At 40.0% G+C, this 245,842-nt stretch overlaps 3 protein-coding genes and 1 pseudogene across 7 annotated transcripts; 2 read left to right on the forward strand and 2 right to left on the reverse strand.

Moving 5' to 3' along the window:
* Positions 1-9,387: 9,387 nt before the first annotated feature.
* TDRD5 (tudor domain containing 5) lies at positions 9,388-125,105 on the reverse strand. Of its 4 annotated transcripts, none has more exons than XM_045811319.2 (18): positions 124,831-125,104; positions 112,565-112,802; positions 111,406-111,813; positions 109,040-109,236; positions 79,787-79,870; positions 77,811-77,867; positions 65,497-65,650; positions 56,002-56,210; positions 54,524-54,744; positions 48,718-48,930; positions 48,116-48,182; positions 43,386-43,586; positions 42,731-42,889; positions 40,802-40,963; positions 24,952-25,131; positions 24,089-24,232; positions 17,613-17,823; positions 9,388-12,670 (listed from the first exon to the last, which is right to left on the reverse strand). In XM_045811319.2, exons 2-18 carry the CDS (start codon positions 112,794-112,796, stop codon positions 12,426-12,428), a joined length of 3,144 nt encoding a protein of 1,047 aa, XP_045667275.2. In that variant the 5' UTR covers positions 112,797-112,802; positions 124,831-125,104; the 3' UTR covers positions 9,388-12,425. The 4 variants fall into 4 exon arrangements, with proteins under 4 accessions (XP_045667275.2, XP_045667277.2, XP_045667276.2 ...); XM_045811321.2 differs by lacking the exon at positions 124,831-125,104 and adding an exon at positions 117,978-118,092; XM_045811320.2 differs by lacking the exon at positions 124,831-125,104 and adding an exon at positions 113,281-113,788.
* An 83-nt stretch (positions 125,106-125,188) lies between these two features.
* On the forward strand, positions 125,189-149,223 carry NPHS2 (NPHS2 stomatin family member, podocin). 2 transcript variants are annotated; one of them, XM_045811324.2, is made up of 8 exons: positions 125,189-125,502; positions 129,013-129,116; positions 133,276-133,348; positions 134,878-134,960; positions 142,820-143,023; positions 145,959-146,018; positions 147,325-147,403; positions 148,304-149,223. In XM_045811324.2, the coding sequence occupies exons 1-8, from the start codon at positions 125,244-125,246 to the stop codon at positions 148,555-148,557; spliced, it is 1,116 nt and encodes a 371-aa protein (XP_045667280.2). In that variant the 5' UTR covers positions 125,189-125,243; the 3' UTR covers positions 148,558-149,223. The 2 variants fall into 2 exon arrangements, with proteins under 2 accessions (XP_045667280.2, XP_045667279.2); XM_045811323.2 differs by having other exon boundaries at positions 125,190-125,502; positions 145,959-146,014.
* Positions 149,224-153,809: 4,586 nt separating this feature from the next.
* On the reverse strand, positions 153,810-242,132 carry AXDND1 (axonemal dynein light chain domain containing 1). The gene is made up of 26 exons (XM_045811430.2): positions 241,864-242,132; positions 241,323-241,527; positions 238,462-238,634; positions 237,316-237,419; positions 231,343-231,463; positions 230,375-230,460; positions 227,329-227,385; positions 226,030-226,132; positions 224,633-224,754; positions 208,718-208,858; positions 207,694-207,798; positions 201,108-201,228; positions 199,475-199,576; positions 198,419-198,582; positions 197,067-197,139; positions 194,778-195,012; positions 190,543-190,744; positions 189,628-189,721; positions 184,491-184,690; positions 183,353-183,449; positions 174,719-174,829; positions 166,919-167,029; positions 164,925-165,029; positions 159,834-159,916; positions 158,734-158,981; positions 153,810-155,541 (listed from the first exon to the last, which is right to left on the reverse strand). The coding sequence occupies exons 2-26, from the start codon at positions 241,414-241,416 to the stop codon at positions 155,468-155,470; spliced, it is 3,126 nt and encodes a 1,041-aa protein (XP_045667386.2). The 5' UTR covers positions 241,417-241,527; positions 241,864-242,132; the 3' UTR covers positions 153,810-155,467.
* Positions 214,169-218,182, forward strand: LOC123801350 (inosine triphosphate pyrophosphatase pseudogene; annotated as a pseudogene).
* Positions 242,133-245,842: the final 3,710 nt, after the last annotated feature.

Below are 245,842 nucleotides of genomic sequence, written 5' to 3' on the forward strand. Positions count from 1 at the left end.
GTTGATCCCAACGCCTGCTTTTTGTTGTTTTTTCCTTCCCCCGTATGCCTGGTCAGTTGCACTAGGAAGCTATCTTCTTTTAGTAAAGGATGAGCTCTTTTAATAAATTTAATACCATGGAGACAGGAAGTTACACAGCCTGTGTCCAACAGGCCCGTCATAAATTTTCAACGGATTAGAAAATGACAGCCCTCTCATCCAAGGACAGAGACGTGCTGCTGGCCCACCTAGAAGGCAGGGGGGAGAGAGAAGAGAACACCATCCTCTTCCTGAAGCTACTTCTTCCTCCATCTTTCTATCGTATGCATTTCAGCCATGTTACCACCACACTTCTGCGAACTGCCCTAGATTTTTCTGGTTAGCAACGGCCTAGTAAGACGGTCACGTCTCTATTCGGTCATTCAGAGGAGTGCAGAAATCAGGTGGGTTTAAAACGTACACAAAGCCGTGGAGTAAACATCATCCCCGTCGTCCCGAGGGCTGCTCCCGGGGGTGTGGTGGGGGCAGCGGTCGTCGGCGGCACGGCGGCTTCTGCGCGCGCATCCTGGCTCTCGCGCCGCACCTTCCGGCCGGCGTCACCGCACGCTGACGCCAGCAGGCTCCTTGCGCTCGCTCGCGGCGCTCCTGGGTGCGGGCGGCCTCCTGGGTCACCAGGAGGGGAGAGCAGACGTTCTGCTCGCGGCTCCGCCTCCGTAGCCGCTGGGTTTTTCTCTTGGGGTTACCAGAGGAGGAAAAAGCCCCCCGGGGGGGGGGGTGAGAGGATATGAGGGGCACCCGGAAAGCTGTGGCGCTTCCTTTGGAAAGGGGGCAAGGGTGGCCAGGCAAGGCCCTGCGCCCTTTCATTGGACCAGAAAGGCAGGCACCTCACAGTAAGGGGCTTCTAGGGAGCAGTGAGTTACCTTTTTATCCTCGGATCCTTGGAGTTTTGCCTAAGTCCTGGCATGTACGAAAGAAACAAGTTAAAACAAAGAAAAAGAAACCAGTGTTTTGTTAAATAGAGGACAAGGAGGAGGGTCCAGGGACACGGCAGTCGCCCCCGCAGAGAGGTGTGGGCACCCTCACCCCGGGATGTCCCAGGACCAAGGGCCTGCCCCAGCCCGGATGTAAGGGCACTCGCCATTCGGCCAGTAATCTCTCCGGGCTCTACCCTCGCAGGTTCTTCACATACTTGGCCTAAGGCAGGATGAAACGGAGGGGATATAATGCAAGGGAGCCGGCAAATACTTATCATGGACCTACGTGCTGTCGTTTTAGCCTCTCGGGCTCCAGCTCTGAACAAAGCAGGCAAGATACCTGCCTCATGGGGAGCTTGCATGCTGGCTGTCGGACACAGACAACATGAAATAAAAAGGCATATCCTATGTTAGAAGTTAGGTGCTACGGGAAAAAAAGTAGAGCAGGGTAAGTGGGGGGGGGGGGAGGGGGCAATCAGGAAAGTGGGGATTAAGTAGTAATTTTCAAAACGACCTCTCTGAGAAGATGCAGAAACTGGAGGGAGAACAGCCAGGCAGAATCAAAGGTGGGAGCTGCCTGGTTGTGCTCAAGGAAAGCAGAGTTAGTGAGGTGGAACGGAGTGGCAAGGGGGAGGTTGTGGGAGAGGAGGCCAGAGACGCAATGGCGGGGGTGGGGGGGCTGGGGGGGTGCATCCTGTAGGACCTTGTGGGTACTGTTGGCAGATTTAGCAAATAAAACACATGGATTCCCAGTTAACTTGAGTTTCAGATTCATAATGAATATTTTAAAAGTATAATTACCTCCTAAATATTGCATGAGACATACTTATACTAAAAAATTATCCATTGTTTATCTGAAATCCAAATTGAGCTGGCCAACACCACCCCTTGAGTGCCCTTGCAGGGACTCTGAGGAAAACTGAGAGCCCTTGAAGGGTCTTGAGCAGAAGAGGGATTCCAGTAGACTTAGAGTTTGAACCGTTCTCCCTGGCTGTTTTGTGGCGAACCAAGGAAAGAGCGCTGTAGGAAGCAGGGGAGCTAGATGAAGTGGGTGAAGGAACCCAGGCTAAACACCACGGTTCAGACCAGGTGGTAGGAGTGTGGGCTGTGGGAAGAGATGCAAGCCCAGACACATTTTGAAGGTACAGCCAATCTCCTGGCTCACTGGGTGCAGGGTATGAGAGAAAGGGAAGAGTCGGTGAGAACTCCAGGGATTTTGGTCTGCATCGTTCGATGGAGGGAGTTGCAACAACTAGTTTACAGAAGGCTCTAGAGGTGGCATGGTTTGGGGCACAGGTGGGGCCAAGTTCATGAGTGCCATTTTGGACCCGCTAAGTCTGAAATGGCTTTTGGGTATCTGAGCAGAAACGTTTCGTAGGAATTTGAGTGTGGAGCTCAGGAGAGAGCTCTGAGCTGGAGATATAAATGTAAATCTAAATCTTCGGGATGTAGACGGTAATTAAAGCCATGAGCCTGGAGGAACTCAACGAGAAAGCAAGGCCTGCTGCCTTTCAGCATTAAGAGGTCAGGGCGAAGAGAAGGGGCCAGAAAAGGAGGTGTGGACTGACCAATAAGTAGGAGGGAACCTAGAGAATGTGATGTGCCTCAAGGAGAGAAAGTGTCAAATGCTACTGATAGGTTAGGCACAGTGAGGACTGAGGGCAGACTACTGAATTCGGCAGAGACCACTGGATACCTGATCAGGATCACTTGGGCAGAATGGCGAGGGCAGAACTGGAATGAATTTAAGAGGGAATGGGAGAAGCATAATGGAAGACAATATAGATAACTCTTTGGAGAAATCAGACATATTTAGTTCCTGCAACTTATTAGATGTGACTTTGAGTAAATTACTTCATTTTCTGAGCTTCAAGTTTCTCTTGTGAAAAAGAGTAATAAGGATGCTGTGAAAATTAAATATGTAAAAGGTACAGCATATCCTAAGTGTTTAGTAAATTGATATTAACATTATGATACAGTATTAATTTCTGCCTGTGTAGTAAGATACCTAACCTTTCTATGTCTCAATTCCCCTATCTGTAAAATGGGGGTAATAACAGTACCTACCCCATAGTGTTGTTACAACGATTAAATGAGATAATCTACATAAAGCACTTGGAACCAACAGCTTGTGCCATGTTGTGTGAATGTGATAAAGCTCTTACTTTGCAAGCAATTCTCTTATGAATGCTAGTCTACCCATTTTGTAAATGCAGTGCTGCCCAGAAGTCAACAGGGTGCAGAACTTACAAAATAACTTCCTGTCTTGAATAATACTATCCTTGTGCTAATGTGATCTAAACTCATTAACTTTTTTTTTTTTAAGATTTTATTTATTTATTCGACAGAGATAGAGACAGCCAGCAAGAGAGGGAACACAAGCAGGGGGAGTGGGAGAGGAAGAAGCAGGCTCATAGCGGAGGAGCCTGATGTGGGGCTCAATCCCGCAACGCCGGGATCACGCCCTGAGCCGAAGGCAGACGCTTAACCACTGTGCCACCCAGGCGCCCCTAAACTCATTAACTTTTGATGGCAGCTGTCTCTGTGGCTTTGTGACGTGTAAAGCCCTCTCCAAGTGACAGTTATTATAACAGACTCGAGATCTCATCGTGAGTTAAACCCACTCTCTTACACCAGGGACTTTGCTTTCTTTTCCCTACAACAGAAACCTTTAAAGGAGGTTAAGAACCTGTTTACCCTGGAAAGTCCAAAATAAAGATGGAAAGGTGATTTTTTTTTCCTTAGAATTTTTTCAACGGAGCAAGATAGAGTTAGTAGTTGTTGCTTCTGAATATGAGTAGAGGCTTGTCGGTGTCTCCCCACCGCCTTCAAGGAATAAAAATAGCCATAAAGTAGTAAAGTCTGAGTTGTGTGTAAAACAGCAGCTTACATGAATACGGTCAAATAGGAGAAATTTTAAACTGTGGGAAAGAAGATCACCCAATGAGAATTACTCTAAGACCCTTATTTCCCCCCAAATTCACTTTATGTCACTCAGCTTGTTTTTTTTCAAGTAAAAAGGGAGGTTGGAAGAAGGGAGCTCCAAGCCCCAGTTGCAACTCAACAATTCTGTGCAGTGAAACAAGTATTTCACGGAAAGGCTCTGGCGCCGGGCTTGGCAGCAGAACGCCTGTCCCAGAGCGCCCCCTGGCCGTGAGGAGAGGGCAAAACTGGCTCTGCGAACAAGGCTTCGTTTCACTTTGAGAACAAAAAAGTGGTTATTGGTTTTTCGTTTTTAAATCCAGCGTTGGTGAAGTGGTTCCCTCATCAACTCTACTCTTACGAACAATTCAAGCAGAGAAATCCTAGGTTTATAATTCCTACATTAAAACTCTCACGAGGTCTTCACACACGACTTCCACTCCGTTTTAGCAGCTGCTCCTGAAAGCTCAGCTGCGTGTCATCTAGAAGGAGAGCCCGGGCAGGATCACCCCACAAGCCCTCAGCTAGAGCCCTGGGTTGACAGCAGACCACCCTCACATTCCCGCAGACTCCTTCCAAAGGCAGCAGGAAATTCCGCTTTGTTCAGGTTTCATGTCACGGTTCCCAGATAAAATGAGTACTGTCTGGGTAGCAAACAATAGGAGAGCGAGCGTCACACGGGCTCCACCGCTGAGCGTGCGGCTCCGACAGTTTCCAGGCCGCCAGCGCTTCTGGTCCTTACTGAGAGAGGGGGAAAAGCCACCACAGTTCAAGCACGTACTAAAGCCTTACAGTACATAGTGGGAAAGTGGCACCGTGAGATGTAAAAGAACATGATAACCAAATTACGATCAGTGTGTGGGAAATGGGGAGTTGCTAGTAAGTGGGGTTAGAGCTTCAATAATGTGAGATGGGTAAGTTCTAGAGATCTGCTGTACGACACTGGGCCTATAGTTAATATTGTACTGTGCCCTTGAAAATCTGCTGCATTCTTACAATTAAACTTAAAAAATCAGTTGCCGTAGGCTGTCACGACCCTGTTTCTAACCAGAGTTTTCAATGTCTGTCCCAGCTGCTCCCAGCACCTGGGATGCCAGGGAGGAAGGGAGGGGAGGGTGACCGGTGGGCTCACTAGCGCCAGGCAGAAAGACAAAGGAGGGGACAGATGGCAGGCGGGAGCCGGGAAGCCTTGCTCGTCTGAAAAAGTGCTCTCCGCACCGGCAGTCTGTTCCTCTAGGCCCTCCCTTGAGAACCACCCCTCTAAAGTTTAGAGGAAGGGCAGGCCGCGTGTCTGCGTGTGGTGTCTCCTGGTCGGGCGCTGGGAGTGTCCTCCTGCACAGTGGTTCTCGGCCCTTGCTGCTCACTGCATCACGGGAGCCCTTGCAAGCCGTGCAGGGTTTCTGAACGCTCCTCCAGGTGCCGAAAACGCAAGGCCAGGCCTGCACACGGCTGCCCTACCTGCTGCCTCCGCGAGGCTTGGTCATGGTGTGTCACCAGCGTTTTATTTTCAGTGGCAATCCATAACTTTACTTTTACCAGTGAACACATTTCAAGCTAGTGGTGGTTTCCCTGCTCATTTCTTTAGTTGCGTTAATGTTTTTAGATCACATGTTCTCACACAACACTGAATTCAAAACAGAAAACCTCACCATATTAATCTCCAAAGTCAATATATTCTTAAAAAGCATTAATGGCAGAAAAGTCACCAAAAAACCAAAAGGGGTTTCTTGATAAGGAGAGATTCTTCGGTTTCTTTTTTTTTTAAAAAGATCTTATTTATCAGAGAGAGAGAGAGGGAGAGAGAGCGAGACTGTGTACAAGCAGGAGGAGGGGCAGAGAGAGAGGGAGAAGCAGGCTTCCCACTGAGCAGGGAGCCCAATGCAGGACTCGATCCCAGAACCCTGGGATCATGACCTGAGCCGAAGGCAGACGCTCACCCGACTGCGCCACCCAGGTGTCCCTCATTCCACTTTGCCCCTGGAGTGATTATTTGGCAGGGTACGGCACTGCCACAGGTCTGCCCCGCCCTCTTCATTACAACTCAATTTAGCCCCAAACTCAAGAGAGGCCACCAGAAAGTCTATGAAAAGCAGTTTACGTCCAAACTAATACGTTAAAGAGCAGTTTTAAATGCATTTGTTTCATCACTGAACCTGGGTCTGTGGTGCTGAAAGATCTTCTGGAAAATGAACTGGGATGTCAGAGATACGTATGCCTCCAAAAATAACGATAAATTAAAAAGAGTCAATTTGATAAATCAAACTTTTCTGGAAGGAGGCCATACAGACTGCTGAGAACTCAGCTGCAAATTTCAAACTGTTTTGTTTTTTGTTTTTTTTTGCCATTTTCTTTCACAAACCAAACCAGAAAAATAACCAAGTATGATTTGTGCAGAAGAATAACCTAGACAAAATAGGTGGTCTTTCTACTCAGTTCTCATATCTGGAGAACATGCTCTTTATTCAACCTTCTGCAGCTGAAGTAGGATGTTTGTTCGTGCTTGATTACACTGTTCCCAATAAAGACTTCTGTTTTATAGACATTCAGAAAATAGCATTGTACAAAAAAGATCAAGATTTCAATGAACCTTACTTATATCCTATTTGATCTTGTTTGTTCATTCATTCACCCAATAAAACTTACTGAACATCGACCCCATGCCAGAAAAGACATACAGGTGGCTTGGCCTAAGGTGATGGCAGATTTACAGAAAGATAGGTGGGTTAGGAGGTAGAATTGGACAGGATTTGATAATGGATCAACTGAGGGGATGAAGGGCAGGGAGCAGTCAAGGATGATTCTGCTCCTAGGTTTGTATCTGAGGCAACCAGTGGATGGCACAGGGGACAGTGGAGGTGGGGGACGGCGATCTTTCTGAACTCAAGAAAGTGTAGGGTAGGTTTCAGGGGGCATGGACTCCTAGAAATTAGGAAACAATTTTATATGAATGTGAATGTCTACTTCCTTGGGAGATCGCCCTCAGTATTCGACATTAAAAATAAACTTATGACCCCATAAAAGGTTAGGGATCACTGGTCCATTGCATATAGAACTTCGAAATTCTTAGACATTATATTCATGTCAAACAGACGATTCTACTGAGTTGCTCAACAAATGGTCTTTAATAGGCTAAGTCTCAAGAGTATGCCACGCTTACGACCCGTTACAAGGACAAAGTAGTACCAGAGAGCTCTGATTTCTTTCAATTAGCCAAAAAACAAAAATTCCCATAGAACTCTAGATTTGATACAACAAAGTGATTTCCACAATGTTGAATGACTGTAAGTTTGAAAAGATCCTAAGCAAAGCCAACACAGAAGGCAGGTTTACTTGATACTTAACTACACTGAGGTTTGCTACACCTGATTTGCATTTTATTGAAAAACTCACCATTTTTCTTTTAAGGTTTTAGACAATTTTGCTGAGCCTCATGAATCTGAAGTCAATTACGAGTAAAAACTACATAAAGACCAAAAAGTTTTGGTGGAGTTATGTTTCCGAATCTAGAAAGTTTAGCAAAAATAAATCAACATCAACTGTAGAAAAGTTGATGGAAATCACATTCTAGCTGATAATAAACAGACGCTCCCTGCCCGAAATGTAAGGTGTAAAAAGTACACTATCACTTAATTATAGCCAAATGTTCCACCCCCTACTCCCAATTTATTTAGCTATCCTATTCCAGATCAGTACAGGAATGTTACTACTTTTAAAATTCAGAAAAGAAAGGGTAACTTATGACTCGGGCCCATATCATGTATGTTTAAGTTTCATCCTTCCAAGCAAAAGGGAAGATAGGCATCCATCAGGAAGGAGGAAGACAGGTATCATGGGGAAGAGAAAGGGAACATCCTTCAGGGATACCCTCTGCTTCATAGTCGATATCCTGGTACACACACAGTCTCACTTAGCTGACAGGTATTTTCCTATATATGGTATCAGAAGAGATCTGTCATCAGAACGTATGAGTGACAGCGGCAGTAACAGGACACTTTCGTCAAGGAGCCATCTGTTGCAGCAAGAAATGAACTGAGCTGACTTTGGTTCCTACTTACGGTTCCGTGGCATGACAGACTGAGGATCAGTTTGACCAAACCACCTGAATGGAGTTTGAGAATCACCTAGAAATAATCTGCTCCAGGCAAACAAAGGCTCAGGATGTGGACTCGGACAATCAAGTGAGCATTGGCAGAACGCTGAATTACAGCTGCCCGTGGAGAGCAGGCTTGCAATCCGTGTGTGGAAAGTCTCAGAAGAGAATTTAAGGACCTGGAACGTGGCTGAGAAGGGTCTGACATGTTGCTATAATAAGAGAAATAAAATAAGTCTAGAACGTGGCGCTCAGCTACTCAAGACATGGCTCCAGTATGAATGAATTCCAGCTTCGTGGAATAAAAGTATTTACCTACAACATAGCAAAGGTTTACAAAGGTGAGGAATAAAAAGGTCATGGCAAAAATGAAGACATATTTCAGCCAAGAAGAGTGTCAAATCTCTGTTTACACAACTGTATAAGCAAATTTTGTATTTTAGTCAACTAAGTTCTTTGGGTCACATATTCAGTGAAATGTTCATTCCTCAGAATCATCAAAACAAAAACTAGTTACAAAAAAAACACCTAGACATTTTTTTGACAAAACAAATTCCAACATCATAAATATATATAATCAAACAAAATGCTGTTACAAACTCCAAACATTAGGCCAATCATAATTCCTTGATCCCATTAACTTCCCATTAGTTACATAACAAAAGCTTAGAGTGCAGAGAAAGAGTCCTAAGTTTGGTTTCCTCATCAAATTATTTATCTAAATTGCACTAAGACGTAATAATCAAGTAAACATTGTTTCTTATAAACATTTTCCATAAATTAAAAAAAAATTTTAACCAAAATATGAAACAAAGTTTATACCAAACAGAAAGCTTAAAAGCATTTCCTGAAAACTATGTTTACAACCAAGAAATCTTAGCTGTGAATAAATTCTCCACTCAAGTTTGAAGTGGGTAAAACACTCAATTTCATGTGAAAAGTGGCACACAGGTCAACTGTGATTCTAAATGTTAGAGAAGACCTTGACTGAGAAGTTAAAATAATTTGTCTACCTGGTTAAAAAGAGAATTTAAAGTATTCTGGTTCCAATAGGCTAATGACACCAAGAGCTTCTTAGATTGACTGGTGACTGATGAAATGAGACGAACGATATCTGTTAGGAATAGGGCTATGTTCAAAGAATATAGGCAGACTGAGTTGCTATACACCTTGGTTGGCATCCTGGAAAACGTCAAGATCTGAACAGGTTCCAGGAAATGAAAATGTTGTCTTAGTGATGGCTCCTGTAAAAATATGAATAATGCTGTCTACGACACTGTAAGTGTAAAGGAGATGAATTCTGAAAATATCAACAATTTGTTAGGAAAGCCTTGCTACACATGAATAAATGTCAGTAGGAAGCTTAAGACTGCTCTGTAGGATGCTGGTTTCTCATCCCTTACCGCGACCCTACCCCCCCCCCCCCCCGATTCTTTAGCCACAGAATTGGCCCACTGTTATTTAAGCTAGCCACATTCAAGAATACAAGATCTTGTAAATCAATCTATCTCCCCTTCAACACCAAGGGTTTGCCCAGCTATCAGAACCACCATTCTTTTGGACTTACCTACCAAACTACGTCTTCTGGCACCAAATCATTTAAATTACACAAGACAGAGTTGCGATAGTTTTCTGTGGGAAAGGCGCTGAGCTAGGAGTTAGCCCATAAGGGAATGTGAGGCATGGGACCATAGATGAGTCAGTCTTTCTAGGCTTAACTTTCTCATCTAAGTTCCCCTTTAGATTAAAACTCTGTAATTCTAAGTCTTCAGGTTAGATGGAATCTGACTACAGGCAGAAGCCTCTAGTTATCCTCATGCCTTGAAATGGGCAACTGGCATCTCAGATGTGTGAGTCAGAGGGTGGTTACAGGCCTAGCTGACTGCAGCTGGAAGGGCCCCTCTTTTGATATCTCATGGTGTGTTTTTAGATGGGAGATGGGTATTGGCTACAAGCCACTGGATTTAAAACCTGAGTGGCTATTCGTAAAGCTACTCCTTCTTACATCCCTAAAGAGTTTATAACCAGGACTTTCCTTTACATTCTCATCCCCATTCCCTCTCACACACTCAAGCCCCCGCTTCCCATTCAACACTTCTTGGGGAACTCCATGACTTCTGACAGATCCTTAACAACAAAAACATGGGGAAGGGGACTGTTCTAAGTATAATATATATCAACTCATCTTTAGACAATAAGATACAATTAACTTAACCCTAAACCACAGAGCATTTACCTATCTTTTCAACATTTCTTATTGCTATTCCTGCCCATATACATGAATCTATTTACTCAAGTTCAAATGATCTAGTACTTTTTTTTTTTTTTTTTTGATGCTTTGGGCTATTTTAGTTAACTGCCAAGCAAAACTCACCTTATGAGAAGGTACGTAAACAAACTGGCAGATTGGCTGTCTTAGTCAAAGCCAAGTAGTCAAAATACCTCTCAGAGGTTCATTCTTCGCTCTGCTCACTCAGGATGTTAACTATTAATTTCTAAATAGGCTTCTTTCAAAGTATATTGACACTCATTAGTTTAAGATGCCTCCGTCTCTCTATCTGGTCATTTGCAAATGGATGGGATCACAAGGAGCTTTATTAGCACACTGATTCCATAACCCCATCTAACTGGCAAAGTGTAAAATCAGTTGCTGTCAGGTTACCCAGCATTGGCAGAGTTCCTCCTGGTAGCTCATGCTATTACAGAGAGAGTTATAGGATGACCTACTAAATATGTAAATACTACCAGATTCACTTTGTCCCAAACCCAAGGACTGCCCATCTGGAGAAGTGAAGTATATTACTCAAACTTGGCTTCTTCTTTAAAGGAAGAATTCTAAGAAGCATAATTCCAAAATGAATTTTCTTCTTTAGAAACAAATTGTGGGTAATTACCTAAACCTACATGAAAAACAGAACTTTTCCAGTTTGTAACACAGTTGAGTATCATAAATGATATTTAACTGTCATATGACATTTAACTGTTCATTGACCCTCCGTATAACTTTCCAACTGTCTTCTCCTATAAAGATGTCTAATATAAAATCACAGAAACCCAAATGGGTACCTGTTCTTTCTGTTGGATCAACTATCAGGATGTTTCCAGATTACCAACCCCCCTTTTTTTTTGTCAATTAGAATATCATCATTCTTACAGATATATTGGAATTCAAGGTGAATCTGGATTTTTAAATTTTATTCTATGAAATATGTTTTCTCTAAGGTTTTTAAACCAAAACCATCAGTATTTAGAGACTCAGGGTTTAACTTTGTTTCATGATTGCTTAATTCTAAGAAAGAAGTTTCAGCCAGTAACAGTCTAAATTTAAATGTACTTCATATTTACTTTCATCTCATTCTTTCCACAGCAGACATTTTGCTGATTGAGTAGCTGAGAAGAGGAGAAATTCCTTATTGTAGAAAGAGAGAAAGGAAGTAGGGGCCAGCTCTGCCGTGTAATGCCAAAACAGGAGGCCCTAATTAGAGGAGGGACCCAGAAGGGGAGAATCGAATTATATGCAGCACACAAGTAATTCACAGCTCTTTCTCAGATTTTACTTCAAGAAATGCTTCTGTATTGGATCTTTTAAATTTGGGGATAAGTCTGGTATTTTATCACAGAGAATTTAAACTAGTACCACTCACATTCTTGAATTTCACCTTTCAGTCTCTTATTTCTTCTTGATGGATCCTACTATGAGCTATATGGTGTTTTGCACAGTCTGACTTCAGAGAAAACCATGTTCCACAGATGCTTAAACGTTGATGTTCCTAGGAACCGTGAGGCCTTCGGAGACGGCGCAGCCAACTTGCAACAACCAGTCTCTAGAATTTTGTTATTAGTCTTCAGGAAACTGCCTGTACTGAAAGACTATTCAAAATTTTTAAATGTGAAAGTGTTTATATGACCAAAGCTTCAGGATGTGGATTTTCTCACTGATCCTAGCATTTCAAAGAAATAATAATGGTAAGAACTGGAGCCCTGGATTATCTCTAGGATACAGAAAATTTCAAATGAGAAAGAAAAAGCAGCCTTACAATTCAGACATCTTTTTTCTGGAGATAAGACTCTGAGATCATTTTTGTCTTACTAAATATGGATCACAAAACATTAGTTTTTCAGTTTTCATTTATCAGTCATGATATGTACAAGAAAAACATTTATAGAAACACACACAAAAACAACAAAAAATAAAAATTCCTTTAAACTATTACATTAAGGTGAACAAAACTATACGGAATAAGAAACACTGTCAATAGAAATTAAAACTAACATTAAATACCAATACTTACACAACGAAGTGGACTGTTAGCAAAATAAAGCTCACATTCGGTCACACAGAAAGACAAAGGCATCAACTACCAAAATACAGTTTTGTCTCAATACCTCCTCCTTGTCTTGGCCTTGGGAAATCACGAAGACCTAAAGCACCGGACTTACTTTCTTCCCTACTCCCTCCCTCACGCTTCCATCCTTTTCACACTGGGGTACCAGTGTAAGAGGCTCCTGGAGGTGGCTAACCGTGCAGCGGCTCCTAAGGCAGCGGTGGCTGTGCTCCGAGGAATGTAGAGCTTCTGGGAAATCTGATGCTCAGGAGACAAGATCAAAGAGAGCTGGTCCATGGCTCCATGACTCTTGTCTTTGAATACTGTAATAGCATGGCTACTAGAGAAATCATTCTTTAGGCTCTCCGGAGAGCTCTCCACTGAAAAAGAAAGAAAACATAAGTCTATTCAAGGGGTTCTCACACTCACTGCCTTCTCTTTCTCATTCTAGATCTTTACTAATGTGTGTGACAATCATTTTCTTTAGGTGGTGACATCTTTTGGTACAATTCGAGAGGATGACAGTCAAACCAGTCAACAAATGGAATGGAAATGAGAGTGGGGAACTGAGACGAAATAAACCCTTGTCAGAATGAGGGGGGAAAAGAGAGACAAAAAATATACTTATCAACAGGGAAGGGAAAATTTCTTTCCAGGACGTCACAAACTGCATATAATTCCAATTCCAGGGAGGAGTCCTGAAGCTCTCTTTCCTTCCAGCAGTGAGCACAATGGTGTCCCACAGCTGTTTTCTATTGCCAAAGTGGTTTCAGTTTGAGTCTGTACCAGTGTAAAAACAAAACTAACCAAGATGTTTGTAAGAAGTTCCAAAAACCAGTTATCAGCCATAAAATAAATTCCTTAGGAATTAGTGCCAAAGGAAGGGAATGCTAGGCATTGTCACATGCATACTCTAGACCGTGAACTCTTTATTACCTGCCTACAATGAGAGAAGGAGCTTTTGCCGGCATCGAAGCAAACACACCGCTTCCTTCAAGAAAATTATGCTTTACTTAAGAAAAAAAAAAAAAATCCAGGTGAACTAAATAAAATGGTAATGTGTTGTCCATCATCACAAACACTTCGCACACTAGTACAAGTATGATTACATATTGAAAAGCACTGCTCTAGACCTTAAAAACACCGATTTCAAAAAATCTAGAGAAAATATGGGCGAAATCCAGTACTTTATTCATCTTTGCATTTTTAGCAGCAATGCAGTGTGTGGTATATGTTCCGTACATTTGTGATGAATTATATTCAAGGAGAATTTCACAGGGTATTCCAAAATGTAAAACTCTGATCATAAAGCTATAATTAATGTCCACTAGAGAGGAAAAGAGCTGGTGAGTTCTAATAAAATAAGAGGTTTTACACAGTTTTGGTGAGCTCAGATTTTAAAAGGTACAAATATATGAAAGCAGGGACACATGATCAAAGAATTTGAAAGAACAGCAAAACTTTTTTTTTTTTTTAAAGATTTTATTTATTTATTCGACAGAGATAGAGACAGCCAGCGAGAGAGGGAACACAAGCAGGGGGAGTGGGAGAGGAAGAAGCAGGCTTCCAGCAGAGGAGCCTGATGTGGGGTTTGATCCCAGAACGCCGGGATCACGCCCTGAGCCAAAGGCAAACGCTTAACGATTGAGCTACCCAGGTGCCCCAAGAACAGCAAAACTTCTGCTTCCAGATATGATGTTAATTCAACAGTGATTGAAAAACAATCTCTTGGGGTGCCTGGGTGGCACAGCGGTTAAGCGTCTGCCTTCGGCTCAGGGCGTGATCCCAGCGTTCTGGGTTCGAGCCCCACATCAGGCTCCTCTGCTATGAGCCTGCTTCTTCCTCTCCCACTCCCCCTGCTTGTGTTCCCTCTCTCGCTGGCTGTCTCTATCTCTGTTAAATAAATAAATAAAATCTTAAAAAAAAAAAAAAAAGAAAAGAAAAACAATCTCTTCTGCTTTAAACAACTGGAAAACTGGACAAAATGTATGAAACAGCAGCAGATTCATACACTGAACAACAAGCATGCAAAACAGTGATCCCTAAGAGAAGGGAAACAAATGAAGTGAGCCCTACAAGGGCCTTAGCTCACCACTGAAATAGTTTCTAGGCTTCAGTACAAGATGGGAGAATCCAAACTGAGCCTGGAGATCTTACTGGGTTGAAAAGACAGAGTTTGGAATTCAAGAAGGCCACAGTGCCTTAAATTTGTGCGAAGAAAGTACCAGAGAAGAGGCAGCTAGAAATCTAGTTAGATAAGAATACATGCAGTAACCTCTGAGATCAGCCATAGCAACTTCTTTCTAGATACGTCTGCAGAGGCAAGGGAAACAAAAGCAAAAATTAACTACTGGCACTTCATCAAAATAAAAAGCTTCTGCACGGCAAACGTATAAACAACAAAACTAAAAGGCAGGGGGGCCTGGGTGGCTCAGTTGTTAAGCATCTGCCTTCGGCTCAGGGCGTGATCCCGGGGTCCTGGGATCGAGCCCTGCATCAGGCTCCTCCGCTGGGAGCCTGCTTCTTCCTCTCCCACTCCCTTGCCTGTGTTTCCTCTCTCGCTGGTTGTCTGTCAAATAAATAAATAAAATCTTAAAAAAAAAAAAAAGGCAACCTACAGGATGGGAGAAGATATTTGCAAATGACATCTCTGATAAAGGATTAGTATCCAAAATATATAAAGAACTTATACCTGGCAGCTATACTAACTCAGCACCCCAAAAACAAATAACCCAAATAAAAAATGGGCAGAAGACTTGAATAGACATTTTTCCAAAGAGGACATACAGATGGCCAACAGACACATGAAAAGACGCTCATCATCGCTGATCATCAGGGAAATGTAAATCACAATGACAATGCAATATCATTTCACACCTGCCAGAATGACTAAAATCAACTACACAAAACAACAGGTGTTCGCAAGGATGTGGAGAAAGGGGAACCCTCTTGCACTGTTGGTGAGAATGCAAACTGATGCAGTCACTCTAGAAAACAGTATGGAGATTCTTCAAAACATTAAAAATAGAACTACCCTCTGATCCAGCAATTGTACTACTAGGTAGTTACCCAAAGAATACAAAAATACAAACTCAAAAGGATACATGCACCCTGATGTTTGTAGCAGCATTATCGGCAACAGGCAAATTATGGAAACAGCCCAAGTATCCATGGAATGGTGAAAGGATAAAGGAGAGGTGGTACATATATACAATGGAATATTACTCAGCCATAAAAAAGAATGAAATCTTGCCATTTGTGATGACACGGATGGAGCTTGAGAGTATTATGCAAAGTGAAATAAGTCTGCAGGAGAAAGACATATACCATTTGATTTCATTCACATGTGGAATTTGAGAAACAAAACAAATGAGCATGGGAGAGAAAAGAGAAGCAAACGAAGAAATAGACTCTCAACTACAGAGAACAAACTAATGGTTAAAAGAGGGGAAGTGGGGGGGATGGGCAAAATATGTGATGGGGATTGAGTGCACTTGTTGTAATGAGCACTGGGTGATGTATGGAAGTGTTGAATCACTAAACTGTACACCTGAAACCAGTATTATACTGTATATTAATTATACTGGAATTTAAATAAAAACTTGAAAAAAAGGGTTATCAGAAGTGAGAGGGGGTGTGAGAGTTGAATAGGTGATGGGGATTAAGCACTTGTGGTGATAAGGACTGGGTGATGTATGGAATTGCTGAACCACTATACTGTACACCTGAAACTAGTATTACAATGTATGAAAAGAAATCCCAATAAAAATTTTAGCAGGCTTTGTGTAAATTTATGTTAATTATAAAATTCATATGGAAAATGATCTAAAATAGCCAAAACAATTTGAAAAAGAACAAAACTATATGATTTTAAGACATATAAAGCCACACTAATCAAGGCAGTGGTATAAAGCCATATAAACCACTAAAACATAACAGGAAGTCCAGAAACAGACCCTCCCATATACAGCCTACTGACTTTTGACAAAGATATCAAGGCAGTTTAAAAAAGGATAGTCTTTTCAACAAATGGTGCTAGAACAACTGATATTTATATGCGATTAAAATAAACATTGATCCTTATATCACACCATAATATTAATACAAACCATAACTCAAAAATTAACAAACTGGATCACAGATCTAATTTTAAGACCTAAAACTACAGAACTTTTCAAAAGAAAAAAAGCAAAGCAGTTACTTGGGTTAGGAAAGATTTCTAAACAGGACACAAAAAACTCAAACTTTATGTTAAGAAAAAAAATCAATCAGACTTCATCAAAATGAAAACTTTTGCTCTTCCAAAGATGTTAAGGAAGTCACATGCATGAAAATAGTTGTGATATATGTATCACATACATACAGATGTTTATATCTGACAAAACTTTTGTGTCCAGAATAAAGAATTTTTACAAATCAATGAAAAGATGATAATCCAATAAAAATGAGCAAACAGTTCACTAAAGACAGTACATGAAGAGACGGTCAACCTCACCGGCAAACAGTGAAACATAAACCACAATAAGATACCACTACGCATGCACCAGAACAGCAAAATTTTAAAAGACTGATAATACCATTTGTTGGCAAGGAGATGGAGCAATCGGATTTCACACATTACTGGTGTGAATAAAAAATGGAAGAGCCACTTTGGAAAACTTTTTTGGCAGTTCTTAAAAAGTTTATCATGTCATCACGTGACTCGGCAATTTCACTCCTCGGTATGTATGAACACGTCTACACAAAGAGCTGTGAATGTCCACAACAGCTTTATTCATACGGGCTCAAGTCTGTCCATCTAAGGAACAGAGCCAGACAACTGGTACCACTTAGCAATAAATAAGAACAAACTTTGACACTGGCAACAACTTAAACGAATCTCTAAAACATCGTGCTGAGTGAAAAAGGTCAGACTTAAAAACTGTATAATTCATGACTCTCTTTCTATGAAATTCTAGAAAAGAGAAAGTAACATGGCAGGAACCAGCAAGCAAGGGGAGGGAATGAGTGCAGAGGGAAGCAAAGAACAGGGGGAACTGTTCTACGTCATGACTGTGGTGGTTACAAGACTGTACACATGTGTCAAAACTCACAGAACCATCTTAAAAACTGGAAAATTCTACTGTATGTAAAACTGACTCCCCTCAACCAAACTGCAAAAAAAAAGAGGAGTGGCAAGATAGAAGGGAACAACTGAACCCAGTAAGTACTTGAGACAAATGCTAAAGTCAGCAATTTTTCAAGTTATGTTCTGAAAAAGATAAAGGAAAGTTTTTAGCAGGATGACAAACCACGGTATTTGTCGATTCTATGTAAAGCTACCTGAACCAGAGTGTTTTTCTGCAGAATCAAGCGCCGTGGGACTTGCACTGAGGGCTGCTGTGGACAGCTGCACTGGCTTTGCCAGAGTCTGAATGCAGCTGGGCTGGGGCTGGCTCCCTTCTGCTGACTGCTGCGACTGGATCAGAGAGCTGTAGAATTCCTCCAGTTTGGGCAATGTGGAAGGATCTGAAGAGCTCTCTACGGGTGGCAGCTGCAGGATGAGAAAAGAAGAGCAAAAGCATGAAAAGTACTGTTAGCGTAACAGGGGGAATTAACCCTGTTTTGGTTCCTTAGTTATAGACAAGACAAATATTTTTCATATCAGAATTAATACCACTACTTACTTATAAGAACCTAGTTGCGTTCTAGAAAAAATGAGTCCTTCTCTAACTTCGCGATTCAAGAAACATTTATTGGACACATATTATGAGCAAACCCGGTGCTGAAAGCTGCCGCACAGAGCTAAGGAAGGGTGGCGGGAAATTCGAGAGGACGTGGTGAGCACTCACACTCTGGCACACTGCCAGGTTACCTGCAGGTGCTTCTTCATTTAAACCTCAGGACGACCGCTCTAGCTTAGGGGTTTGTCCTCACTATGGGCCCTTTCACTTAGTAGAACGCTTTTCACAAGAGGCGAAGTTATCCAGTGTCAATCAGTAGGTGACAAAGCAGAGATGGAAACTCAGCCCAGTCCATGTTCTCACCACCTCCCGGTAAGACAGGATCCCTGTCCCTAAGCTCACAGCCCTCAGAGAAACTGTGTGTCCTGCAGCCAGCCATGAATGGAGGTGTTGCCCGCATTCTGCAGAGAGAACACCACACTAGGAGAACATAAAGTGGTTAAAGGAAGGCTCTTCGGAAGAAGAGACAAAATGGAGTATTAAGAACCAGGGTTTGAGAGAAAAAGATGAACATCCCATATGGAGACTAAATTGAACTTAAGTGAATGGAATATCAAATTTTAACCATGAGATCCTATATCCTACTGTACAGTCATTGCTGAAGCAGATACAATCTATGGTAACTTAGCATTTATCTTCTGTGATGGTAACTGGCATTAATATGACAAAGCCAGCCCTACCCCATCTAGGCTGCCGACAGTCTGGGATCTGCCCTGAGTGAACTGAACCAGTAATTATACAAACAGAAAATGTAGCTTTGTATGTTCTTCAGGCTCATATGTAGTAGACATTTAGTATCAGCTGGCATTCCTTTTCTGTTCCATAACAAAAAAATCCTGCTCATTTTCAAACGCGGCAGGCATGAATGCAGTTATACTATTATGCAATATACAAAGGGCTATGTGTGTAGCCTTTTTTTGACAGCAAAAATGAAACTCACAAGCTATACTGGCCACACAGTACGCTACTTCAGGAAATCAAAGATCCAGATTCAAATTTTTACTTGGCTTATGCAATTCATGTGTGTTTTAGTTACCCTGCAAGTTTATTCTCAGAATTAGGCTAAGCGTTAGTGAGTTCTTTCAATAAGGCTCCGAAGCCAAGTAAATAAACACTAACATGATAAATTTTTGGAGCTGAAAAGATCACTATTTAAATTGGTCTTTGCAGATAGACAAACTGAGGCTCCAAAAGGTAACTTGTGCCAACCTGCAGATTTTAGTTTGTGGTGAGGCTAAGCCGTAGACTGCAGACCAAGTGTTTTTTTTATACTACGCCCTGCTATTTTCAGTAGATTTCAACAAAAATTGAAATCAGAAACAAATTTTTAAGGCAATATTCTTTTTCTTTCCTCATAAATATGATTTCGAAGAAAGATACATCATTAAAACATAATTAAGATGCATTTTAATAGCTTCTTATTCTGAAAAAAAAAAAAAAAGTAACAAAGGCAAATCCTGTCTAAATTTGTATGACACCCTGAAAGCAAGTGCCTGCAGTCAACTTGAGCACTTAACTGACAATCGAGGTTCTTTCTCAGAGTGTTCTCCAGCCTTGCTGCTCAAAGTGTGGTTCACCAACCAGCAGCATCACCTGGGAGCTCGCTAGATGTGCAGAGCCTGCATCCCCATCCCAAATTTGTTCAATCAGATCCTGCGTTTTCACAAGATTCTTAGGGGATGTGTAGGCACATTATACTTTGAGAAGCATTGTTCTACCAGATTTAGCTCTCTGTAGTTATCAGTGACTGCCTCCGTCATAGTTATCTGAAAATACACCTCATGGAACTAGAGGTAAATGACAAACTTTCAAGAAACATGATTAACATGTGCAATCAAAAGCGTAGCCCCAAACCACAATAACATACAACTTCACACCCACTAGGATGGCTATGTTAAAAAAAAATAGATATAACAAGTACTGGCAAAGATGTGGACAAATTGGAACACTCTTATATGGCTGGTGGGAATGTCTATTTAGGAAAGTTTGGCAATTCCACAAAACATTAAATAAAGAGTTACCATATGACCCAGCAATTCCGCTCCTAGATATATACCCTCATAAAACGTGATACACATCTACATAAAAACATGTACATGAATGTCACAACAGCATTATTCATAATAGCAAAAAAAACTGAAAATAACCCAAATGTCCATCAGCTGACGAATGAACAAAATGAGGTCTATCCATACAATGGATTATTCGGCCATAAAAGGAAATAAAGTACTGATACATGATTAACCTTGAGAATATTATGTTAGGAAACCAGACCCAAAAGGTCACATATTGGGGCGCCTGGGTGGCGCAGTCGTTAAGCGTCTGCCTCCGGCTCAGGGCGTGATCCCGGCGTTATGGGATCGAGCCCCACATCAGGCTCCCCCGCTGGGAGCCTGCTTCTTCCTCTCCCACTCCCCCTGCTTGTGTTCCCTCTCTCGCTGGCTGTCTCTATCTCTGTCGAATAAATAAATAAAATCTTAAAAAAAAAAGGTCACATATTGTACTGATTCTAATTTCATGAAATGTTGCAAAAAATAAGTAAATCAATGGAGACAGAAAGTAGATGAGTATCTGGCTGATAAGGGGTAGGGTGTCAGCTAAGGGATGCAGGGTTTCTTTGGGGGATAATGAAAATGTTCCACAATTGCTTGTGGGATGAATGCACAATAAACTAATGGACTAGTGAATATACTAAAGCCATTAAACCGTGCATTTTAAATGGGTACCTATATGGAATATGAAATATACCTTATAAAGCTGAGGAGACAGAGGATGGAATCTCAGCCCCACCTAGGATTTCAGCTGAGATCCCCAAAGGATCCCGCATTAGGAGTAACAGCCACATCTAAGGAGTAAGGACAAAAGTGAAAAATAGCAGTGCTAACAAAACCTAAAACCAAACCTCAATGTGTGTGTTAAGGTGACTGGCTGGTATCTGCCAGCCGTAGGACATCTCAGCCTGCCTTGGAGGAAGAGAACTTACCCAGAGCCTCTGGAATTTTTTATCCATAATGTCCAATATTCAATTAAAAAACTCATGAGATATGCTTCCCACTTTCTCCACCCCAACCCAACAATGCCAAAATCAGGATAAAAGAGAAGATCAAATATGGGGGTGGGGGGAAGAACATACCCAAGCTGATTCAGACATGGGCATCATCTGAAAAAAACTTTAAAATAACCGTGATTAAGCATGATCAAGAATGTAGAGGAAGTGACAGAAAAAAATTGATGAAAATGTGGAGAATTTAAACAGAGAATTCAAATTTAGTTTAAAAAAAGAATCAAATGGGCATTCTAGAACTGAAAAATGTTTGAAATTAAGAATTCAATGTGTGGGTTTAGCAGCGGAATGGATCCCACAGATGACAGGACTAGTATTTTAGAAGAATCGATAGAAAATCTCCAAACTGAGACACAGCGGAAAAAAAGAAAAAAGAATGTAAACATGAGAAAAGAGCCCAACAGGCATGTGGGACTCAGCCAAAGTGCTAGCACATGGGTAACTGGAATGCCAGCAGGAGGGCGATAATGAGGGAAAAGCACTATTTGATTAGACAAATAGGCCAGAATTTTCTAAAACTGATGAAAGGCATCAATCTTCTTATTCAATAAGCTCAGTGAACCACAAAGTAAATCCAAAGGAAATTACATCTAGATATATCATTATCAAAGAGCTTAAAGCAAAAGACAGAAAAATCTTAAAAGAAGCCAGAGGAAAAAAGACATCACTGTCAACGGAGCAATGATACCTGACAGCTGGCAATTCAACAGAAGCCTGAACATAATGGTAGGACATCTTCAAAGGGCTGAAAGAAAAAAGTGTCACCCTAAAATTCAACACTCAGGGGAAATATCCATCAAAAATGAAGATTAAACTCAGAAACTTGGGAAATTAAACAACATATTCCTGAACAGCCAATGGGTCAAAACAGAAATCAAAGAGAAACTAGAAAATATCCTGAGACAAATGAAAACAGCATACCAAAATTTATGGGATACAGCAAAATGAGAACTAAGAGGAATTTTTTTAAAGATTTTGAGAGAGAGAGAGAGAGAAAGAGAGGGAGAGCGCATGAATGGGGGGAGGGGCAGACGGACAGGGAGGAGCAGGCTCCCCACTGGCGGGGGGTCCAGTGCGAGGCTGACCCCAGCCCCTTCACAGCCTGAGCTGAGATGAACAGCAACGTTTATAGCAGTAAATGCCTACATAAAGAAAGAAGAATCACAAACAACTTCACTTTATACCTTAAGGAATTAAAAAAAAGAACTAAGGCCAAAGTTAGCAGAAGGCATGAAATAATAGAAATTAGAGTAAAAATAAATGAAATATAATAGAAAAAAAATGAAACTAAGAGCTAGTTTTTTGAAGCCATAAACAAAATTTACAAACCTTTAGCTAGACTAATAAGAGAATATTCAAATATCAACAAACAAAATTGCATTTCTATATACTAACAATGAACTACTTGAAAAGGAAATTAAGGAGTGCCTGGCTGGCATGTGACTCTTGATGTCGGAGGCTGTGAGTTCAAGCCCCACATTGAGTGTACAGATTACCTGGAAAGGAAATTAAGAAAACAATCCATTCACAATAGCATCAAAAAGAATAGGAGGTGAAAGACCTGTACACTGAAAACTATATAACACTGATGAAGAAGCCATAAATAAATAGGAAGATATTTCATACTCACGGATTGGAAGAATTAATATTAAAATTTCCATACTACCCAAAGTGATGTACAGGTTCAAAGCAATTCCTATCAAAATGTCAATGGCATTTTTTACAAAAACAGAAAAACAATTCTAAAATTCATATGAAACCACAAAATCACAAAGGACCCCAAATAGCCAAAACAGTCTTAAAGGTGGAGGGAAAGGAGGGAGCGCTCTTCCTGATTTCAAAATACACTTATAAAGTTACAGTAAAAACATTATGGGACTGGCACAAAGCAGACATACAGACCAAAAGAATAAAATCGAGAGCCCAAAAATAAAAACACACATTCAGTCAACTGATCTTTGATAACAGTGCCAAGACTACATGATGGGGAAAGGGCAGTCTCTTCAACACACGATGCTGGGAAAACTGGATATCCACAGGCAAATGAATGAAACTGGACCTTTATTTTACACTAGACACAAAAACTGACTCAAAATGGATTAAAGACTTAAACATAAGACCTGAAACGAAAAATCTCCTAGAAGAAAATAGAGGGGAAGCTTCAGGACGCCGGTTTTGGTAATCATTTATTGGATATGAAACCAAAAGCATAAGCAACAAAAGCAAAAATAAACTAGTGGGACTACATGAAACTAAAAATCTTCCGCACGGCAAAGGAAACACAACCACAAATGACCACGCATTATACGACATTTGTATCAAATGCCCTAACGAGGCAAATCTGTAGGGACAGAAAGCAGATTACTAGTTGCCTCAGGGTGTGACTGCTAACGGGCACTGGGCGTTTCTGAAGGGTTGAGGTGTTAATCCTAAAATGAAATCTGTGCTGTTAGGCAACCCCCATTTCTGGAACAGAAATGTTCTATATAACACAGCATACATGCGCTCATACAAAATAACCATAAATCTGCTTTTCAACAAGTCTCCCAGCTTTGAGTCCTTTATTTTAAATGTGACACATGAAAATAAAAGTGCAGAGGCCTGGTGGCCAGATTTCATGATTCACACAAATTGTGCTGCTGTTTTCAGGATGCTCGTAATATATTTGAGAAACCCAAGACAAACAGGTTTTGTTCCAGGATTAGCACTTTCTGCCACAGCAACATAAAAGGAAAAAAGTAGAGATTTATATTTTTGGCTAAATTATATGAAAATACCTGTTTTCTGTATCTCTTACGTAGAGATTTTATCAATCTTTCAATTCTAAGCTTCGGATTTTCTGAAGAGATAAATCAATTAAGTTGATTGAAATTAATTTTAAAATCAACCTACATTCTGTGCATAGGTGTTCCACCAAATGCTAGAGAGGGATCATTAACAAGAATTTTACTTTCTAAAAATGAAAGCACTTCCTCATGAGAATCTGTCGATAACATTCATTAGACATTTACCTTTTGAATCCTGGTTGTGCCAGTATTTTTTTCCTGAGCACCCAATCCCTCTTGTTTTTGAACTTCTACTTTCACTCCATTCATAAGGCCTGAAGGCTGCCATGAATCATCCCATACATCTTTGGGTCCAGAAAAGCACCAATCCTATAGAGAAAAAATTGCAAGCATAAACCAAGAGACAGAGCCACATGATCCAGACAAAGAATAACATGGGCAAGGTAAAGGCAAGGAGGCAGAGTTGATCAAACAGGAAAAGGTGTTTATTAAGTTTCTATATCAGTGTGGTCCATATCCAATATCTTGAATTCCTTGGAACACACAGATGTCATAAAAACAAATACAGCTCTGGTTTGTAGCATTTTCTTGAATACTGTTGAAGAAAATGGCCAGATGATTTTTCATGATCATCTAGTATTTAAATGGCATAAATAATAAGGAGGAATTTAACTGTAGATATTTCTTCTAATAACCAGTGGGAAATACGTTACATTTTAAATATATAGTTAGGCCCAATATTAGCAAAAATTCTCAATGCAGAGACCCAGAGATTATATTACAAAGCTAATGCAATAAAAATAAAATTAGTGAAAACAGTTTATTTATAGATCCCAAGGCCTAAGAGTCCAATGATAAAACAAAAATCATAATGGTTAAAAGGTTAGATAAGACAATAAGTCCATGATTTACTCTTCCCTGTTTCAACTTGTTCCCCTCCCTATCACTATCATCTTTGGGGGAAAAAAATATATTCTTCTGAATTATCATGGGATAAATCCTTTTGAATTCTAGAGTGTATAAATTTCTTGAGGAAATTTACATTTCCATTTTTCAGTAATGATTTGCTGTTTTCCCAGGGATCTAACCTGTGGCATTTCTTTACATGATGGGTATGGTTTCTTTCCACCAAGACTTGAGGTAAATAAGTGGGAGGCAGCATCACCCCCTTTTCCCATTTTAGCCTGCAAAGGTAACCAATTCTCATCCCAAACATCATCACCGATAGTCACTGATTCCAGGCATGGCATTCCAGTGGGGATCTCATCCTAAAATGTATCAGAAGACAAAGAAAACCTTTAATTTACAGTTGCTATATGAGTACATTTTAAAATTTAGGTTTAAAATTTTTTTCCTGACTCCAGGTAAAGACAGCAGTTTGAATACATAACTGAATACTCTCTCCTGAAACATCACCAAAATATTCAGATTTAGATACAAACTCCTTGTTAGAACAGAAGAAAATACCACCTACATTCTGGATACAGAAAAGATGACAAATGACAACTTACTAAGCAGTCTTGAGAAAGTAGAATTCTGAGCTTAGAGCAGGAAAAACTGAGAAGCAACCAAATTTATACCAGATACTGCAAAAGCTCAGAAATCGCTAGTACAAGGTTTTTGGAAATGAAAATGTAAAGTGGAAACAAAAACAAAAGCAAAAGTAGAAAGTCTCTATAAGAAGCAGTTAGATCTCCAGATACATAACCTATTCCATATACAAAGGAAGATACACCTCTTTTTCCTGCTGGAAAACCAGAGGTCTTCTGGAGGGTAAAGGTGAGGGTGGGGCAAGCAAAAAAACAGGGGAACTCAGCAAAGGTTTTTATACTGAATAGCAAGGCCCCTAGGTCTGTTTTCAATAGCAGGACAGAGAGGAAAGTAAGGAATGCATGAACCTGAAGGGAGATCCACAGAAATTATCCAATCCGAACAACAGAGAGGAAAAAAATGAGAAAACAAAAGCAAAAACAGAGCCTCGAGGACCTATAGGACAATACCAAAAGGTTTAACATTTGCTTCATCGGAGTCCCAGAAGGAGAAAAGAAAGAGTGCAGTGCAGAAAAAGTATTTGAAGCAGTGTCCGAAAATGTCACAAATTTGATGAAAGACATAAACCTACAGTTCAAAAAGTTTAGCAAACCTCAAATATGAGGTGAGAAATCCATATCTAGGGGCGCCTGGGTTGCTCAGTCATTAAGCGTCTGCCTGCGGCTCAGGGCATGATCCCGGAGCCCTGGGATCGAGCCCCATATCAGGGCTCCTCCGCTGGGAGCCTGCTTCTTCATCTCCCACTCCCCCTGCCTGTTTCCTCTCTTGCTGGGTGTCTCTCTCTCTCTCTCTGTCAAATAAATAAGTAAAAATAAAATCTTAAAAAAAAAAAAAAAGAAATCCATGTCTAAATAGATTATAAACTACCCCCTGAAACCTAAAGACAAACCATCCTAAACATAGGCAAAAGAAAATGACACGTAAAGGAACAATTCCAACACTGCATATTTTTCATCAAAATTATGAAAGCCAGAAGAAAGTGGAATGAAATTTTTAAAGGCCTGGTAAAAGAACTGATAACCCAGAATTGTACATCCAGCAAAAAATCTTTCAAGAATGAAGATGAAATAAATACATCCCCAATGAAGAAAACGAAAAAAATTCATGTCAGCAGATATACTCTAAAGGAATTGCTAAAGGAAGTTTTTTTTTTTTTAAAGATATTATTTATTTATGTGACAGAGAGACAGCCAGCGAGAGAGGGAACACAGCAGGGGAGTGAGAGAGGAAGAAGCAGGCTTCCAGCGGAGGAGCCCGATGTGGGACTCGATCCCGGAACGCCGTGATCACGCCCTGAGCCAAAGGCAGACGCTTAACGACTGAGCCACCCAGGTGCCCCTAAAGGAAGTTCTTTGGATAGAAAGGAGAGGACAGCAGAAGGAAAGTTGGAATATCAGATATAAAGAGGAACAGAAATTATCAATATCTGGGGAAGTATAATAGACTATTTTTGTCCTGGATTGTTTATAATATGTTTGAAGGCGGAAAGCAAAAACTATAACATTATAAATTCTCAACATATATACTTGTTATATGTAAACATAGCATAAAGGAGGTGGGAGGGGGGTAAAATACCTAAATGGTGGTAAGATATTTATATACCACTTGAAGTGGTAAATACTGATTACATCTACTGTGAAAAGTCAAGATGTATACTGTAATTCCTGGAGTAACCAGTCAAAACACTACACAGGTAGATAAAATAAAAATATAATAAGTAAACTAAAACGGACTACTAAAAAAGTATACTAAATAAGAAAAATACTAAAAAAAGAATAATACTGAAAGGAAGGAAAAGAAGAGCAAAGGAATGAAAAGCAGAGGTAACAAATAAAACATAATGGTAGACCTATAATCAAAACATATGAATAATGATATTAAATGTAAAATGTCTAAAGATACTAACTAAAATTCAGATCATCAGAATGGATTTAAAAAATGACTAAACTACATGGTGTCTCAAGAAATTTACCTCAAATATAATTACACAGGTAGGTTAGAAGTAAAAGAATGGAAAAAGATATATTATGTCAACAATTTAAAAAAATAAAGCTGAAGTGGCTATACTGCTATCAATGTAGGCATCAGCACAAAGAAAGTAACTATGGATAAAGACATTTTGTAACGATAAAAGGGTTGGTTCATCAAGAAAACATACCAATCCTAAATATATGGCACCTGGTAATAAACCTCCAAAATACATAAGGAAAAAAAGTGACAAGGAAGGAAAAACAGACATAATCCAAATTATAGTTGATGACTTCAACATTCTTTTCAGTAGTCAGTAAACTAGTAGATAACAAGGATATAGAAGAACTGAATGATACCACCAATCAACTGGATCTAATTAACCTTTATAGAACACTCCATTCAACAAAAGCAGAACACAGTCTCTTGAAAGGCACATGGGACTTTCACCAAGACAGACCATATCCTACTTCAATGAACCTTAACAAATTTAAAAAACTGAAATCATACAAAATATGTTCTCAGACAACAGAATGTAACTATAAATGAGTAAGAGAAAGATAACAGGAAAATGTCCAAACACTTGGAAACACACTTCCAAATAATTCATACTTATATGACCCACTGTTATATGACCCATATCATAATAATTAGGGTCATATAATTATGAGTCAAAGATGACCACTCAAAAAAATCAGAATATATTTGAACCAAATGAAAATACAATATATTCAAACTTGTGAGATGGAGCTAAAGTGGTACTCAGAGGGTCAAAGCATGAAATGCTTATATTAGAAAAAAAGAAAGTTTTCAAATCAATAATCTAGGTTTCCATCTTAAGAAAGGAGAGGGGCACCTGGGTGGCTCAGTCAGTTAAGTTCCTGCCTTTGCCTCAGGTCATGATCCCAGGGTCCCGAGATCAAGCCCCACATCAGACTCTCTGCTTGGCGGGGAGCCTGCTTCTCCCTCTGCCTCCCGTTCCCCCTGCTTGTATGCTTGCCCTCTCTCTCTTTCTTTCTCTCTGACAAATAAAATCTTAAAAAAAATTTTTTTTTAAATAATAAAAATAATAAACCCCAAATGGATAGATTTTTAAGCTAGGTAGAGAGCTCTCAAGTCTTGATATCAAAATCATAATCCATCAAAAGAAAATCTGATAAAAAGAAAAACAAAGCTGGAAGAATCACAATTCCAGATTTCAAGTTATACTACAAAGCTATGGTAATCAAAACAGTATGGTGTCAGCCCAAAACAGGCACATAAATCAATGGAATAGAACAGGAAGCCCAGAAATAAACCCACATTTATATGGCCAGTTAATCTCCAACGAAGGAGGAATGAATATGCAATGGGAAAAAGCCTCTTCAACAAATGGTGTTGGAAAAATTGGATAGCTACATGCAAAAGAATGAAACTGGACCACTTTCTTACACCATATACAAAAATAAACTCCAAATGGATTAAAGACCTAAATGTGAGACCTAAAACTATAAAAATTCTAGAAGAGGGGTGCCTGGGTGGCTCAGGGGGTTAATCATCTGCCTTTGACTCAGGTCATGATCCCAGGGTCCTGAGATCAAGCCCCACATCGGGCTCCCTGCTCAGTGGGGCTCTCCCCGTGTCTGCCACTCCTCTTGCTTGTGCTCTGTCAAATGAATAAATAAAATCCTTTAAAAAAACAATAAAATAAAAATAAAAATTCTAGAAGAGAGAAGAGACAGTAATTTCTCTGACACTGGACATAGCAACTTTTTTCTAGATATGTCTCCTGAGGCAAAGTAAACAAAAGCAAAAATAAACTATTGGGACTTCATCAAAATGAAAAGATTCTTCTAAAAAGCAAAAGAAACAATCTACAAAACTAAAAGGCAACATACTGAATAGGAGAAGATATATGCAAATGACATCTCTGATAAAGGGTTAGTATCCACAATACCTAAAGAACTTATACAACTCAACACCCAAAAACCAAATAATCCAATTTAAAAAATGGGCAGAAGACATGAACAGACATTTCTCCAAAGAAAACATACGGATGGCCAACAGACACATGAAAAGATGCTCAACATCACTCATCATCAGGGAGATGCAAATCAAAACCACCATGAGATACCACTGCACACCTGTCAGAATGGCTAAAATCAAAAATACAAGAAACTACTGTTGGAGAGATCGTGGAAAAAAGGGAACCCTCGTGCACTGTTGGTGGGAATGCAAACTGGTACAGCCCCTGTGGAAGACAGTATGACGTTTCCTCAAAAAGTTAAAAACGGAACTACCCTATGATCCAGTAATCTCACTACTGGGTTTTTACCCAAAAAATACTAATTCAAAGGGATATATACACCCCTATATTTATTGCAGCATTACTTACAACAGCCAAATTATAGAAGTAGCCCAAGGGCCCATCAATAGATGAATGGCTAAAGAAGATGTGGGATATAGACACAACAGAATATTACTCAGCCCCAAAAAAGAATGAAATCTTTCCATTTGCAATGACGTGGATGAGCCAGAGAGTATTATGCAAAGTGAAATAAGTCAGCAGGAAAAAGACATACACCATATGATTTCACTCATATGTGGAATTTGAGAAACAAAACAAATGAGCAAAGGGGAAATAAAAGGGGGAGACAAACGAACCAAGAAACAGACTTAACTACAGAGAACTGATGGTTACCAGTGGGTGGGGGGATGGGTGGAAAAGGTGATGGGGATTAAAGGGTACACTTATCATGATGGGCACTGAGTAATGTATAGAACTGTTGAATCACTATATTGTACACCTGAAACTAATATAACATGTTATGTGAAATATATTACAATTAAAATTAAAAGCTTGCAAAACAGAAAATTGGATAAAATGGACCATATCAATATTATAAATGTTTTCTCCTGGGGGCACCTGGGTGGCTTAGTAGGTTAAGCGTCTGCCTTCAGCTCAGGTCATGATTCCAGGGTCCTGGGATCAAGACCCGCATTGGGCTCCCTGCTCAGTGGGGAGCCTGCTTCTCCCTCTCCCACTCCCCCTGCTTGTGTTCCCTCTCTCACTGCCTCTCTGTCAAATAAATAAATAAGATCTTAAAAAAAATGTTTTCTCTGCAAAAGCCCATGTAAAGAGACAAAAAGATACAAACTAGAAGAAAATATCTGCAAACCACATATCTAATAAAGGAGTAGGATCCAGAATATAAAAAACTCTAATAATTGGACAATAAAAGTATCAAAAAATCGAATTAGGAAAAGGGAAAAAAGACAAGACTTATCACAAAGGATGACATACAGATGGCAAATAAGCACATGAAAAGATGTTCAACATCATTAGCCATTAGGGAAATGCCAACTAAAAGCAAAATGAAATAGCACTGCATATCAGCAGAATGGCTAAAAATTAGTGACAACACCAAATGCTGGTAAAGATGTAGAGAAATTGGATTACTCAACACATGGCTGGAGGGAATGTAAAGTGGTACAGTCACTCTGGAGAACAGAATAGCAGTTTCTTATCAAACCAAACATGTAATTTCCACATACCACCCAACTATAATTGAATGATATATTCTCTGAATAATTGTTCCAGAGAACTTACATTCACCCAACAACCTGTACACAAATGTTCGTGATAGTTTCGTAATAGCTAAACCTAGAAACAACCCAAATGTTCTTCAAAGGGCTACTGGTGAAACACTGTGGCATGTACATGCCACGGAATGATACTTGGCAAGAAAAGGAAAAAGACAACTGATTCATGCAACAACTTGGATGAATCTACAAGGAATATACTGAGCAAAAAAATGACAATTTCAAAAAGTCACATACTATATGATTTCATTTACACAACATTTTTAAAATGACAAAATTTTAGATATGTAGAACTGGCTAGTGGGTGCCAGGGGTTAGGGACTGTGGAGAGAGGGATGGTGGGTGTGGCTATTAAAGGACAATACAAAAGATCCTGAGTCATGATGATGTATTTGGTATCTTGACTGTGCCGCTGGATACCCATCATATGCTACGACTACACAAAACTAAATACACACACACAAATAAATACAAGTAAAACTAGAGAAATGTGAAGGTAGGCAGATTTTACCAATGTCAATATCCTGGTTGCAATACTATACTACAGTTTTATAAAATGTGACCACTGGAGGAAATAGGCAAGGATTACAGAGGATCTCTCTGTATTATTTCTTACAACTGCACATGAAACTTCAGTTACCACAAAAATGTCAATTAAAAATAAAAAAAATTATTCTACATAATCTTTGTCAGAAAATAAAATAGAAAGGAACACTTCCAGACCAGCATTACCCTGGTACTAAAACCATCAAAGACTGTCCAGGAAAACTATAAACCAATATCCTTCAGAAAAACAGACATAAAAATCTTCACCAAATATTAGCAAATGGAATCCAGCAATTCAGAAAAAGAATAATACACCATGACCAAGTGGGATATATTCCAAGAATGCCAGTCTTCTTCAATATTCAATGAATCACTGTAATATGCCATATTAAGAGACTAAAGAAGAAAATAATATGATCAACACATACAGAAAATCCATTTAACAACATTCACACCCATATATGCATGATAAAATCATTCAGCAGGACAACAAGACATCCTCTCTCACAACTCTTGTTCAACATCATATTTGAAATCCTAGATAAAGATATACAAATTGGAAAGGAAGAAATAAAACTGTCCCAATTCACAGACAATATTATCATCTATCTAGAAAATCTCAAAGGAGTCTACAAAACACCTCCTAAAAAACAGTAAGTGAATTTAGCAGGTTAACAGGATTAAGGTGAAAATACAAAACTCGACTTCCATATTCTAGCAATGAAGATATGGAAACAAAAAGGTATCACTTATGATTGCTCCCAAAATAAGTGACATATTAAGGTATTAAAGTTAACAAAATATATCCCATATACTGAAAATTATAACACCCTAACGATAGTATAAAAGAAAACCTAAAGAGAGAAATATGCTGTGTTCACAGATTAAAGATGTTACTTCTCCCCAAGTTTATCTATAGACATAAACTAATTCCATCAAAATCTCAGATATAAACTGATTCAAAGTAACTTCAATATTAAAAACAAGTATGGGAGGGGCGCCAGGGTAGCGCAGTCATTAAAGCGTCTGCCTTTGGCTCAGGGCATGATCCCGGCGTTCCGGGATCGAGTCCCACATCGGGCTCCTCCGCTGGAAGCCTGCTTCTTCCTCTCTCACTCCCCTGCTGTGTTCCCTCTCTCGCTGGCTGTCTCTCTGTCACATAAATAAATAATATCTTAAAAAAATAAAATAAAAATAAAATAAAATAAAATAAAATAAAAACAAGTATGGGGGCGCCTGGGTGGCTCAGTCATTGAGCGTCTGCCTTCAGCTCAGGGCATGATCCCGGCGTTCTGGGATCGAACCCTGCATGGGCTTCTCTGCTGGGAGCCTGCTTCTTCCTCTGCCATTCCCCCTGCTTGTGTTCCCTCTCTCACTGGCCATCCCTCTCTGTCAAATAAATAAATAAAATCTTTTTTAAAAAATAAACAAAAAAAAATAAAAACAAGTATGGGTAGGAGAATCCAAGATGGCAGAGGAGTAAGAGACCTTAGTTATGTCTGGTCCCAGAAATTCAGCTAGATAGCTATCAAATCATTCTGAACACCTGCAAACTCAATCGGAGATCTAAGAAAAGAACAGCTACAACTCTACAAATATAAAACCACCACTTTCTGCAAAAACGACAAGATGGAAAAACTCACCTCAAAAAAGAGAACAAGAGGCAGTACTGACTGCAAGGGACCTAATCAGTATGGATACAAGTCAGATGTTGGAACTAGAGTTCAGAATAATGATTACAAAGATACTAGCTGGGCTTGAAAAAAAGCATAGAAGACACTACAGAATTCCTTTCTGAAGAAATAAAAGAACTAAAATCTAATCAACTTGAAATTTAAAAAGACTATTAATGAGATGCAATAAAAAATGCAGGCTTTAACTACTAGGATAAATGGGGCAGAAGAGAGAATTAGTGATATAGAACACAAAATGATGGAGAATAAAGCAGCTGAGAAAAAGAGAGATAAACAACTACTAGATCATGAAGAGAGAATTCGAGAGATAAGTGATACCATAAAGAGAAACAACATCAGAATAACTGGAATCCCAGAAGAAGAGGAAGAAGAGAGAGAGGGGCAGAAGGTATATCAGAGCAAATTATAGTGGAGAACCTGGGGAAGGAAATAGGCATCTGGGTCTAGGAGGCAAAGAGAACCCCCCTCAAAATTAATAAAAATAGGTCAACACCCCAACATATAATAATGAAACTTGAAAATCTCAGAGACAAAGAGAAATTCCTGCAAGCAGCTTGGGGCAAGAGGTCCTTAACCTACAAGGATAGAAACATTAAACTGGCAGAAGACCTTCCCACAGAGACCTGGCAGGTCAGAAAGTACTGCATGATATATTCAGGGTGCTAAATGAGAAAAATATGCAGCCAAGAATACTTCATCCAGCAAGAATGTCATTCAAAACAGAAGAACAAATAAAAAGCTTTCAGGACAAACAAAACTAAAATAATTTGTGATCACCAAACCAGCCCTACAAGAAATATTAAAAGGGATCCTGTAAACAAAGAGAGAGAGCCCAAAATTAACATGGACCAGAAAGGAACAGAGACAATATACAGAAACAGGGACTTAACAGGTAATACAATGGGACTAAATTCATATCTTTCAATAGTTATTCTGATTGTAAATGGGTTAAATGCCCCCATCAAAAGACACAGGGTATCAGATTGGATAAAAAAGCAAGACCCATCCATATACTGTCTGCAAGAGACTCATTTTAGACCTGATTGAAAGTGAGAGGGTGGAGAACAATTTATCATGCTAATGGACATCAAAAGAAAGCTGGGGTAGCAATCCTTGTATCAGACAAATTAGATTTTAAAACAAAGACTATAATAGATGAGGAAGGACACTACCATAATAGGGTCTATCCAACAGGAAGATCTAACAAGTGCAAATATCTATGCCCCTAACATGGGAGCAGCCAATTATATAAGCTAATTAATAACAAAATCAAATAAACAAATCGATAATAATACAATAATAATAGAGGACTTTAACACCCCACTCACTGCAATAGACAGATCATCTAAGCAGATCAACAAGGAAACAATGGCTTTGAATGACACATTGGACGAGATGGACTTAGATATATTCAGAGCATTCCATCTGAAGCAACAGAATACACATTCTTCTCGAGTGCACATGGAACATTCTCTGGAATAGATCACATACTGGGTTACAAATCAGGTCTCAACTGGTACCAAAAGACTGGGATCATTCCCCGCATATTTTCAGACCACAATGCCTTGAAACTGGAACTCAACCACAAAAGGAAATTTGGAAAGAACGCAAATCCATGGAGGCTAAAGAGCATCCTACTAAAGAATGAATGGATCAACCAGGAAATTAAAGAATTAAAAAATTCATGGAAACAAATGAAAATGAAAACACAAGTGTTCAAAATCTTTGGGATGCAGCAAAGGCGGTCCTAAGAGGGAAGTACAAAGCAATACAAGCTTTTCTCAAGAAACAAGAAAGGTCTCAAATACACAACCTAACCTTACACCTAAAGGAGCTGGAGAAAGAACAGCAAATAAAGCCTAAACCCAGCAGGAGAAGAGAATTAATAAAGATTAGGCAGAAATCAATGAAATAGAAACCAAAAGAACAGGAGAATGGATCCATGAAACTAGGAGCCAATTCTTTGAAAGCATTAGTAAGATCGATAAGCCCATCGCCAGACTTACCAAAAAGAAAAGAGAAAGGACCCAAATAAAATCATGAATGAAAGATGAGAGATCACAACCAACACTGAAGAAATACAAACAATTATAAGAACATATCATGACCAACTGTGTGCCAACAAATTAGAAAATCTGGAAGAAATGGATGCATTCCTGGAAATGTATAAACTACCAAAACTGAAACAGGAAGAAACAGGAAACCCATACAGACCCATAACCACCAAGGAAATTGAAGCAGTAATCAAAAAATCTCCCAAAAAGAGCCAGGGACAGATGACTTCCCAGGGGAATCCTACCAAACATTTAAAGAAGAATTAATACCTATCCCTCTGACACGGTTTAAAAAAAAATCAAAATGGAAGAAAAACTTCCAAACCCTTTTTATGAAGCCAGCATTACCTTGATTCCAAAACCAAAGACCCCACCAAAAAGGACAATTACAGACCAGTATCCCTGATGAACATGGATACAAAAATTCTCACCAAGATACTAGCCAACAGCATCCAAAAGTACATTAAAAGGATTATTATTCACCAAGACCAAGTGGGATTTATTCCTGGGCTGCATGGGTGGTTCAACATCTGCAAATCAATCAATGTGACATCCTGCATTAATAAAAGAAAGGACAAGAACTATAAGATCTTCTCAATAGATGCAGAGAAAGCATCTGACAAAGTACAGCATCCTTTCTTGATTAAAACTCTCCACAGTGCAGGGATAGAGGGAACATGCCTCAATATCGTAAAAGTCATCTATTAAAAGCCCACAGAGAATATCATTCTCAACGGGGAAAAACTGAGAGCTTTCCCCCTAAGGTCAGGTACATGGCAGGGATGTCCACTATCACCACTGCTGTTCAACATAGTACTAGAAGCCCTAGCCTCAGCAATCAGACAACAAAAAGAAATAAAAGGCACCCGAATCGGCAAAGAAGTGAAACTCTCACTCTTTGCAGATGATGTGATACTATATATGAAAAACCCAAAAGACTCCACCCCAAAATTGCTAGAACTCGTACAGGAACTCAGCAAAATGGCAGGATATAAAATCAAAGCACAGAAATCAGCTGCATTTCCATACACTAACAACGAGACAGAAGAAGTGAAATTAAGGAATTGATCCCATTTACAATTGCACCAAAAACCTTAAGATACCTAGGAATAAACCTAACCAAAGAGGCAAAGAATCTACTCTGAAAACTACAGAACACTCATGAAAGAAATTAAGACACAAAAAAATGGAAAAATGTTCCATGCTCATGGAAGAACAAATATTGTTAAAATGTCTATGCTACCCAGAGCAATCTATACATTCAATGCAATCCCTATCAAAATACCATCAACTTTTTTCACAGAGCTAGAAAAAATAATCCTAAAATTTGTATGGAACCAGAAAAGACCCCAAATAGCCAAAGGAATGTTAAAAAACTGAAGCAGGTGGCATCACAATTCTGGACTTTAATCTCTATTACAAAGCTGTAACCATCAAGACGGTATGGTACTGGCACAAAAACAAACACGTGGATCAATGGAACAGACAACCCAGAAATGGACCCTCAACTCTATGGTCAATTCATCTTCGACAAAGCAGGAAAGAATATCCAATGGAAAAAAGACAGTCTCTTCGACAAATAGTGTCAGGAAAACCGGACATTTGGAAAACTGGACAACCACATACAAAAGAACGAAACTGGACCCTTTCCTTACACCATACACAAAACTAGACTCAAAATGGAGGAAAGACCTCAATGTGAGACAGGAATCCATGAAAATCCTAGAGAAGAACCCAGCAGCAACCTCTGTGACCTTGGCCACAGCAAATTCTGGCTAGACACATCTCCAAAGGCAAGGGAAACAAAGGCAAAAATGAACTACTGGGACTTCATCGAGGTAAAAAAAAAGCTCTTGCACAGCAAAGGAAACAGTCAACAAAATGGGATGGGAGCAGATATTTGCAAATGACATATCAGATAAAGGGCTAGTATCCAAAATCTATAAAGAACTTATCAAGTTCAACACCTAAAAAAATAAATAATCCAGTTAATAAATGGGCAGAAGACATGAACAGGCATTTCTCCAAAGAAGACATACAAATGGTTAACAGACACGTGAAAAGATGTTCAATATCACTCATCATCAGGGAAATACAAATCAAAACCACAAAACCTCACCTTATACCTGTCAGAATGGCTTAAATTAACAATTCAAGAAACAACAGATGTTGGCGAGGATGCAAAGAAAGAGGAACCCTTTTGCAATGTTGGTGGAAATGCAAACTGGTAACAACACCCTGGCCACAGTATGGAGGTTCCTCAAAAAGTTAAAAATAGAACTACCCTATGATCCAGCAACTGAGCTACTAGGTATTTATCCAAGTATAGATACATTGTGATTCAAAGGAGCACATGCACCCCAACGTTTATAGCAGCACTATCAACAAAGCCAAATTTTGGAAAGAGCCCAAATGTCCACTGACTGATGAAGATGTGGTATGTGCATGCGCGCGCGCACACACACACACACACACACACACACACACGACTATTATTCAGCCATCAAAAAGAATGAAATCTTGGGGCGCCTGGGTGGCACAGCGGTTAAGCGTCTGCCTTTGGCTCAGGGTGTGATCCCAGCGTTACGGGATCGAGCCCCACATCTGGCTCCTCCGCTGGGAGCCTGCTTCTTCCTCTCCCACTCCCCTTGCTTGTGTTCCCTCTCTCGCTGACTGTTTCTATCTCTGTCAAATAAATAAAATCTTTAAAAAAAAAAAAAGAATGAAATCTTGCCATTTGCAATGACATGGATGGAACCAGAGTATATTATGCCAAGTGAAATAATCAGTCAGAGAAAGACAAATACCATATTATCTCACTCACATGTGGAATTTAAGAAATAAAACATAGAAGGACATAGAAGATGGGAAGGAAAAATAAAATAGGATAAAAACAGAGGGGAGGCCAAGCATAAGAGACTCTAAACTATAGAGAACAAACTGAAGGTTGCTAGAGGGGAGGTGGGTGAGGGGATGGGCTAAGTGGGTGATGGGTATTAAGGAGGGCACTTGTTGGGATGCCTGGGTGGCTCAGTCGGTTAAGCGTCTGCCTCCAGCTCAGGTCATGATCCCAGAGTCTCACACTGGGCTCCTTGATCGGCAGGGAGCCTGCTTCTCCCTCTGCCTGCCGCTCCCCCTGCTTGTGTGCTCTCTCTCGCGCGCGCTCACTGACAAATAAATAAATAAAATCTTTAAGGAAAAAAAAAAAAAAGGAGGGCACATGTTGTGATGAGCACTGGGTATTATATGTGAGTGATGAATCACTAAATCTACTCCTGAAACTAATACTACACTATGTTAACTAATTTGAATTTAAATAAAGTCATGGAAGAAAAAAGATTAAAAACAAGTTTGAAAAAGAAGAATAAAGTAGGACGAATCATACTACCTGATTTTAAGAGGTATTATAAAGCTATAAAGCTACCGTAATCAAGACAGTGTAGTATTGTTGAAGAAACAGGTAGGTCTGGGGCGCCTGGGTGGCACAGCGGTTAAGCGTCTGCCTTCGGCTCAGGGCGTGATCCCAGAGTTCTGGGATCGAGCCCCACATCAGGCTCTTCCACTATGAGCCTGCTTCTTCCTCTCCCACTCCCCCTGCTTGTGTTCCCTCTCTCACTGGCTGTCTCTGTCGAATAAATAAATAAAATCTTAAAAAAAAAAAGAAGAAACAGGTAGGTCAATGGAGCACAGACACACACAAATGTAGACAATTGATTTTTGGCAAATCTGCAAAGGCTATTCAATGGAGAAAGCATTGTCTTTTCAAAAATGATGCTAAAACAATTGGACACCCATATGCAACAAAATTAACATGGACCTAAACCTCACACCTTATAATAAAATTAACTCAAGATGTCTTGACACTGGAAAACTGTACATTAAAAAAAGATAAACTGGAATTTCTCAAAATTAAAACTTTTGTGGTTTGAAAAACACTATTGAGAGAATGTAAGACATGCTACAAGTAGAATACATTTGAAAATCACATATCTGACAAAGCACTAGTATTCAGAATATTTAAAGCACTCTCAAAATCTACTAGCAAGAAAACAAACAACCCAACCAAAACACGGGCAAAAGACTTGGACATTTTGCAAAGAAGTATGTATATGGATGGCAAGTGAGCACACAAAAAGATGTTCAATAACAGGCATTAGGGAAATGCAAGTTAAAATCATGCTGTCACACTACTACATATCTATTTGAATGGCTAAAAATAAAAATTACTGATAATACCTAGTGCGGGCAAGATAAGAAACAACTAGAACAGTCTGGCATGCACTTACCACATTATTCCTGATTACCTTTACACAGAAATCTGTACATGAATATTTAAAGAGTTTCTAATTCATAATTACTCAAAACTGGAAACAACCCAAGTATCCCTCAATGGGTGAGAACGGATATACAAATTAAGGTACATCCATACAATAAACTACTACTTATCCATCAAAAGGAACAGCCTACTGACATAGGCAACAATTTGGATGAATCCCAAAGGTATTACGCTGACTGAAAGAAGCTAGTCTCAAAAAGTTATACACATGCTCTATGACTCCACTTTCCAGGGCACTCCTGAAAAGGGACATCTGCAGCGATGGAAAACAAATCAATGGTTGCTAAGAGTTGAGGATGTAGGAAGACTGTGTACAGAGGGGTAGCACCAGGGTGGTTTTTCAGGGGATGGAGCCATCCTGCATCCTGATTACGACGATGGTGACACAAATCTATGCATATGTTAAAGCTGACAGGAGCAATGCACCAGAAGAAAGTCATTTTTACTCTGCGTTGATTTAAAAAGAAAGAAAAACTAACACTTGAGAAAACAAAAGTCATTCAGGAAGGGAAAAGTTGCCACAGCATACTACTTGGCTGTCAATAGTATTTATGGTCATAATAATGTAAATACTGAATGGTGATCTAAAGGAAAGGGTGGTACAACGACATTAGTAAGATGGGGGACCAGGGAGGGAAGGGATGAAAGAGAAATAAATCTTCCTCTTTCCCAGAGGGATGTAAAACTGAAAACTCAGGAAGTAACAATGTAAGCATGTTATTTAATGAAAGAAACAGAGGTAAATCCCAGAAGTAGCAGCTAAGGAGATGAAAATGGTTGCTCTGTGAAATACAAAATGTAGAGGAAAGGGTTACGGGGCACTCTAAGCTATGTGTACATAAACGTTAGGTTAAAATAAAAATAAAATACATCCTCTGAAAAAGCTGTCAACACTTTTCTTGTTGGGTTCTCCTGATGTTGTATCTCAGTACTGGTTTATGATCACCGCATAATTCTTGAAGACTGCCTGAAGCAACGAGATAGAAACTAACACATCAGAGCTGAATAATGCCTTTCCTTTTTTGTGATCAAGGCTATGCTGTTTCAGCTTGGCATTGGTGACTGTTGAAGAGAAGATGTAATTCATCTGTGAAAGATGCTCTGGTAGCAGTGAAAGTAGAATTTAAAGAGCGATTTTATTCCCGTCCCTTCACTTATGAATTAAGTACACGAATTACATTTTCAAAAACCTCTTTTCTTCTCCTACCTCATTTTCTTCCTTCAGATCCTTTAGCTCTGGGATGGACCACTTTGGATCTTCTTCACAGCTCTTATCTTGGGTTTTCAAGGAACTGAATTCAGAATCCTTTAATGGCTCCTTTAACTCATATTTAAGGTGACTGAAAGCCTTTTCATCACTAATATCTTGCTAGTAGATATGAAAGAGAAATTATTTTATTTTCTGTACTAATGCTGTTTCTAAAATCTGCATGCCTATACATTCTGGGAGGAATTTTTCACTATAGCTTATATAAATGTTATATTAGTTTTCAACTTTATCCATGTCCCTACATCTTCCTATCCTGCTAAACTAGTTCAAGCCAACAAACATTTACTGAGCACACATTATGAAATGTGTACAGGGTAGCTCTGTGGATATTAAGATGAATGCAGCAGGTCGCAGCTCTAAAGGAACTCAAAATACAGAAGGAAGACACACAATCAGATAATCACTGTACAACCTTCAGTTTTGAGCCATCAACAGAGATATGACCAAAATATTATTAGGGAGGAAGGTGCCTTAAGAAGATGCAAGGAAGGAGGTAACACAAACTGTTAGGATGCTTAAAAGAAGAGTAGGAATTATACAGAGGTAGGGAGTGGGAGGGTAAGTGGGTGTGTGTATGAAGCCACTGGGATACAGGTTGGGTGGGATACAAGAATTTTAAGTTTTATCTCTTTTGCAGAAAAGATGGCCTTATTTTATTTTCAAGACTGAAATATGATTATTTGAACACATAACACAGTGATGATAGAATATTCTAAAATTGTAAAGGTAGTATTCAAATCACTATTGAGGAATCAAGAAATATAATTGTTTCAGTCAAGTAATAATGATTAAGAAAGTGTTATGGGCCAAAGAAGCCTAATTAATTTTAAAATAAACTAGAAATCTAACATTCTTATGCTGTTTCAAACATGCAGCAGTAAACATTCAGACCTATTTTTCAGAACAGGCCAGTGGTCAAACTGGCCTTCCCTTTTTATCTAATAGTTAGCAAATGTCTACTAAAAACATAAGACCATCTCTACAATTTTATTTCACAAGTCAGATGTATAAAACACATTTAAGCAAAATAGTATTTTCATATTTTATTCAATGAAAATAAAATCCTTGCTGGGCCCAAAACCACTTTGGCTCTCAACCAAACACATCCTATATTCTTAGCCCAGTATTTGTTGTCATGAGGAATATAAGACTCAGAGGACATGTTTATTTGTTCAAAAATCATTTAAGTTATTACTTGGTGCTTCACTTTACTTCTATCTAAAATAGGGATACAAAAGTATCAACCTGGTAAAGTGATCGTAAAGATTAAATTAACTAGTACATGAGAGTGCGTAGAACAGTCCCTCCCACGTAGTGCAAGTCCAATAAAGGTTGTTGTTAATTTTTAAAAATTTTTTATTACTACTACTGTTAGCTGGAATAATGTGTAATAGTAGTAGTAATAATAATATTGTTATTACTGTGAGTGGGAGTCACTAAAAGGCTTACAGAGAAAGTAAGAAATGAGAACACTGGGAGAATCTGAGGTGTGCAGAGGGAAGAACAGCACTCGGATTAGTGTGGGTGAAGTCACAACCGCACCAAGGCAATAACAGAATTTAGTGTACGCGAGAAATCGTACAGGAGAAAGCGTGACTGTAGCAAAGATTTAAACCAGCAAATAATGAGAGACAAGGTACTGTTAAGATCGTTGCATAAAGTTCCCCAACTTTCCTAGGTTTGGAAAGCCTCTGTTTCCTCACCTATAAAATAAGGATAATGATGGTAACTATATCATAGGCATTCTATGAGGATTAAATACATATTATGCTTACGGTGTTTTTCATAGTGTTTGGCATATAATAAGTACTCATTAAATGTTAACAATAATAAAAAGAATTATAATAATATTACAAAACCTCTCACCAGGATAGATAATTCACTCTCCTTTGATTGTGGACTAATCTCTCGGTCTTCATTAAAATAGTGTTGCTGGGAAGGATAACCCAGTTCTGTCAGGACCACATCCTCTGGCCCTGCACTGGATTTAGTATATAAAGCTAAAGGGTTGAGTTCTCTGAAACCCTGGGATTAAAAAAAGAAGGAAGGATTTAATTACTTCGAGAAAAAGTGAAAAGGTTGGCACTTCATAATTTCTATTGTTGTGGAAATGTATTATCTTCTAAAATTTAAGAGTTCAAAAATTTTCCATATTGACAATTTTTCCGAGTCACAAAAATTATCAACATTAATATTAACAGTGATGCAGACATCACTATCAATATTTGCAAAACAAAAGTGTTATCTTCTCCAAGAAGACCTCAAAGAAGTGATCTGAGGTAAGACAGAATCCTCAAATCAATTACTTAAAATAAAAGTATTCACACTCTCATCAGCCAAAGGTAGTTTTTTGTGGTCATCTGAAAATTGAGAGTGCGGTCTGCATTAAGAAGGCAGGCATCTCACAGATGTCTCTAAGATGAAAGAACACCTCAAATAACCTTCTCTATTAAATTATCTTACATCTTGAAGTGTTGAGAGTAAATAAAATATATTACAAAACACATCCAGTCTGCTCCACCTTAGAAGGGACATTTTCTCGGCATACAATAGCATGGCCCTCTGTTCTCAAGACATGATGGAAATAGACATCTTCATTTGAGGATGTATCACACAGAAAAATGTTAAGGATTCCATCCACATATTCATCCACTACCCCCACTAATGGCTTCAAACCACACAACTTCTGGAACTGCAAAATAGCTCTAGACGTCCAATGTTCCTGAAATATAATCAAGACATGAAATTCAGATGCTAAATTCACAAATGAATTATAGTAACCACATACAAAATTAAGTTCCTGATGAACTAGAGATTTTCATGGAAAAATAAAACCATAAAAGTACTAGAATTACACACTGCAGGATATTTATGATTTGGGGATAAGAAAAAAGTCAGAATAAAGGAAAAATTATGAAAAAATGTGATTATGGAAAAAAACTTTATGTGGTGAAAAACTTTCATTTTCAGAAATGATTAAGTTAAATTATTGGACTAATCCTTCCACAGAAACCACTAAAATTCTAGATAAAATATTCTCTAAAAATGTCTAAAAGCATCAAAGAACTGTCGAGAGAGTAACAAATCATCAGGAGAGAATTAAAGGGAAGGTGGGAACTATTTTGCCTTAAAAAGGAAAAGAGGGGCACCAGCTAGCTCAGTTGGTTAAGTGTCTGCCTTCGGTTCAGGTCATGATCTCGGGGTCCTGGGATCAAGCCCCACATTGGGCTCTCTGCTCAGCGGGAGTCTGTTTCTCCCTCTCCCTTTGCCCCTCCCACTGCTTGTGATCTCTCTTTCTCTCCCTCAGATAAATAAATAAAATCTTAAAAAAAAAAAAAAAGGAAAAGAAAGAAACTAGGCTTCACATGGATTTGCAGTTCAATTTTCACATCATCTGGATAGTACACAAATCCTCAAGTTGTTCGTTTAAATTAACGTGGTTCCAGACTGGGAGTATTCCTAGGTACCCAGCAGAAGCAAATGCAAATCTCTCTAGAGGTAGACACTCTTAGCCCATATTATTTGAACACTCTTACAAATAATTTTTCAAAGACAATGAAGAGTACGTAGGAAAAGATAAAAGGCATACAAAGAAACAACTAATCACAAATAAGAACAAGGAAAAACAACATAAAACTTCAAAAACTTTCCAATTACAAAGTAACAATACACTTACAAACAAAAACAGATTAATTTGAAACCTTCTGCAGAGATCAACAATCTATAAAAATTCATCTTGCAAAATTATAGAACGGAAAGAACTTTTAGAGAGTAAAAATGCAATAACCAAAACTTAAAACCTAAAAGATTGATTCAGTAGCAGGTTAGATAGAATTAAAGAGTAAGTCAGTAAAGTGGAAGATAATTTGGAAAAAAAATACCCAGAATGCAATATGGAAAGAGAGAAATATGTAAAATACAGAAAAATACAGAAAGAGTTTAAAAAATATGGAAGATAAATTGACTAAGTTTAGCATAATTTTAATTGTGGTCCCAGAAAAAGAGAAGCAGAAACGGAGACAGAGGGAATATAAATATGAATAATGGGGGAAAGACAATAATAATTGAAGAGATAATGGCTGGGAATTTGCCGGATTTAATAAAAAGTAACAAAGCACAGATAAAGGAAGTTCAATGAACCACAAAGTAGGATAAATAAGAATAAATCCACACACAAACATACTAAAACTGAAGACACAAGCAACAAATAGGAAATGTTAGAAACAGCTACAGACAAAAAGGACACTGCATCCCTCAGACTGACAGCTGACTTCTCCAATAAGGGAGGGAGACCGGAAGCCACTATAATGAGATCTTCAGTCCACGAAACATATTACCTGCCAACCTAGAATTCTAGTGAATGTATCTTCCACAAATAAATGCAAAATGATGTGTCCAGGTAAACATGACTAAGTTTGCCATCAGCAAACCCTGACAAAATGAAATCTTAAAGGATACAGTTCAAATAAAAGGAAAATGTTGTCAAGGGGTTTGAGTGGCAAGAATGAAGAGCTAGGAAACTGAGAAAAACAAGACTAAATCTAAGTGAACATTATTTTATGTGGTCCATTTCTTGAGGGGTTTAAAACAATAACAATAATTATACAACAATAATAGATCAGAAGAGGAGGTTAAAGAAGAAAGTGTCCTAATGTCTTTGCATTGTTATTTACATGTGTTGTATTTCCTAGAGTAATCCCTAAAATTATTAAGAGTGTATTAGTGGAATGATTAAAAAACTTTTCAAAATAATGCATGCAAGGTGAGAAACAGGATAGATAAGCCAGTGATGTTTCCCTAGGGCCACTGTGTTCTCCTAATGCCTGCACAGTTTAGTAGTCGTCTAAGGATTTAGGCAGATGGCAGTCACTGATTTTGAAACACCCATTCTGTGGCTCTCTCCCTTCAAGTATTTCTCCCTTAACTCCTAGCTGTTCTGCCAGTCCCAAACAATGTCCTCTAACTCTTCAAGCTAGCAAGGCTATCAATGGGGGAGTGACCCTAGGATAGAAGCTGAAATTTTCCTGATCTTACCACCCTGCAGCTTGACTCCCAAGGGTAGATTTCTGCTTTTCTGGCTGCTTCAGACTTTGCCAATGGGAGTATTAGTCCCACCACGCTCCTCTACTGCTACTCTGCCACTACCAATGCATTAACTATTTTTGAAACCAGATAAAAAGAGAAAAAAGTGAGATTCATTCGTTTAGTTGAAGACCTTTATTAAGCACCTAACCATTGATCTAGGCACTAGAGATGCAGTGAACAGACAATGCCCTTCCTCTCAGAAGCTCACACTGTGTATGTGATCAAATAATTACAATAATACCAGATAGTGTTATAAAGAGAAATTGCAATGACGACTGAAGTGGAAATGTGTACTTTAAATTGGCTGGTCAAGAAAGTCCTTCTTGGGAAATAACATTTGGGTTTAAATCTGAATGGCAAAAAGGGGCCAACCATGAGAATGCTTTGAACAAGCTATTCCAAGGAACAGAGTGGGCAAAAGCCCAAAGGTCAGAAGCATTTCAGGAAGGAAATAAGAAAACAAAGAGACACAAAAATGGAAGCCATCTGGCTAATATGAGAATAAGGAACATCGGCTCTAAGTGGGTCACAAATTTAGCCCTGAGCTTCCTAATGGAAGAAGTAAAGAGAAACCAAGGTAAAATGCACCCTAAAAAACAATCCTGAATACTGACTTGCAGAAAAACCGTAACTCGAAAATTCACCTACTCAAAAATCAGAACAGATTCAATGTCTACAATAAAGGATAGTTCATCTATGATATACATTTACCTAACAGATTACTGCGAATCTATTAAAATTGAGACCTATGGTAACATAATAATTTATGCTATAATAATGCTGAGTTAAGAATAAAATAATATGGGGCGCCTGGGTGGCTCAGTTGTTAAGCGTCTGCCTTCGGCTCAGGGCGTGATCCCGGCGTTCTGGGATTGAGCCCCGCATTGGGCTCCCTGCTCTGCTGGAAGCCTGCTTCTTTCTCTCCCACTCCCCCTGCTTGTGTTCCCTCTCTTGCTGGCTCTCTTTCTGTCAAATAAATAATCTTAAAAATATATATATATAAAATAATATTACTATTTTATGTAATCCTGAAAACCCTACAAAAACTCTGATCCCCCAACATCCAGTAAACTAAACTGAAAGAAACACACATCAAAGTTCTAAATTGAATGTGTGTTTGAAAAGTAGAATAATAAGTCATGTTTTTTTCTTTTTCTTTCTTCTGTACTGATTTTCAGGTAACATTTTTTAAAGGAATAATCCATGTATATGTAAGCAACCGTAAGTTAAAGTTAAACAGACAAATGTAGTGTAATAAGTGTGTACGGCACATATAATTAAGAGTTCTGGGGTGCCTGGGTGGCTCAGTCGGTTAAGCATCTGCCTTCAGCTCAGGTCATGATCCCGGGGCCCTGGGATCCAGCCCCACATCAGGCTCCCTGCTCAGTGGGGATCCCTCTCCCTCTGCCTGCCACTCCCCTTGCTCATGCATATGCTCTCAAATAAATAAAATCTTAAAAAAAAAAAAAAAGAGTTCTGAGGGAAAAACACAAAGTTAGGCGCATGATAATTGCAACTCCGTAAACAAATGTATCTATATGGATGAAAATGCCTCCTGCTTCATTCCACTCCAGTCATCTCACACAACTATGTTACTAGAGAATTCTTTAAAAAACATGTAACTGAGTATGGTGGTTCCCTAGGTATGTCCAGTTGCTCCCCAGCATCTACAGGACGACGTCCGGACTCCTGAACACGGATACGGATCCCCACTCAGGGTCCTGTCTGTTTCTCTCACATCACTTGCCATCCACCAACCCCAGCTCATTTGCTTTGTTTGTAAGCAAACAGAGCTACTTAACACTTCTCAAATTTTGAGATGTTTTATGTTACCCTCCCTTTGGCTGGAATGTCTTTCTTTTTTTTCCTAGTTATAGTCTTAATCTTCCTTCGAAGTTCTACTCCAATGACACCTCGACCACAGGGTCATTCCTGATTACCCTCAACAGAGAGGCGCACTCCTCCTCCCGCACTGCTAGCACACTCTAAATAGCTCTGCAGCAAACACGACACAGCACAGTGACTTCTGTCTCCACGTCTACCTTCCAGACTGTCTACAATGATGTCTCATTGTAGGGCTCACTCCATGTTTTATTTTTGTATACTGAGATCCTAGAACTGTTCTCAGCACCAAATGTTTGCTTATTAAATAGGGAATAAACATACCTCTACTGGTCTCACCCAAGCCAAAGAACAAGGGATAGCCTGAGCTGGAAGCTTTGTGTAACAGCACCTGCAAGAGATAATCAAATACACAAACGTTTCATCATACTTCTTAAATGCATTTTATGGAATCTCTAATCCATTCTTGATTTCAGCTATTCACACCACTTCAGAGTATTTTATTCATGGATTTTTAAGTTAATGACTTACACTTTAAAGCAATCTAAGAAATAAAATTTTTAAACATAATAATCTTTGAAAACCATGCAATTAAAATACAGATAGGAACAGACTGACCTTCATGCTATATAAATGCAACTCTTAGCGTGACCCAAAAAATCATTTTCTTAATAAGACATTGGAATTTAACCTCATGGGCCATTCAGATTCACCGTCACATGAAAGACAACATAAGAGATTATAACCCCCTGTAAAACTAAGGGACTGTATGCCAAGTCCATTTGCATGAAGAACAAAGAGGGATGGAAGGGAAGGAAGTATAGAGGGAGGAAGGCAAGAGAAAAGGAAGAGTGATCCTAACTCCATGTGGCTTCAGCCCATGGATTCAAAACTTAAGAATAATTCAATAAGATCTGTTAACTCACTTGAGAAACCTCAGGGAGGACTTCTGAACAGTTCCGATATTTCCGAAGTCTGGGTAGAATACTTCAACTTCCTGCTTCCCAAGGACTCTATGGATGATGACCCGATACCACCACTTATCCTCAGAAATCCTTACACAACAGAGATGTCCTGGTTGGATGAAATACTCTGGCAAGGTGTACCGATCAGAAACCAGCTGATTAGAATAGCAGCGCCTACAGAATTCCATAATACAGGGAATCACATAGGGGAAGGAAATATCAAGAACATTTATCCTAATGTATCAAGAACAAAAAAGTCTTGGCAAAAAGGAAAAGGATCCCCACTTTTTCTGATTTGTTAATGCTTATTCATACTAATTTAATTTTCCTCTTTCTTATCAAAATCCCTTCATCAACAAACTTCCTCAAACAGAAAGTTACACATTCATTTAAACTCCTACTCCGAACAAAATGTAATCCAATTTTATTCCTCAGCATTTCCTAAAATGGGCATTTTTAAAAAAAATTTTTTTTCATAATAATATTTTTTTTTAAAGATTTTATTTGACAGAGAGAGACAGCCAGCAAGAGAGGGAACACATAAGCAGGGGCAGTGGGACAGGAAGAAGCAGGCTCCCATTGGAGGAGCCTGATGTGGGGCTCGATCCCAGAATGCCAGGATCACGCCCTGAGCCGAAGGCAGACGCTTAATGACTGCGCCACCCAGGCGCCCCTCATAATAATATTTTTATTATATTATGTTATTCACCATACAGTACATCTCTGGTTTTTGATGTGAAGTTTGATGATTCATTAGTTGCGTATAACACCCAGCGCACCAAGCAATACGTGCCCTCCTTACTACCCATCACCAGCCTATCCCATTCCCCCACCCCCCTCCCCTCTGAAGCCCTCAGTTTGTTTTTCAGGGTCCATAGTCTCTCATGCTTCATTCCCCCTTCTGATTACCCCCCTTTCTTTATCCCTTTCTTCTCCTACCGATCTTCCTAGTTCTTATGTTCCATAGATGAGAGAAACCATATGATAATTGTCTTTCCCTGCCTGACTTATTTCACTTAGCGTTATCTCCTCCAGTGCCGTCCATGTTGTAGCAAATGTTGAGAAATCGTTCCTTTTGATAGCTGAGTAATATTCCATTGTATAAATTGAGCTACCCTATGACCCAGCCATTGCACTACTGGGTATTTACTCCAAAGATACAGACGTAGTGAAGAGAAGGGCCATATGCACCCCAATGTTCATAGCAGCAATGTCCACAATAGCTAAATCGTGGAAGGAGCCGAGATGCCCTTCAACAGATGACTGGATTAAGAAGTTGTGGTCCAGGGGCGCCTGGGTGGCATAGCGGTTAAGCGTCTGCCTTCGGCTCAGGGCGTGATCCCAGCATTATGGGATCAAGCCCCACATCAGGCTCCTCCACTGTGAGCCTGCTTCTTCCTCTCCCACTCCCCCTGCTTGTGCTCCCTCTCTCGCTGGCTGTCTCTATCTCTGTCAAATAAATAAATAAAATCTTTAAAAAAAAAAAAAAAAAAAAAAAAGAAGTTGTGGTCCATACATACAATGGAATATTACTCAGCTCTCAGAAAGAACGGATTCTCAACACTGGGTGATATACGCACTGGGTGATATACGCAACTAATGAATCATTGAACTTTACATCAGAAACCGGGGATGTACTGTATGGTGACTAACATAATATAATAAAAAAACATTAAAATAAAAAAAAAGATGTGGTCCATATATATAAAATGGGCATTTTTAAGACATTAGTGGCCTGCTAGTTCCCAAGTCCAATAGATAAGTCTCCCCAGCTTTCAATATCCCTGTTTTCTCTGTAGCATGACCCTGACCCCGTCCGCTTTCAATCACTAACCTAGTTTCCAAGACACTATTTTCTCCTACTTCTTCCCTGTCAATAATTGTGCCTATATGGGCTCTGTAATTGCCCTAAAAGTCTGGGTTCTCTGGGCTCTTCTTTTTAGGAAGTATTAAATAATAAAAACTCAGACTTTAGAGCCAATGACAGGGGCTCAAATCCTGACTCCATCATTTACTAGCCATGTAACTTTACCTTTCTGTCCTCACCTTACTCGTTGAGCATTGAGAGGATAATAAAGCCTTAGTTCAAATATGTGAATGTTTGGCAGAGTCCAAATACAGTAAGCACTCCTTAACCCTCACTACCCTTGCTGTACACAGCACCATCTCACCCACTTTCATGTCTTCAACCACTATGGATAAACCGGTGAGTCTCCATCTCGAGCTTTGACCCAGAATCGTTTCTGAACTTTAAAACTTTACTTCCGGCTGTATGGAAAAGATGCTAGTTGTCCCCCAGTTCTCATTCTCCACTCTTCTTCCCCTAGTAAGAGAATCCCAAATTTCAGCTGAGTATATAGCCATTCAGATTTTTCAGGCTCCCTTGCATCTGGATGTGAATACCAAGTTCTGGGCAATGAGATGTGAGAAAAAGTAGAGTGTGTGTGATTAGGATGGTGAATTTTATGTGTATTCTACCACAACTAAAAGTAAAGTATAGAAATTCCAGCTCGTGTCTTTCAAAGAAAATGGCATGCTTCCAACCTCCCACCTTCTTCTTTTTCTCCTTCCCACTGGCTGGAATGAGGACCTGGTGGGTGTGGTGGTGAGCTACCCCCTGGACCATGTGGATGGGGCAACACACTGTGACAGCAAGACAGGAAACACTTGCGTCCCTAACACCATGGAGCTCCCCTATCAGTCTACATTGCTTATATACAGACTATTATGGGAAGAAGAAATCTCCATCTTCTCTATGCTACTATGGCTAAGTTATGTCTTTGTAACAGTGACTAAACCTAATCCTAACTAATATTGTCCACTCAACATTGTCGATTCCCTACCTCACGGTCACCTTAGAGGCAGCAGGTGCAAACTTCTAACCCTAGCTTAAACCCACCCAATCTCTAAAGTCAACACAAGTTTCCTATTCTCCCTTTCTCCTTTGTCCTTCTCAAACCCACTCTTGTCACCAATAGCTGACAACTGCACTTTCCCAAAATCTCTCCAATTTCTCTCTCTCTTTCCACTGTCTCTCTCTTACCAAAACTAGCATATTAACGGATGCTCTCCGGTTCCCTCCACCCATCTTCCACACTGCAACCAGAGTTATCCTAAAATACAAACCTGCTGAGGCCCCTACTTTCTAAAAACCTTCAGAGGCTCTTCACCGTCTACAGAGTAAGTCAGAATTCCTTCCTGTGGAGTTCATACTCCAGCTCTTCCCTGGTATTCCAGATTCACATTCAGTTACTGTCCACCCAACCTCACACAGTGGGGACTTCACTGCCCTATTTGATGCTCCCAGAGCACAACACTACTCCCGTCGTTAATGCTAATGCTGGCCTTGGTGCCTGTGACTGAACCTGCACATACTCACTCACATTTCTTGACTGGCAACTTCTTGTTTTTTAAGTCGAGCTCAAGTACCTCCTTCGTGAAGCTCTCTTCCACCTTGCCCAGGCAGAATTACCACCTCGTTCAATACCCCACACAGCCCCTATCTTCCCAGATAATTGTGGTGTTGACAAAGGCAAAGATCATGTCTGTCTTCTTGTACTCCTCATGCCTCAACATCCCAAGCACACAGCAGATGGTATTAATAATAACAGCAGCCAACATTTGAGCTAGACTCCAATCTAAGCACTTTAATCTTCACAACTCTGGGAGGCAGGTGCTATTACTATCCCTACTTTGGAGATAAGGAGACTAGGCCTAGAGAGTTAAAGTAACTTCAAGGTCATAGAGCCAGTAAGTATAATTTAAAACATGTACTAAATCTTACAGGCATACTGGAATGGAATATATGATAACATTTTTACTAAGTGATTATTATGTGATTTACATTATGCCAGGTGTTCTTGGGTAAGAGAGGAGTGGAGTATATAATGTGGTAAAATTAGATTAAAAAATGGAATGCTCTTGGAGAGGTATGTAATAAATAAATTATTCTTATACGTGACACCAATGTAAAAATCAGACACTGTTGTTCATGAATAAATCTTAAGTAATTGCAAATGTACACATTTTACATGGTGTTTACTAAGAAAGGGCATCATTTCTCAGCAGAGAAAAGAGATTAGAGTAGTAGAGTAAAATAGTGATTTGCCCTTCTCATTGTGTTAACATTTGCAATGATGGTATAAAAGCAAGGTGGCACCAAACTTTACTAGCTGTCATTTATACGTCACCACCATGCACTCACCAATAAAAAAAAAAAAAAAAAAAGCCACTGTCACTTAAGAATGTCCTTGATAAAGTAATCAAAATCAAGTGTATTAAACCTCAACCACTGAGTGACTGTCTTTTCAATATCCTATGTGACAAAAATGGAAGTATTGTACCCATAAAACACTTCTCAAGTTGTCTTAAGGAAAAGCACTTATGCATCTGGGTTGTGAATGGAACTAGCTGCCTTTTTTGTGGAACTATTTACTTGGAAAATGAACTAGCCATTGTTCTCATGGAACACCATTTTTGCTTGAAAGGACCATTATCAAACCACATTTATTCAAACTTAGGTATCTGACACACATTTTCTCAAAAATGAGGTGAGCCTGTCACTTCAAGGAAAACACTGACAGTATTTGTCATCACTGATAAAATGTAAGGCTTTCAAGTGAAAATTAGGATTCTGGCAATGTTGCATCTACCACCATAAGCTTGACAGCTCCCTAATATGTAATACTTTTCTGATGAGATCAGTGGTGACATTAATAAATGTGGAAGATCTGCATAACTCTGCAAACCAGTATTTTCCATATTACCATTGCATGATGTTTTAAAATTATTAATGGGGGTAAAAGATCCTTTCAGGGCCAGTTACATTTAGTCCACAGTTAGAAGGGCCTTAGACGGGGCACCTGGGTGGCTCAGTCGTTAAGCGTCTGCCTTCGGTCAGGTCATGATCCCGGCGTTCTGGGATTGAGCCCCGCATCGGGCTCCCTGCTCAGCGGGAAGCCTGCTTCTCCTTCTCCCACTCCCCCTGCTTGTGTTCCTTCTCTCCCTGTCTCTGTCAAATAAATAAATAAAATCTTAAAAGAAAAAAAAAAAGAAGAAGAAGAAGGGCCTTAGGCTTGCTTTAATGTTCTGCTACTGCTGTACTGAAATTCTTAATGATTTTTAAACCTGGCACCTCTTGCCTTTTAATTTTGCAGTGGAGCCTGCAATTACATAATCAGTCCTGGTCCATTCACAGTGCAAAGGAAGACCAATGGATTTTAACATAGGAGGGTATGTAAAGTTCCAATTCCACATTGCAACCAATCTTTAAAAAACTACCACTTGCCAAGTTTTGGAATGTTCACAAATTTTCTGAAAATATCAAAGAAGATTCACAATTTTCTGAAAAGGCTGTTAAAATACTCCTTTTCCCAACTAGGTATCTGTGTGAGGGCAGATGTTTTCATATACTTCAACCAAAACAATGTACCTCAAGAGATTAAAGACAAAACCAGATATTAAAATCAAACTTTCTTCTATTAAAACAGATATTAAAGAGATCTGCAAAAACATAGAACAATGTCTACGTTGTTTTCTGGAAAACAGTTATTTTTCACAGAACTATATTATTTATATTCACACAAATGGACTTACCATTATATTTAAACAAAAAAATATTTAAATGTTAGTTTTAATTTCTAAGATAAGCATCAATAAACAAAAGTTATTGAGTCCTTAATTTTTAAAAGCCCTAAAGCCAAATGTTGAGAACTTCTGATTTAGAATGAGATACATGAAAAATACACTGAAAACAACGGACTCCTACCGCATCTCAATCATCATGTCTTCAAGTAACTCTGATGAATCCCTGCTATAGATTCGGATGTAGAATTGACTAGGAGAGATGATATACTCCACAAAGACACCCACAAGGGTACTGGTATCTAATGGTGGCAGTCTGCATAATTTCTTGTCCCGTACAGCATCTGGTGGGATATCATGATTTGCCATTGCCAGGTTGAGCTGTGACTTGTTAACTTCTACTTGCTGCAAGTTAGAAAAGAAACCGCTATAAAACCTTGAGTGGCATTTCAAACTATGACATTTCTCCAAGCATATTTCATGAGTCATCTGTATCAAAGTCACCTGGGAAATTATAAAAATGAAGCTTCTTAGACTCTATCTAGACGTACTGATCGAGAATACCTGGAAGTGGGGCTTCCAATTATGCATTTAAAAAATTCCCTAGGTGGGCACCTGGGTGGCTTGGTCGGTTGAGTGTCTGCCTTCAATTCAGGTCATGATCTCAGGGTCTTGGGATCCAGCCCTGCATCCGGCTCCCTGCTCAGCGGCAAGCCTGCTTCTCCCTCTCCCTCTGCCTGCTGCTCCCCCTGCTAGGGCTTTCTATCAAATAAATAAATAAATAAAATCTTAAAAAAAAAATTCCCTAGGTGATCCTTACCTACATTAATCTATGAAAACTACTGCCTTATGACATTAGAAGTATGTTATCCAGCTGCCCCATACAAAATTGCAAATATGGTACTTAAAATATTCAGGCTGAGCCAAGATAGACTGTCATCCTACCCCAACCCTATCAACAAAGATAACTTAAAAGAATGGATTAAATTTCACACTAGTCTTCCAACCAAAAATAGGGTTTCTCAAGCACTCTTATTCTAAAATATCTTATTTTCCTTTAGGCCTTTCTCTTGTCCTCAAGAAAATATGCAGTAAGCTTTCCAAACAAAATGTTTTCCTTCCATGAAAGAAGCCAGGCATAGACAGAAGAAAAGAAGAGTAAGCAATTAATTCCTTAACAACAACAAAATAAGTAATAGGAGAGGAGAATGCAAAAAATGAGAATTGTGTGGACATGTGATGAAAAAGAAAAAAGAAAAGCACCCTATAACTGAGGACAGGTGCAGGGGCAATTCGCAGCAGTTGTTGGGACACACAGCAAAAACAAAGCTCCTCAACTCTTCCCTCCAAAGCCCTCGAGGGTTTTCCAGCCTACATTTTAAAAAGCATGGACTAAGCATTGGCTACACCTCTTGAGAAAACCGGCAAATCTTCAAAGCCATCTGAAAACTTTAAAATGAGATCTGAATGAAATTAGTTATACAAAAGATTGAAAACCAGAATAAATGCTGCATACGGTGACTTCAAACCAAAGCTTTGCTCTAAGAAATCACATTTCTAGAAATAAGACTTTTCTAAAGTAGAATTTTGGTTTAAAGAAATACTCCTTCAGATACTTTTCATAATGCTGAATCTGCAGTACACAAAGTCGTTAAGCCTTACCAGCTGTAAAGGCTTTACCACCAGATTAGGCTTCTTGCAAATCTTCTGTTCTGGCTCCTTACGGTTTTTAGGAGGACAATCCCAGGTAGTCTCCTTGACAGCAGCAGTAGACAGTGAATTTCTAGGGGGACTGGAGACATAAGCTTTGACTTCTATTTTCTTATCTGATTGAACTAAACATGAATTTCTGACTGAAGAAACGTCTCCATCTGAAATGATCAATAGAGTAGCCTATGGATAGCTATTACAATACTTTGTATAACTGTTACTAAGCACATTCTATGGGCCAGGCACTGGGTAAATAATAATGATAAATGAGAGATATGAACCTGTCTTTGCAGACCTTTCAGCACAGAGAGATAAAACGAAGTTCTAGATGGGAACAAATCTTAAATTATTTACGTTGGCAGGGAGACGGTAAGTCTGGTAAGGTTTCTTGAACTTTGACTAAAGGTTTTATTTTTCAACATCCTGATTTCAGTTTACTTCTTGTTCAAATTTGGCAGTGAATGTGCATTGCTACTTAATGTACAATGTATGTGACTACTTAATATTCCACAATACAGTGCCTTAATTTTTAGGGAATTACCAAATCAATCACATATTTTGTTCAAATTACATGTGTATGATGATTATAAGAGGTCGATACTATTAAAACAGGTGCCCCTGGAGGTTAAGCGTCTGCCTTTGGCTCAGGTCATGATCCCAAGGTCCTGGGATCAAGTCTCTCATCAGGCTCCCTGCTCAGTGGGGAGCCTGTTTCTCCCTTTCCCTCTGTTCCCTAGTTCGTGCTCTTTCCCTCTCACTCTATCTCAAATAAAATCTTAAAAAAAAAAAAAAAAAAGACTCCAGATAGACCTACAACCACAGTGGCTCCTAAAGAAAAACTAATAAAAGTGCACAAAGATGTGGGTATCTACATCTATACCTTTTATAATGATAAAAAATAAATACACTCTATACGTCTGTCAATAGAAGACTGATTAAATGAATATAGTCACATAAAAGAATTCTATGTAGTTAAAAAGGATGAAATAAACTTTTTTATGCTGATATAGAACAACATCCATAATATATGAGGTATAAAAAGCAAGAACTTATACGATATTTATAGAATACTGTTTTGTGCAAGAAAATTGTACATATGATAAATAACTATGTTATATACAAGAGGTCAAAAAAAGACCCATTAAAACACTTTACATTGCTGGAATTGTTTAAATAAGTAAATGTTGCTTTTATAAGTTTTTAAAAATCTACCTATGCTTACATATATGTTGAAAAAAATCTGGAAGACTATATAAAAATTCTAACAGCGTTTTTGGGGGAAGTAAAATGATGGTAATTGTTCACTTCCAACTTTCCACTCATCTGTGATATTTTCCAAAATGAACATGAGTTATTTTAATAATCAGAAAAATCAGCAAAGATACATTTACATTTTGGAAAAAAATTGCTATCCATCAAAACCACTTGTAAAAGCTTATAAAAATATAAGTACAATTGACCCTTGAACAATGCAGGGGTTAGAGACACCAACCCCTCATGCAGTCAAAAATCTGCATATAACTTTTGACTCCCCAAAAACTGTACTCATAGTCTACTACTGACCAGAAGCCTTACTGTAACATAAACAGTTGACTAACATATATTTTGCATGTCATATTTATTAAATACTGTATTCTTATAATAAAGCTAAAGAAAAAATGTTTAAAAAATTATAAGGAAGAGAAATTACATTTACAGTACTATACTGAATTTACCAAAAATAATCCATAGGTAAGTGGACCTATCCAGTTCAAACCCATGTTGTTCAAGGGTCAACTGTACCATATTATACTATAATTTAGCATGACCATTGAGGGAACAGAGGAAAAAGTACATAGAATCTCTCTGCATTAGTTCATAATAACTGTATATACAATACACAATACCCTCAATAAAAATTTCAAAAAAAAAAACCACAAAAAACCTAAGTCAAAAGAAAAACACAAGAAACAAATAAAAATCAAATGCCCTAAATGTGATGTGGTATCCTGGAGTGGATCCAGAAACAGAACAATTGTGGGAAAAATGGTAAAACCAAAATAAAATCCAGAGTTTCATTAATAGTAATGTATCAGTCAATTTCTTAGTTTTGATAAATGTATCATGATAAAATGTTAATATTAGGGGAAACAGATGAAGGGCAAATGAATTCATTAATATCTCTGCAACTTTTCTACAAACCTAAAATTATCCCAAAATAAAAAGTTTGTTTAAAAATAAATACGAGTGCTAGGTCCCAATTCACACCCACTTATTCTGAATATCCATGTATTTCTTTTTTCTTTTTTAAGATTTTATTTATTTATTTGACAGAGAGACAGCCAGTGAGAGAGTGAACACAAGCAGGGGGAGTGGGAGAGGAAGAAGCAGGCTCCCAACGGAGGAGGGCTTGATCCCAGGGACTGGGATCATGCTCTGAGCCAAAGGCAGATGCTTAACGACTGAGCCACCCAGGCGCCCCAATATCCATGTACTTCTAAAAAGCCTTGGATGCATAGCCAGAGTTAACAACAACTGATCCAGTGCTTCCCCATTAGATCACTATTTTAAAAAATTTATTTCTTCAGAATTATCCAAATATCTGGATAATGTGAAGAAAGTATATTTTAAAAATTCAGATGGTCTATGGGGCACCTGGGTGACTCGGTTGGTTAAGCACTGGACTCTTGGTTTTGGCTCAGGTCACAATCTCAGAGTTGTGGGACTGAGCCCTAAGTCAGGCTCTGCGCTCAGCTCAGGGTGTCTGCCTTCCCTCTTGCCCTCCCATTGCCCCTCCCCCCACTGGTGCATTCTGTCTCTCCCTCTTTCTCTCTCTCTAAAATAAACAAATAAATCTTTAAAAAAATTCAGATGGTTTTCATTAAACAGGTTAGCCTTACTACAACAAATATCAGCAAAAAGAATGGTCACCACATACAAACAGTTTTCAAGGTTAATGTGTAATCTATTTGGTTGATGTGGTTACAGTAAAGACTATTCATGAGCAATGCTTTATTTTTCTTTGTCCTCTCAGGGACAAATAAAATCAGGTTTGCATCTCCCAGAACACTTCAGGCTCATCTCCACTTTACCTACAGACAATTCATTGGGGTACCTACTATGCAGAACACTCCAAGAACCCCCAGCTCACACTCACTTCAGCTCCACTTGTACCTCCAGGACACACTGTGCATGGAGAGCACCAGAATCCTCTGGTCTGTACCCACTTCAGCTCCTGCCATCACACCAGAGTGGTCCTGGAATGAAGTGCCCTGGGACACCCAGCCTGCACCCACTAAAGCTCCAGCCAACCAGCCAAAGCTGCCAGACACATACAGTCTATACAGGGGCTATTCCTATATGAGGCAATTCCTTCAAGTCTAAGAGAAGTAGTTTTCCCCCTAATTCATAGAAACAAACACAGAGAGTCAAACAAAATGAGGAGACAGAGGAATATGCCCCAAATGAAAGAATAAGATAAAAGCTTAAAAAAGAACTAAACCAAATGGAGATAAGCAACCTACCTGATAGAGTTCAAGATAGTAATCATAAGGATGCTCACCTGACTTCCAGAGAAGAGTCCATGAACTCAGAGAAACTTCAACAAAGAGACAGATAATATAAAAAAGGACCAATCAGAGCTGAAGAATGCAATAATGGAAGTGCAAAATACACTAGAGGGAATCAACAGCAGATCAGAAGGTACAGAAGAATGGGTCAGTGATCTGGAAAACAGGGTAATGGAAAGCACCCATGCTGAACAGAAAAAAAAATATTTTTTCAAATAAGGATAAGTTAAGGGATTTCTGGGACAATATCAAGCATTCTAAAATTCACATTATAGGGTTCCCAAAAAGAGAGAGGGAGTGAAGAGGGCAGAAAAATAACTTGAAAAAATAATAGCTGAAAACTTCTCTGACCTGGGTAAGAAAACAGAATCCAAAACCAGGAATCACAAAAAGCCCAAAAAAAGATGAATCCAAGATATCCACACCAAGATACAAATTAGTTAAAATGTCAAAAATTAAAGATAGAGAATCTAAAAATCAGCAAGAGAAAAGCAACATGTTACATACAAGGAAACCCCATAGGATAATCAGCTTTGATGGGAATGGCATGATATATTCAAAGTGATGAAAGGACAAAACCCTATAACCAAGAATATTCTACCCAGCAAAGTTATCATTCAGAATTTAAGAAGAAATAGTTTCCCAGGCAAACAAAAGTTAAAGGAGTTCATCACCACTATAAGAGACTTAAAGAAATGTTAAAGGGACTCCTTTAAGTGGAAAAGAAGAGGCCATAATTAGAAAAAAATTATGAAAGGAAAGAATTTCATAAGTAAAAGCAAACATACAGTAAAGGCAGTAATCAATCTCGTATAAAACTAGTATGAAGGTTAAGAGACAAATGTAGCAAAATCGATTATATCTAAAAAAATTAGTTAAGGGCCATGAAATAAAGATATAAAATATGACATTACATACACAAAACTTGGAGGAGGGGGTAGTAAAAATTTTATGTTTTTAGAATGTGTTCAAACTTCAGCAACCATCAACTTCAAATATAAAACAGACTGCTACAAACATAGTATATTATATATGAACCTCATGGTAACGGCAAACAAAACACCTATAATAGATAAGCAAAAAATAAAGAGAAAGGAATCCAAGGATAACACAAATGAAAATATCAAATCACAAAGATAAAGCAAGAGAAGGAACAGAGAAGAACCATAGAAAGAACCAGAAAACAATGAACAAAACAGCATTAAGTATATACTTATCAATAATTACTTTAAATGTAAATGCACTAAAAGCTCCAGTCAAAAGACATAGGGTAACTGAATGGATTAAAAAAAACAAAAACAAAACCCCAAGACACATCTATATGCTGCCTTACAAGAGACTCACTTCAGACCTAAAGACACACGCATACTGAAAGTAAAGTGTTGGAAAAACATAGACCATGCAAATGGAAAAACAAACAAACAAACAAACAAACAAAAAGCCAAGGTAGCAATATGTCAGACAAAGTAGACTTTAAAATAAACACTGTAACAGGAGACAAATAAAGGCATTATATAATGATAAAGAGATCAATTCAACAAGAAAATATAACCATTGTAAATATCTATACACCCAACCCAACATAGGGACACCTAAATACATTAAGCAAATATTAGAAGACATAAAGGGAGAAACTGATAATGACACGGTAATAGGAGGGGACTTGAATACCCACTTACATCAATGAACAGATCACTCAAACAGAAAATAAGGAAGCAATGGCTTGAACAACACATTAGACCAGGTAGACTTAACAAATATTTACATAACATTTCATTCAAAAAACAGCAGAATACACATTCTTTTCAAGTTCTTTTCATTCTCCAGAATAGATCATCTTAAGCCAAAAACAAGACTCAATAAATTTAAGAAAACTGAAACCATATCAAGCATCTTTTCCAAATGCAACAGTACAAAACTAGAAATCAATTACAAGACAAAACTGCAAAAAAACAAACACAAGGATGCTAAAACAACATGCTATAAAACAATCAATGAAGAAATCAAAGAGGAAATGAAAAAATAGATGGAGACAAATGAAAATGAAAACACGATGATCCAAAACCTTTGGGATGCAGCAAAAGCAGTTCTAAGAGGGAAGTTTATAAGGATACAGCCTTACCTCAAGAAACAAGAAAAATATCAAACAATTTAAACTTACATCTAAAGAAGCTAGAAAAAGAAGAACAAATCCCAAAGTTAGTAGGAGAAAGGAAATAATAAAGGTGGGAATAGAAATAAATGAAATGGAGATTAAAAACAATAGAGATCAATGAAACCAAGAGCTGGTTCTTTGAAAAGATAAACAAAATTGATATATCTTTAGTCAGATTCATTAAAAAAAAAAAGAGAGAGGATTCGAACAAATATCAAAAATGAAACACAAAACAAACCAACAGTACAAAAATACAAAGAACTCTAAGAGAATACTACACAAAATATTATGCGAACAAACTGGACAACCTAGAAGAAATGGATAATTCCTGGGAACATACAATCTTCCAAAACTGAATCAGGTAGAAAATATAAACAGACCAATTACTAGTAACAAAATTGAATCAGTAATCAAAAAATTCCCAAGAAATAAAAGTGCAGGACCAGATGGCTTCACAGGTGAATTTTACCAAACATTTAAATAAAGAAGGATTAACACACCTACTCTTTCAAACTTTTTCAAAAAATAAAAGAGGAAGGAAAGCTTCCAAATTCATTTCATGAGTCAGAATTGCCCTGATACAAAAACCAAAGACACTACTAAAAAAAGAAAACTACAGGTCAATATCCCTAATGAACCTACAAGGCAAAAATCCTCAACAAAGCATTAGCAAACCAAATTCAACAATACATTAAAAGGATCAACCACAATCAAGTGGGATTTATTCTAGGAATGCCAGAATGGTTCAATATCCACAACTCAATGAACTTTATACATCACATTAATAAAATGAAAGTTAAAAACCATATGGTCATCTCAATAGATTCAGAAAAAGCTTTTGACAAAATTCGACATCCATTCATGATAAATTCTCAACAAAGTGGATATAGAAGGAACATAATTCAATATGATAAAGGCTATATATGACAAATCCACAGATAACATCATACTCAATAGTGACAAACTGAAAGCTTTTCCTCTCAGGAACAAGACAAGGATGTTCACTGTTGCCAGTTTTATTCAACACAGTACTGGAAGTCCTGGCTACAGCAATCAAAAAAGATATAAAAGGTATCTAAATTGATAGGGAAGACATAAAACTGTCATTATTTGCAGATAACATGATTCTATATACAGAACACCTTAAAAACTCCACCAAAAATCTATTAGAATAAATGAATTCAGTAAAGTTGCAGGACACAAAATTAATATACAGAAATCTGTTGCATTTCTGTAAACTAATAATGAAATAACTGAAAGAGAAATTAAGAAAACAATCCTGTTTACAATTGCATCAAAAAGAACAAAATACCTAAGAATAAATTTAACCAAGTGCAAGACCTGTACTCTGAAAACTATACAATATTGATGAAAGAAATTAAAGATGACACAAATGAAAAGATACACCATGCTCATGGTTTAGAAGAACGAATACTGTTAAAAATGTTGACACTATCCAAAGCAATCCGCAGAGTCAATCCAATTCCTATCAAAATATCAACAGTATTTTTTTAAAGATTTTTTTGCGAGATAATTCTAAGTGAAATAAGTCAAGCAGAGAAAGACAATTATCATATGATTTCTCTCATCTATGGAACAAAAGAACTAGGAAGATCGGTAGGGGAAGAAAGGGATAAAGCAAGGGGGGGTAATCAGAAGGGGGAATGAAACATGAGAGACTATGGACTCTGAGAAACAAACTGAGGGCTTCGGGGGGGGGGTGGGGGAATGGGATAGACTGGTGATGGGTAGTAAGGAGGGCACATATTGCATGGTGCGCTGGGTGTTATACGCAACTAATGAATCATCGAACTTTACATCAAAAACCAGGGATATACTGTATGGTGACTAACATAATATAATAAAAAAGCATTAAAATAAAAAATAGAAAAGAGTCAAAAAAAAATAAAGATTTCTTTGCGAGGGAGAGGGAGAGACAAAAAGAGAGGAGGGGCAGAGGGAGAGGGAGAATCCCAAGCAGACTCCCCACTGAGCATGGAGCCTGACACGGAGCTCAATCTCACGACCCTGAGATCATGCCCTGAGCCAAAACCAACAGTCAGATGCTCAACTGTGCCACCCAGGTGCTCCAATACCAACAGTATTTTTCACGAAACTAAATGAATAATCCTAAAATTTATATGGAATCACAAAAGATCCTGAATAGCCAAGGAAATCTTGAAAAAGAACAAAGTCAAAGGTATCACAATCCCAGATTTCAAGACATACTACAAAGCTATGGTATTCAAAACAGTATGGACTGGCACAGAAATGGCCACATAGGTCAATAGAACAGAGCTCCCAGAAATAAACCCATGCTTATATGTTCAATTAATCTAAAACAAAGGAGGCAAGAATATATAATGGGGAAAAGAAAGTCTTTTCAATAAACTGGGCAGCTACATGCAAAAGAATTAAACTGGACCACTTTCTTACACCATACACATAAACAAACTCAAAACAGATTAAAGACCCAAATGTGAGACCTCAAACAATAAAGCTCCTAAAAGAAAACATAGGCAGTAATCTCTTGGACATCAGCCTTAGCAACATTTTTCTAGATATGTCTCCTCTGGCAGGGGAAATGAAAGCACAAATAACCTACTGGGATTACATCAAACTAAAGAACTTTTGCACAACAAAGGAAACCAGAATGAAAAGACAACTTACTAAATGGGGGAATATATTTGCAAATGATATATCCAATAAGGGGTTCATAACCAAAATATATAAAAAACTTCTACAACTCAATACCAAAAAGTAACAATAATCCACATAAAAATGGGCAGAAAATCTGAATAGACATTTTTTGAAAGAATGCATATAGATGACCAACAAACACATAAAAGATGCTGAACACTGTTAGTCATCAGGGAAATGCAAAATCAAAACCACAGTGAGAAATCACCTTATACCTATCAGAATGGCTAGTATCAAGATAATAGACAAGTGCTGGCAAGGATATGGAGAAAAGCGAGCCCTTGTGCACTGTTGGTGGGAATGTAAATTGGTGCTACCCCTGTGGAAAACAGTGTAAAGATTCCCTAAAAAAAAAAAAAAAAGAAACTATTAAAAATAAACAACGTATGATCCAGTAATTCCACTACTGGACATTTAGCCAAAGAAAATGAAAACACTAATTCAAAAAGCTATATGCACCCTATGTTTACTACAGTATTATTTATAATAGCCAAGTTATGGAAGCAACCTAAGGGTCTATCCACGGATGAACGGATAAAGTCCTAGTGTACATACAATGGAATATTAGTCAGCTATGAAAAGAAATGACATCTTGCCATCTGCGACAACATGGATAAACTTAGAAGGTATTATGCTAAGTAAAATAAGTCAGAGAAAGACAAATACCATATGATTTCACTTATATGTGGAATCTAAAAATCAAAACAAAATGAAAACAATAATAAATATAGAGAACTGGTAGTTGTCAGATGGGAGGGTAGTGGGGGGGATGGGCAAAATAGGTGAAGAATATTAAGAGGTAAAATCTCCAGTTATAAAATAAATAAGTCACAGGAATAAAAAATACAGCATAGGGAATACAGTCAATAATATTGTCATAACATTGTATGTTGACAGATGGTAACTACACTTATAATGGTGAACACAGCACAGTGTATGGAACTGTCAAATCACTATGTGGTACACCTAAAAGTAATAAATGTATGTCAACTATACTTCAATTTTTAAAAAATCTGGTTTGCATCATATTGTGATTCAACTCACCAGGTGGTTGTGGCTTCATCTCAGCATCAAACACCAGTAAGTCTTGCTCTCCTTCCCTGAACTCAACACGGAGAATGTCACTAAGAGCTCCAACAAGTTCTGTCACATTTAAGAAGCCCAATTTTTTTGGTGAAAGTTGCTCGTTAAAGATTATCTGTCAAAAAACCCCCAGAAATAACATGAAACATTAGATAAAAGGAATATAACACATACAGATGTCCTTAGACAATGTCCCTTAATTTGGACTTAGTCAAACTAAATTTTTTAAGAGTCAGCAAACTCACATATTCCAGTAATATAAATCTAGAGACCCACAGTCCCTTCCAGGTCAGTTTCAAGTTCCTTTTAAAGTATATGGTAAATTGAAGTGAAAATCAAGAGGGCTTTTTACCTCTCGTTTTTAACAATGTCAGATTATAAAGCAAAAGTCTTTTTTAAAAAAAGGGAATGCACAAAATACTAAAGTCATAATAAAGCTGGCTATTTCTCTATTTCCAGATGAAGTATTCACTACCACTTTCAACATGCAATAAAGTAATACTATTTTATAATATTTCCTTAAAATGTTACAATTTCATCCTAGATGTTGAAATTAATAAGCAGGTGTATCTCCTATAGTACTGTTTGATTTTCTTGCCTTGTAAAAGAAGAAATATACCAAATACAGAAAAATATATATATATATGGGATACATACAAAATATGTTTGGTTTAAACTGCACAAAGAATTGGAAGTTTGCCCTTGTTAGTGAAATCCCCATTAAAATGTCCAAATTCTTAAACCTGTCTCTCTAACCAACGTAAAGCCGTTGAGCTAATCATAGTTCTTTTCCTGTTCCTCTAACTAGAGTAGGAAATAAACACTTGCTCAGACTTAATTACCTTGGGGAAAACTGACAGGAACACAGAAGGTAAACACTCTAAAAAGAACTACCTCCTGACAGAGGATGGAACTGCTGTATACCTTCTTATTCATGGACATTATGAGACCCAACTCAACTCTTCATGACTTCTCCCAAGACACATGAAAAACGGGGCCCAGCATCAGCCAAGCCATGGTTTTAGAGTCGTTAATATCACATCTATAGCTAGTCATGAATATCTCAAGGGAGAAAAGTTTGGTAGAAGAAAGGGGAAGGATGATGCTGAATGAGACTTGTATCTCTACTTCTTTGCACATTACATATTCTGGATTCTTTTCCTTTCACTGTTTACTTTTATGTTCGTTAGTCTCTTTAATGGTTTGTCTTCTCTGTAAAGTGCCTAGTACTATGAATACGCAAGTCAGTCAAACACAAGACTAGGCTGGGAAGGATTTCATTAACTTTTTAATACAAGATATTTAGGAGTCTCAAAAAAGTATACAGCAAAACTAAGTCTCTGACCACTCCCATTCTTCAGTGGCCCAGGAGATCACTTCCCTGGAGGTAAACAATTATTCCCAGTTTCTTGCATAAACCATCATCATGTTTCTTGAGCAACTTTCTAGAAACTGTCAAAATCTGAATATACATCATGCTTCAACATAATAGATTATATCTATTGTACATTTTCCCATTAATACAGAGATAATTCCATATCAGTACATGACACAGTTGAGTTTTGTTTTGTGATTCTGGGAATCAGTATTAGTGAGTTGGTTCTGTCCATTGACTGATATGTCAGATATATTTTTTTTTTCCTAATTCCTTTGTTATGTCTCCAGCTTTACAGACTCCCAACCACAGGCAAAGAATTGATGTATTTCTACTCCCACTCTCCTAACTTCTCTCTTCCATCTCCAACTCAATTTTAATTTAGAGTTTATATTTATGCCCTCAAATATATGAACATATCCTATTACATTATTTCATTTCCTCACCATGTGGATTTTGCAGATGACATACTCTACTGCAAAAACTATTTTCTGCATTGGCAGCTGGATCAAAGTCTTGGTCAGACTCATGCTCCATGACTTTAAGTGATGCTGTACAGTTTATAAAGAGGAACATAATGTGTGGTTGTCTCTTTTTTGGTGGTGTCAGGAGCCACAGGTCCATACCTAGATCCACTACTTTATTAAGGGTTTTAACATAGTGAAATTTTATCAATTCTTTTTTTGTTATTTAGTTGTAACATTTTATAGATATGCTCCCTCCATTTGCTACCTGGTTACCCAGTTATACCAGTGCATAATTTAGCAAAGCCAGGATAAGTGATCGGCTCTTTATCATTTTTCAAGAAAATAAATTGGTTCTCTATCATCATCTAAGATGACCAGTTAGTTTCTGGTATCATAGGAACTCACAGAATTAAACAGTCTTGATGGGATTCAAACCACTGCACGTATTATCCTTACCGATACCCGAAATAACACTTCAAGAGGATTCCTAAGCCCTTCTGATGCAAACCTAGTCTTTAACAGCTTCCTTATTAGTCTAGAATAAGATATTTCAGGTTCTGTTTATGCAACTATAATACATTTATACACACAATTAAAATTATCCCATAATTGCTTCCATATATGCCATAATTAGTACTGTGCTCTACACATCATACAACAGTCCCAAAATTGAATAACAGTACTAACATTACCACCATCAATATAATAAAAGCAATTACACTTTTTTTTTTGCCTATTCTATCATTTTGTGGAATTGTTCTTTATCGACATTGTCAGAGTACATAGCCACTACATCTACATTGTCGCCTTCTAACCCTCATTTGGTCCTAGTTTTACAAGAAGCACTGTCAGTTCTTTCGTCGATCTCTCTCAACAATCCTGGTTTTCTGAAGTTCATTCTCCAGTAGATTCCTTGAGAAGGACTCACGGGAACAACAGTTCTTGAATTCTTAGCATGGTGATGACAGCTTCTCTGGCACTCTGTAGTTGAAGATTGACTTTGCTAGCTATAAAATCTTTCACCTACATTTTTTTCCTTTGAGTATATGAAATATGTTAATCCCTTTTCTTCTAGCATAAAATACTGCTGTGAAAATATCCATAACCTAATTTTGTCTCCCTTATAAGTCGCTTGCTCTTTTTGTTTAGATACCCAAAGGACTGTTCTTTTTCTTTAAGTCCAATACTTTGATGTGGGTCTCTCTGGTGAACATTCTTAGTTATGTCATGTGTTCTTTCAATATATAGTTTCAAATCTTCCATTTCAGTAAAGTTCGCTTAAACTATAGTTTTCAGCATTTGCTCTGTTCCACTCTTTGGTTTTATTATTTACATGTTGGCTCTTTTCTGCATGTTTTCAAAATCTGTTACTTTCTCTTAAATCTTTACCTTTCTTCATTTTTTTCTCACATATTCTTATGAAAAATTTCAAACACGGCAAAAGGTGAAAAACTTGGACAGTGAATATCTACCAGCTCAGTGATATAATTATTAGTATTCTGCTCATTTGCTTTATCATCTATCCATCCATCTACCTACCAATCATGATATCTTTTTTTTAGAAATTTCAGACTAACCTGCAAACATCAATACCCTTCACCCCAAAATAAGTTAGCATGCACATAATTGAGTTCAATGTTAGTTTTTTAAAGTCAATTTTTAAAAGTAAAATTGACATACACTGAAACATTTAAAACTTAAGCCAACCATTCAATTAGCTTTGATAAAAGCAAAACTGTGTTACCCAAACCCCTGTTCAATATACAGAACATTTCCATCAGTTCAGCAAGTTCTCCCTTGCCCAGAGACAAATAACTTTTCCACCACAGATGATCTTTGGCTATTCTAGCACTTCATATGGAAGACATCCTACAGCACCATTCTGTGGGAGGCTTCGTTCTACAGCAAGTGCTTCTCAGATTCATCCATGTTGGTTCATGTATTAGTTTATTTCTTCTTAATGTTGAACAAGTATTTCATTGTAAAAATATACCGTCATTTATTTATTCATTTTCCTTCTGGTGAATAATAGGGTTGTTTTCAGTTTTGGCTACTAAGCATAAACCTGTTATAAATATTATGTACAAGTCCTCTGGGGGGACACAGGCTTTGATTTCTCTTGGAAAATATCTAAGAGTATAATTCTGGGCCAAGGGGATAAATATATAATTATTTTATAAGAAACAAAACACTTTCCAAAGTAGTTGTACCATTTTATACTTGCATCAAAAACGTATGAGAGTTTACTATCATTTGTGCTTTGTGCTACTAATCACTCACGTATCTACATTTGCAAACTGTTCAAATCTTTTTGCCATTTTCTTAATGGAGATGTCTGGCTTTCTGTAATGGAGCTACAAAAGGTTTTTTATGTATTATGGATTTAAGTCTTTTTTTAGATGTACGATTGTAAATATTTCTTCCCAGTCTGTGATCTATTTTTCAAGTAGTCTCCTAAATATAATTTTAATAAAGCCTCATTACCAATTTTCCTTTAGATGATTATTGCTTTCTATGTCCTAAGAAACACTTATCTATCCCCAGATTGTGAATATGTGCTTTCTTCTAGATGCTTTAATTTTTAACTTTTTCATTTGGGTCTATGATGTATCTCAAATTAACTTCTGTACATGGTATGAAGTTGGGGTTGAGGTTCATTTTTTTCCTTGAATATTCAGCTGTTCCAGCATCATTTGCTAAACAGATTTTCCTTTTCCCATTTGATTCCTTTGGCACCTTTTGTCAAAAATCACTTGAGTGCATATGAGTGGATCTCTTCATGTATGCTCCTATGTGACAAATTCATGGGTTTTTCAAGATTTACAAATAGCCTGCAGGAATTATGATGAAGAATGTAATGAATCTAGAGCATAATAACAATATTGAGACTTCTCACCCATGAATGTGTTATAGCTAAGTCCTCTTGCATTTCTCTCAGCAATGTTTAGTAGTTTTCTGTATAGATGTCTTACATTTCTTTGTTAATCTTATTTTCAAGTTACTTAAGTTTGACACTATTGTAAACAGAAATTTCTAAATTTCTTTTTCTTTGTTTTTAAAGATTTTATTCATTTATTTGACAGAGATAGAAACAGCCAGCGAGAGAGGGAACACAAGCAGGGGGAGTGGGAGAGGAAGAAGCAGGCTCACAGCGGAGGAGCCTGATGTGGGGCTCGATCCCATAACGCCAGGATCACGCCCTGAGCCGAAGGCAGACGCTTAACCGCTGTGCCACCCAGGCGCCCCTAAATTTCTTTTTCTAATTGTTCTCTGTCTTTATATGGAAATGCAACAGATTTTTCAAGTATTAACCTGTATCTCTCGCCTTAGTAAATTCACTTGTTAGCTCTAGTTTTTTCATGGATTCCTTAATATATTCTACATAGACAAACATGTAGACATGTAGACATAGACAAACATTATCCTGCAAATAAAGACAGTTTTACTTCTTCTCTTCAGGTTCCATTTGTGTCTTTTAAGGAATTTGTTCATTTCATCTAAGTTATCAAATGACTGGCACAGTTGCTTATAATATTCCCTTTTTGTCATTTTATGTAGGATCTATAACGACAAAATCTCTTTTTTTCATGATACTGCAATCTGTGTCGTTTTTTTCTTTTTAAGTATCCAGTGGCTCACCAATTTTGGTGAGCTTCTAAAGAATCAACGTTTGGTTTTAATTTTCTCTTAATTGCTAATATATTGGTTTCTATCCTCAGCTTTATCATTTCATTCCTCTTACTTGTTTCAAGTTTACTTTGCCTCTCTTCTTCTAGCCTGCTTAAGGTAAGACTCTAGGTCAGTGATGACTTTATATCATTCTTCTTTTCCAATTTAGGCATTTCAGAGCTATAAATTCCCCTGTGAGGACTACTTTGGTACATCTCACAGATTTTGATATGCTGTATTTTCATTATCATTCAGTTGGAAATATTCTCTAATTTCCTTAATAGTAATTTAGAAAAATGGTATTTAATTTCCAAATTATCTGAAAGGTTAATTCTTAAATAATTTGTTGATTTGTAATTTAATCCCTTCTTAATCAGAAAACATACTCTGAGATTTCAATATTTTGAGTTTGTTAAGACTTAATTCTATAGCCAACTGAATGTTCTATCTTGGCAAATGTCCCATATGTACTTGAATAGAAAGTATATTCTGCAGTGTTGAGTCTAGTGCTCAACACAGACCAAGATGGTGGAGAGGGTGGTTCAGATTTTCTATGTCCTTATTCATTTTTTTTACTATCCTATCAATTGCTGGAAAAAGAAAATCTATTTGTGGAATTCATTATTTTGTCAATTTTTGGATCATTTGTTTTAAAATATTAGGTAAATACACATTTAAATGTCATGTTTTCCTGAAGAATTGATCCTTTACCCTTATAAAATGGCCCCTCTGATAATACATATTGCCTTGAACTCTTTATTAGAACTTTCAAAATCAATTCAGTTCTTTTATGCTTACTTCATGTACTGCATGTCTTATTCATCTTTTACTTTCAGTCTGTCTGTATATTTACAGTTGTGTTTCTTGTTAATGTCAGCTAATTACAGCTTGCCTTTATATCCTGTCTCATAATTTCATTAACATTTCACCCACTTACATTTATGAAATTAATGTAATTGGATTTATAGCTACCATTTGCTATTTTTTTTAAAGTAGACTCCATGCCCAGTGTGGAACCAAATGTGGGGCTCGAACTCATAACCCTGAGATCAAGACCCAAGCTGAAATCAAGAGTTAGATGCTTAACTGACCAAGCCACCCAGGCGCCCCACCATTTTTTATTTAATTTCTTCTGATCCCATCTGTATTCTGTTCCTCTAAAACTTTGTTCCATCATTCTCTTTCAAGCAAGACAGCTGAGCACTAAACCTTAGCTTCCTTTGGGTTTACAGAGTATTTTTTTTATAATTCCATTTTAATATATCTACTGGCTTTATAGCTGCAACTCTGCATTTTTATGGCTGTTTTATACATCCTTAATTTTACAATATTACTGTAGTACCTCACCTAAAATATAAAGAACCTTACAACCTATAGGTCGATGTACTCCACTCACTATGCTACGGTTTTCATGGGTATTACATCCACATCATCTACATGTTACAAACCCAATTACACGATGTTATAATTTTTTGCATTAAGCAGTCATACATTTAAGTGATGAAAGAAAAGTCTTTTATATATTCCCATTTACCATTTCCTGTGTTCTTCAATTCTTACTGAAGATTGAAGTGCAACCTAGCATCATTTTGTTCAGCCTGAAGAATGTTCTTTAGAATTTCTTATAGTGAAGGGTTGCTTATTATTAATTTGCAATTTTTTTTAAAGATTTTATTTATTTGACAGAGAGAGACAGCTAGCGAGAGAGGGAACACAAGCAGGAGGAGTGGGAGAGGAAGAAGCAGGCTCCTAGCGGAGGAGCCTGATGTGGGGCTTGATCGCAGAATGCTGGGATCACGCCCTGAGCGAAGGCAGACGCTTAATGACTGCGCCACCCAGGCGCCCCTAATTTGCAATCCTTTATTATTTAAAAATGTCTTTATTTTACTTTCATTCTTGAAAGATACTATCACTGGATATAAAATATTGGCCTAACATTATTTTTCCTTTGAACACTTTAAAGATATCCTTCCATTCTGTCATTATTGTTTCTAATGAGAAGTCAGCCAACATCTGTATCATTGCTCCTCTGTGTGCATTTCTTCTACTGCGTTCATGATTTTCTCTGAAAATCATTTTTCTCTGGATGCTTTCAGAATTTTCTAATTATTGTCAGTTTTCTGCAGTTTGACTATGATGTGTCTGTGTAAATTTTTCTTCACATTCACTGTGTGAGGTAATCTGGGCTTCTTAAATTTGTAAACTTCCTTCACAAAAATCTAGAATATTTTCAGCCTTTATTTTTTCAAATATTTTCCTATTTTCTCTCCTTTCTTTCTCTCCTCACCAACTACATGTATGTTAGACCATCTGGTATTGTCCCACCAGTCTCTCAGACTCTGCTTTTTTATCATCTTTCATTTATTTTCTCTCTTCTTCAGACTGAACCATCTCTATTGATTGTCTTGAAATTCATTGGTGCTTTCTTCTGCCATTTCCAACTTAAGATGCTGCAGTGAATTTTTTTTTTACTTCTAGAAAATCATTTTTTTATAATTTTTCTCCACTAAGACACGTTATCTGTTCATTCCATATGAACACATATTTCTTTATATCAACAGGGCTATAAAAGTTCCTTTAAAACCCTTTTTCTAACTTCAACATCTAAATCACCAATATTTCCACTGATTACTTTTTCTCTTCACCAAGGATATTTTGTTTCTTAATATATCTAGTAAATTGGTTTGTATCCTGGACATGATGAATGATATATTGAAAAGACTCTGGAATTGTTCGTATTCCTTTTAAGCCAATTGTTTTCGCTTTAACAGGCAATTAATTTGGCTGAACTAAACTCTGCCTCTCAGTAATGGTCAACAGCTGAACTATATTCAGTTCTTTTAGCCTTACTAGGCTACTTTGACCCTGCTGCAACCATGTTCAACTGTCAACCAGAGATCTGGGCAGAATTTATGTGCAGAACTTGGTGCTCCTTCTCTGTAGCTCTCTCCATCCTAAAATTTCTCCCCTCATTTTTTAGCTGCTTACAAAGCTCTAAACACTATCCTTTGGTTCTTCAAGCCAGTATAAATTCCTGGGTTTTGTCCAAATCCAAAATCCCAAACATTGGATGAGGCCTGCCATCAGGCCAAAATCCAGGCAAATTTAAAAGGTGTCATTCCCTCTTCCAGACGCTGAATCCTGTCCAGTTTCTGCCTACTTTTAGATATTGATCTAGTATCTTTAGACAGTGATTTTTTTAAACTTTGTCCAGAATTTATAATATTTGTCTTCAAGATTTTTCCAATATAGGCTATTCAGGCATATCATCTTAATTTATTTGCATGCCTGAATTTCTCACTAGATTTCAAAAACTTTACAGAGACTTTTTATGCCTAGATCCCCAGTACCTCCTTCATTTCCTTTTAATTTTCAAAATGTTCCTATTTACCTATTTTTTTCTGAGGGCATTATCTATTGTATTTTTTGCTCTTGTCATCTTTGTGGTTTAGTCTTCATTTTGGAAATGATTTTTTTCCTTTGTTTCTAATTCTGCCCAGTCTATTATCATCTTATTTCCAAATTCATATATTTCAGATTTATGTTGTTCATGAAAAAAGAACTTTCTTCATGTATCTTTTTGTATCACTTTCTTAACATATCTTTTTGAAAAAGCAGGCTTCAGTTTTGATCTGTATTAAGGGCATGCATTTCTGACATGCTTTCACGATCTATAAATTATTCTTCTCCTTATTCTCCTTATTCTCTTTTTTTCTTAACACAATGAAGAAGTTTGGCCCTGATCCTCTTCTGTTGCATATTTTACAGGAAATACATTTTCCTAATTTGTAGAACATTCTGGATGGCTTTTCTACTTCAGACCTCCTCCTTCTATTTTCATATATTGTTAAAAAGATATAGTACCTTAGTACAGCCACAGTAGAAGTTCCTCAAAAAGTTACAAACAGAAATACCATATGATCCGATAATTTCACTATCAGGGATTTACCCAAAGGAAATGAAAACACTAATTTATTTTACACACCCCTATGTTTATTGCAATATTATTTGCAACACCCAAGATAATGGAAGCAACCTAAGAGTAGATGAATGGATAAGATGTGGTGTGGGTACACACACACACACACACACACACACGCACACACACACACACAGGAGTATTACGCAGCCATTAAAAAGGATGGGATCTTGCCATTTGCAACAACATGGATAGACCTAGAGGGTACTATGCTAAGTGAAATAAGTCAGACTGAGAAAGACAAATACCACATGACTTCGCTCATATATAGAATATTTTTAAAAAATGAATAAACAAACATGGAGCATGGGCAATTGGTGCAGGGGAGGGAGAGATGCAGGCTTCCAGTTATGGAATGAATAAGTCACAGGAATAAAAGCACAGCATAAGGAATATAGTCAATGATATCATAATAGCATTGTAAGGTGAAAGATGGTAGCTAGACTTGTGGTGAGAACAGCATCGTATTTAAACTTGTTGAGTTGCCATGGAGTACACCTGAAACTAATGTAACATGGTCAACTACACTTAAATTCAAAAATTAAAAAAATATATACAGTAGGTTGTTTTTGAAATATCCTGGCTCTCTTCTCTTAATCCTACTTACATCTGGACCCTTCTTTTTCTATGGTCCCTACCCTGCTCAATTTTTCTCTCATGTCTGGTCCTATCTGGAAGGGAGCTCTGGCCTGTCCATTTCAAGAATTCACGGAGGCTATAATGCTCCAGTCTGATTCAAGTCTTACCACGGAACACTCTTAGCTATTAGATATATCAAAGTATTGTCCAATTTCAGCTGCTGTTTTCAAAATGGCTTGCTGTACTGTCTGGTGAATTATCTGATGGTTACTCTGTCATTTTTTGTTCCCAGATCCATCAGAAATTGGCTTCCTTGCTTCCCTCTGTTTTCTCCTGACACAGACACTGGTAACATGAAGACCTTGTGGCTGCTGGTAATTACTCCCCACACAACTGTTCTTGGAAAATATATTACCCAATTTTGTTGTAGATATTATCAGTGGATTTTTAGTTTTGCTATCTAGTTTCTCTTTTTGGGGAGCCTCAGGAAAAGCCAAAAACTATGATGCCACTGTACTATCTTCCCTTCAATTAGCAATTTAACAAGCACTTTGAACTACTGACCAGGTAGCTCAAGAGGGCAAATCATACAGGTAGCTTTTATATCACACTGGGTAAATAAAGCGTTAAGCAAGTGTTCCTACAAGTTAGAACAAAAGTTAAAATAAATCTATACTTACTATACTTCTAAACATGAAGCTGAATTTCTGCCTGTTTACCAAGATAAGCAAAGAGCTTTGCCATAACATTAAAAGACTTCTTTTAACTTCTCCAAGATTACTGACTTGTAACCTTAACACCTTGAACTTTTATTACAAGCTACATTTGTGGTATAAAACTAGTCACTTTGAGTTATGAATCTGGCATAGGAGACTGATTTTACTCATAAATTTTATGATAATTAAGTCATATTCTATTACAGACTTTATTCTGGAATTTTATTATTAGGTAAGTTAATTTGCTGGTTCATCAAAAAACATCAAGTCCCCTTGCTTTAAGTCTATTTGAAATAAACTTTGTGGCACTAAAAGATTCATATTTTTAAAACAATGGGGACTTAAGTTTTCTCCATCACTATCCAAGGGATGATGACAATCTTTTCAATTTTTCTTCTCTTTCTTCTAAGAGTTAATATTTATTGAATAATTACCATGTGGCAGGCACTGTTCTAAGTATTTCATTAAGTCATTAAAACTTTGCAAAACTCTCTAAGTAATATTATCCTGACTTTACAGATCATTTATAAACCAGCACACAGAGGTTAATGTATCTTAACCATTATGCTGTAGTATCTCACAAAATCTGTGTTTATATCTGCAAATATACGACAGCTTTCATGGCACAGAAGTTAAGATTTAGGATCTGAAGCCAGGCTGCCTGGGGTTCAAATCCTGACTCCACCCGTTGCTGACTATCTGACGCTTAGGCAAGTTACTTCTCTGTGCCTCAGTCTGTGGTGAAAATCAAATGAATTAAAATATTAAAGGCATTCAGAATAGAGCCTAGTACAGAGCTAACATGTATGCAGATCTTTTTAATTGGATATATGGCAATGTCTAAATTCCCATTCATTCTGCAACTTGATTTTTTCACTAAACAGATAATGATCCATGTTGCAGAATAAAGCTCATTCATTTTATCTACTATGTATTATTCCATCACATAAATGTGAGTCTCAATTTATTTATCCATCCCCCTATTGACAGTTGTTTAATCTGTTTCCAGTTTTTCACTCTGCTGCCAGGTGCACATGTCCTATGCAGGTCTCCATGTGCACACATGTAGGAGTTTCTCTAAAGTATGTATGTAGAAGTGGAAATGCTGGATCACTGGGGGTGCTTCTCTTCAGCTTTACTTGATACTGTCAAAACTCCAAAGGGGTTTGTCCCACAAGCAGTGGATGACATGTTCTGTTTTTCCACATCCCCATTGACACACTTGGTATTTTCAGACCTTAAAAATAAATTAACTTCTATTCTAATAATATTATAACATTAAATGGTAAAGATATCCTATGTATATTGAAGTACTTATAAAGTACCATATTCCTAACTCTTTTAGTAAAGAAAATGATACCAAAATGCAAAACAAAATGTTGAAGTTTTAGAGCACAGACTCAGAGGATCCAAGGAATAGACACAAAATTTCAATTCATCACAAGAAACATAAGACATAAAAATACCATGGTTGATGAAAAAGAAAATACCTCAAACTCTCTGAGCAGTTTAGAAATGAGCAAACCCTCTGGAAACTTGGATACAACCTAACAGAAATAAAATACAATATGAATAGACATTATTAGGTTGCTGGCTAACAAAATATCAAAATAAAACAATATAAACTTAATAAGTAACAAAGGCTAAAAAAATAACATTACTGAATGAATTAAAAGTCACAATATTTTTTAGATCAGTTTCCAGTTTTAAAAAAGGACGTAACAAAAAAAAAAAAATCTTCCAACATTTCCAGAGTTGAGAAATCATTCCTGCACAATACTGCAATGCCACAGCTCTCCAGAAATTCCTACAATTCTTTAGCTAATATATTTAGCTTTAGCTCAAAGTAAATATCCTACAGCATAATTTCAAGCATTTTATTTTATTTTAAAGATTTTAAGTAACCTCAACACCCAGTGTGGGGCTCGAACTCAAAACCCCAAGATCAAGAGTCACATGCTCTTCCAACTGAGCCAGCCAGGTGCCTCTCAAGCATTTTAAATGGTAGAAAAGAAATAAAATGGATACTATAGAAGACTTGAAAAATACAGTTAAGCAAAGAAAAAATTATCATAGTCATCGTTGCCCCTATGCACATAAAAATACCTATATTTAATATAAAAATAAGATCATTTCTATAGCAAGTTTTTTTATTATCATACCATAAACAACTTTCCATGTCAGTAAATATGGATCAACATGTTTACTGGCTATAGAGTCTTCAAATTATCTGATATAAATTTATTTATTTGATCCTCTATTTATAGCTGTGTCCTGTGTTTTACTGTCACAAATATTATAATTATTTTCCTATTTGCATCTTGCACACTTGTCCAATTATTTTTTAGGAAAAATTCCTAAAAGCAGACTTACTCTACCCCAATAAAGAATAAAAAGCTTTGTCTTGTCCCAGATTTTTCCAAATATTACATGTTTCATTAAAAAGGCTAAATCGAGCTTCAGAAAAATATAAAAATGATTCCAAAATCCTGTGACCAGAGATAGTTGTTGCTGCTTGTCATAAATGATCCTTTCCGGGGGCGCCTGGGTAGCGCAGTCGTTAAGCGTCTGCCTTTGGCTCAGGGCATGATCCTGGCGTTCCGGGATCGAGTCCCACATCTGGCTCCTCCTCTGGGAGCCTGCTTCTTCCTCTCCCACTCCCCCTGCTTGTGTTCCCTATCTGGCTAGCTGTCTCTCTGTCAAATAAATAAATCTTTAAAAAAAAAAAAGATCCTTTCAGAAACCTCTTTATATAGACACACACATTATACATGATTTTACATAAAAGAACAATACTAAGCATGCTATTCTATAAAACCTGTTTTTGAAGTCCAACAATATGTCAAGGAGATACTTCTATGTAAATTAATTGAGATATACGTAAACTTTCTTATGAGCCTCATGATACTATCTAGTTTGGGTAGTTAATTTAACCAATCCTTTACAATGAATGTTTAACTTTAAAAAAAAAATCATATTGAACATCCTAAAATAAATAATCGTTGGATACATGGTCAGACGTCCAAACAAAAAAACCAGGGTTTGAATGTACCATGGTTTTTGCATTTCTCCCAGTAAAACCACGACATCTGAAATGGAATAATTAAAGCAGTAAAAATCATAATGGCACTCTGATCACTCAAATAACTCCCACCAAAATTTTAAGCGTACATACCCTTTAGACCGATACATTAACAGCCAAAGACCTTTCACAAATTAACAAGGAAAAACAACAAATTAGGCTAAAGATATGAACAGGTAATTCACATAAGAAATATAAATGGCTACTAAGCATATGAAAAGATGCTCAAAATAAAAATCAAGAGATATAAATTACAACATTATTGAATAGTAACATTTCACCATCAGTGGGAGTGCAAATCTGTTCAAACCTTTTAGAGGGCAATTTAGTATTAATGACCAAAATGCAATTACTATTCATCTCCCAGAAACAGAAAATACTTACAAATCTTATCTTATGTTTTAGTTCTGGACTGATAGTCCCTCCAGGTCCAATTTGTGCAATAACTGATTTGAATGTGCTCTCCAACTATGGAAAAAAAAAAAAAAGGTCAAGTTATAATCCAAAAAGAAAAAGCACAAAGATAAATCTGAACAATATGTAGAAGGAAACACCTACCACAGGAAACGTCTTTTAGTCAAATGGGTAAATTCTTTTTTTTTTTTTTTTTAAGATTTTTTATTTATTTATTCGATAGAGATAAAGACAGCCAGCGAGAGAGGGAACACAAGCAGGGGGAGTGGGAGAGGAAGAAGCAGGCTCACAGCGGAAGAGCCTGATGTGGGGCTCGATCCCATAACGCCGGGATCACGCCCTGAGCCGAAGGCAGACGCTTAACCGCTGTGCCACCCAGGCGCCCCCAAATGGGTAAATTCTTAAGAGGCACTGGAGCATTTTATATCACATAAAATATATTGAGAGTAGATGGAATCTATAAAACTAAACACTCTGCAATTTTCCAAGATAATTAACATTTTCTGAAACAATTAGATTCTAGAGTATTCCATTTTTCAAACTCCTACTCAATCTCCTACTCTTACCTGGAAAGGAGTTTTGTTACTAATTTTCTTGTTTATAAAAATTCGATGTTTGTTAAACACATGCTTAGTGAATGCCAAATGCAAGGAAGGGACTGGATGGTGGAAGGTCCTGGGAGGCAGAAAAAGAATGTGAGCCAGGGCAGGAAGGAAAAGCTCTTCTGTTTTAACAGGAAAGAAGGAAGAAAGAACCAGGTGGGATACAGAATGTAGGGTCAGAAGGTGGAGTGACTATCTGATGGCTTCAGTATTCTGAGTTCAGCAGCAAGGCCCACTCCTAAGAGTTGGAGGGAAAAGGGAGAGAGTTCAGGCAGTTGAGAAAGCAGAAAAATAAGGTGAGGAAATAAATGATGGGGGATTATCCAAATGCAATAGGCAGGAAGTAAAGACAGAAGAGGCGTGAGCTAAAACAGGGGTCTAAGGATTTTAGCTGAGATAAGCCAACGGCATAGAGACCCCAATAAGGTAGAAGATGATGTACAGGACTATTTGGAAAAATACGCTGGAAGCACAGGCAGTTATGGTCAGAGAAGCATGGCGCACATGCGGACGGCCCCTGCCCAGTGAACAGCCAGGGCCGGGGAGGCCTAAAGTGAATCAAGGACCATGGATTGCATTTCTCCCAGTAAAACCACGACATCTGAAATGGGATAATTTCAAACAGGAGTCATAATGTATGTTTAAAGATAATAAGCGGGAAAAATAGATGCTAGAAAAGACACAGAGGTATAAAGGAAAGAACACATCACCTAAAACCCTATCACATAGACAGAATCATTATTAATATTTTTCCTTCTAAACTTTGTATTTTTTTAATCTTTCTTCTTGTTGTCACTTGGCCTGTCATTACTTAAAAACCATGTAACAGTTTCAGTTTAGGTCTTAGTTTCTTCATCTGGAAAATGAAGATAATTTTAATACCTTCTAAGGTTGACAGGAAAAGGGGATAGGGGGAGGGGAGATTAGATTTCTAGGATTATATCATTAGCTTTCACAAAAAGCTGCAGCCCCGGGGCTTATGTTCTTCATACTTCTGCATCTGCCATCCGAGAACTCACCAAAGCTCTCCCAGTGAACAGTTAAGAGACTCTAAAGAGAACTGATTTCTCACATCCCAACATGCTGCCCTCATTAGAAGAGTCAGTACAACAACTTGTATTATCACTGTTCTAAATGTTTCAGGGGACCAAAAAAAAAAAAAGGTCACCTCAGTGTCATTCCTCTCAAGTTACATAAAATTAAGTAGGGAAATGAGATAAAAGCATAAACTGCTATAACCTAAGGTTGACTCTGAGCATCACTAAAGAGGGACAGAAGCACAGAAGGACCTATTATTATCACATTAGGTTATAAATACAGGGAAAGCACATATTGCATGGTGCACTGGGTGTTATACGCAAATAATGAATCATGGAACATTACATCAAAAACTAAGGATATACTCTATGGTGACTAACATAATAAAAAATTATAATAAATAAATAAATAAATAAATAAATAAATAAATAAATAAATAAATAAATGGAAAGCTACCTTTTTGAAGGGCCTTGAAGTGTGTGGGGGGGGGACACTGCAAAGAAGGGTGGTAGAGACGTCAACGAGGCCATAAGGAACTTCATGAGCACAGGGAAAAAAGGGAAAAAAAATAACTTGCCTGAAGGCACTAAGGAAGTAGTGGGAGAGAATACTGAAGAAGGGAGAAGGCAGTACTACAGATTACCTTAGGTGCCAAACTAAGGAGTTTTACTTGGTTATGTAGACAAAACCTTGAGATTTTCAGCAAAGGAGAGACACTATCAGAATTTTAATCTGTCAGCAGAAAATGATATTACAGGTGTAGACAACCAACAGAGAGCCCACTGCAACTCTCTGGAGGGGAGTCTTCACTGGGGCGCTAAGACGAAGCAGTAAGACTAGAAAGAGGGGACATTATAAAGGTGGAATGTGGAATCCACAGAAATTAGGACAGAATCCAGTGCAGAAGAGGGAACTGCTGATTCAATAGGGATGAATAATAAAGAGACCCTGGAATGAGCCTCAAAGGCCGCAAGTTTTAGGAGGAAAGCTAAATGACCTTGGAACAGAGAGGTAGGTTTTTGCTGGTTTTTAACAAATACCAAAAGTTTGGGAAACTGGGAGGTAAATGACAGGATGAGAATTACAAATGTGATTTTTCTCTCTGGAGCGTGGCTTATGACAGGGTCAGCAAACGACAGCCCAGGGGCCAAATCTGGCCTACCATCTGTCTTTGTACTGCCCATAAGCTTGGAATAGTCTCAATATTTTTAAATAGTCGGGAGAAAAACATAAAATGAATATTTTGTGACACATGAAAATTATATGATATTCAAATTTTAGTACTCATAAGTAAAATCTTACTGGAACACACCACACTCACTCATTTACACATTATCTACGTGATTGTGTTTCACACTACAAGGGCAGAGTTGGGTGTTTACAACAGAGACCATTTGGACCTCAAGCCTCAAATATTTACCATGTGGACCTTTAAAGAAAATAGTCACCAGGCCCCAGCTTAACATGTCAAAATGATAGGCTCCTAGCTAGAAACAAGAAAAACAAGAAGCTCTTACCTTCAAGAAAAAAAAGAAAAAAAATTTTTTTGGCCTCAAACTAGATCACTAAATTAAGCTGATTTTAAGCTGAATGGGGTAGGGAAGATTTCTTAAGGTCCAGCTAATCTTGGGGATATCTATAATTGGAGGGTAGAAGTTATAACGAGAGGAAAGGGCAATAAGAGAAGAAGGTAATCAGTGATTGACACAAGGAAATAATCAAAAGGGGACCCTGATTTCGATAATGCTTCAGTCTCAGATGCCTACCTTTGCAAACACAAAGAATGGATAATAAATCAAGTGAACAAAAATTATAGGGCCATAAATAGAGATGGAAAGTGATGGGGGAAAAATTCCATATTCGGATAGGAGCCTCCAGGATCAAAGAAGAGGGAGAGAAGAGCTTTGAATCAAAAGATGGTACTCCTCAAAAAAATGGACAAAAATGTGAATAGGCAATTGATAAACAGTAACATTAAGCAATAAAAGCATGAAGCTTAACCTCTAATAAACAGACATTAGTCAGATATAGTTACCTGCCTATCAAATTGGAAAATTATTTTTACAGTAATGTCCATTTATTCATTCAACAAAAATGTTCTGAACACACACTATGTGCTTCACACTGGATATACAGGGGTAAATAAACTAGATACGGTCAATGCCTTCCTGGAACCTGGTAGTCTAGTATGGGGAGACAGACATGAAATAATCAAAAATATAATATATAATTGCAATTACGATTAATATCATGAAAAGACTCACAGAGTGTCATGAAAGGACTCCTGAAGGCATTAAGAAAGCAATGGGAGATCTAACAGACTGGGTTGGTGGGGAGGGAGAGGTCGTCCGTACTGTGTATCAGCAAAGGCACAAGGAAAGAAGCGCACTCCATACACACCTTATCTGAGTGTTAACTGAAACAACTTTTACGGAGGACAACTTAACTACATAAAAATACACATTATTTTTGATGCAGTGATTGTTGCTCCAGAAATTTAACCTGTGAAGTAATGATTTTCATCACAAAGTTATTTTTAATAACAAACACTAGAAACTGCCTTAATGCCTAATCGAAGTTACAAGTTAAATAAATCAGGGTGCATCCTACTGCCATTAAAAATTATGTTGCGAGGAGGAGTTAAGATGGCGGAGGAGTAGGAGACACCATTTTCAGCCGGTCCTCCGAGTCGAGCTGGATAGGTACCAGACCAGCCTAAACAACCACGGAACCAGCCTGAGACGCAGGAAGACGCATCTGGATCTCTACAAATGAACATCTCCAGTGCTGAGTATTGAGGTACGAAGCGGGGAGCCATGAAACTGTGCACAGATATCGGAAGATAAACGGAAGGGGGAGGGAGCCGCCACGTTCGGGCGCCGGGAAGCGGTAGCCACTTGCACGGGAGAGCGGGCGGGGCTCGCGGTCGGCACCCGCAAAACAGCAGACTGAGACCGTGAGCCGGGTGCGCGCCACCAGGCATCTCACGGAACACCGGAATCCTGGTGCGCTCACTGGATCCAGACTGAGACTGGGAGATCCGGGAGCGCGCGCGGGGCGGCTGGCGGCATTAGAAACACAAAGGACAGAGACGCGCCGGCCCTGGAAGTGAGGGCTGGGACGCCGGGTGTGGGGCGCACATCCCGGGACGCTGCAGGGTTGAGCAGCACCAACAGAAACAGAGTTAAAGTGGCCAGAACATTAGTAGAGAACGGGCCGCAATCCTTCTGTTCCGTGACAGAGGCTGAAATTTGGCCGCTGCTGCTCTGACTCTCAGAAGAGGCACAGCAAACCGCCAGGGAAAGCCGCCAGAGAACAAAAGCCTGGAAACACCGGCTCAGGGAGTGCCCATCCCCATCCCCCCTCGCAGGGGACACGGAGACTCTACCCAAACATGGCTGCCTGAGTATCGGCGCGGCAGGCCCCTCCCCCAGAACACAGAAGGCAGGCTGAAAAATCAAGAAGCCCACAACCCAGGCGCCTGGGTGGCGCCGTCATTGAGCGCCTGTCTCCGGCTTAGGGCGTGATCCCAGCGTTCCGGAAAGGAGTCCCTCATCGGGCTCCTCCGCTGGGAGCCTGCTTCTTCCTCTCCCACTCCCCTGCTTCTGTTCCCTCTCTCGCTGGTTGGCTGCCACATAAATAAATAAATAAAATCTTTAAAGAAGAAGCCCACATCCCTAAGATCCCTATAAAACAAGGGGCACGGCCTGGGACCCAGTCAATAATTTGGGCTCTGGAAACCCCGCAACCTCTCTTCATCAGAATGACAAGAAGGAGAAGCCCCCCCCAGCAAAGAAAAGACAGTGAGACTGTGGCCTCTGCCACAGAAATAATGGATATGGATGTAACCAAATTATCAGAAATGGAATTCAGAGTAACGATGGTCAAAATGCTGAGTGGAATTGAAAAAAGTATAAACGAAAAGGTTACTGAGAATATAGAATCCCTAAGGACAGAAATGAGAGCGAATCTGACAGAAATTAAAAATTCTATGAGCCAAATGCAGGCAAAACTAGAGGCTCTGACGGCCAGGGTCGCAGAAGCAGAGGAAAGGGTTAGTGAATTGGAGGATGGGTTAATAGAGGAAAAAACGAAAATAGAAGATGGTCTTAAAAAAATCCACGCCCACAAACGTAGGTTACGGGAGATTACTGACTCAATGAAACGATCCAATGTTAGAATCATCGGCATCCCCGAGGGGGTGGAGAAAAACAGAGGTCTAGAAGAGATATTTGAACAAATTGTAGCTGAAAACTTCCCTAATCTAGCAAGGGAAACAAACATTCGTGTCCAAGAGGCAGAGAGGACCCCTCCCAAGCTCAATCACGACAAACCTACGCCACGTCACGTCATAGTGCATTTCGCAAATATTAGATGCAACGATACAGTATTGAAAGCGGCCAGGGCAAAGAAATTTCTCACGTACCAAGGCAAAAGCATCAGAATTATGTCAGACCTGTCTACACAGACCTGGAATGAGAGAAAGGGTTGGGGGAGCATATTTAAAGCTCTTTCAGAGAAAAACATGCAGCCAAGGATCCTTCATCCAGCAAGGCTGTCATTCAGAATTGATGGAGAAATAAAGACATTTCAGAATCGCCAGTCACTAACCAATTTTGTAACTACGAAACCAGCCCTACAGGAGATATTACGGGGGGTTCTATAAAAGTAAAAAGGCCCCAAGAGTGATACAGAACAGAAAGTCACAGCCAATACAAACAAAGACTTTACTGGCAACATGGCAACATTAAAATCATATCTCTCAGTAATCAGTCTTAATGTAAATGGTTTGAACCATCCCATAAAACGAAACAGGGTTGCAGATTGGATAAAAAGAAATGACCCATCCATTTGCTGTCTACAAGAGACTCATTTCAAACCCAAAGATGCATTCAGACTGAGAGTAAGGGGATGGAGTACCATCTTTCACGCAAATGGTCCTCAAAAGAAAGCTGGGGTAGCAATTCTCATATCAGATAAATTGGATTTTAAACTACAGACTATAGTTAGAGGCGCAGAAGGGCACTATATTATTCTTAAGGGAAGTATTCAACAAGTGGATATGACAATTATAAATATATATGCCCCCAACAGGGGAGCAGCAAGATACACAAGCCAACTCTTATCCAGAATAAAGAGACATATAAATGAAAATACATTAATAGTAGGGGACCTCAACACTCCACTATCAGAAATAGACAGAACACCCTGGCAAAAACTAAGCAAAGAATCCAAGGCTTTGAATGCCATACTCGACGAGTTGGACCTCATAGATATTTATAGAACACTACACCCCAGAAGCAAAGAATACTCATTCTATTCTAATGCCCATGGAACATTCTCCAGAATAGACCATGTTCTGGGACACAAAACAGGTCTCAACCGACACCAAAAGATTGAAATTATCCCCTGCATATTCTCAGACCACAACGCTCTGAAATTGGAACTCAACCACAAGGAAAAATTTGGAAGAAACTCAAACACTTGGAGACTAAGAGCCATACTGCTCAGGAATGACTCGATAAACCAGGAAATCAAAAATCAAATTAAACAATTTATGGAGACCAATGAGAATGAAAATACAACAGTCCAAAACCTATGGGATACTGCAAAGGCAGTCCTAAGGGGGAAATACATAGCCATCCAAGCCTCACTCAAAAGAATAGAAAAATCTAAAATGCAGTTTTTATATTCTCACCTCAAGAAGCTGGAACAGCAACAGAGGGACAGGCCTAATCCACGCACGAGGAAGCAGTTGACCAAAATTAGAGCTGAAATCAATCAAGCAGAAACCAGAAGTACAGTAGAGCAGATCAACAGGACTAGAAGCTGGTTCTTTGAGAGAATCAATAAAATTGACAGACCCCTGGCAAGACTTACCAAAAGAAAAGAGAAAGGACCCAGATTATTAAAATTATGAATGAAAAAGGAGAGGTCATGACAAGCACCATTGAAATTGGAAGGATTATTAGAAATTTTTATCAACAGCTATATGCCAATAAACTAAGCAATCTGGAAGAGATGGAATCCTTCCTGGAAACCTATAAACTACCAATATTGAAACCGGAAGAAATTGATTCCTTAAACAGGCCAATTAATTATGAAGAAATTGAGTCAGTGATAAACAACCTTCCAAATAACAAAACTCCAGGCCCGGGTGGTTTTCCTGGGGAATTCTACCAAACATTCAAAGAAGAAATAATACCTATTCTCCTAAAGCTATTTCAAAAAATAGAAACAGAAGGAAAGCTACCAAACTCATTCTATGAGGCCAATATTACCTTGATCCCCAAACCAGGCAAAGACCCCATCAAAAAGGAGAATTACAGACCGATTTCCCTAATGAATATGGACGCCAAAATCCTCAACAAGATACTTGCTAATAGAATCCAAGTACATTAAAAGGATTATCCATCACGATCAAGTGGGATTCATACCTGGGATGCAAGCATGGTTCAATATTCGCAAATCAATCAGCGTGATACATCATATCAACAAGAAAAGACTCAGGAACCATATGATCCTCTCAATCGATGCCAAAAAAGCATTTGACAAAATACAGCATCCTTTCCTGATTAAAACCCTTCAGAGTGTAGGAATAGAAGGTACATTTCTCAATCTCATAAAAGCCATCTATGAAAAGCCTACTGCAAATATTATTCTCAATGGAGAAAAGCTGGAAGCCTTTCCCTTAAGATCAGGAACTCGACAAGGATGCCCACTCTCGCCACTATTATTCAACATAGTACTAGAAGTCCTTGCAACAGCAATCAGACGACAAAAAGGGATCAAAGGTATTCAAATTGGCAAAGAAGAAGTCAAAATGTCTCTCTTTGCAGATGACATGATACTCTATATGGAAAACCCAAAAGAAGCCACTCCCAAATTATTAGAAGTTATAGAGCAATTCAGTAACGTGGCAGGATACAAAATAAATGCTCAGAAATCAGTTGCATTTCTATACACGAATAACGAGACCGAAGAAAGAGAAATTAGGGAATCCATCCCATTTACAATAGCACCAAAAACCATACGTTACCTTGGAATTAACTTAACCAGAGACGTAAAGGACCTATATTCTAGAAACTATAAATCACTCTTGAAAGACATTGAGGAAGACATAAAAAGATGGAAAGATATTCCATGCTCATGGATCGGAAGAATTAACATAGTTAAAATGTCCATGCTACCCAGAGCAATCTACACTTTCAATGCTATCCTGATCAAAATACCGAGGACATTTTTCAAAGAACTGGAACAAACAGTCCTTAAATTTGTATGGAAACAGAAAAGGCCCCGAATCTCCAAGGAACTGTTGAAAAGGAAAAACAAAGCTGGGGGCATCACAATGCCGGATTTCGAGCTGTACTACAAAGCTGTGATCACAAAGACAGCATGGTACTGGCACAAAAACAGACACATAGACCAATGGAACAGAATAGAGAGCCCAGAAATGGACCCTCGGCTCTTTGGGCAACTAATATTTGATAAAGCAGGAAAAAACATCCGGTGGGAAAAAGACAGTCTCTTCAACAAATGGTGCTGGGAAAATTGGACAGCTACATGCAAAAGAATGAAACTTGACCACTATCTCACACCATACACAAAAATAAACTCCAAATGGATGAAAGACCTCAATGTGAGACAGGAATCTATCAAAATTCTACAGGAGAACATAGGCAACAACCTCTACGACATCGGCCAAAGCAACCTTTTTCATGACACATCCCCAAAGGCAAGAGAAAAAAAAGATAAAATGAATTTATGGGACTTCATCAAGATAAAAAGATTCTGCACAGCCAAGGAAACAGTCAGAAAAACTAAGAGGCAGCCCACGGAATGGGAGAATATATTTGCAAATGACACTACAGATAAAGGACTAGTATCCAAGATCTACAAAGAACTTCTCAAACTCAATACACGAGAAACAAATAAACAAATCAAAAAATGGGCAGAAGATATGAACAGACACTTTTCCAATGAAGACATACAAATGGCTAACAGACACATGAAAAAATGTTCAAAATCATTAGCCATCAAGGAAATTCAAATCAAAACCACACTGAGATACCACCTTACGCCAGTTAGAATGGCAAAAATAGACAAGGCAAGAAACAATTGTTGGAGAGGATGTGGAGAAAGGGGATCCCTCCTACATTGTTGGTGGGAATGCAAGTTGGTACAGCCACTCTGGAAAACAGTGTGGAGGTCCCTTAAAAAGTTAAAAATTGAGCTACCCTATGATCCAGCCATTGCACTACTGGGTATTTACCCCAAAGATACAGACGTAGTGAAGAGAAGGGCCATATGCACCCCAATGTTCATAGCAGCAATGTCCACAATAGCTAAATCGTGGAAGGAGCCGCGATGCCCTTCAACAGATGACTGGATTAAGAAGTTGTGGTCCATATATACAATGGAATATTACTCAGCTATCAGAAAGAACGAGTTCTCAACATTTGCTACAACATGGACAGCACTGGAGGAGATAATGCTAAGTGAAATAAGTCAAGCAGAGAAAGACAACTATCATATGATTTCTCTCATCTATGGAACATAAGAACTAGGATGATCAGTAGGGGAAGAAAGGGATAAAGAAAGGGGGGGTAATCAGAAGGGGGAATGAAACATGAGAGACTGTGGACTATGAGAAACAAACTGAGGACTTCAGAGGGGAGGGGGGGTGGGGGAATGGGATAGACCGGTGATGGGTAGTGAGGAGGGCACGTATTGCATGGTGCACTGGGTGTTATACACAACTAATGAATCATCGAGCCTTACATCGGAAACCGGGGATGTACTGTATGGTGACTAACATAATATAATAAAAAATCATTAAAAAAAATAACAATATAAAAAAATAAAAGGAATAGTGTCTCCACAATACATTAAAAAAAAAATTATGTTGGGGCGCCTGGGTAGCGCAGTCGTTAAGCGTCTGCCTTCGGCTCAGGGCGTGATCCCGGCGTACCGGGATCGAGTCCCACATCGGGCTCCTCCGCTATGAGCCTGCTTCTTCCTCTCCCACTCCCCCTGCTTGTGTCCCCTCTCTCGCTGGCTGTCTCTGTCACATAAATAAATAAAATCTTTAAAAAAAAAATTATGTTGCATTACAATAATTAATAATGTGGGATGTTCGCAACTTACAGTTATGACTAAAAAAAGTAGGTCACAAACCTGGACCAGAATGATTCTAATTTTATTTAAAAGAAGAAAAAAAAAAAGAAAGAAAGAAAAAGTCACTTAGCATAACACTTTCTAGTTCCATTCACGTCATTGCAAATGGCAAGATTTCATTCTTTTTTATGGCTGAGTAATATTCCATTGTGTGTGTGTGTAGATATAGATATATACATATATATACATCTATCTATATCTACACCTATCTCCATCAGTTGATGCACACGGGCTGTTTCTGTAATTTGGCTCTTGTAGATAATGCTGCAGTAAACAGTGGGGTGCATGTATGCCTTTCAAAATAAGTCAGCCAGAAAGACAAATATATGATTTTACTCATATGTGGAATTTAAGAAACAAAACTAATGAGCAAAGGCAGAAGAAAAAAGAGAGAGAGAGGCAAACCAAGAAGCAGACTCTTAACTGTAAAGAACAAACTGATGGTTCCCAGAGGGGAGGGGGTGGGGGAGAGGGGTTAAATAGGTGATGGGGATGAAGATGTGCACTTGTGATGAGCACCAGGTGATGTATGGAGTGCTGAATCACTGTATTGTACACCCAAAACTAATACTGTATGTTAACTGGAATTTAAATTAAAACTTAAAAAAAAAAAAGTCAACTTTTCTGAGTGATAAAAGTATAGGCAATTTTTATTTTCTTCTGTGCTTTCCTGTATTTCAAATCTTCTAAAATTAATCTTTATTACTTTGTAATAAAAAAAAAAGTTTTAAAAAACAGACACCTGGGTGGTATTTGGAAACATGAGGGTGGCAGCATTTTGGAAAGAAGATGCATGAAGCTAAAAGCAGAAAGGAACAGAAGTGACATCTTAAAGGAATATACTACAGCCCTTTGGCCATATGGTAAAACATAAATAGATTTCTGATAAAGATCACAAAATTGGCACGGACACATATAGAAGCAAAGTTTTCAACTGCTGAAATATTTGCTAGGTACCTCATCTGACAAAGAGCCAGGCAGTATGGAATGTGACTTGCCACACTAAAAATTTCATCCAAACTCACAAGAAAAGAGATAGGGAACAGCTACTTTTAGTCGGCTAAAGAATACAACTTCCAAAGAATTGCATTAATGAACCCATCGAACAGCTCCTGCTGACAGTAACTATTTAACATACCCAGTTGCTTGTCCAGGATACTCTTAAAAGATAGTTGGGCCAGGTCATCAAGGAAAATAAAAAAGCATCTTTTCTTATATGCAATACCAAGCCCACCACCTAATTCACATAAAAACTATCAATTGTTTGGTTGCAAATTAAAAGTTAGGTGCAATCTAACACCCGGCCCTGATATTTAATTCATTTAAGACCAGATCTTCTTTTATAATTCCAGGTTTACCTACTTTAAACCTCACGCTGAATGTTACAATGAACCCTTCTAATGTGTAAGATGAAAGTAGAGTAGGATGGGGTACTCTTAGATGGTATGAAGGCTAGAGAACCCAGAAATGCCAGATCCCTGTTTCTTGACCAAACACTCTTATAGGCAATGACCTATGAATGGAAGCAAAGTAACACCATGGTTGTGATCTGGGACTACAAGCAGATGGAGCATCTGAGGCTTCATTCACTAGAAAATACGGCTAATCCATACTCATCCACTCACTCTTCACATAAACTTCCTCTCAGTCAATATAAAAGAAATTTAATAGAATGTGGTAAAAAAGATTATTCACATCTTGCAAAACAGTTTAAATTGTTCTAACCATTTGCTTTGTGAAACAAAGCACAGCACTGGGCAAAGGGGAGTATACCAAAGACCATGCTTGGCTGTTCCACTTAGAGATGAAAGATGAAAAAATACTAATACTCATTTTACGAAGGAGAAATTTTTCTTCTTTTTAATAACATGCTTTTCTTACTACAAAATAGCATATGTTCACTGTGCAAAAACAAAATACAGATTATCAAAAAGTGTAAATTTATAATTTGAATTTGTTATAGATCTGTTCTTTTTCTACACTAACACACATACTTGCAGAGTTCTGAGTAGGGCCACATAGCAAACTGTTAGATCTGTAATTCTGAAAAAATGGCAACTTGTACATTTATAAATAGGATTATGTAGGATCTGATAATTATGTTGAGTCTGTCCTGCTAGCAAATTAAAATACATAGTTTAGGAATTAGAGCCCACTCTTTGGAATAAGATTCAAACAGCTCTGATGGCAAAAACTTCAACTAGCAGTGAAATGTGGTTACTAGATTGCACATACGAGGACTTCCTGGAGCTGCAAGAAACTCAAAGGAGGGGCGCCTGGGTGGCACAGCGGTTAAGCGTCTGCCTTCGGCTCAGGGCATGATCCCAGCGTTCTGGGATCAAGCCCCGCATCAGGCTCCTCTGCTGGAAGCCTGCTTCTTCCTCTCCCACTCCCCCTGCTTGTGTTCCCTCTCTCGCTGGCTCTCTCTCTCTGTCAAATAAATAAATAAAATCTTTAAAAAAAAAAAAGAAAGAAACTCAAAGGAAAACAGTTACAGAAAAAGTGTACGTGCACCCCTCTCACTCTGTCTTTGGAGCCACGCCAGGAGCAAAGGTCCTACACTGTGCATTTCTTATCGCCTACCTCTGATGGTTACAGGCAGAGTCTTCCCACCCAATTCTGTGGAGTTTAAAGTCTTTGAAAAAGAAATATGTACTATCACTCTTTAATATTTTTTCTGGAACTTTTAGTCAGTATAATAAATTTGGAAAATATAAGAACTTCAAACACTGGAAAAAACAGCAAACTTATCCTTCATTGTTGAGCTTACACAGTTAATTTATTTGGACTCAATCATTTTGAGTTTTGCTTTGTTAGGGTGGGTACTATACTGACTGAATTGTGTTTCCTAAAATTCATATGTTGAAGCCACAATGTGATGTTTTTTGTGATGAGGTCTGAGGGTGAGTACGGTATACACATACATACATATGCTTACACACACACACACACACACACACACACACACACACACACACACAGGAATATTACTCAGCCACAAAAAAAAGGAAAGAAATCCTGCCATTTGTGACAACATGAACGGACAGAGGGCATTATGCTAAGGGAAATAAGTCAGGGAAAGACAACCACTGTATGATCTCACTTACATGTAGAATCTAAAAAACAAAACAACAAAAACTTGAGTTCATAGATACACGAACAGATGGGTGGTATCCAGACGCAGGAGTTTGGGAGTTGGTGAAATAGGTGAAGAGAGTCAAAAGGTACAAAATTCCAGTTATAAAAAGTCCTGGGGGGCTCCTGGGGGGGCTCAGTCGGTTAAGCGTCTACCTTCAGCTCAGGTCATGATCCCAGACTCCTGGGATCGAGTCCTGCATTGGGTTGCCTGCTCACTGGGGAGCCTGCTTCTCCCTCTCCCTCTGCCACTCCCCCTGCTTGTGTGTGCTCGCTCTCTGTCAAACAAATTTTTTTTTAAAAATCTTAAAAAAAAACAAACCTGGAGACGTAATGTACAGCATAGCAACTATATTTAATACTGTATGTATTAACAATATAGAATAATATGTAATATATAATATATAGTTATAGTAACATAATAGTTAATACAATATTAATAATACTGTATTGTATAATTGAAAATTGCTAAGAGAATAAATCTTAAAAGTTATCATCACAAAAAAAATTTGTAACTATATGTGGTGATAGATGTTTAGACCTACTGTGGTCATTTCATATTATACACATATTGAAGCATCATGTTGAATATCTGAAACTAATATGTCAATTACATCTCAATTTTTTAAAAACAATCAAAAAAATTTAAAGATATATAATTCAGAAACAGTCAGCTGGAGGAGATGCATACAGTCATGTATGCGGGAAGAGGCACGGAGCTCCACACCCTCACCAGTCATGCTGCTATCCCCCAAATCTCTAATGTTCACTAGCCTGGAAGCTCTCCAAATCCAACACATTGGGTTTTTATGGACTGTCTGATTGACTCATTGGCCCCTGGTGAATGAATTCAATCTCCAGCCCCTTTCCTCTCTCAGGAGGATGGAGGGTAGAACTAAAAAGTTCCAACCCTCTAGTCACATTGTTGGCTCCAACCGGCAACCAGCCCCCATCCTTAGGTGCTTTCCAAAAGTCATGTCATTAACAATAAAAGACACCTTTATAGCTCTCATCGCTTTAAAAATTCCAAGAGTCTGGGTTCCCTGTGTCGGCTCAGTCGGTTAAGCGTCTGCCTTTGGCTCAGGTCATGATCCCAGGGTATTGGGATCGAGTCCCACATCAGGCTCCCCACTCAGCCGGGAGCCTGCTTCTCCCTCTGCCTGCCACTAGATGCTATTTAATTCCATTTAGATGAAACCCTTGAAAAGTCAAACTTACAGAAAGCAATGGTTTTTATGTCTGTGGCTACAACTGGGAAAAGAGATCAACTACAAAGCAGCATAATGGAACTTTTTGAAAATGATGGAAATGGTTTCTTGATTTTGATGGAGATTACAAGACTGGCTACATTGTCAAAACTCAAAGTGTACATTTTAAGTGGGTACATTTTACTATACATAAATTGTCACTAAAGCTAATTTTTTTAAGTTATAGAGGTAAGGCACTTTTATGTCTTGAATTTCATTTCCATGTGCTTATTCTGAGCTCTACTCAAGTTGTCATCTTGTGTGGATTGAGAAGGAAGATGGCAGAGGAGGAGGGGATCCTAGTCTCATCTGGTTCCTGGAATTCGGCTAGACAGCTATCAAATCATTCTGAACACCTGTAAACTCAACTGGAGATCTAAGAAAAGAATTGCTGCAATTCTACAAATAGAAAAGCAACCACTTTTTGCAAGGTAGGAGGTGTGGAGAAGTGAATCCGAGGTGACATAACAGAAGATAAACCCCAAGGGAGGGGAGTCGGATACCAGAAAGTGATACAGCAGCAGAGCACAAAATCAGAACTTTTAGAAGTCTGCTCCAGTGAGGGAAGTCCCTGCCTGAACAAGGTGCTCAGATGGCGAAGCAGGACAGAATCCTAGGTGGGACAGTGTGGTCTCAGGATCCCCAGGGTCACAGAAAGGACGGGGGTGCCTGAGTGCAGCAGAGTTCCCAAGCATCAGAGCAGGGAAGCTGGCTGCTATCAACGAGCCCAGGAGTGGGATTTCAGCTCGGTGTTGCCATAAACCACGAGCAGGGGCACGATTGGGTGACTGCTCTCCAAGCATGGGCCCAGCAAGAGGCAGAACCACAGAGAAACCCCATCCCTGCCCTGGGAGGAGCAGTCCGGGTACACACTGCAGGAGTCTGTAAGTTTGGAGACTTGACACAGGGTCACATGCCTAAGATAAAACCACTCGGTCACAGGCTGGGTGAACACAGAGTGTGGACAGAAACCAGGGAGACAAGAGTGATTAACTCCTTTTCCTTGAGGGTGCCTTGAAGACTGGAGGGCACAAACTTTCAGCTCCTGGGCTGGAGATCAGGGTGCCACCATATTCGTTTTAATTTCCAACCCCAAAGAGGGGTGGAAAGCCTTCAGAAACAAAAGCCACATACAGTAATGTGAAGCAGCTTACACTGAGCTCGGCCCCCTGGCAAGAGCAGTGCAATTCCGCCCGGGGCAAAGACACCTGAGGAGCAGCCCAACAGGCTCCTTTCCTAGAAGACCAGCAGGAACATCTGGCTAATGTTTACCAATCACACAGAACTGCAAAACTTCAGCACTAGGGTAAAATAGTATGTAGAATTTGGGTCTTTTCCTTATGATTCTTTAGTCTTTTAGTTTCAATTTTTTTTTCTTTTTTTCCTTTTCAACTAGTTTCTTAGTTTATGAACTCTTTCTTTAAAGTCTTTTTTAGGGGTGCCTGGGTGGCTCAGTCACCTGTTGGATTATATTCTCTTTTTTTCCCTTTTTAAAAATTTTTTTGGTTTCTGATCTCTTCTAAATTTTTAGTATATATTTTGATGGGGTCATGGTTGCTATGTTTGTATTTTGTTCTCTTGTTCATCTATTTTTCTCCAGACAGAATGAAAAGATGGAAAAACTCACCCCAGAAAAGAAAACAAGTGGCAGTATTAACTGCCAGGGATGTAATCAATATGGATATAAGATATCAGAGCTAGAATTCAGAATAACAATTATAAAGATACAAGCTGGGTTTGAAAAAAACATGGAAGACACTAGGGAATCCTTTTCTGGAGAAATAAAAGAACTAAAATCTAATCAGGTCAAAATAAAAAAAGGGTATTACTGAGATGCAACCAAAAAAGGAGGCTCTATTTGCTAGGATAAATAAGGCAGACAAGAGAATTGGTGATACAGAAGATAAAACGATTGAGAACAAAGAAACTGAGAAAAAGAGAGATAAACTACTGGATCATGAAGGGAGAATTCTAGAGATAAGTGATACCATAAAGCAAAACAATATTAGAATAATTGAGATACCAGAGGAAGAGGAGAAAGGGGAGGAGGGACAGAAGGTATACTGGAGCAAATTATAGAAGAGAACTTCCCTAATGTGGAGAAGGAAACAGGCTTTCAAGTCCAAGAGGCACAGAGAATCTCCCTCAAAATCAATAAGAATAGGTTAACACCTCAATATATAATAGTGAAGCTTACAAATCTCAAAGACAAGGAGAAAATTCTGACAGCAGCTCAGGACAAGGGGTCCTTAACCTACAAAAGAAGAAACATAAGGCTGAAAGCAGACCTAGCCACAGACACCGGGCAGACCAGAAAGGACTGGCATGATATATTCAGGGTGCTAACTGAGAAGAACTTGCAGCCAAGAATACTTATCCAGCAAGGCTGTCATTCAGAATAGAAGGAGAGATAAACATCTTCCAGGACAAACAGAAATTAAAAGAATTTGTGATCACTAAACAAGCCCTGCAAAGAAATATTAAAGGGGATCCTTTAAGTGAAAAGAGAGCCCAAAAGTAACTTAGACCAGAAAGGAACAGAGACAATATACAGAAACAGGGACTTAACAGGTAATACAATGGCACTAAATTCATATCTTTCAATAGTTACTCTGAATGTAAATGGGCTAAATGCCAAATCAAAAGACAGAGGGTATCGGATTGGATTAAAAAAGCAAGACCCATCCATATGCTATCGGCAAGACACTCATTTTAGACCCAAAGACACCTCCAGATTGAAAGTAAAGGGGTGGAAAACTATTTAACATGCTAATGGATATCAAAAGAAAGTTGGGGTGGCAACCCTTATATCAGACTAATTAGATTTAAAACCAAACACTGTAATAAGAGATGAAGAAGGTCACTATATCATAATTAAAGGGTATATCCAACAGGAAGATCTAACAAGTGTAAGTATTTATGCCCATAACATGGGAGCAGCCAATTATGTAAGCCAATTAATAACAAAATCAAAGAAACACACTGATAATAACACAAAAATAGTAGAGGACATTAACACCCCACTCACTGCAATGAACAGATCATGTAAGCAGAATATAAACAAGGAAACAATGGCTTTGAGTGACACACTGGACCAGATAAACTTCACAGATACATTCAGAGCATTCTACCCTAAAGCAACAGAATACACATTCTTCTCGAGTGCACATGGAACATTCTTCAGAATGGAAAACACACTGGGTCACAAATCAGGTCTCAACTGGGACCAAAAGAGTGGGATCATTCCCTGCATATTTTCAGACCACAATATTTTGAAACTGGAACTCAATCACAAGAGGAAATTTGGAAGGAAAACAAATATATGAAGGTTAAAGAATATCCTACTAAAGAATGAACAGGTCAACCAGGGAATTAAAGAATTTAAAAAATCACGGAAACAAATGAAAATGAAAACACAAGTGTTCAAAATCTTTGGGATGCAGCAAAGGCAGTCCTAAGAGGGAAGTACATAGCAGTACAAGCTTTTCTCAAGAAACAAGAAAGGTCTCAAATACACAACCTAACCTTACACCTAAAGGAGCTGGAGAAAGAACAGCAAATAAAGCCTAAACCCAGCAGGAGAAGAGAATTAATAAAGATTAGAGCAGAAATCAATGAAATAGAAACCAAAAGAACAGTAGAATGGATCCATGAAACTAGTAGCTGATTTTTTGAAAGCATTAAGGTCGATAAGCCCATCGCCAGACTTACCAAAAAGAAAAGAGAAAGGGGAGCGCCTGGGTGGCACAGCGGTTAAGCGTCTGCCTTCGGCTCAGGGCATGATCCCGGCGTTGTGGGATCGAGCCCCACATCAGGCTCCTCTGCTATGAGCCTGCTTCTTCCTCTCCCACTCCCCCTGCTTGTGTTCCCTCTCTTGCTGGCTGTCTCTATCTCCGTCAAATAAATAAATAAAATCTTAAAAAAAAAAAAAAGAAAAGAGAAAAGAAAATAGGCCCCAGACAAACAAAATCATGAATGAAAGAGATCACAAGCAACACCAAAGAAATATAAACAATTATAAGAACATATTATGACCAACTATGTGCCAACAAATTAAGCAATCTGGAAGAAATGGATGCATTCCTAGAGACCTATAAACTACCAAAACTGTGACAGGAAGAAATAGAAAACCTGAACAGACCCATAATGAGCAAGGAAATTGAAGCAGTAATAAAAAAAAAACTCCCCACAAATAAGAGTCCAGGGCCAGATGGCTTCCCAGGGCAATTCTACCAAACATTTTATTCTTCTGAAGCTGTTGCAAAAACTAGAAATGGAACAGAAACTTCCAAACTCTTTCTATGAGGCCAGCATGACTTTGATCCCAAAACCAGATAAAGATCCCACCAAAAAGGACAATTACAGACCAATATCCCTGATGAACATAGATGCAAAAATTCTCACCAAGATACTAGCCAAAGGGATCCAACAGTACATTAAAAGGATTATTCACCACGACTAAATTAAATTTATTCCTGGGCTACATGGGTGGTTCAACATCTGCAAATCAATCAATGTGACACCCTGCATTAATAAAAGAAAGGTCAAGAACCATATGATCCTGTCAATAGATGCAGAAAAAGCATTTGACAAAGTACAGCATCCTTTCTTGATTAAAACTCTCCACAGTGTTGGGATAGAGGGAACATACCTCAATATCATAAAAGTCATCTACAAAAAACCCACAGCAAATGTCATTCTCAATGGGGAAAAACTGGGAGCTCTCCCCCTAAGGTCAGGAACACGGCAGGGATGTCCACTATCACCACTGCTATTCAACATAGTACAAGAAGTCCTAGCCTCAGCAATCAGACAACAAAAAGAAATAAAAGGTATGTGAACAGGCAAAGAAGAAGTCAAACTCTTACTCTCTGCAGATGACATGATACTCTATATGGAAAACCAAAAAAAAATCCACCCCAAAATTGCTAGAACTCATATAAGAATTTGGCAAAGTGGCAGGATATAAAATCAACACACAGAAATCAGTTGCATTTCTATACACTAACAATGAGACAGAAGAAAGAGGAATGAAGGAATCAATCCCATTTACAATTGTACCAAAAGCCGTAAGATACCTAGGAATAAACCTAACCAAAGAGGCAAAAGATCTGTACTCTGAAAACTGTAACACTCAAGAAAGAAATTGAGGGGAGGAGGAGTTAAGATGGCAGAAGAGTAGGAGACACCTTTATCAGCTGGTCCCCCCAGTCGAGCAGGACAGGTACCAGACCAGCCTAAACAACCACGGAACCAGCCTGAGACGCAGGAAGATGCATCTGGATCTCTACAAATGAACATCTCCAGCGCTGAGTATTGAGGTACGAAGTGGGGAGCCGTGAAACCACGCAGATATCGGAAGATAAACGGAAGGGGGAGGGAGCAGCCGCGTTCGGGCGCCGGGAAGCGGTAGCCACCTGCACGGGGGAGCAGGCGGGCTCGCGGATGGCACCCGCAAAACACCAGACTGAGACCCTGAACCGGGTGCGCGTGCCACCAGGCTTCCCACGGAACTCCGGAATCCCTGTGTGCTCACCGGGCATAGACTGAGACCGGGAGACCCGGGAGCGCGCGGGGCGGCGGGCGGCTGGCGGCGTTAGAAACACAAAGGACAGAGACACGCCGGCCCTGGAAGTGAGGGCAGGGACTCCGGGTGTGGGGCGCACATCCCGGACGCTGCAGGGTTGAGCAGCACCAACAGTAACGGAGTTAAAGTGGCCAGAACATCAGTGGAGAACGGGCCGCAATCCCTCTGTTCTGTGACAGAGGCTGAAATTCGGCCGCTGCTGCTCTGACTCTCAGGAGAGGCACAGCAAACCGCCAGGGAAAGCCGCCAGAGAACAAAAGCCTGGAAATACCGGCTCAGAGAGTGCCCATCCCCATCCCCCCTCACAGAGGACACGGAGACTCTACCCAAACAGGGTTGCCTGAGTATCGGTGTGGCAGGCCCCTCCCCCAGAACACAGAAGGCAGGCTGAAAAATCAAGAAGCCCACAACCCGGGGCACCTGGGTGGCGCAGTCATTGAGCGCCTGTCTTCGGCTCAGGGCGTGATCCCGGCATTCCGGAAAGGAGTCCCTCATCGGGCTCCTCCACTGGGAGCCTGCTTCTTCCTCTCCCACTCCCCTGCTTCTGTTCCCTCTCTCGCTGGTTGGCTCTCTGCCACATAAATGAAATCTTTAAAGAAGAAGCCCACATCCCTAAGATCCCTATAAAACAAGGGGCACGGCCTGGGACCCAGTCAATAATTTGGGCTCTGGAAACCCCGCAACCTCTCCTCATCAGAATGACAAGAAGGAGAAGCCCCCCCAGCAAAGAAAAGACAGTGAGTCTGTGGCCTCTGCCACAGAAATAATGGATATGGATGTAACCAAATTATCAGAAATGGAATTCAGAGTCAGGATGCTCAAAATGATGAGTAGAATTGAAAAAAGTATTAATGCAAAGGTTACTGAGAATATAGAATCCCTAAGGACAGAAATGAGAGCGAATCTGACAGAAATTAAAAATTCTATGAGCCAAATGCAGGCAAAACTAGAGGCTCTGACGGCCAGGGTCGCAGAAGCAGAGGAAAGGGTTAGTGAATTGGAGGATGGGTTAATAGAGGAAAAAATGAAAATAGAAGATGGTCTTAAAAAAATCCACGCCCACAAATGTAGGTTACGGGAGATTACTGACTCAATGAAACGATCCAATGTCAGAATCATCGGCATCCCCGAGGGGGTGGAGAAAAACAGAGGTCTAGAAGAGATATTTGAACAAATTGTAGCTGAAAACATCCCTAATCTAGCAAGGGAAACAAACATTCGTGTCCAAGAGGCAGAGAGGACCCCTCCCAAGCTCAACCATGACAAACCTACGCCACGTCATGTCATAGTGCAATTCGCAAATATTAGATGCAAGGATACAGTATTGAAAGCGGCCAGGGCAAAGAAATTTCTCACGTACCAAGGCAAAAGCATCAGAATTACGTCAGACCTGTCTACACAGACCTGGAATGAGAGAAAGGGTTGGGGGAGCATATTTAAAGCTCTTTCAGAGAAAAACATGCAGCCAAGGATCCTTTATCCAGCAAGGCTGTCATTCAGAATTGATGGAGAGATAAGGACCTTCCAGAATCGCCAGTCACTGACCAACTTCGTAACCACGAAACCAGCCCTACAGGAGATATTAAGGGGGTTTCTATAAAGGTAAAAAGGCCCCAAGAGTGATACATAACAGAGTGTCACAACCGATACAATCAAAGACTTTACTGGCAACATGGCATTATTAAAATCATATCTCTCAGTACTCAGTCTTAATGTGAATGGTTTGAACCTTCCCATAAAACACCACAGGGTTGCAGATTGGATAAAAAGAAATACCCACCCATTTGCTGCCTACAAGAGACTCATTTCGAACCCAAAGATGCATTCAGACTGAGAGTAAGGGGATGGAGTACCATCTTTCATGCAAATGGACCTCAAAAGAAAGCTGGGGTAGCAATTCTCATATCAGATAGATTGGATTTTAAATTAGAGACTATAGTTAGAGACGCAGAAGGGCACTATATTATTCTTAAGGGAAGTATTCAATAAGTGGATATGACAATTATAAATATATATGCCCCCAACAGGGGAGCAGCAAGATACACAAGCCAACTCTTAACCAGAATAAAGAGACATATAGATAAAAATACATTAATAGTAGGGGACCTCAACACTGCACTATCAGAAATAAACAGAACACCCTGGCAAAGACTAAGCAAAGAATCAAAAGCTTTGAATGCCATACTCGACGAGTTGGACCTCATAGATATATATAGGACACTACACCCCAGAAGCAAAGAATACTCATTCTATTCTAATGCCCATGGAACATTCTCAAGAATAGACCATGTTCTGGGACACAAAACAGGTCTCAACCGACACCAAAAGATTGAAATTATCCCCTGTATATTCTCAGACCACAACGTTCTGAAATTGGAACTCAACCACAAGGAAAAATTTGGAAGAAACTCAAACACTTGGAGACTAAGAACCATCCTGCTCAGGAATGACTCGATAAACCAGGAAATCAAAAATCAACTTAAACAATATATGGAGACCAACGAGAATGAAAACACAACGGTCCAAAACCTATGGGATACTGCAAAGGCAGTCCTAAGGGGGAAATACATAGCCATCCAAGCCTCACTCAAAAGAATAGAAAAATCTAAAATGCAGTTTTTATATTCTCACCTCAAGAAGCTGGAACAGCAACAGAGGGACAGGCCTAATCCACTCACGAGGAAGCAGTTGACCAAGATGGGAGCAGAAATCAATGAATTAGAAACCAGAAGCACAGTAGAGCAAATCAACAGGACTAGAAGCTGGTTCTTTGAGAGAATCAATAAAATTGACAGACCACTGGCAAGACTTATCCAAGAGAAAAGAGAAAGGACCCAAATTATTAAAATTATGAATGAAAAAGGAGAGGTCATGACCAACACCAATGAAATTGGAAGGATTATTAGAAACTATTATCAACAGCTATATGCCATAAAACTAAGCAATCTGGAAGAGATGGAATCCTTCCTGGAAACCTATAAACTACCAAGACTGAAACAGGAAGAAATTGATTCCTTAAACAGGCCAATTAATTATGAAGAAATTGAGTCAGTGATAAACAACCTTCCAAATAACAAAACTCCAGGCCCGGACGGTTTTCCTGGGGAATTCTACCAAACATTCAAAGAAGAAATAATACCTATTCTCCTAAAGCTATTTCAAAAAATAGAAACAGAAGGAAAGCTACCAAACTCATTCTATGAGGCCAATATTACCTTGATCTCCAAACCAGGCAAAGACCCCATCAAAAAGGAGAATTACAGACCAATTTCCCTAATGAATATGGACGCCAAAATCCTCAACAAGATCCTTGCTAATAGAATCCAACAGTACATTAAAAGGATTATCCATCATGACCAAGTGGGATTCATACCTGGGATGCAAGCGTGGTTCAACATTCGCAAATCGATCAGCGTGATACATCATATCAACAAGAAAAGACTCAGGAACCATATGATCCTCTCAATTGATGCAGAAAAAGCATTTGACAAAATACAGCATCCTTTCCTGATTAAAACCCTTCAGAGTGTAGGAATAGAGGGTACATTTCTCAATCTCATAAAAGCCATCTATGAAAAGCCTACAGCAAATATTATTCTCAATGGGGAAAAGCTGGAAGCCTTTCCCTTAAGATCAGGAACTCGACAAGGATGCCCACTCTCGCCACTATTATTCAACATAGTACTAGAAGTCCTTGCAACAGCAATCAGACAACAAAAAGGGATCAAAGGTATCCAAATCGGCAGAGAAGAAGTCAAAATGTCTCTCTTCGCAGATGACATGATACTCTATATGGAAAACCCAAAAGAAGCCACTCCCAAACTATTAGAAGTTATAGAGCAATTCAGTAATGTGGCGGGATACAAAATCAATACTCAGAAATCAGCTGCATTTCTATACACGAATAACGAGACCGAAGAAAGAGAAATTAGGGAATCCATCCCATTTACAATAGCACCAAAAACCATACGTTACCTTGGAATTAACTTAACCAGAGACGTAAAGGACCTATATTCTAGAAACTATAAATCACTCTTGAAAGACATTGAGGAATACATAAAAAGATGGAAAAATATTCCATGTTCATAGATCGGAAGAATTAACATAGTTAAAATGTCCATGCTACCCAGAGCAATCTACACTTTCAATGCTATCCCGATCAAAATACCGAGGACATTTTTCAAAGAACTGGAACAAATAATCCTTAAATTTGTATGGAAACAGAAAAGGCCCCGAATCTCCAAGGAACTGTTGAAAAGGAAAAACAAAGCTGGGGGCATCACAATGCCGGATTTCGAGCTGTACTACAAAGCTGTGATCACAAAGACAGCATGGTACTGGCACAAAAACAGACACACAGACCAATGGAACAGAATAGAGAACCCAGAAATGGACCCTCGGCTCTTTGGGCACCTAATCTTTGACAAAGCAGGAAAAAACATCCAGTGGAAAAAAGACAGTCTCTTTAATAAATGGTGCTGGGAAAAATGCAAAAGAATGAAACTTGACCACTCTCTCACACCATACACAAAAATAAACTCCAAATGGATGAAAGACCTCGATGTGAGACAGGAATCCATCAAAATTCTAGAGGAGAACATAGGCAGCAACCTCTACGACATCGGCCAAAGCAACCTTTTTCATGACACATCCCCAAAGGCAAGAGAAACAAAAGATAAAATGAACTTATGGGACTTCATCAAGATAAAAAGATTCTGCACAGCCAAGGAAACAGTCAAAAAAACTAAGAGGCAGCCCACGGAATGGGAGAATATATTTGCAAATAACACTACAGATAAAGGACTGGTATCCAAGATCTATAAAGAACTTCTCAAACTCAATACACGAGAAGCAAATAAACAAATCAAAAAATGGGCAGAAGATATGAACAGACACTTTTCCAATGAAGACATACAAATGGCTAACAGACACATGAAAAAATGTTCAAAATCATCAACCATCAGGGAAATTCAAATCAAAACCACACTGAGATACCACCTTACGCCAGTTAGAATGGCAAAAATAGACAAGGCAAGAAACAACAATTGTTGGAGAGGATGTGGAGAAAGGGGATCCCTCCTACATTGTTGGTGGGAATGCAAGTTGGTACAGCCACTCTGGAAAACAGTGTGGAGGTCCCTTAAAAAGTTAAAAATTGAGCTACCCTATGATCCAGCCATTGCACTACTGGGTATTTACCCCAAAGATACAGACGTAGTGAAGAGAAGGGCCATATGCACCCCAATGTTCATAGCAGCAATGTCCACAATAGCTAAATCGTGGAAGGAGCCGAGATGCCCTTCAACAGATGACTGGATTAAGAAGTTGTGGTCCATATATACAATGGAATATTACTCAGCTATCAGAAAGAACGAGTTCTCAACATTTGCTGCAACATGGACGGCACTGGAGGAGATAATGCTAAGTGAAATAAGTCAAGCAGAGAAAGACAACTATCATATGATCTCTCTCATCTATGGAACATAAGAACTAGGAAGATCGGTAGGGGAAGAAAGGGATAAAGAAAGGGGAGGTAATCAGAAGGGGGAATGAAACATGAGAGACTATGGACTATGAGAAACTGAGGGCCTCAGAGGGGAGGGGGGTGGGGGAATGGGACAGACTGGTGATGGGTAGTAAGGAGGGCACGTATTGCATGGTGCACTGGGTGTTATACACAACTAATGAATCATCGAGCTTTACATTGGAAACCGGGGATGTACTGTATGGTGACTAACATAATATAATAAAAAAATCATTAAAAAAAAGAAAGAAATTGAGGAAGGCACAAAGAAATGGAAAAACATTCCATGCGCATGGAATGGAAAAATAAATATTGTTAAAATGTCTATAGTACCTAGAGCAATCTATACATTCAATGTAACCCCTATCAAAATACCATCAACTTTTTTCACAGAACTGGAACAAACAATGCTACAATTTGTATGGAGCCAGAAAAGACCCCAAATAGCCAAAGGAATGTTGAAAAAGAAAATCGAAGCTGGTGGCATCACAATTCTGGACTTCAAGCTCTATTACAAAGCTATAACCATCAAGATAGTATGGTACTGGCACAAAAACAGACACATAGATCAATGGAACAGAACAGAGAACTCAGAAATAGACCCTCAACTCTATGGTCAACCCATCTTCGACAAAGCAGGGAAGAATATCCAATGGAACAAAGACAGTCTCTTCAACAAATGGGGTTGGGAAAATTGGACAGCCACATGCAGAAGAATGGAACTGGACCATTTCCTTACACCATACACAAAAATAGACTCAAAATGGATGAAAGACCTCAATGTGAGACAGGAATCCATCAAAGTCCTGTCAGGCAGGAGAACACAGGCAGCAACCTCTTCGACCTCGGCCACAGCAACTTCTGGCTAGACAGGTCTCCAAAGGCAAGGGAAACAAGGGCAAAAATGAACTATTGGAACTTCATCAAGATAAAAAGCTTTTGCACAGCAAAGGAAACAGTCAAACAAAATCAAAAGACAACCTACAGAATGGGAGAAGATATTTGCAAATGTTTTATCAGATGAAAGGCTAGTATCCAAAATCTATAAAGAACTTACCAAACTCAATACCCAAAAATAAGTAATCCAGTTAAAAAATGGGCATTTCTGCAAAGAAGACATACAAATGGCCAACAGACACATGAAAAAATGCTAGACATTACTTGGCATCAAGGAAATACAAATCAAAACCACAATGAGATACCACCTCACACCACATCACAGTCAGAATGGCTAAAATTAACAAGTCAGGCAATGACAGATGTTGGCGAGGATGCGGAGAAAGGGAACCCTCCTACACTGTTGGTGGGAATGCAAGCTGGTGCAGCCACTCTGGAAAACAGTATGGAGGGTCCTCAAAAAGTTGAAAATAGAGCTACCCTACAACCCAGCAATTGCACTACTCGGTATTTACCCCAAAGATACAAATGTAGTGATGCGATGGGGCACCTGCATCCCAATGTTTACAGCAGCATTGTCCACAATAGCCAAACTACGGAAAGAGGCCAGATGTCCATCAACAGGTAAATGGATAAAGATGTGGTATATATATACAATGGAATGCTACTCAGCCACCAAAAATTAGAAATCTTGCCATTTGCAATGACGTGGATGGAACTAGAGGGTATTATGTTAAGTGAAATAAGTCAGAGAAAAACAATTATCATATCATCTCACTGATATGTGGAATTTGAGAAACAAAACAGAGGAGCATAGAGGAAGGGCGGGAAAAATGAAACAAAATGAAACCAGAGAGGGAGACAAACCATAAGAGACAAACTGAGGGTTGCTGGAGGGGAGGTGAGTGCGGGGGGTGGGAATGGGTAACTGGGTGATGGACATTAAGGAGGGCACATGATATAATGAACACTGGTTGTTATGTACAACTGATGAATCACTGACCTCTGAAACTAATAATACACTATATGTTCACTGAATTCAAATAAAATAAAATTTTTTAAAATGCAAAAAATAAAAATTGTCATCTTGCTAATTTAAGCAGGCTTTTCTTAGTTATATTCTAGCAGCTTTTGTTCAAAAATTCTTCAGCGTATACATAGTCAAAAAAATACCAGCACTGTAGGGCTCAGGCCAGCCATTTGAGTGAAGATATCCATGACGAAAGTTGCAAATATACTTCTAGGACTTTGGTGAGAAGCTGGATCTAGAGAGAGATTTGAGGGTCATCTGCAGAAAGTACAGGTATCCCTCGCTTTTCAAAAGTTCACGCTATGCCACTTTGTTTTTATGAAGAATCTAGGGTTAGTTCTTGTTTTTGCTAACTCAAAGAAATCGAAACAGGATTTTCACTTTAACCAAAAAAGGCCAGAAGTGAAAACAGCGTCCAGCATTTGTTTTGCCATGAGTTGTCACAGGGACAGTGTGCACTCTTAGCAGCGGGACTGGCACCGCCAACCTCCTTCCCCAAGAGCTACATTTAGCATCAAGCCACCATAGCTCTGAACTATGCTTTATCTCCATTTATCTTGTGCATCAATTAGCAAGATGTGTCCTAAGGTATCAGAAAACCATTAGCAAGATGTGTTGTAAGGTATCAGAAAAGCTCACTAGAGATTATTTTGAGGGTCTGGGAATGCTCAAAATGTTTTCCATATAAATTAATGGTAATTGCTTCCTTGCTTTATACCTTTTCAACTTAAGAAAAGTTTCATAGGAACATTCTACTTTCGAATAGCAGGGGAAACCTGTCAGAGAAGCCACAGGAACTGATAAAACTGTACTCTTTTTCCCATTGCCACCTCTTACTAGCTAATAATCAACACGATCATAGAAAATGCTCAAATCTGAAATGACTTGAATTTTAAAAGTTAAGCTTTTCCGTCAGATCTAAGTAATAAACTCTGAATTTAAACACATTTGTGGTGTATTTGTATCTCCAAAATCAGTTATCTTACCTGGTTTAATTTTTCAGTATGATTCAACCGTGAAGTCTCTACTACATTTGACTTAAAAGTCTTCTCCACATTCAATATTTGCTTCGGTGGTTCCATGCTTGAAGTGGGTTGCGAAAAGCGAGCCTTTGCAATTGGGGAGCCTGTGGAGTACGACCCTTGTTGTTTCATTCTAAAAGGCTGGGTAAACATTTTACCTCCTTTTGTGAATAAAAGAAGAGCAGAGAAATGTTGTCACTAGCAATTTCTACTTTATTTTCTGGTGGTTACATATAGGGGCTATTGTGACCTAACTGCCCTCAACTTTGAAATAACAATTAAGGAAAGCAAGCTTATGTTTTTATACTGCCAAATAAAATTTACATACAATGGAAGAGATTCCTCATCTATAGAAGAAAACCAAGAGATCGTTAAGTGTGTTACTGAAAAGGCTGGGGATACCTAAAAACTCCACTTAAGGCCACCTGAATATAATTACAGAGAGGCAGGTTTCCATAGGTAAAAACATAAAAACTGTATCCTGTTTAGGCAGTCAAAAAGTCTCCAAGTAAGGGGTCCACTTAAAACTATGCTTCTCCATGAGAGACTATGGACTATGAGAAACAAACTGAGGGCCTCAGAGGGGAGGGGGGTGGGGGAATGGGATAGACCGGTGATGGGTAGTAAGGAGGGCACATATTGCATGGTGCACTGGGTGTTATACGCAACTAATGAATCATCTAACTTTACATCGGAAACCGGGGATGTACTGTATGGTGACTAACATAATAGAAAAACATTAAAATAATAATAAAAAATAAAATAAAACTATGCTTCTCAACAAGAAGAAAAAAAAAAAACTATGCTTCTCAAACCGGACAATCACCTCGTAGCATGGGAGCAGGGAAGGGGGATAAAAAGCTCTAGAATAAAGCTATTTTCTTTCAAGATTTGTAGGGAAGGAAATACCACTGGAGAGATATATGTTGATGTACAACACGAACAATTATCACTAGACTTCATTATAGCCTAGTCCTTTACCATGAGATCAAGGTCACACACACACAATAATTGTTTCCAATATATCCTTTTGACAGGAAGAAGGGTCCACAGATGGGAAACATGAACAATCCAGTCAATGGGAAAGAATAGCACTCCCCCCATTCAATAAGTTGGCAAATTGCTTTCTACAAGTCTCAGCAAGATGCATCTGTCTCCCTAAGTTTGAGCAACTCAAGGATACTGATACTGTTGATGGTTCGGGGTTACATTCAGAACATCACTGGCTCATGCAGTCTTTCCTGACCAGAGCACGTAAACACCCTAGGATATCTTCATCAATTACACTTCCTACCACTGTTTAAGTAATGGTTTCTACACTGGGGACTTTCTCATGGTTTCACCTACATTAATCTAAATACAGATTTTAGAGAAAAAGAAAAAAAATCACTGAAATAGGCATAGAAATTCTCCAAACAGGCTCAGTGTATAGATTCTGTACTGTACCATACAAATGATCACATTGGTCTTCTGAGACTTTGAGACAGTGATTCAGGGATGAAAGGTACAGCATAGGGAATACAATCAATGGTATTGTAATAATGTTGTAGCTACACTGTGGTGAGCACAGCATATGTACAAAGTTGTCAAATCACTATGTTGTACACCCGAAACTAATGGAACATTGTGTGTCAACTGTACTTCAATACACATATAAATACTTAAAAAACAAAACAAGAGGGACAATGATTGGGTAAGAAAAGCAGTGAACAGTATTAAGAGCGGAGTATCAAACCCTGGCTGTAACACTTTTCTAGTAATGCGACTTTGGAAAAGTCATTTAACTTTCCTGAGCTTCCTTTTCCTCATCTCTCAGATTGGATTTTTCACCCTTCTGTGGTGTGGCAATGAGAAGCCAAAGTAAAACACTAAATAATGTGGTTATCATTTTGCAATGCCTGCTATGCTATCAAAGATCTGTGCCAGAAAAATCAGGTGGCAAATGCGACTGACTAGTATTACTTTTTTAAACTCTTCATAGGCCTCATGCTCATTTACAGTGTTCCAGAAAAAGCAGATCTTATGTTTTTATAGTAATAGCTACCACCTATTATAAGCGTACTAAATGCCAGGCACTTTTCAGAGCTCATCTCATTTAATCCTCAGCACAACTCCAAGAGGTAAGTATTATTATTGCTATTCTAGAGAGGAGGAAACTAAGGCTTAGACGTTCTAAGTAACTTGCTCGAGATCACTCAGCCAGCAAGTGGGAGTGCCAGGATGCAACTTCAACAAACTCAGGCAGCTGAGACATTACATACATCCATGGCTGCCATGACTGCTCCAATTCTGCTCACCCACAGCACAGTGACTAATGCTAGCATGCTTACCTGCTGGCCATCCTCTCTGCTTTTCCTCTGATACGCTCTTCTTCAGCATCAACAAAGAACCTGCTCTGGTTTGCTCCACAGAAATGACATCCGAAGCAGCATTAAGCACTTCAAACATAGAGAAGAATCCATACTGCACATACTGGAATGAACGTCCAAATCGTCTGACGAATGCCTTCTCAAAATCAGAAAGGAGAACGGGAGATAACGCCAAAAGGTCTTTCAACTCACTCTTCACAACAGCTGGAAGAATGGGGGGCAGCCTTCCTCGGTAAGGTACTCGCCGACGGGAGCTTGGCCCAGAGCAAACACTGGCCCTTCCCTTCTGCACGGAGTTTCGAACCTTATGGCTGCTCCTCTGTTTTGCAACTAAACTTGCTATTCCTTTGGTGGATTCATCTGGAATGGCTAAGGAGGTGTGAAAAAAGAAATATTTAGGTGAAAACTTAACCCCTTTCTTTATCCTTTGCATCTGTGGTTATATAGACAATTTTTAACTCTCCAAGGAGCTGTGTATCTAGGTAACATAATAAATGTGAACGTTTGGTTCCTCCATTTCTTGTATTTTACAGATGACAACTTGTTAGCTCCTCTACCAGAGGATGAAGACAGAAAGATAACTCCCAGTACTTAGCATTACTGCCGACTGTTGAAATATCTGAAACTCTCAAGATGAACAAACTTCCCTGCAATGTTTGTGTTTCATAAAATTTAAAACATGAGTTCATAATTTAAAAGTCCCATTGTTATGCTTCTCCCAATTTAAGGTGCAATAATCTGAAACCACATGCAAAATGTCGTTTTTGTGAATGCACCTTTTTCTGGGGAAAGATTTCTTGATTTTGCTAAAGCTTTCACTCTTCCCACAACCTCAAAGGTAACCGTGAACCCTCTCCCCCTCAAAATATTAAAATCCCCTCCCTGGGATGCAGGATAAGTACTATAATAATTCCTTGTAAGTTTTCATTTTAATTCTAGTTAAAGCTACAGTGTTCTATTAGTTTCAGGGGTACAACACAGTGATTCAATACTTCCACGCATCACCTGGTGCTCATCAGGAGGGCACTCCTTAATCCCCACCCCCTATTTATTTGCTAGAATAATTCCTTACCAAGTAATAATGATTGCTTAGTTTATAGATCTTAAACCCTAAGCTTACCTTTCAGTATTACAGTACCATCCCCATAGGGGCAGACAGTGACAACATCAGGCATGTCCAACACCAGCTCCATAGTTGACCGATAGCCAAGGATTCGGAGTGGCAAATGGCTGCCAACCATCAAAAGGTACTCCTTTTCCAACTGCTGTGGGGTCAAACCATCTTTGGTGGAAATGAGAAGTGACCTTATTTCTTTCCTCAGGCATTCCTGTACACGCTCTTGTTCAGACATTGCACCCTACCAGATTTAAGGTAGAAACATGGGTTGTGAAAAAAGACAAACCCAAGTTGGGGGGGGGGGCGCGGTAGGGGTGGTTCAAAAGGATCAGTAGTGGAACATAAACAACCAAGAAGCGAGTTCCAAAGGTGAGAAAGCAGAAGCAAAACCGTGAGGGTTCTCTGAAACTCTGCATTTCGCAAAGCCCTCACACAGTTGAAGCTCTAAATCTCAACCTGTGTTGATTAACCTGCACGCCTCTGGAGAAATCACTGCCCCTGGCTAACGTGTGCGAAGTCCCACGTTCCTGGCTCGTTTTTTCTGCTGAAGCATTAACAAGGGCTTGTTTGGGGTCTTAGTCTACACCGCAGACTTCGCATCAGACAGCACCCTCGTCGACGCTGGGAAAAGGCCGGGGAAGGAGGCAAACGCAATACTGCCTTCCGGCCTGCCGCCGAGCTCGGAGAGGGCTCCGCGCGAAGACCTCGCCCCGGCATACCTGCTCCGGCCCACACCGACGGGGAGGCCGCCCGCTTCGTCGTCCCCAAGTCAACGACCTCCTTCTGGCCCGAGCCAAGGGGTCCCCTCCCCGCCCCCAACGTCTCTCCCCCGACAGGCGGTGTGGGGAGCACTCTTTCCCGCGACCCCGAGGCCTGCCCACGCAGCGGGGTGGAAGGCCGGCAGGAGGCAGGCAGGTGGAGCACCGCCCTCACCCGTGTCGCCCAGGGCGCGGGCGCTGCCGTTGCGGGTCGGGACAGTCGAAGGGGTTCTCCCGCCCGGAGAAGCCGCGCCAAGGCGCCTGCACACCAGTGCCCAGAGCGGGCGGCGGGCTAAGGGCTCGCGTTCCAACCCCGAGGGCGCGCGGCGGGTGGGGCGGGTGGGACGGTTGGGCGGGGCCGGCCGCTCGGGGGTCGGGGCTGGGGGCCGGCCAGCGCGGAGCCGCCAGGCCAGGCTCTCGGGCAGCGTGGGCTCCCTCGGCGGATCGCCGGCGCCCACCTCCTCCGTCGCGGCTGGGAGACGCGAAGTGGGGCTGCGGTCCGACCACCTCCCTGGCCCGGCAGGGGCGAGGACAAGGGGCCGTCCCGCCCTAGGGATGCGCAGGCGGGAGGGGGAGGGGGCTTTGAGGTTCTGACGTTGGGTGTGCCTCAGAATCACCTGTGGAGCTTATTGAAGTTGGGGGCTGGGGAGGGTACCCTGGTCTGATCGGCAGAGATTCTGACTCAGCAAGCCTAACGCTGTCGGGGTAAAATTACAGGCGATCCTGAAGCTTGGGGGAGAATCACTGCAGAGCCAATGCAACTTGGGCTCCCGGAAGAGAGCGGGTGGGGCGCGGGAGCTGCTTGAGTGTGAAGCCCCTTCCAGGTGCCACTGGAGACAAACGAACTGGGAAACTAAAAGAACGTAACCTGGGGATGTGTTTACTGGATAGGTAGAACGAGCCAATTTTCTAAAGTCCTTGAAAACCAGAAAACAGTTTAAGAGGTACAGAATAGAGAGGCACGGTATACAGACCTCAAAATATACAGTCTAATTAAAGGAACACGACAAACCAAAACAAATTTGAATTAAGAAGAAAACCTGTGCGCACACCTGTACTTTATTTTCCATCTAAAATTCCATGACATGTAAAATCCAAAAAAGCTTCTAGGAACAAAATGCTCCATCAATGAGCCAGGTATATTGAGAGGTCATAGAAAAGATTTATAGGTTTATGGCAGAATGGACAAGGCAACAAAAAGGAAAATGATGAGACGTGAAAAATGGATCCAGACATTCCAACATCTGCATGACAAATGTTATAAAAGTAACAAAGAATGGTGGTGAGGTTTGGGAGTTTAAAAAGAAGGAAAATGTCCCAGATGTGACGAAAAACACATTTTCAGATTAAAAGGGCCCACTGAGTCCTTAGAACAACTAATGAAAAAAGATGCCATCCTAGACAAAGCCTAGGAGAAAGGGAGTTTTTATATAGAAAGAGGTTACCTATAAAGCAATGAAAATCAGATTGCCATTGGATTTCTCAATGGAGCAATATCTTCAAAGCTGAAACTGGAATTCTTTACCCAGCCAAATCAACATTATGTGCAGGAAAAGAAAAGACGTTGTCAGACATGTAGGATTCAGAAAGTTTATCTCTCATTAAGTAGCTTGAGAATGACTCCTGCAAAATGAACAATGAATTGAAAAAACAGTATCCCAGATTCTCATCCCCAATTATGACACAACAGCTCACACATATTGAGCACTGACTTGATGCTCTTACAGAGATTATCTAATTTTTTCCCAGTTATTCAGAGACAATTATCATCCCCACTTTAAAGTGAAGAAACTGGTACACAGACATGAACAAAGATAGAACAAAGAGGGGTAGGCAATAAGAACATAAAACTTATGACTGAATCTGAAAGGTACTGGTGCATAATATGAAAAAGGAGATGTTTAAAAAGATATTCTGGAGCTAAATCCCAGGTCAGTAACTGCAAACCAAGTGTCAGGGGCTGTTTGAGGTACTTGGGTAAGGAGACCCCATTGGAAGAATAGCTGCAACTGGAGTCCTCCCTTGCTTGGGTTTCCAATAACACACTCTCTTTTGTGGTGGCTAACCTGGGAAGTGAATGGGAATGAGGTGGGAATAGTCACACCGGCATCCTTCACACCTTTGATGGTGACACTGACCTCTCCAAGTCTCCTGGTATGTGGTAATGCTTTTGATGTATTATTTTGGCCTTTCCTACCAGAATAGCCCTTGCTCAATGAGTGACTGTGCCAGTGCAGGAATTCTGTCTATTACTGGGATTCCTGTTCCAGCTCTTCACTTGGCAAAGAGCGTACATAACCACAGGATGGGCTCACAGTCCCACCAGCCCTCTCCAAAGTGAACGTGGGCCAGAATTCAACGCATGTATCACCTAACCCCTGTAAGCTCAGAATGTGGATGGCAAACAGTGACATTTGGGGTCCCAGAAGTTAGTGTTAGTTTAGAATTAGTAAGTGATAGTCACTGAAAAATGCAGGTACTTCCTTTTCTTCGGAGCAGTTATCCTAAAAGGATCACAACGCCTTTGGGGGAAAGCTGGGACAAAGGTTTGCAGGGCTTAGGGCCAGCGTTTCAGCAGCATCCTTAAGAATATCTGGGCTACATTCAACAGGTTTCTGGGTCTGGGATCTGATTTAGTTCTGGGAAGAGGGTGACAAGCCACGTCTCTCATGAGACGCCTCTGTTCCCCAGACTTTGAATTGTGTTTCGTTGGTTTGTTTTTGTTGTTACACAAACCAAAAAGACTTAGTGGGTTATTTGTTGAGTTCATTCCTTGGGATCCTGCCATTAATTAAGCCCAACCGGAGAGCTCTGTGAGTTAGACCAACGTGTTTTCCACCCTGCTGCCTATTATGTTGATCAGAGTTGATTCTGCTAATTAGCTGGCTCCAGCTGGCCTCCTCCCAGCCCTGCTTGCATCTGGGAGTGTGTTTCAATTGCAGCTGCTCCTACAGCGTTGCTGCCTTAGAAAATAACCAGTAAAGAGTTATTGTGTTTTTTTAAGGTTCTGCAGCTTTAATATGTGCCTCATGACAGGAATGAGAGGATCTGTAGATAAACAGAGAAGGAGTGGGTGAGTTAAAGCTCATGATAGAACCAATATAGCATTCCTGCCTCCCAAAGGTTTTTTTAACATTATGCTTGATTTGGGACCATTTGATGCCACTGTTCAATTCTAGTTCCCACAGCAATTCCTCCAATCTTTGCCATCCCTCCTACACTTTTTACCCGTTCCTGCCTCACCACTAGAAAATGACTTTGCTTGGACTCCCAGAGACAATGGAGGCTTTCATGTACAGACCTCCTCAACTTCCAACCCAGGCCTCTACACCAGTCCCACTCTCATCTTTCCTCCTGGTCTCACCATCCATCCCACTCTCGAGTCTATCCCCGCAACTCCTCTAGGACCGTGACCTTTGGCTATAATTTTCCAGTCCTGTATATTCAACATCTCCTTACAGACCCCTTTCCTAGAACATAAAATTATGCTCTAATCCTTTTTATCTTACACGACACAGACACAGGGAATGGGAGACAGAAACACACACTCTCTTTTGACCTGCACACCTCTATAACCATTCCTGTGTGGCCAAATCCTTGAATAAACAGTCTACACATTTTTTCCCCACTTTTTATCTACCACTCACTAAGCAAGGAGCCTGCTACTCTGCACAGCTTAAGTTACTTTTACCAAAATCATCAATGACAAATCTTGTAATTGACAAATCTTAAGGACTTTCCAGTCTTTTCATCTTAGATGATCTCTGATGTTTACTCTTGATGTCCCCACCTTTTGTGAAAATCTCTCCTCAGTGGGTTTCTATGCTGCTGCACCAGGCTTGGCTCCCAGCTTTCTGCTCTATTTCCTATTTCTGATATTAAATGCCCATGTACCCCAGGGTCTGTCCTTGACCCTTTTCCTTTTTACTGTTCCCCCTCTTCCTGAGTGACCTTTTTCACTCTCATTGTTTCAGCTTTGGCTGCTGCCTTCCAAAAAACCATGTTCGTTTAAGCAACAGATATCTTCCAGCTCCTACTAAGTTGCAGGCACTGTTCTAGAAGATGGGACTGAAAGAGTGAGGAAAACAAAGTGCCTGTTCTCCTGAACCAAAGACAAGCAAAAGCAGACAAATCTATAACGTCAAGTAATGATAATTGCTCTTAAGAAAAATAAACCAAGGTAAAGGAGTGAGAAGGGGCTGCTTTAAGGGGAGTATTTAGAAAACACTTTTCTTTAACCTCTATGACAATGGTTCTCACGGTGTGATTCCAAAGCATCAGCATAACCTGAAAACTTAGCTATGCCAATTCTCAGGCCTCAGCCCTGACCTGCTGAATCAGAAACGGTGGCGGGGCAGCGCCGGAGAGTCCAGCAGTGTATTAATAAGCCCTCCAGGTGATTCTGATGCATGCTAAAGTGAGAACCTACACTCTAGAGCAGTTTCCCACCGCATGTGCCACGGATACATCACAGGTGTGAAGTCTAATACTGATCTTCCCAGCCCACCGGGGCAGCTTCAGGGCTGGGGGGAGAGCAGGTGCTGGGAGCCCAACACCCTAAAATAGCCTCCACTCAGATTTTTCAGAGGCAACCAAGTGGGGTCAGCCGCAATGCCCACAGGCACCCAGTATTAATGTAAGGGCCATTCGACACTCACTGATCGGCTGGAGATGCTGGGCGCGGAAGGATCTACTGCGTCAGGGTTGCCTCTGCGGCTGCGGGTCGAAGGTCCCGACCAGGACGCAAAGAGTCTGCGCGGCAGGAAGGGCGGCCCGGGCGGGGGGCGTGGCTCTGCGGGGCCCTCCCCCCGCACTTCCGGCAGCCTCCGCGCGGGCTGCGCCTGCTACTCCTTAAAAGTTTCGTCATTATTCTGAAATATTCCTTACGGAAGAGTGTGACTGGATTTGATATACATTTGCATCATCACAAGAAATGTCAAAATGACATTCGTTGATAAAAGAAAAGATATTTGATTATTTAACGTGGGTAAATTTTCAAATGGTTGTAAAAATAGCTTTAAAAACTTTTTAAGCATTTCACAATGTGTATTGAATTACTGAGTTGTATACCTTAAACATATATAGTTTTTGTCAATTATACCTCAAAACTGGAAAATAAATACATACATAAAAACTTAAAATTGTGTAAACATCGGCTTTCTGGGCTGCTCAGTTGATTAAGCGGCTAACTCTTGGTGTTGGCTCAAGTCGTGATCTCATGGGTCATGAGATCGAGCCCACATGGGGCTTGGTGCTCAGCAGGGAGTCTGCTTGAGATTCTCTCCCTCTGCCCCTCTCCCCCCAAAAATAAATAAATAAATAAATAAATCTTTTTCACAAATAAAGTGTACTTTAATTTTTTTTATTGAGATATAATTGACATATAATATGTTGGTTCCAGGCACACAGCATAAGGATTTGATACCTGTATATATTACAAATGAGCACCACAATAAGTCTTAATAGTTAACATCCATCGCCATATATAGTTTTAAAAAATATTTTTCTTGTAATGAGGACCTTCAGGATCTACTCTCTTGGGTCACCTGGGTGGCTCAGTTGGTTAAGCATCTACCTTTGGCTCAGGTTATGATCCCAGGGTCCTGGGATCTAGCCCTGCATCAGGCTCCCTGTTTCTCCCTCTCCCTTTGCCGTTCCCCCTGCTTGCACATTCTCTCTCTCTCAAATAGGTAAGTAAAATCCTTTTTTAAAAAAATCTACTCCCTTATGCAATACAGTACTATTAACTAAAGTCACCATGCTGTACTAAAAATTTCCATTATTTATTTATTTTATGACTGGAAGTTTGTAACTTTTGATCCCCTTCACCCATTTCAAGATTCTAGTTTAAAATTGAAAATATTTTTATTAGTATACAAATTTCCTGATATTGAATCCCAAATACTTTGCATTTTATTTTTACTGTGCTTATATATCAAAGATATAATTTTATCACCAAGCCATTTATAGATACCCTCAAATCCTTTCATTTGCCCCAGTATGCTAATCAAATACTATCATTTTCTATGTTTGCATAATAGGCAAAGTTTGGAAACACTGCTCTAGGATCTCGATATCTCTCTCAGCCTCCATCCCTTTCTCTCTCTTCCTCCTCCCTCCATCCCTTCCATAACCCAACACTGAAACAGGTAACATACAAAATAGCATCCTCTAATCATCAAGACAGTATGGCACAAAAACAGATACATAGATCAATGGAACAGAATAGAGAACCCAGAAATGGGCCTTCCACTCTATGGTCAACTTATCTTTGACAAAGCAGGAAAGAATATCCAATGGAACAAAGACAGTCTCTTCAACAAATGGGGTTGGGAAAATTGGACAGCCACATGCAGAAGAATGGAACTGGACCATTTCCTTACACCATACACAAAAATAGACTCAAAATGGATGAAAGACCTCAATGTGAGACAGGAATCCATCAAAATCCTGTCAGGCAGGAGAACACAGGCAGCAACCTCTTCGACCTCGGCCACAGCAACTTCTGGCTAGACAGGTCTCCAAAGGCAAGGGAAACAAGGGCAAAAATGAACTATTGGAACTTCATCAAGATAAAAAGCTTTTGCACAGCAAAGGAAACAGTCAACAAAACCAAAAGACAACCTACAGAATGGGAGAAGATATTTGCAAATGACATATCAGATAAAGGACTAGTATTCAAAAATCTATAAAGAACTTATCAAACTCAATCACCCAAGGAACAAATAATCCAATCAAGAAATGGGCAGAAGACATGAACAGACATTTCTGCAAAGAAGACATCCAAACGGCCAACAGATACGTGAAATACATGTGGCATCAGGAAAATACAAATCAAAACCACAATGAGATACCACCTCACACCAGTCAGAACAGCTAAAATTAACAAGTCAGGCAACGACAGATGTTGGCGAGGATGTGGAGAAAGGGGACCCCTCCTACACTGTTGGTGGGAATGCAAGCTGGTGCAGCCACTCTGGAAAACAGTATGGAGGGTCCTCAAAAAGTTGAAAATAGAGCTACCCTACAACCCAGCTAATTGCACTACTTGGTATTTACCCCAAAGATACAAATGTAGTGATTTGATGGGGCACCTGCACACTAATGTTTATAGCAGCAATGTCCACAATAGCCAAACTATGGAAAGAACCCAGATGTCCATCAACAGATGAATGGATAAAGAAGATGTGGTATACATATTCAATGGAATATTATGCAGCCATCAAAAAAGTGAAATTTTGCCATTTGCAATGACATGGATGGAACTAGAGGATATTATGCTAAGTGAAATAAGTCAATCAGAGAAAGACAATTATCATATGATCTCACTGATACATGGAATGTGAGAAACAAGGCAGAGGATCATAGAGGAAGACAGGAAAAAATGAAACAAGACGAAACCCAAGAGGGGGACAAACCGTAAGAGACTCTTAGTCTTAGGAAACAAACTGAGGGTTGCTGGAGTGGAGGGGGGTGGGAGGAATGGGATGGCTAGGTGAAGGATGTTGGTGTGTGTTGTGGTGAGCACTGTGTAGTGAGTGGGACTGATGAATCACAGACCTGTACCCCTGAAACAATTAATACATTATACATTAATTTAAAAAATCATCTAAAAATGAAAAAAAAATAAGGTCTACTAAGAAACAAGCAAAAAAATACCCCCCCCAAAAAATAGCATCCTCAGGGTCACACAAGCCACCAGAAATAGGAAATGAATCGTTTGTGATGGGAACAAATTCTAAATTGAAGTCTAATGGAGCCAAAGTTGCTCGAGATCACTTTTCCACGTGCTACGTTTTCTTTCAGTGGTTCTCTGTCTTCCCTCCCACTTGGCAATCAGGAAAACCTCCTGATTTGATAGGGAAGATTACATACAATCAAGGAATAGCTTTATCCCAGAAAGGCCTGGTATTGCAGTAGGATAGGGCTGAGGTAAAGGAAGTATGGAGTGGTTAGCTGAGGTCAGCTCTGCTCTTGACTATAGTGTCAAAACCTAAGGACACGGGGCCTAGGATCAGGCCATCTGACTTTTTTTTTTTTTCTTCCCTGATCAGCTTTTTAAGTCCTAAAGGAAAGAGCCAAGAGGGCCCTTAATGCCTACAAAGCATCTAACTCAACTGGCCAAGGTAGAAGACCAGTTAGGGGTTAGGGCCCAAAGCTCAAGCCAGCAATAGAGCACATTGGTAGGAGAGTCTACGCTCGTGTGTCTTGAGGACCCAGCAGAGGAGGCTCCTGCCCCAGTCAGCAGTGGTGAAAGGTGAGGGTCTTGGTCACCATCTGTCCTGAGCTTCAGCTCTAAACATCCGAGTGCCTACTGTGCACTTTCAGACATATATTATGGACACTGCTATGTCTGACACTGAACTTACTGTGCCTACCTACCTTTAAACAAAAGCTCGTTCTTCCCTTGTATCCCCTCAGTGGGACGTCAGCCCCACTCACCCCGTCACTTGGACCAGACAGTACTGGAGTCATCACATTTCCATCGAAACATAACTCATACCCCCCCTCACCGGGATTATTGACAGAGTCTCCTCACCAGTCTCTCTACCCCCATCCTCTGCCCACTTCGATTCACCTTCGATCCTGTCTACAAAGTCACTTTTCAAAATTGCCAATCTAGCCATATTATTCCTTGCTTATAAAGCTTTGATAGTGTCTTTTGCCTATAACATAAAATCCAAATTCTCTTATATGGTATAAAAGGCTTTACATTTCTTGGGCCACCTACTTCTCTGGTCTCCTCTTTTGCCAATTTCTCAACGACCCGACACATATGAAGTCCTACCTCCTGTACTGGCCCCCTGGTGGAAGGCTCAGTTCTTGAAGCCCACCTGAGGATCACCTACCCATCTCTGGATGTGGCTCAAACTAGGTCTCCTCTGACTCCACGCAAATAGAATTACCCCCTCCTCCGTGTCCTCACAGTGCCATACAGATCAGTGGTACCCAACCGGAAGCAATTTTGTCCCTTTTGGACACCTGGCAATGTCTGGAGACATTTTTGGTCATTGAAACTGAGAGTTTCACTTTATCGCACCTGATTACACATCTGTTTCTCCCTGTTAGACTATAAACTCCTCAAGGGCAGGCACCATACCTCACCTTTACGTCCTCAGAGGTAAGCAGGGCTAAACACATAGCAGGTGCTCCCTAAGTATCTTTGAAGTGAATTAATGAGAGAAAAGTCAAGTCAGTCTTATCTCACCACTGTGCCTAACAAGCCAACAACTGCATTTCCGGGCAGAGAAGGTGGGAACATAGATGCGCAACATCAGTATAGTTAGGGGAGTGGGTCAGGCAGAGACGCCTACAATTATGACCAACTGCCGGGCCAATAAAGGTCAAAATAGCCACCTTCCTCATGTTCTGTCTCCTCACCACCTCCCTCATTAACCCATGTGGTCACCAAATTCTGTTGCTTCTCTACCTGAGAAATAGCTCCCGCACCCTGGCCATGCCCACAGCCAAAGCCCACGGCCAGCTCCCAGCAGCACCACTTTTCTGTGCCGTCTTGCTTGGCCTCTCTGACATCTACAAATTGAGAAAGTCACATTAAGTCCCTGTAGTTTCTTCCAGCTCTAAAATGATAAGATTTGCAATTTTATCTAGTGACGACGAATTATAGATTTTCCGTTAAATAATTCACACGTCAATATTCCTTCCATTTATCCATATGGATATAAAATTTCAAAACACTAAATAGAAATAATTTTAATTTAGAAAGCCTTGAAACCACCTATGACCTTTTGTCTTGGAAACAAACTCAAAAGTCAACAACTGTAATTGGTCCTCCCTACCTAGTAACCCCCTCACAGATGCCAGTCTCATGACATCCAAACAAGGAGTAAAGTAGTAAGAGTACAAAAATGTGTACATGTACTTTCAACAAAGGGATGAGCAATACTTTCAATTAAAAAGGAATCTAAAAAGAAAACAGCAACCTCATTGTATGTACAGCCAGCTAGGGACTCATTCTGCTATCTCAGCACTCCCCAGCCCCTCCACCTTTCAGAGATGCTGGGCTGACCTTTTTTCCATGGAATTTTCTCAGATATCATCATTGCCATCCATAATCCCGACAGCCTTGTGTTATAAGCAGGCGCTTGTATTACTGTTATGTGTGGATACAGAAAATGAAGCACAGATGATGTAACTTATCCCTGGTTCCACAGCAGAGGAGATTGAGAAGAAGCACCCAACACGCACTCCAATGCCAAGTAGGACCTTTCTCTCATCAGTTTTTCTCCTGCAAGAAATCCCTCTATCTTATTAGCGGACAGGGTGCAGTTTTGAGATCATCATTTGGCTAATTCTTGGAGTAAAAATTGAGGTGCAAGTTTATTTTAGGAATGTATAGTTAGAACCCCAGATCAAATTAATTCACAAGAGAATCAAAGGCTGAGAAAAAAATAATAAATGCTACAATCAGTTTCACGCTTTTCTGAACAGGGAAATCTTTACAGGATGATAACTGTGTTTAATCATAACTGTTAATTTGAGTGAATATTAAGTAATCGTGATAATTTTCCCTCTATGGGCCAAACGCAGCTACTGAATTTTTCTCAATGTCGTGCTCTAGGCAGGAACTATTAATTGAGGCAGGCATTCAAAGGAAACATTTGCCTCCTTTACATAACCCATACAATAATCAGGTTTAGAGAGTAAAAACAAATCTATTTCAATTCCTTTATTATCAATCTTGTAATTATTTTATTCCCAATGGCCTAACTTGGAATATATGGAAGAAAGTAGTGGAATGGTTTTTCCAGAGCCATTTGAGTTACTTCAGTCCTCTTTCTTTAATAAGGCTTTTGAGAGGAAAATCTGTGTGAACTCAGTAAATATTGAAAAATACAAATAAACGACCTTTATTTCTGCCATCCTGATCTGAGCTATTGGAGTAGAATCATAAATCTTGAATTTGAAGGGTTACCCATTCAGTGAGAAACAAGTGATTAATAGAGGGTGAAGGATAAATACATGTACTCCATGTTTCAAGTTCCTCAGAAGCAACGGGGTCAGTCCCTCCAGTTCGCTGCTGGAGGGAGCGTGGCCAACGAGCCTTGACAAAGTCCAAGTCCTGCCTTCATCAAGGAGGCAGGGAACAGGGCCTAGCCAAGAGCCAAAGCATCCCTTTCCTAAAAACAAAAGTTAAACCAGATTCCTTCCCTTCTATGATTCTTCAAGAAGTATTACATCATCAAAGGGCTTAAGCATTAGTAAACACGATAATAAACTATTAAAGAATAAATATAAAAGTAAGTAGGAGAAAGTGGGTGTGTATGTGAAAGAGAAGAAAGGGGCCTGAAAGAGTTTTCCTATCCCCTCCCCCCCCTTTTGAAATGTATATCTTCCCAGGAGTCGTCCGCCAACACCAATACCGCTTGCAAAGCAGCGGCAGAAAGAGCAGGGCCAAGATACAAAATAAATGAGGGGGAGGGGGAAAGGCGCCCCCGGGAAGCCTCCAGAAGGGTAAGCGGGCGCTTGGGGAGAAGTTTCTAATGTTACCTTAAGGACACCCTGATTCGTCGACCTATTCTGTTCCCTGCAGCTGTCTAGCGCTGCACGAGGACCACCTCCCCTAGTTCCGACGACGTTTACGAATCCGGCGCGGAGCCCCCCGCACCCCCGGCGATTTGCGGACCTCCGGGGTGGGTCGGGCGACCCAATCTGCCTTACAGCTCGACTCGCCGTCTGTAGAAGCCCGTGTTCAAACAGCACGAAGCGGCACGCGGGCTTCACACAAACGCGTCGCGGGAGCTGGCGCGAGTCGGGGGCTGGTAGGGCCCGCGGTCCCGCCTCCGGGCGAGTAGAGCCCCCGCCCCGCGCCCCGCCCCGCGCCCGCCGCAGGGTCATTAGCGTCCCGGGGCGCGCCCGCGGGTCACTGCGCCCGGACCGCGCTCCCGGGCGGGCCTCCGACCATGGAGAGGAGGGCTCGGAGCTCCTCCAGAGAGGCGCACGGCAGAGGCGGCGGGTCCCCCCACAAGGAGAAGAAGAGGGCGAGGGCCGAGAGGGGCGGTGGAGGCCGCGGGCGCCGGGACGCAGGGCGCGAGCGGGCGGGGAGCCGGGGGGCGTCCCCCGCGCCCGCAACCACCGTGGTGGACGTGGATGAGGTCCGGGGCTCCGGTGAGGAGGGCACCGAGGTGGTGGCGCTGCTGGAGAGCGAGAGGCCCGAGGAAGGTATGGCAGGTCGGGAATGTGGGAGGCGGGGCGGGGGGTGCTTTGCACGTGGTACCCAAGAGATGTCAGATCGAGTGGAACGAGTCACGGCTCTGAGAGCCACCGAGGCCAGAGCAGCCGGCGGGACCTGCTCAGATAACAAGAAGGTGAAAGGTCTGAGTTAGGACCTGCCGGCCTCCTGCCCAGTGGCGGGGACCCAAATACATCAGAAGAAATACAGATAGCATCAACTAAATACCGTTGGTCTCAGAGGCGAGCCATGGATGGGAAGTGGGAGGGACTGTGGTCCACGCTGGGGACCAATGAACACTTTTGGCAAAGGAATCTTGCAGCGGTTTTTGTGGCCGAGGAAGAGTATATGGGCACCTAAGTTAAGACATTTATGAACTGGCGATTCTGGGCAAGTATGAAGCTTATTCTTCTCTCCTCATCCCCACCCCTCGGTCTTACCTGAAAGTATTTTAAACTTTCTTCGGGGTGATCGTTTGGCAACAGAGCCAAGTGCAGAAGAGCTAGACCTGAATTTAAGTCTCATCTAGCTAGCCATGTGATCAGAGGTGGGGCCTTAACCAGCTATGCCAGGCGGATAACAACAGTACCTGCCTCTCAGGGTAGGTGTGAGGATGAAGGGAGATACATCCAAAGCACTTTGCACAAAGCTTGAAGCACAGAACAGCCCCAATTAGAACAGAATCCTTGCAAGCTAAAATAGAGGAAAGTTAGTAGAGTCACAGGGAAAGATGTCTTTTTGGCTTCTGTGGGTGCAGCAACTCTTAGGAACAAATTTATCTGTTTCCAATCCTTTTTATAGTGAACGGAAGAAAAAAATTCATTACACTTTAAGTGTAGAATGACAGAAGTCCAGAGGAGGTCAGTAAGGAATCGTGTGTTCTTTTGCTTTCTGCGGGCTATGAAGTTTTAACATCATTTCCTGGTTACCAGCAACACAGTACATGCGGGAACATTGAAAGCTATGATTTGACAAAGACTCTTACAGTTGGGGTGCGGGTTATATGGGCCATGTTAATGCCGTTTTGCCCAACTGATGCCCTTTCATCAGTCAGAAACTTCCAGTGATTAAAGGTTTGTTAGGCTCATGGCTACAGTATTGCTGAGGTGAGAGGTCTCGTAAGTATTGATTGTGCTTCAGACCAGTGGTTGGGGAAGCAACAAAGGGAGCCCCGCACGTACGGAGTCTTACTATATGCCAGGCACACACTAGGTGTTTTACTGAGTATTATTGTTCCCGCATCACTGATGGGGAAACATGCGGGGAAATTAAGTACCTTGCTGAAGACCTGCAGCTGGGAAGTGGAAGAGCCAGATTCCAGAGTTCGCCCATCCTGGAGTGGTGCTGCCCCGGCTTCCTGGTCATGGTCCCAGCACGGGCACGCGCTGCGTGGCCTCAGGCAAGGAGTGTCACCTTGGTGGGCCTTGCTCAGTCTCTCCAGCTATAAAGTGACTAGAGCCCGAGACCCCAAGCAGTAGATGAGAAGTCCCATTGAGGATGAGGTGGCTTTGCTGAGCCCTTGTCTGGGAAGCTTCTGTGGCTTCCACGGGTCAGGGGAGCAAGAGGAGCCACAGCCCCCCTCCCCCTCCCCTAGCACCATGCTCCCACGACCAGGCTCCTTAAGACTTGGGAGAAATGAAAAGAGCTTCACCTTACCAAAATGTTGGAGATTCTTAGACTATGTCATATCTAAGGCTCTTTCTGTCTTAACATTTAATACTCTACTGTATATTTAAGCCAAACAACTCTTGGAACTCGTTCCAAGGGAACAATACTTTGTGAGTAAAGCTATAAGTTAGATTTGGGGTATAAATATTAGTTTTTTGTTCACATCTCTAACTCCTATGTGAAGGCATTTTGAGGCCTTTCTTCCCTTATAAAATGCTATTTTGTCTGTATGTGTATTTATTTCTTTTTACTTGCCCTGGTTACCACTGGCAAGTGAAATATGTTTATAAACTAAACATGGCAATACCACCCTGATTGTCCTTAGGGAAGAATATTGTAAAAACTAACATGATGTTGATAGAGTAGCATTTCCCAAAATAAATTGCATGAGAAATACATTTTATGGAACATGAATTTCCTTGGAGAAAACACTGCCTGGTCAACTGTTTGGGAAACCCTAGGTTAAACAAAGCTAAGAATGCTCCTTTACTGCAGGGATTCTCCTCCCCTCGCTCTGCAGATGAATACTGGGGGCTCTAGAAGTAGGACACAGAACACGGGATTTCCTAAACTTGTTTGCCCGGGAACTCTTGCTTTGAGGAGCACCCCGTGGGGTTAGTGTTCCGTGGGACACGCTTTGGGAACTACCATACTACGGCATTTAGCGCTGATGTCAGTTTTGGGCTGAGGCAGCTTGTGTAGCAAGTGACCAGTTTGGTGATGACATTTCCAATTATTTTCCAGGCACGGAAACCAAATAGTCAAGCCTACCAACTAGTTTTCCTCTTTTTTCCCATCCCTTAAAAATGAGCTTTTCACCTTCCTAATCTTTAGTCAACTTCTGGTCATTTATGATGTTTTTAAACTCACAAATAGACCCCTTTGGTCAGTTTCCCAGTACCTGGAGATTAAAATTCTTGAGGTTTCCATAACTATTACATTTAAATAATTTTCTCTATCCACTTTTCCTTCATCCTTACAATTCAACAAACATTTATCGAGCACCTGTATTGTGTCAGGCACTATTCTAGGCCCCGTGGACACAACATAAATAACCCAGGAGGCCTGTGCTCTTGAGATTAACTCTCCCTGAAAAATTTCCATTTATCATTCAAGTAATCTGGAAGTTCTATAATCCAGTTCCTCATTACTTTTATTTACAGACACTACTAGGCTAATATTACCCCCATAGGGATGATTTTTCAAAGACTCTATGGAGACCCTAATCCAAAGAATTGGAGGAATTGGAGACATTTGGGGCAGGGAGTAGGCAGGGAAGTCATTTCAGGGAAGATGAGCCTCTGCACACATGTGGTTTGAATCATTTCAGAATCAACACCTGATACATGATAAGCACACGTCAGTGATTTTGATGTGTATGCGTCATTTCATACTTACATCAACACGATGAAGGCTATCTCGTGAGAGAGCTGTGAGATAGTGATTATGAGCTAGTTAGCATCCCCACTGCAGAGGAGGAAGCAGGTTTGAAGAGGTCATGTGCCTTGCTTAAGGTCACTGGACAGAAAATGGTGCAGCCAGAACTCGAACCCAGACCTTCTGCCCAGATTCTGTGCTCCTTCCAGGTACCCCACTACTGCCTTTCCAGAAGCCTGCTCCATCTTCCACAGCCCCACAGAGCCCTTCACAGACAATGTCCCACCATGTGAACTGACCACTGATATCCAGCTCCCTCTAAATTTCCAGCAAAGTCTACACACTGCTCTGACCCTTCTACTAAGAACTGGACCAACAAGTACTGGTCAGTGAATACGGTAACATTCCAATATAATTATTCTTTTCCTTTCTTTTTTTTTTTTTTTTTTTTTTAGGTACCAAATCTTCAGGTTTAGGGGCCTGTGAGTGGCTCCTGGTCCTCACGTCCCTGCTCTTCATCATTGTGACCTTCCCTTTTTCGATTTGGTTCTGCATAAAGGTAAGATTCCGTGAGAACCCAATAAGGAACTTCTGGTGCTTCTCACTGACCACAGGTCCACTCCTCTGTGACTTGGTATGTGCCGTCTGCTCTGCATGGAATGGCCTCACCCCCCCCCCATCCGCCAGGAGAGCTCTTCTTCCTTTCAGACCTTGCTCACATGTAACTGTGAAGCCTTCCTTGTCTCCCGCAAGATCACTTCCTTCCTTGTGTCCTTGTCTCTTTCTGCTTTCATAACCATGCTAGCAGTTACCGCGTATATACTCTTTGTCGACACCCAATCTCTCCCATTCGACTGAGAGCCCTCAGGTCAGGGCCTACGTCTAGGTCATCTGCACTCTGCAACAGAGATCGGCCCAGAATTGATGATGGCGTCCACTTCTGGCACAGCTTCTATGCCATGAATGACAGTTTGGCCCGCCGGTGGTTACACCTGCCTGTCCCTGAAGTAAATGAAGACCATGTCTGTTCGGGAAGCACGTGCAGACAGAATTAGAAATGCAAGGGATTTATTGGGAGGCATTGTCTGTGGAAGATTGAGGGGAGAGGGAGCAAGAGTAGGCAGAGAGAGCCTTCAGACGGTGATGCAGGTCTAACACCTGCGCTGAGAAGTGAAGGAAGGATGGGACAGAAAAAGCCTCAGAGTGTGGTGTAGCATCAGCCAGCCTGGAAGGGAAGTCCAGAGCCAAGTCTGCTTCAGAGAGGAGTTTCGTGAGGGGCGGAAATGGCCAGGCCTGAGTACCCCTGCCATTGTTATCATTGGCTGGAGCTGCCAGGGAAGAGCATGTCCTTGTCTGGAAGGCTACGGGTGCTGCTGTAGCCATTGCTGATTGCATTCCTCATGCAGGCTCTCCTCCCCCTCTTATCCCCTCCTCCCCCTCCTCTTCTTCCTCTGCCCCCCACCACGTCCTTTTTCACGGATTTTGTCCAGTGCCTTTTCTGAATCCATTGAGATGATCACGTGGTAGTTGCCCTTTATTCTACTGAGATGGTGTATTACATTCATCGAATTTTGGATGTTAAACCAACTGCACGTTCCTAGTACAAACTGCACTTGGTTATGGTGTCTGATCCTCTTTATATGTTACCGGCTTCAGGCTGCTGGTAGTTTGTTGAGGGTTTTACAGCTGTATTCATAAGAGATATTGGTCTGTAGTCTCCTTGGGATGTCTCTCTCTTGTTTTGGCATCAGGGTAATACTAGCCTCAGAGAAGGAGTTGGACGGATTTCTCTCCTCTTCTGTTTGCGGGGAGAACTTGTGAAGAACTGGTATTACTTCCTTGTTAAATGCGTGGCTAATTCACCAGTGAAACCATCTGGTCCTGGACTTTTCTCTATGGGAAATTTCAAAACTACTAATTCAGTCTTTTACTTCTGGGTCTTTTCAGTTTGTTGGTTTGTTTGTTTTTCTCAAGTCAGCTCCTGCAGTTGCATCTATACCAGGATTTGTTTATTTCACTTAAGTTATATCTAAATTGGGGCATATAGTTGTTCATAGTATTTTCTTTAAAAAAATTTTTTTTTTAATTTCTGTAAGGACAGTAGTGATGTTCCTGTCATTCCTTTTTCATTCCTGATTTTGGAAATTTGAGTCTTCTTTTTTTTTCCCTCCCAATCCATTTAGCTAAATATTTGTCAATTTTGCTGATCTTATTAAAGAACCAATTTTGGGCTGATTTTCTCTATTGTTTTTCTATTTTCTATTGCATTTATTTCCACTCTAATCTTCATTATTTTCTTCTTTCTGCTTGCTTTAGGATTAATTTGCTCTTCTATTTCCAGTGTCTTACAGTAGACAATGAGGGTTTTATTTTGATATATTTCTTCTATCGCAGGCATCTACAGCTATAAGTTTTCCTCTACGTACTGCTTTAGTTGCATCCCATATGTTTTGGTGTCTGTGTTTTTGTTTTCATTCAGCTCAAAATATTTTCTAATTTCTCTTTTGATTTCTTCTTTGATCCATTGATTATTTTAGAGTGTGTTGTTCAGTTTCTATATATTATGAATTTCCTTGTTAATGATTTCCAATTTCATTCCATTGTAGTCAGATAATATACTTTGTGTAATTTCAGTAGTTTTAAATTTATTGAGGTTTGTTTTATGGCTAGCATTTGATCTATCCTAGAGATGTTTCATGTGTTCTTTTTATTTTTTTAAAGATTTTTACTTATTTATTTGAGAGAGTGAGAATGAGAGAGAGAAAGAGAGGGCACAAGAGGGAGGAGGGTAAGAGGGAGAAGCAGACTCCCCACTGAGCAGGGAGCTTGAGGCAGGGCTCCATCCCGGTAACTCTGATATCATGACCTGAGTCGAAGGCAGACGCTTAACCAACCAAGCCACCCAGGCACCCCGAGGTTTCATGCGTTCTTGAGAAGAAAGTGTATTTTGCTATTGTTGGGTATTGTATGTAGATATCTGTTAGGTCTAGTTTGTGTATAGTGTTGTTCAAGTCTTATTTCCTTTTTTATCTTCTGTCTAGTTCTCTCCATGATTAAAAGTGGAATATTAAATTCTCCAACTATTATTGTTGCTTGAATTGTCTATTTCTCCCTTCAGATCTTTTGGTTTTTGCTTCTTGTATTTTAGATCTCTGTTTTTAGGTACATATATGTTCATCATTGTTATACTTTCCTAATCCATTGGCCCTTTTATTGTTATACAATGTCCCTCTTTATCACTAGCACATTTTTGTGCGTCTGTTTTAAATTCCATTTTGTCTTGGGTGCCTGGGTGGTTCAGTGGGTTAAGCATTCAACTCTTGATTTTGGCTCAGGTTGTGATTTCAGGGTCCTGGGGTCGAGCCCCTCATCGGGCTCTGTGCTCATCAGGGAGTCTGCTTGAGGATTTTCTCTCCCTCTCCCTCTGCCCCTCCCCGTGCATGTGCATGTGTGTTCTCTCTCTCTCTCAAATAATTAAATAAATCTTTAGGGGGAAAAAAAGATGGTAAACCCTAAAAGTCAATTAGGTAGAGGATACTAAAGCAGAATGATGTCTAACATTTGAGCAAGGTTTCAAAGGAGTTCGGCTCCTCTGCATCTCTAGGACGAATTTGTTTCTTCCAGTAAAAGCAGAAGAGAAACAAGTAATGCCAGGGAGCCAGGAAGTCAGGGCTGCCTGGGGCCTGCTCTAGGAACCAAATCTAGGTGTTCATTCTCATTCACTGTTTCAACAAGCACGGCAGGATTCAGGCACAGGAGTTGTAAACCTCGGAAGGATCAATAAGACATGGTACTTGACTCCAAGGGACTTACAGTGGGGAGCGGAGCCTGTGCCCTTAGGAAGCACACTTCAAAAGTGTTACTTTTGGTCTCTTCATGACATTTTCATATTTGACTAATTATGATTCAGTGGAGCTTTCTAAAGTGGAGAGAGGATGAAGAAGGAAAACAAACATGTCTACAGTCACAAATAATCTCTTTGTTCATTCAACAGGAGTTCACAGGTGGGGCATATATACAAATAAACAGACCAAATAGGCCAAGGATAAGCAAGCAGTAGAACCCAGATTTTGATCCTGGGCCAGAAAATGAAGTTTATTTTTTGAAGTACTTGTGTTTACTTTCCTGTTTCTCTTCTAACATACAGACATTTCTACACAGAGAATCTCCCTTTTTGTCTTTTAAAAATAACTACACATTTTCAGGGCACGCTTAATTTTTCTAGATACATCACCAATGAGAACTGACAAACTGAAATCCAATTGAATCATTTCGAAGCAACCTCAAAAGAAATTGCAGTTTGAAACAAATATCACAACACGTATTAAAATATACTCCCTCTTTCTATTAAATAGCTAATGTGGGCTACATAGAAAAGCTAATGATGCAGAAGTCAGAGCAAAATACAAGATTAAGCATGCTGTGGTTTTCTTGATTTAGATATGTTTGATATGGAAGAAGCGTGACAATCATGGGTCGTTAATCAAAATTCTGCTCATGGTTTCAAAAATTACCATGGCCAATATACTTTCACGGGGTTCTGAAGTTCTACACTTACTAAGTGTAGATTTTGGAAATGTAAATGTTAATAGAAACTTTTTCTCGGTTCTCATAACTGAAGTTTCCTGATATCTAGGACTACTCTCGTGTGCCAAGGCCTTTCAAAGACCTTATTTTTATTTCTTGGAGTGTTTCAAAAGTATTATTTTTCCCTTTAGGTTGCACAGGAGTATGAGAGAGTAATAATATTCCGACTGGGACACCTGCTTCCTGGAAGAGCCAAAGGCCCAGGTAAGAAACACCCATTTGGCCCCCATAGACCTGCCAATTTCTTTAATCATATTTGTAATGTGGACCTCAGATTATATGAAGTCACCTGATTTGTGATATCTGCATTTTCTAATCTGTTACTTGTAACACAGGTTATGAAAGATTCTTCAGAGAACATTACTATCGGGTCACAGTGACCAAGAGAGAGGATGGGTGCAGAGAGTCAAATGCTGGGGCCAAGCTGGCTGGAGTAGCAAGTAGGCTTAGGACCCATGGCTGGACACTGGTTTGAGCAAAACAGGTTTGGGTAGAGCAAAGCTGGGCTAGTTCAGAATCTGGGAGGTCAGACCAGACCATGGGAGATAGGCAAAGTCCAGCATCCGAGTGACAAATTGGCCTTTGGTTCGTGGAATTTAGAAAACATAGATGGAGCCCGGGAGGTGAGGATGGATAAATGAGACATGGTTTCTGATCTCTAGGACCTTAAAGTCTAGTGGAGTTGATGTGCAGAGGCCCAAGCACAGATGGAAGTATGGTTAGTCTATAATAAAGTCTAGTAGTTGGGGTTTGGAGATCCCAGCTAGCCAGAAAGACATGGGAAGGAGGAAAGTCCCAGGTGCATATATTGGAAGGGGTCCACTTTCCAAGACAGCTTTACAGAAACAAGTAGAGAATAGAGACTAGACTAGAAGACACAAATCCAAGATTGACAATTCAGAACAAGCAGATGGGTCCATATAAAAGTAGAACCAGACTCTGTGATCTAGGGCAGGGACCATCTTGTTCTGGTTCTAGTTTTCAGCATCCTTCTTTATTGGGGCTAGAAAGGGCTAGTAGCCAGGCTGCTCCTCAGAGAGGTCCTGGGCTCTGTGAGGTGCTGCTGGTTGGCTCTTACAGGAGCCCACACTGTCCAGTGGCTCTCAGAAAATCTCAGTAAGTCAATCTAAAAATATTTATTGCACACTGACCCTGTACATTGCATTAGGTGCATGGGGCTGGTATCATGATATTGCTATTGTGGTCCCTCTGGAGCTCACATTTTAAGAAGTACCACATGGAGGTTGCCGGCTCTAAAGTTGGTCATATTGGTACATGCGTGGATTCAAAAATAATTTTACAGAGTCCCTAAAAGGCACTAAGTCAAGCACTAAAACTAACAAGAGTGCATAAGACACTCTTGTTAGGGAGTTAAATCTAGTGAAGAAGACAGACATGTTACTCAAGCTCTGGAGGGGTCAGCACCATGACCAAGGTGACCATACAGCCCATTTTGCTGGAGTTAATCCCTGTTTATGTCTGTTGTCCTGGAGTAAGTTGTAACAGTGCTCTCCTTTCACCCTCAAAGGTGTCCTAGATTGAACAAAAAACTATATGGTAACCTTAGCAACCACAAACTCAATATAGGGGTAGAGGTGGGATTGCCCAGTTGGTCTGTGTGTAGTTGGAGGCTAAGGAAAGCAATGTAATATGCACCCTGACCCCAAAGAGGTGAAGCCCAAACAATCTCCATGCTAACCATTCACCTGTCAATTTCCTGCGCCCTCTTCTAGGCCTTTTCTTCTTTTTGCCCTGCCTGGATACCTGCCACAAGGTTGACCTTCGTCTCCAAACTTTGGAGATACCCTTTCACGAGGTAAGTCAATGATGGATTTTGCTCTCTCCCTACATTTCGTATGGCTGAGCTACCAATTCTGGTCCAAGGCAAAATGACTATTTAAGTTCAAAGGTAGAAAAGGAAAGTAGAGATAAGGGCTGTATCCAAATTAAAAACTCCTGTGTATCAAAGGACATGATCAAAAGAATGAACAGGTAACCTATGGGGTGGAAGAAAATATTTGCAAATAATACTTCTGATAAGAGATTAATACCCAGAATATATAAAGAAATCTTACAAATCAATGAGAAAGCAAACAACTCACTTAAAAAGGGGCAGAGAACTTTGTGATGGTTAATTTTATGTGTCAGCGTGGCTAAGCTAGGTTTCCCTTTTATCGGAGTGTATCCTTTCAAGTTTTTCTATGTATGTGGTTCTATTTACAGACAGGTATACATATCCTACGATTTCATAACATGCCTTTTTCACTCAACACTGTTGGATCATGTTTTCAGATATTAACTATGTTTCTACCCCTTTGTCTTATTTCTTTTCAAGATTTTATTTTTACGTAATCTCTACACCCAACGTGGGGCTTGAACTCGCAACCCCAAGATCAAGAGTCGTGTGCTTTTCCCACTGAGACCCCCAAGCACCCTTTGTTTTAAATGGACACATAGCATTTCATCGTAGGGATATACCACAACTCACAATTCCCTATTGCGAATATTAATTTATTTCTAATTTTTTATTATAATAAGCAACACTGTGAATGACATCCTTGCAGCTAAATCTTTAAAATATGTCCTTGTGATAAGTGTCTAAAAACGGAAATGTTGAGAACATGCAGGTTTTAAGGCTCTTGGTGTGTAGCACCAGTCTGCCCCCTAGTGTGCATTCAGCAAACAACATATCAGAGTGCTTGTTTCCCAGAACGTGCTTCTCTTTTAGCATTTTTTTGGCACCGGGTTAAAAAGACCTGATATACAATTAACTGAATGTTTTCCTCTAAGAAAATTATTCCTGGTATTTTTTTTTATTAATAATGATTTTTTATTATATTATGTTAGTCACCATACAGTACATCCCCGGTTTTCGATGTAAGGCTCGATGATTCATTAGTTGTGTATAACACCCAGTGCACCATGCAATATGTGCCCTCCTTACTACCCATCACCGGTCTATCCCATTCCCCCACCCCCCTCCCCTCTGTAGCCCTCAGTTTGTTTCTCATAGTCCATAGTCTCTCATGTTTCATTCCCCCTTCTGATTACCCCCCCTTTCTTTATCCCTTTCTTCCCCTACTGATCATTCTAGTTCTTATGTTCCATAGATGAGAGAAATCATATGATAGTTGTCTTTCTCTGCTTGACTTATTTCACTAAGCATTATCTCCTCCAGTGCCGTCCATGTTGTAGCAAATGTTGAGAACTCATTCTTTCTGATTGCTGAGTAATATTCCATTGTATATATGGACCACAACTTCTTAATCCAGTCATCTGTTGCAGGGCATCTCGGCTCCTTCCATGATTTAGCTATTGTGGACATTGCTGCTATGAACATTGGGGTGCATATGGCCCTTCTCTTCACTACGTCTGTATCTTTGGGGTAAACACCCAGTAGTGCAATGGCTGGATCATAGGGTAGCTCAATTTTTAACTTTTTAAGGGACCTCCACACGGTTTTCCAGAGTGGCTGTACCAACTTGCATTCCCACCAACAATGTAGGAGGGAATCCCCTTTCTCCACATCCTCTCCAACAATTGTTGTTTCTTGCCTTGTCTATTTTTGCCATTCTAACTGGCGTAAGGTGGTATCTCAGTGTGGTTTTGATTTGAATTTCCTTGATGGCTAATGATTTTGAACATTTTTTCATGTGTCTGTTAGCCATTTGTATGTCTTCATTGGAAAAGTGTCTGTTCATATCTTCTGCCCATTTTTTGATTTGTTTATTTGTTTCTCGTGTATTGAGTTTGAGAAGTTCTTTGTAGATCTTGGATACCAGTCCTTTATCTGTAGTGTCATTTGCAAATATATTCTCCCATTCCGTGGGCTGCCTCTTAGTTTTTCTGACTGTTTCCTTGGCTGTGCAGAAACTTTTAATCTTGATGAAGTCCCATAAATTCATTTTATCTTTTGTTTCTCTTGCCTTTGGGGATGTGTCATGAAAAAGGTTGCTTTGGCTGATGTCATAGAGGTTGCTGCCTATGTTCTCCTCTAGAATTTTGATGGATTCCTGTCTCACATCGAGGTCTTTCATCCATTTGGAGTTTATTTTTGTGTATGGTGTGAGATAGTGGTCAAGTTTCATTCTTTTGCATGTAGCTGTCCAATTTTCCCAGCACCATTTATTGAAGAGACTGTCTTTTTCCCACCGGATGTTTTTTCCTGCTTTATCAAATATTAGTTGCCCAAAGAGCTGAGGGTCCATTTCTGGGCTCTCTATTCTGTTCCATTGGTCTATGTGTCTGTTTTTGTGCCAGTACCATGCTGTCTTTGTGATCACAGCTTTGTAGTACAGCTTGAAATCTGGCATTGTGATGCCCCCAGCTTTGTTTTTCCTTTTCAACAGTTCCTTGGAGATTCGGGGTCTTTTCTGGTTCCATACAAATTTAAGGACTATTTGTTCCAGTTCTTTGAAAAACGTTCTCGGTATTTTGATCGGGATAGCATTGAAAGTGTAGATTGCTCTGGGTAGCATGGACATTTTAACTATGTTAATTCTTCCGATCCATGAGCATGGAATATCTTTCCATCTTTTTATGTCTTCCTCAATGTCTTTTAAGAGTGATTTATAGTTTCTAGAATATAGGTCCTTTACGTCTCTGGTTAAGTTAATTCCAAGGTAACGTATGGTTTTTGGTGCTATTGTAAATGGGATGGATTCCCTGATTTCTCTTTCTTCGTTCTCGTTATTCGTGTACAGAAATGCAACTGATTTCTGAGCATTGATTTTGTATCCCGCCACGTTACTGAATTGCTCTATAACTTCTAATAGTTTGGGAGTGGCTTCTTTTGGGTTTTCCATATAGAGTATCATGTCGTCTGCGAAGAGAGACATTTTGACTTCTTCTTTGCCGATTTGAATACCTTTGATCCCTTTTTGTTGTCTGATTGCTGTGGCAAGGACTTCTAGTACTATGTTGAATAATAGTGGCGAGAGTGGGCATCCTTGTCGTGTTCCTGATCTTAAGGGAAAGGCTTCCAGCTTTTCCCCATTGAGAATAATATTTGCAGTAGGCTTTTCATAGATGGCTTTTATGAGCTTGAGAAATGTACCTTCTATTCCTACACTCTGAAGGGTTTTAATCAGGAAAGGATGCTGTATTTTGTCAAATGCTTTTTCGGCATCGATTGGGAGGATCATATGGTTCTTGAGTCTTTTCTTGTTGATATGATGTATCACGCTGATTGATTTGCGAATATTGAACCACGCTTGCATCCCAGGTATGAATCCCACTTGATCGTGGTGGATAATCCTTTTAATGAACTGTTGGATTCTATTAGCAAGTATCTTGTTGAGGATTTTGGCGTCCATATTCATTAGGGAAATCGGTCTGTAATTCTCCTTTTTGAGGGGGTCTTTGTCTGGTTTGGGGATCAAGGTAATATTGGCCTCATAGAATGAGTTTGGTAGCTTTCCTTCTGTTTCTATTTTTTGAAATAGCTTTAGGAGAATAGGTATTATTTCTTCTTTGAATGTTTGGTAGAATTCCCCAGGAAAACCGTCCGGGCCTGGAGTTTTGTTATTTGGAAGGTTGTTTATCACTGACTCAATTTCTTCATAATTAATTGGCCTGTTTAAGAAATCAATTTCTTCCTGTTTCAGTCTTGGTAGTTTATAGGTTTCCAGGAAGGATTCCATCTCTTCCAGATTGCTTAGTTTATTGGCATATAGCTGTTGATAAAAATTTCTAATAATCCTTCCAATTTCAATGGTGTTCGTCGTGACCTCTCCTTTTTCATTCATAATTTTAATAATCTGAGTCCTTTCTCTTTTCTTTTGGATAAGTCTTGCCAGTGGTCTGTCAATTTTATTGATTCTCTCCAAGAACCAGCTTCTAGTCCTGTTGATCTGCTCTACTGTACTTCTGGTTTCTGCTTGATTGATTTCAGCTTTAATTTTGGTCAACTGCTTCCTTGTGCGTGGATTAGGCCTGTCCCTCTGTTGCTGTTCCAGCTTCTTGAGGTGAGAATATAAAAACTGCATTTTAGATTTTTCTATTCTTTTGAGTGAGGCTTGGATGGCTATGTATTTCCCCCTTAGGACTGCCTTTGCAGTATCCCATAGGTTTTGGACTGTTGTATTTTCATTCTCATTGGTCTCCATAAATTGTTTAATTTGATTTTTGATTTCCTGGTTTATCGAGTCATTCCTGAGCAGGATGGTTCTTAGTCTCCAAGTGTTTGAGTTTCTTCCAAATTTTTCCTTGTGGTTGAGTTCCAATTTCAGAGCGTTGTGGTCTGAGAATATGCAGGGGATAATTTCAATCTTTTGGTATCGGCTGAGACCTGTTTTGTGTCCCAGAACATGGTCTATTCTTGAAAATGTTCCATGGGCATTAGAATAGAATGAGTATTCTTTGGTTCTGGGGTGTAGTGTTCTATATATATCTAAGAGGTCCAACTCGTCGAGTATGGCATTCAAAGCCTTTGATTCTTTGCTTAGTTTTTGCCAGGGTGTTCTGTCTATTTCTGAGAGTGGAGTGTTGAGGTCCCCTACTATTAATGTATTTTTATCTATATGTCTCTTTATTCTGGTTAAGAGTTGGCTTGTGTATCTTGCTGCTCCCCTGTTGGGGGCATATATATTTATAATTGTCATATCCACTTGTTGAATACTTCCTTTAAGAATAATATAGTGCCCTTCTGCATCTCTAACTATAGTCTGTAGTTTAAAATCCAATTTATCTGATATGAGAATTGCTACCCCAGCTTTCTTTTGAGGTCCATTTGCGTGAAAGATGGTACTCCATCCCCTTACTCTCAGTCTGAATGCATCTTTGGGTTCGAAATGAGTCTCTTGTAGACAGCAAATGGATGGGTCATTTCTTTTTATCCAATCTGCAACCCTGTGGCGTTTGAAACCAGAATTTAAACCATTAATGTTCAGGCTGAGTACTGAGAGATATGCTTTTAATTCTGCCATGTTGTCAGTAAAGTCTTTGTTTGTATTGGCTGTGATTTTCTGTTTTGTATCACTCTTGGGGCCTTTTTACTTTTATAGAACCCCCCGTAATACCTCCTGTAGGGCTGGTTTCGTGGTTACGAAATTGGCTAGTGACTGTCGATTCTGAAATGTCTTTATTTCTCCATCAATTCTGAATGACAGCCTTGCTGGATAAAGGATCCTTGGCTGCATGTTTTTCTCTGAAAGAGCTTTAAAAATGCTCCCCCAACCCTTTCTCTCATTCCAGGTCTGTGTAGACAGGTCTGACGTAATTCTGATGCCTTTGCCTTGGTACGTGAGAAATTTCTTTGCCCTGGCCGCTTTCAATACTGTATCCTTGGATCTCATATTTGCGAATTGCACTATGACGTGACGTGGTGTAGGTCTGTCATGGTTGAGCTTGGGAGGGGTCCTCTCTGCCTCTTGGACACAAATTTTTGTTTCCCTTGCTAGATTAGGGAAGTTTTCAGCTACAATTTGTTCAAATATCTCTTCTAGACCTCTGTTTTTCTCCACCCCCTCGGGGATGCCGATGATTCTAACATTGGATCGTTTCGTTGAGTCAGTAATCTCCCGTAGCCAACATTCGTGGGCGTGGATTTTTTTAAGACCATCTTCTATTTTTATTTTTTCCTCTATTAACCCATCCTCCAATTCACTAACCCTTTCCTCCGCTTCCGTGACCCTGGCCGTCAGAGCCTCTAGTTTTGCCTGCATTTGGCTCATAGAATTTTTAATTTCTGTCAAATTCGCTCTCATTTCCGCCCTTAGGGATTGTATATTCTCAGTAATATTTTCCTGAATACTTTTTTCAAGTCTACTCGTTATCTTGACTATTGTTACTCTGAATTCCATTTCTGATAATTTGGTTACATCCATATCCGTTACTTCTGTGGCAGAGGCCACTGACTCACTGTCTTTTCTTTGCTGGGGGGGGGGCTTCTCCTTCTTGTCATTCTGATGAAGAGAGGTTGCGGGGTTTCCAGAGCCCAAATTATTGACTGGGTCCCAGGCCGTGCCCCTTGTTTTATAGGGATCTTAGAGATGTGGGCTTCTTCTTTAAAGATTTTATTTATTTACTTATCTGAGAGAGGGAGACAGACAGTCAGCAAGAACGAAACAGAAGCAGGGGAGTGAGAGAGGAAGAAGCAGGCTCCCAGCGGAGGAGCCCGATGAGGGACTCCTTTCCGGAACGCTGGGATCACGCCCTAAGCCGGAGACAGGCGCTCAATGACTGGGCCACCCAGGCACCCGGGTTGTGGGCTTCTTGATTTTTCAGCCTGCCTTCTGTGTTCTGGGGGAGGGGCCTGCCGCGCCGATACTCAGGCAACCCTGTTTGGGTAGAGTCTCGGCGTCCCCTGCGAGGGGGGATGGGGATGGGCACTCTCTGAGCCGGTATTTCCAGGCTTTTGTTCTCTGGTGGCTTTCCCTGGCGGCCGGCTGTGCCTCTTCTGAGGGTCAGAGCATCAGAGGCTGCATTGTCGCAGAACAGAGGGATTGCGGCCCGTTCTCCACTGATGTTCTGGCCACTTTAACTCTGTTACTGTTGGTGCTGCTCAACCCTGCGCCGTCCCGGGATGTGCGCCCCACACCCGGCGTCCCAGCCCTCACTTCCAGGGCCGGCGCGTCTCTGTCCTTTGTGTTTCTAATGCCGCCAGCCACCGGCCGCCCCGCGCTCCCGGGTCTCCCGGTCTCAGTCTATGCCCGGTGAGCGCACCGGGATTCCGGAGTTTCGTGAGAAGCCTGGTGGCGCGCGCACCCGGTTCAGGGTCTCAGTCTGCTGTTTCGCGGGTGCCGACCGCGAGTCCGCCCGCTCCCCCGTGCAGGTGGCCCGCCAGCCGCCAGCCGCCCCACGCACGCTCCGGGAGCTCCCGGTCTCAGTCTGGATCCCGTGAGCGCACCGGGATTCCGGTGTTCCGGGAGATGCCTGGTGGCGCGCGTGTTCACGGCTCACCGGTCTCAGTCCGCTCTCTCGCGGGTGCCCTCTGTGAGTCCGCCCGCTCCCCCGTGCAGGTGGCTGCCGCTTCCCGGCGCCCAAACGCGGCAGCTCCCTCCCCCTTCCGTTTATCTTCCGATATCCGTGCATGGTTTACAGCTCCCCTCTTGGTACCTCAATACTCAGCGCTGGAGATGTTCATTTGTAGAGATCCAGATGCATCATCCTGCGTCTCAGGCTGATTCCGTGGTTATTTAGGCTGGTCTGGTACCTGTCCAGCTCGACTCAGGGGACCGGCTGAAAAAGGGGTCCCCTACTCCTCCGCCATCTTCTCCTGGTATTTTTATAAAACTATTCACAATGGGATTCCTTTAAATTGTGAGTTCTTTAGTTTATTTCATAAAAACTCCATTATCTTCAAAAACATGTCTATTTCGTATAAAAGGGTGGGCCAACGACTTTCTTTTTTTTTTCCTGTAATCTTACTGAGAAAATTTCCCTTGAACACATTTAGCTTCTCTATCACCCCCCTGGGAAAGGATCCCTAAACTAAGTCCTGTTCAGGATGCCTGAGCGGCTCAGTTGCTTAAGCATCTGCCCACAGCTCAGGTCATGATCCCAGAGTCCCGGGTTTGAGTCCCACGCTGGGCTCCCTGCTCCATGGGGAGCCTGCTTCTCCCTCTGCCTGCCATTCCCCCTGCTTGTGTTCTCTCTCTCTCTTTCTCTGACAAATACGTAAAAATCTTTAAAAAAAAAAAATGTCCTGTTCTCCAAACTCTCTTTTCTGCCCAGGTTGTGACCAAAGACATGTTTATAATGGAGATAGATGCCATCTGCTACTACCGAATGGAAAATGCCTCTCTCCTCCTCAACAGTCTTGCTCACGTGCCCAGAGCTGTCCAATTTCTTGTGCAGACCACCATGAAGCGTCTCCTAGCACATCGATCCCTCACCGAAATTCTTCTAGAGAGGAAGAGCATTGCCCAAGATATAAAGGTACTTGGATAAATTTAACATCGAATATGTTGAAATACCTCTTTCTCTTTTATTCACTTTTCCATCCATCATTTATGGAGGCACGTGCAATGGCAGCATCTGGCAGGCATTCACTGTGGAAGGCACCATCCTTCCAGGAGCTGGCAGCTGAGTGAGAGGTCGTCAGACTAACCCTGAGTCAGTCTGGCGACCACTGCTCAGTCATTGCCTCGTTGCCACACGTTCTGCCCTTCATCCCACCCCAGTGGCTCGAGACTCACTGGAGAGTGCCCCCAGAGCACACAGTGGTGGGAGCGGGAGCTGGCAGGGGGCCGGGGCCACACAGGGCAGGTGGGCGGCCACACAGACGTGAGAAGGGATGGTTCCTAGGAGCTGACAGTCTAGCTGGGGAAACAGGCCAAGTTAAATATTCCGTTCAAACAAGACATTCAGCTAAAAAGAAAGTGTTACAGGCGCTTACACAGTTAATCTCCCAATCATCAATCATTGTGATTGACTTGATTGGGAATTAGGGAAGGATTCGAGGGGCAAGAAGTGCCTCACGGGCAGCCTCATCCAGCCGGCAGGTGGCGAGCTCAGCCTCCTCTCCGCGGCCATGATGGCCATCTTCCATTCTTACCAAGACAATTTGGCAAAGGTATTGAGACGGCAGAACAAAGCCGGATTCCCAGCAGCTGGCCAGTCAAATGGCAGTAACCACCAGTGAGGGAGCCTGTCATGGAGGCCATAGGCACCCTGGCCCAGAATCGAGTTAGGAAAGTGGGATGTTGTGGTGTGCAGGGTTGGAGAGGAGGACCTCCTGCAGAAGGGCCGGAGGATCAAAGGCATTGGTGATGATTGCGCCTGAGGGCGCCTGAGCACTCACTCATCTTAGAAGGCGAAGCTCCCAATCATCTGTGACTTGTCCAGCTTGTTACTGATAAAATTGAGAGTAGCATCTTGGTGGAAAAGGGAAGAATTCAGAAAACAAGTTAGAACAAGAGGGACACGGGCAGTTGCTGCCCTGGAAATTAGAAACCACTCCAGCGTGCTCCCCCTCGGCCCCCTGAGCCTCTCTTCCTGCTCATCCCTCCCCTCCAAAGGAGAGAGGACAAGGTCCAGACGCTGGACACCCAAGCTTGCCTTTGTTACACTGAATTATAATTTATGTATGTCCACATTTGTCTTCCCGGATTATGGACTCCATGATGGCAGGGCTCATATTTTATTCATCTCTTTGTTCTCAGCACCCGGCACAGGGCTTGTCACACAGCGGTCAGATAATGTTTTCTGGAGGAGTGAACAAATGAGCCAACTGTTGTAGCCCCCACCCCTTGCCATCCTCCCCTGTGTGCTAACCCTCCAGCCTCCTCAGTGTTTCTCCAGCATTTTCCTGCTCCCAAGCCTCCCCTGCAAGGAATGCTTCCCTTTTCCCCACAGGCAAAATCCTATTTGTCTTTTAAGATGGCACCTCCTCTGTGAGGGCTTTTCAACACTGCTTCCTCTCATCGCCCCCCCCCCCCCAGATTAGTCAGCCTTCTTAGGGCTCTCAGGGCACTAAAGTAGTTAGCTGTCTAGCCACTGAGAAATCATCAGAAACCAGTGAACTGGAAAAGAGTACGGGCCCTCATGGGGTGTGCCATGCCCCTGAGAGCCCCTCCCCTCCTTTCCAGAGCCCATAGTTCATTGTCTTCTGCCTTCTGGGCCTGGGAAGTGGGGCAAACGGGCGGCACCAGCAGGAAGGAAGCACCTCTAAATGAAAACCATCTGGGAGAGACTAGACTCTGGTTCTCTAATAAGTGCCTCTTAAAACAGATTTAACAAGTTCACCGTCTGTATTGGTTTCCCATTGCTTCTGTAACAAATTACCACATACTTGGTGACTTATGACGATGCCAATTTAATCTCATACAGTTTGAAGCCCAGGAGTCCAAAAACAGTTTCACTGGGGCCAAAGTCAGGGTGTCAGCAAGTCTGCTTCGTTCTGGAGGTTCCGAGAGGAGAATTCATTTCCTTGCCTTTTCCAGCTTCTAGTGCCCCCCCACCCTGTTTCCCCAGCTCGTGGCCCCTTCTTCCATCTTCACAGCCCATCCCTCCAAACTCTGCCCTCAGAATCACATCACCTTCTCCTCTTCTGTAGTCCTGTCTCCCTCTGTTCCCTCTGACAAGGACACTTGTGACTGTGTTTGGGCCCCACAGGGAAGATCCTAGAAAATTGCCCAGTTTTAAGATCCTTTACCTTAATCCCATCTGCAAGGTCTCCTCTGGGGTAACATTCATAGGTTCCAGAAATTAGGATATGGATGTCTTGGGGAGCCATTATTCAGCCTACCTCACCATCTTTAATTCCACAAGTATTTATTGAGTGACACTGTGCAAAATTAAGCAACTTTATTTTTTTAAGAGAAAGAGAGACAGGGGTGCCTGGGTGGCTCAGTCGTTAAGCTCCTAACTTCGGCTCAGGGTGTGATCCCAGAGTCCTGGGATCGAGCCCCACATCGGGCTCCTCCACTGGGAGCCTGCTTCTTCCTCTCCCACTCCCCCTGCTTGTGTACCCTCTCTCGCTGGCTGTCTCTTTCTCTGTCAAATAGATAAATAAAATCTTAAAAAAAGAGAGAGAGAGAGAAAGACAGCAGGGAGAGGGGCACAGAGAGAGAGACAGAATCTCAAGCAGGCTCCACACTCAGCATGGAGCCCAATGTGGGGCTCGATCTCACGACCCTGAGATCATGACTGAGCAGAAGTCGAAACTCAGATGCTTAACCAACTGAGCCACCAGGTGCCCCAAAGTTAAGCAACCTTTTGCAAGGCACCGTAACATTAAAACAAAACGGGAAACGAACGTCCCTTCAGGGGAAATGTACTTTCTCAGCTCAGAACAACAGCCATGAGGGCACAGGCGTGCTCTACTCCCACCTGAAGATCCTCACTGACACCTTGACTCTTCCCTCCACAGGTGGCCTTGGATTCAGTGACCTGTATTTGGGGAATCAAAGTGGAGAGAACAGAAATGTGGGTAGGAAATTAAGCAAGAAGAACAATGTGATAAAGGGAAATATTTTGGTTTTATTTTAAAATAATTTTTAAAAATTATTTTCAAGACTTGAGTATTATAGCCACATTGGCATAAATTCGGACAGAGGAAAAAATTACCTAGTACTAACAGCCATAACACAACCACTGTCACATTTAGGCAAATTACTTTCATGATTTTCTCTCCAGGGATTTAAAACAATTTTGTTTGAGATAAAATTCACATAACATAAAAACTCACCATTATAACCATTTTAAAGTACAACGGAGTGTTTTTATGATATTCATAGAGTGGTATCACCATCACAACTGTCTAATTCCAGAACATTTTCATCACCCCAAAAAGAAAGCCCACGCCCATCAGGCAGGGACTCCTCATTGCTCCCTTGTCCCCCCGCCCGACGACACTGAGCTCTGTGCACGCGGCTATCCTAGACGTTTCATACAAAAGCGGTCCTCTATTATATGGCCTTTTGTGTTTGGCTGCTTTCACTTAGCCTGTTGTTTTCAAGGCTCATCTGTGGTGAAGCAGGAATCAGGACGTCATTCCTTTCGAGGGTCAAATAATATCCATTGTGTGGCTAGAGCTCCCTGGTTCACCTGCTCATTCGCTGATGGACATTTGAGTTGGTGCCACTTCGGGCCTATTCTGAATAACACTGCAGTGACCGTTCATGTGCAAGCTTTTGTGGGAGCATGTTTTCGCATATACCTAGCCCTAGAATTACTGGCTCGTATGGTAACTCTATGTTTAACTTCCGTGGAAACGCCAGATTGTTTTCTAGCTATGTCATTTTCATAGTTACAAAGAGGGTAAAAATACAATTTTGTATCTTCTATGTAAGACATTGAGTATTGCTCTTATGTGGTCAGTTCTACTCTTTTTGAAATCAATTCCTTTATAAACTTGGATGCCTTCCCTTATCACGGATAGTATGGCTCTTCAAAGCTGTTTTTCATTGTCCAAATTTAATAGCTGGGGTTTCGATTAAACCTTAAGTGGGAAAAATAATAATGATCCGTCAACGAAAGCACGTGTTCTACTTGTACGGGGCACACCAGGGCGCTGCGGTGACGTCAGTGATATGAGTGCTTGCGTGTGAAGCACTGACTTTCCAGCAGCCCTTCCCTGCCCACCGTCCAGCTCAGAGGTCTAGGGACAGCCCCCCTGTTGGATCAGAATTCGCTGTGCATCCTGAAATCGCAGCAGAGGCCTTGGCCGGCCTGGGTGAACCCCCGGCTGCTACAAGCAGCGCCGCACACCCACCTGCCCGCACTCTCTTTTCCAGCAAGGACGTCCGGCTGCCGGCGGGGCTCCAGCACTCTCTGGCCGTGGAGGCCGAAGCGCAGAGACAGGCCAAAGTGCGGGTGAGCCAGCGCGGGGCGGGCCCACCTCCCACCGAGGCCGAGGCCGAGCGCGCAGACCGGGTCCCCGCGGCTTCCTCGCCCCCCCATCCAGGAGCCGGCGCCCCCCACCCGATGAAAAGTCTTCCCCTAAAGTGTGTTCACAGCCACATGGCCTCTTCCGTGACGCCCTCTCTGAGCCACTGGTGACAGTGAGCGCCTCCTCCTGCTCGAGTCTTGCCTTCCCTCCCCCTCCTTAAAGCCATCTCCCCACCTACATCCCTACATCCCTCTTCTCTCGCCCGAGGTAGTATCAGCTACCTGCCACCTCCGTTACTGCGTTAATGACACCAGGCCCGCATCCCCAGCTCCGCGAAGGCGGTGGAGGGACGACCGCGAGGAGGCCGAGTCCCTCCACGCCAGAGCCGGCAGAGGGCCACGCCACGCACGGCCTCTAGTCAGGCAGGCCGGTGGGCCGCACGGCGGTGGCGCCCGCAGCCCCCGAGGAGGGAGGTGGGGGTGCGGGGAAAAGGACAATGAGGACGGATGGGGGAGACATTTCTCTTAAAGAACAGAAAGCAGGTGAGGAAGAACCCCACCACAGAAGAGCTCGGGAACCCCGGAGTGCTGAGAGGAGCAAAGGGAAGAAAGTGGTCCTGGGGCAGAGCCGCTTCTAGATCTGAGTCTAGTCCTCGTTGCCCACTTGAAGGTGGCAAGCTTGCTCCTCTGAAATGTTCACTCACTCATTTTGCCCTAAGTTACGAGAGTGCAGTGGCTCTCCCCAGATCGGGGTCCTTGAGGAAGGAGGCCATCTGCGTGCGCTTAGCAGGGCCTGGCGCCGAGCGTCGAACAGCGAGTAGAGTAGCGCGTGGGCGCAACAAAGGCGGCACAGTCACGTGGCTTCCGTCCCCGTGTGCTCCGCAGGTGATCGCCGCGGAAGGGGAGGCGGCGGCGTCCGAGGCCCTGAGCAGGGCGGCCGAGATTCTGGCGGGCGCTCCGGCCGCCGCGCAGCTGCGCTACCTGCACGCGCTGCAGGCCCTGGCCACCCACCAGCCTTCCACCGTGGTCTTGCCTCTGCCGTTCGACCTGCTCAATTTCCTGTCTTCGTCCGGCAGCAGAACTCAAGGAAGCCTCCCCTTCCCCAATCCTTCCAAATCTGTCGAGCCACCGAATCCTAAAAAGCAAGACTCTCCCATGCTGTAGGAGCCACGGGCCGTGCCTGGAAGGGGCCTGCAGGGTGACAGCCCCGTCCCCGGAGGGAGGCGCGCGGTCCTCACTTGCGCGCTTTCTTCGGCTGCCACACGGGACGCCCTTGCAACGCAGTCACAACTCAGCAGTCGGAAGCAACTGTCTGTGACAAGAGATGACCTGATGACAAGTTCAGGTGGATCATTTTAATTCGAGTTATTATGGGAAAGAGCTTTAGCCAACATTCTACTTTGGAAAGAATCTTGTGTCTGTATATGGGTAAACTTTGACTTCCAAAGATGTAGTTCAAGAGTCTTTTTTGGCTGTCTGCCCCCTGGCCCCTTTGGCAAGGTCTTTGCGGCTCCCGTGGCCCTTTCTCCGTGTCCATTGTGCTCATCACACGTTATTGTAATCCTGTAGTTAAGATGCAGGCTTCTCTCCAGCTGTACTGTGAACTCCTCTAAGGCACGTCTTGGTCACTGGTCCCCCACCCCCCAACCACAATGAACCTTGTATGCTCCACGGTATGGTCTTCACGTCTAACCCCGATGCGGGCACCACAGTGACACTTAAATGTTCCCCAGCGAATGAAAGAAAATAAGATGTACTTGTGACGGGTATAAAATTTACATCTAATTAAAAGAATTTAAAAGGAATTCTTTTTATGGAGACTCCTTTTTAAAATAGAGAAAAGGACAAAAACATTTACCTGATACATGTTGCTTAAAATCTTAAGAAGCATCACTATACACACGGGACTGATGTATTCTCGGTATAACATTCACCAGCTTGCTTATTTCTCAAACAGTAATGACATTATGTGACCTATACCTCTCCTAAAGCATTCTTTTCTAGTACAGATATTCTTTAACATAAATATATTCTTGTAAGTCTTACTTTCCATTAACTTGTCTTACTCAATTAGAAATATATATCTACAGAAAAAAATTAGCCAATAAGAAAGCATCCTGAGATACAGAGCAAATCCCTATAGACTTAAAAAAATCAGTATTATAAAATATCACTAACATCCCAAAAATATTACCAAAAACGTGTATGTTAGTAAAATGCTACTTATAATGGAAATGTCCATGTTGCTAGTACAGAAAGAAATGGTGGTAACTATTTGGTGGTTGTGCCTTTTTACTCCTCATGTTATCCAAGGTTATTATTTTATATTAGAGACACGTTCCTGCTATCCCTAAGTGAGAACTTTAAACATTTTACATAAACACACAGGTAAAGGGTTTTTGGTTATTAATGTTAACCCATAAAACCCTACAGAGCATTATTTCAGAGAGAAAAAGTATTCTGAGCTCCTAGGAATGGACCTAGAAACTTTTATAGCGTTGTGTCTGTTGAGGACAGGCTGGTTCCCCACTAGGTTTAAGTAACAGAAACAAGACTCAAGATCAAGGATGCTTTGCCTTTCCTGTTCTCTCTCGATGACTTCCACACTTGTGCCCTCTCTGCTATTCCTCCTGTTTTCCAACATCAAAAGACCAAAAGCTCCCTAGTGGCACATGATAATATCGCCGTATATAATGATGCCATCCTAGGGTCATCTCTGTCCTACGCCTCGAAACCTTCTCCTCACCTCCATCCACAGCTGGGGAAACCACACACTCTAGCCCAAGCCTGCAAGCCCGAGGGGTTGGCCAAGCAAAGCATCTTCCCAAGATTATGCAGAACTGTTAGATGATTTCAAAACCTAAATATTCATACGATCATGCCCAATTCATGTATTATTTTAAAAATCAGCTTATATGGTTACTATGTACTGAGATGATAACTTTAAATTTCTTTCAAAAGGCTATTTCATTCAGTTCTGAAAAGTATTTCCACATCTTCTCAAAAGAAGTTTCCCTCTCTACTCCCAAGGACCATACTTGGATGTGGGGGAGTGGCAGTGCTGAAAGGCATAGACTGATTAATCTCAGCTGGAGGCAATGGGAGATTCTGAAGCCAAAGGAGCTGGCAAAGCTTTAAACCACGGAGAAGTGCCAAAACACAAAATATGGAATCCAAAAGGCTGTCAAATCCAAGTAAGGCAAAAGCAGGTACCAAAATCTGCCAAAAGTATGGTACCAGACAGAGGAAAGCAAGCCCTGAGGAGGCAGAAATAGATAGGATGAGAGTTGGGAGAAATTCCTGGGTGATTTCCTAGAATATCTAACAGATTAGGCTTGCAGTTTGCTTTTGTGGACCAGCCAGGGCATGGTCATTGATGATCCAGCCCATTTAAAGGGCCAATTAGAGCATCCCTGAAGTGGAAGGTATTTCTCATGACCACTGTGTTGGCCCACACCCATCCCAAGGTACTGGTTATTGGAGTTAAGATGGCGTCAAGGGTCATTAGTCACTTTTCACCCTATATAGATGACTCCTGATCTCAGGTTGGCAGATGTTGGCATAAATAATGAAGGAGGAGGTAGGGCCATGCTGACTGAGGCATAGCCAGAGCCAGGAACAGAACAATAAGGAATGAATGCCGGGGTAATAAGGTAATAATGGCTTTTAAGACCCTTAAGACTTCCTTGTAGCGTGGCTCCTTTTGTTAAAGAGAGAGTTACCTACAGGTCTGGGGAGTGTCTATGATATCACCCACTGGTTAGTCTCCTCCACTGTCTGGCTCAGTCAACATTTAAATTTCTTATTAGTTTGCCAGAGGGCACCTTCCAGGTCTGCTCAAGCAGGCTGTGATATCTTCAGCTATTAACCGACCATTGGGATGGGAGTGCTTGATGGGTGGGAAATATCGGGGCTAAGTTGTATGAAACTGAGAATGGTCAAGGGAAACTTTTCAGAGACGAGTGAGGTGAGCTGACAGGGCTGTCTGCAAGGTCCCAGCAGCAAAAGTCTCTTCTTGACCCCCAGGTGCTGCCTTCTAGCTGGTTATTGATCTTGAAATGACGGGTGGAGGACAAGCTGGACAGTACAATCCAAAACTAAGATATGTACTAGGGAAGTTTTTCTCTGGAAATTTAATAGTAATAGAGCAGTGTGCCTTCGCTTAGACCAGGCTGCTGTAACAGAACACCATAAGGCAGCTTACAAACAACAGCAATGTCTCAGTTGAGACAGGCAAGTCCAAGATGCCAGTAGATCTGGCATCTAGTGATGGCTCAACTCCTTCCAAGACAGGTCTTCTCACTGTGTCCCCATGTGGCGGGGGCGGGGGGCCTCTCTGTGTCTTTTTTATAACGGCACTCATCCCATTCATGAGGGCTCCACCCTCGTGACCTAATCACCTGCCGAAGACCCCACTTCCTAATACCATCACATCGGAGGCTAGGATTTCACCATAGGAATTCTGGGGTGACAGCAACATGGAGTCTATGATAGGCAGTAAGTTGATAAAAGGGGAGAAGCTGTTCCAGTTTGGAGCTGGAGTCCACCATGACCAAAATGACATGGCTGTGAGGTTGGCGCAGATCATGTGATGGTGGTATTCCAGGGCGTCTGGCGATGTGCAGGGACTCGTCTGTCTAGACCTGCATTTGTTGTGCAGGCACGTGACTTCATGGCTGGCGGGCTGCAGGTGGCTGGCACCCCAGCTTACCAGGAAGAGGTCAGCTTTAGGAGGCTTTGCAGGCTCTCCTTAAAAACTTCACGGGCCACCCTGACTCACCAGGTGTGTCAGGATGGGGCCGGAGCCCTGCAGTTTGGACTCCCCTGAATCTGGGAGGCCCAGCAGGTCATTCTGCCTATGCCTCTGCATCTTGTCTCTTTGGGGGCCAGGTCGGGATGGCTGAGCAAGTATAACCCTATAATCTGATAAGACTCTTCCTGGTGACTACAAGGTTCTTTGGCAGAATCTACTGGGTCTATGAGGGTCCTGATGTCTCTAGAATTTTGGCTTGTGTGTCAGTGCATTTGCTCAGTGGTTGAGCTGGGCAGTAAGTAGAGGATACAGAAACCCTTTAAAAAGAGGGGTCATCACCTGCACACCCAGCTGCTTCTGCCTGGGAGAGGCAATGCGAGCTTGGGCTCTGCTGCTAGACGTCACTCACTCTAGCACTCAGTAGATGTTTAACCCTAAACATGCTACTTATCCTGTCAGGGATGCGGATGAAAGCATAACCCACAGCACGGAGGTGTTGTGATTAAATGAGATAACACGTGAAGTGCTTAGTCAGTGCTTACACAAAGTAAATCCTCAGGGAATGACTACTACTGTTTTTCTGATTTTACCCCAGTAGCTCAAAATGACAGTGCTCTAGCTGTATCCAAATAGAAGCCTGGCCCCCTACACAGGTTGCCCCCATGCTTCCAAGGTAGCCCTGGTGGCCAGTAGCTCCTGCCCCCAGGGTGGTTGTTGTTGGACAGAACCAGGTTAAGAACCGGCACATGGGGTCTCTTGCGTTAGAGTCCCACCTCAATATTTCAAGCATTCGTTTTAAAGGTGCACAGCTCTTTGAGATGTCTGCCTTTGTCTGGACATCTGAGCAGCGTGGCTGGTGTCTCCTTGCACAAGCACGACAGCCTCCCCTGGCAGCCCGGCCACCAAATGTGTGTGGCAAGCGCCCCTCCCTCCACTCTGCTGGGAGCCTACCGCAGGTCACTCAGTCACTCGGAGAAGGTGTGGCAGGGTCTCGAGGACTATCTCCAGCCTCCCACGAGCCAGCTGTTTGGGAAGCAGAGCAGCGTGGGCTAACTTTCAGGGAGCGCCAGTGCAGACACCTTTCCTGCAGCATCCTCCTTTTTAAGACCACCTAACATCTGTTATGCCCTCCTACCACCACCCTCATTTTCTTCTGGGCATTTCCTTTGCCCATACTGTGTTCTAGTTTGGTAGAATAGTAGAGCAAGGTGTCCTTCCTTCCCTTTAAGGCAGCTAGAAATCCCGGACGCCCTCTCACCATCACTGCTATATGCATGCGGTGGTTTGTGACCACAAGGCAGCCCTTCCCTCTCTCAGGACTTTAAGACTTAAGCAAAATAATCTAAAGACAGGAGAGAAGATTGGAGTTCATTTGGTGGTAGCAACTAGGGGAGTCGGTGAAACAATTCTTGCTCCTGAAGTCTTAAACTACCTGGTCCTATCTGGTCCCTGCCTGGCTCTTTAAGACTTCCCTTCAGGGGCACCTGGGTGGCTCAGTTGGTTAAGCATCTGCCTTTGACTCAGGTCATGATCTCAGGATCCTGGTATCGAGCCCCATATCAGGCTCCCTGCTCAGCAGGGAGTCTGCTTCTCCCTCTCCCCCTGCCTACCACTCCCCCCGCTTGTGCTTGCTTTCTTTCTTTCTCTAATTAAAAAAAAAAAATTTATAAAAAAAGACTTCCCTTCAACCCCTGAGCTCCCCAACACACTTTCAATAAATTAGCCTTTAATGTGTGTTTGCAAGAGTAGGTTTCTGTGGCTCACAACCAAACCATCCTAACTAGGCGCCAAACATCTCATTCTTATTGTAGGGGCAGCCGGCATAACTCTGGCCTTTAGAGACCAAGCCTTCCACCCGGTGGAGCTGACATGTTCTCAGCGGCAAGGTTCTTGTGTTCAGGGATAGGAGCTGCTGATTTGTATGGAAATGACCACTCATTCCTGCAAAGTGGGAAATCAGTTAAGAAGTATTTAGAAATCCCACCAAAAAGATGATTTGCCAGAATCACCTAAGAATCTCTTCAGGAAAGCAGAAGCATAGGGCCCGCTATGCCCCAGCAAGCGAGAACTGTGAGCGGGAGCCAATCGTGTCAGCTCTGGCTTTCAGCCAGGCCACAAGCACAGCGACCGACTGAAGTCATGTTTTCTTACCTCAGACTTCAAGAGTCACTCAGTGGGCGTCGGTGGACAGACGTTAAGCATTTTTGAAACCCATCGTACACACACTTTGATGATGGCAGAGGCAGGCCTGGCCAGGGACTGGGCTGAAAAAGGCTAGAGACTCTGAGTGACAGGGTTTCTGAGGCTTGGGCAACAGGCAAAGGTCTAAAATCCCAGGAGATACATTCCAAAGAACACTAAGTATGTGGAGGCAAGGCAGGTGCATAGGTGTTTGGAGCCAGAGATCAGAGCAAATGCAAGGGCGCTGGGTGTGGTGAGGTAGGAGGGAGTCCTTGCCCAGCGCCTGCCCCAAATGTCCCTTTGTCCCTCACAACTTATTTTTGCAGGTTAGTCCATCTCTAGTGCCTTGATGGATCCGGGGTCATGAACAGAGCAGACAAGTGAAGCCATCAAAGCAAAAAATGGCGATTCTGGGCGTGTCTTCAGCAGCATTCTTAAATTTCAGTACAATTCTCCGTCCTTCCCTGTGAAGGAAACCATCTGAGCAGTGGCCTGGTGGCCCATCACCACTGTCAAACATCCAGACACAGGTCCAGCAAGCAGGGGACTCTGACACCCATCAGTTCTGTGACCTTGGGGAGTCTTATAACCATTTGGGGACCTCAGTTTCATCTTCTGAGAAATGGGGATAATAACAGCATCTCCCCAATTACTTTGTAGGGTTATTGTGAAAATCAAATAAATCATAAAAATACCTGAAATCATAAGAAATCTGAAAATGCTGCCAAAACCCAAGAGCATTACCAGGCTCCTCTCTTTTAAATTGAAAAAATAATGCTTTGTATTTGCCATTCTTCTCTGCAGAGTTCAGAGTCTTCAAAAAGCATTATTTTCTTGACAGGAACTGACACTTTTCACAGACCTCTGTTAGGAAATCAGTTGAAGAGGCCAGCAAACTTTTGCCCAAGCTATTTTTAATCTGGGAAATAAACGAATGCACTTATTCCCGACAGCCTTCACTGCGACTTTTAAAGAGAAAAGGTTCTTGGGTTGTATGTCGTGACTTTTCCAGTAGCTGTTGCACAGAGAGTCCCTCTAGTCGAGCCACAGGGTCAGCTAAGCAGCACGGAGACATCAGTGAGGGAGCCCAGCTGAAGCCCAGCACCCTAAGGGTGCTACTTGGACTTGGTCTTGGATTTAGTCCGGGGTCTGGGTTTAGGGTTGAGAGACCCTTCCTTGCGCTGTACCTCTGAAAAGACAAAAACAATCACAGTATTGTCATAATATCTCATATTTACTAAGGACTTTGACTTTACAAAGCATTTTCAAAATTCCATTCTGCCTAACTCTCAAGCAACAAACAGGCAGTGGGCCCAAAATTTGACTCTAAGTTGGTTACTGGGATTCAGAATGTATTTTCCCAAAGTTAAAGTGTATTCAGTTAGTTACCTGAATTCTGGGTCCTGGAAAAGAGGGCTATGTGGTCAAGAAGAATAGAGAAACAGAAAGAACATTTCTGCCTTCCTTCCTATACATATCCAAAGCTTGGCGAAAAAAAATTCAAATAGAGCTAGTATCCAAAATCCTCCCACATCCATTCCTGCACTTCTGTTCTGTCTCCTGGACCTCTCCCCAGTCTCCTGTGCACAGACCCGACTAGGCCTGGTCCTTGGGATGGGGGCAGGGGGGTTCTTGCCATCAAGCTGGCTCTCCCCCGCTTGCTCCACGACACCACCCTTCTCACTTCGAGTCCTTCTGACTGGCTGCGACCACCTCCATCCCACATTTGGTCATCTTGTTCACATCCTTGTCTTGCTCTTAGTGTCTCTCCCTGCTCCTAGCTCCTAACTATAGGCTTAAGCCACTATTCATCTTCGTAAACTTCCCTCTTGATTCCTGTCTTCATTCACAGCTCAGAGCACAATGATTTGCTAACTATTAAAAAGACTGACACAGAAACAAAAATAAATATGTCTTCTCCTCCGTCCGGATCTTCCCCTTGCCCAGCATCCACAAGCCTCCCTCCTTTACGGTATGTAACCGTCCACCCCTCGCTGCACAACTCTCGAGGGCAACGTGATCTCATGCTCTAAGTCACACGGATACAGCGCTGCGCATGCCACAGGGCTCTCACATTGCTCCAGAGGGTCTGCATTTTTCAAAGGAGCTGCCCGCTAACCCTAAGGAGCGTCCAGCTTATGGATTTTCTGGGGAAAACGTCAGGTCTCCTACATGGCACGGGAAGGGCTTGGCTTAGGAGCCAATTCCCCTAAGCTTTGCAGAGCCTCTCCTTCACCTCTGAGCCCCCCAGCAATGACTCTGAGGGAGTATTTGGAAGCAGGGTAAAGGGTGGCTATGTTTATGTAGGTAATTGTTTATGTAGGTCGGGGACTAACTGTATAGAGTTATCCTCTACTTAAAATTATTAATACTTTTCATTCTGGATTTAACCTCATCCCCAAGGTCTTTATGGAAATGGACGGAAAGAACATCACTCATTCCATATTGAGGTAACCACCCCAGTTACCATGCAGGCTTTTTGCATGATTTGTGTATTTATTTTTCTGTAATCTGGAAAAAGTGTAAGATGAAAAAAAAATTTTTTTTAAGATTTAATTTTTATTTATTCGACAGAGAGAGAGACAGCCAGCGAGAGAGGGAACACAAGCAGGGGGAGTGGGAGAGGAAGAAGCAGGCTCATAGCGGAGGAGCCTGATGTGGGGCTCGATCCCATAACGCCGGGATCACGCCCTGAGCCGAAGGCAGACGCTTAACCGCTGTGCCACCCAGGCGCCCCAAGATGAAAATTTTTAATCCGTGAAAACTATTTCACATATATTCGAACCTAAAGCTAAAGGACTGTCACACTTGGAATAATTAGCATCTTCCCAGTTGAGAGTTAACAGAAGGAGAGAAAATGAGCTCAGTCTGGTGACAGGACACACGCGCCATGCCTGGGTAGAGGCTGTGGGGCGCTGGCTAACCAACGGCTTTGGCTGGGGGTGCAGGTGAATATAGGGGTGACAGAGAAACAGAAGTAGCTCTCCTCCCTGTACTATCCCTTGCACCAGGAGTTGTCCTGGGAACACCCCAAAGGGTGAAGGTGAGAGCAAGAATCAAAAAACAGCCTCCAATCCTGCGGATACTGAGAACTGCCTGAGGGCAGGTTATTGCACTAATTAGAGATAAGAAAATGAAGAGTCAAATTCCTTTTCCTGTAGAATAATGGTGATTATTTTCATAGAAAATCAAACAAGTACCAAAAACCAAAGGCAAAATCCCCCACAAACCTCTATTAACCAGAGACAATGTCTATCAATATTTGGATACAATTTCCATCTTGGTCTTTTACCTAGCTTTGAAAAAGTGTGTTTTTTTGCAATTGATATTTAAACATAAGAATTTCCAGGGCACCTGGGTGGCGCAGTCGGTTAAGCATCTGACTCTTGGCTTAAGCTCAGGGCTCAGGTCGTGATCTCAGGGTCAGGAGATCAAGCCCTGCATCAGGGTCTGCACTCAGCACAGAGTCTGCTTGGGTTTCTCTCTCCCTCTGCCCTTCCCCCTGCTCAGTCTCACTTCTCTCTCTCTCAAATAAATTTTAAAAAAAGAATTTCCCGGGGCACCTGAGTGGCTCATTTGGTTAATCATCTGCCTTCAGCTCAGGTCATGATCCCAGAGTTCTGGGATCGAGCCCCATGTTGGGCTCCCTGCTTAGCGGGGAGTCTGCTTCTCCCTCTGCCCATCACCCCGTTCATGCTCTCTCTCCCTCAAATAAATAAATAAAATTTTTTAAAAAATTTCTCATGTCATTATAAACCATTTTAATAGTGGTATAGTATTCAAGTATATTAGTGTAACATAATTTATTTAACCTTTCTTCCATGACTGGAGAGGTAGGTTGCTTCTATTATATACAATGATACATTGAACATCTTTGTGCATTAATCTTTTTTTTTTTTGTACTTAGGATTATTTCCTTGGACTAGATTCTCAAGAGTAAAATTATTAGGTCAAAGGTCAAAGTATATGCATGTATTTAAGGGATATCTACACATACTTTCAAATTATTTTCTGAAAAAGCTATGTGTCCACCCACAGGTATTATCTGTAAAACAAACCAGTTTTCCCCTTGTGACCAGCATTATATTCTTTTCTTTTTAAGAATTTTTGCCAGTTTCAGAAGCAAAACTTGTATCTTATATTAGTTTCTTAGTCTACAATTGTTAGTCATTTGGTTTTCTTTTTTGTGAGTCGTCTAAATAAGATAGTTACACAGTTAAATGTATGTGTATTCCTATGAAAAATATGAACCAGTAAATCGGTACTAAAGATATTAATATTTTTCAAAGATATTAATATTTTTCTAAGATATTTGTGACCCAAACATGTTTTGTTTCATAAATATAACCTAAATAAAGCAAAATGAGAAAGCAAGCCTCACCTTTCTTTAGAGATTTTGGGGAATGTTCTACTGGCCTGACTTCTTCGTCCTTGTCTTCTTCTTCTTCTCCATCTTCTCTCTCTCCTTCATTTTCTTCTTCTCTTCCTTCACACTCCTTCTTTCTAGAACTCATCAAAATAGCCTCTAGTTCGCTCTCCAGTTCTTTATTTCTTATAAGGGTATAATGAAGTTTCTCATATACATCCTCAAACTTCTCCTCTGCTTGTCTGGCTCTGCTTTCAACTTCTCTGATGGGGACAGAGTCCAGGGAGACACAACAAAATGGAAAGGTTTGAAAAAGTATCTTTCACGTATAGAAACTCATTGTCTAGAAGAGCAGTAGAATTAGCTAACTGCATCTGAAAGGTACAAATAAGGGAAGCAGCAGCATCAATCCTTAGGCAAGAACTGCGGTCCTAGACACTACTCTGGACGGTAATGTCAACGTGGCAGTCATGCTGTGATTTAAGAATGCAATGTATTTATCAGCTCTTTGTGAAATCTGACCTTTGGGTATTTGGAATTCTCAATAGCCAAGGAACCCCTTTTCAGGAGCTAATTTTGGCTTCTCTTCATTGATGTAATCCAACAAACTAAATCCAGTCATTTCCCTTTTTGCCAGCACCTCTAAAACCAGATTTTACAATAAGAAAACTAGTTTGAAATGTGCTTCTTACTTCCCGGAGTACACGTTCTACGTCTACGTGGCCGTGCTCTTCTCTCGGCACTCTCCACCATCTTAACTATACCGCCCTTCCTACTCTGCAGGGTAGGTAGCAATCTTTCTTGCACAAAGTAGTTTCTCCCAGTTCCATTTATGTCTCTAGCTCATCTTCTAGAAACATACGGGATAGATCACTCCTAACACCCTATTCCCCACATACACACACTCTTACTTCCTCTACCTCCACCGTGGGTAAGGATGGATGTTCCTATGAGAGCAGAATTCATTGCCTCCAGCAGAAGATTTGGAGGTAACATCCCACTAATGAGGATAAAAGAAGCAGAAGAAACCAAGGTAAGCCCCGAGGCGTGGATTTCTCAGCCACACCTCCTGACCAGCAATCTTTGTAATTACCATCGTGGTGTCGCATACTCACCTTAACTTCTCCTGTGTGCGTTCAATTACAGCCATTGCTTCAAGATACTTTGGGGCCACTGTACCTTGATTTGCTGATTCTCTCTGACAAAGGAAAGATACACTATGAATGAACTGAGTCCCAACAGTTAATACTCTACTCCTTCAGAATGTTCTGGACCAAACCTTCCAGAATATTTTTTTCTACTATCCATATTTATATAGTAGATGATTAAGCACAATCTTAACACCAAAAAAGAATAGGGACTACCTGTGGCCACACAGCATACCAGCTTCCAAATTATTCATGCTACAGGTGGATAAAATTTGATTAGAATTGTAAAAAAGCAGGGACAACAATATCAACAACAACAACAAAAAACAAGGAAAGAAAAGGTTTAAAAATAAAGAGAAGGGTAAACATGTTCCTGTTATAAGTCAAGTTAATGACCAAGATTATTAACTATATTTTTCTTAATAATTTACTTCACTAAGCTCATAACATTGCAAAATCCAGTCAGATCTTTCGGTTCCTTAAGGAACTTCATAAATATCAAGGCAGTGAAAATTAAAAAAAAAACAAGCCAGAACCCACTGCTTTCATTTATTTTGACTCTAAATACATTCTAGGAAACAAAATAAGAGGAAGGTGAAAGAATGTAATTAGAAAGCCAAAATTATAAGGATATTTAAAAATAAGTATTATACCATTTTCCCAGAACTGTGCACTTGTTTTAAAATTGAAGCACAGCTGACACACCATGTTACATGACTTTCAGGTGTACAGCATGCTGACTGTACAAATCTCAACATACCACATGTCCCCATAGAGCTATTACATGTCACTGGCTCTATTCTCTATGCCCTACCTTTCATCCCCGTGACTTATTCATTCTGGCACTGGAAGACTGAACCTCCCACTCCCCTTCACCCCTTTTTGCCCAGAACTGTGTTTAAAATCTCATTTATCCATCCTTCCCAACCTGAGGCACGTAAAAGATTGGATGGAATCCCATATTATGGAAGGAAAGGGAGCTTGAAGAGGGTAGGCAGTCTGCCCTCCTCACAGAAAGATCTAGTGGGTTAAGCAAAACCCTCATGGAGGCCTCTTCATTGCACTATGCTAGCTTTTTCTAAAAGAAAACCAGAGAAAAGAAACTATGTTAAACATTTTCCCTTTTACTCTCGCTCTTCTAGTCTCTTATTTCCCAGGTCATGTATTCTCCTCTTTCTGTTTGCTCCCCCCTTGCTCCCCTTTCTGTTTGGGAAGTAAATGTGATCACTGTCCAGCCTGCACCAATGGCACGGGACGTGGTTGTGTCTATGCCACACACACCACTAACTTGTTCTTTGAGCCCAAAAGAAAGGTTTTCAGAGCAGAGGCTTCTAGAACTGGAAGTCCACACATGGTTTATAGCTGTATGAAACAACTTGACAGGTAGAAACCAGAGTAAACCATGACTGTATACATGTGAGCCTTCAGACTCGGCATCTGTTCCACAGATATACAGTGGACCCTGGAACTACACAGGTCTGAACTATGTGGGTTCACTTAGACATGGATATTTTACAGTCCACTACTGTAAACGTATTTTCTCTTCCTTATGATTTTCTTAATAACATTTCCTTTCCTCTAGCTTACTTCACTGTAAGAATAAGTATATAGTACATATAACATTGACTGTTTATGTTATCTGTAAGGCTTCCGGTCAACAGTGGGCTATTGGTAGTTAACACAGGCCTCACAGCTCTTGGAAGTAACTGCCTTGGACCTTCCTTGTTTGTGCCAAGCTGCTGTAGCTTTGTGCTTGGTCTCTGGTTCCCATTCTGTCTTTGGCCTTCTTGAGTTGGTCTTCCTCAGGTTTGACTCTACTTACAGGCTTTCGACTGGACAGTATCTCTAGTTTGGGTCTATCTCAGGGAGGATCTGGCTCCAGGCCCAGCTCCTTGGGATCCAAGCACTGACATAGTGCCTTATCAGTTCTGGACATACTTTCTAGAACCACCAATTCCAAGGGCCTTCCTTGTTGCTGTTATAAAATAAGTAAATTAATCACTGCTCCGGCATACGTGGTACGGTGAGAGGAAAACAGACCTGTAAGGGTCACCTTTAGCCCAATAACAGAAGGAAGGGCAGAAAGTCTCATCTTATCATAAAACACTGCTGATGTCCCCAAGTCTGGCCCCTGTTCATCCTTCCTCAGTTCACAGGTGATCCAGCAAACTTTCCTATCTCCCTCATACCCTCGAACTCTTTAGAGACAGCCAGAATCTATGGTGTGAAGATGAGCCTGAAAGACACTGTCTCTAGCATCTTGCTTGTCGGGGTAGCTGAGCTATAGGCAACGCTACCCGTGCGGTCAGACAGCAGCCCATGAGGGGCAGTCTAGCTCGGAGCGCTTTTGGTACTGCCTCCGAGAGAGCTGGCGGATTTAGTCATCCCCTATCTCCTCCAGCCAGCTGAGACGTCACGGAATTCTGGCTGCTTGTCCTGCAGGAACAGTGCTGGAATGACTGTGATTCAGAGAGGGCCATAAGGGGGGCCATGCGACAAGGTTCCAGAACTGACTGAACTGGGCTGCATCTGAAGGCAGAGCGGCCTTCTCCCAAGAGGGGGCAGCGGCAAAGTCAGTGCAGCTTAATGGGATCACTGGGTTCACCACTTAATCGGGCCCAGGACCAAATTGGGTATGCCTGTTTCAGGCACAGCAGGCCATGTTATGTACACAGGGCCTGCTCTGAGGAATTCCCGCAAAGCCCTAACTCCCAGCTAATTGAGGAGTGTTTTGCATAGTGGATGGGCCAGCCCCATTACGGTGAACACTAGGCATCAGGTAATGGTATGAATGAGGCCAAGTTCTTAGTCTGCCCAAGCTGGCGGTGACTTACCACCCCTCCTCTTGGGATATCACTCATATCTCAACCCCCCGAAAATCCCGTCCCGGAGTCACCTGCAGGAGGGGATACTAAGAGTAACTGGAATCTCCATGCTCAGGTCCATAGCTTCTCAGGGGTCTGGAGCTATTTCTCGCTAGAAACCCGGAACCCCTCTATCTCTGGAGCTCTCCAGTTTCACAACTCAGTTCCCAGGGACATGACAAGTTATGCCTGCACACCACAGGCTTTCTGCTTCCCGAGCCCTTCATTTTTCCTTTCCATCCTCAGTGTTAATCAAATGTACTGCCTCCTGGGAGTTGTGTTTTTAGACCAGCAGGAGAGAGCTGCCTGATAGGTCTGGTGTCCCTGCAAAATGGTTATTTATGCTCTCAGGACCAGACACTGTCCGTCAAAAAAATAAACAAATAAAGGAAAAAAACAAGCAAACAAAGGCACGAGAAAAACTTACAATAAAAGTTTTGAAACCCTAAAGTGCCCTTAGGGAGCCCCAGGACTTTCGTGAATGACAAGTGCACAGAGCTCAGCAGCCCCCTCACCCCCCCACCCCCACCCCACTCCTCCTGGCCTGCAGCAGGGTCCAAATCAAGACAGCCCTTCCCCAGCTCCACCTCTGCATCTCTGACCTCACAAGCCAGTTCAAGAATCTTCATTCTCTGGGCACCCACTTTGTCTCTGCTGGCCTGGCACGATTAGGTCCCTTCTGTTTGAGCACCCGATGATCCCCTTCTGCCTGTGAGAGTTCAAGCCGCCATCCCATAGGATGACTGTGATTCTTCTTTACCTCCAGGAAGTCCCAAGTGATTATGTACCCGGCTGCCCTCTGGGTCCGTGCCCCGGACGTTATGGTCAATGAGATGGAAACAGTTCGAGCTTCAGGGATCTGGAGTAGCAGCAGTAGCAAACTTCCAGAGCCTACAGATAGAATTTCTGGGCCACACTGTCCTCAGGTGAGCTAGTCACATGGCACCACACCGTGTCAGATGGAAAGGCGGCATCCTGGAGCAGGAGCCCCCCACCATCAAAAACAAGCACCCCCCCCCACCCCCCGGGCTACAGGCTGTTATCATCGGGGAGGTCTGACCCTGACTCCTAGCCTGGATGGCACAGCAGGGGAGAAACTCTGAGGCAGGAAGGCTTTGGGTGGGATTGGTGGGCAGGGGGCGGTGTTAAGCAGATTAACCCGTGCTACCCTTTATCTCCCTTTCCCTTACATGGCTCACGGTTACTCTTAGACCCCTACCTCACTCAGTCATAAAGACTGACAGATTAACATATTATATGAAAAGCTTGTTGAAAAGGCATTACTCGGGCAGAACGTGATTGTAACCCCTCTAGGCATTACTCTCACCCCAGTTTGCCAGCTCCTGCCTGACTCTTCACGTGGTTTCTCCCAGCTCTTTCTACCAGAGTTGGAGCCTATTTCCAGCCTATTTCCAACAACCTCCCTGGACTCACATCCTTGCAGTCTGCCTCAGTCATCCCACTGTTGTCCGCCGCTACCCTCACTACGGCTCCTACCCCCGCCCCCCCTACACCACTGCCTACTCAGGTGGATCAGATCTCTAACAACGGAATGGTTAACTTTGGGGCTGAGAAATCTGACTAAGTCTATGGATTTCTGGCACACTCCCCCCCACTGCCCCGCAAAGAAATGCACAGTATAAACACACGCAAAATTAATGTGGATTAATGGGATCAAGGCATGACATCCTTTACTGAGAGAAATATCAATCTAGAACTGAAATCTAGAACTGACTTAAGTCTACCATAGTCCTAGAACTTTCTGTGGAAGAATTTTAAATCTGTTTTCCTACTGAGTTTCTAAAGGTTTCCAATTTCCCAACAATTCTTGTGGTCAGGGGTATATGCTTGTCACAGTTCTCAATAGAGTCTGCTGAATGAATATATTTAAAAAAAAAAAAATAGGCCAAATTTTGACCAAGATATTGTTAAGGAAGGCAATGAAATGCTAATTTTAAAATGAGGTTTTAAAGAAGAAAATGAGACGTTTTTTATAAAGTTAAGGTAAAAAACAAGAGTTTTCCAGAGATGATGTTGGGAAGAAAAAAAAAATCTGAAAAATGCATTACGTAGGAGCTCCTGGCCCTCTTGGAGCTAAAACTTATGTTAAATCCATATCATTTGTACATAATGTGAAATTTCTCAGATTTTTTTCTCTGGTTTTGGATTTCCTAATTGGGTTTCAAATACATACCCAGGAAGAGAATATATCTGCTTCAAACAGAGGTTTGGAATGAATATTTTCATCTTCTTCAATTACTCGAATGAGTTTTTCCACCTCTGAGGATGTTGAAGGCTTCTAGGGCACAGAAACAGGAAGGACCTGTTAGCGAGCTGGGGTGTGACCCAGTGGTATGGCAAGTTCCCTGGAGCAATGTCTGAAGCTTTACTCTTCCATTTGCATTAGACATTCAAGAAGCATTTTCAAAGACTCACAGCAAACAGTGTGTGAGAAATTAGTGGGGATGGGGAAGTGGGGAGAACGGTGAGGGAATCAAAGAGAATATCTTCCAGACCTCAGGAATTCACAGCACAGTAGGAGAGCCGGACCAGAAAATAATGACAACATACACGACTGGTGTTGGCAAGGAGGTGTGTTCCAAAAGCTCTGTGCTCCCAGAAAAGGGCCCTGAATTCTAACTAGACTCTCAGGGCAGTTTTTACAGAGAAAGTGATATCTGAAGACCGAACAAGACTTTGTAACATAGAGCGGAAAGGGTCAGAACTAAGGCCACAAGAGCAGGAAAAGAGGGAGTGTGTTACGTATTTCAAAGGTATGAGAGAATTTAGTGGCCAAATACACTGTTTTCCATTCATTTTGTGCCTTCTATATGCCAAGCACTGTACCAGAAATAAGACAGAAAATGCTGGTCAAAAGAGGCTTAGGTGTTGTACAAAATTTTTCTTCTGCTGTCTAGCATGTACAGTGTGAGTCTAGGGGACCTAGGTCACAGCCCGGGATCATGCCAACATTTAAACTATTCACAGAGAAGAAACATCAGGGAAGTAAGTTAGGACAGTCTAGAGAGTGTTAGGTGACCTTGAGTTCTGAGAGCCAAGGACAATAGTAGTCAATCCAGGAATCAGCAAGGATTCTTATGCCAGGCTAATCTGGGTTTGAATGCTGGTTCCGCCTCTTACAGCTTTCTGACTTAGGGTAAGCCAGTCAACCTTTCTGAGCTTCAATTTTTCTTATCTGTAAAATGGTGCAATAATTTTTACCTTGAAGTTGTGTTGTATAGATAGGAGATAACACATGCAGAACACGTAGCTTGCGGTAGGCACTCAATTATTGGTAGTTATCATTCTATTTATTATTATTATTATTATTATTATTATTATTATTATTATTATTATATTGTTATTATTATTAGTGCCCCAGGAAGGGTTTTATTACTACAAATGCCCCAGCATGAATAGAAACACAGTGAGGAGAAAGGAGGTGTGGGCATGGGCTTGGGATGAAGGGGAAAGGTAGCCCAGAATGGGAACTGAAGAGGGGGCACCTGGGTGGCTCAGTTGGTTAAGCATCTGACTCTTGATCTCAGCTCATGTTTTGATCTCAGAGTTATGAGTTCAAGCCCCACGTTGGAGCCTATTAAAAAAAAAAAAAAGATGTGGACACACAGAGTTTAAATTTCTGTTTGAAAAATCTGGTAATGAAAGGACAAAGAAACAGCATTAAGCTGAGAGATAGATTGTGTAGGTAATAGGAGTACAGGTGTGAATGAGGCTGATGGGAAGTGACTGGATTTCGAAAAGGAAAAGGATACCCCTACCGTGGAAAATAAAAAGATAAGAGTGTCTCAGGTACGGTTAAATCTATATGAAGAAAGGAAGGGAGCTGAGGTGTTTGTTTATTCCAGATGACGCATTTCTATTTTCAATAGTACCTATATATATTCTTTTTTAAAAGATTTTATTTATTTGTTTGTTTGTTTGTTTATTTAAAGAGTGCAAGTGAGGGGAAGGGCAAAGGGAAAAGGAGAGAGAGAGAAACTCAAGCAGACTGTGCTGAGCGTGGAGCCTGACACGGGGCTCGATCTCATGACCCTGAGATCATGACCTGAGCTGAACTCAAGAGTCAGTCACTTAACCAAATGAGCCACCCAGGCACCCCAGTATCTACATATATATATTCTTTAAAAATATAAAGGGAAAGGAAAGTGTAATACTAAATCATCTTACCTCCTCTTCTTCCTTTTCCTTTCGCATCTCAAAATTATCCTCCATACTTTCTTCTTCCTCCTCTCTAAAAGGCTTGCCTATCCCAGGTTCAATTAATTCTTTTATAAAATCCTGTGAGATAAAACAATAGTACAATTATAGCTTAGTGTATATTAATAATTTGTAGTATGTACTGATTATTCATTCAGAAGTATTTAATGAGCACTAATCTTGCAACTGAACACTGTGCTAGGGATAAGGGCAAAAAGGGTAATAAGAATAGCCCCTGTCCTCCTATGACCCAGCAATTGCACTATTGGGTATTTACCCCAAAAATACAAATGTAGTGATCTGAAGGGGCAACTGCACCCCAATGTTTATAGCAGCAATGTCCACAATAGCTAAACTATGGAAAGAGCCCAGATATTCATTAACAGATGAATGGATAAAGAAGATGTGGGGCGGGGGGGGGGGGGGGGGGGAGTCACACACACACACTGGAATATTACACAGCCATCAAAAATGAAACCTTGCCATTTGCAACGATGTGGATGGAACTAGAGGGTATTATGCTAAGGGAAATCAGTCAATCAGAGAAAAACTACTATCATATGATCTCACTGCTATGTGGAATTTAAGAAACAAGGCAGAGGATCATAGGGGAAGACCTGAGGAAAAAATGAAACAAGATGAAACCAGAGAGGGTGACAAACCATAAGAGACCCTTAATCATAGGAAACAAACTGAGGGTTGCTGGAGGGGAGTGGGGTAATGGGATGGGGTAGCTGGGTGATGAACATTGGGCAGGGTATGTGTTGTAATGAGCACTGGGTATTATGTAAGACTGATGAATCACAGACCTGTACCCCTAAACAAATAATGTATTGTATGTTAATTAATTGAATTTAAATTTAAAAAAAAGAACAGCCCCTGTCTTAAGAAGATTAACAATTTAATGGACAAAAAAATGCTATGGATACATATAGTCACATGGTAGGAACACCTAATCTACAGTAGTAGATGTGGTTGAAAGAAAGGATTGGTCAAGAAGCTTTCCTGGAGGACATAATGTCTGAGTTTCTTCTTAAAGGATGAGTGAGGGAAAAAAGATAGCACGGTTCTAGGCAAAGGATGATGCATGGACATGACTGGCTCTTGAGAACAAAAGTAGTTGGTAGAACAGAAACTTAGGGGCAGATGGACAGAAGCAAAGTCATAGAGGAAGGGCTAAAGTGTCATTCCAGGGAATGGTGGTACTAATAAATTGACCAATCTGTTTTGCATTTTAAAACAATCACTCTAGCAGCAGGAGAGTAGATTTAAAGAGAAAGAAAGGGGAGAGGGAGGAAGAGTGGGAAGAAGAAAAGACAAGAGTAAGAGTTGCAGGAATGAAGAGGAGCATAGGATTCAAGAGATATTTCGGAGTTAACTCTTAGTGCTGGAGTGATTAGATCGATATGGGATGGCCCGGGAAAGGAAGCATCTTGAATGATACTTGGTGAATGGCTTAAGCTACTACATTGATGATAATGCCATTCACAGAGATAATGAACAAAGCTGCATAAGCAGGTCTGGGAAGATAGATGAGTTCAGACCAGGCTATGTGACTTTAAGGTACCACTAAATGGAAATATTCAGTAAGTAGCTAAATACACAGATCTAGAGTTTAGATGGAGGCATTTGGGCTAAAGATAATCATTGAACAGTTATTTGCATTTAGTTGAAGCCAAAAAAGTAAATTACATCACCAAAGGAGAAATTTTGAAGTGTTAGAAGATGAGGGCTTAGGACAGAAAACCTAGCCACATAAAGGATTAGGGAAGAAAGATGAGCCTGCAAAGAAGGCCGGGAGTTGTGTCAGAAATCTGACAGAGGCACCAGGAAAGTTTAAAGAAGAGAAAGAAGGAGTCAACAGTGTTGAATACCTCAAATAAGTCTACAAAAATACTGACTGAAAAATGTCCTTCAGTTTATTGCAATGATGTGTATAAAAACAGAAGCTAAAAATAAGTTCAATGCCCACAATAGGAAAATGCATAAATAAATTATGATATAAACTACCCAAGATATTTTATAGCAATTTTAAATTATGCTGCAGAAATATGTACGTGGTATAAAAAATATTCACAATATATTAGGACATTTTTACCAAATGAAAATTTTTCCCTGATAATGCTGTAAAATAGTTAATAATACAGAGAAATTAAGAATCTCAACTCTCAGAGGTAACAAACGTCTATCAGTTTGCTGACTATATTCTTCTAGACTACTTTATCCATATGTAAACATTTTAATATAAATGAGATAATCATATTTGTTACCTTCTATAATCTGCTTTTTTCAAGCCAATCTGCTATTGATGAACATTTATAGTTTCCAGTGCAGACGGTCCCTGACTTAGATGGTTTAACTTAAAATTTTCAACTTTACAATGGTAGAAAAATGATACACATTCAGTAGAAACTGTACTTCAAATTTTGAATTTTAATCTTTTCCCAGGCTAACAATATGGGGTTAAACTCTCTTTCACGATTCTGGGCAGCAGCAGTGACCCACAGCTTCTAGGCAGCCACATGATCACAAGAGTAACCAACCAATACACTTAAAATCATTCTGTTTTTCACTTCCCGTACAGTATTCAATAAATTACATGAGATATTCAGGGGTGCCTGCATGGCTCAGTTGGTTGAGCACGGACTCTTGGTTTTGGCTCAGGTCATGATCTCAGGGGTCTTGGGGTCGGGCTCCATGCTCTGCAGTGAGTCTGAAAGACTCTCTCCCTCTGCCCCTCCCCCCCAAAATAAATAAATTTTTAAAATAAAAAAATAAATTACATGAGATATTCAACATTTTATTATAAAATGGGCTTTGTGTTAGATGATTTCGCCCAACTATAGGCTAATGTAAGTATTCAAAGTACACTGAAGGTGGGCTAAGCTAAGCTATGATGTTGGGTAGGTTAAGTGTATTAAATACATTTTGGACTTACAATATTTTCGACTTACAATGGGTTTATTGGGCCATAATTCCAACATAAGTCAAGGAAGATCTGTATTTTGCTATTAAAAATGATGTTTTAATTACCATTCTTTATTTTATTTACCTATTTAACTTCAGTATAATTAACATACAGTGTTATATTACAATATAGTGATTCAACAATTCTATACATTACTCAATGCTCATTGTAATAAGTGTTCTCTTAATCCCCTTCACCTATTTCACCCATCGCCACCCACCCACCTACCCTCTGGTAACCATTAGTTTGTTCTCTATAGTTAATAGTCTGTTTTTCTATATCTCTTTTTCTTTGTTCATTTGTTTCTTAAATTCCACATAAGAGTGAAGTCAAGTGGTATTTGTCTTTCTCTGACTGGCTTATTTCACTTAGCATTATACTTTCTAGATCCATCCATGTTGGTGCAAATGGCAAGATTTCATTTTTTTATGGCTGAGTAATATTCCTCTGTGTGTGTGTGTGTGTGTGTGTGTGTGTGTGTGTGTGTGTGTACCACATCAGCTTTACCCATTCATCTACTGACGGACGCTTGGCTGCTTCCATAGTTTGGCTATTATAAATAATGCTGAATAAACATAGGGGTGTATATATCTTTTCAAGTTAGTGTTTTCATATTCTTTGGTTAAATACCCAGTAGTGGGATTACTAGATCACACAGTAGTCTTGTTTTTAATTTTTTGAGGAACCTCCATACTGCTTTTCACAGGGGCTGCACCAGTTTGCATCCCCACCAAGAGTGCACAAGGAATCCTTTTTCTCCACGTCCTTGCCAAAACTTCTTGCTCCTTGTGTTTTTGATTTTAGCCATTCTGACAAGTGTGAAGTGATATCTCATTGTGGTTTTGATTTGCATTTCCCTGATGATGAGCGATGTTGAGCATCTTTACATGTGGCTGTTGGCCATCTGGATGTCTTCTTTAGAGATGTCAGTTCATGTCTTCTGCCCATTTTCTAATTGGATTACTTGGTTTTGTGGCACTGAGTTGTAGTTCTTTATATATTTAGGACACTAACCCTTTATCAGATATGTCATTTGCAAATATCTTCTCCCATTCAGTAGTTCTCTTTTAGTTTTGTTGATTTTTCCCTTTGCTGTGCAGAAGCTTTTTATTTTGATGTAGTCCCAATAGTTTATTTTTGCTTTTGTTTCCGTTGCCTTAGGAGACGTATCTATGAAAATGTTGCTACGGTGGGTTGGAGAAATTACTGCACGTGCTCTCTGCTAGGAGTTTTATGGTGAACAGGAAGGTAAGCCAGAAGAAATTATTCAGGATGCAATGCAGAAGCAAAGAAAAATATGAAATAAGATAAAAGACATGGGTATAGATTCCAATACATATCCATTCAGAGTTCCAGAAAGAAAGGAGAGAGCAAATATATAGAGATAATATTTGAAGAGATAACAGAATTTTCTATATCTAATGAAAGATACGAAGTCAAAGATTAAGGAAACCAAGAGAATCCCCAGCAAAATTTAAAAAGAAAAGGAATTCCACACCCACATATATCAGAGTGAAACTGCAAAATGCCAAAGACATAAAGATCTTAAAAGTAGCCAAAGAGAAGAGAGGGATTAACTTCAAGGAACTGATAGCTGAATTCTCAGCTGTCAGTTTGGTAACAATAAAATCCAGAAAACAGTAGAAATAGTATCATCAATGGGCTGGGAGGAAATAGTATCATCCTAGACTTGTATACCCCGCAAAAAATGTTAAGAGTGAGGGTGAAATAAAGACATTTTCAGACAAACAAAAATTAAATTTGCCTCCAGTAAAGCCTCACTAAAGAAAAATTTAAAGATTAGGGCAGAAGGAAAGTGACCTCAGGTGGAAGATCTGAGATATCTGAAGGAACAATAAAGAAATTAAACAAAAAATCAACTCCAATCACTAAAGGCATTCCTGCTTAAGTCATAAATAAGAAGAGGATGCTATTGCCACTACTATTTAACACCAAATTGGGAGAATTATTCACTGCAATTAGACAAGAAAAAGCAATTAGAGGCATAATAATTGAAAGAGGTAAAATTATCTCTATCTATAGATGATTTGTTTAATATCTGGAGAACCCAAAAGAATCTATTGAAAAACTACTAAAAACAATAAGATAATTAGGTAAAGTCACAGAATATAAAATTAAAATACAGAAATCAATAACATACAGTTACCAGTTAGAAGATACAATGGTAAAAAAGATCCCATTTAAAATAACAAAAAATAGGGGAGCCTGCCTTGGCCTCGGGGTTGTAAGTTTGAGCCCCATGTTGAGTGTAGAGACTACTTAAATAAATAAAAACTTATAAAAAATAAAATAGCAAAAAATAAAATGAAATACTCAGGCATAATACAAGAAATGTGCAAAATGAGAAAACCATTAAACATTATTGAAAGGCATTAAAAGTAGACATCCTACATTTTTGGATAGGACAACGTGACAATATAAGTATCTCTGCTCTAAGTTAATATATGAATTTAGTATTACCCCAGTCTTTAAAACTCATATTTTCCCAGAGGTAGATTATAGAGTTACATAGAAGAATAAATAAGCAAGCATAGTGATGAAACCCCTGAAGAAGATCAGTGAGGAGGGCTGGCCCAGCCAGATATGAAAATGCATCATGGCGCCTCAAAAAATTAAAATATTGTGGTGATGACCCATGAAGAGATAGATTAATAGAAAATAACAGAAATTTCAGAAATAAACTTAGGTTGAGTATAGCTATCTTCAAATGCTAGAAAACACTGTAACATGGAATGTCGTAAATACTATGATGTGCAAGACAAATCAGCTTCATTCATATCAACCCAAAAGACTAAACAAGGACCAGTGAGTAAAAAATTACAAGGAAACATATTTCATCTAGTTCAATAGAAAGAATAATGTTCTAATAGTTAGTGTTCACCAAACAAATGGGCTAATTCTGAAAGTAGGTCTCTGAAACTTTATCTGAATCATAGGCATCATAGGCATAATGATCAAAGGTGGGTATTATAAAAGATTCACACATCAGATGTTTGGCTGAATTCAATCACCCTTAAGATTCTTTCTGTTCTTAAGTCTCTATGATTCTGTATAGTTCTTGAATTTAATCTTTTCATAGATCTTTTGTGTAGCCGAGATCATGTCTGTGGTACTTAATTTTCCCAAACTATACTGGTAATTTAAGATTTTTTTTGAGAGAGAGAGAGCTCATGGTGTGGGGGGCAGAGGGAGAGGGAGAGAATCTTAAGCAGGCTCTGTGCTTAATGGACATGGGCTCCATCTCACAACCCTGAGACGATGACGTGAGCTGAAATCAAGAGTTAGACACCCAACCAACTGAGCCACCCAGGCGCCCCATGTAATTTAAGATTTATAATGCTGATGAAATCATTCAGTGATTAATTCAAAATAATGCTGGCCAAGATCTGGGCAGCAAAGAAAAATAAGCATTTGTAAAAGATGTATAATTTAGAAAGGTGGTGTTTCTTCAGTGTTTAAACATAAGATAAAAGTCCCACATGTGTGTCGGTAGAACCCTCCCTGGCAGACCCATCACATAGACGCCATCATATCTCTCCTGTACAGGTCACAGATCCGATAGCAATGAGGGCTTCTTCAGTCTTTACTGGAAACCAACTCCTTCAAACAGACTGAAGTAAAACTAAACATTTGTGACTGCCATGAAGTACAGGATATTCATTAATTTGGGATCCTCAGTAAACAGCTGATAGTTAATACCACAGGATTAGCACAGTCATGTGTAGGGCGTAGAATGAAAAGTGAAAGTAGGTCAAGGACAGAATATCAACATTTAAGAGGCAGGCAGAGGAGAAAGACTAAAAGGAGAGTGAAAAAAAATAAAGTCGGAGGAAAAACAGGGAATTTTTGTCTTGTGAGGAGAGATTACAAAAGGAGTGAATGACTAGTCGACAGGGTCAAATGTTACAGAGAAGTCAAGTTAAATACGGCATGGGGGGGCACCTGGGTGGCTCAGTCGCTTAAGTGTCTGCCTTTGGCTCAGGTCATGATCCCAGGGTTGTGGGATGGAGCCTTGAGCACCGAGCACCCAGTTGGACTCCCTGCTCAGCTAAGAGTCTGCTCCTCCCTCTCCCTCTGCTCCTCCACCTGCTTGTGCTCGCTCTCTTTCAAATAAATAAATAAATAAATAAATACAATCTTTTAAAAAAAATATGGCATTGGGGTTCCTTGGATCTGACAATAAGGAATCATTACAGTACCTTGCAATTGTTTCAGCATTTTAAGAGAAATGATTGTGACAGGAAGGAGAGAATGAAGTAGTGGAAAAAAAGACATGCTCAAGGGATATATCTTTTAGAATGAAAGCAAAGGCCATGCTTATAGATTGTTTATATATTGACACAGTGGAACCACTAGAGAGGAAGACACAGAAGAGAGAGGACAGCGGGCTGGGATTAGGTGCTCAAAGGAAGAAATAACCTTAAATGGGAACACTGAGCCTGGAGGGGAGGGGAGGAGGAAGTGTGCACAGAAGCAGACCGGTCTGAGGACATGCCTCAGGAAGCGGCAGGCAGCTCCCCCTCTGAAAGCCATCCTTTCCTCTATGAAGGATGAAACAAAATCAAGGATGAAACAAAATCTAAGAAAGTGAGGAGAGATGCAGACGCGGATGATTCTCACCCTTAGAAGGGAGAACTGCCAATGATTTCAGTCAGGGGCAAAATTCTCTTCTGCTAGAGTAAATAAATGAGGACTCAGAACATGAATCCTTATCTATTGAAATACGGGGGAAAAATACAGGAAGAACCTGAGTAATGACCATGCCAACACATGGCAAATACCTCTTCTCCAAATAGGCGTTCTTTTTCTTCCTTTGTCAGTAACTTCATTTTTCTGCCTTTGATCCCAGAAAGGAGGTGAGAACATGTGGTGATCCACTCATAACTTTCTCTCTGAGAAAAGAGAAAAGATAATTATTAAGCAGAAAAAAATCAGACTATACCAACTCATTTATTCACTCATTTCCATTGAGGAGCTACTGAGTACGACTCCTCTAAATACAACTCCATTCAATTAACTTGTTATTTGAAATCTTCAGTTCGAAGATTTGTGCAGAAATGATTCTCTATGAATACAGACCTAAAATCATATCACCTCTTTGTTTGAGATCTGGGTCATATGGGGACAAGGAGCAGTGAAGTGCCATAAAACATGATGAAGAAAGACTGCTGGACTTATTACGGGCAGTCTGTCCCAGCAAATGGTTCGCAACTGACCAGGTCAACTGGGATTGCATAACAATAATAATAAAAATAGTCCGCATTTACGTGGCATTAATTATATGCCAGATTCTGTTCTAAGCATGTGCAATAGTAACTCATTTGATCTTCAGTATGAAATATATGCTATTATTTTTTACGAAGTATAACTGAAATAACATTACATTGAGAACAAACTGATAGTTACCAGAGGGGAGGTGGGTGGGGGTAATAGGTGAAATAGGTGATAGGGATTAAGGGGGGCACTTGTGATGAGCACCGGGTTATATATGGAAGTGTTGAATCACTATATCGTACACCTGAAACTAATGTAACACTGTATGTTAACTAGAATTGAATTAAAAATTTAATTTAAAAAAATTTAGAAATTTTAAAAATGGATTAACCCCAAAACAAACACACACACACAAAAAGAAATAACATTAGTTTCAGGTGAACGACCTAACGATTCATATTTGTATATATTACAACATGATCACTAAAATAAGTCTAGTGAATATCTGTCACCATACATGGTTAAAATTTTCTTTCTTGTGATGAGAACGGAAATATATACTACTACTATTCTCGTTTTTTAGATGAAGAAACTGAAGAACAGAGCAGTTGAACATCTTGCTCAAGGTCATATATATAGCTAAACACGGTATTTGGACTCTAATCCGGGTGGTATGGACTTCTAACTACTACAAAAATATTACTCCCCTGCCCACATTAAAATGAGTAAATAAAGATTGGGAGCACTGTTTTGGGGGCAGTGCCTGGGTAGTTCAGTCAGTTAAGCATCTGACTCTTCATCTCAGCTCAGGTCTTGATCTCAGGGTCATGAGTTCAAGCCCCACACTGGGGTCCATGCTGGGCGTGGAGCCTATTTAAAAAAAAAAAAAAAGAGGAAGAAGAAGAAGAAGAGGGAGCAGCACTGTTTTGGAAGATGTTCTCACCCTTAAATAGCGAGATACCGGAAAGGTCTATAGCAGGTCGCATCCACCTATAATGCTACATTCCCTTAACCAAGATCTCTTAAAGCTAAGATCTGGCTTCAGTGTATAAAAGAGACAGCAGAGGAAACTAGGAAACATTATCTTCTCTGGGGATGGAGATCTGGTCATTTTAACTATCAAAAAACTGTACTGCGTGGGGAAACAATGACCCACTTTAGGTTCCTGAAATCAACCATAAAGAACTGTAATATGTCTTACATTTTTCTCATTATTGACTTAATTTTAATTGTGGAATTATTATGAAATGTCAGAGCCAAAAAATTTTAGAAATCAAATCTAAAACCTTATGTTCTAAATAAGGAAACTGAAGCCTATGGGGGTAGAGTAAGTTTAGCACAGCTTCGTTCATGTCACTGATAAATTTCAATTCTTGATTCAAGGGTTAGGATGTTGTCTTATTCCATTTCAGAAAGAGGATCAAACAAGGGATGTGAAAGTATTGGGTTCTAGTCCTAAGTTCATATAATTGACTTCTTGAGTAAATCCTTAAAAGTCTTCTATGTATTAAAAACAAATGAGTTTGCAGGTGCCTGGGTGACGGTCAGTTAAGCAAGCATCTGCCTTCGACTCAGGTCATGATCTTGGGGTCCTTGGATCAAACCTCACATCAGGCTCCCCGCTCAATGGAAAGCCTGCTTCTCCGTCTCCATCTGCCTGCCACTCACCCTGCTTATGCTCTCTCTCTCTGCCAAATAAATTAATAAAATCTTTTAAAAAATGAGATTGTTGGTTTACTATAGGTGACCCTTATGCAGTAGAGAACTGGCGAAAGCCATCTTGTGGGGTGGGGCGTCCTAATTTGTAGAATTTGCTGATTTCCATGGCATACACACTCTCAGCATGGCAATTTCAATGGTATTCATCAATTCAATATGTTATCACTAAATGTGGAACTGGGAATGGGTGTGCACAGTCAGCTCTTGCTTGCCATTGTGAATCTCCTTCACACCACTGCCCCTAAGGATCCTTCCAACTACAAAATTGAAGCATATAATATTTAACTTGATTCTACCTAGAACAAAGAATTAGTTAATTTTGAAAATAGTAACAATATTTTTGAAATCTTATTTCTTCAGAGTTAATTCATCATTCATGAGAAATAAACTATTTTCTAGTTGAATTTGCATACTGTGAACCAGAAACTAGTCATTTTCTTATAAACTTCTCAGATATTGAGAATACTGCCATAAGACTTCTGATGGGGGTAAAAAAAAAATCAGTAGGATTCTTTTGATGAAAGTGTTACTATAATCTATGGAGTTAAGCAAGTTTTCCTTCAAAACCTTCAACATCACCTTTGACCAACTCTAGACCAGTTTTGTTATTAATCAAAACATACAGATCTCCTTCCATCAATACTCTTATTTAATTCTGATAAAGCCTAATTCAGAGCTGTGTCAATAAATGCGTCTGGTGTAAAGTAAAAGCACTAAAATTCACATCTGGGATAAAGAAGGAGTTAGGAAGCAAGGGATGGTCCTAAATGTTAAGCCTATTGTAGAGGATCAAAAGCAGGAGAAAGAAAAGATTAGAAGAGATTGTCTTTTATAGGGTACTAGTGGTGAGACTATGGTGGTAATGGAGTTATTAAGAATCAGACCGGATCAAGATATGCCAAGATCAGATGGTAAGTAAATAGAATTATTAGTTGCTGGACAATCTCAATGTCTTGAGAAAGTAGGTAATCCCCAAGACTTCTTAAAAAAGTAATTTATCTAGGCAGCTATGGTGGAAGAGTTGATTAAGAACCATCAGTAAGAGTGATCAAAATCCAAAAGATGCTTACTTAAGAGGTTTCCCACTCCAGAATTCTGTCCAGTATCATGCAACTCTCATTTATTGGAAAGGAGCCCAAGAAATATTATATTGTGGGAAACTATCACTAAGATCATCCAAACATCGCTCCAGTAGGTTGGCAAGATGTTGTTCTTCAAGGGCTGGAATGTGGCTGGAACATGGCACAAGCCACACAGCATCACAGGATACCCACGTTAGACGAGGCTTCTCTAGAGGACCATCTTCCACTCTTCATGGTTTAGTAAGTGGGGAACAGCTTAACAGAAGACCTAAGTAGCCTGGTGGAAAGTGTAGGTTCTCAAAGAGATGGTCAGGTCATGGACCTCTAGTCATGGTCTGGGGTGGAGCAGGCAATAAATGGCTTATTGCATGAAGCTTCCACAAAATTTCATGAGGTGGGTGGTTTTATACAGGTCTCCCATGGTCCTCTCAGAAAAGGCGCTTCACAGCAATATCCCCACATATTGCTATAGTCTTAACTTTAATGGGGAGGTACGCCTCAAACATCCTGAAATCCTCATTTTGAAATTGCCCTTAACTGGAAACATGGTCTCAGCTCACAGAGCTCTAGCCCTGATTAAGCAAATGAGAACTAAGCCATACTGCAGAACAGGTTCATGAATCCTGACTGCCATCTATGGCAGATCCAGCTTCCCCAGACCAGGAGCTCCACCACATCTGGCGGTGGGTAGCAGAGCTCCACCACATCTGGGGGTGGGTAGCAGCAAAAGCTAGTTTCAGCAGGCCTGAGCAGATGTGAGCACATTTCTAAATGCACAGTGAGGGCTACAAGCTCCAAGAGATTGTTCAGTTCAGAGGCATATTAGTCTGTTGTGAAAAACAGAGGCTTTCCCAGAATCCAAATTAAAACTGAGACATTGAATTCCTAGATGAAAAGTGAAATCTATCGATAACCACATTCAAGTAGTGTAATATTCTTACTCCCCTGACATGTACCCTAAATATTCAGTGCTTTATTTTAATTTTCTACTGAATGAGAATTTGGTAAAATTTGGATTCAGCAACTATATTTATGAGGTTTGTTTCCCCTATAGTTATTGGAATTTTTTTAAAAACATTGCCAGCTATATGAAATACACTGGGAAAACTTTTGGTCATTATCTATGCTCTTAAATTTTTATATAGGATGGGGATTACCTGTTCTGAAAACACTTATCTATGGAGTCCAGGGTAAATTTTTAGTGTTTTTTTTTGTTTTGTTTTCTGTTTTTAATCAATGCATCCATTTCCTCTCTGAAAATTGGCCAATTTTACCTTTTTAATATTACTTAATTTGTATTTTCCTAGAAAAGTATCCATCTCCTGGAGATTTTGAAATTAGTAAGATGGTGCACATATTTTACAACCTAATTTTTAAAAACAGTGAGACCTATCCCATATATAAGGCATGAAATACATATGTAGAATTTAGTAAGAACAGTCATCTATGGGCGCCTGGGTAGCGCAGTCGTTAAAGCGTCTGCCTTCGGTTCAGGGCGTGATCCCGGCGTACCGGGATCGAGTCCCACATCGGGCTCCTCCGCTATGAGCCTGCTTCTTCCTCTCCCACTCCCCCTGCTGTGTTCCCTCTCTCGCTGGCTGTCTCTCTGTCACATAAATAAATAAAATCTTTAAAAAAAAAAAAAAAAAAGAACAGTCATCTAAACATCACACAGGCCAGAAAAGAGGAATATTACCTGTACCCTATATGCCAGTCCTTATATACCATAATATATTTTATCCATTCCACTGTCTTTGACAGGTCCACTGTCTATGAACAGGTAATCATGATCTCAGCTATACCTTATGAAACTAGAAAAGAAAGAGCAAATTAAACACAAAGAAGTAGAAAAAAAGGAAATCATAAAGGCCAGGCTGGAAATTAAGGAAGTAGAAAACAGAAAAATAAAGCAAACAAATGAGACCAAAAGCTGGTTTTTGAGATCAAGAGAAATGGTAACTCTTTTTGTAGACTGATGAGGACAAAGAGAGAGAAGACACAAATTTTCAATAAGAGGAAGGAGACTGTGCACATCCTATCATTATTAAAAGGATAATAGGAGAATAATACAACTATGTCAATAAACTAAACAACTGAGGTGAAATCACAAATTTCTTATAAAACCAAAGCCACTGAGCTCACTCAAGAAGAAAAAAATCATAGCCTTATATCTAATAAAGAAATTTCTTTGAATCTGTTGAGGAAATTAGATAGCCTTTTAACTGAATTGCTCTATTTTTGTAATTTATAATTTTCCCACGGGGCCCAGACAGCTTAACTGATGAGTTCTACCAAACATTTAAGGAAGAAATAATGGACAATTCTACACAAATTGTTTCAGAAAAAAGAAGACTCATTCTAAGGCCAGCATTATCCTGATATCAAAACCAAACAAAGGTATTAGAAAACAAAACCACATAATCAATATCCCTCGATGAACATCAATGCAAAGATTCTAAACAAAACTAACAAACTGAATTTTGCAACATACAAAAAAGATAATACATTATGATCAAGTGGGGTTTATTCTAGGGATGCAAGTTTGGTTTAATGTTCAGTTCAAAAATCAATCAACGTACACTAGTTGCCCCTTTATCCATGGGGGATATGTTCCAAGACCCCCAGTGGATGCCTGAAACCACAGATAGTACCAAACCCTATATAAACTATGTTTTTTCCTATATGTACATATGTACGATAAAGGACACAGTAAGATATTAATAACAAATAATAAAACAGAACAATTATAACAATATACTGTAATAAAAGTATGTGAATGTGCTCTCTCTCTCTCAACATCTTACTGTACTGTACTCACCCTCCTTGTGACGATGTGAGATGATAAAATGCCTACATGATGAGACGACAGAGGCAGTATGACAGCATGAGGCTGCTCTTGACGTTGTGATGCTACATCAGCAGGAGGATCACCTACTGTGTTGGACTGTGTTGGCCATGGGTAACCAAAAAGGTGGAAAGTGAAACTGTGGATAAGGGGGTACTACTGGAATTCACCATATTAAAAAACTAAAAAACACAACTCATATGACCATCTCATTAGATGCAAAAAAGGATTTGAAAAAATACAACATTCATCTTTGACTTTAAAAAAGTTTATGCCTGGGTGGCTCAGTTATTTGAACGTTAGCCTCTTGGTTTCAGCTCATGAAACCAGGTCATGATCTCAGGGTCAGGAGCTCGAGCTCCACATGGAGCTCTATGCTCAGGACAGAGTTGGCTTGGGATTCTTTCCCCTCCCTCTCCCACCCCCTATGCTCCTCCCTGCCCCTGCCCACACACTGGCTCTCCCCCACCCCCGACCCCTCAAATAAATAAATAAATAAAAATCTTTAAGAAGTTTTTTCAGCAAACATGGACTAAAAAGGAACTTTCTCAACCTTATGATAAAGGGCATCTGTGAAACACCTACAGACACAGTTATACTTAAAGATGACAGAAGAAATACTTTTACCCTAAGACAGACAAGGCAAAGATATCAGCTTTCACCACCTTTATTCAAACTGGTACTGGAGAGTCTAGGTATTACAAAAGGCAAGAAAAATAAATAAAAGGCATACAGATTGGAAAGGAAGAGATAAGACTGCTCCTGTCTTCAGATGCCATGACTGTGAACAATGAAAAGTCTAAAAGACACTAAATGGGAAAAAAAACTGCTTTAAAAAAGTAAGTTCCGCAAGGTCACAGGATATGAAATCAATATATTTTTAAAAATCAATTATAACTATATATTAGCAATGAATAATCAGAAATTGAAATTACAAATGAATCACTCATTTTAAAAAAATGAAACACTTATAATAGTACCAAAATATGTATTACATGGGGATAAATCTGACAAAAGATGTGTAGGGGCACCTGGGTGGCTGTTTAAGCGTCCACCTTCGGCTCAGGTCACAATCCCAGGGTCCTGAGATCAAGCCCCGAATTGAGCTCCCTGCTCAGCGGGGAGCCTGCTTCTCCCTCTACTCCTCCCCCTGCTTGTGCTCTCTCTCTCTCTCTTTCTCATGCTCTTTCTCTCATGCACTCTCTCTCTCAAATAAATAAATAAATAAAATCTTAGGAAAAAAAAAGATTGTAAGACCTATACACTAAAAGCTGTTGTGTAAGACCTGTACACAATAAAACATTGTTGAAAGAAATAAAGGACTTAAGTCAATGAAGAAATATACCATCTTCACAGATCCAAAGACTCAATACTGTCAGGATGTGAATTCTTCACAAATTGATCAATAGATAAAATATAATCACAATCAAAATCCCAACAGGGTTTTTTGGAGAAATTGATAAGCTAATTTTGAAGTTTTCATATATGGAAAGAAAAGGACCTAGAATGGCCTGCTCAATTTTGAAAAAGAACAACAGGGACACCTGGGTGGCTCAGTCAGTTAAGTGTCTGCCTTCAGCTCAGGTCATGATCCCAGAATCCTGGGATCGAGTCCCACGTAGGGCTCCCTGCTCAGCAGGGAGCCTGCTTCTCCCTCTCCCTCTGCTCCTTCCCCAGCTCCTGTTTTCTCTCGCTCACTCTCTCAAGTAAATAAATCTTTGGGGAAAAAAAAATTGGAGGATACACTACTGAATTTCAAAAATTAAAAAATTTTAGTATTCAAGACAGTTTCATAACAGAACACAATAGAATGCCCAGAATAATACCCACTGTGGATGGCAGACCATATCAAGTTGGTGAGGCAGTGAAGCAACTGCAACATTCATACACTGCTGGCAGGAGCGGAAAATGGCTTAACTATTTTGGAAGACAGTTTGACAGTTTCTTAAAAAGTTAAACACACACATATACCATGTGACTTAGACATTCCATTCCTAGATATTTGCTCAAGAGAAATGAAAGCAATACATATGTACATGAATATGCATTGAAGCTTTGTTTGTAATCATCAAAACCGGCAACAATCCAAATGCCCATCAACAGAGAATGGATAAATAGTATATATCTCTATAATGAAATACTACGCAGCACTAAAAAAGCATGAGCTTTTAATCAAAGCAGCAGTGTGTGTGAATCTCAAAATAATTATGCCTCGTCAAAGAAGGCAGACCAAAAAAGTGTACGTTCTGTGTAATTCTATTTATATAAATTCTAGAAAATGAAGAATAATCTTTGGTGTTAGAAAGTGGATCAGACATTGCCTGGGGAGGGGATGAGGCTAGAAGGAGAAATGACAAAGGGGTACAAGGAAACTTTGAATGTGTTCGATAATTTTCCTTTTTTTAATCGTCATAATCATTTTATGGGTGTATCCATAACTTAGAAATTATCAGATTGTATACTTTAAATATGTGTAGTTCGTTGTAAATCAAGTCAACCTAAGAAGTCTGCTAAAAACAAACGAAACAAAAGTAAGGGGAAGATAGTGTTATTACCTTCATCTCATTCAGCTCCTGAAGTTCTTTAGCAGGATTTTTTTCTAAGTGACCTGCTTTATTCAGAGCCATAGCTGTCACCAGCCCTTTGCAACAACTGGGGGGAAAAAAGCACACACATAGCATGACCTATTATTGTTGGTTCCTCTTCTAAGTGTTTTAAATCCTGATACAGTGGAAGTTTACCATAATAATTAAACTGTTGAGAATAATCTGTCTCTCAGTTTCTCACCCTCCATTCCTTTCACTCTTGACCATTGGTAACACTGAATGGAAATGAAGGCTAGATCATAAAAGCTACTTCCTGAATTTGAAGCAATCCTAGTGACACATACTTCCTAGTTAATAAATTATAATTTTTCAGACTTCATTTTTATTTGGTAGGAAACTTCTAGTTTTTCAGATATGACGGTTTTTCAGTTGGAATTTTTTTAAGAAATGTTTTGGGGGCACCTGGGTAGCTCTGTTGGTTAAGCACGTGCCTTCAACTCAGGTCAACTCAGGGTCCTGGGATGGAGCCCTGCATCAGGCTCCCTGCTCAGCTTGTTTCTCCCTCTCCCTTTCCCTCTGCCCACTCTTGCTCTCTCTCTCAAATAGATAATAAAATAATAAATAAAATTTTTAAAAAAGAGATGTTTCAGTTGGTGTTCAGTGAAACCAAACATATTTAGTGAGATATAAGTGTACATTCAGTTTTGCATGGAATGACACAGAAGTACAAGCTTCTTCATAAATGCTCCCCAGTATGTGCAAACATGCAAGATATATCTTATTAGTGCAAGCAAGTGGGCCTTTTTGGGTTAATTAGGTTTTCTTTTTACTAATTCTCACTCCCGTATATATATATGTATATATATATATATACACACACACACATATATATATACACATACATACTTCCCACCATACCTATGGTAACATTGTGTTCAAAAGAATTCTAAAACCATTGGGAAAACACTAAAATCATGTATTTCAATTGGGCAGTGTTGAAACTAGTTTAAAAACTAGAAAAACTAGCATTTCTTTCAAGGTTTTAAAACAGTCCCTTATTGCTGCTACCTCCCTGGCCTTATCCCCTCTGCTTTATGTCACATTTAATCTTCAAAAAGACAGTAATAAAACAACCAGATAGTTTCACCTGCTCAAATAGCTGGAATATTGCGCCAACTTTCTGGCCAGCGCAATCGCGTCTAGCTCTAACTTTGCAACTCCTAGATCGTGTTTCTCAGCACTTTCCTTCCTCAAATTTGGGAGAGTGTTTTGGTCAGTAAAGTCAGGCACCATTAAAATCAGCAAGCTTACCATCCACTGGATCATAGATATATGCAATTCATCCATCTGTTAAAAAATGATTACAATACAAATGACCCATTTTAAATAAATCAAACAGTGAAAACCATACCAAATTTTAAAATAGAAATCACACCAGTGCCCAACTTTTAACAACACTCTCATTCTTAATGACATCAAATCATCACTACTCAGCTAGGGTAACCTTAGTTTCTGTTGCTCACTATACTACATTAAACTACCCTCCGCCTCTGTAGCTTGGTCAAGGGTATTAACCCATTAAAACTGCAGTTCCCCAATTGTGTACCAAGGCATCAAAGGGCTCTGCAGCAAACTCTCAAGGATGCCATGGGATTTTAAACTCTTGAGGGAAGTAACAGTGATGTGTGACATCTATCAGCACAGCACGAATGTGACATGGTTCACAGTTCCAACATTAGACGCACCGTATCACTTCTAATGGCATCTTACCTTTGCAAAGCTGGTTTTATTGATGGTTGTGTAGTAAAAAAACAAAAACAAAAACAAAAAACAAGTACTTGGAAAATCAAGGTACAACAAGCACTGACGGTGGCACTGTCCAACCTGGTTCCAAGGTTAGAGAAGTTGTACAGTGCCCAAGTACATACGTTCCATTGGTAAATAATTTTGATTAGAGGAGAATAAAATAAAAGGTTCTTTTTCTTTTCAATGTATGTACATCTAATAAGTTAAATTAAGACATTTAATTTTAGGGATGCCTGGGTGGCTTGGGCAGTTAAGCATCTGCCTTTGGCTCAGGTCAGTATCCTGGGGTCCTGGAATCGAGTCCCGCATTGGGCTCCTTTCTCAGTGGGGAGCCTGCTTTTCCCTCTGCCTGCCGCTCCCTTGCTTGTGCTCACTCGATCTATGTCTCTGACAAAATAAATAATTTTTTAAAAAATAAATTTAAAAAATACATTAAATTTTACAAAGCTTATTTGAGTAAGTGATTAGAAATCAGGCAGCATCAAAACCAAAAAAACAGTTAGGGGCCTGCAGGCGGGGCCAGGAAAAAGATTTTAATAGAGAAGATGCTAAGGCAGAGCAAAGAAATTATTTATAATAGACTCTGACTCAAATGTTGGCCTTTTTTGGGGAAATTTCATTCTTTGGCTGTTGTGATAGTTGTTCTTGAGTTTCATTTTCTCGTAATCAAGAACATCTGGTTGATTATGATTAGTTCCTGAGTTTTGTTTTCTTAGACTCAAGTGCGTGGACTCTGGCTTTCGTTCGTTTATAGAGGCTACCATGGGCACCAGAGCTACCCCAGTCTAATGCCTCCTTTTTTAACTGTTTTAACATGTGCTACTTTTTCAAACAGTTTCTAAGTTACTAGGACAGAAACATTTAGAAAGTTGTTTGAACCTACCTACTTAATCAACTGGACTCTGAGGTCTTTCTTTTAGGAGTATGAAATACTGAGGCACAAAGGGCAGCAAGCAGTTAAGCTTGGGAACCTCTGCATTATGCTATTTGCAGAGGCTGGGACCCAGAAATCAAACGCAGAAAACTTCACGAAATGCAAACGGCAAGCACACCATACTCTTCAAATGCTCTATGCCCTTTCTCTGTTGGTGAGTTCCTCAGTACTCTTCTCTAGGCTTAAACATGACCTACTCTGAGAAGGGTTTTTAACTTCCACTGGCTTTAATTTGCTCCTTTCCCCACATTTCTATGGTACTTGGTACATTTCTATTACAACGGTCTGTGACCTCAATTAGCCTGTCCGTCTCTTTAACACACGGGCCATCATTTTATCCCTCAAAACCACACACAGTACTTGGCAAAGAATTAAGTGCTTAATAGATGTTTGTTAAATGGACAAATAAAAATCAAACTTGGTAGCCCATCTGGTAGTAAAACCCAAGCTCCCCGCCTCAGAAGGAAAGGTTGTTAATGACCTAAAGCAGTGTTAAGGAATGTATTTTTACACCTTAATTAACACATCAGGAAAAGGGCAATTCTTCCTGAGGAATGGTTTAAAAAGACTGCTATCCCATTTCTAAGGTTTTTCCCCCCACATTCACAAACTATGCCCCTGCTGCTTCTCAAAGTAAATACATTCCTAACTGTTCTTTCCTATACCAATGGCCTGGATTATACTCTCATTGAAAGACTCATTTGTACTTACATAAAATATTAATCAATCCTTGAACCATCCCTAATAAACAAACAGAAACATGTTATCTTTATTTTAGAGTTATATTGGAGAGATTAAATGGTAGAATCTAGGGCATGCAAGAGTTCATAGGAGAATTTAAAATTAGAATCAAATGAAACACAAAAGTATATCTTTTACTTTCTCAAAGATATGAAAGCATTCTTTGTAATTAGATAGAGAGTACGTATGATAAGTTTTATAATAAACCAGAGGTTTACTGTGATCCTGGTACAAAATTCGTAAGAGAAATTTTAATGAATTAAGCGATTTTCTTTTATGAAAAGACTTGTTCCAAATTCACTAATCTTGTCAGGGATGACAAGTAGATACTTAGCCACCTTCTAGCTGATTTTTTAAAATCATATTTAATTTGTCCTTTCAAAATATAAGTGATGTTTAATAATGAGTCAGAGAAATTCATATTATGGACAGGTCATTTTAAAATGGATAAGAAGAATTTCCATCTTGGTATGATTTTGCTGCTAACAATGAGGCATAGCTTGCTTTTTAAAACTTTCAAACTTATACACTTGAAAATCTGGAAATAAGTGTCTAATTGTTCTAAAATCTTACAATTAAAGTGTTTCAGCTGGCTGAGAATCTTTTCCTAAAACGTAGAAGTGCTCCATCGTCTAATGTCAGCAAGAACAACTGAATGACATTACAGGAGAGGGAAAATTTTACTAGTCAATTTAATAGAAACCCTTGCATAACACTGATGGAATTAAAGGATGAGTAGTATTATTTAATAAATATAGTTAATAACGCACTTCTTCAATTTCAATTCGTGTTTCTTTGTGAGCTGTCATTTCAGAATGACAGTTCTTAAAAGCTAGAGCTGAAGCTGACCTTCAAAGGACTTTATCACTAAGTCTTAACTTGTGATTATAAAAAATTATGAAGCCTATTCACTCACATCAGTTTTTTAACTATCACTAAAATTTATCTTAAAGCATTGTTTACTTCATCCTGTTTCACTGTTTGTATGTGTTTTATACACATAAGTTAGGAACGACAAAGGTTTTTTTGCTGATACAGACACGTGGTGAAAAGGGTGTGAGGATCAGTGTTTTAGCCTGTCAAGCAGCACAGAGTAGATGGAGTTCCTACGTAAAGGAAAAAACAAAACAAAACTGAAGGTAAGAAAATGAATCAGAAAGGAAAATGAATGGTGGGTGGAAAAAAAGCAAGCTTTTTCATTTTTAAATAGTTATAGCAGTTAATATGGATATACACAGTTCCTCAAGGAATTAATAATCTTGCAAGTTTTCTATGCACTTTAATTATAATATCATCATGTGGTGTTAAAATAGAGCTATATTAAGGCACTTTCTAAATAACGCTGTATTATAAAGAGAAATCCATAATATAAAAAATTGAGTAAATGATTCCATGGAGATAAACACCCAATAGTAAACGGAGTATTTACCAAAGAAGGGGTTAATGTAGCAATACCATAAGACACCAATGCTGGAATGTTCTTCCTTACTTCATTAAGTATTTATTTAGTCTCATTATGTGTACTCTGCTACCCTTTTTCTTAATTTTGGTTGTCTTCCACGTTATAGAAATTTCTCCTAAGTCTGGGGATCTCCTGGTTCATTCTTCTAGTCTTTATATATTTGCTCCTCAACTCTTGGTGTCTATATGTTTACAATATATTCATAGATTGTGATATAATGTAATGCTTTGTAAATAGCATTCCCATATTACATCACAGTCTCTGCCTTTCAAATTCCTTTTTTTTAAAAAAAAGATTGTATTTATTTATTTGAGAGAAAGAGACCAAGAGAGAAGTAAACAGAGTGGGGGGAGGGAGGCAGAGGGAGAAGCAGACTCCCCACCAAGCTGGGAGCCAGTCACAGGGGTCCATCCCAGGACCTTGGGATCATGACCTGAGCTGAAGACAGCCGCTTAACTGACTGAGCCACCCAGGCGCTCCTCAAATTTCTAATTTAAGCAATATTTAAGTGAATTAAGTTCATTTTACCGATTTTGTAAGATCAAATATTTGCAAACTAAGTTTAATTACAATAAGAGATTCCTGTGTAACTCTAGATTATAATTAAGACTACGTGGTAGAAGTAAATGTAGTAAACCATGCCTTTGGAAATTATTATTTCATGTTGTGCTGGTTAAGAAGTCCACAGGTTGAGGGGTGGCTCAGTCAGTTGACTGTCTGGCTCTTGATTTTGGCTCAGGTCATGATCTCAGGGCCGTGAGATCCATCCCCATGTCTGGCTCTGTGCTAAGCAGGGAGTCTGCTTGAGATTCTCTCTCTCTCTCCCCCTGCCCTCCCCCTGCTCATGTGTGTGCTCTCTCTCTCTAAAATAAATAAATAAATCTTTAAAAAAAAAAAGTTCACAAGTTCAGTTCTTCAGAATTGCAGAACAATTCTATTTGTTCTAAAAATTATAGACTAATAGTATTGTGGCATCTTGTGTTTCTTCCTAATATCATGTTTCTGTCATCCTTCAGCCAGGCAGGAGCACCAACATAAATCCTTAAAATGTTCACATTCCAGATTAATACTATTTAGAGGGAAAAATCAGTCTACTGAGTAAAGACTAAAGATAATAATTAGAACTCAAAACTTTTGATCATCTCTGAAACTTCATTTCAAATGCAGGAACATACTACATTTAAAAATCCCTGCAAATCATTTGAGTAATTATATCACAGAAGTTCCCATTTCGCCCTCCTAACTTCCTGCTTCAGTTGGATAGGCATGACCTAGCCTTTCCTTGAAGAAAACTCCCAGCCAAGGCAAAATATAATTTCACAAACCCCTACAAGTACATACGTGGCGCTGAAGTTCAATGTTACCATTGTTAATCTCATTGCCTAGCTTCAAAAGCCATTGTTGAATCATGTTAAATATTTGTGCTTGGAGTACCCTGAAGGAAAAATCAAGTAAAATAAATATAAGATATGCTTAGAGTGTAAAAGTCTAACTATCAGCTAAAAGAAAGGGTTTTATTTGTCCAGGCCTAGGAAATGTAGGTGTTGACAACTATTTGGGAATTCAGGGAAAGGGGAATCAAAGCCCTGAATTACCTGGTATATTGACTTCCTCCCTATCACAGCCTTCCCGACCCTGGGCAGGTAGCAACTGGCATGATGCACTTTGGACAACATAGATCTTACCTTCAGTGCTAGTTCTGTACTGTAAAAACTCACACTTATACCCTTTACATTCACTTCTAGGCAGTGAGACCACAAAGTGAGAAGAATGAACTTTAAATTCTCAAGAGATCAATTTCCAACATGAAAGTGTGAGGAGCAAAGTTGATTCACGCCCCCCAGTGAAGCTGGTGAGAATTATTTAAAAAACGAAACTAAACTAAAACAGTGAAAGCCTCTGCAAACGTCCTAAGGCCAAAGAGCAACTGAAGAAACGTGTGTTCAAGACAATCTATGAAAATTCAATAAGAAAGGCAAGAAGAGCCTAGTATTTAAAACTAGACTACTCCCCCTCTTGCCGCTCTCAGCTCAGGGAGGCCGAAACTCCACTCTAGACTACTACAGCCAAGAACACAGAAATCCCTCCCTCCCTCCCCCTCCAGCTCCCACTCAGAGGGCTCTCTTCCTGGGAGGCAAAGGACTTCCAAGACTTCCTATGTGACCCCAGTCTCCTGTTGCTGAGGCTAGGTACTGGGAAAATGCAGCCTAGAAGTGGGGATTCCCTTCTGTCCAGCAGAAAGCTATGGGAACTTACAGGCCAGAATCCACATCCATATACTGAGGAACGGTACCAATAACATTTATCGATGCATCCAACTGAGATTTCATTACATTAACTTTTTCATTAAGTCCTTCCCATTCTTCCTGAAGCATTTCAGGGAACTCCAGAGCATTTGCCAACTTGAAAGAACAGAATTCTAGAGAACTAACCAAACTTGAAAGAATTTTAGAGATACCTAGAAAAGTGAGAAAAGTACTAACTTTTAAAAGTATTCATAAGTCTACCATTGCAATAATAAATTACAAAAATACTAAAGGGCAGGGGCATATCTTCTTTTCATCTTTTTATTATCCTACAGTTTGCCTAGCAGAGAATCTTGCAAAGAGTAGTTCTTAAACAAATGTTTCATGAATAAGCACAGTGCAGTCAGTGCTTTTCTGACTGATGGACTATTTATTTGATAAATAAGTTTTATAATAAACCAGAGGTTTACTGTGATCCTGGTACAAAATTCGTAAGAGAAATTTTAATTAATTTTAATTTTAATTGATTTTCTTAAGTTTCTTGTCTTCTCAGCTGAAAACCAAATGCATTAAACTCAGAAACCACAAATTACAGTTTTCTATAATAGGCATTAATTCACTTAATCATTTTGTTAAGAAGACAATGATGATAAACAACTTCTTTGTGATTATAGGATAGTTAATAACAGAAATGAGAATAGTACTTGCGTCATTTTTTAGGTCATTGTTTAGGTTTTCATGAAGCTTATAGTTTTGGTCTGAACAAGGATTGAGTCTGGATCCTAATCTTTGACTGTGAAATCATGGCAAAATACCCTCTCTATACCTTTGTCTTATCTCATTTGCAAAATAAGAGATGAAATGCTCCCATCTTAGGGGCACCTGGGTGGCTCAGTCATTTAAGTGTCTGCCTTCGGTTCAAGTCATGATCCCAGGGTCCTGGGATTGAGTCCCACATTAGGCTCTCTGCTCAGCAGGGAGTCTGCTTCTCCCCTTCTCCCTCTCACTCTCCCTCTGTGTTCTCCTTCTCTCTCAAATAAATAAATAAATAAATAAATAAATAAAATCTTAAAAAAAAAAGAAATGCTCCCATCTTAGAAATTTATAAAGAGAAATAATTAAAAAGCAAACTTCTTCTGTCCTTGATGAAAATATTTTACTGCCTTCATCAGTAAACTTTGATCTCTTATGAGTATTCAAAATGATCTGTTAATTTCACTATCATTCATCATTTTGACTTCCTCATTTATTCTAAACCATTTTACTATTTCATTTTTTTCTCTGCCCACCATATATTTTCATGGGGAAGTATTAGCATCTTATCTCTAACTACATTACTGATGCTATAGTAAGATTGTGTTTTCCCAATGGAAGTAGTTTTATGTTGAACAACAGTGCCAGTCAATGGACGAGGGTTGCCTAAACACTTCACTGGGAAGGATTTTTTTTTTTTTTTTTTTTTAATTTAAGTAGGCTCCATGCCCAACATGGGCTTGAACTCATGACCCTGAAATCAAGAGTCACATGCTCTACCGACTGAGCCAGCCAGGCAGCCTCGCTGGGAAGGATTCTTTTTTTTTTTTTTTTTTAATTTATTTATTTGACAGAGAGAGAGACAGCCAGCGAAAGAGGGAACACACAAGCAGGGGCAGTGGGAAAGGAAGAAGCAGGCTCCCATCGGAGGAGCCTGATGCAGGGCTCGATCCCAGAACGCTGGGATCATGCCGTGAGCCGAAGGCAGACGCTTAACGACTGAGCCACCCAGGCGCCCCATCACTGGGAAGGATTCTTAAGTAACACATGACGCAGTGAGTAAAGTCATCATTCTCATGAAATACAGTATCATCCAGAGTCTCAAATTATCTTTAGAATTTCTCACACACAACGTCCAACATCAATAAGAAACCGTCAGGAATATGAAAATAATTGACTCTTAAAAGTCAAGACAAAATACAGACAATTTAAAAAGACCTATAGGAGAACCAGATAGTACCGAATTATCAGGCACAGACTTTAAAATTAACTGTGAGCAGAATAGAAAGCCCAGAAGTACACCCACACTTACATGGTCAATTAATCTATGACAAAGGAGGCAAGTATATATGATGGGGAAAAGACAGTCTCCTATAAATGGTGCTGGGAAAAATGGACAGCTGCATGCAAAAGAATGAAATTGGACAATTGTCTTACACCATACGCAAAAATAAACACAAAATGATTAAAGAGTAAATGTAAGACCTGAAGCCATAAAACTCCTAGAAGAAAACAGGCAGTAATCTACCACAAAGCAACGGTAATCGAGACAGTTGGTACTGGCACAAGGACAGACATCCAGATCAATGGAATAGAACTCAAAGTCCAAAAATAAACCCAAACATGTATGGTCAACTAATTTTTAACAAGAGTGTCAAGACCATTAAATGTGGAAAATATGGTCTTTCTAACAAATGGTAGAGGTGTAACTGAATATCCACATGCAAAAGAAGCCTTTACCTCACACTATATACAAAAATTAACTCAAAATGGGCAAATACCATAATATAAGAGCAAAAACTACAAAAGTCTTAGATGAACACGTAAGAATAAACTTCATGACTTTAAATTTGTCAAGGGATTCAAAGACATGGCACTGAAAGCACAAACAAAAAAAGAAAAAAAATAGATAAATTAGACTTCATCAAAATTTAAAATTTTTGCACTGCAAAGGACACAATAAAAAAAATGAAAAAACAGCCCAAGAGTAAGAAAATATTTACAGTTCATATATCTGAAAAAAAAAACACTTTATCTAGAGTATATAAAGAACTCTAACAACTCAATAACAGAAAGACAAAAAACCCAGTTAAAACACAGACAAAGGATTTGGATAGACATTTCTCCAAAGAAGATATACAAATGGCTAATAAGCCTCGAAAAGATGCTCAACATAGTAGTGATCAGAAAAACATGAATCAAAGCCATAATGCGATACTACTACACACCCACTGGTATGGCTAGAATCAAAAAGTCAAATAACAAGTGATGGCAAGGATGTGGAGAAATCAGAGCCCTCATACACTGGGGGTGGGTTTTAAAGTGATCAGGCCTTGGGCACCTGGGTGGCTCAGTCGTTAAGCATCTGCCTTCGGCTTGGGTCATGATCCCAGAGTCCCGCGATGAAGTCCCAAACTGGGCTCCCAGCTCAGCGGGGAGCCTGTTTCTCCCTCTGACCCTCACCCCACTTGTGCTCTCTCTCTCTCTCTCAAATAAATAAATTATTTTTAAAAAATTAAAAAATAAAAAATAAATAAGATGATCCGGCCTCTTTGAAAACAGTGTGACAGTCCTCAAAAACTTAAAGATAGAGTTACTACTTGACCAACAATTTTACTCCTAGATATACACCTGAGAGAAATGAAAACATATTTCCACACAGAAATGTGTAAACAAATGTTTATATTACCATTATTCATAATGGCTAAAAAGTGGAAACAACACAGGGGCAGCTGGATGGCTCAGCTAGTTAAGCATGTGCCTTAGGCTTAAGTCATGATCCTAAGGTCCTGAGATCGAGTCCCACATCAGGTTCCTTGCTCAGCTGGGAGCCTGCATCTCCCTCTGCCTGCTGCTCCCCCTGCTTGTGTGCTCTCTCTATCTCTCTCCCTGATTAAAAAAGAAAAAAAGAGGGGCGCCTGGGTGGCACAGCGGTAGAGCGTCTGCCTTCGGCTCAGGACGTGATCCCGGCGTTGTGGGATCGAGCCCCACATCAGGCTCCTCTGCTATGAGCCTGCTTCTTCCTCTCCCACTCCCCCTGCTTGTGTTCCCTCTCTCGCTGGCTGTCTCTATCTCTGTCGAATAAATAAATAAAAAATCTTAAAAAAAAAAAAAAAAGAAAAAGAAAAAAAGAAAAAGAAAAAGCAGTACTCAATGCTTTATTTTGCTTGATTTTTAAAACCATACGTAACAGGGCACCTGAGTGGCTCAGTCGGTTAAGCGTCTGCCTTTGGCCCAGGGCGTGATCCCAAGTGATCCAGGGTCCTGATCGAGCCCCCACATCGGGCTCCCTGCTCAACAGGGAGCCTGCTTCTCCCTCTCCCATTCCCCCGCTTATGTACTCGCTCTCTGTCAAATAAATAAATAAAATCTTAAAAAAAAAAAACCCATATGTAACATTATTTAGATTTTAAATATTACTTGTATTACAAATAATAATCACTATTAAAATGCTTTATAATGTCAAGCAACATGTCATTGTTTCTTTCTTACCATTATCCCCATTTATTCTTATTTCAAAATCTTTGTAGAGTCTTCCTATGGTTTTTGCAATTTCCTTCATGTGCTGTTGCTCTGGTGGCATCTCCCCCTCCATACTTTTATGGCGATTCAATATCGCAAACCCAACATCTGTCCAGTTTTCCTGTAAATGTTTAATAATCTTGAGAGAATCATATTTTGACACTAGCAAATCCCCAGTATACTTGTCTTTATCTTCATTCAACATCTAGAGAATGAAACGGGGTGAGGAAATTAGACTATTATTCACTAATGATTCATCAGAGTCTACCCAGATCTTTATTTCCCAATGATGGCCAATTATTTTAGTTATATACCCTATTATTATTTGCTCATACAATTTTTTCATATGACATAATTTTATTTTCAAAATTAAAGTGGGGGCAGCTGGGTGGCTCAGTCAGTTAAGCATCTGCCTTCAGCTTAGGTCATGATCCCAGAATCCTGGGATCAAGCCCTGCCTCAGGCTCCCTGCTTAGCAGGGAGCTTGCTTCTCCCTCTCCCTCTGCCTGCCACTCCCTCTGCTTGTGCTTTCTCTCTATATCAAATAAATAAACAAAATCTTTAAAAAAAATTAAAGTGAATTTAAATTAATTATAATACCCTGTAAGATAACCCATATTTTACCAGAGGAAAATAATTATTTTAAATGCCGTATAGGTAAAAATGAATGACAAGCAAATACGGACCAGAGAGCCGAGCTACCTGCTTTGGTGAGGATATCACATATCTGTTTACATGATCCCCACTGGACTGGGAAAGTTGCTAGAATATATATGCTATGTTTTATTTGTCTAGCCTAGAGTCCAAGTCCTATAACAGAGTGCAATTTACCTATTTGTGACTCGGATAATGCAAACGAATCTCCCATGCTTCAAAAAGAGTAATCAGTACAGGGAAGCAATGTAGCAGAGCAATTAAGGGCAAGGATTTTGGAGGTGGAGAGACCTGGACTCATTCTGACTCCACCACTTACCATTTATAGACAACTTAGGCAAGTGACTTAACATTTCTAAGCTTCCCTTTCACATCTGTGAGATGGGGATTATAAAACCCACGTCCGGTGGCTGCCATGAAGAGTAAGTACTATAATGTGTGGAAAGCACCTTCAGCCTGACACAGTAAGTGCTTAATGAATGCGGATTATTATTATTCCTATGAAATAAAGCAGCATGATTTTTTTTCAGTCTTATCTATGCAATGTCAAAATTGCCAGATAAACAGTAAAGTCACTAAACCTGCTATATATAAACAAGACAACAAACATCTTCAATTCTGAGAATATTCTGCTCCCATCTTTCCAGAAGACAAGAAAACAGCTTCCTGGGATCTGGAGGAGACTTCATCAGGTCATGAGTCTGACACTCGCTTTGGAGGTATTTCAATATTTTACATGTTTTCCTTTGTCAGACTGCTATGACATTATAGTAACTTGATTAATTGAAGCTATTTTCAAAGCTCAAACTCTTTTAAGATGTTATTAATAAACAAAGTGTAATATACACCTACAGTGGAATATTCTCCAGCTTTTGAAAGGAAGGAAATCCTGACACAGGCGACCAAGCAGATAAGCCTTAAGGACATTATGCTAAAGGAAATAAGCCCATCGCAAAGGGACAAATACTGTGATTCCAGACATATGGTGTCTGGCATAGTCAAATTTAGAGAGACAGAAAGTGGAATGGTGGTTGCCAGGGGCTGGGGGAGGAGGAAATAGAGGGGGTTCTTGTTTCATGGGTAGAATTCCAGTTTAAGATGATGAAAAAATTCTGGACATGGATGGTGGTGGTGGGTGCACAACAATGTAAATTTACTTAACGCCCCTGAACAATACACTGAAAAATGACAGACGGTAAATGTGATGGTACGTATATGCTGTACCACAAGTTTTTAAAAAGATGTTATAAAGTTTAAAAGTCCAAGTTGTCCTTAAGACAGAAGGCAGGTACAGGAGAGGCACAAATGTCACTTATATCTGACAATTAGAGGAGAGATTCAGAACTACCCTCACTGCCACCCAAGTATTTTTTCCCAGTTTTACCTGGCAGCCTAACTTTATTTGCCTCAAAAATCTAAAATAGAACTGAAAATAAAATATTTAAGAGTATTTTTAAAAGCTCCTGGAATCTTGCTGTTTTCTTTGTCTTTCATAAAACGCAGTATGGCATTTTGAAAGGATGAGGTGTGACTCAGTTGTAGGTGACGAGTGGCAAGTTTACAAACAGAATTTTGATTACCAAACAGTTTATTGGAAAGTCTTACCTTTTGCCACTGCTTGAAGTCTGGAATAACTGATTCGAGTATATTTTCTTTACTGGGAGACGAAATTTCTTTTCTATTGCAAGAAGGAAAAGGAGCAAAGCAGGATCTCAGAATGATGGATAAACAAAGAAAGTCATGAGTCCATACACTATAGAACAATATTAGGTTTCTCCTGACTGATTTTCAAACATGCCTTCCATCCTCATAGGCATTCATCTTAAAATCTGCAAATGTAAATATAATTTCAGCCTCCAACCAGCCCTGAGCAATCAAGTTACAGGGTCAGAGGACATGCAAGAATTAAAAGGGTGGTCTCTGGGTCTTTGCCATCCAAAATTAGATCATCTTAAGAGTAATTCCTGATGAATACAGCAGACAAAACAATTTATAAATAGGAGGGAAGCCTAATGAATAATTAAGACTCAACATTTAGGTCAGGGGCCCCAACTTTTGGTAAGAAAGTTTCCTTTAATATCTCTGAAGTCTCACAGGGAGAAAGCTCTTGATAGAAGTTTCTGAAGAGAAAGAGAAATGAGAATCCCTGCCCCACCGGCGCTCTCCTCCAAGCTAAGAGTCAGCAAACAGTTGAAACAGGGATGGCAGCAGCCCACAGCTTGGATATGTACCAGCTTCAGCTTCCAGAACTTCCAACTCCGCTAACTCGGAAACCTTAGAGGATCTGAAAAACCAAAACCATTGTCCTCAATTTGAAATGGAAATGGTACCTACATGTTTGTTTCCTCAATAGACAAAGCATCTTAAAGTAATAAAAAAAAAAAAAAAACCTTAGAAGTCACAGAATCAAGCCTGCATTCAAAGTCCAGATTCCCACTAACTTTGGCTGCAATTTAATCATTCTACCTTGACTTAACTACCTTATAGGCAATCTTGTCCATGTCAGATTTCTCTGTTACAAAATATAACATCCAATCAAAATCAATCACCTTATAATGGCCACCCGCTAATTCTATTTCTCTGCATATGCACTACCCTACAGAATCTGCAGATGCATCTAGAGATTCAGGGGCTCCAATAATAACGACATAAGCTGATGTGATTTTAAGAAGACAGAAGAGAAGAGAAGAGAAAAAAAAGAAAAGAAAAACAGCTGAACAGAATGGAGGCAGCAGCAGGTGGGCAGAAGGAGCAGGTTGGACCATAGAGATGGTTAGCACTAGAAACCACAAAACCCCTAGCAGGCCTGTAACCTTGGAAGGGCTGCTAGTTGCCCAACCAAATCAATGTTAGAGTCATCACAAGAGAAAAGACAGGCAGAGAAAAAGAGAGAAAGAATTGGCTGAGTTATCAGACATGACACAGTATAATCAAAAACAAGATTCTTGTAGACCCACCCATCATTTCTGAAGAATTCCTGCCATTTGATAAGGCCATCCTTAATAGTTTGCAATTTCTCCCTTGTAGACTCTTCATTTTGTTCCACTTCCTTTTTAAATTTATTCATTGAGCTTCTCCATTTCTGTGTCAACTTCTGCAATAGTGCAAGGTCTGCAGTGTCCTAGATAACAACGCATGGAATCAAATGACTCATTCACTTATTCACATAACAAATACTTATTAGCATACACTAATACTATTAATTAGTATATTAATATTGGAATACTGGAGACGTCCATAGAAAATGGATCAAAATTGAAAAGATATTCCTCTTTCAAAATATCATCAGTAACACTACACAGTTCCTTTGCTGGTGGATTTTCCATGGTACATAAAATATTGGAAACAAGATATTTTTCCTTTGCAACATGAGCCCAATTTCCCCACAGATGTTCATGGGAGGTAGTGTGGTACATTGGAAAGAACAGGAATTTCAAAGCCAAACAAAACCAAATGTGAACCTTAGCCAATTATTGGCTATGTAACCTTATGGGATGTTATTTAATTTATTGGGATTAATTTTTCTTACCCATAAAATAAAGACCATAATATATATCTCACAGGATTGTTATAAGAATGAAATGAAATGACTAGTGTAAATGGTATGACTCTAGAAACACACTAAATGGCACTTCTCTCCTTTTCAACCAAGTATGCTCATTGAATTTTTGCATAAAATTGCATAAAATGCATTAAGAATACCACTATTTCAATGAACACAGCTACTTACATTTTTTTAGTTTAAATACTAAAAATAGAATAAGTCTATAAATAACATTTACAGTATTATTAACTTAGATAAATTGCTTAAATTGCTTTAATTAGGCTAGAACACAAATATAAAGAAGAACATTTATTCACATTTCCTTAGATTTTTCATTCTGCTCGCAATAAAGCACAAATACAGAACTATATCTAAAATTTAATCTATAAACTTAGGAAAGGCATCTTGTAGTTTCAACCCTCAAAGGCTAGAGCCTCTTTTCCCATAACATCAGTGAATTGAACGTTACCTTGGTTGACAGCAGTATGATGAAATGCTTAGCATATTTATTCCAACCTTTTTCATTGAGGTAAAGTCTTTTAGCCAATATGACTCTATTTTTTTCAATTACCTATTTGAAAAAAGTACTACAATGAGGAATCTAAGACGTTAATAAACCACTGTGATTTACTAAACCCAAACCAATTTCATATATCAATTTTTCTTTGAATCATTAATTCAATCACAATTTCTTGTTTAAATCATGAGCTAATTTGAATCATAAACTCATGTTTTCTAAAACTACTAAACTGGAATCAAACTGAAATATATAGCAGAGGTTCTCAAGCAACCGGATCTCAAAACCCCTTTACACTCTTAAAAATTAGTGAAGACTCCAAAGAGCTTTGGTTATATGCATTATACCTATTTGATATTCACTGTATTGAAACTTAAAACTGAAATTATTTAAAATATATATTTGTTGATTCACTTAAACATAACAATAAATCTATTATATGTTAACATAAACAGTATTTTTAGGCACTCCTGTGCAAATGAGAGTGAAAAAGGCAAATAACATCTCAATATGATGATGAAACTAGTTTTCACTTTGTGAGAGGGTCTCATGTATCCCCAGGGGGTCCTTGGACCATACTTTGAGAACCACTGTATATTGAATCAATTATATAGTTATTCAACGAATGACTGTTCCAGACACTCTGCATATAGCCACAAACAAAAGAGACAAAGTCCTTTTTTTAGGGAGGTGACATTCTAGCTGTCATTCATTTCCTGTTGGAAGGGCCTTTAGGGATGAGCTAATACAAACCACCACCAATTCAAGGTATTTTTCCGCAGAAACCACTACAATGGGTCACTTCTCTATTATTTAAATACTTCTGGAGTGAAGAAACGCACTTGTCTTCTTCTTTATTACTACTGAACAGGCCTAGCTCTAAATATATATTATACATTTACTGTCATGATTGTTTCCCCTTGACATGTCATTTTAAAATTCTGCATCAGGATGAAACATTATGTCCTAGATGAGGTCTGACTATTCCAGAGGAAAATGAAACAGAAGTTTGAATCTGTTGAGGGTCATAATTTGCTGTTACTACTTAGTAAACACCAAGTCCCAGGTGTAAGAATAGGCAACCACCAGCAAACATTTCAGAAAAATAGAATATTGTAGGACTATGCCACTTCCCTAAAGTATTACATTAATGGCCAACAGACAGCCATATTTTAACTCATTTGTCATCTTAGATGCCAAGGTAACAGAACCGAAGTCATATAATCCTAATACGGTTACACAGTGTGAAAAAATGCAAACAACTTTTCCTAGTTTATTATTAGTATAAATTAAAGTTGAAAGTTTTAACATGTTCACAAACAATAGAAAAAAATTTTGCTCATACTTCATTGATTATGGTGAGAAAAAGAGCCCTTAAGTACTGGGCAATAGCCAGGCACTTAAGAGAGAAGAAACAAAAGAAAAAAACATTACTTTCCTTTTTCAAAGCCCATAACAACTACATTATTCATAAATTAAATATACGCCTCACTTTTAAAAATTTTGTCTAGATTATGGAAAATTATAAAACAAAACTTTATTCAGTCAAAAAAGTAGTCTGAGTTATGATTCCAGATGAACCAACCTTTAGGGCCAATTCATATGTGGCTGAGCTCCAGAGATCTCTTTCTGCCATTAACTGTTTAATATCACTCTCCATCCTTCCTCTTTGCAATGTGTATAAGTCATGGTATTCTTCTACAATCCTAAAAGAAAAATTAAAAGGTATATACACACTTTGTTTTTGAGAAGTCACATTTATCAGATAATTGTTACGATACTGGACATTTAAAAAAACAACTTTGTTCTAAAATAGGCGATTTGTTCCTTTAAAATTCATCATAAAATAATTATGGCATAATTGCTGGATATTAATAACACTAATACCCAGTGAAATAGAAGAAAAAAATAATCACATTTCATTTATAAATCTTACAAAAGTCTTAAAGAAAAAAATTCAATATATTGTTCCTTGCTCTAAATGCTTTTCTTCATATTGTTTATTCACTAGAATTTTCACAATATGGTATTCCAATAGTATAACAGCAGTATATCTAATAAAAAAACTGAATACAAAATAGAGTTAGGATTCTTTATTAAAGACACAACGCCCAGTAATTATGAACCACTATACTTTTAAATTATAATTACAATTATATATAAGATCTTATAATTAATATAAGATTTAAAGAAATTCTCTACCAACCAACTAAAAGATTAAGTAAAATCAAGTAAGTACCTTTTTCCTAACTATCTTTTCTTCAAGCTTACTAGAACATACCTTTTCTTTCCAACTTACACCGAAGCTTAAAATTAAATTAGAATTAAAAGTTCTTCTGAGATTAAATACAAAGGGGTTTAAATGTAAAGGGGTAGCATTTCACAAGCCATTTGAAAGACCTCCTCCCAAGGAACTTTGTTACAAGAATTAAAGTCCTGTTACAGAAATTCAGCAAAGTGGCAGGATATAAAATCAATGCACAGAAATAAGTTGCATTTCTACACACTAACAATGAGACAGAAGAAAGAGAAATTAAGAAGTGGATCTCATTTATAATTTCACCAAAAATCACAATATACCTAGGAGTAAACCTAACCAAAGAGGTAAAGGATCTGTACTCAGAAAACTATAGAACGCTCATGAAAGAAATTGAGGAAGACACAAAGAAATGGAAAAATGCTCTATGCTCATGGTTTGGAAGAAAGATAATGTGGGTTGTTGTTGTTTTTTTTTTTTAAGATTCTATGTATTTATTTGAGAGAGAGAGAGAGAGCATGCATGAGCACAAGCGGCGGTGGGGGGTGGGGGGGCGTGTGGAGAGGCAGAGGGAGAAGCACACTCCCTGCTGACCAGGGAGCCTGACATGGGTCTCCATTCCAGGACCATGGGATTATGACCTGAGCTAAAGGCAGATGCTTAACCAACTGAGCCACCCAGATGTCCCAGGAACAAATATTGTTAAAATATCTATGTTCCCAGAGCAATCTATACATTCAGAGCAATCCCTACCAAAATACCATCAACTTTATTCACAGAGCTGGAACAAACAATGCTACAATTTGTGTGGAGCCAGAAAAGACCTCAAATAGCCAAAGGAATGTTGAAAAAGAAAACCAAAGCTGGCAGCATCACAATTCCGGACTTCAAGTTCTATTACAAAGCTGTAATCATCGAGATGGTACAGTACTGGCACAAAAACAGACACATAGATCAATGGAACAGAATAGAGAACCCAGAAATGGACCCTCAACTCTATGGTCAATTAATCTTTGACAAAGCGGGAAAGAATCTCCAATGGAAAAAAGACAGTCTCTTCAACAAATGGTGTTGGGGAAATTGGACAGCCACATGCAGGAGAATGAAACTGAACCATCTCCTTACACCATACCCAAAAATAAACTTCAGATGAATGAAAGACCTCAATGGGAGACAGGAATCCATCAAAATCTTAGAGGAGAACACAGGCAGCAACTTCTTACTAGACATGTTTCCGAAAGACAAGGGAAACAAAGGCAAAAATTTACTATTGGGACTTCTTCAAGATAAAAAATTTTTCACAGCAAAGGAAACAGTCGACATATTCAAAAGACAACCAACAGAGTGGAAGAAGATATTTGCAAATGTATTATCAGATAAAGGGCTAGTATCCAAAATCTATAAAGAATTTATCAAACTCAACACCCAAGGAACAAATAATCCAATCAAGAAATAGGCAGAAGACATGAACAGACATTTCTGCAAAGAAGACATCCAAATGGCCAACAGACACATGAAGAAATGCTCAACATCACTCGGCATCAGGGAAATACTAATGAAAACCACAATGAGACCACCTCACACCAGTCAGAATGGCTAAAATGAACAAGTCAGGAAAGGACAGATGTTGGCAAAGATGCAGATAAAGGGGACCTCTCCTACATTGTTGATGGGAATGCAAGCTGGTGCAGCCACTCTGGAAAACAGTATGGAAGTCCCTCAAAAAGTTGAAAATAGAGCTACCTTAGGACCCAGCAATTGTACTACTGGGTATTTACCCCAAAGATACAAATGTAGTAATCCAAAGGGGCACGTGCACCCCAATGTTTATAGCCGCAATGTCCACAAGAGCCAAACTATGGAAAGAGCCCAGATGCCCATCGACAGATGAATGGATAAAGAAGATGTGGTATATATATACAATGGAATGCTACTCAGCCATCAAAAAAAATGAAATTTTGCCATTTGCAATGACATGGATGGAACTAGAGGGTATTATGCTAAGTGAAATAAGTCAATCAGAGAAAGACAATTATCATATGACTCCACTCATATGTGGAATTTGAGAAACAAAACAGAGGAGCATAGAGGAAGGGAGGGAAAAATAAAGCAAGACAAAATCAGAGAGGGAGACAAACTATAAGAGACTCAATCATAGGAAACAAATTGAGGGTTGCTGGAGGGGAGAGGGGTAGGGGGATGGTATAACTGGGTGATGGACATTAAGGAGGGCATGGGATATAATGAGCACTGAGTCTTATATAAGACTGATGAATCACCAATCTCTACCTCTGAAACTAATAATATGTTATATGTTAATTAATTGAATTTAAATATATATATATATATATATATTTTTTTTTTTTTAAAGAATTAAAGGCCCATGACATAGAATTCTTCTAATTTTGGTGAAAGCCAGGAACCACCAGCATCAGTCCTTGAAAGGCTTCTTTTTGGAGACTTCTATGTGTTCAGAGTAACTAAGAAAAATTAATCACATATGAAAATTCAACAAATTATATACCCTTACAATTTGTGCACATTACTACCTGAAAGTTAGACACTGATTTTTTTTTCAGGTAGGGCCCACACCAAGCATAGAGTCCAAAGCAGGACCTGAACTCACGACCCCCAAGATCAACACCTAAGCTTAGATCAAGAGTTGGATACTTAACTGATTGAGCCACCCAGGCACCCCAGACAGTGATTTTATTTTTTTTTTAAGGTTTTATTTATTTATTTATTTGACAGAGAGAGAGAGAGTACAAGTAGGGGGAGTTGCAGGCAGATGGAGAGGGAGAAGCAGACTCCTTGCTGGGCAGGGAGCCCAATGCAGGGCTCTATCCCAGCACCCTGGGATCATGACCTGAGCAGAAGGCAGACACTTAACCAATTGAGCCCCCCAGGCACCCCAGACAGTGATTTTAAAAAGAGAATTAATGACCCTTGTTTATAATAGCAAAAGAAAGAAATTCAGAAATAAACTCATTGTCCAATAATAAGGGGTTGGTCAAATAAAATATATGATAGAGCTCTATGATGAAAATACTCTGCTGCTAATTAAAGATCTTGTTGTTGTTAATACTTTGGTACATGGGAAAATTTTTCATGTTGTAACATGAGATAACCCAAATGTAAATTATATATTCAGTTTGATCTCATTTATATAAAAAATACATAGAAATGGAAAAAAGAAAAATATATCAAAATATTAATAGTGTTTACCTCTGAGAGAAAAAATTATGGTGCTCTTTATTTCCTTATTTGTTTCGATTTTCCTAATTTTCAATAAAAATCAGTTATTATTTTTAAAAGTATAACTAAAAATTTCTAATCACAAAAATAAATCCTACTTCAAACTTTCTCCTTTTCCTTCCCTTTCTCTCTGGTTTTAGATGTTCTTATAATGGACATTAGCACAAAAGAAGTTCTAACTTATTTTTACTAATTAATTCAACAAATATCTGTTTAGTGCCTACCAAATGCCAGGTACCATACAAAACAAAACAAAACAAAACAAAACAAAACTTTGCCCTTATAAAGTTTATTCAGAAGAGATAACCAACAAATAAAAAAGTAAAATATAGTAAATAGTGATAGTGCAACAGATGGAAATCAATCAGGGAAAGGGGATTGAGAGCACAAAATGTACTGTGGTTTTAAATGGAGGGAGATGAGCAAAGGTCTGAAGGAAGGAGGGAGGAAGCTACTCAGCTCTCTGGGAGGGGGAAGAAAATTCCAGGCCCCAAGGTGGGAGCCTGTCTGGTATGTTCAAGGAACAGCACAAACGCAGCAGTTCTGAAATAAAGTAGGAGAAGTCAGAGAAATTCTGGTAGGTTGAGTCTTGTAAACCATTTTTAAAAAAACATGGCCCTTTACTCTAAGATGGGGAGCTACTACAGAATTTCGGGCAGAGAAATGACATTATTGGGGTCAAATTTTAATAGATCATACTGAAACCACACAAAAATGTAAAGACGGATGGAAATTAAGATGGACATACTAATGTTTCAGCAAGGTTTGACTCTTAAGTTGAACAAATTTTTCTCTTCCTCATTCTTAAAGACCCCACCCCTTCACTTGTGCTTCTGTGGGATCCTCTGTTCCAAGAACTTGGTATCGAAGTTGATACCCGGTAACCAGACTCAGATGGCCCAGCACAAGCACTAGTCATGAGACCACCTTAAAGACATGAGGACTGTGGCTGGCAGCACATACCAGATTCCTAGCGAAACTGGCAGATCCTGTGTTTTCCTATACAACCCCTCAGCCTTTTACCCAGGGCAGTCTGCAGTTTTGAAGGCATTAGCCTGCTCCGGCCTCCTTTGCCCGGCAAAGTAATGAAACTATTGTTCCTCTTTATCCCCAAGCTCAGTCTTTGTGTTGTATTTCGGCTCCAGAGCACAGAGGATAAGAAGGGTGAATTATCTATAGAAAACAGCAATATATTCAGTGCACAAAAAAATGATCAAGGTACCCTCTCATTCTAGTAAGGAACAAAATAGAATAAAAGTAAGAATATATCTCTGAATTCAGATTTTGTATACATTTGTGTTTTTCTTGACATTTTAAAAAAATACAGTCACTCTTCAACACATTTTTTAAAAAAAGCAAAAGACTACACTGAATTAAAAGGATCATAAAACAAGATACAATGTGTGGCCCTAGATTGGATACTAGTTTGGACAACCCTATGTAAAATACATTTGGGGAATAATTGGGAAAATTTGGATATGACCTTGGTAATTTGTGAAGTGAAACTTTACTGAAATAGGTAGAGACTGTGGGCTAAAAAAACCAGGCTGTATAACAGTACATACAGTACAATTAAAACAATGCATGTGTGCACATATACATAGAAACAAAAGGATATACACTTAGTCATGTATAGCAGTAATCTATGGATGGTGAAACTCATATTTTTAAAACATTTTTGCTTGTTTGTATTTTCTACTTACAAGGCACATATAATGCTTCTATGATAATATAATATTATTTTTAATCAATAAGAAAAATTAAAAATACAATCAGATATACCCAAGAGCTTCCTAGTAATCAGAACTCTAACCAAAAATGAAATAGAGTAGAGGTCAGCAAACTACAGCCTGTGGGTTTAAATATAGCCCACCACTTGTGTTTTGTATAAACACAAGCTAAGAATTTTAGATTTTTAGTTTTTCACATATTTTACTTTTTATATTTTTAATGGTTAAAAAAGCAATAGGATAACAATATTTTGTGACACATGAAAATGTTATACCTTCAAATTTCAGTGTCAATAAAGTTTTATTGGAACATAGCCATGTTCTGGTATTGCCCTTGCCTGCCTTTACACCACAGTGGCACACATTATAAAGGCCAAGCTGATTGAGTAGCTGCATCAGAAACCATATCTCACCATCTGACTGTTTACAGGAAAAGTTTGCTAACCCCTAAAATAGGACAAAAACATTAAGATCATAGATTTATTAAAATCTAAAAATGAACTAGAGTCATACTACTAATTAGGAAATTGCAAACAAACACCAGATACCTTTTCATACCCACCAGATTGATAAAAGATATGGACAAAAGGGAAATCTCATACACCGATGAGAGGATATACTGGTACAACTACTTTGTAGAGCATGTGGCAACATCCTAGCATGACAAGGGTATGCATAGCCTATGACTCAGTAATTCCACTTCTAGGGATACCTCCCTGGAAAATTCACACAAGAAGACATGTATGAGATCTGTATTAAACAGGGCCTGGAGGAGTTAATAAATACATTTATTAGAAGTTCCCTGTATATATATATTAACTCCTTCAGGCACTGTTGTAATAAAAAACTTCAAATGTTTCCATAAAATTTTATTTCTTCAAATAAGTGTGAAGCATGTATGACACAATAGCTAACATCTGGTAACTCACTTAGCGTTCTTTTCAGCATCTAAAAGAGCTTGTGCCAAATCCTTGTGGGCCTTTTCTGCTTCCTTTGTTAATTTTATATCATGTGCCCGAACCAGACACAGTTCCCTGAAACAAAGCAAAGAAATTTTAGATTCATAGTTGAAGAGTTCCAAAATGTCTCTACCCAGGAAATCGATTTATACTCAGGAATCTTCCCAGTTATGTGTACATTTCTTCCTAGTTTTTACACCTTATAAACCAAATCAAGAAATCTAGTGTCCATTTGGACGGAATTCTGTCAGGTTTGGCAATGGAATCCGGTTGGCTAGAAAGGGCAGAAAGATGATGTGAGAGAGCCTCTCGAATGGAGAGAAGGCAGATGCTAACAGGCAAGGCCACCAGGCTGCTCTATCCTACCCTCTGACATGCCTATCTTATCCTTTTCATTCTTGCCACGAATTGTCTTGACACAGGTTAGATGATCACTAACTTGATTGCTATGTAACACTTATCCTCTTTGGAATTTAAACCTTAACATCCTTAATCATGGCACTGCTCTGTAAACATGATTAAGATGAACATAGCAGTCCTAGAAGGAGAACAAGAATCGTTTCCCTAACAAACATACACAAAGCCCTAGTTTTGTGTTAATCTTTGTAACCCAGGTCTCTACTTCTATATCCAGTCCTTTCTGTTCTCTTCCTAAACCCCCAAAAAGGAAAAAAGCGTCCTCACTTTTAATCATTCTACTTCTCCTGTTTTTTATTCTCTTTAGAGACACGGTTTTGACTTGTGTTTTGGGTTTAAGATAATCACAGATTTTGGGGCGCCTGGGTGGTACAGCGGTTAAGCGTTTGCCTTCGGCTCAGGGCGTGATCCCAGCGTTATGGGATCGAGCCCCACCTCAGGCTACTCCGCTAGGAGCCTGCTTCTTCCTCTCCCACTCCCCCTGTTTGTGTTCCCTCTCTTGCTGGCTGTCTCTATCTCTGTTGAATAAATAAATTAAATCTTAAAAAAAAAAAAAAAAGATAATCACAGATTTTACCTCGTCAGTTCTTCAATAACATTCTTAAAATTATACAGTTCTTCTAAAATGCGCTGGTCCATCATTCGTTGAGTTACCAAGTCTTTGTAGAAATCAATCATCTGCCGGGCAATTTGGTCAAGCATTTGTACGTACCGCTCTCTGCAAGAGAAAGAAGACAAGGTATCATGCAAAAAAAATAAAAAGGAAAAAAGAGCCAGAAAATATATGAAAGAAAAAGTAATGTTAGCGAAAGAAACAGTAGATACTCATAAAAGATACGCAAGAACAAGCTAGGAAAAGAAAGGGATCTGACATGTATATTCCTGTCACACTCACATGAGCAAATGAACTATGGAGGATTTTAACCAGAGTCATAATCATTTGGAATGTAATGTCTGAGATGTCGAACAAAATGAGGACTTCTTTTATTTCTTTTCTAAATTACAAACTCTATGAGGATAGAAACCACGTCTTATGTATTTATACAGAATGGGATTTTTTATAAATAGTTGAATTCATGAATAAAACCACATTTCTCAAGTTGGTTAAATGTAAATAACAACTGTTCAAAAATGAACAAAGACCCGAAATTCAAAGAAGTCATTTCTTTCAGTTCTGAATAAAACCAAATATTTGGAAGTGATTACAAATGATAAATTACAAATACCATCCTGAGCAGCCTTTATTTATATTAAAAGTGATCTGGGTGTTCTATCCTAAGCCTGAGACTGCTGAATTACAATATCTTTGAGTTCGAATGGTCATTTAGTTTAATCTCTCACCCATAACAGAAAGAATCATCCAGCCCTTGCTTAAACACCTAATTACAGAGAGTTTATCAGTTCAATATGCAGTTCACATACTGGGAAGTGTCGATTTTAAAAACACCTTCTTTAGGACATTCCCTCCTGGAAATACATGGACAAAATACTCTGAAAGGTCTTCTTATTACAATACAACTAGATCCATGACAGAGCGTATTTTCTGAAGCATTATTGGGCTTGCAGGAAAAAACAGAAGTCTCTAGGGGTGACAAACAAAAACAATAAACAAAATACAATAAGCTAAGAATGGAGTGGGAAATGGTAATCGGTAATCACCAGGCAAATCCAAGGTCATGGTTGCCCCAGTAAAAATAACATTGGGTGGAAAGAGTAAGATGACAGAGTAGGAAGATTCTGAACTCACATCCTCCCATGGACACACCAAGGCCGCAACTACATACAGCGCAACTTACTCTGAGAAAGACCAGACGACTAGCAGAACAGTACTTCCACAGCTAAAGGCATAAATAAAAAGCTACATGAAGAAGGGTAGGCGGGGCAGAGAGGCAATCAAGAACTCAACCCCTGAAGCAGAGACCCACAAGCAGGAGGGATATCACAGGTGTGGAGGCTCCCCACTGAGGAGATAGGGGTTCAAGCCTCACACTGGGCAACCCTTGCCCTGGGGATCTGCACTGGGAAGATGAGCTACCATAACATTGCCCCCACTCATGCTCTCTCTCTCAAATAAATAAATAAAATCTTTAAACAAAATTTAAAGGGTGCAGCACAGCAGAGCTACCCCAATAGCCATGTCTGTGTGCCGTGCACAGCCCCAAAGGCTTCTCTTCACAAAGACTCCCTGGCCTTGCAGCCGAGGTATGGCTTTGAAAATCAGCAGGGCTTACACCAGGAGAGCCAGAGGGTGATAGGAACTGAGATTCTGTTCTTAAAGGGCTGCCACATAGTATCACTCACTCTGAGACCCAACACAAAGGCAGCAGTTTAAGAAGCACCTGGGCCGTAATGAAGGAGATTTACTGACAAATTTTAGGGTGTGTGATGGAGGGACAGGGATCTATAGGAAATTTCTTCAGGAACAAAAGTGCTGGTAAGCACTTTTTTTTCTGCCTTCCTTCAGCCTAGATGGCCTGACACTGGCACGTACCAGTTCTGACACTCTCCGTCTACCTTGTTAGCACCCCTGGACTCATCCCAGCATTCCCCTGCAGACCCACCCTGGCAATTGTGTCTTCCAAAGCAACTACTGTCCTGTTACACCCAGCAGGTAGCCTCAGCCATGACAGACACTCCTCCAGAGTGACTCCTACCCTGCTCCTGCTCTTGTGCATAGGCACGTGCTCTCTCTTAAATAAATAAATAAATAAATAAATAAATAATAAAGAAATAAATCAGACAGTTAAATACAAAGGGTATTATAGATAAACCTCATGATAACCATAGGTCATGATCTCAGGGTCATGAGATGGAGCCTCATGTCAGGCTCTGCACTAGACATGAAGCCTGCTAAAGATTCTCTCTCTCCCTCTCCCTCTGCTCCTCCCCTGCTCAAGTGCACATGCACACGCTCTCTTAAATAAATAAATAAATAAACAAACAAACAAAATAGACTTAAATACACAGGGTGCTATAGATAAACCTCATGATAACAAAAACCAAAAACCTATAATAAGCGCACAAGAAATCATAAAGAGAAAGGAATTCAAGCATAAAACTAAAGAAAATCATCGAATCGCAAGACAAGAAAGGGACAGAGAAGAATTATAAAAAGAACCAGAGAGGTGCCCTGCTGGCTCAGTCAGTAAGTATGCAACTCTTGCTCTTGGAGTTATAAGTTCAAGCCTCAAGTTAGGTGTAGAAATAAAAATAAAATCTTAAAAAAAAAAAAAAAGAACCAGAAACAATTAACAAAATTACAAAAGTACAAACTTATCAATAATTACTTTAAATGTAAATGGACTAAAGGTTCCAATCAAAAGACATAAGGAGATTAAATGGATAAAAATAAATAAGACTCCTATATGCTGCCTACAAGAGACTCACTTAAAGACATATGCAAAATAAAAGTGAAGGGATGGAAAAACATATTCCATGCAAATGGAAATGAAAAAAAGCTGGGGTAGCAATAATTACATGACACAAAATAAACTTTAGAAGAACAAACATAACAAGAGACAAAGAATAGCATTACATAATGATAAAGGGGATATAGCAATTTATTTACCAACAAATTCAACAACATAGAAGAAATAGATAAATTCCGAGAAACATACAATCTTCCCAGAATGAATCAGGAAGAAATAGAAAATCTAAATAGATGAATTACTAATAATTAAATTGAATCAATAAACAAAAAACTCTCAAAACCAACAGAAGTCAGGACCAGAGTGCTACAAAGGTAAATTCTACAAAACATTTAAAGAAGGGTTAATATCTATTCTCAATCTATTCCAAAAAATAGAAAAGGAAGAATTGTTTCAAATTCATTCCATAAGGACAGCACTCCCCTGAGAGCCAAACCAAAGATACCACGAAGGAAGGAAGGAAGGAAGGAAGGAAGGAAGGAAGGAAGGAAGGAAGGAAGGAAGGAAAGAAATTAGAAGCCAATATCCCTAATGAATACAGACGCAAAAACCCTCAACAAAATATTAGCAAACCAAATTCAACAATATATTAAAAGAAACATTCACCAAAATTAAGTGCAATTTATTCCAGGGATGCAAGGATGGGTCAATATCCACAAATCAATGTGATACACATTAACAAAATGGAGAATAAAAACCATATAGTCATCTCAATAGATGCAGAAAAATCATTTGGCAAATTCAACATCCATTCATGATAAAAACTCTTGACAAAATGATTGAGAGGGAACAAAACTCAATATAATAATGGCTATCTGTGACAAACCCACAGCTAACATACTCAGTGGTGAAAAGGTGAAAGATTTTCTCTAAGATCAGTAACAAAACAAGTGTGTTTACTCTTGCCACCTTTATTCAACATAGTACTAGAAGTCCTAGCCACAGCAATCAGACAAGAAACAAAAATAAAAAGCAACGAAATTAGTAAGGAAGAAATAAAACTATTTGCAGATGACATAATACTATACATAGAAAACCCTAAAGATGCCACCAAAAAACTATTATAATAAATGAATTCAGTAAATTTGCAGGATATAAAATTAATATACAGAAATGTGTTGTGTTTTTATATACTAATAAACTAGCAGAATGAGAAATTAAGAAAACAATCCCATTTACAATTGCACCAAAAATAATAAAATACCTAGAAATAAATTTTACCAAGGAGATGGAAACCTATACTCTGAAAACTATAAGATACTGATGAAAGAAATTAAAGGTAACACAAACAAATGGAAAGATACAACCTGCTCATGGATTGTAAGAATTAATATCATTAAAATGTCCATACTGCCCAAAGCAATCTACAGGTTCAGTGAAATCTCTATCAAAATACTAACAGGGGTGCTTGGGTGGCTCAGTTGGTTAAGCATCTACCTTCATCTCTGGTCATGATCCTGGGGTCCTGGGATCAAGGCCCATGTCAGGCTCCCTGCTGAACAGGGAGTCTTCTTCTCCCTCTGCCCTGCTTGTGCTTGCTCACTCTCTCTCTCTCTCTCAAATAAATAAATAAAATCTTTTTTAAAAATACTAACAACATTTTTTACAGAACTAGAACAAATAACCCTAAATTCATATGGAATCTTAAAGGACCCCAAATAGCCAAAACAATCTTGAGAAAGGAGAACAAACCTGAAGGTATCACACTCCCAGATTTCAAATTATACGACAATGCATTGGTAATCAGAACTGTGTGGTACTAGCACAAAAACAGACACATGGATCAATGGAATAAAACAGAGAGCCCAGAAATAAACCCACATTTATATGGTCAATTAATCTATGACAAAGGAGGCAGGAATATACAATGGGGAAAAGACAATCTCTTTGATAAATAGTATTGAGAAAACTGGACAAACATAAGCAAAGGAATGAAAGTAGACCACTATCTTATACTATATAAAAAAATAAACTCAAAATGGATTAAAGACTTAAATGTGAGCCCCAAAACCATAAAACTCCTAAAAAAAAAAAAAAAGCCATAATCTCTCTGATATCAGTCTTAGCAATATTTTTTTTAGATTTATCTCTTCAAAAAAGGGCAACCCAAACAAAAATAAACAGTGGGACTATACCAAAATAAAAAAGCTTTTGCACATTGAAGTGCAAAAGTGAAACAGGCAATCTACTGAATGGGAGATATTTGCAAACGATATACCCAATAGGGAGCTAATATCCAAAATATATAAAGAAATCATACAACTTAACACCAATAAAACAATCTGATTTAAAAATGGGTAGAAGGGGCACCTGGGTGGCTCAGGTCATGATCCCAGGGTCCTGGAATGGAGCCCCACCTCAGGCTCCCTGCTCTCGGAGAGACAGCTTCTCCCTCTCCTCCCCACTCATGCGCTCGTGCTCTCTCTCTCTCAAATAAATAAATAAATCTTTAAAAATAAATAAATAAAAATAAAAATGGTCAGAAGACATGAATTTCCCAAAATTTTCCTTTTCCCAAAAATTCATAAAGATGGCCAACAAGCACATGAAAAGATGCTCAACATCACTAAATCATCAGGGAAATGCACATCAAAACCACAATGAGCTTTCCTGCGCCGCCACCAAAGGATGAGTGTTTGTCGGGCACCATCGGCCAAGTAGGCCAAGGGGCAGCATCTACGGGTGCAACAGAGCCTATGAGGTGAAGATGAATGAAGGGCATCCTGATGTTTTCCAGAAACTGCTCACAGGATGGCTGTGATAAAACCTCTAGGAGCACAACTGCATATAATGAGGTAGCTGCAGATGAATATTCAAGTCCAAAACTATCGTGGTTAAAATTCATTGCCTCAAAGGCATGCAATTGGAAGGAAAAATGAATTGGTCAATAAGACATGAATTGGAACAGATGATGAAAATCAGTATTTTATTTAACATTGATCACCTCATAATAAGTTAATACAGAAAAATACATGTTTGAGTACTTGTAACTGCTGGGCAATAAAGTCTATTAACTTTAAAATAAAAAATAAAAAACCCACAATGAGATATCACCTCATACCTGTCAGAATGGCTAGAATCAAAAAGACCCAAAATAAGAAGTGTTGGTGAGGATGTGGAGAAAAAGGAACCCTCACGCACTGTTAGTGAGAATGTAAATTGGTGCAGCACTATGAAAATAATATGGAGGTACCTCAAAAACTTAAAAATAAAAATACCATATGGTCTAGTAATTCCACTTCTGAATATTTACCTGAAGAACGTGAAAACATTAATTTGAAAAGATATATGCACTCCTATGTTTATCGCAGCCTATTTACAATAACCAAAATATAGAAGCAACCTAAGTATCCATCAATAGATGAATAGATAAAGAGATGGTGGGATATATATATATATATCAGAATATTAGTCAGTCAATAAAAAAAAAGAAATCTTGCTATTTGTGATATGAATGGACCTAAAGGTTATTATGCTAAGAAACAAGTCAGAGAAAGACAAATACCATCTGATTTCACTTATATGTAGAATCTAAAAAACAAAACAAAGAAAACAGAAACAGACTCATAAATACAGAGAACAAACTGGTGGTTGCCAGAGGGGAAGGCGTAAAGGGCTAGGCAAAACAGCTGAAGGGGATTAAGAGGCACAAACTCCCAGTTATAAAATAAATAAGTTATGAGGATGTTAAGTACAGCACAGGGAATATAGTCAAAAATATTGTATTAACTTTATCGTGACTTATCATGGAGAATATCTCATAATGTATATAGTGTCAAATCACTACATTATACATCTGATGCTAATATAATATTGCAGTCAACTATACTTCAGTTAAAAATAAATAAATAAATTTTTTTAAAAGACCAACATTGAGGGGTACCTGGGTGGCTCAGTTGGTTAAGCTGCCTTCGGCTCAGGTCATGATCCCACAGTCCTGGGATCAAGCTCTGAGTTCCGGCTCCCTGCTCAGCAGGGAGTCTGCTTCTCCCTCTCCTTCTGCCCCTCCCACCCCTACTTGTGGTCTCTCTGTCAAATAAATAAATTACTTTTTTTAAAGATTTTAGTTATTTATTTGACACAGAGAGAGCGAGAGAGAGCACAAGCAGGGGGAGCAGGAGAAGGAGAAGCAAGAAGCAAGCCCCACCAAGCAAGAAGCCCAATGTGGGGCTCGATCCCAGGACCCTAGAATCATGACCTGAGCTGAAGGCAGACACTTAAATGACTGAGCCACCCAGGAGCCCCAAAAATGAAATCTTTAAAAAAAAAAAAGAAAACTACCAACACTGGGTCCAAGACTAAGCCTTGGACCAGCTACAAAGTAGGAGAACTGAGTGTTGGACTACTGCATGAAGCCAGGATTCCAGAAGGAAGAAAATGCAAATCCTCTCTTCAGGAAGCATCCATGATTTACAACCTAAGGATTTCATGATTAAGATTAGCCAAATGTTACCTATAAAAGCAAATACTGCAAAACACTCATGCAAATAAATCATCACAAATGAGACTCAGAAGAAACAACAAACAATAATTTTAGACACTCATAGTCTTCATATATTAGAAGTATGAGATTTAAAGTATAAAACTATGCACAAAATGTTTGAGAAATGAAAGACTGAATCTATAAATGAATTAAAATCTATAAAAGCAATTAAAAACATATTAACTATGATGAGACAGATATGGAAACAAACCAACAGAAAACTCTTAGGTGGGAAGTATAATTACTGAATTATAAAACTCAAAACATAGGTTTTAGAATAGATGCAGCTAAAGTGGTTATTAATGTCTTAAAGAAAACTACCCAGAACACAGCACAGAGATAAGGAGATGGAAATGAAGAAAAAGAGATTAAGAGACAAAAAGCATAAGATGACAATGTCTAATATAAATCTAATCAGAGTTCCAGAAAGAGAAAAGAGAGAAAATGGAAAACAGACATTTATGAAAGAGATCACTATTGATAATTTTCCAAAACTTATTAAGGACATTAATGTATACATAGGATTGTGGTATAGCTATAGGTATAAGAAAAATAAAAAGAAATCCAGAGGAACTAAATGTACTCTCCTGCATGAAGTAACAACAATAACAACAACAAAAAAAAGACAAAATATGTGGAACAATTTTCAAGACACGTGTGACACAAAAATTTTCAAGACACTGGATATAAGGCAATGAAAGAAAGTAATCACTGAGAGACCAGAAGTAAATAAAGTAAGCCCTATGATTGTTCCAAATTTTGGACTTGAAAGGCCAAAGCACAAGGACAAAGAACCCAGGAGAAGCCCAGTGGATTCCCTTAGTTAAGGAGACAGACCTAAGAGTCTAGGGAGAGGAAAGAGGACAGGGTACCACAGAGAAAAGAGCTATACAGAAAGATCCCCTGGAGGTCTGCAGAGGGTCCTTCTCAAGTATTCAGCTAAGTAATGATCAGGGCATCAATGTGAAGAATTTATCAGAGGCCAAGGAAGGAGCCAGCTGAAAAGATCAATAGCCAATAGCACCCAGCACTCACTGGCTCAAAATAATGCTGGTTCCAACTAGTCAGACTGGAAAAACTTATGATTTATGGGTCATTGGATATAGTACAAAGAAAAGTCTTGCCTAAGTATTCAGAAATAATTAGCCCTAAATTAAGCACTGTTCTGGTCCCACCTGAAGGCCCAAAAGGATCAAATTATTTTCAAGTAGCTTAATCATATTCCAGATCAAAGTTCAAGAATATTTCTAGAAATAGAAAAATACACAGCTGGATGCTAAAATTCACCATGTCTGCCATCCAGTCAAATTTATCAGGCATGCAAAGAAGTCAGAAAACACCACCTATGAGAAGAAAAAATTGACCGGGAACTGGCAAAAATGTTAGAATTAACAGACATGGACATTAAAAGCTGAAGGAGGTCATTCAGATTCTAGGAAATAAGTTTCCATGAACTTTGGTGGCACAGAAAATTGACCTGCCAGAGTTCCAGGGACAGCCCAATGAGATTTCCACACACAAGTGTCAGGAAACAGTTCGCCAGGTACAGGGGCCTGTACTGGTGGAGGATACCCATCCGTGCTTCAGTGCCTTTGGGAGCCTCTCTGGCCCCTACATAAAGTGGTTTCTGGAGAAGTTAAAGCCTGAAGGTCTCTACCAGCTTCTGGCTGGGTTTGAGGACAGATTTGCCTGTGTGCTCTGCACACTTGTGCTCAGCACCAGGGACCCCAGCAAGCCAGTGGCCCTGTTCAGGGGGCCAGATCGTGGTGCCCCAAGTCTTCCAGGACTTTGGCTGGGACCCCTGCTTTCAGCCTGACGGATACGAGCAGGCATATGCAAAGATGCCCATAGCTGAGAAGAACACCATCTCCCATCACTTTCAGGCCCTGCTTGAGCTACAAAAACACTTCTGCACCTGACTCTTCTGGTAGCCAGTGATGATTGCCCTGGCTGGGGATCTGGGGAAGACCAGCCTGAAACCTCCCCCATCAGACAGTCACCCCTCCAAGTACTGCCTTCAGGGTTACCACTTCCTAGGGGTGTTGAGATAGCCTCACCAGCCCTGTTTGGAGGAGCAGTTGGCTCTGCTTGGAGAAACTTTGGGAAAGGGACCCCACTGTCATGCCCGTGAGGATTCAATGGTCCCTCCCACAGCTTCCTGGTCTGGGATCCTGAAAGGACCTTAGATGTTAAACTGGCCATGGCAGAATTGAGGCTTTGGGAAGAAACACACAAATAGCCCTAGATGTTTTTAAGATGCAGCAAATAAAAATACTGAAAGCACTTGCTTCCAATATAAAATGGATATATCACCTTTGGGGCAAAAAACATAACTATATTCTATATGTTTGCACTGTTAAGTAGAGACATGGAAGATATTTTTGAAAAGACTCAAAATGAGCTTTTAGAGATGAAAACTACAATGTCTGAGTTAGAGAAGAAAACTACAATGTCTGAGTTGAACATCACTGGGTAGGATTAAAAGCAGATTAAATACTGCAGAAGAAAAGATTAGTGAACTTGAAGATAGAGCAATAGAAACTATACAAAATGAAGAGAAAAAAACTAAAAATAAGAAAAAATGTTCAAAGCATCAGTAATCCCTGGGACTCTCTCATTATTCATGGCCTGATATATGAGTAAATAGACTCCCCTGAAAAGGGAGGAGGGCAGAAAAATACTTGGAAAAAAAACTAGCCAAAAAATTCCCACATTTGGGGCGCCTGGGTGGCACAGCAGTTAAGCGTCTGCCTTCGGCTCAGGGCGTGATCCCGGCGTTATGGGATCGAGCCCCACATCAGGCTCTTCCGCTGTGAGACTGCTTCTTCCTCTCCCACTCCCCCTGCTTGTGTTCCCTCCCTTGCTGGCTGTCTCTATCTCTGTCGAATAAATAAATAAAATCTTTAAAAAAAATAAAAAATAAAAAAATTCCCATATTTGATGAAAAACATAAACTCACAAATCCAAAAGCTCGATGAACACCAAGCAGAAGAAACATGAAGAAAATTACACCAAGGTCTATCATAATTAATTGCTCAAAAGCAATGATATGATGCTCACAACTTAGTGAATTCTACAAAATAATGGTCGGAAAACATTTCAGCAGTTAAAATTGAAGTGTGAGTAAAGCAACCAGTCTGAAAAGACTACATGTTGTATGATCCCAACTCTATCACATTCTGGAAAAGAAAAAAATATAGAGACAGTAGAATGATTGGTGGCTGCTGTGGGTTTGAGGGAATGGGAATGGAGGAGGGATAAACAGGTGATGCGTGGGGGGTTCAGGGCCATGAAAATGTTCTGTATAACACTGTAATGGTGGTGATACTGCATGAAATCAACATTGACTAACTAGTGTGCTTTCCACATATAGTATATTTCATTAAGAAAACTTGAAAGAACTGGGGATATTTAGCCTGGATAAGAAAATGCATAAGAGGGAAAACAAAAATGGCTATTTTCAAACACCTAAAGGCTACAAGGTAAAAGAAAGAACCAAGTTATTCTGAGTATTTTCACGGCACAAAATAAGGATTAGTGGGTAAAGTTATAGAAAAGCAGATTATATTTATATAAAGTAGCTATTTAATTTTCTTAGTAGGTGATATTTGATACATAAAGGAATATGTGCAAATGAGGAATCACAATGATGAAATGACCATGAACACTTTATAACTTTTTTATTGAGATAAATTTACATGTCAAAACATTCACCCTTTAAACTATGTAATACTGTTTAGTATTTTCAAAAAGTTGTACAACTATTAGCACTACCTAATTCCAGAGTATTTTCTCATCCCCCCACACTGCAAAAATCCTTAATGGTACCTGTTAGCAATCACTCTTCCTCTTTCTCCCAGTCCCTACTGCTACTACTAATCTACTTTCTGTCTGCAGGTGCCTCTTCTGGACATTTCATATAAGTGGAATATTACAATATCGTGACCTTTTGTGACTGGCTTCTTTCACTTAGCATGTTTTCAAAGTTCATCCATGTTATATCATGTATAAGTACTTCATTCCTTTTTATGATTGAAAAATATGCATTTGTCAAAACCCATAGAACAATACAACACAAAAAACTAAACCATAATGTAACCTATGGACTTCAATTAACCATAGTATATCAATATTGGTTCATTAATTATAACAAATACACCACATTAATACCAGATGTTAATAAAAAAAGAAACTGTATATGGAAAAGGGGGATAAATGGAAACTCTTTATTATCTGTTCAACTCTGTAAATTTAAAACTATCCTTATAAAGAACCTTTTACCTTTTACAAGAAAGTTGGGGCATCTGGGCGGCTCAGCCGGTTGAGCACCTGACTTTTTTTTTTTTTTTTTTAATTTATTTGTCAGAGAGAAAGAGAGAGAACACACAAGCAGGGGGAGCAGCAGGCAGAGGGAGAAGCAGGCTCTCCGCTGAGCAAGGAGCCTGATGTGGGACTTGATCCTGGGATCATGACCTGACCCGAAAGCAGACACTTAACCGCCTGAGCCACCCAGGTGTCCCAGAGCACCCAACTCTTGATTTTGGGTCAGATCTTGATCTCAGGGTCCTAGGATCAAGCCCTGTGACCAGCTCCCCACTCAGCAGGAAGAAGGCTTGTCCCCCTTTCTCTCTGCCCCTTCCCCTGCTCATGCATGTGCTCTCTCTCTCTCTCTCTCTAAAATAAACAAGTAAATCTTTAAAAATAAATAAAAGAAAGTCAGACGAGCATTTTTAAAAAATTAATAGGTAAATAACAAACTAGGAGCAAACTACTGTACTATATACTGTATTCTTTTTTAAATTTTTTTTAAAAATATTTTATTTATTTATTTATTTATTTATTTGACAGAGAGAGAGAGACAGCCAGCGAGAGAGGGAACACAAGCAGGGGGAGTGGAAGAGGAAAAAGCAGGCTTCCCGCAGAGGAGCCTGATGCAGGGCTGGATCCCAGAACTCCGTGATCACGCCCTGAGCCTAAGGCAGACGCTTAACGACTGAGCCACCCAGGCGCCCTATATATCGTATTCTTACAATATAGTAAGCTGGAGAAAAGATGTTATTAAGAAAATCGTGAGGAAGAGAAAATACATTTACAGTACTGGACTGTAAAAAATCTGCTAGAAGTGAACCTGTGCAGTTCAAACCCAAGTTGTTCAAGGGTCAACTGTATATATGCTACATGATCCCATTTATATGAAGTTCCTAAATAGGTGAAACTAATGTAAGAGGGAAAGAAGTCAAAACTCCTGGAGAAGTGGGGGTGGGCATTTACTGGGAAAGAGCACTAGGGACCTTTGTGGGGTGATGGTAATCCTCCATATGTTGTTAAGAGTTTTTATTTGTCAAAAGTCAATAAAGGCAGACAAGATTTGTGTTTCTCGATACATGTAAATTTTACTCAAAATGAAAAAAAAGGCAAATAAATAATGAACTCTGTTTGTTTAATGATATACATGACAATGTATTTAGGGGGAAATACACTGAAGTCAGCAATTTACTTTGAAGTACATGAAATTGATGGATGGACAGAAGGATGGCTAGATGGATAGACAAGTGATAAAGCAAATAGAGGTAAATGTTAACAGCAGAATCTAGATAGTAGGTATGTGTGCGTTCACATTAAAATTATTTCTGTTTTGGGGCACTCGGGTGGCTCAGTCGGTTAAGTGACCAACTCTTGATTTCAGCTTGGACAAGCCCTGTGTGGGACTCATGCTCAGCGCAATCCTGCTTGAGGATTCTCTCCTTCTCCCTCTGCCCCTCCCTCTGCTCCTACTCTCTCTCTCTCTCCTTTGTCTCTCTTAAAAAAAAACTTAAAATCATTTCCATTTTTACAGATATTTGGAAATTTCCATAATAAAATATTGTAAAAAACAAAAATAACAACTGAAAAAACTGAAAAAAAGTCAGGTGCCTGCCACATCCAAAGATATTTATAGTGTCAACCAAAAAGATTACAACAGCATCCCTATTTCTTTCTAATGTAAGAATCTTGTTTAGCTCATACCCAATGCGGCAGTTTATTCCTCCTCCTATAAAAAAAATGTTATTATGAAACTCTGTTGCATATGAAAACTTCCTTCTTGGATGCCTGGGTGGCTCAGTCAATTAAGTGTCTGCCTCAGCTCAGGTCATGATCCCAGGATCCTGGAATCGAGTACCGCATGGGGCTCCTTACTCAGCCGGGAGCCTGCTTCTCCCCCTGCCTGCCGCTCCCCCTGCTTGTGTGCTCTCTCTGGGAAAGAATGAAAGAAAAGAAAAGAAAGAAAAGAAAGGAAGAAAGGAAAGAAAGAAAAGAAAAGAAAAGAAAAGAAAGAAAGAAAGAAAGAAAGAAAGAAAGAAAGAAAGAAAGAAAGAAAGAAAGAAGAGGAAGGGAGGGTGGGAGGGAGGGAAGAAGGAAGGGAGGAAGGAAGAAAGGGAGGAAGGAAAGAAGGGAGGGAGGAAAGAAGGGAGGGAGGGAGGAAGGAAGGAAGGAAGGAAGGAAGGAAGGAAGGAAGGAAGGAAGGAAGAAAACTTCCTTCTGCTGCAATAGGCCTTAGGGGCAGTTGCATGAAAAGCGGACACACACACAAGCAGATCAGAAAGCACTCAATAAGACCAGAAGCAGAAAGCTACAGTAATATGCAAAGAGAGCAAAGAAGTCAGAGGCTGATCTCAACTATTTCCAAGGCATTACCATTTCCTGGGGACTTTCATTGGATCTTCACAACAATCTTGTGAAGCAGGGAAAACTCTTTAAGATATCAAGCTCAGGACAACTGTAGTCTTCCCCATTGAAGGTGGGCCCTAGACCTTCAAAAGATCTCCTACCACAACAAAATACTGACCACGAGATTATTCTGAACCTACTGAATGTTTCACCATTCCATAGATACATCATGAATGTTTGCAGCAATCGGCCTAAAACCTCGTTGTTTATTTTCACCTACTTTGTATTCTTTTTTTTTAAAGAATATCCCACACTCATGTATACTTTCTATTTATGTATATATATATATTTACTTATTTAAAGTAAGCTCTGTGACCAAAGTGGGACTTGAACTCACTACCCCGAGATCAAGAATCACATGCTCTACTGACTGAGCCAGCCAGGTGCTCCATCACCTACTTTACGTTTTTAATTCCCAACTTTACCGTATTCAAAGTCCTTGGCTTTGACGCCCTACTGAGATCCTGTCTCTGGTACCTTGGAGTTAGTATTTTTGTCTCCCTGGTGTCTCAACTTTTCTTAAAGGATTTTGGCTTTAACATGCCTGCCTGTCTCTTTCTGTCTAGACTTCTCAGATTGGACCCCACCTTATTTTGGCCCCTAGAAACTAACTCCTGAAATCAGCTGGAAGAGTCCCACTCACCTCTAGTCCTTGTGAGGGGAAAGTCTGGATCTGCCATTAGTCATCTAGCTCCTCTGCTATGCTTCCTCACCTGTCCCTCCCAGCTCTATTCTCAGATTGACAACTCAGACTTCAGTTGTCCCTATCCTCATTCTAATTTGCATTCTCCAGCTCTTAAGGTGTTCCAAGAACTGACTCCTTAGTATCTAATCTTGACAAGAATCTTATTAATGGCTTTGCTCCTCATTTCTCACACCATCAGATAGGAGGACTCAGCTTCCACACATCAGACAGTGGGCAAATAGGGCAAATTCATGTTATTAATTCTCATTCAGGAGAAACACATTCAGAGAGATCGAATAATTTTCCTGTGGTTCCATGGCAAGGAAGCTGCAGATACGTAATGTGAATCCAGTATTCTAATTCCACTATCCCTTCTAGCTTTTTGTGAAGTGCCACAGTCATAAGAAGCATTATGGCTATAATAGTATTTATCATGTTCATCTATTATAATTATATGCACTGAGCATCTACTTCTGTGCTCTCATTTAACCTCCCCACAATCCTATGAAGCTTCTTAATGCTTGACACAGAGTAGACACTCAATAGACATCACTGACTGATGAGTGAACAAATGGACAAATGAAATTTTTCACAGTAGTTAATTATCTGCATCTACAGATGAGAAAACTAAGGCTCACACTTTTGCCAAGGTCACACATCTAGATGTTGATTTGAAACCAGATCAGTCTGTCTCCAGGATCAATACATTTTTTAGTATTTCACACAGCACTTCACCCCCAATCATAAAAGAATATGGTGTCAGGGCACTTGGGTGGCACAGTTGGTTAGGTTCTTGATTTCAGCTCAGGTCACTATCTCAGGGTCATGGGATCGAGCCCCCCATCAAGCTCCACACTGAGTGCAGAGGCTGCTTGAGACTCTCTCTCTCCCTCTTCCTTTGCTCCCCTCACATACACACTTGTGTTCTCTCTCTCTCACTCTCTCTCTGTAAAATAAATAAATCTTAAAAAAAATAATATGATATCAAACATCCCAACAGAAATCATCTTAAGGAAGTTCTCAACCATCATATTTTTATTATAGAAAATATAATAGAAATGCAATTCAGTTCCTTATTATCAATAGAATAGAGAAGGGAACTTTTGTGATTTTCTCAAAAGCAGATATAAACATAACTGTAATATAAAGCTCAAAAGGAAACTGGGATATTCCAATAACAGCTCTCACCTGATTTTGGATAGTAGTTCTCCTCTATCTGCACAGTCCACACTGACTTGTCGAATAAGTTCATGAAATACTGTATTGTAAATTGTCTGTTCCTTCCTCAATATATGTAGTAGTTTGTGCATCTGGCAGAAGATAAGGAATATCATCAGTATTCATTACAGTCTTATCAGTAAAACACCATTTTAGGAAGTAAAGACTCCGAATGTGAATGTTTTAGAGACACCTTGATAATTCATTTCACTTATATTTTTCTTTATAAATATATCTACAAAAATGATATATTATTTTCAAAAGTCTGTTTAATCGTGTACCTGTTTGCACGATGCACTGAGGTCACAGTATCACTTCTATATCATTCCTGCCAAAAATGCATAACCTGAATCTAATCATGAGTACACATCACACAAACCAAAATTGAGGAACATTCTACAGAATAACTGGCATATGCTCTTCCAAATATCAAGGTCAAGAAAAACAAAGAACTGTTCCAGATTATTGTTGTCTAAAGGAACATGACACTTAAAAGCACTATGTGATCCTGGGATCATGAAACAGAGGAGATAAGAGCTATAAAAATCATTATAGGGACAATTGATAAAATTTGAAATTTGAATATGGACAGGTAATATTATTACTTCAATGTTAAATTTCCTGATTTTGATAACTGTATTATGGATATATAAGAGAATGTCCTTATCCATAGGAAACATACCCTGAAATGTTTGGTGATAAAGAGGCATAATGTCACCAGCTTACTGTAAAATGGTTCAGAAAAAACTATACATATAGAGATGTGAATGTAGAGAAGAAGAGAGAATGATAAAGCAAGGAGGGCACAATGTAAACTATTAGTGAATCTGGGTAAAGCTTACATAGGAATGCCTTATACTGAACTTCTCTTTAAGTTTCAAATTTTGTAAAAATAAAAATTTACAAAACAAAAGAGAAAGAGACCTCATAAAGAAAAACATCTGTATCTGTGTAAGATTGAAAGAGCTCTTTCATTAATAAAATAAAAATTTTAAGTGGTAAGAAAGCATGGTTTAATTGGCAGTGTGTTTAGTGGTACATAAAATAATAAAGGTCTTATAATGAATGGTACCTTATAGTCAATGAAATACAGTAATAATAATACCAACAATTATAGTGTGTACTACATGCCAAGCACTACTCTAAGCCCTTTACATTCATATGTCATTTAATCTCCACAACAACCCTATGAGGTAAGTATTATTATTACCTCTAATATAAAGATGAGGAAATTGAGGCACAAATACATTAAGTGACTTGCCCAAGGTCACTAGCTAATAAATGGCAGGGCCAGGATTCCAATCCAGACATTCTGGCTCCAGAATGCAATCTCTCACCCACTAGGTTACATTGATCTTTGCGATTACCTTGGTTGGCCCTGTATATTCCTGATTTTCCACACCAGCCCTCTCTAGCATAGCATCCATCACATCATTCAGCTGGACCACCTCTACTCTTTTATTAGGTTTCCTAAAAGATTAAGGTGACAGACTTATGTAATGAAGTGTTATAACAGGTCATCCTCAAATGACAAAAAGAATATATATAAAATGTATACACTACGGAATATTAATGGTATTTTTTTTATTTTAGAGATAGCAAGCGAGCTGGAGGAGGGGCAGAGGGAGAGGGAGAGAACCCCAAGCAGATTCCCAACTGAGTGTGGAGCCTGACATAGGGTTCAATCCCAGACCCCAAGATCATGACCTGAGCTAAAACCAAGAGGTCACCCAATGCACTGAGCCACCCAGGTGCCCCTGGAATATTAATGGTATTTTAAAGCATTAGGCCTGTATGTACAGATCTAGTGGGTTATAGCAGTAATAAAATTTAAAACAAAGAAAAAGGAAAAGAAAAATGTAAATAGTATGATCCTCTTTTGCATAAATGAAATAATGTTTTCTTCCAAAAATTCTATACATCTAGTGTGCAGGACTGTAAGAACATGGGAGAAATATGGAGATATAAATACCAAGCTGTTAATATTGGTTACTTCACAATGTAAGTGAAGAAAAAGGACAATGGAGAGATAAGAAGAAAAAAAAGACTATAGCAAACAGATCTGCTGTACAACATTGTGCCTAGATTCAATGATACTATGTTGAAAACTTAAAAATGTATTAAGAAGACAGTTCTTTTTTTTTTTTAAGAAGACAGTTCTCATGTTAAGTGTTCCTACCACAATAAAATAAAATTTTAGAAAAAAGAAATTTAAAACTGTAAAAAAAAATATTTTATAGTATTTAAATATATTATAAATATGTAAAAATTGAAAACACTGATTAGATGATGGAATTGTGGGCAATTATAATCTTCGGTTTCTGCTATAACTTTAGTATTTTCTATGCAATAAAGTACTAAGAAAAATAAATATATATATATTAAAATACATATTCATATGTATATGTTCCTTCTAAGAAATACTTTCAAAAATAAACTGTGGGGCGCCTGGGTGGCACAGCGGTTAAGCGTCTGCCTTTGGCTCAGGGTGTGATCCTGGTGTTCTGGGATCGAGCCCCACATCAGGCTCCTCCGCTATGAGCCTGCTTCTTCCTCTCCCACTCCCCCTGCTCGTGTTCCCTCTCTCGCCGGCTGTCTCTATCTCTGTCGAATAAATAAATAAAATCTTTTAAAAAAATAAAATAAAAAAAATAAACTGTACTTACATGGATGGGAAGAGCAATAGCCTCTTTTCACTATCTGTGAGGAGGGTAGTATATTTGCTGTAATAAATAAGACAGATAAATACTATTGTAAGAAAATTAGCTGGCCTGTTTATCACTTATCACAACATGATAAACCTAAGACCTTATGAAATTGGGAATCTTGGAGGCAATCGAAAAGGTCCATCATTTTACCCACAAGATCCCACCTAGACATCTCCAGACACAGATGTAATAACATTTATCATATTTGGAATATTTTTAGTAAAGAAGTTTTATTAACATTCCTCCTATGACACAATATGAACATTTCCTTGATTCACTTTTTTAAATGCCTTTTCAAAGGTGGAAGGATGTTTTAAGAACACTGAAATCAACACTTAAGTGAATAAACATGTTATAAAATTAATAAGCAGAGATGAAGCTGGAACCCAGTTTTCCTAACTCCCAGCCAAATCTGTCCTCTGAAAAGTGCCCGTTTCCACCTAAATGTGTATCACAATGAGAACCACATGGTAATCCTTCTAATTCATTATTATTTATGTAACATTTTTCTTCCCCTAGTTAAACATTTCTTTTGGTTCTGCCCCTCACTGGAACTCAGTTGGCTAATAAGGTCCATTTTCAGAATAGATCAGTCAAAAATCTCCAGGGACTATTGCATTACTGGGTGTTTACCCCAAAGATACAGACGTAGTGAAGAGAAGGGCCATATGCACCCCAATGTTCATAGCAGCAATGTCCACAATAGCTAAATCGTGGAAGGAGCCGAGATGCCCTTCAACAGATGACTGGATTAAGAAGTTGTGGTCCATATATACAATGGAATATTACTCAGCTATCAGAAAGAACGAGTTCTCAACATTTGCTACAACATGGACGGCACTGGAGGAGATAATGCTAAGTGAAATAAGTCAAGCAGAGAAAGACAACTATCATATGATTTCTCTCATCTATGGAACATAAGAACTAGGATGATCGGTAGGGGAAGAAAGGGATAAAGAAAGGGGGGGTAATCAGAAGGGGGAATGAAACATGAGAGACTATGGACTATGAGAAACAAACTGAGGGCCTCAGAGGGGAGGGGGGTGGGGGAATGGGATAGGCTGGTGATGGGTAGTAAGGAGGGCACGTATTGCATGGTGCACTGGGTGTTATACACAACTAATGAATCATCGAGCTTTACATCGGAAACCGGGGATGTACTGTATGGTGACTAACATAATATAATAAAAAATCATTAAAAAAAAAAATCTCCAGGGACTATGAAGACTCAGAGTTTCAAAAATGAATGAGATGAGCCAGAAGCAATGATAGCCCAGACACAACAAGCACACCTATCACCCAGATCTTGACTTCTAAGTACCATTCTCCACTAAAAGGAATCAGCACTCCCTGGAGAAGTGACATAGCTCATTCCATAGCTGGAGGTGGGAACTATAAGATGAACCTGGAAATCTTATCAAGTCAGAAAATAAGGAACACTCAAAGAATTATGGGGACATGTCCAAAGAACAAAGGAGCCAGCTTAAAGAGCTAACATTGGCCAAATCTAAAAATTTTTGAACATAAAAATAATCATAGTAAAGAACTATAACCCACAGAAAAAAAAAGAAATCCATGAATCCATATGGTAAAATGCTAACTAATAAACACAGAAGAAATGATGAAGCTAAAAAAGTCATCGAAAAGATCTATAACTAGTGGGTTGCTAGGAAACACACTGAAGTATTTGGTGGTAAAGGGTCATATCTCCAACTTACTCTTGAGTAGTTTTAATGTGTGTGTGTGTCTGTGTGTGCGTGTGTGTGCACGCACACGCGCCCGCATCAAAGCAAATAAAGCAAAATGTAAATAGTAAAAAAAGAGAGTACATGAGAATTGCTTGTTATATTTTTGTACCATTTTTATAATTTTGAAATTATACAAAAATAAAAAGTTCCCCAGAAAATGATTAATATTGGCACAATGTTGTTCTGAAACCCACTATCATAAGGAAATGCTGTTAACATGTGTATTGGAAAAGTAAAAAGAGTGACAGCCTCTGGAGATTTTATTATAAAACCTTAGTTCACAGTTCTAGTTTTTTACACTATCAAACATTCAAACACTGTTTCAGAAAATACAAGCAAGATCCCATTTTGAATCTCATAAGCAGGAAACAAAGAAAATTGGAGATGACTAGCACGCAGGCTGGAGCCAAGCCCTAGAGTGTGCATTATGAGACGGCAGCTCAGAGGGCTACTTTCCTTTGTCTCCTTGGCCACTGCTCAAAACCGTTCCTAAAGAGGCCTAGGCAAGCATTCAGAACAAAGATCCGATACTTTTTAAATTCAAAATTAAACAGTAGGAAAAGACAGAAAGAGAACAATCTGATCACCAAAATCTCAAACTCTTTTCAATAAGACATTTTCCTTTTTGGGGGCAGGCGATAGTAAAACTTGTTTAATTTCAGATAATATGATAAGGACTCTACAAATAAAACCTACTAGAATTAATAAATGAGTTTTATAACATCACAAGATACAAATTCATTATGCAATTATTCGTCGTATTTCTATGTGCAATCAATGAACAACCCAAAAATGAATATAAGAAATCAGTTTCATTCACAATAATAAAATATTCAGCAATACATGAAGCAAAAGGAGTGTAACATATCCAACATCAAAAACTATAAAGCATAGCTAGGAGAAGTTAAAAACAATCCCAATAAATAGAAATTCCAATGGTTTAAAACTGGATTATGAGATGACTGCACAACTCCATAATTTAATTTAAAAAACTAAACTGTCCACTTAAAATTGGTGGACGTTTTAATTTTTTTTAATTTATTTATTTTTATTTAAATTCAATTAACATATAATGTATTATAAGACATTTTCACTTCGACACCTTTCTTAAATTTCAGGTGGAAGGCCAAATGTTTCCTTATTTCAATGCAGAGATTACCTAGGAACATGGGTGAACTGTTCTCAGGTTCCTCTATGTCTGGGAAGGAGGAAACAATCCCACTTGTCAGATAATCAGGATATACCACAGTACTCACTCATCATAACACTCCAAACCTGAAACTCCTGTATTTGACACAATATGAAATTCTTCAGGAATCAAAGTATCTGTTAGTTTCTTTGGCTTAAAAAGAAAGAAAGAAGGATAAAAATGAAAACATTAGTAAATGAAAAAAGTTGAATTGCATAAATCAACATTCCTACCCCAAAGTGATACTATTGATTAAGAAATTTTGATTACAGAAATACCAGTATTAGTAATATGGACCATAGGACATAGTAAAAAAACATTTAGCAGAACACACATTTAAAAAATAACCATGAATTAAAGAATAACCTTGGTTGTAGTATTATTCACACATGTCCCACACATTCAGTAATCCACGGACTCTTTAAAATTCAATAGGAGGGATGCCTCGGTGGCTCAGTCAGTTAAGCATCTGCCTTTGGCTCAGGTCATGATCTCAGGGTCCTGGAACTGAGCCCAGCATTGGGCTCCCTGCTCAATGGGGAGCCTGCTTCTCCCTCTCCTCCCCACAAGTGCTCGCTGTCATTATATCTGTCTCTCTCTCAAATAAATAAAATCTTTCAAAAAATAAAAATAAAAAATAAATAAAATTCAATAGGAATTTAAAATTTGCCTTAGCAACATGCCAAAAATAAGAATTCTACAACTTTGAACTGTAAATTTAACATTAGTTTTTTTTTAAAAAAAAAATCTAGTCTCCTATACTGTATTTTCTAGATTAAAGGAATATTTAGATTAAATAGATTAAAGTGGATTACATGATAGATTAAAGTGGATTAATTGTAGTTTGGAAAATGGCTTAAAACAAGAAATCATAGATCCTTTCCCGCTAAATACCCTTTCCTAGAAATAATTAGAAAGTGCTATGAAAACTGAAAAGAAATACAGGTTGTTTTTACAGTACAACATTGCTTTATATTTTAAGGAAATTATTTTTAAAAATTAGAGAGGAAATTATTTGTCAAATATTTTATTTACCTTATGTGGCACAATGACACCATCATGTGACTGTAATGAACGTTCTGAACGTGGGGGACAAAGCAAACTCTCCCTGGCCTCTCCTTTAACGTATTTAACATCGTACAGAAAAGAAATATCCCTAAAAAATCAGAAAAATGTATTTACCATATAAATTTTCTGTCTGGCTATTGGATAAGAGTGAGTAAGATCCACACACATCCTTCTAGTGGGTGAAAAGGGGCACAAAACCAGTCTCCTTACTTCATACTTCATTAAGACAGTGGAGGCATTAGATATGAGCCACCCCTTCCCCATTCTTCCCCTTCCCCATCTCACATTTCTCCTTCATATCACAAATTCTTTCCCTTCCTTCAACCTCGGGCTAAGATGTATTCTCTTCCCCAGGGTTATTTCCTCCACTTATGTCCTTGATTTCATCTTTACCCAATCCTTTGGGATCTCATTCCACCAAACTACTTTTGTGTGTCTCCCTCTCTCTTGGAATATTCCCTTTGGACTATAACTCAAGTCTTTTCCCCTTCTAAAAATCTACCCTTGACCATGCATTGCTGTCATGTTATCAGGATCTATCTATCGATTGACCGATCTTTTACTTTCCTTTAATCAGATTTCTTGAAATTTCCTTGCAATCTAATTTCCATCCCTAGCTCTCTTCTGAAACCACTAGAAAGCTGATGATGTTCTACTGCTAAGTCATCAGCTCTTCTTTTCCACCATTTCCCTGTATTATCTCCCAGGGTTGATTATCTCTCTTTTTAAAAACACTCTTCTTGGGGCACCTGGGTGGCTCAGTCGGGTAAACATCTGCTTTCAGCTTAGGTCATGATCCCAGGGTCCTGGGATTGGGCCCCATGTCAGGCTCCCTGCTCACTGGGGAGCCTGCTTTTCCCTCTCCCTCTGCCCCTCCCCACCCTGCTCATGCTTTTTCTTTCTTTCAAATAAATAAATAAAATCTTAAAAAAAAATCCACTCTCCTCTCCTGTATGTTACTGGACTCTCCTAGTTCTTTTGCCTTAACTACTCCTTCTTGGACTCCTCTGTGACTTCCTGTCTATTAAACGGAAATGCCCTGCAACATTCTGGCCTCATCTCTCTGTATTCTTACCCTATACTTTCTTCTTGGCAATGCCATCAAATCTCACCTTATCACATTTGTAACCTATACATAACATGAATAATCCTCCCTCCATTCTAACTTTCCACCCTCCTATCCTCACTAATTCTTCAGGAAATACCACCATTCTATCCATCAAAACGTCAGCATATATAATTGATTCCTTTCCATCCACTGCCCTAAATTCCTATCCACCACTAACACTTATTAATTTTATAGCCACCCTCATATCATTCTAGCATTGACCCTGTTGCCTCTTGCCAAAGCCAAATCACCAGTCCAAGCTCTCCCTACTTTTTATGTGGATTCTCAAGTCTCTCTAGTATATTCTACACACTTCTGCCAGATTCACCTTAGCACAGTTATAATCAGGCCACTTACTGCATGTGATTTTCACACGTCTCAGCCCCTCCCCCCAATTGTAATTGGTATAGTCATTATGATAAATAGTATGGAACTTCCTCAAAAAAATAATATAGAACTACCATATGACTCAGCAACCCCACTTCTGGGTTTATATCCAAAGGAAATGAATCTGGATCTTGACAAAATATCTGCACTCCCATGTTCACTGACGCATTATTCACAATAGCCCAGACATGGAAACAACCTAAATGTCCACTGATTAATGAATGGATAAAGAAAATATGTATATATAGACAATGGGATGTTATCCAGCCTTTAAAAAGGAACTCCTGCCATTTGCGACAGCATGGATGAAGCTGGAGAACATTATGCCAAGTAAAATAAGCCAGACAAAGACAAATACCATATCTTTTTATTTCTTATAAAACTGTTGTGGTATATCACCTGCTTCCACTCCTCTGGAAAATCTATTTTTATTTACCAAAACAAAAAACAAAACAAAACTTGGAATCTTGGCCATAGCACAAAAACTGGATCCCCCAGATTATCAAACTGAGTTCATACTTCACATTTTTCTTCAAATCATCACTGGTTATGTTCATAAATAAGCATTTCTTTTATTTGAAGTTGTCAAGGAATGAGGTATTTCAGAGAGATCGATTTTCCAAATAACTGAGGAATGCTTTTTAAAAATACTTTCTAAAATGTATTTAAAACTTGGCAGCTTTCTTAAAGAGTGTACGTAACACAATTTAATCTTTTCTTGACAATTCAAGTAATGACTTATGAAGTTACAAGCATCCTAAGGACAGTCTGGTTATGTTTCTGAAACCTAAGTCAGCACTAGAATATGGCAGGCCCTGGTGTGTGTTGGGTCCCTCTTTGGGTTGGAAGGGTTGGAAAGCACTTTCCCAGACACCCTTGCAGCTAGGGTTCTGGGTGTGAACTAAGTTCCTCAAGTAAATGCACTTTTGCAAGATTTCAGAGGTAGAAGTAAAACAGAATTCCCTTTCTTGTCATGTCTTTAGCTGATTCTACCAGCAACATCATGGAAAAGTGATTTTCCTAAAACATTCCAGAATCCATTCTCCAGCTACCCCGGTCCAGAGGGGCAGTGCAGCAACTGCAGTGACAGCTTCTTGATTTCAGCTTCCAGATCCTTGGACCACAGTTAAGGGGTCTTTTTTTTTTTAATTGCAATTATCATTCACATATCACAAAATTCACCCTTTAAAAGAGTACAATTTATAAATTTTTAGTATCCTCACAAGTTTTTACTATATTCACAATTTACAAGTTTTAATATATTCACGAAGTTGTATGACCATCACCAGTATCTAACTCCAGCTTATTTTTATCACCCCTCAAAAAACCCCTTACCCATTAGCAGTAATTCCCCATTCTTCTCTGCAGCCCCACCCCCAGCAAACAATAATCTACCACTTTCTTGTCTCTATGGATTTGCCTATCCTGGACACTTCATATAAAAACAGAAACACACATGTGCCCTTTTATGACTGGCTTCCTTCACTTAGCATGTTTTCGAGGTCCATCAACGTTGTGGCAGGTATCCGTACTTCTTCATTCCTTTTTATGGCTGAATAATATTCCACTGTATACGCCATTTTGTTTGTTTTTCATCAACTGATGGACAGTTGGTTTGTTTCCACTTTTTGGCTGCATGAATAATGCTGCCATGAATATTCATTGTAAGTTTTTGTGCAGACATATACCATCTATTCTCTCGGGTATACACCCAAGGGTATATCTATTCTCTTGGGTATATACCTAGGAGTGGAATTGCTGGGTCATCTGGTAAGCCTATGTTTAAATTTTTGAGGAACTGCCAAACTATTTTCCAAGAGGCTGCTCCATTTTACATTCCCACCAGCAATGTATGACACTTCCAATGTCTCTACATCCTTACAAATGCTTGTTATTATCAGCTTTTTGGCCATCCTAGTAGGTGTGAAATAGTATATCTTCACAGTTTGATTTGCATCTCCTTATGGCTAGTGATGTTGAGCATCTTCTCATGTGTATATTGGCCATTTTGACCTTGTCTGGACAAACGTCTGTTCAAGGAGGCATACTCTTGGACTCCTGCGGCAGCTACTACAGCCTGTGTCGTAGGTTAATTCCACCCTGTTCTGAGAGTTATTCCCAAGAGTGTTGCTTCACGCCTGCTCCTTTAGCCCTTTTTTTTAAATACTCAATTTTTTTAAATACTCAATTTTTTTAAATTCTCAATTTAGGGGCGCCTGGGTGGCTCAGTTGGTTAAATACTCAATTTAATGCTTCAAATAGGTTTTATTTTCTGCACTGAACTCTGACTGATAAAGCTGTCAAAAAATATTACTCAGAGGCTATTTTCTGGGTTGTTTTCTATTTTACTGTTGTGCTCTAAATATTTAAGGTTGCTAGACAGGTTGCCTCTTGTTATAAATACTATTAGTTATACATACATGTATTAATTTTCTACTGGTGTCATAAAAATTACCACAAATTTAACAGCTTAAAGAACACAAATTTATTATCTTACAGTTCTATAGGTCAGAAGTCCAACACAAGGCTCACAGGCTAAAATCAAGGTGTTGACAGGGCTATATTCCTTTCTGGATGCTCTAGGGGAAGATCCATTTCCGTGCCCATTGGAGTTGTTAACAGAACTCAATTCCTTGCACTTCTAGGACTGAGATTCTTGTTTCCTTGATGGTTGCCAGCTGAGGGCCATACCCAGCCTCTAGAGGCCAACAGGAGTTCTTAGCTTCTGTCCTCCCTTCCTCCATCTTCAAAGCCAGCAATAGTAGGCTGAATTCCTTCTCTCTCACACTTCCAATGTGTCCTCCTTCTTCTCTGACCCATTCAACTTCCTTCTTTTTCCACTTTAAAGACTCAAGCAGTTAGGTTGGGCCCATCCTGAGAATCCAGGTTAATCTCACCATCTCAGGGTCCTTAACCTTAATCACATCTGCAAAGTCTCTTTGGCTATGTAAAGTATGTATTCAAGTTCTGAGGTACAGTGAGAACATTTTGCGGGGAGGCCATTATCCTGTTTACCACAAATCTTCACAGTTTCAAAATTCCAAGTCAGAAGTCATTGGACATTAAAACTTTAATATTGGGTTACTGCTGCATTCAGATATAGCTTATTATTTTTTTCAAAGTACTTCAAACATCTCATAACTACTAATTATAACTAGAGATAATCATAACCATGATCTGAAAGTATAAAATAAAATACAGATATTTTGACACTAAAGCCCCAGGCCACAATAGTTAATAGCCCAAGTTCCTGCCACCTTTTCTAGCACTGAGACATAGCTGAGTAATAATAGCTTATATTGAAATGTCCCTGTATAGGGGCACCTGGCTGGTCAGTCAGTGGAGCACACGCCTCTTGACCCCAGGGTCATGAGTTTGAGCCCCATGTTGGGTGTAGAGCTTGCTTACATACATACATACATACATACATACATACATAGTACTGTCCATTATCTCCTTTAAAATACGTGCTTTACAATATCCCTGGGAGGTCCACAAAATGGAGTAAGTCTATTATTCCCTTTTTGCAAATGAGAAAATGGAACTCAGAAAGACTAAATAACCGGGGTGCCTGGGTAGCTCAGTCATTAAGCGTCTGCCTCCAGCCCAGGGCGTGATCCCAGGATCCTGGGGATCGAGCCCCGCATCAGGCTCCCTGCTCTGCTGGCAGCCTGCTTCTTCCTCTCCCACTACCCCTGCTTGTGTTCCCTCTCTCACTGGCTGTCTCTCTCTCTGTCAAATAAATAAATAAAACCTTAAAAAAAAAAAAAAGAAAGACTAAATAACCTACCCATGTATTAATATGTTAATTATTACATATTAATGTGTCATTAATGTGTCATAATATTACATATTATTTCTTTCGGATGAAGTGATATCTCAAGAGGGGCATGCAACTGATAAATGGACTACACGTGGAAAATGAGCTGGTCACAATCTTCACAGGGAAACCTGGGACATGTAGAGTATTTTTAAGAATGACATAAAAACAACGAATAGTATTTGCTGATTTGATCTAAAGGTGGAAGGTTCACTTTGAGGAAAACCAAGGAGGAAGCACTTGCTCTTCAAGGTTTTCACATAGCTCTGTTACCTCATCTTCTACCGCAGATGCAGGAGGCACTAGAAGACACTCTGCTTGTGGGATCCTGTCCCTTTTACTAAGTTACAGCAAAGGACGGAAGAGTAAGTGGACAAGGACACAAAGGCAGGCAAAAAGCAAATCTAAACAAACCAAAAGCCAGTCGAGTTAATAATCCTACACACAGAAGGGTGGTTCTGTGTCTTCTTCAGATTGTATTCTGATTCATCAAAGATACTGTAAGCTTCAAATTTAAAATCTTGGATTCTATGATTTTTCCAATTGTGCCCCTCCCAAAGAAATGAAAGAAAATGAGAAAATGACTCTATTCGTTGGTATCTACCCCACCATCAGCCTTCTTTACCTTCCAGCACCAGTTAGGGAAACAGGATGGTCAATCAGGTATTTGAACTTATCTCTTCGATTAGGGTGATACCAGACTTGGTCCGCTGGACGCGGAAGAGTACCCTAAGAAAAAGCAAATACATGAATGTACAGCAGAGGGAGCTCTAGGCAAATTAAATCTGCCAATCCTTCGGCATGTTTACGTTAAAGGCATTCGGATAGTCTACGGAAAAAAGAGAGAGCAGAATGCTTAATCAATACTACGGAGAAAAACTGAAACTGGGACAATTCAAAAGTGAAAGAAAAATATCAAGACTGAGAGTAATAATAATGATCACTTAGGCAAATCACATTTTAAAAAGCATTTCCCTGGAAATACTGGTGCAAATGATTTTAGTTTTCATTCTAGGAAATTAATTTTAAAGTATTTTGAAAGACAATCAGGAATACTGGGATGCCTGGGTGGCTCAGTCGGTTAAGCGTCTGCCTTCAGCTCTGGTCATGATCCCAGGACCTTGGGATCAAGCCCCACATTGGGCTCCTTGCTCAGCAGGAAGCCTGCTTCTCTCTGTGTGTGCCATTCTCCCTGCTTGTGCTTGCTCTCTCTCTCTCCCTCTCTGACAAATAAATAAATAAAATCTTTAAAATAAAAAAAAGAGGAATATATAACATTAAAAAAGAAACAAGTCCAAAATGAAGCCACTTGTGCTAAGCCTCCATTCAGCAAACCAACATGTAACATCTTACCTAATTTCAGTTCTGCCATCTCACAAGAGTGGCATTTTAAGCCAATCAGCTGGACCATTCCTGATCAGCATTACTGAGATAATCAGCCTGATAGGCTCCCACCCTTCCCCAGGAGAAGATGACCTTGCCCAAAATAATCCTTTCTTTTGTTTATGACTTCCTTGTCCCTGCCCCTTTCTGCCAAAAAAAAAAAAAAAAAAAAAAAAAGCCCTCCATTTTGTACAGCTTTTCAGAACTCCTTTCCACTTCCTATATGGGATGCTGCCTGATTCATGAATTGTTGAATAAAGCCAATTAGATCCTCAAATTTACTCAGTTGAATTTTGTTTTTTAACAAGAACATGCTCAACAAATATCTAATGAACTGGATACCAAAAAGACATATGTTCCCCAGTACATAGTATAGGTATATACTCACCTTTGGGGTTTTAATTTTCTTAGGAGGCAGTAAGTTTTCAGGACAAGGACCAGCATTGGCTGCATAGGTCAGAGAAAGAAGAACTTCCTCAGGGATGAACTCATTCTGAAGAGATGAAGGAAGGGGTTTTGAATGATCCGCCATATTTTTTTTCTCCTTTAGTTCAGGAAGTCCTAAGAAAGTAATGGGAAAGAAAAACTTGCTGCAGTTTATAGTTAGTTGGAGATTCCCAGGCTGCCTCATCAATACCACTTGTATGTTTCTAACATACTGCAAATACCGCCTGTGGTTGCCAAAAATAGTAACATTAAACACTGAACATCATCTAGTCAAGAAAAAAAAAGCTCATATTGCCTGCCCTCCTCACACTTACATCACACACAGTTCGAAACACTGAGGCACAAAGATGTACCTCCATTATTCCAAATTCAAAGCTGAAAATTAAACTCACATCACCTGCTCAATTAAGTGGAGCAGCCTTAAAATGAGAAAGTCTATTTTCCCTTTGATGAGCAAAGGACAAAAGAAATCTCCCCTCAAAACTGTCAAATTATTTAGTAATTATTTCTATATAAATTCAAAGGTGAGAATAATTGCATTAATTGGGGCATATTTAGAGTAGAAGGGATCTGAGTTGGGTTTAAGAGTAAAAGCAGAATTTGGATTGTTGGAAATGAAGAGAGTGGAATAATCTGAGCAAACTGGCAGAGCAAGAACCGTACCAAGTGTGTTCTATTCAGATAGGGAATGGGGACAAATAGGAAAAGGCCTCCTGTGAAGTCAGTCAAGGAGAGTGGGGTCGTTGTTTTTTGTTTTTTTTTTTTAAGATTTTATTTTATTTATTTGACGGAGAGACAGCCAGCGAGAGAAGAAACACAAGCAGGGGGAGTGGGAGAGGAAGAAGCAGGCTCCCAGCGTAGGAGCCCGACGTGGGGCTCGACATGGGGCTCGACGTGGGGCTCGACGTGGGGCTCGATCCCAGAACACCAGGATCACGCCCTGAGCCAAAGGCAGACACTTAACGACTGAGCCACCCAGGCGCCCCTGGGGTTGTTCTTACGGAACTCTCCACTAATCTACAGCTCTCACAAAGTATGGCTTATGTTGATGATATATTTTTGGAATGTTGGTGAGGTCCAGAGCCGACGACGGCCAAGAAAGAACTCCTGAGAGGTCTTTGGTGCAATAAAGGTGATTTTACTGAAGCACAGGGACAGGACCCAGGGGCAGAAAGAGCTTCTGTACTACAGTTGTGAGGAAAGGCTGATTATATACTTGGGAGTTGTGGGAGGTAAGGAAAATGGGAGGTTTTCAAAAGGATTTTGATATGCTAAAGATTTATAGGATACTGGAGGCCTGGCTATTGCCAAATTAAGCTTGTTTTATTTCTAGTAAGGCATTAACGTTAAGACAGTTTTGGGACTTTTTTGGAGGAATGTTATACTCTATTACAACTCCCTGTCAATAAGCAGCAGGTTGTAAAAGAACTTAACTTAGTTTACATTTCCTTATGCCTGTTTCCCACATGACTCATGGAAGAGAGGGTGATGCTAGGGCTCCAGAAAATTCAATTATGGGTCTCTGAAAGTTAGGCTGTTGATAAGAATGCTTTTTCCTTGTAAATCACTAAGACACTGGAGACTCATGTCTGGCAGGACTGTAATCTCTATTAGTTAACCATTTGTTTTTCCCTTCCCTTAGCTTTAGGGCAGCCAGCAGTACCTGAGGAATGTCACACACATCCCACCTAGGAGTGGGGCTGGGAGGGGTGCAGGGGTGCTTTGCCCTCAGCTTGCCTTCTGTTCCCTCATCATTAATTTCTATGAGGTATCATGCCTTCCTTGTTCACCAGCAAAACTTCTAAAGTTCACATTGTTTGAAATGGAGTTGGAATATCTCAAGAAATAGAAAGAAAAAAAAAAAAAAAAGCTGGGTGGGGTTTTAGCACAATCTCCCCTAAAAAGAAAACAAGATGAAGGTGTTGGAGGGAGTTCTGGCATGATGGGAATAGGGCTGAGGCCAGCTGATTCTTAGTCTAGTGGAGAGCTGCATTTATCTCTATATGAATGAAAATCTTAAGGAATTATTGTCATTTAGAATAATTATCAAAACCTGATACAAACTGGTTCCTTAAAGTCAGAGCCCAGGTACCAAAAAGTAGTTTCATGCAACTATTGGAACTAAAACAGGGTGTATTTAAAACAACATAAAACTAGGGGCGCCTGGGTGCCTCTTTCCGTTGAGCACATGACTCTCGATTTCCACTCAGGTCATGATCTCAGGGTGGTGAGATCCAGCCCTGGTTGCCCTGTGCACTTAGCAAGGGGTTATGCTTGGGTATCCTCCCTCTCCTTCTGCCCCTCCCACTTTTTCTCTCTAAAATAAATAAATAAATCTTTTAAAAGAAGTTTTAAAACAATAGAAAACATCGTCATTTGAAAAAAAAAATTAGTCTTTAGGCAGAGTACTGAGACAGGACTCTGACTCAAAAGTACTATAAAAGGTATAGCTTTTGATTTTACTGAAACAAGTGTATTAGAAAAATGAAACTAGGGGCGCCTAGGTGGCACAGCGGTTAAACGTCTGCCTTCAGCTCAGGGCGTGATCCCGCCATTGTGGGATCGAGCCCCACATCAGGCTCCTCTGCTATGAGCCTGCTTCTTCCTCTCCCACTCCCCCTGCTTGTGTTCCCTCTCTGGCTGGCTGTCTCTATCTCTGTCAAATAAATAAAAATCTTAAAAAAAAGAAGAAAAATGAAACTAAGGTATCCTGAAGTCTCAGATTCAGGGCAACGGGGAAGGGGCTGTGAGTTCTGTATGGCCACGATTACTTCTGTCTGCGGGATCCTTGAAGCACTGTACCTGTCTCCTCCTTGGATGCAGAGACTTTTAATTTTTTGCCCTCAAGTGTTGACAAGGAGGTTAGCAATGTGGAGGGCGTTTTCGGAAGAGACATGATAGTCAATGTCTCCTACCACTGTCTTTAGTAATTTGAAATACCGCTCCCGAAAGCTAACTTAGAAACCAATCAGCGGGTGCTGGGATTCGGCAGTGCTGCCCCACTGTCCTGCAGGCAAAAAAGAGAGAGACGCATTTAGTGGTTATGCTAAGGGCAGACTTTATAATTCATCAAGCTTGGGTTTTCCTTCTTTGGGGAGCTTTCTGTGTTCTCTTAGGTCCCCTGAGACCGAGAAGCCTGAGGCTGGGTCGGGGTCTGGGTCCCGGCCGAGGCCACGCTTGGCCCACCCACCGAGCGCCGGCCCCACGCGGGGGCCGCCCATCGCTCCGGGCGGGGAGCTCGGGTCCGCGGCCTCCCCCCCACACCAGCTCCCTGGGCTCCGGGTAGGGCTGAGTCCTCGCCGTGTCCGGCTCAGAACTAATGGGGAAGAGACACAACCGGTACCGGCAAATTGTGTTTCCCGCCAGCCATCTGGTCGCCTCGCCCTTTTCCGGAGCGCCTGCGTGTCGTCCTGGAAACCCAGGCCCCCGAGCGTTGGCGACCCTCACTAGGGGCTGTCTTCGGCGGTGCCGGCGGAGCAGGGGGACAGCTAAGAATCCCAACACGCTGGTTCGCGGTGTTTTTCACCACAGCATAGGCTCAGCAGCAATAGAGAACAAACATTATTTAATCGGTCCGTTCTCACGGACTGCGCTAGTGGCCGGATCCCGAGCTTCCGCCCGCAGGTCGTCGCCAGTGCGCAGGCGCCAGCGGGGGCCGGGTCGCTCGCCCTCCTCCCCCCGGACGACTTTCGCGGCTCCAGACGGAAGTTGCCCGCCGCCAGATTGGAGCCAGCCTCCTGTAAGAGATTTGTTTTCCCATCACATTCTCCTACCTTTTTGTTGTTTTCCTGTTTTTCTAAGAGCCAAATCCAAGGCGAAATTAGGTAACCAAAAGCTCTGGGTTCCCATCTGTTGAGGCTTCCTTACGGATGCTGTCCCTGTCCTTGACCTCTCGGTTAAGTCTTCCTTGGGCACTTACGCACTACCCCCACCCCCCTCTCCCCAGCACATTCGAGGCATTTAACTTAGATCAAGGCTTTTTTTTGGCTGGAGGCGTGGAAGGAGATTGCGCTTTAGGCGGAGCAAACCCAAGTAAAATTGTTGGGGCTCCCTAAAAACCTATTCTCAGGAAAAATGGGATAAACGCATTGGCGTGGAGGAGCTGAAATCCCGCCCCTTACCGCCACCGGGGATCTTTTTTCGTTAATATGGAGCCTTGGGGCGCCTGGGTGGCTCAGTCGGTTAAGCCTCTGCCTTGGGCTCAGGTCATGATCTCAGGGTCCTGGGATCCAGCCCCACACCGGGATCCCTGCTCAGGGAGACCGTGCTTCTCCCTCTCCCGCCTGCTCATGCTCACTCTCTTGCTCTCAAATAAATAAAATACACTTCCTTAGAGTCCTAGCAGTTTTATGAACAAATTCCCTAATACCGGTACCTTAAAAAAAAAAAAAAAAAAAAAAGGAGCCTTAATGCCAAAATAGTACAAGTGGAAACCCAGTGTCTAGATGACTCTAGTCTGGCAAATAAATTTTAGGACAGTAACTTGTTCAAGCGTCCTATTCCTCAGTACCAAGCACAGTGTCTGGACCAAACTACCTGGTGTTTGAGAATCAACTGGACAGTTCTGCTCCTGTGCTGACGGATTGGTCTCTGGTTTCTGACTTTCAGGATAATAGCAACGGAAAAATATGAGCAAAGGTTTGAAAATAAAAACAACACAATCTTGGGTGCCTGGGTGGCTCACTCGGTTAAGCATCCGGCTCTTGGTTTCCACTCCAGCCACGATCTCATGGGTGGTGGGATGGAGCCCCGAGTGAGCTCTGCAATGGGGTGGGGGTCCTGCTTGAAGATTCTCTCCCTCTGTCCCTCCCCTCCCCCTCACGCTCTCTTTAAAATAAATAAATCTTTAAAACACACACGCACACATTATCTGTGGCCCATTTTAATTCTCCTAATCAAACACCTTGAGTGAGCATTTTAGCCTTTAGCCCATCGCTCTAATTTTTCTCTAGATTCTCGAAGAATCAACAGAGACACACAACACTCACATAGCACACATGTAGTCCCCTCTAAGGACTGGCAATGATCAAACAGGTGAAGGGCAAAAGCAATGCACAAGCAGGTGGAAGGTAACTTTCCTCCAGTTTATTTGCCTTCTGCCTCCTCACCGGTGGTGTGACTCTACATTCTAGTTTGGAACCATAGCCAGAAGACTGAACTTCAGAGATCCTAAAATACCAGCGTTTAGCTTACAGTTTATCAAGCCTTTGGATATTACAAGAACAGGATAACTCATCTTTCATACCTGTAATGTAGTTTAAAAAAAATAGATCTAGGTAGGGGACTGACAGACAAGTGAACAGATTGAAGAGACACACAAAGTAAAATCTATAGAATTTGGTAAGTGATTGGATCTGTGTGGTATGAAGAATAAGACATCAAAGGTTACTTCCCATTTTCTATCTCGTGCAATGGTGCGATCACTGTTTCCCAAGCAAAGACCTGCATTAAAGTTGCAGAAGTATATGAAGTAAATGCACGAAACAGATGAGCACTTAAGAATATTACAGTAAGACTGTAGCTATTGAAAAATACAGTTGCCACTCTGGGGAAACGCCTCTTTTAATTTTGATTTATAGCAAGGGAACCCTAAAGTGAAGAGAGGTAAAGTATTGTTGAGGTCTTTGATGGAAAATACCACAGCACAATCCAAATGAGCAGGTAGTAATTTCCCTCAGGGCTAACTGAGCTTGTTGGCATTGACTGACTTCTGTGGCAGCTTAACAACACACCCAACTCAGCAGTAGGGTCCTCCGGCTTCGAGTGGACAGTATCTCAGAAGAGACTGGGTCAGTGTGATCACCAAACGTGCCCTGAGCTAGGAAAAAACTAAACAGTCGGAGTGCCTTTGCACCAATCTTTTTAGCAATTCAGGTTTTTGTTTTTCATTTTGAGAGCATGTTGGGGGGGAGTAGGGGCAGAGGAAGAGAATCTTAAGCAGAATCCATGCTCAGCATACATAGGGCTCAACCTCACGGCCGTGAGCCAAAACCAAGTCTGGATGCCTGACTGACTGACCCAAGCACCCCTTACCAATTCAGTTTCTAAGTGTGTGGGCAGGGATTACACACCCATTTGTGGGCACTTACAAATAGCATGCGTAGCTTCCTGAAGGAGTCTGACCGGGAAATAGGCCAGCATTTATACTTAGTGTAGCTAAAGACTGAAGGTATCACAAAGTGTTGTGAAAGAGACACTGAGAAAGAAATGTAGGCACTGCCCAGCCAAGCACCTCTCAGGGGAAGAGTAACTTCTAGTGTTGCTTCCACAGGACGACATTTCCTAAAACTGAAATGATGCCTCAGCTTGTCTTAGTTATGGCATTATTCAGTTAAGTATCCTCCTCCTGATTCCACATGGGTGTGCCTATAGGAAGAAATACGCTTGGGTTTTGTTCACAAGCGTTATCTTCAGTACACAGCATAGCACCTAGAATGTGGTGTTGATGCAGTCTAGAAGACGTGCATCTTTCTCATCATGCCATAAATTGGGCTTCCACAGAGCAAATTCAGTCAGCAATCGTGCCAACCTGATTGATTTCTCATGGTATATTTACCAACATGTGTGATTTCTCATGGTTTATTTACAAACTCGTATTCCAGTTTTATTATCAGATTCATGAACTTTGTTCATTGGAGTCCAAATGCAAGCTGAGCCTAAAAGGTCAGGACCCTCAACTTCAATAAATTCATCAAGGAAAACTGCCACACCATGGTTTTGCCCCTGGTGCCAAAGAATACTCATTTGGTCCAAGAAACAGGAAGGGGCCCATCTAATTTCTGAAGCGACTTCCCCCTTCCCAGTCCTCTGGCCCTGCAGAGGCAGGTGGCTAGAGCCAGAGCATGGAAGATGAGACTTCTTGGCTGTTAGTATGATGACTATTCTATGGAAAAGAATGTTGTGATGTCAAATCCTACTCATAATTGGTTCCTAAGCAATGAATCTTGCTTCAAAATCAGTTTCCCCGAGTCTTGTCTGAAAAGGCACACTTCTCAACCAACAGATTTTCCACCTCTCATTAGAAAACTAAGTCCATTTCTACCCATTTAGGGACAGAGGTGGGTACATTTTTAAAAACAGCTATTCACAAGTTTTGAGGCCAACTGTAAAAGGAGTCAAGCAACAAATAATGCCACAATAAAGAGAGGAGGCTCAAGTGTCAGTGTCACAACTAGCCCTATCATTTATTTGTAATCTTTAACATGGCTCCCCCCTCCATCATTCTGGGTAAGAAAGTTGTTATCTGCCTTCTCTTTGGCTGTATTCAGCACATGAAGCTGCCTGACATTAAGATGAAAACTATCTGGGGCGCCTGGATGGCT

This window comes from Ursus americanus, chromosome 2, assembly GCF_024610735.1.
Source record: "Ursus americanus isolate L20-20 chromosome 2, mUrsAme1.1.p, whole genome shotgun sequence".
In the NCBI taxonomy this organism is placed as follows: Eukaryota; Metazoa; Chordata; class Mammalia; order Carnivora; family Ursidae; genus Ursus; species Ursus americanus.

Excerpts from the sequence above, each read along its gene's own strand:
- TDRD5 (XM_045811319.2), bottom strand. The coding sequence starts at position 112,796 with ATGTCTGAACAAGAGCGTGTACAGGAATGCCTGAGGAAAGAAATAAGG. Across the intron at positions 48,183-48,717 it reads TCCTCCCTGAGGTTTCTCAA|GTGCTGTTACACAAAGCTTC; the intron begins GTGAGTTAACAG and ends TATCTCTTGCAG. Across the intron at positions 25,132-40,801 it reads ATCTGAAGGAAGAAAATGAG|GATGAGATCCCCACTGGAAT; the intron begins GTAGGAGAAGAA and ends GATACATTTTAG.
- NPHS2 (XM_045811323.2), top strand. The coding sequence starts at position 125,244 with ATGGAGAGGAGGGCTCGGAGCTCCTCCAGAGAGGCGCACGGCAGAGGC. Across the intron at positions 133,349-134,877 it reads TGGAAGAGCCAAAGGCCCAG|GCCTTTTCTTCTTTTTGCCC; the intron begins GTAAGAAACACC and ends GCCCTCTTCTAG. Across the intron at positions 146,015-147,324 it reads AAAGTGGAGAGAACAGAAAT|CAAGGACGTCCGGCTGCCGG; the intron begins GTGGGTAGGAAA and ends TCTCTTTTCCAG.
- AXDND1 (XM_045811430.2), bottom strand. The coding sequence starts at position 241,416 with ATGTCTCTTCCGAAAACGCCCTCCACATTGCTAACCTCCTTGTCAACA. Across the intron at positions 224,755-226,029 it reads AATATACAGGGCCAACCAAG|ATGCACAAACTACTACATAT; the intron begins GTAATCGCAAAG and ends ATCTTCTGCCAG. Across the intron at positions 198,583-199,474 it reads TCATACTGCTGTCAACCAAG|GACACTGCAGACCTTGCACT; the intron begins GTAACGTTCAAT and ends GTTGTTATCTAG.